The following is a 288,358-nucleotide window of genomic DNA, read 5'->3' as shown; positions in this document are numbered from 1 at the left end:
TGGTCCTTAATCAGGCGCGGATCCAGGATTTTGTTTGTGGGGACGTGGAAATAAATCATAGATGACGTGACAAAGTTGCGTCATAACGTGACGTCACGAATTAATCTTAAGCTGACGCCATAAAAAGTATTCTTTAGAACACTACAAAGGTCGATCATTTGGTAAATTTTAGGTTGTATAAATGATGTACATTTCAATACAAAAGCTTTATTACAAAAATTATTATTGATTCACACAAAGCGAAAAAAACGTCTTTATATTGTTTAAGTTGCCTAAATTTTTCATACGCTTCAATGAACATGATATGATATTAATAAACTGGCGCAGAAAAATCCGTTTTAAAGGGCGGGAGTTTTGAACAAACAAAGTTTTATTGGTAAGGGCAGTTGCAATGTAAATGTAATTCAGAAAGTGTTGGTAAAATGATACATCAGAAACAGCTGAGTTATTTTAGTTTAAAATCATACTGACAGTGTTGGACAAATTCAACTATTGGTCAATATAGGATATAATATTTGTCAAGTGTATTGCTTTGGTAGATATTTATAGTGGCATCATTCCCATAAACCCTGCCTGTGGCTTATCAGTTGGTATTTTATCAAAAACCATTTGAGTACTTGCATTTTTTTTTCTACGATGTAAATGGGTTTGAACTGAATGCTTGTATATTCAGCTAAGGGTGGATAATTTATGCTTATATAAAAGGTAACCAAACTATGGCCAATCTAGATTTTCTGTTATTTGTTTAGTTTTGCTTTTGTTAAAACAGCTTTTTCATTTCGCTATGTATAAACGTTTAGTATTGATGTTGCAATGTCAATGCAAGGTATGCAAAGTTGGAAATGGGCAATGTGTATAATGTTCCGTATTCAATTATGGCACTTTACCATGCCATCTTTGGTTACATAATATTTTTTGATTCACTATGATTTTGTTATTCTTCATCCAGATCTTCCAAACATTTTAGTCTGCGATCACGTTTAAATTTACTAAAAGTGTAGGCCTGCTCGGCCCTTCATGATTAAATGAGACAAGCAAACATTTCATGTTATCTGCTTTTTGATTTATTAAGGTAATGTGTGCATTTTGAACAACATGTTATCGATTCACACAAAGCAAAAAACGCCTTTATATTGCTTAAGTTGCCAATTTTTTTCATTTTAATTTATTAGTATTTTAGTTTGATACGCTTCAACTTTCAATACAAAATCCACATTATAAAGATGTTATGGAATCGCGCAAAGCAAAAAACAGGTTTATATTTTTTAAGTTGCCCACACTTTTTATTTCCGAGGGTGCGATGAGACGTACGACGCATTTGGGATAAAAAAAAGATTTTATTAAAATAAGCTACATACTGAAATCGTATTTTACAAATATTTGCATTAAGTTGTTGAAATAGGCAAAACAAAAATCCTCCTTGAATCCGCACCTGGTACTTCTACTTACAAAAACAAAAATGATGAACTGCGGATTGCTTTTCGCTCTGTATTGCCCAAGGCTTGTAACTCTGAACATTCGTACCAGAATAATTTGTCTTGTGGGTGATAGTTTACTTAATAATTGGTCGGATTTCAATTCGCCACATAGTAAAGTTGTATTTAATAAATAATTGCTTTTAGTTGGGAAAAACTTTAACATTTTACTACCGCAATGCTGTGCTTTGTGCCGACAACACTTCGAAACATGTTGAATGTTATAATTTAGGAAGGAAATCGGTTTTTGCTTTTCCTGCGCTTTTTGCGTGCTGCTGGGTGCTGCACCTGCTTAGAATCTTATTCGACAAAAGACATGGAAATGAAATATAAATTGCGAAAATTGTCTATTAACTTTTTAAAATTATCCGAGGGTCTCTGTCGCAATCAAACGGTACTTTTGTTTGCCTCTTTATTAGCTCGAAGTGGCGATATATTTTTTTATTATATATATTTTTTTAATTATGCTTTTAGAGCTCCAGATTTCGTTATATATAATATCTTTCTTATTACTTTTGGGCTCTTTATTATTGTATCTGGCCGCAGAACAGCATGTGGTGTTTAACGGACCTCCGTGTATAATCCACTTTTACAGTTGCTGCATAAATTTAGAAGCTAATCATACGCTCACACTAAAATTTGCATAAAGGAAATGGAAGGAAAGGAGCGAACTTATAAAGTTCATCGCGAGGTGGCCATTGCGTTTTTAAACTAAACAACGTATATTGTTGGCATTGGAACAAAATTGCGAGACTTATTCTCCTTTTGTGCATCTCCAAAACAAACCAAACAGAAAAATACGTTCAAAATTACCTTTGTTCGTGTTTTATATTTTGATTTTATCGTATGCACTAAATTTCCAACCATTCGCTTGATTGGTCCCACTTGCCTTGGACTGGGTGCAAAACTCCGCGGAGCAAAGAAGCCAAAAATTTTTTGGAATGTCAAAGAGTCAAAAGCAAAGCTACGATTCAACGAGGTACAGTGAAACGCGACAAACCGAGCTTGCATTATGCTTGCCTTAAAGTTTAACCAGAATATTTTCGGGAGAAAATTGATTCTCTACAACGCATCATTTAGTTTGTTGTTTTCATAAAGAGCCGGATAACACACTTGAGTTCACGGGCTGGATATTAAATGTTGTGTTTAACCTAATTAACTTGATTTGTTAAACGAATTACATATAATTAAATAATAACAGTGAGCCCCGTGAAATTATCGTTAAGGTTAAAATTTCATTACAATTTAGGTTTCAATCGCATCCGACACCAATTCATTTTTGTTTCATGGCCTCGTCGCCGTGAAATAGTAAGGCAACCACCAGTCCCGCAAGATGGGCTCTATTTCTCGAGTATCGGACGACATCCGACCACAGTAATGCTGACGCTCTCAGTTGATTTTCTTAAGGGGGTCAACCGACATGCTCTTATTTTTGTAGAGAAGTGTTTCTCAAACGTGGCTCTCATCTCCTACAAGAATAGAGCTTCACAATCAAGTCTAATTTTAACTAAAACTTGTGGTTTTGTTATGGCTTCAAAGACCAGTGTTGTAATGCCTTAAGTCATTGACTTGATATACGTCACTTTCAGTGACTGAAGTCACTGTTTTAAAATGACTTGGCTTGACTAAAGTCTTTTGAATAAAATGACTTCACTTGACTAAAAAATATTTAGGACAAAGTGTTTTTCATTAAAATTTGTTTTTAGTTTTGCACGTTAAATAACTTGATTGCTGTAGGTTATATTTCATTTGTGTTATTTTTAGTTGAATTGTTGCCCATATTCGGACGAGATTGCCAATTTTAAATGTTTAACGTTTTACTTTTATGGCAATGACATGACTTGAAGCTGACTTGCTCTAATTATGGACTTTACTTCGGCAACCGATGACTTGGACTGGAACTGGACTTATTATATTTGCAAAACACTTGCACTTAACTTATTTTTCAGATAACTTGACTGGGAATCAAGGCACTTCAAAAGACTTGTTTACACTGTCAAGGACCTTCGTTGTGGGGTTTGATGACCTATTTTACTTCAAGATAAACAAGGGGAGCACCAAATGCTGGAAGCCCATGGGGGACACATAAAGGTTGAGAACCACAGGATTTCGCCACTACGCCATTCCTGTTGGCTTACTTGGGCTCTTTTTAGGCAAAAATGTAAAAAGGCTAAAATATCACGTTTGTAATTGATTGTGACACCCAGTAATTTTTAAGAATGTCACACAAAAAAACCTCCACCAATCGGTCTCTGTTTTTTATCATTTTACTTTCAGATTCAATTAACATCCACCCATAAAAACTCATTATCGTCGCTTTTCGTGAGATACGAAACTTTCACATGATGCACTGTTCAAACAAGCGAAAACGACGAGCGATCGTGAAAGTCAACACAGCAAGCATCGTTGTGCAAACATTAGGCAGTAAGACATTGGTGAAAACAATGACTTTGTAGAAGCTTTACGCTAGCTATTAATCTATTTGACCTGTTTTTCCAGCAAATGGTTTTGTGTTGCCCTGCAGCCAACTCCTCAACGGTTTGCCGACCTCATGCATTAGACGAAATTATATTATGGTGTTTAGCTGTTCTTATTACATTTTTAGGTGGGCTAATAACAAAAATTTTTGATTTTGAGAACTATTGATACTGCACTTAGGTCCGAAACTTCGTGTTTTTTCGGTGCTCGATATACGTAATTTCGTTGGTGAAATGTTTACTATACGTAGTTGCGTGGGTGAAATGTTTTCGTAGTTACGTAGGCCAAACGCATACTACGTAATTACGTAGTTAGAGTATAATCTAACTTGCCAAAGTCCTATAATTTGCTTTAAACGTGCCAAGTGCTATAACTTGCTTTAGTCTTACATTTTTTAAGTGCATAACGCGGCTTTGGATCAAAATTTGGCTAAAGTACCTTCAGAAATTAGGAATAGGATTGGCACCGATACCTCCCTGAATCGGACGAATTCCGACACCGTAACATTATATCAAGCTACGATCCGATATTATCGGACACCCGTTGAAGAAAGTCTAGGTTTTATACATCAGTGATTTCCAACTGCGTGCCGCGACAAGGCATTGTACCTCCAAAGATTGTCAGTTGTGCCGCGAAATTGTTGTGGATGTTAGGCTTGAATACATACTAGCCTATCCATTAGCATCTGCAAATAATATTGTATTTACCTAATGCATGCTGCAAGCTGAAAAACTTAGAGAACCACTTCTATTTACGGAAATAAAGTACTTCGAAGTAAAAAACCTGTTAGCTCCAGGATGAAAAACTGCTAAAAGGCGAAGTTATTGCTTGTCCGGAGTGGGAAAGCCGCTTTGTTGAGAAAGAATATGGAGGTAATTTAATTTAAATTAGTGCTTGCTGGGCTGCATTCGGTTCTCGATTCCAGCAAACATTTTATTCCGGCATCACAGAAACGTGGACGATGGTTAAGTTGGTGATTCGGTATATATTTCTTGTATTAAGCTTAAATACGAATTTATGTGCCCTCAGTAAAATGACACCAATTAAAAAAATAAACTTTCTCCAATTCGCATGCTACTTTTGATTTTATTCAGTTCATTTTTGGTTTAGATGTGTTTCGATATGACCCTATAGAATATGCTGCACACGCTTTGATGCCAGTATTCGGCTAGGGATGTCCAATATTATCGTAGGGGATCCTATACCCGATACCAAGGAGTAGAATCAGTACTCGGGACTTTTTAACCATGGTTTGCAACATGTAGCGTACTTTACAGCATGTTTTTACGCTACATAACAGAAGGAATATATCAACTTATTAAACATAGATTGTTACAATTTTAACATCTTGTATGAGCCAGCTTTTGCACGTTGCAAAGCGGAATGTGCAGATATGTTGGCTTACAGGATACATCAACATGGAACATGATATTTCTCGGATCCAAAAAAGTAAGCTAAATAATACAAGCATGTTACTTAAACGTCCATGGCTTAATTTAAATCAGGGTCACAGGTTTTAAAAAATCGCAGATATTAAATAGGACTTGATTATTTTTCTACAAAACAATTTTGATTTAGGCAACATATTTTACTTGAATTGCACAGTACAGTCTGTACTGCGTACTGATTTTCCTCTGTGAGAAAACTAAATTGACACGGAATTTATTCAATTTCCAACTTTTTAGGAACACTAAAACATAAAATGTCTCACAAGCAGTTTATTCTAAACACGCTTTAAAACCATTATTTGTACATACAATCCGCTATACCAGAGCCTAAGACAGCAGTAGGAGCTCAACAGAAATCAATAAAACTTGTCACAACCCAACTTTCACGATGCATGCTCTAAATCAGATTGGTCTATGTCTGCCAGCTTATGTGTATATTATTTACAAATTAGTCGCGGTCCAAACAGAGCAGCAGGGGCGGATCATGGATTTTTGTTTGGGAGGTGGGGGGTACGAAAGTTTTTAAGATGACATAAAAACGGTTTTTGGCCTTTTGCACAGAAGGGAGATATTTGAGCAAAAATTGCATTTTGAAGAGAGTCGATATGTCCGGCAAAAACATTCAAAGCGCCACAAAAATTCATTTATATACAGATTCTGTGTGCCACACATTTTTTGGATGCCATGGTACAACTGTTGAGCTCAATCCTTCCAAATGAGCGAAATGTCACGTACGACTCTAGCGAGTTACGAAACAATTTAGTTTGGGAGAGCTTTGTCTGGTGTCCCCCTGTATATACCCCCGACACCAGACTAAAAGAGTGATACAAAAACGTTAACAGTTTTTGGACAATCCTTGTAAATGACCGCTTTTGACTAATTCTAAGTGTAATCAGGTGCCACTATATAAAGATGTTTCAAAGTAGAACTTCAACCTGATTAAGAACATTTTTGCGAAAGCTTAACCAGACTTTAAAACAACTTGTCTTTATATAGTGTGCCACCTGATTACCCTATTTAGTTTTGTTAAAATTAACACAAAGTGTTTAAAAGGCATAACCCAATAATGTAAACACATTTTTGGTTTGTTATGTATCCCCTTTACTAGTACGCGAATAGAACAAGGATTGGAAATTATTTGATTTAACAATGCTTCGCTGGCCGCAGATAATGATGTACACATGTGGCCCGCGGACATGGGTTTAGATCATCCGTATAGTACACACACGTAAGACGTTATAAATTGCTTTGAAGAGAAGCGAAAAGCACATTTACAATAGTCACGCAGCAGAGCGGACGGTATATAAAATAAACCAGCAAGCGATTTTACCAATATACAAGGCTATTACAGCAAACAGATAGTGATTTAACATTATACAATTATTTTAAAGCAAGAATAGCATGGTAAAACAAAAAAGCATATAGGTTATTATAATAACAAAAACGCAAATTTCATTCGATATTAGAAGTTATTTTGTGGGTTAGGCTGAGGTAAACAAATATTAAAAGTCAGTCTTTCTTAGTCGGATATGCTTTTCACTCGCTTCAATGTTACGCAGACACCTGGTTTTGTTTAAATCCCGGCTACCTGTGTCGAGTGTTAGCTGGTCGATCTTACTTTTCATGTCGCGCATTAGTGGAATCACGTAGTCACGCACGATACGTTCATTTTTCTTGTCACTTTTTATCATCGATTCATTTGTGACTGTCATATCACTAACACACAACCGAATGCCATCTACTACATCGTTGTGATCCTTATAAGTAAAGAAAATATCTGACGAAATTATATTGAATAAAATCGATTCGAAATATTTTTCCTCGCCCCAACATTTTTCTGCATATCTTCTTAGTTCTGTGGCGGTTGTTTGACCTTTAACTCGATCTCGTACGTCATCCACGACTTGTCTTGCTTCTAGGAAATTTCCTTTGGTAACCAATTCCACGTACTTTTCAATAAGTGGAACAATTTTTTCCCCATCTAAATATAGACTTAATCATCAAAGGAAAAATCAATATTTTTATTTATGCAATTTTGATAAAAAATGTTCGGCTAAAAAACATGTTTATTTAATATTGAACTGAAATAAAATCAGCAGCCGTAGAGCAAATAGGCAAGTTATTAGGAATATTATTTAAAACCTATCAGAACTTACTTTGTGAACATAAAAATTCTTCAAGAGATATAAAATAATACTTGATATTTTTTTCTAAAAAACGTTTTTATTAAGGCAATAATGGTATTGTTACAAAGATTCGATTTCTTTAATGCTAATAAGTGTTAAGGCGGTGAAACTGCGCTTGGCCAAATCGCTAACATATTTCACTTGAAATTGTACCTAAATGTAGTACAGTCTGTACTGCGTACTGATTTTCCTTTGTGAGAAAAACTAAATTGACATGGAATTTATTCGATTTTTAACTTTTTAAGAACACTGAAACATAAAATGACTCACAAGTAGTTTCGTTCAAAGGTTGGAGTTCTTGAATGTTTTGAGAAGCTTGTTCTTCATCTGCAAACGGTCAAATGTTGGGAAAAACAACTACGTAAACTAACACATTTTTACCAATTTTTTTTCTATTCTTAGAAACTTTTTCTCTTTGTGGTCACACACATCTCATGCTTCACTCTTTTTACTTAACTTAAATAGGTCATTAGCTACGTTAAGGTGATCGGCAAATAGAATAAACCAATAAATAGCTATAGTTTTTACAGCGGGAAACTAATAACATACTTTTTTTCTTTTGTCGTCTGAAATACCAAATGACCAAGAAGATTGTTAATGGTATGAACGCAAATGCTGCAGAATTTCCCAACACAACTGGTAATGGCCATTCGCTTTCACCTGTAAACAACAATATCATTAGGAAAATCAATTCTAAAAAATAACTATTTTGGTGTATTTAGTCTGCTGTTTACTTCAATCTTCAATTTTTTTTTATCTTTGGACACTAAAGGTTATTTTCAAGTTACTTGTTTTATGACGCCATGTTATGACGTAACTTTGTGACATTTTGTATGTCATGTTGATGTTTCCCGAAACAAATATCGTGGTTTAACCTCTGATAAAGTACAATAAGAGCCATTGATAATCGCTAAGCTAATAGTGCAGTTTTGCTTTAGGTAACTGTAACGGGATTTTAATTAACTAAACAAGGAATTTAAATTTTTTGGTAAGCCTGATTAATATAAGGATCGTTGTAAATACCTTGTTTTCCTTCAACTATAACATGTATTGCTTTGCTGAACGCACTTTGGCCGAATTCGTTGCAAATTTTAACCCTGATATCGCACGAGAAAGCTTTTTTGGGATTCGAGATCTGCAACACGAAACTGTTGTGTTAAAGGGTTATTGCAAATATAACAAATAAACAACATGCAGAAGCGGTAAAAAATAAAAAGATGTTGCAATGAATATATATGGTTCGTCGCAACATGAATATTACGCTATAAACAATCACATAAAATAATTTTGGCTACTATCGGTAGTTTTTTGGCAACAAGGGATATTTTGTCCAATAATAAATAAATACGTACAGTTACCAACGTAGATGTGGCAGTTGTCTGTGTCTCATTGTGTTCAAACCATTCAGAACTTTTTGGTTCATAAATATCTTCATTTGTCCTTTCATTGTACAAATACCGATACTGGACAGTATAAACCACTTTTTGTGACCCATAGTACTTTGGCGGGTAGGGCTGGTGTAAAAAAAGGGTTTTAACTGAACACAATTTTGCTTGAATAATATGAAATTTAATGGTTATAAAATTTCGGTAACAGTATTGTAGAGTATTTTACCCTCCGTTTAAAATTGGTTTTCCTACATTAGACGCCGATTTAGTATATCTGAGTGAACAAAAAAGTTTAACCAAATAAAACATAAGTTCAAGATATGTATTACCAAAAATAGTTGTTTAAAAAAACAGAAAATTATGTTAGGCAAAATTATTCTACCAGTGTTGTAACATGACTTAACGCCCAGTCAAGTTATTCACCCAATAATTTAGGTCAAAAACAGGATTAATTAATTATTAAACTAAAAAAACTTTTCATATAGCGAGCGAAATGTTTTACCAGTATTAATTTTGTTTTGTTTTTTGGGCAAATTTGTTAGATATTTCAACAATTCCTTTTGGCCAATTCCCATCATTGTTATGATGTTCGTATTTTTTTTTTTCTTTTTTTTTATTCTACCGGCAATAAACTCTTTAAATTATTGGTATTAAAATCAACCAAAAGTTATACCCATGTTAGAGCTACCGTTTACTATTTATTAGAGTGAATATGGGAGAGCTACCACCTCCGGACAACCGTTTCATCCAACAAGGGAGAGGTACGGAATCCATGTAGAGGGGAGGCGCCAGGTTGAATGGGTATAGTGGGCCTGTATTTTCTTTATCATCTAAGTTTTACCAAAACCTATTTATTGAAAATATTTAAGTTCAAGCCAACAACACATTCAGCTTTAATACTCACATTCCAAGTGACGGAAAGTTTTCCGCTTTGAAAACAAGCGTTCACACTCGATGGCGCTTCATGGGGAACTGCAATGATAAAGCTTGTGTTTGTTTTAAAACGTAAACCTTTTTGGTGAAATTTAACGCATTTGTGCAGGTTTTATTAAGGATTTCCGAACAAACAATTTTAAGAGATGGCAAATATTTAAGTAGGTAAGATAATGTGTTAATTGAATTTTAAGAGACCGTTTAATTAATTTAGAATAACGTTTCTTCTATCAAAACACGTTTAACACGTTTATTCTTGTTACTGGGATAAGCCACTTCAAGAGTTCAAACAAATAGAACAGTTCTGTGTTGAAATACATCTACATATATATTCTTGGGAACATATTACACACACACACTTTCAGCACTGAGCTAAGTTGATGCTGAAACAGACCCACAATGGTCGAGGTCGGACGTTCCAATCTTGCCACGGTCGTCTTTTGTATAAACTATATACAATATACAAACCTTATATAACGAAGGCAAATAAAACCTATTGTGGTTAAAATGTTAATCAAAATATTTGTAAAAAAACAAGCTAAAAAAACAACAAGCAAAACTAAACGCTTTTTGTTTACATTATCTAATTAGAATAAAGTACGAGGTAAATATTAGGAATACGGTTAAAAGTAATCGATGCAAGTTAAAAAAGGATTATAAATAAACCAAAGTTACAAAAGACAACCTACCTCCCCCCATTGTTCTTTTTGGTTTGCTTATTTCACTCTCGTTGCTCATTCCATATTTATTGATTGAATACACTCGGTAAACGTATTCGTTGTATGGAAGCAAGTTTGAAGCATAACAAGGTATGTTAACGTCACAATCGAAAGTGAACCAATCGACGTCAGCTGACAAGCGACCTTCCACTTTAAATTTGAAGAAGTTTGTCGGTTTATCGTCCAACCACGTCACCGATTGTGACGTATTAGTCAAAGTTTTGACGTTAACTTGGGTTGGAGGTTTTGGAAGATCTAAGATGAGACTTTGGATTAAATACAAATATCAAATAACCTAAACACGGTTTACTTTACACACGATGATGAGTTGACAAAGACACTGGAAAGTTTGCTACTGTTTATCGATGAGGTATAGGTAAGGTGTTGTATAGGACTTCTTCTGGCCATTCTAGGTGACAGATTTATTCCGATTTAGGCATTTGTTAAACGTTTTTGCACTGAATATGATATGCTTATAGATTTTATTTCATTTGACATTTTTTGGCCCGGAAACAGCAAATTTCTTAAGTTTAAGTGTATTATGACGTTAGCATTGGACCCTGAAGGTTGATTGCCGTTTAGTTTTTATTCAATGAACACAGATTCATTTAATATATTGATGTGCTATTTAAAAGCTGTAGGAACACGCAATTTTGACGAATGAAGTCGGACTCAAGCCTAGCGTGAACCAGCATTAAATGCAACCAGTACCAGCCCCTAACAAAGCCGATTTAGCCCTGCAATAAGTAATACGGTTTTATATGGAAACATTGATCAGCGCTTTGTGTACATTGCTTATCTGGACATTTCTAATTGTACTTTGGGTTTAGTTAAATCTACTGTATACTGTATATATGACTGTACATGCTGTATTTTGGATTCAAAACGATTGTTTAGTTGCATGTTGCATTTTATCATAGAAGCTGCTACCTGTTACGTATATCTCAATGGAAGCACAATTTCTATTGACTCGATTAACGACGCAACATTTGTAAAAACCAGCCTGATCGTTCCCAACGTTTTCCAACTGTAGACAAAAACAACACTAAGACATAGGAAAAATGAATCATTTGTTATCGTATGTAAAATTTATACCGACTATACTTTTCGTCGCTGAACTAGAAAACATTTATGTTTTTGAAAAAAGTTGGCAGTAAAGCTTATTCAAGCAACCTGTTTAAAAAAGCAACATTTATTGAGTAATACGTACCTCAGCTGATTTTTTTATTTATTAAAGAAACCAGGCAATATTATATGAGGAAAGTAAAACTATTAACACACTAAAAAAATATCATAGAATTATTTAGCGATGTTTATTTACACGGGTACGTCTGCTTCGATTTAATAAGTTTATCTTTTTTGGCTTGGTTTAGATAAAACGGGCTTGAAATAAAATGTGTCAAGAAATTCATAGAAAAATGTTCTATTTGATTTTGTTTTGATATAGTATAAATCAATTTATATTCTAATCTCTTACCTGTAGATAGCTTTTTTGAAAACCAATGTCGGTCTCATTTTCTTCCGTAATTCGTGTCCAGCTCCATTCTGTTGTTAATCGTTGATCGTAAGTTGCTGTGCATTGCAAAGTAGCATTCCGTCCCCGTAAAACTTCTATCACTGATCTGGCTTGAGCAAGTTCTTTAAAAAACATTTGAAATATAACAACAATCGTTTACATTTTTACAACATTTCTGTATGAACGTAAGTATCACGTTTCTTTCATACACTTATACCAGGTAATCGAATATATTTTACGTAATTTCTGTGAGGCCTTGATTTTAAGTTAATTTTCCAAAATTTTAAACTATGTTCGATGTTCGTCCTCATAATTTGATATCTATGTACTAGTTTTGAATATAAATATTTTCGCTACTTTGGCGGTGTATATATATAATAAGAATATCACTACTATATGATAAGAAATATCACTACTTTCATATATGCGCTATAATAATGTTAAAACTAGTTAGCAAAGAAAAAAATGCAAAAATGTTATTCTATAGTTAAATAACATCCAAAAATGGTATAGGCTGCTGTAAAGCTACTGTTTACCGTAAACAACAAGTTGTGTAGAGTTAGTTATTGATCCTTTATTGTTAGTTGCCGTACAACTATACGTTCCCTGATCGGATTTAGAAGTACTTTGAATTGATAATGTTCCAATGGTGAAAGCACCACTGAATGAGATCCTAATATCAAAAATTACAGAATAATATCACAGATCAACTCATAAAACTTTAACCAACTTGATTTAAAATAAGTTTAATATTTACTTTTAATGTGTAAGGCTAAAAGGTGATAAGGAAAGACTTACTTAACGTTGTTTGATATGTTTGCACCATTTTTTTTCCAATATATATCAGGAAATGGATACCCATTTGCTGTACACTTAAATATTACGTCGGAATCGATAGGTGTTGTTAACATGTCCTCTGATTGTGTACTGCTCGTTAAACGGTTATTCTTCTTGCTAATGAGGGAAACAATATTTATGGTACTATCATAAGAACCAGTGTTGCAATGACACTGTTTTTTACTTCTTTTTTTTTTAATTATTATCTAATTTTTTTGCAATGTTATTTTTATTAATTGTGTTTTACTATTAGTGTCATGTCTAATTCGTTTTAGGTTATTTTGCTTCACTGTCAACCCACTAAAGTTTATTTTCATAAATATTTTGTTTTCACCATCCAACTTACATGTTGCTGTTGTATCTTGAAATACTTAATTTAACACCGGACACAATACTTGGTGCAGCTTCTGCAAAAAAGTAATTATCAACCAAGTACTGTTTTAGCGGGGTGAGCTGAGTTCTACATTACAACTTAAAAGTAACTAAATCGCTACCTTACCTTTAACTCTAAGCACGGCATTTGAAGCCAAACTTCCAAGTCGATTTTCAGCCACACATTGATATATTGCCACGTCATCTTCACCAACTTCCGTGATCGTCATCACACTTCCGCCTTTCATTCCCACGCTTACACTCACACGTGACGTCACAGTAATAGGCACTGTATTTTTAAGCCACCTATAAGTTGGCGGAGGAATACCTGATGCTTGGCAGCGAAATGTTGCACTTTCGTGGAAATCGACGTTTTGAGAAAATATTCTTCGTTTAGGAAACAGGGGCTCTGAAAGAATTTTGAAATAGCCTTAAATTTTGAACTAAATATCTTGAACAGAATAAATTATACGAACATTTAATACAATAAGAATAAGGATTTTTGCATCTATAACAGATTAGGCCTAAAGTGAAAGTTTTTACCCGTGTTAGGTTGCCATGTTACGCGGTGATAAATGTTGATTTCGATTATATGTTGTAAAACGAAACAATTTTCGAAGCTTAAACATAGTTATTCTGCGCGTTGTGCGGTATTTACTGTTGTTATAAAGCCAAATTCATGTTCACACCGATGATAGCTATACCTGAAACTATTACATCCCCTTGTGTTGTTATAGAATCCTGTGTATTAATGGCCGTACATCGGTAGGTACCAGTGACGTCATGTGTGACGTCATGGAGCTCAAGTTGTCCCGCGTCGGTGATCACGTGATTAGAGGGAAGGACTCCGTTGATTTTTGTCCACTCGAGGGTTGGAGTCGGACTGAAAAGAGGTTTCGTAAAGATCGTGATATTAAAGTTTAATTTTAATCTTATGAATTGATCGGACTAAAAAGCACAGTTTAAACTTCAATCACCGCAAGTGATTAAAGGCTGTCTGTAAAGTTGTTACTTCTGCGCCTGCATAGCTCAATTGGTAGAGCCACGGTCCCGTTATGACCGGAGGTCGTGAGTTCGAACCTCACTGCAGGCTAGTTGTTTGTCTAGTCTGCCCTGCTTGTATCATTGATCGACAAATTCGATTAGTTAGAGGCGATGGCTTTCAATGTACTACTAATACGTAAGCAATAATCGTTTGTCAAAAAGCAGCTTCAGAAGAGCTAGATCACAGTTGTTGATACACAAATGTGTACAAATGTGTCTTTCATTTAAATTTAAACTTTGGGTGTTTTGTTCTCTAGGAATTGCTTGAAAGCGAAACCCATGTATTAAGTTTCAATACTGGTTTATTGTCACTTATAATGTTTTTAAAAAAATATTATACGTTGCTTTGTTTAATAATGGGACTAATTTTCTAGTTGCTTTCTTTTACAATTATTTGAAAACCAAAAAAGTATATTTACTGTGGTGATTCTTTCTTCTGATTTCAAGTTTAACAAGAAAGTCAACTTACTTTCCACCAGCGAAGCACTCAAGCATGACAGTTGAACCCACTTCAGCATACGTCACATTCTTGGGGTTAAGGAGAATTGTTGGAGGATTAAGTTTGTCTAAGTTGATAAAAAAACGACAAACATAAACAACAATAAAGTCAGGAGCTGTTAACTACAACATTTACACTTACTGGACTTCGATACTTTTAGGGCGATATTTTGCGATGATTTTTCGATTCGACGACCGCTCGGCAATTTCCACTTATCACGAATGAAACAGAAATACGCATCAGTTAAGTCTGTTGTTGGGTTTGCAAAGTAGAGGGTTCCATCTTGTGAAACGTAATAATCAGCTCTTCCGGGTTTCCCATAGATAATAAAAGCATTTATGGATTCCCAGAAAAAGTACACCGAGTTCTCTGCAAAATAAATGTGGCTTATGTTCACTAAAAACAGGAGTCGAAGACGATGAAACGACGTTTTTCGTTTTAAGGTTAAACAAAATTTAATTCATAATATTTAACTTACCGGGCGCAAAATTTGCTTTTTCACATGGAATGCGAATTCCTTTACCAGCTTCTGTTGCGTATGTAGTTTTACTTCGAGGTAAAAGATCATTCATAACTGGAAATATATTGGGATGTTTTTAATCTGTTTGTTTGTTATTTACTTTGATTTTGTTTAATACATATAATAGTGGTTTGTAACAAAGTTTGAATAAAATTTAAATTACTTTAAAAACAAGATTCATTCCTTATCAATTACGATTTAAACATTTATATAAATAAATAAAAAATATATTTTTATTTTTGATCATATAGAAGCCAAACAAACTGATTTGAGGTTTACTAAGTTCTGCACTTAGTTAAATCTCCGTGTAAATATTTTTTTCTTGCAAAGTGTAAAGGTTGGTTTACATCAGTGGCGTTTTGCGTCTGGCGTTAGCGTCTGGCGCAAAACGATAACGTCTTCTAGTTAGTTCACACATAACGCGTTGCTTTTATTAACGGCAAATCTCCTCGCTTCTAACCGAAAGCGTCAAAGTTGAAATATTTCGACTTTCCGCAACCGAAAGCGTTTTTTACGCTTTATTTGTCGATGTTTTTCGTTAAAGCACAGCTCGTCTAGTGTGCGCAGAATATTTCCGAACGAGATGAAAAGCTACCCCAGGCCATCAAGCTTTTGTGTTTACTATACTAAACCACGCCCTGGCCAAAAGCTACTATGATCGTAAAATGTAGGAGGAACGTAAAATCCGTTACTTTGCAATCGTGTTCATCGGTAGCAGCTTTGTTTAATACTTACAAGTGATCTCAAGTTTTCCTTGGTTGCTTAAAGCTGTTCCTTCATGACTAGTTGCCATACACTGGTAATTCCCCGCATCTGATCCTCGCAGTGGATTTATCGTCAAAGTCCCATTTTGGCTGATCTTGTACCTCTCTGTATTTGTTTCAAACAGTGCGTTATGAATAGCACATGAAATAGAAAAAAATATTTTTGACAGTAAACTATTAGGTGTTGTTCAATTAGAAGTTACGATCCAGAATGTAAACTGAACCAAGGCCATATCCGTCATACATCAAAAATCATAACAAAACTTTAACAGTAATAAATAAATTTGAGCATTTCTATCCGATTTTTTTATTTTTTAAATAATAACAAAACGGTTTTGCCATCGAAAATAAAAACAGTAAGTTCTAAAAACAAGAGAAATACAACTGCGTTTATAATCACAATCAAAAGCCGAGTGCTTCTTAAACTTTTTAGTTTTGTTCACCCCTATAGCATCTATCTCCAGATTTCATTCACCCTAGTCTAATAATTGATAAAACTATCTATTCTATATATAACAGCACAAAATGACTTAGATTGTTTCGCAAACTATCATCCATTTCTGACGGTTCACGCTTATTCACCCCTTTTGGTTGGTTCACCAATGCAAAAATTTTGTTCACCCTGGGGTGAACCATTCACTTGATTAAGAGACACTGTTCTATAGCAAACTATATTTAGTATATTTAAACCGAGTTTACAGCAAATCGTAAATGTATTCTTGCCATAGCTGAAAGTAGGAAAATCAATTAATTTTAACTAAACCAACATACAGGCGAGTTAGGCTTTGACTTGTGATGCCCCTCACCCTTTACCCCAAACCAAATCGTAAGTGTGACCCGCCTTTACCATTCGCCAACAATCCTGAATGTCAATCAAAACGCACATTAACCCAGGGTTAATAATAACTTTCAATCAGCACTTGCCCAGACGAAGTAACACTCGTCAAAAATATCGGCACACCGTCTGCGAATTTTCCTTCTACCGAATGTTTCCTCACCAATGATTAAACCTTCTAATTCTTAACGTTTACGAATGCCATGATAGATCTGACACTTTAGGTAAGTGCTTCTCAACCGGGGTGCCGCGGAACTCTAGGGTGCCATTTTTAACGCTTAAGAAGCCAGATTTCAAATTCTTTCCAGCTTTTGCTCTATTGGTAAGCTTCTTGATACAATTTTTTTCTGAACGATAAAAATGCCTAAAATTAAAAAGGTTTTATTTACCTTGTTGTACAGTCAATGTGCTGTTCCAATCTCGTTTACTGTGACGTTACAGTTAACCACTCAGCAAAAATACGAGCAAGGGTGTCACAAGCCAAAAAAGGTGGTGATCCACTGACGTAGCAGAGAAGTGTTTTTTGTTTAATCCGTTTTATGTTAATTGAGATCTTTTACATTTCCAATTGATGTAACATTAAATTTTTGACTTTTATTTGCGTGTGCCACATGACACACCTTACTCGATACAACAAATTGCTACAACTTTATCGCCACAACTTTTGCAGTTAACAACTAGCTCATAACCGTAATTTTTCGCTATTAAACTTGGATATATTAACCCATTTATAAAAAAATGTTTTAGCTGATGTAGAACAAAACATTTATTTATTCCAGCAAGGTTTAATTAAGGTTTGTCATCCATTGATTGACATTTTTTGCTTGAAGGGAGACAAAACAAACTTCGACCTTGTGACAAAGACTTGTATTTAAAACAGCTCTCAAACATGTTTCGTTGTGCTTTGTGATTGGCTGTTTAATTCACACCTTTGTTTGACTTGCGATAAACGCTCGATGTCGCAATGAGAGGACGGTATGTTGTGTTCAGAAAACAACCTAATATTGGACTGTATGAAACACATGACTCTACTGCATTTGTCTAAATCCCCATTAAACTGTATTAAAACTTTGTCGTGTTAAGGTATACATTTAAAATCCAACAGACCCGAAATAGGATGGCGCTTATCGCAAATTGCCACAAGATACAGACGTATCATATTTATGCACTTCGCCAACGCCGTATTACTCGCAAGTACAATTGATACACTTGGGCATTAAAATATGGGCTAAATATTATCTTATTCACCAATATGGTGGTAGTTTAATTCTATTTCTAACTAAATAGGAAAATAGTTGTGCCAAAAATTATAAAAGTGTTTTACAACTCGTCCTTAAAAACAGAATGGCGTCTCTGTTTTGTCGTTAAAGCAAATCCCCCAAACAAAATTTTTTGTGAGCAGGGAGGGCCAAAAAAACTACGATTAAACAGCGTTGGGATGTGTTTGCGTGTCCAAACATTTGAATAGCAATCACATCCACGCTGCTTTTAAACGAGTGTTTTACAACATATTTTTAACGAAGCGAACATAGCTATGACATCTTAAGTGCAGGGGCGGGCAACTTCCCCAGTCGGCGGGCCTAATATGGGAAAACGAAGTACTTGGGCGGGCCGGATTCCTAATCGATATATTAATTGTACTGCAAAAGTCTACATGTTTTTTCGCATAATGGCGGCTAATGTTTTACTCTTTGAACACGGCAACACTTTCATTGAACAGCAAACATACTGTTTTCTTGCCAATTTAAGTGAAAAAATACTATGTCATCCAATCCTTGTTAAACTTTTCGTTTCTCGGCAAAATCCAAAGGAAAATATTGATTGTAAACTCTAAATCTAACAAATCTAACGACATAATATGCCAAATAAATCTATTTTGGGAACACACAACAAGACCTAAAAGCAACATAAACCTAAAGCAGGAAAATCAATAATACCATAGTAATAACACCAACGACATAATAAAGTTAAATACGCAGTAGTACCCACCAAAGAATAAAAACTTAATTGTCTGGAATAAGACATAAATCTGTCGGAATAAGTCCTAAATTCTTCGGAATAAGGCTTAAATGCCTAAAATCACGCCTGAAACTGTAGGGAGAAGGTATGGGACGATCGGGGGCCATAAGCATGGCATAGGCCGTTTTGGTGTCGAATTTTAGGCGCCGTTATGGCGCCGCTGTTTTGGCACCTGATTTTCTGGCCCTGTTCGGGGTTATTGGTGGCCGGTGGGTAATGGGTGGGGTTAGAAAATCGGTAAGGGTTGAATTTATTAGTGGAGTTAGTGATGTACTTAGGGGTGAGGTTTGGGGTTAAGTAAAATGTTTTATAGGCCTGATTCTGGCAATTTAGTTCTCATTCGACGGGTTTATGACTTATTCCGATATAGACGGTATTACGACTATTAGGTATTAGTGCTATTTTGGTCTTATTCCGAACTGTGTGGTATTCCGACGTTGATGTTGTTCTTATTTCGATCTTATGGCTGGAGTCCTCTAATTTTAACCCAAAACAAAGAACTAAAGAATAACTAGCGATCACTATTATTTGACGTAGTAAGAAAGTAGTTGGGGATTGCCGCCGGCAACATTATTATGTAAAACCAAAAAGTGTCTGCGGTCTGCCAAAATCCTGTCGCTGGCCGGAACCGGTACAATAACCCAGGGTTAGAATTCAATTTCAATTTATTCTCCCAGTTGGGCGAGTGTTTTCCAATCTGCACTCGCCCAAAACGTCTGCACACCGTCTGCTAATTTCTGTTTTACCAATTGTTTTCTTTCTATTTCTTAGCGTTTACGAAGTTATTGTATAAAACGCACAACGTAAGGCAGTGCTTGGCTGATTAACAATAATCAACCCCGTTGCACACAGTTCTATAACAATCACATCAACAGTATTCTTGTTAATTAGTTTGCAATTTAGTTTCAATAAAATAAATTCGTGCCATGTTAGTGAAGAACTAACACCGAAACGGTAAGATAACATATAAGCGCAAATGCTACACCTTGATCAAATAGTGACGTAATGTTTATTTCGTATGAAAAAAACAGAATATATGCATTTAAGCTATCCCTGTATTGCCATTTTTGTCCTCAGCATTAGTTGTATGGCTGTTCTATATACAAAAGCAATTTCGACAAAATTATTCCTCTGAGTCTGAACCCTCTGATTCGTATTTAAAATCATACTTCGATTGCTAACAAGATTCTTTTAAAGATATTTTGATCCAAACTCACAATACGGATAGTATCGATTAAGACACACAAATTCAGTCAACTCGTTACCTCCAGCTGATATAAATTCTCCATCCTTCTTCCAGTGATATATAGCATTGGTCAAGTTTGCCTTACAGCTCAATGTGACGTCATCAACCACAGCTCCTTCCAAAACAACATTGACGTGCTTTGGCTCCAGAATGAAGATGTTGGCTGAAAAAGTAAACAAAATAGATGGAGACTTTGTATCTAGCAATGGCATGGCTTGACAGTAAAAAAAAGACTACAAAAAGCTAAGATTCGTCGCACACTCTCAATGACCTTGTCGATCTTGTCACTGACCTTGTCCACGTGACGGAAAACTCGAACCGCATAAATATGACGTCATTGCATTAAAGATTCAAGAGATACCGGTAGAGGTAATAAAAAGTTTGTTATATAAGATAAGTTGTTCGATATAGCATCTATTTTCTATCAATCAGTTGAAATACAATCTCTCTTTTTGACAAAATGCTTGAGGCGAACGGCTTGTTGAACTATTTAGTATATAAAAGATATAAAAGTAAATAAAAAAAAAATAAAAATCGTATTTTTTAAAACTGTTTAATGAGAAAAAGAACAGTTAATTTTTTAGAATATTCCAACAAATAAATAGTAATACCTTTGGCAAATGTTAGAAGCCCACAAAACACTACACTTTGCTTAATCTTCAAAAGCCCAGCTGATTGCATTTTAACGCTTTTCTTGGCAGGCAAACACCACAAAAATGGTAAACATTGTTAAACTGCAGGTTTTTAAGTTAAAACTATTAAAATAAACAAAGAAATACATGATAATATTATGCAACGGCGTTAACACAGCATCTTGTCTTCGACTTAGAGCAAATGATGATCACTTGAATTTTAAACTTGGTAAAACCATTAAAGGACATTAGTGTTTAAAAAAAGTTATCACAGTGGTTACCAAGTCCAACTATTAACTCGCTAATCCCAGAAGCTTTGAGTTAAAACGCAAATCCAAATTTAACTCATTTTAATGTAAATCAGCTTAGAAAAAGAGGGGACACGATAAAATGTTAGGACGTAAGTTTCGTCAAAACGTGACGTAAAAAAGAATTACACTTAAAACACCACACATCAGTTTGTTTATTTTGTTAAAATTTTAGGTTGGAGGTGTTACTTTCAATACCAAAAGCTAAATAACAATTTAGCCCTCTCTACATGCAAAAAATAAGTGAGCTAACGCGCTTGTCTGTCACACTTAAAATGACGCACGGCGACGTCGCCTCGCTTGACTGGTTTTTATCGTGCTGCTAAAGCGCGCCAAGTCTAGCACGCTCGACGCTCGTAAGAGGTAGGTTAGCCGCTTAATAAGTGTGTTAAGCAAATTTCTATCTCTTGGATTGGCGTTTACAATTGATTTTATCCTACCTATAAACAGTTATTTATTAAACATATTTTCAGCAATATTTTAATATATATATGTACATAATAGGCTATAATAGGTATATGGACATTGGACACATCAGGTAATGGGTGTTGTTGATATGATTTGCAGAAAAAAATTATCGTAATATTTAAGCATTTATGGTTTCCAAACAATTTAACCATTTAAATTAGGTTTATTGAAAATAGTACTGCAAATAGAGTATCCTTAGAGACGTGATTACAAAAATAGAAATATCACCACAAATTAATGATGAATATCAACAAAATACGATATTTGGTGACTTGGAGTTCACGATTAGCATGAATTAAACTTCGCTGTGTTTCCGCCATTTTTACTTGACGCGCATAATGTGCTTCATGTAGATCAATCCGTTTTCTCGCTCTTTTGTCGGCCTTCGCGCGCTTTCTGACACGAGACAGCTAACACGCTTTTATAGGTTAAGGTTGCCAAAACTCTCAATTATAAGGATGCGATGAAATACCATTTAATAAAAATAGGCTTAGACATATCAGAAACGCATATTGATAAACAGGATGAAACATCCAGTTTGGGGTAGGGGTAAGTTCTTTTTACAGGCACTGCGACAGTTTTTTGTTAATTTGAAAAGAAATCGTTGCCCACGTTTATGCGAGAAGACGTTTAAGCTTAGTAAGTTCAGCATTTAAGCAAACACCAAAATGCCTGTTTGACATCAACACATCACTGTTATTAAAATACTCTTATATTCTTTCTAACTCTTTACTCTTTCCACCATCATCAACATGTTGTTTTATAAATATTTTTTCGCCTTTGGCATTGTTATTGTCTGTTTCGTAACCAAATATTTTTACATTCCTTGCGACATCACTGGCCACAACTACAGTAACTATTTTTTGAATTTCAGTTTATCCACTGGAGTTATGATGATTTATGTGATAAAGGGTTTGTAGGGAAAATTCGACATTCGACACACGCTATTAGGCCAAAATCTAGTTTGGTCTAAGTTTATATTATTATCACAAAGACCAAAAGGTATAGCTTACAAACCCAAAACGCTTGTTTTGTATTTTTAATTCATTATGTTTAAGCGGTTCTACATAACAAGCAGATAAAATAGCAAAAACAGCTCAAAATTGAGAGCAAAAATATTTTTTTAATTTTACCAACTTTACACTTAGCGATTAACCATGCGTGAAAAACATAGAAGTAAACTAAAATAAGTTACAAATCTGACTTATACTCAATTCACTTAAAACTAACTCGCACAAACAACAAATGGCTGGTAGACTGCAAAGGTAAAATACAAATACATTGCCTGAACAATCATAGTTCAGGGAATCAAAACGCGCCGTTCGATATTTGTTCTCCAGCATATGCAAACAAACACTGCGCACTTATATTTTTTGTAATTAATTCAGCAGGATTTCAGATGAGCTTTTTGGAGAACAGCAGCTAACTTTGTGACGTCATCCCTGACAAATATTCATGGCCCCCGAACGAAAATCCCGGATCCACCCACGTATGTTAGGACTAAACACAAATATTTTAATGCAACAAAACTTTGCCAATCAAAAAGAACAGGAATAAGGAAAAGAGAATCATGTCGTATATTATAAAACTTGACATTTACTTGCACGTATTACACCACCCATGAGTAGACACGTGACATGCCGACCTAGCAAAAAGGCGCCATCACGTTTTACTCAAATTTCCTTTAAAAATCAACATCATCATAAGCAAACATGCTAGCCAACAATACTTGTGTTTAGTCCTAAGGCACATAACGCTGTTGCGAAGCACAATCGCCAATGTGTGCACACCTCTTAAACGACAAGGGGAGGCAAACGGTCGATGGATATTAGGCGCCATTCAAATAAACCTCCATTCCACGTATAGCCTTGAGTTCGGCGAACCGTGAAGGGCTGCCTATGTGACTACTCGCAATAAATTATAAGGTGGTCGTAAATGCTGTGCAAGAAATGTACTGAATAATCATTTATTGAATTCAACACGAACTGTTTTTGTTTGAAATCCACCGTTAAAAACTAGCGCTTTGAAATATTGAAATTTATGCAGCCTGAACCAGAACATCATTCACGATGCAGATGTTTTATTAAAAAAAAAACTAAACGGGTGTATTCAATGCAATATTTTTTCCGCATTTTGATTTTATACGTGTTTTCGATTTTTTTATACGTGTTTTCGATCGGCCGTTCGATGGTCATGGATACCTGTACGCGTCCCTAAGACAATTGTTAATGATCTATACCAGCAGGTGGTATAGTATATATATCATGTTGAAGCCGGTCCATGTGGAAGCTCCAAATCCTTAAAAAATCACTTTCTGGTAAATACTTTGTTCGCTGGACCGAACATCTCTTCGAAATTTTTTTTTATGTTTTGTCTAAACAAATAAATATTTTTTGCCCTTTTCACTGAAAAACTCAATTCACTGAAACAAAAACAAGCCTAATCAACGACACGCTGGTATCAGCACCCTCCTTGAACACAGAGCTAGCTAGCCGATACATTAAATTGCCGCGTGACCAAATACACTTACGCATGTTTGTTTCTGAGCTTGTGAAAAAACCAGTCCTGCGCCTTTGTTTCATCCTTTTGCTAAATCAAAAACAGTTCTTTCCTTTCAAGCACATTTAGCACGCGCGTTATAAAATTGGGTTGGTGAAATAAAAGTTCACGAGTTTCCGTCACTACATATGTCCTCACTTCCCAGCTGTGATTTAGGCATCAAAGAATAATCAAAGATTCACTAAAATATTTATGCATTTCACTCTTTAAATGTAACTCCTTTACTCAATAAAAGTTTTTAAAGAGTAGTTCTTTATCAACGTATTTTAAACTTCGCAGTTCTGCCGAAAAAATTAATTCAAATTAAAAAGTTTATAAAATCATTTGAGTATTGACCGTTTTAGCTTTAAAATTTCGATATTTAAAAGGAAATTTGCTCTACGTCTAGACTACTTGTTATACAAAAAGCAAAACTATCTCATACCTTTAGTTTTTGCGCAAAACCTATTTTACATGAAGTGCGCATCTGGTTAATTTGAGAAGCTTACCACGCTATATTTTTGTAATTTTTAGCTCTTGTCGTCATAAGTATAAAATAAATAGAATTCAGTTTAAATGAAATAATTTGCGTTTTACAAAGTTACAATTATTCTTTAGAAATGTTTTTACAGCTTTCCGCCTTAATAATTGTATCCCATAGTTCAGAGATATTCAACTATTATTTTAGAATAGGTCCAGATACAAAAGTTTTAATAAACTGGCTCAAGTTCGGTTACTGCGACTTCAAAAATAAAGAGATTTTTAATTTTTTTATTATATCTATTCATAACCTTAGAAAATTGCTTATTTGCTGTTTATCAACTTTTAACAAATTGAATGTGTTACGCGTTTCAACAACCACAAGATCCAGATGCAAAGCTTGTTTCGCGAAATGCTTTTCTCTGAGTTGATACAAGGGTACCGCCCATGACACGTGAAAGACGACATAATAACGAGGCAACATCGAGCCACCACTAATCACCAAAGGTCCCCTATCACGATCAACACCACAATAAAACATGAGTTTGACCGTATGTTGACATTGTTATGCATGGAAGGCTGTTGCGTCACACGGACAACATCGACTCGTTCTCTTATTGGACAGTGCGTTTGATATACTTTGGGCTCAGCCAATCAGCGAACGACGCCGACAAATTCCACCGGTTAATTGCAATGTTACCACTGTCTTTGTCTACAATCGTAATTTCCCAAAATCCAACAACTCCTTTGCTTTTTAAAGCCTCTTAACTAAAAAACGTTACCCTCTAAAAAATATTGAAGTTTAGGCGCGCCTGGCCATAACAGATATTTAAATTGGAAATGTTTTTTATTTAACTAAAAATAATGTACTGCATTAAATACAATATTTTGTTATGGTTATGAATATTTGCCTGCACACCGACAACTTTTATCTATTCGTATGACATAACTCATTAAAAAAACCGAAACTTTCTGTTTCTGCCCCGAAAAATGAGTTAATCGCTGGATAATTATTCAACCATTTATACATAATTCGTCGATTGGGTATTTACAATTGTAATCTTTTTCTTATGCATACAGATCCTAGGAAAAAACACACGAAGCTATCACATCAAGGCAGGCTCGAAAAACAACTAGCCTGAGGTGAGGTTTGAACTCCGACATCCGTCGCTTTACCGTTGTAAATACGCCGAATTATTTCCGAATTTAAAAATGTTTCTTAATTTAATCAAATCAGTCCAAAAATCAGAACTCCCTGTCGGCACTTAGAACATAAAATTTAATTACTTTCTCTGTAACTGAACAGGGCTCAGTTGAAACCCATTCCAACCAAGATGGGATGTAAGTCCCTGTCTGTCAAAACCAACATTTCGACAAATAACTTCATAATTGGTAAACGAGCATTCAAAGAATGATTATACAAGCACTTTATCGAGTGGAGTAGAAATCGTCTAAATCTTTGTGAAAACTTAAACTAGCGTGGGCAACATTGCAAGTCACGCGCACTAAAATGCTTGTTGTTCACCCTTTTGTGATGTACAAAAGCTAAAATACATAAAGCAATTACTAAGAAACAAGCTGATCTAAATGAGCTCAAGTTTATTATACTTCGACACTGGTTCGTGTACAACTCGAGAAAGGCTTTTGTATTAAAACGTACATACAGCATGTTAATCATAAACAGACCTAAATAAGCAAAAAAGGACTGCACAAGTTCAACCAAAGGCTAACCTAAGGACGGGCGCATAAAACCAACCTATATAGACGTGTGCATAAAATAAAACAAGGAGAAAAGAAATAACTACCACTGTCGGTTAATATTCCTCATTTTTGCTGTATACCCAATTAGTCATAAATTTAAAAGGTTTTGTGCAATAAGAACACATATTTGTGAAGAGTTGGATAAACGTTTGTAGCGTCATAAGTAATAATTAGTGGATAATTTGGAATTTATGGTATTGTGTATTTTCTGATATGTTGCTGTATACGCTGTTTGGCGCTGTTATGCCCCTTTGATGTGACGTCACGGAAAATTTTAAAAACTTTTTAGCATGCAGAAATCCTTTCGCTGTCACTCTGAGTACAAAGCTTCGGCTGTTTACACACATGACAAATGTTTTTGTGCGACACATATTTCCGTTACAGATAAAAGTATTTCACCTGTGTGAACACGTTGCTGTCACAGTTCCTGGCTGGCAGAAACGCTTAGGGTTCTAAAACTTTTCCGCTTTTTCGTGTCGCCTTTCTTTTTCATGCAAATTCACAACTTGTATAAGCCAGAGCGTTATATTAAGATACCCCAGTTGGTGTCAGTCAATACACAGAACGGTTGTGGCTCGCTGGCTCGCTGGCTTGCTGGCTCGCTGGCTTGCTGGCTCGACAGAACGGTTGTGGCTCGCTGGCTCGCTGGCTTGCTGGCTCGCTGGCTCGCAGGCTTGCTTGCTGGCTCACTTCTATAGCCAACAAAACTCGACTCTATGACAGTATAAGGCAGTAGCTAAATGAACAATTTTCTACAACTTTTCTACCTTGAAGAAGTGAGGTTGATTCATCGGGCAAAAGACTTTAATGATTCTCATAATTAACCCGCTTGCTTCACATCACACAACACGCCACTCGTTTCACAAACAATTGTGGAGAAAATAATCGTGTGGCTTGAGCCATCATGCGAATCGGCCAACATAAGGTTTTCCTTTTAAAGCAATATATATTCAAACAAACTTTCGGGTTGTAAAGTTTTGTATAACATTGCCACAAATTAACAGCCATTTTGCAAGTTTGTTACATTAAACGAGCACAATGATTCCAAGTAAAACGATCGAAAGATTTTATTGACAAGCTTTTAATTAAAACATTTTTTTAAGTTTACAACCTACATAAAAGCATAGCTATACAAGGTATTAAAAAACGCTATTACTGTTTGAAACCCTTGTTATTATTTACTTAATTTTCAAAATAAATACAAGGTTTATTCTTTAAAAAAGGCATATTTAATCCAATTAGCTTTTCAGCAAGTTTATCTAAAACGCACATTGTACACATTCATCCCAAAAATCGTTAAAATGATAAATACACGTCCAAATGTTTGAGCAAACAATCACTGGTAAAAACACTTATTCCCGAAATGACATGTGGCAATTGTGGCATGCTGTTCTCACGTAAGTATTATCTAGTCCTGTTACAAACTCACACGGAATAAGTATGTAAGCAAAAAATATTTCAAAATGACACTTTTGTATGACAACAAATCCAACTACGAAGTTCAAAACGACAATACGCAACAAGACTGCAAACTTGTGCAATCCCCTTAAACAGTCTGACCTTCAAGGACCTGTTAGCAATTGTGTTAAAGTTAAAGTATATTCTACGGAAAACCGATAATTGTAGTCAAGCCTCGAGTGAGACAGCAATGCATTGTATGTCCAGCTTTAATAATAATGAGTAGGCTATCCTCTATGTTGCACAAAAGTACGAGAAACACCAAAATATTACCATTTTAAGGGGCCGACGTTAACAATTTAATAAATGTTTAAACGATCTTGGTAGAGAAAATGTGTTCACAAGTTTATAACAACGCATGACGAATTTACATTAATAGTGCATATTTTGACCAGTTAAAATAGCAGTTTTATGATGAAATTGTCATGATGGTCTGTTTATGTAGAGATTTTACATAGGATACTAGTCAATTTATTTTTGTTGCCTAAACAAAAACTGTTACGCATTTAACGCTCTTTTTAAAAACCCGAAGCTCAAAAACTCAAATGCACTTTCCAAAATGTAGGCCAACTTTATCCCGGTAAATCATTGAATCAACTTGGCGAGGCTCAATCTTGTGTGTTTTGTGCCTTCTCTCTTTACTCAAGCCAAATTAAACAAACACAAAGTGGCTATGACTAAGGTTGATTGTTCCACTTTTTACCCCGTACACCAGGCCAATCTTTCAAATCTCAAGTCTGCCAAAGAATAAGCAAGTGTAAGTTCGAAGCTGTTTCTCTCGAACTGGAGAGACGTTTGTGCTGATTTTGCAAGATCCTCACTCGATGCGTGGTAGTGTCAATTGCCGGCCGAGTAAAAGCCGCCGCTCAGTATAAACGAAATCTTACAGCGCTACATCCGGCGGGCTATGTTTTTTGATTTACAAGCGGCTACGCTTCCTTCCGCTTTAACAACTTACGTAATTTTTTCTAAACCTTTGGAAGCGATACATTACATTTGCCCTATTTAATGTTTAAGTGGTGTTTTAAACCAGCGTTTCTTGATCAGGTGAATGGTTCACCCCTATGTGAATAAAATTTTTGCAGGGGTTTTGCAGGGGTGCGAGCAGGGCGGATATTCCGGGTGTTCAACCTGTTCAGTGAACAGGTGAGAATTTCCAAAATCATAACATGAGACAAGGGGATATGAAATCTGGAGATAGATGCTAGGGGTGAACAAAACTAAAAAAATTGAAGAAGCACGGTTTTAAACAATAATTTAAAACAACAAACAATATGTATGAACTGCATTCAATGCCGTCGGGTGTTTGTCTCACGAGTGTTTTATAAAGCCCATGTTGTAAAGCACTTGAAGGAACGTTACAATGAAATAAACACTATTGCTACTTACATTTGAGCATCCAGCATATCTAACATACACCCAAAACACCAACAAATATTTTCACTCGCTTATCAACAGACCAACTGTCTCTGTGTAGAACGTATCTGAACAAAATTAGTTTTTATGTCGCTTCAATTTGTGTGTTTTGTTTTTCATCCACAAACGGGTGTACGGTGTTTGTAACTAAATAACCAAAAAATACAGATACAAAAATAAACCCATCATACAATCCAAAGTCAGTTAATGCAAGTAAATATGTCGCTTTGTAAAGGGCATTTAATACACGACAAAAAAATACCCTAAATACTACTAATCATATAATTTGTTTCCCTTCCTGTTTATTTTCCATTACCTCGCTTTAATGGTAGGTTGCTTTGTCATTGACTTCCCTTCAAAGTATTCTTGTAAAAACACATAAGCTAACAATGTGAAATGCCACTTAGCCTTTACTATCCTGTCAATTACTTGTTTTGTAAATTACTTCCTGCACTGTGCAGTGATTGGCAACAAATTGCCCTTAAGATCACAATCAATCATGCCGCAAGCGCACAAACACAATCAAGACTTTTGCTGTCTTCAGTAAGAATCGTTGAACAAAAATATTTAACAACTGTTCAGCATACAATTTAGAGTAAAATACTTCCGTTTTATAATGATAAAGCGGTAATGTATGTCGATGTTTCGGTACCAGATTTACCAATTTTACAACGTGCAAATCGTTCGCCTTTTATTAAAAAAAAGTTAGCGAAATCTATACGTTTATTAGCGCATAAACTATTTTTGTAGCTTAATAATAAATTGCAAAGCCAAAAATGTCGAGTAGATCGACGGCATCTTGATTAAGACGTTTCGATACGAGCTTGTATCATCTTCATTTGATGTGACTAAGAAGCTTAAGCATCATTTATAAGAGATGGGACGCAATTGTTATCAGTCTGAGTTTCGAAAGCTGGGCCATTATTTAGCACCTTCAGGTGTTAAACAGGTACAGCGGTGTTGATAAGGTGTAACTAATTTTGTTGTACAGGACTAATGAACGTCTTTGGGATCGATATAGTAGCACTTAAATATCTCCTTTAAAAATATTTACAATTGATCATTTGAAAAGCACTAAAGGTTGTAAGTAGTTTTAATCTGACCGTCTTCCATCAATGTGAGGCAAACTTCGAAGTCACAATTCACAGTTTACTTCAGGGAAATAAAACAGCGAAAGCGTCACGCGCACTGTACAGTTGAACTATTCCAACACATCTTCACGTTACTACACATCTTTCATTTAAATACAAAAGAAGATGTATTGAACATTGTTAAAGCTCTTATGCTTTAGTTTAGTGTTTCTCAACTTTTTTAGCTTACGGACCGGTCAAATTTCAAAAAAAATCTGCGGACCGGTGGACCTTCAAGAATCAAAATCAACTAATAACGCAACTGTATGCAACTAAAACACACATTAGCTTTCACATAGAACTGGTCTTAAAGTTTAAGACCAGTTGTAGCCAACTTTTAAACAGTTGTACCATTGTGGCGTACAATGAAGTCCAAAGAATACCATTAACTCTAATTACGTCACAATGCTACAAATTACGGAGCTGGCGAAGTTCTAAATTTGATAAGCCTTCAACATCTTGAATTTTGCAATTGAGATATCAAATTTTAATATATTTGCGGACCGGCGGTTGAGAACCACTGCTTTAGTTAGTTGTGTCATCTTAATATCAGTCAACACCAGCGACAGTTAGGCTACAACATTTCACCGCCTCAAGTTTGCAGTTAAAAAAATCGTCAATAACGTTTACATAGCAAGCTGTAGCACAAGTGCAACTCAGACGCGATTTTGCGGTGTAGGAGAAATACCCGAAGCGCAAAAGGCACCGAGAACAATGGCGGGCGCTTGTGACGAAACATTTGTCGAAAGCTGCGGATCGAATATTTGTGGTTTCGTTCTGAGTCTTAGCTTGATCCGGAAAAGATAATTAAGATCAAATAATTCAAAGTAAATAAAATGGAAACTTTGCAACAGAATTATTGCTGGTAACACAAAACGGTAATAGGTAACTAGGTAATCAAGGAAATGTTAAGCCAATTGGCTCCCTTTGAGAACCACCGGGCTATGCTATGGGCAGGCTTACCATCTGCTCAGAACAAAAAATAAGCACGCTACTTCAAATAAATAAGCACGCTACTAAAGACCAGGGGCAGATCCAGGATTCCGGGGGTAAAATCCAAGCTTTCAGGAATAACGTTATAAAATAGAAACTTTAAAAAGCAGCTATTTTTGTATGCGCAAAACGTAGCTTAATCGCGCGAAGCGCGAAAAAAAGCCTTTATTTGGTTGAAATGGGCAAGTTTCCCACCCTTATTGAATGCAACCTTTGTCAACTTTTTGCATCAGAGCGCAGCTGTACAGTGTACACCTTTTAAACCAGGGATCGGCAACCTTTTTCTAGTCGCGGGTCAAACCAAACTCAGTAAGTTATCGGCGGGCCTTAATATATTTCCTTTATCATAAAATACGGAATGCATCAGCAAAAAAAAAATCGGATTAAGTTGAATAAACTTTAATTTTAGAGAGTTTCATGCTACAAATAATTTCCATTTCGATATAGCTACCATGCGCGCGACGCCTTTGGTCTGAGAAGCCCTCTGAAGAACGAAAATATACCTAAAGGGCAAGGAAATAGGAAATTTGTTGTATGTTTCTATTTAACATAGTTGAAAATATGAGGCATGGGCGATTGGTCGTGTCCACTGTCCAGCTTGTGAAACAGGTCGTGGGCCGGATGATTTTCACTGACGGACCAGATCCAGCCCGCGGGTCGTAGGTTGCCGACCCCTGTTTTAAACCGTGGTGCATGGCAGCATTACACGCCTGAAGATGACTCTGCCTGGTAGTTAAGTTTGGTTAACTTGGCGGAGTTATGCTTGTAATAAAATTATTTGTTAAATGATTTTTTAATAATTCTGGCAATTTTTTTTGTAATAAACATTGTGTTTTCCATAGCCTCTGGGCTGATTTCACAATCACAATAACATTAATGATCGTAGCTCTTTTCCTTTCGACTTCGTTTGACATTAGAAATTCATTTTCATGTTTATCACAAAAACCTGCTTATGCTGACTCATACAAAATCCTAAACAACAACCTTATTTGTTAAGTCATGCTAAGAATTGAAATCTTACTAGTTCAAGTTCAACCTTTTCAGCCTCCTCTCAAATTTTTCGGCTGGCTACGCCGCTGTCTGACAGCGCTATCATTAATAAAGGCTTTTCATGGGCTTGCAAAAAATGATAAAACACGATTGAGAAAATTTACCAAAGAAAAATATCTGTTGTCAAATGCTTAAATAGAAACAATAAAAACACCAATTAAGTCACTGAAGCGGTATTGTGAGTTTATTGAAAAGGCGGTTAAATAATTAAAAAATAGTCATAAGTAAATGACTCTTATTCCTTTTCTGTGTTTAAATCGGCCACTTTTTCAACAAAATCATTCCGATTAATAAGTTCAATTTTGATTCCAGTGTACGAAGACATAATTGACATAATTGTGAAAAAATACAATACAAGATAAAATAACAAAAAACGGTTTATTGATAATAAGTTCGATTTTTATAAAAATTGACACATTTTTTGAATTACTATAATACATTTAGAGAAAAGAGAAGTAACCTTTTGTTATTTGGAGTTAAACTAACAAACACAGAAAAGACATTAACGCATAAACTTATTTGGATGTTAAATTTGGTCCATAGCAATATCTACACCATCACCATTTCTGTGAGAGACAAAAGTTTTACATTTCTTTAAACGAACATAACATCTCTCTATTAGGGTGGAGTAAAGCAAGGGGTTCATAGCACTGTTAATGGGAAGCAAAATACCAGCACTGATAATATAAACATCATTGGGAAGTGGAACTCCAGAAACAGCCAAGTAAGCAAGCACACACATTGGGATCCAACAACAGAAGTCAGTAATAAGCAAGCGAGAAATACGTTTTTGTAAATTGGTGTCAGAACCTCTGTTTCTTGCATGAGCCATTTTGTTACTTTTCATGTAAATAATTATGTAAGCCACAAGCATGAAAATAAAGAGTAAAAAGTTAAGTGTGATAAGAAATACAGAATATTGCCAAGAAGCGTCATTTGTAGAAGCAAACAGTCTGGGCATACAAACACTAGTTTCACCATAATAACCGAATATTCCTTTAATTGGTTGATTCGGGAAGGTTTTAGCAATAAGTAGGGTGACGTCATGCCAAGAAAGTGACGTCATGTTATTCGGCTTTATATTGTTGGCCAAAAACTCTATGCCTTGCTTATCAACTTGGTTAGTTTTGAAAAATCTGTTTGGAAACCAAACATGAGAAACAAAATATCCTGAACTGTAATCAAATAAAGGCAGGAGTGCAAAAATAAATGAAAGCAACCAAATACATGCACATGAAATGTAAATCCACTTTAACTTAAACATTCTTGCCATATGGGGTTTGCACACCATGATAAGTCTAAACGCTGTCATGACAGCCATAGTACCCGAAGATGCCATGGTAGCTACAACACACAACACCCCAAGACTGATGCAGGTGCTACTTGTGCGCCACAGTGCGTCAAAAGAGCAATAATCCCCTGAAAACTGTAAACCCTTTATGCTTATTACAATAAGATAAACCCCCATCATAAAATCCGCACATGATAAACTTAGTAAAAATATGTAGTTACCTTTAGTAATTTTTTCGGTGTTTCTTTTGTTTAAAATATCTTTCATAGTAATGACAAAGACAGCAAAGTTACCCATAGCAGCCACCAACCCCATTACCCAGAAAATAACTTTATATACAGGGTTGGCGATCATTTCTTTAAAATTTGAAAAAGTGGAACTTCGCTTACTTTTGGGCGGGCATTCGTCACTTCCGTCTGAACATTGAGGAAATCCATCTTCAACCAAGTTGATGTCGACCGACAAGGGCTTTCCATTGCGACAGTAGAACCTCGTTGTGCTGCATCGCGTCGTATCCTCGTCGGATCCGTCGTCGCAGTCTATTATTCCATCACAGAGGTTGTTGACATCGATGCTGGTTAGTTCTCCGTTGGCGCAATCGTGACGCTTGGGACATAAACCGCTTTCGTCGCATGATTCGTCTTTTATACCCTTGCATGCCTTTCCCTCCCTGGCTCTTTCATTCAAGAAACATGACACGTTGCAGAAATACTGTAGTGTCTCACAACCTTTGCATTCATCCTCCATTTTTCCACATTCCGGTTGGCCATTGCATTTTGCGGCTAATGCAGGAAGTGAACCGTATCTAAGATTGTGTAAGCAGTACATTCTATCTTTTTTCTCGACTTCCTGAGTTATTCCACAATATTTCGTGTTCGATTCTCCAACACAGCTGACTGCTTGTTCGCAAAGTACTTTGTCAATGTCTAAGCATTCTCCTGCGTTGTAGCAAAGCATTTTACCGGAGGGACAAATGTTTCTGGAGTCACCTAAGATAGCTCTACACACAGTTTGATTTTCACACAAACATTCATCAGAAAGATCGTAACAGTCTGCCACCCCGTTACAAACCTGCTGTTGGGATATTACTAGTCTCTTGTCCAAACATAAAAAGCATTTGAATTCACCATCGATAAAGCAAATATCTGACTTATCCGCGCATTGAGGTTCATCGTCGTAGATGTTTATCTGCGGCAGAACGCAAATTCCCTTTCTGCTTGGTCCCGAGCATTTAAAACCCATGCCGGACTTTGTTTTACCATCATTGCAATGCTTTTTTTTGTCACTGTTGCAATATTCATGAGAAGAAATTAAGTTACCGTTACTGCATCGTAACAAACTGGTGTGAGTTCCCTCCTCACAAACCCACTGTCCATTACAAATCTTGTCTATCCGCCCTTCACACGGTCCCATAAGTTGGCGGCAAGTCTTGTTGTTGTGGATGGCCTGGAAATCGTTTTTGTCTTTTTCATTTATACAATGCGTCACCTCAACCCACTTATCTTTAACCTCTACACTCCGATCATCACAAGGCTCCTTTCGTCCGACGCACTGGATCCTACCGTCAGCCACTTGTTGCTGGCAAGCTCTGCAAAACCACTCGTCGCTACCGTCCAAGCAATGGGCACTGCCGTCACATATATACTGTTCACCAACACACTGTAGCTTGTCGCTGCAATGTACTGCGTACATTCCACAACTGCTACAGTTGTTCTGGTCGCTTCCATCGTTGCAACTTCGCACTCCTTGGCACCAATTAATAGCAACGACGCACTGCGTACCATCGTTGCACATTCGCTCTTCTGGTTTGCATCTTTCACTGCTTTCAACGCTGAACGCAAGCAAAGCCAACATGCAATACATAAACTTCAAAAACATGTTTATGACACTTTGGTTGCCGATCTGTCAACACTAACTGTTTATAGGTTAGTACATGTGACGACGTTAGCTTTAACACGATTACGTAACAAAACATACAAAAAAAAACTGCAACAATTTAGTGCTATTTGACGTAGTTAGCTAGGTTACACTTTTTTTAAATCTAACTAATTTTAAATTTCATTAAAGTTATGTTCTCTATATACTCGCTGCATATTTATAGTTGACCAGAGCTACACGGCAGATGGTTTTAGATTCCTTTTAAAACTAACAGTATTAAGCGTTTGGGTGACAAGGTTGCTAGCTAGTGAATGTACTTGGATTTGACGGGTGCTTTTATACGCCAAACAATGACGGTGTCACCTGAAATCTTCTCTTCCACAGTTCAACGATCGCAATGTTCTTTAGCAGGAAGGATCTCCAGGTATATATAGATCGTTAGTTCGCTGTTGAGACTTTAGCATTGTCGCAAGTTTCCAGTATACGCAATTTACATAACGGGAAGGCCAAGGAGTTCAATAAACTGCGATATAAAGACTAGCTTTAATACAAGTCAACCTGTTTAATTACGTTAATTCTGCAGTATACATGCAACTTTACAACGTAACAAAACATACATATCGTATCTACCTTTTACACAAACCCCACACTAATAATAATAAAGTTTACAAACTTCTTATAATGGTATTGTTATATTCTTGTACACCAATACTCGTTCGGTTGGATCTGTATTAGATCTATAATTTTAATGCTGAAATTGCGTCAAAAAGCGATATGTAAGGTTAGTTAGTTTTATTGCCAATCAAAAAAATACGTTCTTGGAAACTACAACCGCAGCCTTTACGACAAATGACAAAAGATCACATAAAGGTTCGAACCACACCAGAACGATTTTCAAGACCACAGAAAGATACAACTTAAAACATACTATAAGATATTAGAAACGTAAAAAATGCTATATACTTATGTAGGGGCTTTGATATGTCATACGTCTTACTATACATTCAACCATTATGCTCTAAACAGGGACTGTTTCAAAAAATGAGTTTGTTTTGAACTTTGAATGACTCCAATTTTTCAGCAAACACTTTTTGCCCAGTTATGCGACACAAGAATCAGTTGTTTTTCTGGGTGATCACGGAGTAGAATAACAAAAAAGGTTGAGGCATTTTAAATTTCTCTTATTGTTATAGCCTGGTATTTTACTAGATTTTTAGGCTTTTCAAATCAATACATTTGATTTAACACGACGGGTCCTCACAATTGTGGTGTTCTGCGTTATATCGTTTTTAATTGTGTCTTAAAAAATGTACTTCGAAACTTTTTTATAATTTTTGTAAACTAAACTGTTTGTGTTGCAAAAAGGCACGAAGGCCGAAAAGCGAAACATGAGTGCACACTGCACATCATCCATTTGACAATCATGTTTTACATATTGCTTTGTCGTTTTACATGGGCTATTAAGCCATTTAGTTTCTTAGTATGCCAAAAACTGACAAAGTTTCGGAATCCACCTGTTTAGTCAAACGTTGGTAAAAGTTGCGGCCAAAACTAAGTTCCCGTTAACGTACATAAAAGCAAGGCACGTATAGTCGTATACATATAAATTACATATACAGTAATGTTTGTGTGTGTACCGCCCTTCGCTTGTTCTTGTGTTGACGCAACATTCATTTGCATAAATAAGGTTGCAATAAAGGTTAACGACTCCCAAATCGATTGTCTACAGGTGAAACAGCTGAGCAGTTCCTGTTTATGCAAATACGCTGTTGCAACATATACAGCACCGTCATCAAGGTTTTGCGTTCATCGTGGCTGCAAAGTTTTGTAACATGTTTATAGGCATTGTAGCGTAACTAAAAAATGGTTGTTAAACAGTAATTAAATGTTTTAATTCATACTTTAAACGGCAAAATTTCCATTTACTGGTAAACGTTTGCGTGAGAGCTGAACCGTGATAATTGTTCACCCTAATTTGTAAGGCCATTTTTTTGCGGGTATACAGCGATCATAAAACGCATAAAATGTAAATCTCATCGAAAAGCAAACAAATGATTACGCTCTAGCACACAAGCAGCTTTGGTACATCGGGGTCAGATATAAAGAAAGAATCGCAAATCTGTAAAGTTCGACGTTTTTCTCCTAATTGTAATACATCACAACCAACGGATTTACTTTAAAAGCACATTATTAGGTGTCTATTGCAAAATGCCATTTGTAAATGGATTTTTTGTAGACACAGTTGCTGAACCAATGGGTTCACCCCGGTATACCAGCAACCATTATATGGACTTGTCTGCTACACTTTCGTAAGTCTTTGCCTAAAACACTAACCGGATTGGTTTGCAAAACATAGGGAATGCTTTGAACTGAAATACGAAGTGTAGTGTGTTTATAACTAAAAATATTTAAAACCTTACAAGCACAATTTTAACTGTATGCCTAAAAACTGAATAGGTGACTCACCATTGTAAAAGTAAGGGTTTTGTAGGTGTTCAATCTCACATAGCACCCAGCTAGCCCAGACGCGTCAGACAACATATAACTGTGGAACAAATCGTTTTTTTGCCATTTTGCAATTTTGTTCAAAAAGCCAATTTCCTTTTCAGCTTTACTACAAAACTGAAAAAATTCAATAGATTGTAAAATCCACATTACATTCTATGTAATTATATTTTTAAAAAAATTGCAAAATGAACTGGGCTATATTTTTAAACAAATGTTTTTTTGGCATTTTAAAAAAGGCTATCAAAGGAGAGTTAATTTTCGCAAATAAGCCATACATTTTGATATGCTGCCTTGAAACCATAACTGGAAAAACCTGCAAAATTTGTAAATAAAGAAAATTATAATAAAACTACTTTGAGGGAACGCTATAGCATTTAAAGCAGAGGCGTGCAACATACGGCCCGCGGGCCACAGCACGGCCCGCGCTACCTTTTCACGTGGCCCGCACCGACTCCGTCAAGTAGCCCATTCATTTCTTAATACTTTTCTAAGTTATTTTTGTAAGGGAATCGTTGGTATTTTTCGATTTGTATTACGTCACACTGACGGAACCTCCATTATTGCGTCATAGTGTGCATTGTAGTAAAACTGCCTTGTTCTGCTGGTAATGATTCAGTATCATGATCTTACTTTATGGGTGCAGTGTTTTAAATATATATTAACATTTCACGTTTTTTTTTTATAAAAACTGTAAATGTTGTTCGATTGTCTGGCCCGCAGCACCATCATAACTATACATTATAGCCCGTTGCGATAAACAGTTGCACGCCCCTGATTTAAAGCTAATCTAGCTCAGTGTTAACCTTTTTAAGTCAAGGCCCACCTGCCGAGCGAAGCACGCGCGATTTTTTGGGTGTATTCCGGCATAAGTCTTTATTACAATGGCGAAAATAAAAAATGTTGAATTATAGGTCAACATTTTTTAATACGTTTTCCGTGTTGCCGTAACGCACTTAGCGGCCTTCCACGGCGCAACGGTAGAAAAGCGCTGATCTTAGTGAAAACAAAGCATTAAAACGTAAACAAAGTAGTAAAAATAGTCAACGTATGTGAAATGGACTCTGTCTATTTTGTCAAAGAGGTGGCGGGCAGGATGAATTACATCGGCGGGCCGATCCGTCCCGCAGGTTGCCGACCCCTGACCTAAAACAAAGCAAAATAGGGAAAATGTTGTTGACGTACTGCGATACTATGTTTCATGTGTTGCGATTCAAACCTTATAAACGTAATACGCTTGGTACGATTATATTGGTTTTTCACCTGCTTATATGACGCCGCCTCTGTACGAAATGCATTATTACTTGTAATACGTTATGGTCCTTAATCAGGCGCGGATCCAGGATTTTGTTTGTGGGGACGTGGAAATAAATCATAGATGACGTGATAAAGTTGCGTCAGAACGTGACGTCACGAATTAATCTTAAGCTGACGCCATAAAAAGTAATCTTTACAACACTACAAAGGTCGATCATTTGGTAAATTTTAGGTTGTATAAATGATGTACATTTCAATACAAAAGCTTTATTACAAAAATTGTTATTGATTCACACAAAGCGAAAAAAACGCCTTTATATTGTTTAAGTTGCCTAAATTTTTCATACGCTTCAATGAACATGATGTGATATTAATAAACTGGCGCAGAAAAATCCGTTTTAAAGGGCGGGAGTTTTGAACAAACAAAGTTTTATTGGTAAGGGCAGTTGCAATGTAAGTGTTATTTAGAAAGTGTTGGTAAAATGATACATCAGAAACAGCTGAGTTATTTTAGTTTAAAATTATACTGACAGTGTTGGACAAATTCAACTATTGGGCAATATAGGATATAATATTTGTCAAGTGTATTGCTTTGGTAGATATTTATAGTGGCATCATTCCCATAAACCCTGCCTGTGGCTTATCAGTTGGTATTTTATCAAAAACTATTTGAGTACTTGCATTTTTTTTCTACGATGTAAATGGGTTTGAACTGAATGCATGTATATTCAGCTAAGGGTGGATAATTTATGCTGATATAAAAGGTAACTAAACTATGGCCAATCTAGATTTTCTGTTATTTGTTTAGTTTTGCTTTTGTTAAAACAGCTTTTTCATTTCGCTATGTATAAACGTTTATTATTGATGTTGCAATGTCAATGCAAGGTATGCAAAGTTGGAAATGGGCAATGTGTATAATGTTACCTATTCAATTATGGCACTTTACCATGCCATCTTCGGTTACATAATATGTTTTTGATTTACTATGATTTTGTTATTCTTCATCCAGAGCTTCCAAACTTTTTAGTCTGCGATCACGTTTAAATTTACTAAAAGTGTAGGCCTGCTAGGCCCTTCATGATTAAATGAGACAAGCAAACATTTCATGTTATCTGCTTTTTGATTTATTAAGGTAATGTGTGCATTTTGAACAACATGTTATCGATTCACACAAAGCAAAAAACGCCTTTATATTGCTTAAGTTGCCAATTTTTTTCATTTTAATTTATTAGTATTTTAGTTTGATACGGTTCAACTTTCAATACAAAATCCACATTAGAAAGATGTTATGGAATCGCGCAAAGCAAAAAACAGGTTTATATTTTTTAAGTTGCCCACACTTTTTATTTCCGAGGGTGCGATGAGACGCACAACGCATTTGGGATAAAAAAAAAGATTTTATTAAAATAAGCTACATACTGAAATCGTATTTTACAAATATTTGCATTAAGTTGTTGAAATAGGCAAAAACAAATCCTCCTTGGATCCGCACCTGGTACTTCTACTTACAAAAACAAAAATGATGAACTGCGGACTGCTTTTCGCTCTGTATTGCCCAAGGCTTGTAACTCTGAACATTCGTACCAGAATAATTTGTCTTGTGGGTGATAGTTTACTTAATAATTGAAGTCGGATTTTAATTCGCCACATAGTAAAGTTGTATTTAATAAATAATTGCATTTAGTTGGGAAAAACTTTAACATTTTACTACCACAATGCTGTGCTTTGTGCCGACAACACTTTGAAACATGTTGAATGTTATAATGTAGGAAGGAAATCGGTTTTTGCTTTTCCTGCGCTTTTTGCTGCTGCTGGGTGCTGCACCTGCTTGGAATCTTATTCGACAAAAGACATGAAAATGAAATATAAGTTGCGAAAATTGTCTATTAACTTTTTAAAATTATCCGACGGTCTCTGTCGCAATCAAACGGTACATTTGCTTGCCTCTTTATTACCTCGAAATGGCGATATATTTTTTTATTATATATATTTTTTTAATTATGCTTTTAGAGCTTCAGATTTCATTATTTATAATATCTTTCTTATTACTTTTGGGCTCTTTATTATTGTATCTGGCCGCAGAACAGCATGTGGTGTTTAACGGACCTCCGTGTATAATCCACTTTTACAGTTGCTGCTTAGATTTAGAAGCTTATCATACGCTCACGCTTAAAATTTGCATAAAGGAAATGGAAGGAAAGGAGCGAACTTATAAAGTTCATCGCGAGGTGGCCATTGCGTTTTTAACCTAAACAACGTATATTGTTGGTATTGGAACAAAATTGCTAGATTTGTTCTCCTTTTGTCCTACTCCAAAACAAACCAAACAGAAAAATACGTTCAAAATTACCTTTGTTCGTGTTTTTGTATTTTATTGTATGCACTAAATTTCCAACCATTCACTTCGGGCACTATTCGCTTGATTGGTCCCACTTGCCTTGGACTGGGTGCAAAACTCCGCGGAGCAAAGAAGCCAAAATTTTTTTGGAATGTCAAAGGAGTCAAAAGCAAAGCTACGATTCAACGAGGTACAGTGAATCGCGACAAACCGAGCTTGCATTATGCTTGCCAAGTTTAACCAGAACATTTTCGGGAGAAAATTGATTCTCTACAACGCATCACTTAGTTTGGAGTCCCCGAATTGTTTTCATAAAGAGCCGGATAACACACTTGAGTTCACGGGCTGGATATTAAATGTTGTGTTTAACCTAATTAACTTGATTTGTTAAACGAATTACATATTATTAAATAATAACAGTGAGCCCCATGAAATTATCGTTAAGGTTGAAATTTCATTACAATTTAGGTTTCAATCGCATCCGACACCAATTCATTTTTGTTTCATGGCCTCGTCGCCGTGAACTAGTAAGGCAACCACCAGTCCCGCAAGATGGGCTCTCTTTCTCGAGTATCGGACGACGTCCGACCACAGTAATGCTGACGCTCTCGTTGAGGGCCAACCGACATGCTCTTATTTTTGTAGAGAAGTGTTTCTTAACCGTGGCTCTCTTCTCCTACACTACAGGAATGGAGCTTCACAATTATGTCCAATTTTAAACTAAAACTTGTGGTTTTGTTATGGCTTCAAAGACCAGTGTTGTAATGACTTAAGTCCTGATTAAGAACAGTTTTGCGAAAGCTTAACCAGACTTCAAAACAACTTGTCTTTATATAGGGTGCCACCTGATTACCCTATTTAGTTTTGTTAAAATTAACACAAAGTGTTTAAAAGGCATAAACCAATAATGTAAACACATTCTTGGTTTGTTATGTATCCCCTTTACTAGTACGCGAATAGAACAAGGATTGGAAACCGTTTGATTTAACAATGCTGTTAGAACAAGGATTGGAAACCATTTTATTTAACAATGCTCCTGGCCGCAGATAATGATGTACACATGTTGCCCGCGGACATGGGATTAGATCATCCGTATAGTACACACACGTAAGACGTTATAAACTGCTTTGAAGAGAAGCGAAAGGCACATTTACAATAGTCACGCAGCAGAACGGGTGGTATATAAAATAGACCAGCAAGCGATTTTACCAATATACAAGGCTATTACAGCAAACAGATAGTGATTTAACATTATACAATTATTTTAAAGCAAGAATAGCATGGTAACACAAAAAAGTATATACAAAGATGTTATAATAACAAAAACCCAAATTTTGAGTTCGAACCTCACTGCAGGCTAGTTGTTTTTCTAGTCTGCTCTGCTTGCATCATTGATCGACAGATTCGGTGAGTCTGCAATGGCTTTTCGGTGTACTAATAATACGTAAGCCGTTATCGTTGGTCAAAAAGCAGCTTCAGAAGGGCTAGATCTCAGTTGTAAGCACACATATATGTGTGTACATATGTTTCATTGTATTATGATATGATACTGGCGATCCCCTTCATTATGAAGTTGCTTGTACTAACAGATTGAGCAAGCATTGGCGTATGGTTGTTTCTCGACTCGTTCCCTTCTGAGCCTGCATAGCTCAGTTGGTAGAGCGACGGTCCCGGCTTGACCGGAGGTCGTGAGTTCGAACCTCACTGCAGGCTAGTTGTTTTTCTAGTCTGCTCTGCTTGCATCATTGATCGACAGATTCGGTGAGTCTGCAATGGCTTTTCGGTGTACTAATAATACGTAAGCCGTTATCGTTGGTCAAAAAGCAGCTTCAGAAGGGCTAGATCTCAGTTGTAAGCACACATATATGTGTGTACATATGTTTCAAACCCAAATTTTATTCGATATTTGAAAGAAGTTATTTTGTGGGTTAAGCTGAGGTAAACAAATATTAAAAGCAAGTCTTTCTTAGTCGGATAAACTTTTCACTCGCTTCAATGCTACGCAGACACCTGGTTTCGTTTAAATCCCGGCTACCTGTGTCGAGTTTTAGCTGTTTGATCTTACTTTTCATGTCGCGCATTAGTGGAATCACGTAATCACGTACGATACGTTTATTTTTCTTGTCACTTTTTATCATCGATTCATTTGTGACTGTCATATCACTAACACACAACCGAATGCCTTCTACTACATCGTTGTGATCCTTATAAGTAAAGAAAATATCTGACGAAATTATATAGAATAAAATCGATTCTAAGTATTTTGTCTCGCCCCAACGCCTTCCTGCATATCTTCTTAGTTCTGTGGCGGTTGTTTGACCTTTAACTCGATCTCGTACGTCATCCACGACTTGTCTTGCTTCTAGGAAATTTCCTTCGTTCACCAATTCCACGTACTTTCCAATAAGCGGAACAATTTTTTCAACATCTAAATATAGACTTAATCATCAAAGGAAAAATTAATATTTTTATTTATGCAATTTTGATAAAAAATGTTCGGCTAAAAAACATGTTTATTTACTGATGAACTGAAATAAAATCAGTAGCCGTAGAGCAAATAGGCAAGTTAGTAGGAATATTATTTAAAAGCTATCAGAACTTACTTTGTGAACATAAAAATTCTTCAAATGACATCCCGTTAGCACCTGTAAATAATATATTTAACAAGATTGACGTAAGTTAAATAATACAAGCATGTTACTTATACGTCCATGGCTTAATTTAAATCAGGTTCACAGGTTTTCATAAATCGCAGATATAAAATAATACTTTACTTTTTTTTCTACAAAACGTTTATTAAGGCAATAATGGTATTGTTACAAAGATTCGACTTTCTTTAATGCTAATAAGTGTTAAGGCGGTGAAACTGCGCTTGGCCAAATCGCTAACATATTTCACTAGAAACCTAAAATATTCACTAGAAACCTAAATATAGTACAGTCTTGTACCTAAATATAGTACAGTCTGTTCTGCGTACTGATTTTCCTTTGTGAGAAAACTAAATTGACATGGAATTTATTCAATTTTTAACTTTTTAAGAACACTGAAACATAAAATGACTCACAAGTAGTTTCGTTCAAAGGTTGGAGTTCTTGAATGTTTTGCGAAGCTTGTTCTTCATCTGCAAACGGTCAAATGTTGGGAAAAACGACTACGTAAACTAACACATTTTTACCAATTTTTTTCTATTCTTAGAAACTTTTTCTCTTTGTGGTCACACACATCTCATCCTTCACTCTTTTGACTCAACTTAAATAGGTCATTAGCTACGTTTAGGTGATCGGCAAATAGAATAAACCAATAAATAGCTATAGTTTTTACAGCGGGAAACTAATAACATACTTTTTTTCTTTTGTCGTCTGAAATACCAAATGACCAGGAAGATTGTTAATGCTATGAGCGCAAATGCTGCAGAAATTCCCAACACAACTGGTAATGGCGATTCGCTTTCACCTGTAAACAACAATATCATTAGGAAAATCAAATCTAAAAAATAACTATTTTGGTGTATTCAGTCTGCTGTTTACTTCAATCTTCAATTTTTTTTTTTATCTTTGGACACTACAGGTTATTTTCAAGTTACTTGTTTTATGACGCCATGTTATGACGTAACTTTGTGACTTTATGTATGTCATGTTGATGTTTCCCGAAACAAATATCGTGGTTTAACCTCTGATAAAGTACAATAAGAGCCATTGATAATCGCTAAGCTAATAGTGCAGTTTTGCTTTAGGTAACTGTAACGGGATTTTAAATAACTAAACAAGGAATTTAAATTTTTTGGTAAGCCTGATTAATATAAGGATCGTTGTAAATACCTTGTTTTCCTTCAACTATAACATTTATTGCTTTGCTGAACGAACTTTGGCCAAATTCGTTGCAAATTTTAACCCTGATCTCGCACGAGAAAGCTTTTTTTGGGGTGGGATTCGAGATCTGCAACACGAAACTGTTGTGTTAAAGGGTTATTGCAAATATAACAAATAAACAACATGCAGAAGCGATAGCAAATTAAAAAGATGTTGCAATGAATATATATGGTTCGTCGCAACATGAATATTACGTTATAAACAATCACATAAAAGAATTTTGGCTACTATCGGTAGTTTTTTGGCAACAAGGGATGTTTTTTCCAATAATAAATAAATACGTACAGTTACCAATGTAGATGTGGCAGTTGTTTGTGTCTCATTGTGTTCAAACCATTCAGAACTTTTTGGTTTATAAATATCTTCATTTGTCCTTTCATTGTACAAATACTGATACTGGACAGTATAAACCACTTTCGCTGACCCATAGTACTTTGGCGGGTAGGGCTGGTGTAAAAAAAGGGTTTTAACTGAACACAATTTTGCTTGAATAATATGAAATTTAATGGTTATAAAATTTCGGTAACAGTATTGTAGAGTATTTTACCCTCCGTTTAAAATTGGTTTCCCTACATTAGACGCCGATTTAGTATATCTTGAGTGAACAAAAACGTTTAACCTAATAAAATGTAAGTTCAAGATATGTATTACCAAAAATATTTGTTTTAAAAAAACAGAAAATTATGTTATGCAAAATTATTCTACCAGTGTTGTAACATGGCTTAAAGCCCAGTCAAGTTATTCACCCAATAATTTAAGTCAAAAGCAGGATTAATTAATTATTAAACTAAAAAAACTTTTCATATAGCGAGCGAAATGTTTTACCAGTATTAATTTTGTTTTGTTTTTTGGGCAAATTTGTTAGATATTTCAACAATTCCTTTTGGCCAATTCCCATCATTGTTATGATGTTCGTATTTTTTTATTTTTTTTATTTTTTTTATTCTACAGGCAAGAAACTCAGATTAAAATTATTGGTATTAAAAACAACCAAAAAGTGTTACCCATGGCAATGCTTTAAGATAGCGATTATTTAGTAGAGTTAATATGGGAGAGCTACCACCTCCGGACAACCGTTTCATCCAACAAGGGAGAGGTACGGAATCCATGTAGAGGGGAGGCGCCAGGTTGAATGGGTATAGTGGGTTTCTTTTATCATCTAAGTTTTACCAAAACCTATTTATTAAAAATATTTAAGTTCAAGCCAACAACACATTCAGCTTTAATACTCACATTCCAAGTGACGGAAAGTTTTCCGCTTTGAAACCAAGCGTTCACACTCGATGGCGCTTCATGGGGAACTGCAATGATAAAGCTTGTGTTTGTTTTAAAACGTAAACCTTTTTGGTGAAATTTAACGCATTTGTGCAGGTTTTATTAAGGATTTCCGAACAAACAATTTTAAGAGATGGCAAATATTCAATCTGAGTAGATAAAATAATGTGTTAATTGAATTTTAAGAGGCCGTTTAATACATTTAGAATGACGTTTCTTCTATCAAAACACGTTTAACACGTTTATTCTTGTAACTGGGATAAGCCACTTCAAGAGTTCAAACAAATAGAACAGTTCTGTGTTAAAATATATCCATATATATATATTCTTGGGAACATATTACACACACATACTTTCAGCACTGAGCTAAGTTGATGCTGAAAAGGACCCATAAAATGGTCGGACGTTCGAATCACGTCACGATCTTCTTTCGTATAAACTATACAAACCTTATATAACGAAGGCAAATAAAACCAAGTGTGGTTAAAATGTTAATCAAAATATTTGTAAAAAAACAAGCTGTGTAACTAAACGCTTTTTGGTTTACAGAATTGATAAAGTACGAGGTAAATATTAGGAATACGGTTAAAAGTAATCATAGTTACAAAAGACAACCTACCTCCTCCCAATGTCTTTCGTGGTTTGCTTATTTCACTCGCATTGCTCGTTCCATATTTAATGATGGAATATACTCGGTAAACGTATTCGTTGTATGGAAGCAAGTTGGAAGCATAACAAGGTTTGTTCACGTCACAATCGAAAGTAAACCAATCGACGTCAGCTGACAAGCGACCTTCCACTTTATATTTGAAGAAGTTTGTCGGTTTATCGTCCAACCACGTCACCGATTGTGACGTATTATTCAAAGTTTTGACGTTAACTTGGGTTGGAGGTTTTGGAAGATCTAAGATGAGATTTTGGATTAAATACAAATATCAAATAACCTAAACACGGTTTACTTTACACACAATGATGAGTTGACAAACACACTGGAAAGTTTGCTACTGTTTTTCGATGAAGTATAGGTAAGGTGTTGTATAGGACTTATTCTGGCCATTTTAGGTGACAGATTTATTCCGATTTAGGCATTTGTTAAACGTTTTTGCACTGAATATGATATGCTTATAGATTTTATTTCATTTGACATTTTTTGGCCCGGAAACAGCAAATTTCTAAAGTTTAAGTGTATTATGACGTTGGCATTGGACCCTGAAGGTTGATTACCGTTTAGTTTTTATTCAATGAACACAGATTCATTTAATATATTGATGTGCTATTTAAAAGCTGTAGGAACACGCAATTTTGACGAATGAAGTCGGACTCAAGCCTAGCGTAAATGCAACCAGTACCAGCCCCTAACAAAGCCGATTTAGCCCTGCAATAAGTAATACGGTTTTATATGTAAACATTGATCAGCGCTTTGTGTACATTGCTTATCTGGACATTTCTAATTGTACTTTGGGTTTAGTTAAATCTACTGTATACTGTATATATGACTGTACATGCTGTATTTTGTATTCAAAACGATTGTTTAGTTGCAGGTTGCATTTTATCATAGAAGCTGCTACCTGTTACGTATATCTCAATGGAAGCACAATTTCTATCGACCCGATTAACGACGCAACATTTGTAAAAACCAGCCTGATCGTTCCCAACGTTTTCCAACTGTAGACAAAAACAACACTAAGACATAGGAAAAATGAATCATTTGTTATCGTATGTAAAATTTATACCGACTATACTTTTCGTCGCTGAACTAGAAAACATTTATGTTTTTGAAAAAAGTTGGCAGTAAAGCTTATTCAAGCAACCTGTTTAAAAAAGCAACATTTATTGAGTAATGTGTACCTCAGCTGATTTTATTTATTTATTACAGAAACCAGACAATATTATATGAGGAAAGTAAAACTATTAACACAATAAAAAAATATCATAGAATTATTTAGCGATGTTTATTTACACGGGTACGTCTGCTTCGATTTAATAAGTTTATCTTTTTTGGCTTGGTTTAGATAAAACGGGCTTGATATAAAATGTGTCATGAAATTCATAGAAAAATGTTCTGTTTGATTTTGTTTTGATATAGTATAAATTTATTTATATTCTAATCTCTTACCTGTAGATAGCTTCTTTGAAAACCAATGTCGGTCTCATTTTCTTCCGTAATTCGTGTCCAGCTCCATTCTGTTGTTAATCGTTGATCGTAAGTTGCTATGCATTGCAAAGTAGCATTCCATCCCCGTAAAACTTCTATTACTGATCTGGCTTGAGCAAGTTCTTTAAAAAACAATTGAAATATAACAACAATCGTTTACATTTTTACAACATTTCTGTAAGTATCACGTTTCTTTCATACACTTATACCAGATAATCGAATATATTTTACGTAATTTCTGTGAGGCCTTGATTTTAAGTTAATTTTCTAAAATTTTAAACTATGTTCGATGTTCGTCCTCATAATTTGATATCTATGTACTAGTTTTGAATATAAATATTTTCGCTACTTTGGCGGTGTATATATATATATATATATATATATATATATATGATAAGAAATATCACTACTTTCATATATGCGCTATAATAATGTTAAAACTAGTTAGCAAAGAAAACAATGCAAAAATGTTATTCTATAGTTAAATAACATCCAAAAATGGTATAGGCTGCTGTAAAGCTACTGTTTACCGTAAACAACAAGTTGTGTAGAGTTAGTTATTGATCCTTTATTGTTAGTTGCCGTACAACTATACGTCCCCTCATCGGATTTAGAAGTACTTTGAATTGATAATGTTCCAATGGTGAAAGCACCACTGAATGAGATCCTAATATCAAAAATTACAGAATAATATCACAGATCAACTCATAAAACTTTAACCAACTTGATTTAAAATAAGTTTAATTTTCACTTTTAATGTGTAAGGCTAAAAGGTGCTAAGGAAAGACTTACTTAACGTTGTTTGATATGTTTACACCATTTTTTTTCCAGTATATTTCAGGGAATGGATACCCACTTGCTGAACACTTTAAAATTACGTCGGAATCGATATGTGTTGTTAACATGTCCTCTGATTGTGTACTGCTCGTTAAACGGTTATTCTTCTTGCTAATAAAGGGAAACAATATTTATGGTACTATCATAAGAACCAGTGTTGCATTGACACTGTTTTTTACTTCTTTTTTTTAAAATTATTATCTAATTTTTTTGCAATGTTATTTTTATTAATTGTGTTTTACTATTAGTGTCATGCCTAATTCGTTTTAGGTTATTTTGCTTCACTGTCAACCCACTAAAGTTTATTTTCATAAATATTTTGTTTTCACCATCCAACTTACATGTTGCTGTTGTATCTTGAAATACTTAATTTAACACCGGACACAATACTTGGCGCAGCTTCTGCATAAAAGTAATTATCAACGAAGCACTGTTTCAGCGAGGTGAGCTGAGTTCTACATTACAACTTAAAAGTAACTAAATCGTCATCTTACCTTTAACTCTAAGCACGGCATTTGAAGTCAAACTTCCAAGTGGATTTTCAGCCACACATTGATATATTGCCACGTCATCGTCAACAACTTCCGTAATCGTCATCACACTTCCGCCTTCCGTTCCCACGCTTTCACTCACACGTGACGTCACATTAATAGGCACTGTATTTTTAAGCCACCTATAAGTTGGCGGAGGAATACCTGATGCTTGACAGCGAAATGTTGCACTTTCGTGGAAATCGACGTTTTGAGAAAATATTCTTCGTTTAAGAAACAGGGGTTCTGAAAGAATTTTGAACTAGCCTTAAATTTTGAACTAAATATCTTGAACAGAATAAATTATACGAATGTTTAATACAATAAGAATAAGGATTTTTGCATCTATAACAGATCAGGCCTAAAGTGAAAGTTTTTACCCATGTTAGGTTGCCATGTTACGCGGTGATAAATGTTGAGTTCCATTATATGTTGTAAAACGAAACAATTTTCGAAGCTTAAATATAATTATTTTTCGCGTTGTGCGGCATTTACTGTTGTTATAAAGTCAAATTCATGTTCAAACAGATGATAACAATACCTGAAACTATTACATCCCCTTGTGTTATTATAGAATCCTGTTTATTACTGGCCGTACATCGGTAGGTACCAGTGACGTCATGTGTGACGTCATGGAGTTCAAGTTGTCCCGCGTCGGTGATCACGTGATTAGAGGGAAGGAATCCGTTGATTTTTGTCCACTTGAGGGTTGGAGTCGGACTGAAAAGAGGTTTTCGTAAAGATCGTGATATTAAAGTTTAATTTTAATATTATGAATTGATCGGACTAAAAAGCAAAGTTTAAACTTCAATCACCGCAAGTGATTAAAGGCTGTCTGTAAAGTTGTTACTTCTGAGCCTGCATAGCTCAATCGGTAGAGACACGGTCCCGTTATGACCGGAGGTCGTGAGTTCGAACCTCACTGCAGGCTAGTTGTTTAACTAGTTTGACCTGCTTGTATCATTGATCGACAAATTCGATTAGTTAGAGGCGATGGCTTTCAATGTACTAATAATACGTAAGCCATAATCGTTTGTCAAAAAGCAGCTTCAGAAGAGCTAGATCACAGTTGTTAATACACAAATGTGTTTATTTTCTTTCATTTAAATTTAAACTTTGGGTGTTTTGTTCTCTAGGAATTGCTTAAAAGCGAAACCCATATATTAAGCTTTAATACTGGTTTATTGTCACTTATAATGTTTTTAAATAAATATTATACGTTGCTTTGTTTATTAATGGGACTAATTTTCTAGTTGCTTTCTTTTACAGTTATTTGAAAACCAAAAAAGTACATTTACTGTGGTGATTCTTTCTTCTGATTTCGAGTTTAACAAGAAAGTCAACTTACTTTCCACCAGCGAAGCACTCAAGCATGACAGTTGAACCCACTTCAGCATACGTCACATTCTTCGGGTGAAGGAGAATTTTTGGAGGATTAAGTTTGTCTAAGTTGATAAAAAGACGAAAAACATAAACAACAATAAGGTCAGGACCTGTTAACTACATTTGCACTTACTGGACTTCGATACTTTTAGGACGATAGTTTGCGATGATTGTTCGATTCGACGACCACTTGGCAAATTCCACTTATCACGAATGAAACAGAAATACGCATCAGTTAGTTCTGTTTTGGGGTTTGCAAAGTAGAGGGTTCCATCTTGCGAAACGTAATAATCAGCACTTCCGGGTTTCCCATAGATAATAAAAGCATTTCTGGATTCCCAGAAAAAGTACACCGAGTTATCTGTAAAATAAATGTGGCTTAATGTTCACTAAAAACAGGAGTCGAACACGATGAAACGACGTTTTTCGTTTTAAGGTTAAACAAAATGTAATTCATAATATTTAACTTACCAGGCGCAAAGTTTGCCCCTTCACATGGAATAGCAATTCCTCTACCAGCTTCTGTTGCGTATGAAGTTTTACTTCGAGGTCCAAATTTACTTATAACTGAAAATATATTGGGATATTTTTAATGTTTTTGTTTGTTATTCACTTTGATTTTGTTTAATACATATAATAGTGGTTTGTAACAAAGTTTGAATAAAATTTATATTACTTTAAAAACAAGATTCATTATGTTAAGATTAACAGTGAGCTTGCTAAACCGCATTTTTATGTAAGTACTTTATGACCTATTTAATTGTGTGATCATTCTATGACTTGCGGTCAAAGGTCACTGAGCACATGGTGCCTTGACATTGTAGTTGTCCTTACGGCAGTTGGTGTTACTACCTTGTCGCGGTAGGAGCTCATGTTGTTAGTTACTTGTAAGTGTTTGGCAATGATGTTTAACTTACTGATTCTGTTTCTATTTTATTAACATTGTTTTGTATTGATTCTATTTGAATAAGGAATCCACTTGTTTAGGCCTTCGCGTGTTTTAATAAATTCCTGTACGTGTACACTGATAAAGACTTCAGTATCGGATCGGATCCATTAGTTTTCATGGTAGCAGAGAATGGTTACAGGAAACCAGTTGTAAACACACAATATGGCAACAAGTGCAAAGAGATCTCCACCAAAGTTTAAAGACGACTTGCCTTATTCTGCATGGAAAGACAAGGTACAAATGTGGCAGCTTGTCACGGGCGTCGCCAAGAAAGAACAAGCAATTATTGTTCTACTGGAGAGCCTAGAGGGCAACTCGAAAGCGGAAAAGGCTGTTTCGCAATTAACGCGCGAGGAACTACACGCAGAGAGTGGAATGTCCACGTTGATTGGAAAACTCGATGCAGCGTTCAAGACGGAATCTGTAGATGATGCGTACTCTACATACACGAAGTTTACAAGGTTTGATAAAAGTACTGATATGGCGATGATTGACTACATTCTAGAGTTTGAACATTTATCGCATAAGATGACGTTTCACGAGATGGAATTGCCAGATGCAATTCTTTCTTTTAAACTGTTGGATGGCGCAAATTTAACTTCTAAAGAACGACAATTGGCTTTGACATTTGCAAGTGATCTTAGGTTTGAATCCATGAAGTCTGCTCTAAAACGCATATTTACTGAAAGCCCAATTTCTGATAAACTGTCACAATATATTGACGTCAAAGAAGAATCTTACGTAGCCAGTAATCCAAGACATCGAAAAGGTTTTGATAAAAGAAAGTTCAATCCTATTGATAAGTTTGGGAAAATATCTAGATGCGTCATATGTGATTCTAAAATGCATTGGGCGGCAAAATGTCCTCACAAAAGTTGTAATACGGCTATATCTTCTAATGATGTTTCAGACGATGAAGTCAACATTGTGCTATTTTCAAATGTAACCAACAATTGCGTAGCTGAAACCTACAAGTCGGCAGTCATAGACATTGCTTGTTCGAAAACTGTCTGTGGTGAACGGTGGCTGCGAAATTATTTACGTAATTTACATTTTAAGTTTAAACGTGACGTTAAAATCACTCCTTCGCGTACAGTTTTTAAATTTGGTGACGGAAAGAGAGTCATTTCCAAATCCCAAGCCCTAATTCCTGCTTGTGTTGGTGGAAAATTGTGCAGCATTGACGTTTCTGTCGTCAAGAACGACTTGCCCCTGTTGCTTAGCAGGTCGTCACTTCGGAAAGCAAGTGCTGTATTTGATCTTGCTCGTGGTCGAGCAACAATGTTCAACAAAGACGTTGAACTGTTTTTGTCGTCGAGTGGTCACTACTGTGTTGGTGTTATCCCGAGGAGACACAACCCTGGTGACAATCACTTCCATGATCGGAAGACATGGAGAAGCCCTGGCAATTTGGCCAGATCGTCGTGCCCAGTAAGAGCGGCTCCTAAGGTCAGCGAACCTAGTAAAGAACACACTAAACGAGTTGTGCGTGTAATCAGTGAAATCACAGATGCAGCGCAGTACGAAGACTGTGGTGAATGTCCACATCTCGCCAATGATGAGCGGAATCGATATTACTTCAACGCGTGTAAAGAATGCAAGAAGGTAAAAGGAAATATATCCAATGGTTGGATGCTTCGCCCAGATGATAAGTACGGTGGTCGTCAAGCGACAGATGAGTGCGTCAACATATCATCGGGTTCTTACTTTTCGTCCGGTCAACTTGAGGTTGATCGGTTGCTGTGATGGTATACGAGGGAGCCAAGGTGCATTGCTGTACTGACGGCCCTATTGTGCGTGTCACATCAACGCAGTAAATTAGTTGGGTGTTGGGACGGACTGTTATGTTTCTATTCTTGCGTTTGCTATACATTGCCGAGTGTTCGTTAATCTTTCTATTCGTTGCGATTCACTTTTTTAAGAAAAAAAAAATAACAGTGAGTTTGTTAAGATTAACAGTGAGCTTGCTAAACCGCATTTTTATGTAAGTACTTTATGACCTATTTAATTGTGTGATCATTCTATGACTTGCGGTCAAAGGTCACTGAGCACATGGTGCCTTGACATTGTAGTTGTCCTTACGGCAGTTGGTGTTACTACCTTGTCGCGGTAGGAGCTCATGTTGTTAGTTACTTGTAAGTGTTTGGCAATGATGTTTAACTTACTGATTCTGTTTCTATTTTATTAACATTGTTTTGTATTGATTCTATTTGAATAAGGAATCCACTTGTTTAGGCCTTCGCGTGTTTTAATAAATTCCTGTACGTGTACACTGATAAAGACTTCAGTATCGGATCGGATCCATTAGTTTTCACATTACTTATCAATTACGATTTAAACATTTATATAAATAAATAAAAAATATATTTTTATTTTTGATCATATATCACTGTCAGAACGGTGTTTAAATTTGAACACCAAAACGGTCTAAGCACGTTTAAAATCTAAACACTTAAACACCTAATTTAAACACCTTTGTGTTTAATTTGAATTTTGATGTTTAAATTTTAAACACCTGAACGATTTTATGCTAAACACCTGATATTTTGACGTGTTTAACATAGAATATTGGGAGATTTTAAGCACAATTAACGATTTTAAACATGTTGACGATTAAACACTTGATATTTTTACATGTTGATTGTTAGACATGTTTAGTTCAATACATTCTTGCAAAGTTATAGCTTAAGCCATTTATGTTGATGTGATGAGACGTTGTGAGAGAGGTATTGTTATTTTAAAGCACTGAGCGGTTGTTTTTGTGCGATTGCGTCTATCGATTTCGTCAAATATTTAACAAGTTAGCATATATGGTCGTAACAGATCACAATAAACAAAATTACTTGAATCATGGTTTCCTAACTTAACATCTGTTCGGCCTATTTGGCATATGTTAAAATTATAAATATACGGGTTAGTGTGCTTAACGCGCCATTAAATCCAATATATGATTTCATTAATGTAGCTTGGTACCAAAGTACAAAGCGAGGCTGTGCGGTCTTGTGCCGCCATGACCTACTTAAATTGCGCCAGCAATAAAAATACGCGCGATGAAAACAATCTACGGCAAGGATTTTTTCTAGAGAAAAGCTGTATCGCCATGAAGCTTGTATATTTTTCAGGAATAAATTGTTTGACATATGACGAACAGTAAGTATTCTTTATTAAGTGTTCGATTTACGATATATTTTAACTAATTATAGTAATTATTTTTTGTTTTAAAACAATTTTCTGTGTACAGATAAAGTTCATTCAATAAATAAAGTTATAAGGTATTTGAAATTGATTCGGTCCGCTGAACAACGCACTGGCCTGTGACGAACGCGGGATATTGAAACGTCAAACAGAAAAAAAAGCTTAGAACTTTTTTAACATTTATGTTAAACAAATACTATAAAGTGTATAGTGGTGACATATATACTTTAATTTGCTTTTTGATAAATGTGTAGTAATAATGTTTTATTAGCTGTGCTAGACTGTCAGGTTTAGAATCTAAAATGTATGTCACAAAAGCCTTGTCTTGGAAAACGAAGTGACTGAATTTGGATTTTTGTTTCAGAATTTAGGTATTTCATTCATAAATCCAAAAGCAATGAAAGTTGTAAAGACTATTTCATGATGATTTGTTGCTTTACACTTTATGAAAGGATAAAATTAAATAAATCATTTAAGGTTTGTATGTTTTTTTATTCTAAATAGAAATTTAATTTTTCTGTTAAACAATCAAGTATGCTTTTAACAATTTAATAATATTAAAGATACTAAGATTACACTGCTTTGTTTCAGGGCAATCAATGACAGCCAACCGATTGCTCTTTTCGACTTCAAAAATTACTTGCTTCGTGGACGATTAAGGTTAAAAATGTAAGTAAATTTTACTTACATATTTTACATTAATATAGTTTATTCACATTTGGCTTTTATTTTGTATGTAGCGGCCAGCGAGGAGAACTATTGCTTTTCAAAATTGACTAATATATAAGTTTTTGCTTAGAACCTTTCATCATAGAATATGTAAAAAAATATGGTAAATATTATTCCAACATTTTCACCAATTTTGATGTTTTTTCAATCTCTATAAAATTTCTAAGGTACTTAAATATGTGTTACGCCTAAAAAAATCTTTCAACTTTGATATTTCCTTAGCGTACTTCTTGACTTATGTTGTGTTGTGGCGACTCTATGCACTCAGTCTCCCTCCAGCATAGTTGCTGGCGTGTAACAGCCCGTGGGTGACCTAATTAATGTCACACACTGTAAATTTAAATACAACCTTTTAGGTGGTAATTACCACCTAAAACCGTGGTCCCTAAAATGTGGAACTGACCACCCTAAAACACAGCGTGGAAAAAACCACCCTATAGCTTTCCACCCCTAGAGTGACTACGTTCCACCTTTAAAGTGTGTACCGTAGTGTGTGAGTTACCACCTCTTTTGAAGCATGGTATCCTCCACCCACGAAAAATGACTATATGTTCCACCACAGTAGGGTGGGAATTTACACCTCTTTTGAAGCATGTTATTCTCCACCCACAACAAAATACGTCATCCTGGTATTTTATTAGGATAATGCTATGCCATTTATGAACAGATAGGCAGAATGATAAAAAGAACGAAGAAAAACAGAATGGTTATACGTAAAAATATACACCATGCATGCAGAACACAGATTTTTAAGGCACTTCAGTACAACTTAGAGCCAATTAATGACACGTTGAACTGATATATTAATATCTGTTGGTATCTTTAAAAGATAACTTAACAACTGGAATGTATTGTTAAGCACTTGTGGAAATTGGATATCAAAAATCCAATAAGCAGCAATAAGTATGACAATTGCATCATCAAAACTATCACAGTTGCACATCCAACATTTTTGTACATAAATGGATATGGTGGTCCCAGTTAAAACAATGCAGGGATACAGTGTAGCCACCTCTTCATCCTTAAAAGAGCAATAATCAATAAAAAATAAGATAAATATTTTTGCTGTCCTTAAAGCATACTACATACCTCTTCTCTGTATTGTATGAACTGATTCAATCGGTTGTTACAAAACAAAACAGGAATAACACAAAGGACTTCAGAAGCACCTTAAAAAACATTGAATATATAAATACATATACTATTATTTACATACTACACAGTTCTTTTTAATACTAACATTACACAAAAAGGGGTTTATTAATTAATTAAAAATGACTGAAAATGGGGAAAAAGGTTGTTTGTTAACTTTATAGACCACAACAAAAAACATTACTAGCACAGAACACAGGGTAACTGCCATAATATTTACTGTACAAAATCTTTATATGCGTACCTTTCCCTTTCAATAGCTGAATTAATTTCTTTGGAGCCAATTTTTTTTTTTTTTCTAATTTTTGGTTTAATTTTTCGATACGCCCAGATGATATGCTTTTTAGATTTCCCCTCAAATCTTGGTTGAAAATTCTTTGGGCCTCACCAAACACCTGGCAAAATATTTGGTTTTAGGAGAAAACACATAATACTATGTTTACAGAAATGACTGAGATTAAAATATAGCACAACAGTTGAAATATTGTGGTTAAATCAGAAATAAAAACAACATTTTGTTCATGATACAACACCATTTTTTAAATCAAGCATAATAATCTCATATGGCATTAATTAATACTCACCACATCAGGAAATTGGAAAGCTGGGTACTTTCCAATTAGGCTTTCCACAGTCAAGGTTCCCTCACAGACTTCATTTCTTCGAAATGTGTAAGTTCGTTCCATCCTATCCAATATTAACTCCATGTTTTTCACATTTTTACGGCTTTCTTTATCCATCTGTTTAATGTGCATTTCTATGCTGTGGTCGTCTTCTAAACTGTCCTATGTTTAAAGAATAAAGGTGTTACATCTACGTTAATGGCTGCTGCAGGGTAGATATCTATTAAAGAGATAATATTTATATAAATGTATCTGTGCATTTAAACTAAACAAGCTTATACCTTATCAAATGGAGCAAACTGGCGTTTCGCTGGAATGATGTCATCGCTGACCTCTTGTGACCTCTTTCGCTTGTGCCCAAATTTGTTTTTCATTTTTATTACCATTTCATTTGTGGTCATTGGTCTTCGTGCATCTCTAAATTTTTGACGAATGCTTTCAATCCATGTCCCCTGTTACGAAATCATGAAAGTAGTTTAATACACACATACAATTATATATATATATGTATATATATATATATATATATATTGGACACCTACAGCAGGGTTTTTTGAATTCTGGTCTTTTAGCTCCGGAAACTGTTTCAACAATTCTAGGATCACATGCTGATACTCCAGGTGTGTGGGATATCTTTTTATGAAAAACAGCATTTGTAATTTTCGATCAGTATTACCAAATAATAAAAAAAAATGGGCTTGTCAACTTACAATGTATAAGCAGACATTGAATGAAATAATACTTGGCAAACTTGTCTTCTAGCTGCAGAAGTAATTCTGCCATTACAATCATGAATAGCCTGTCGCACCATGACAGGAAGGGCCGGAAGCTTGTAGCCAACAATCCACTCCGTGTTACTACATGTGGCCAATGGTTCATCAATAGGTTTGTCTGGGTCAAAGTTGTTAAATTTAAGAATATAGCAAGAAAAAATATTGGTACCGGTAATAAATATACATACTTGCTGCAAAATCGTCCTCAGAACTTAAAGGCACAGTGCTGGCCGCAGAACTGGAAGAGCTTACGTCTTTAAAAAGAGAAAAACAGATTAAGATTTATTACAAAAAAGTGCTTTTACATGTATTTACCTGAAGGGAGAACTTGCAGTTTGGCTACATCGGGCAAATTTTCAGGCACATGAATGTCCACCCAGTCCTTAAACTTTTCGTTCCATTCTTGCAAACGAAATTTTTCCACATCAAATGTGCTTTTAATTTTTTGAAATATTTCACTTTTATCACATTTTAAAAGTTCTTTCCTATTACGGCAGCTAATATGGTATTGTCCACTCATTATTATCCTTTAAATTCTTGAACAAAAAAGGGTTAAATTCGAGTTAAAACACATAAAATGTTGGTCAATTGACATAATCAATGAGTGTTATAGAAAAATCATACGGAAAATACATTTAAAAATGTAAATACATAGATGCATGACTTAGGCCAGTCTATCAAGAATAACTTCTGAGGTCTATTACAAAAAATTCTATATTGTAGCCTAACCATCTGTTTATCAACACATTTGTATAAATCATGGGGGTGTCCACACAACTCCATTCCAGGTTTAAAAAATAACATTGTCCCAGTTTCAACTACAGCATAACTATGGTAATGTGAAATAAAATCAAGGGTTTTTAAAAATGAACCACAAATGTATGTTTTAGATTTTAACACAACAATGGTCTTAATTTGAATAAACATGGGTACATCATCTAACACATCCAACACAAACACATCGTTTAGAGAATATGTTACACCATTTTCAGTGATGCATTTCGCACTGATAGCGGTTTCATAAGATTGAAATTCTACCTCGGTTTGTAAATAAATAGAAAATGCATGTGGCAGCTCATCTACAAGTATAGGTTTTCCTAATACACTTTCAACATCTCCAGTAAGGCCTGCAATGTCACACTGCTCATAGCATTTCATTAATTGGATGCGACTTGCAACTGTTTTGCAAATATTTTTGAAATTTTTACATCTTTGGGCCACTAACTTTAATTTTCTATGAAAAGATTCAAATCGCATGCACCATAAATTGCGCAATGGGCCATAAATTTCTAACAAACGAGGATAATGAAGGAGAAAATGTAGTTTAGGTTTGACTAAGTCAGGAGCAAAAGCAGCAAATGAAAAATAGAATTCCTCAACTAAACATCTTAAATGATCACTAATGTTCTTGCTGGTAATTGGAGCCAAAATAATATCCATAACTTCGGAGAGCAAACAGTATAAATGCCATGCTTTATTTAAGGAAACAAAGATCTCCATAAGGAACAAGATCTCCAATGATAAAAGGTAAATATCTAAACAAGCATAATGTTTCACTGGCAGAAAGTGATATTTTACCATTTTGCATTATTATATTACCAGGGAGAGCACGTGGCTTATTTTTGTTTTCGCATCTTCCAAACTTAAACTTCCTTAATCTTTCATTTACAAACCCAATTAAACATATACCACTATCTTGAAAATGTTTAAATATTGCTTGCATGACAGATGAAAGCACTCCTTCCAAACAATCGTGCATTATATCTGGGGGAAAGGCAGTCACAGGTGAAAAGCCCTGAATCATATCAAAAGCACAACTTTTTGCCACTCCATATGCTGACACCAGTGTGTCATCAATGCTTACAGCAGCTACATGTTGATTGTGGATGGTTGGGGTCCGGAGCTTAAAATCTGTTTCTCTGCATTTTGTTTTTATATCTGCATGAGAACACATACAAAACCTACATATACATCCACTACTAAAACATCTTCTAAATCCACCTAGTTGATGTGCCCCAAGGTTGTCTGCCGATATTGTGGCAATTGTCCCAAAAACTCGAGTTCCGGGACCGATTTGTGGAGGTGCATGTGATTGTATAAGCAACCCTTCAAATTCCAGTTTTTGAATGTCATTAATAAGAGGAGCCACAATTGGATCAAGACCATAAGACTTTAATGTTTCTCCTTTTACCAATATCGACAAAAAAATATTCCTTAGTTGTGAACAGTACTTTGGACCTATATTACCCACATAAAAATAAAAACATGCCAGTTTATTTTTGGACTTTGATGACCCAAGTGGATTGCATAGCTCCAATTCATCGAAATAAAAGTGCAGTCTAAGCAAATCTTTTCTACCGTTAAAAAAAGGATGCTCTTCGAACAATAATCCGTTTGTAAAATCTACATTTTTTCTTGATTCTGTGGTAGCATTTCTTTTTATAGTTGCCCATACATCAGAATGTTTTAAATATTGCTTTAGAGTATTAAGCACAGGAATATATTCAAATGAAGACTTGTCATCTAAATGAATAGTGACAGATTCTACCAATCCAAGTGTTTTGCAGTAGTTTGTAAAATAGCTCTTACATTTTAAAGCATTCCAACTTCTTACCAAAAATTCTTCATCCAACAGAGCAATATTTGTGTCAATCCCAGGCCTGGGGGTAAGATTACCCAATACATTGAAATGAAAAGAAGAAAATAATCCAATTGTATCATCCATTATATTCATGTAAGTGGAGTGTGGAAGAACATATTTTTCTTTTAATTTCAAACAAAATTTTGCAAGTTTACATTCAAAATCCTGCCCTGGAATACCAGATTCTACTATTTCAAAATCCATAGCACTACAATTCACTTGAGCACATTCTTCATTTGGTTGTTGAGCAACAAAATTATCTACATTGGAATGGTCTCTCTGCAAGTGTTTCTCATAACTTCTTATACTGGAATATGTGCAGTGACAGTTGTTTATTTTGCACGTGAAAGAACTGCTTCCTAAGTGAGACTGTTTCAGGTGATGAAGCAATAACCTTTTTTCACATTTGACGAAACAATTAGCACGAGGACACGGTATTTCCATTGTTTATATACCTTCTATTCTGTATATGCAACATTTCTACAAATATATTAAATTATTACTAAATAGATGATCTTATAAATTATTACTAAATAGATGATCTGACCCACCATCACATAAACACTAATCGAAACCCTATCCAACATAATGTGCGTTCCTTAAATAATTGTTTTAACGTTGGTAGGATTCTAGACCAGCGCCCAAATACTATTTCATCTCTCAACAAACACTATACTACTGTAAACTAAGAACGCCATTAATCATCAGACTAACGAGACGAGACAGCAACTTTTTGACTCCCGCTACAGTACGCGATTTGAAGACCTGCTGCTTCACTCCCGCTGGCCGCTACACGGATTGAAGACCTGCTGTGCTAAAATTCCGCCAAAAGGATTGTGCCTTTGTTCGCTCATTATTGAATTATGACCTCCTTTTACTATCAACCAATAGGAGCGTCGTCTTAACTAAACGTTGTTGGCGCGCTTTCTGACTTAACGGCGCAGTGGTTTAGCGATTGCGACATTAATGCCATTACAAACGCACTGGATTTGTTAGGTGTTTATAACCAGTTATACGTTTATAAAATTGACCCCGACAAAATTAATTTCTAACCGTGTAGCGCCGTTTTATACGCACCTCACAGCACACAAACACCTTGACATTGCAATGTTTCATTTGTAGTAATTAAAATTAACAAATGAATATTACTAATTAAAATATTAATGTAATTGAAGTAAATGTGTCGGTTTCCACGTTTAAAAGGTGTGAGATTCCACGTTAAAAAATACGTTTTTGTGCCATATATAGGGTGAAAATATATAAGGTGAAATGGTGAAAAACCAATGATGGGAAATTCCACCATGATTTTTGGACGGGGTGGTCTTATCCACGATTTCAGGATCAGAGGGTGGATATTTCCACGCTATAAATCTCATGCTTTTGTGATGGTGGAAAATTCCACGCCTAGGAGTTTTATGGCCACCTTTTTTCACATGATGGTGGAATCTACCACTATTTTTCACGAATTTCCACCCTAACGTGGATAATTACAACCCCTAAATTTTACAGTGCACTCGAGTTAGCACACTGTAGTTGACGAAGCGTACAATTGCCTTTTTCTTGCGTACGTTTTCATCGTGGTTACGCGGTACATGTTCCACCACTTCTTTGAGCGCCTCATACAAGAATCATCGCTACATCTGGTGACCCCTGCAAGTCCAGAAACGACATTTCTGGACAACAAAAGAATATGACGGAGGAAAGTCAAGCAATAATGCAACACGCCGTTGCCCTCAAACTGCCTTCGTTCTGGTCTGCGCAGCCACGTGTCTGGTTCCAACAAGCTGAAGCGCAATTCGCATTGCGCAATGTAGCGATTGACACTACGAAATATTACCACGTGGTTGCAGCCCTAGATCAAGACACCGCAAAACGTCTTATCGATCTATTAGAGAATCCACCGCAAGATGGAAAATACAACGCCATTAAGCAAAGGCTCTTGAGCACTTTCGGTCTTTCACCCCAGGAACGAGCTTCTCAGCTGCTTAACATGCCCGATTTAGGAGACCGTAAGCCTTCTGAGTTAATGGATGACATGCTTGCGCTTCTGGGCTCACACGAGGCGTGTTTTCTTTTTCAACATTTGTTCCTACAGCGCCTGCCCGAGGATGTCCGCGTTATTTTAGCAAGCGAGGAAATGACCAATCCACGCCATTTAGCCCAGCGGGCAGACACGCTTTGGCAAGCAAGCAGCAGTCGGACAAGAATGACTGTTTCAAAGGTTAGTTCGTCAACGCCTTCACGCAACCACGAAACCCATTCAGCTAACATCAACGACCAGGGTCTTTGTTTCTTCCACCGCCGTTTTCGAGAGAAGGCGCGCAAATGTGTTCCTCCATGCAACTATCGGGGAAACGACCGAGCCGGTCGTTGATACTTTCAACGGCCGGCATTAAAACCTGTCTTTTCTTTACTTGGGACCGCACATCCGGTATTAATTATTTAGTCGACTCTGGTGCCGAAGTAAGCGTTATTCCGCCAACCGGACGTGACCGCACAATACCCATCCCCGGCAAGAAACTCTTGGCTGCCAACGGAAGCAATATACGCACCTACGGAACTAAGGTACTTCGCCTCAACTTGTCCGCAGGCCAATTCACATGGAAGTTTTATATTGCTGAGGTTTCCCGTCCCCTACTTGGCGCAGATTTTCTACGGGCTCATTCGCTTATGGTCGACTTTAAACACTATCGTCTGGTAGATGCGAAGTCAGTCTACGGCACTCCACGCAGCAAAACAGCGCAGGAAGCATCCCATGTCATTGCTTCGACTGTTGAAACTCCGTACTCTAAGTTATTAGCCGCATATCCGCAACTCACTACTCCCCAGTTTACACACGCGATGCCAAAACACGGTGTGCACCACTACATTTCTACCAGCGGCCCTCCAGTCCATTCGCGCGCACGTAGGCTTTCGCCGGAAAAGCTCGCAATAGCGAAAGCTGAATTTCGCAAAATGCTTGACATGGGGATCATTCAACGGTCGTCCAGTCCATGGTCATCGCCACTCCACATGGTACCGAAATCGTCAGGCGGATGGAGACCATGTGGAGACTACCGACGCCTAAACGCCTGCACCACCGCAGACCGTTACAACATTCCGCACTTACAAGATTTCACGGCACGCCTAGCAGGAGCTCAATTGTTTTCTAAAATTGATTTGATTCGTGGCTACCATCAAGTTCCTGTGGCTCCAGAGGATGTTCCCAAAACAGCTGTAATTACTCCCTTTGGGCTTTACGAGTTTCTTCGCATGCCATTTGGCCTAAAAAATGCAGCTCAGGCATTTCAGAGGCTAATGGACACAGTTTGTCAAACCCTTGACTTCGTGTTTGTTTATATCTGGACGACATCCTGGTTGCCAGTCACTCAGTAGAAGAGCATCGCGATCATTTGAACAAGCTTTTTCAACGGTTGTCGAGTCACGGCCTTGTCATCAATCAATCGAAATGTCAATTCGGAAAATCGCGCATCGATTTTCTCGGTCATCGCGTGGATAAAAACGATGCCATTCCTCTGCCCGACAAGGTTTCAGCAATTACACGGTTTCCACAACCTATAACAATAAAAGGTCTACAGGAATTTACAGGTTTGATTAATTTTTATAACCGCTTTATTCCCGCTGCAGCCCGCATTATGAGGCCGATTTATCAAGCGCTTGCTGGCAAACCAAAAACGCTGGTATGGACAAACAGTTTGGATATGGCTTTTAAAGCAGCTAAATTAGCGTTGGCTAATGCTACCTTACTTACTCATCCTCAACAGCATGCGAAAACGGCTATAACGGTCGACGCTTCGGAAACTTCAATCGGTGGGGTGCTGGAGCAGTTCATTGGGGGCATATGGCGACCGTTAGCATTTTTTAGTAAACAATTAAGACCACCCGAAATTAGCGCTTTCGACCGTGAACTGTTAGCTTTACACTTAGCTATCAGACACTTTCGTTACTTCCTTGAAGGCCGTATCTTCACCGCATTCACGGACCACAAACCTTTAACTTTTGCATTCGCAAAGATTTCAGATCCATGGTCCAGTCGCCAACAACGTCATCTTACCGCTATATCAGAGTTTACGACGGACGTGCAGCACATCAAAGGAAAGTTCAATCATGTTGCAGATGCACTTTCTCGCGCTACAATCAGCAATGTACACAGCGCCACTGTCGACCTGGACTACAGCGAGCTTGCGAAGGCGCAACAGGTACAAGAGGTTCAGGTTTATCGAACCGCAGTTTCTAACCTAAAACTAGAGGATGTCGCCATCGGGCCAAATGGCCTTACGCTTCTTTGCGACACCTCAATGGGCAACCCACGACCAATAGTACCACAATCTTGGCGCCGAAAGGTTTTTGACGCCATCCACGGTTTGTCTCACCCCTCAATCCGGACAACCCGACGACTCGTGGCTTCCAAATTTGTATGGCACGGTCTCAATAAAGATGTTGGCTTGTGGACCAAACAATGCACATCTTGCCAAAAAGCGAAGGTCCACCAACACGTGCGCGCACCCTTACAGCATTACCCATTGTCGAAGGTCCGGTTTGCCGATGTGAATATCGACATAGTCGGCCCGCTTCCACCACCTTCTCAAGGTAATGTTTATCTTTTAACTATGGTTGACAGATACACGAGGTGGCCTGAAGCAATTCCGATGAAAGATGCAACAACCATCACCTGCGCGAGGGCATTTGTTTTCAACTGGGTGGCACGATGTGGCATCCCGATAAATGTTGCATCCGATCGCGGCCCGCAGTTTACATCGGAGCTATGGTCATCGGTAAACAAACTGCTCGGCATCAACCTGCACCGCACCACTGCTTTTCACCCACAAGCCAACGGCCTCGTAGAAAGGTTTCATCGCCATTTAAAAAGCTCCTTAATGTCGCGTTTAACAGGTCCCAACTGGGTTGACGAGCTACCGTGGGTTCTTTTAGGAATTCGAACAGCTCCAAAAGAAGACTTGCAAACATCTTCATCAGAGTTGGTTTATGGCTCGCAAATCACAGTCCCAGGAGATGTTCCAGTTCGGCAGGCTGCACCCCCTCCTTTAGATTTCCTGAAACACCTTCAGGAGGCTATTCGAGCGTTTACCCCGGTTCCAATGTCACGCCATTCCACCCACAGGCCATCAATACCTCGCGGTTTCGAGGACTCGCTCTATGTTTTTGTACGCAGAGGCTCGCACCGTCCTCCACTAACGCCTCCCTACGATGGGCCATTCAGGGTAATCGAACACGGCCCAAAGACATACAAGCTGGATATCGGCGGAAAGGAGCAGCTAGTGTCGGTCGATCGCCTTAAACCGGCGCACTTGGACACGACGCATCCGGTTCAAGTGGCGCAACCGCCCCGACGAGGACGACCTCCAAACAAAGCAACAACAGTCCGGCCTCAAACAACGCAAACACAGCATGCGTTTACGCAAACACCGGCTGGACTGCAGGTCCAGCTACCGGCAACTTCAGCCCAATCGGCTTACGCACGCAACAGGCCCCATCGACAAGTTCGGACGCCGGCGCGATACTGTTATGTTTGTCATTTTTCGTTTCTGGGGGGGAGCTGTGTGGCGACTCTATGCACTCAGTCTCCCTCCAGCATAGTTGCTGGCGTGTAACAGCCCGTGGGTGACCTAATTAATGTCACACTCGAGTTAGCACACTGTAGTTGACGAAGCGTACAATTGCCTTTTTCTTGCGTACGTTTTCATCGTGGTTACGCGGTACATGTTCCACCACTTCTTTGAGCGCCTCATACAAGAATCATCGCTACAGTGTTATGTTTTCAGATACTGACGATGATTTTAATAGCGAAATATATTTATCAATTTATAACATCCAAACAAACTGATTTTCGGTTTACATTTCCATTGTTTAAATCTTACTTTGAAGCTTTAAATGTAAAATTTAATCTGTAGTACTTTTGAATGCTACTGGACCTTTAATAAATTATATAGTTTACGTAACTTTTTTAATTATTTACAGGAATTTTAACTGCAAAGTGTAAGATGGGAAAAAAAAGTGGAAATCAACAAAAGAGTATAGATCACAAGGTAAAAAAAAACTCAAATTTTCTTTTTCTTAATCTTAAGTTCATTTATCCAATTTTTAAATTTGTGGTAAATACATTTAATTTATATGTGTTGTGTCTAATGTTTGGTCTGCATATCCCAGTATTGGGCAACTTTTTTGGGTTAGATTGTGTATCACTAGTTTAAGCACAAATTTCAATAGCACATAATGGCGAATACAATAATCTGGCACACATATTTTTTTTTTGTATTTAATGGTTTAATTTGTTTTCAAAGTACGGTGAACCTTTTTTTAAATTTTAGTGGGTTATGAAGATATCAATTGCAATAAAATGAACTTGTTCGCAATCATTGCACTGTCATTCAGTTAAAGTGTAACATAAATAATACATTTCCTAATGCTATGCTTAAAGAATGCATTGCCACAAACTTAGTACATGTCATAATAATATGTTTTTGTGGTGATTAATGACAGACTAAAACATATTTTTATGACATGATGACATGTAGTGGTTCTAGTCGGTAACTTGAAAATTTTACTATGTTTAGCAAGTAAAAAAAAGTTGTTCAGTGACAGTGTATAATTTAATTATTGCAGTATATTACATTAATCTAAATTTTATTTTTTAGGCAGCCATGCTCAACTCGTCTTATAGAAAAGCTCTTCAAGGCCTTTATTGGGCAAACCTTTGTAGGGCACAGCAGCATTTCTGCATTTGTATATGAGTGGATTGAATGGAGATTAAATTTGTGGAAGAACAACACTTATTGAACAAATTGTTTAGTTATATTTCATTGATATTCGAGCCTGTTAATATACACAGGATTTAAGTTATCCACCCTGTTACTCTGTGTTTATATGTTTTTAAACCACCTACTTAAGGCTTTCATTGATATTCGAGCCTGTTAATATACACAGGATTTAAGTTATCCACCCTGTTACTCTGTGTTTATATGTTTTTAAACCACCTACTTAAGGCCCCACCTTGAAAATTTGCCAAGCATAGCAATTATAGATATTATAAAAAGGGTTTCAACTTAAAATATCTCCTTTTTCTGTGGTTTTTTCAACTTTTTCTGTTTTTTACTTTTTATCACATGCACATTTTTGTTTGCATAAACGCCTTCATTGTATTTGACATGCGATATTTATACTATTACTAAATATGGTTTTAAACAACCCACTAAAGACCCCACCTTGAAAAATTTGCCAAGTATAGAAATTATAAATATTAAAAAATATATATATTTTTTTGTTGTTTTTATTTACTTTTTCTCTTTTTTAATTTTCGTCGCATATATATTTTTGTTTGCGTAAACCCTTTCATTGTATCCAATTCCAACATGTTATTTTGTGCTTTATATATGTTTTCCGTTTTCCTACTTCTTTTCATTTGTAATATAAGCACTTCAATTTTTAATGTATAGTTTTCTTTTCCAAGTTTTACATTTTTTGAAACTTTCACTGTGTTGAGCTTTTTGTGTTGTTTTTCACCTTTTTCGCGCAATAAAATGGTTGACCCAATGAAATTTTTGTGGAATTGATTTGGAAACACTGAATACTAGCCCTAAACACAACGGCAAAACGTCTAAACACCTGAAATTTAAACATGCTTATTTTTAAACATGTTACATTTTCGCCCATTTCAGGTGTTTAATTTTGGTGTTTAATCGAATGACAGTGTAGAAGCCAAACAAACTGATTTGCGGTTTACTAAGTTCTGCACTTTTTTTCTTGCAAAGTGTAAAGGTTGGTTTACATCAGTGGCGTTTTGCGTCTGGCGCAAAACGATAACGTCTTCTAGTTAGTTCACACATAACGCGTTGCTTTTGTTAACGGCAAATCTCCTCGCTTCTAACTGAAAGCGTCAAAGTTGAAATATTTAACTTCCGCAACCGAAAGCGTTTTTTACGCTTTATTTGTCGACGTTTTTCGTTAAAGCACAGCTCGTCTGGTGTCCACAGAGTATTCCCGAACGGGATGAAAAGCTACCCAAGGCCATTAAGTGTTTACTATGATCGTAAAATGTAGGAGGAACGTAAAATTCGTTACTTTGCAATCGTGTCCATCGGTAGCAGCTTTGTTTAATACTTACAAGTGATCTCAAGTTTTCCTGGGTTGCTTAAAGCTGTTCCTTCATCACTTGTTGCCAGGCAGCGGTAATTCCCCGCATCTGATCCTCGGAGTGGATTTATCGTCAAAGTCCCATTTTCGCTAATCTTGTACCTCTCTGTATTTTTTTTAAACAGTGCGTTATGAATAGCACATGAAATAGAAAAAAATATTTTTGACAGTAAACTATTAGGTGTTGTTCAATTAGAAGTTACGATCCAGAATGTAAACTGAACCAAGGCCATATCCGTCATACATCAAAATTCATAACAAAACTTTAACAGTAATAAATAAATTTGATTTACCTCTAGCATCTATCTCCAGATTTCATTCACCCTTGTCCCATGATATGATAAAACTATCTCGTCTATATATAACATCACAAAATAACTTCGGTTGTTTCGCAAGCTATCATCCATTTCTGACGGTCACCCTTATTTTTTCTGACGGTTTCACCCCTTTTGGTTCTAACGGTTCACCCCTTTTGTTTTTTTCTGACGGTTCACTCCTTTTGGTTGGTTCACCCCTGCAAATTTTGTTTACCCTGGGGTGAACCATTTACCTGTTTAGGAAACACTGTTCTGTAGCAAACTACATTTAGTATATTTAAACCGAGTTTACAGCAAACCGTAAATGTCAACAAAAAACCAACCATAGCTTATCTCAGGGGTCGGAAACCTTTTACTAGTCGCGGGCCAAAACCAAACTTAAAAAGATCTCTGCGGGCCGCACAAAATGATAACTAAGAATTGTGTGATTTCATGTTATAACAACTGTAAATCAGCCGGGACTCGGATTATTTTGCACTTAAAAACGTGTTTAATTACATTTTAGGAGGCAGTGAATGTGTTGGCGCAAAGCGAGAAAAAAAGCGTTTGTTTGATTTAAAATTCAAGTTTACGCGTCGTGATTCATACTACTAATGAAAAGTGTAATAAAACTACTTTGAGAGAACGCGATAACATCTAAAGTTAATCTAGCTGAGTGTTTTTTAACCTTTTAAGTTGGGGCGCACCTGGCGAGCGAAGTGAGCGCGATTTTTTTGGTATACCGGTATTTCTTTTAAATTTCTTGCAAGGTATTATTACATTGCCGAAAATAAATTGACGCACCTGGCTACCTTCCACGGCGCAACGGTAACAAAGTGCTGATCTAGGAGAAAACACCGCATCAAAACGTAACAAACCGTATGTATAATGGTGATTCGAACCGTAGGTATAATGGAAATTTTTTGAACTTACGTAGTTAAAATAGTCAAAAAGTATGTGAAATGGACTCGTGTCAAATTTGTTAGAGGCGGCGGGCCGAATGAATTACATCAGCGGGCCGCAGGTTGCCGACCCCTGGCTTATCTAAATAACATCTGGTAACAAATAAACCTCAACCCATTCATCCATAGCGTTAACTCAGGGGTGTCCAACTCAAACATGCCGACATGCCAATTTTTATCTTATAACTTCTTTCCGTGCCAAAGTTCATTTTTTTCTAAACATATAATTTTTTTTTTCTAATAATAAAAGCGCTTTTTATCAAAAAACAAAACAGTATAATATTATAATATCAGAAGTAGTTGTGGCTGTCGTAATTGCTGGAATTGTTTTGTATTGTGAATGAACAATGACAATTGTCAGTATAACATATTTAGCTCTTTTGACAATTGGGTGTATTTTGGGGGGCTCGCGTGCCATTTTTTATTAGGTCGCGAGCCACATTTGCCACGTGTGTATCATGTTGGACACCACTGCGTTAACCGAACAGGTCGAGTTGTGTTTAAATACTGCACATTAACCCGGGGTTAATATTAACTTTCAATCAGCACTCGGCCAGACGAAATAACACTCGTCAAAAATATCGGCACACCGTCTGCGAATTTTCCTTCTAACGAATGTTGCTTCACCAATGATCAAACCTGCCTTTCTAGTTCTTAACGTTTACGAATGTCGTGATAGATCTGACACTTTAGGTAAGTGGTTTTCAACCGGGGTGCCGCGGAACTCTAGGGTGCCAGTTTTAACGCTCAAGAAGCTAGATTTCAAATTCTTTCCAACTTCTGCTCTATTGGTAAGCTTCTTGATACAATTTTTTTCTGAACGATAAAAGTGCCTAAAATTGAAAAGGTTTTATTAACCTTGTTGTACAGTCAATGTGCTGTTTCAATCTCGTTTACTGTGACGTTACAGTTAACCACTCAGCAAAAATACGAGCAAGGGTGTCACAAGCCAAAAAAGGTGGTGATCCACTGACGTAGCATAGAAGTGTTTTTTTGTTTAAACTGTTTTATGTTAATTGAGATCTTTTACATTTCAAATTGATGTAACATTAAATTTTTGACTTTTATTTGCGTGTTCCACATGACACACCTTACTCGATCTAACAAATTGCTACAACTTTATCGCCACAACTTTTGCAGTTAACAACTAGCTAATAACCGTAATTTTTTGCTATTTAACTTGGATATATTAACCCATTTATAAATAATGTTTTAGCTGATGTAGAACAAAACATTTATTTATTCCAGCAAGGTTAAATTAAGGTTGTCATCCATTGATAGACATTTTTTGCTTGAAGGGAGACAAAACAAACTTTGACCTTGTTACAAAGACTTGTATTTAAATAAGCTCTCAAACATGTTTCGTTGTGCTTTGTGATTGGCTGTTTAAGTCACACCTTTGTTTGACTTGCGATAAACGCTCGATGTCGCAATGAGAGGACGGTATGTTGTGTTGAGAAAACAACCTAATGTTGGACTGTATGAAACACATGACTCTACTGCATTTTGTCTAAATCCCCATTAAACTCTATTAAAACTTTGTCTTGTTGAGGTAAACATTTAAAATCCAACAGACCCGAAATAGGATGGCGCTTATCGCAAATTGCCACAAGATACAGAAGTATCATATTTATGCACTTCGCCAACGCCGTATTACTCGCAAGTACAATTGATACACTTGGGCATTAAAATATCGGCTAAATATTATCTTATTCACCAATATAGTTTAATTCTATTTCTAACTAAATAGGAAAATAGTTGTGCCAAAAATTATAAAAGTGTTTTACAAATCGTCCTTAAAAACAAAATGGCGTCTCTGTTTTGTCGTTTAAAGCAAACCCCCAAAAACAATTTGTGAGCAGGGAAGGCCAAAAACTCTACGATTAAACAGCGTTGGGATGTGTTTGCCTGCCCAAAACATTTGAATAGCAATCACATCCACGCTGCTTTTAAACGAGTATTTTACAACATATTTTTAACGAAGCGAACATAGCTATGACATCTTAAGTGCAGTGGCGGGCAACTTCCCCAGTCGGCGGGCCTAATATGGGAAAACGAAGTACTTAGCGGGCCGGATTCCTGATCGATATATTAATTGTATTGCGAAAGTCTACATGTTTTGTCGCATAATGGCGGCTAATGTTGTACTCTTTGAACACGGCCACACTTTCATTGCACAGCAAACATACTGCTTTCTTGCCAATTTAAGTGAAAAAATACTTCGTCATCCAATCCTTGTTAAACTTTACATTCCTCGGCAAAATCCAAAGGAAAATATTGATTGTAAACTCTAAATCTAACAAATCTAACGACATAATATGCCAAATAAATCAATTTTGGGAACACACAACAAGACCCAAAAGCAACATAAACCTAAAGCGGGAAAATCAATAATACCATAGTAATAACACCAACGACATAATATGCCAAATGCGCAGTAGTACCCACCAAAGAATAAAAACTTAAGTCTATGAATAAGACATAAATCTGTCGTAATAAGTCTTAAATTGTTCGGGATAAGGCCTAAATGCCTAAAATCGCCTTATTGATTTAAAATCCCGTAAAATTAGGGGCCAAGAAGGAATTGTTAAAACTTTTTCTCTTTTGTGCTTATGCCTCATGCTTTAAAACAAATAGACATATTTTTTCCGTGCTATGCGCAATTTCACAGTTTTCAGCTGTATATTCGCCCAAGAGTTCGCTGCAACAGGGATGTTTTGAACCGTCCCAGTCCTGCTTTGTGATTGCCTGTTTAAGCCACACCTATACAGCACAAAGTGACTTACACTCAGTGCAAACCAACTTCACTATTACAATAAGCAAAAAAATAACCAAAAAACAACAGTTCAGTAGTCGATTCACTGCGAGTTATCATCCGTATCTGACGGTTCACCCTTATATATTATTTTTACCCTGGGGTGAACCATTCAGCTGTTTAAGAAACACTGTGCTAAACCCAACTGTCGTGACGCGTTGTTAAATCTGTAAAAAGTTGCTAATAAAGAAGTAGTGACTTTTAAGACTCACCATTGGTAATTATTTTGTGACCATCTTTCATCCACGTGGTACTTTGTTTTAATAAGTTTGTTTCACATTCAAATGTTACTTTTTTCCTTTCATTAAGAAGAAGAACATGCTGATCAGTTGGTTCACGTAAAAATACAATCACTAAAGATAGAATGGTTTTAGTTTCCGTCTTATATTTCATGATTGTGCAAGTACAAACGAATAATGTAGCTTCACCTTTTAGACTTAGTTTTGCATTTAAATATAATTGCCCGCCACTATTTTCGGCCACGCATTGATATATTGCTACGTCATCATCGTTTACTTCCGCGATCGTCATCACACTTCCGCCTTCTGTTCCCACTCCAATATTCACACGTGACGTCGTTTCAATAGGAGCTCCATTTTTTAACCATGTGTATTTTAATGCAGATAAACTTGTAGCCTTACAGTGAAACGTTGCTGTTTTACCGAGCTGGACAATTTGGGAGGAAATGTTTGTGACCCAAGTCGGTTTATCTAAAAGCAAGACATCAAGTGTGAAAGGTGGCAAGTTTTTAAAAATAAATTGCAATTAACTACAAATCACCAGGTGGTATTCCTTGTTTATACCAAATCATTTGGCCAAAAAGTAAATGTTTGCAAACAAGATTTGGCATTCGTAGCTTGGTTGCTAGACCAATTATACTGGGATGGGTAGTAAGTTCGGATAATACCTCAGGCTAACGTTTAAGCAGCCTATGTCTTATTTGCAATTAAATCTTTGTCGGCTAATTTCGGACCTAGTAAGGGTACTCTGAGTTCTAACGACTGAAATATCTTATCGTTGGTTAATGCCACTTTGAAACGTGCTGATCGCGACCCACAAGTTAGATCTATGCATAGTGTACCTAAATGTTTTTAGTAGATTTGCATCAGTTATTGTATGATAACACATTTCAATTGCTGGTGACACAAGTTCGTTTCTAAAGGTTTTTAATCAAGATAATTTCGATTTACTCGACCTTTTTGGCTTTGTAATTCAATGTTCCGGTACATTACAGATCCGTGCATAGTGTACTTAACTACATTAGACTACATTAGATTGTTAGGGCAGTGGTTTTCAATCTTTTTCGTCTCGTGTACCTCTATAGATGTTATTTAAACTCAATTCCCCCGTAAGAAAAACAGTAACTGTAAATTTGTCAATATGAAGAGTGTAGGCTATAAATCCTTTTAAAATTGAAAGCTTTTTGGCCGCTATATTAGTTCCAAGTTATTATTAATCCATTTTACTGAATGATATTTTGATAAAAACAATAAATGCAGTGGTAGAAAATATTTAAGTACACAGAGCGCATTGTGACGTAATAAATATAAACTGTTCACTCCAGTCAAAATTTTTACTGGCTTGCGAAAAATACATGTATTTTTTATATTTAAAAATGGGCTCTACTCATGACCTGCATTAATACGCATGTGCGGTTTCACCCCCAACTAAAACGTGCTTGTTTTGGGGCAAATTTAAAATCACACCTTAAAACTTCAAAATTCCCCCCTTGGGAGAAAATTCCCCCGTTTGAGAAACTTTCGTTTAGGTTATATTTGTATAATTACAAATGAGCGTATAAAATACAAATATATCACGTTGGCATGACATGTTTAGCCAGGTTTGTTACAAAAACATATGCTAACTGTTAATATCACCTGTTATATCCAGTATACCACTTGACGTCACACTGCCCAGGTTGTTTGTAGCCCCACACTCGTAAACTCCAGCCATATCTGCTGTGACGTTATAAACCTCAAGTTGACCCGCGCGTGTGATCACGTGACTTGGAGGTAGTGAATCATTAACCTTTCGCCAAACGATGTTTGGCGTTGGACTGAAAGGTAAATATTACATATAGTGGAAAGATAATTTTAATGTGCCTTGCCTGCGCAAAACGTTTTTAATATCATGCGGGGCATTATTTTTGATGCTTTACAACATTATTTAATTAATTTTCATCACTCGTATAAGTTAAACTTACTTTCCACTTGCAAAACATTCCAATGTTATGGTTTCACCGACAAGAGAATAGGTGGTTGGTTTTGGTTGTAACATCATTACTGGCACATGTTGTTGTTCTGAAAAAAGAAAGGCTGTATGAGACACATATTCCTTCAATAAGATTTACAACACAACATGTTATATTTACTTTTTCCAGTTACACTAAGTCGGATTTGCGGAGAGCTGTACTCCCTATAAATATCAAAGTATGGCTCCTTTCCAGTAACGTAGCAAGTATATACGTTCGAGTCAGCCTTTGTTGGGTTGGAGAGATAAATAGTTCCATCAGTTTGCGACACGTAGTACTCGGGTGTGCCCGGTGAACCAAGTTGGTTGTAGTTTTCTTCCTTTTCCCAAAAGTAATCGACCGAGTTTTCTAAATCAAAGTACGATTTAATGATTTAAAGGATCTTTATTGTATACTATAAAATAATAGATTTGCTCTTACCTGGTGAAAAGTTGGCTCCATCGCATGTTAGTTTCACACCAACACCTTGATTAGTCGTAACTAGTGAGCGAGTTTTGTCTTTAAAAGGTCTGAAGTCTAAACAGAGAAAATTGACACAAAAGAAAAAAAAACTTAAAGCTGGACAACGATGCAGGATTGCTGGTATTTCCCTAAGGCGACGCGTTAAACACGTTTTTACCAAAAAGCTAAACTTGCTTGCTTTCCCAAACTATCACTTATCGGTATATTTTAACCTATCCGTACATTATGTAGTATATTAGCAAGTGGTAAAACGCCAGCTTTACAAGAAAGAGCACAAAAAAACAACTCGATGACTTGCGAAACGACACAATTGGTTTGATTTTCTTATATGCAAATTGAATTACTCACATTTTGTCTCAAGAAATGCCACATTGCTTAGCGCAGTTCCTTCATTATTAGAGGCCAAACATTGATATTTTCCTTCGTCAGAAGCGCTGACTCTTGAAATTATCAAACTGCCATGTTTGTCCACCATCAACCTGCTATGTTCTATGTACAAAAACAATTTAGACAAAAATCTTCCGTTAGATTTAAACACACATGTGCAATATGAACGTGTTGTTACCAAGATGTTTTGAAGGACGTTTTAGCGCAAATTAACAATAACGATAGTATCGATTAAGACACACAAATTAGGCCAACTTGTTACCTCCAGCTGATATAAATTCTCCATCTTTCTTCCAGTGATATATAGCTTTGGTCAAGTTTGCCTTACAGCTTAATTTGACATCATCAACCACAGCACCCTCCAAATCAACAACATTGAAAGGCTTTGGCTCCAGAATGAAGATGTTGGCTGAAAAAGTAAACAAAATAGGTGGAGACTTTAGTAAATCTAGCAAATGGCATGGATTGACAGTAAAAAAAATACTACAAAAAGCGAAGATCCGTCGCGCACTCTCAATGACCTTGACCTTTTCCACGTGACGGAAAACTCGGACCGCATAAATATGACGTCATTGCATTAAAGATTCAAGAGATACCGGTATAGGTAATAAAAAGTTTGTTAAATAAGATTAGTTGTTTGATATAGCATCTATTTTTCATCGATAAGTTGAAATACACTCTTTCTGACAAAATGCTTGAGTCGTACGGCTTGTTAAACCATTTAGTTTACAAGATCTTTTAGCGACAAAATTAGCAAAAATTGTCTTTTGTAAAAACATAGTATAAATTATAATACGGATTTGGTTTGCTGTTCACTTAAAAAAACAATATTGTTTATTTTATACGACTGTTTTAAAGTATATATACAAAAAAAAAGAAAAGGAGGATCAGTAAAAACAGAAAAAGGAGGATCAGTAAAAACGGAGGATCAGTAAAAAGAAAAAGGAGGATCAGTAAAAACAGTTACTTATTTAGAATATTCCGATAAATAAATAGTAATACCTTTGGCAAATGTTAGAAGCGCACAAAACACTACACTTTGCTTAATCTTCAAAAGCCCAGCTGATTGCATTTTAATGCTTATCTTGGCATGCGAATCCCACAAAAATAGTAAACATTTTTTTTAATGCAGGTTTTTAAGATAAAACTATTAAAATAAACAAATAAATACGAGATAATATTATGCAACGGCGTTAACACAGCAGCTTGTCTTCGACTTAGAGCAAATGATGAACACTTGAATTTTAAACTTGGTAAAACCATTGAAGGACATTAATGTTTAAAAAAAATTTTTCAAAGCGGTTACAAGTCCAATTTTTAACTCGCTACCCTTAGAAGCTTTGAGTTAAAGCGCAAATCCAAATTTAAAGCATTTTAACATAAATTAGCTTAGAAATAGAGGGGACACGAGAAAATGTTACGACGTAAGTTTCGTCAAAACGTGACGTAATAAAGAAGTAACCTTAGTAACACCACACATCAGTTTGACAATTCAAGTTTTAGCTTGGAGATTTGTTACTTTCAATACAAAAGCTAAATAATAAAAATGTTATTAAATCGCGTAAAACGAAAAAAACATATAGATATTGTTAAAGTTGACGATACTTCAATTATAAGGGTGCGATGAGATCCCATTTTACAAAAAGAGGCTTAGACATATCAGAAACACATGATGATAAACGGGATGAAATGTCCAGTTTGGGGTAGGGGTAGGGTAGGGGCATGGCCCGGTGCCCCCATGGATTGGCCCCTGCACGCCGCTTTCAAACGGCCAAGGGTTTCTTAAATAGCGGTACGCGTATCAAGGTATAGGCGAGATAAATTTCGGGGTTACGCGGCCAAGTTCTTTTTACAGGCACTGCGACGATTTTCCGTTGATTTAAAAAGAAATCGTTGCTCACGTTTATGCGAGAAAACGTTTTTACGCAAACACCACAATGCCTGCTTGAGATCAACAATTCACTCTTATCGGAATGCTATTATAAATTGCTAACTTTTACTCTTTCCTCCGTAATCAAATTTTTTGTAACTATTTTTTCGCCCTTGGAAATCATTATTGTCTGTTTCGTAACCAAATATTTTTACATTCCTTTGTGACATCACAACTATACAGTAACCTTTTTTTGAATTTCAGTTTATCCACTGAAGTGCTGATAATTTATGTGATAAAGGGTTTGAAGGGAAAATTCTACACACGCTATTAGGCCGAAAATCTAGTTTGGCTTAAGTTTATACTATTATTTCACAAATAATATACAAGCAAGTGAATCGAAATGGTACATAACAAAAAAGTTTAAGAACTCTTGATCTAGTCCATAAACTAATCTCGAAATCCTTTAACCATATATTTTAACACCAACATGGCAATGTTTTTAAGCAGACTATGTATATTTAAATTATACTGAATCAAATTCGCAGTTTTTTCCAACTTTTCTGCGAAATCTAAGCTTGTCAGCAAAAACAGCATATAACTTTATGCAAAGTGATTTCTATTTTTTACTAGGAGGAGGATAAGATTTTATTTGGAACGTCAAAAAAAACAAAAACAAAAAACGAGAATCGCCGAAATCACAATGTTTTGAAAAATACTAATTTTGCAGTTTACCAATTAACCATGCGTGAAAAACAAAATACCTTTTTACTGAAGTTAAACTACCTTCAAGCAACAACTGGCTGGCCGCCGCACTGTTTACATTGCTAGCTAGACTGCCAAGGTAAATTACCCTGCCGTGAGACTTATTTACCGATTGTGGAGAACAAAACACGCCTTACAATGTTTGTTCGTGAGCTAGTAGTGCGCAAAACCAGCCGTGCACTGTGTAATAAATTCAGCAGAATTTCCGCTGCGCACGCGATCCCTGGAAAACAGCACGTAGCTTTGTGACGTCACCCTGAAAATGTTCGTAGCCCCTGAACGAAAATCCTGGATCCCCCCTTTATGATCCTAAATTATTGCCTGAGAACATTTTACGCAAATTTTGCCTTTTACTTAAAAAGGTTGAACGTCTGTGATACACAAGCCTATAATATCTACACATTTATCAAAAGTTGTTTTGGCAAACCATAACAAATGTGGCATAATTTGTAAACATTTCTTCAAAACTTTGTATTTGTAATTTAAAAGTTCACAGATTAAGCTGGGTATTCCCCGGATGCATTTGGTTTAGAGGCAATATGTCAACATTAACAAGCATTACTGAATATTCATAATGGGAATTGTAGGTTAATATATCAAAAAGATATAGTTTAAAACTTTATATTCTACTTTTATAATTTAGATACCATTTTATCTGGCAAAATATATATAATTATGAACATTCTTTACAAGTTTTATCGTTAAGTGATTTGTTTTAAAATTTTGGTCATTAAAGGTCACTGTGGGTTTAAAACTTCTGCTGCGGTATGACCAAAGTTTAGTCGTAAAACAAAACGATAGTGTAAAAAAATATACCTTGCCAAGTAGTTGCACCAAGTGGGGCACATTTGCTAAAACATAATTGTGGTGTAAAAAAGTATAATTGAAAATCAATTTGAACATTTTAAAGGAATATTCGATTTGCGCGATTCGATAACTTCTTTGTAATGTAACTTTTATATTTAAAGTAACACCTTTCCAATCGAAAATATTAACAAAATAAACGACCCGACCTTCGTGGTGTTTTTAAGGTTGCATAATTTCGCCCAGACACTTACTGTAAAGACTCGTGAATGGCATCTAAAATCCCATTTTTGCAATATCGTTACAATTACAATTAACATGCATGTTTTTGCTATGAATTTGCGGAAAACTTTGTGTTATCAAACTTTTAAGTACAGAGACATAATAAACTTTTGCACAAAAATATAAAAAAACACCACATCAAGATTTAAGAATGAAATAGAGATCTGGTTTAGGTACAGTATATTTAGTTGTTTGACAACATCCATCAGAACTTCTTTGCAAATAAATAAATACTAAAAATAATTAAAACACTTTACCTCTTTTTGAGGAGTACACATCTGTAGTAATCTTCCAACTTTGCTTTCTGCCACACTCAATGCATTCCTTGCTTTCTTAACAAACAAAGAACGGTTGGTTAACAGGAAGTAAATTTCTATTGCTTATGTTATATCAATCCTTTATCACATGTTGGTTTCATTGAGTTCTAGTATGAATTATGGATGTCCGATAATATCGGATCGGAGTCGATACTCGATACCAAGTGTTAGAATCGGTACTCGTCCGATAATATCGGATCGGAGCCGATACTCGATGCCAAGTGGTAGTATCGGTGCAAATTTTATACCAATTTAATAAATGTTAGCCATAATTTGCAAATAAATGCAGCAATTTCTATGTTGAAAGGTAAATTCTTCAAAAACATGGAAGAGTACAACTGGTAGTAATTAAACTTATTCTGTAAGTAATTAAACTTACACTAAAAGCAAATGTTAATCTAATAACACGGAAAATTTATCTTTGAACGTTTCAGTTGATTTATTTTGTTTGTATTAGAAGACTAATGACGTCATAGGTATCGTATCGGATCGCGATACTTTGTGCCCAAAATATCGGTTATCGGATGGAAACGTTAAGTATCAGACATCCTTAGTTGTAATTAAATTATTGAACAAATCTTTTGTGCTACTTATTTTTCTGGGTTCATACAAGGCACTTTTCAGAATTTTAAAGTGTAACTGAATAAGGTAATAGTGAAAACAATAAAATTTAGAAAAAATGTGTAGTTTGTACATTTTAACTCGCGCTTTATAAAGGTATTATTTTGTACAAAAATATCTTTATAGCTTTTCGCCAAAATCAAAGTACAGTATCACAATTTTTAAATGGACTTGACTTTACTGAAGTCTTTTGGGCAAAATGACCTGACTTGGACTTAATTGAGACGCACAATTTTGCCGTATTTAATTATTTTTAAATTAATATTAGGTTGCTGTTTTCCCAATTCCCGCTTGTATAACGGTTGAGCAATAAATTTAACATTTCTGTTGTTTTTCAACCAAAATAACGCTTATGGTTGAACCAGGTGTCAATTTGAATAGTTTGGTATTTTATTTTTATGTAAATGACTTGGTTTGGACTTGACTTGGTATGACAACCACTCGGACAATGACTTGACTTGATTTTTTTGCAAATGACCTAACTGTGACATTAAATATTTTGCAAATCACTTGACTCGGACTTTTAAAATGACTTGCTCACAACATTTGCTGTTGCTTTGATTTTATTGATCCCTGTTTAAAAACTTACTGGCGTTAAGCGTTGAAGAGATGGGTCCCAGTATTTCTATTTAAAAAGCAATAGCTATGGTCCTAACTCCTAACCACCCGATTAAATTTATATTCAGTTAAAAAATAAAAATAAAAATTTTAAAAACGTTTTTGTAAATCGCCTACTTTAGAAAAGCTGTTGTTTGCGTTATGCAACGATATAGCGAAATATAACGCTAGGACAATCCACTAATTAGGAAACCATTATAACGCTTGGAAAGCCAAAAAATGATTAACATGTCAAAAATCGTGATCAACGATTTTTTTTTGTGTTGGCCTTCTTTATTGCACAGCCTACGTGACAAGGCTATCTCGTTTTACTGAAGCTCTCCGGCACGGCCAACATCATACGCAAAACGTCACCAAAGCAAACACGCCCATGTGTACACTGCACAGTCTGCTTACACAACAAGGATGTGGTCGGATAGCCAAATAGTTGTTGGTTTCAGGCGCCAGCATTGCTAGTTCAAAATCACAACGCACATGTAACCTTGGGCTTAGTCAACCAGAACGGGTGCCGTTCGTGACTTCTCGGAATGGTTCAAAGGGTGATATTATGTTTGCTATACTCGTGCAAGAATTGCGCTGAATGATCGTTCGCCAAATTCAACACAAACTCTTTCTGTTTACAATTCACCGCTAAAGTTGTCGTTTTGAAATTGGATTTATGTTATTATCAATTTAATTACATTATCAAAATATTTCGTATTTTTTACCAGCTTTTTAAGGAGATCGTAAATATCTTGCTCGTTTGCAGTTGAACCCGCGACTCTAACGCTGGGGCATAAATTTCATCCTTAAAAACACATGGCAAATTGAAAAGGTTAAATGGCATTTGGTGGGTAATTTTTACTTATTGTGGATAAATGAAATATATAATACTCCTATGAGTGGAATGCTGAAAACCCTTTTTTAGTTACGTAAACGGTTGAAATACAGGCTGTAGAGTGTAGAGTCTGAGCCGCACTCGGGACTCGAGTAAAACTACTTTGACCTGATGAAGCACGGCTGCGCGAAAAAAAAGCTTGTCGAGAAATACAATACAATTTGTTCTCCTATAATGCTACCTGATTACTCTATTAGAATTAGACAAATGTGGCCATTTTCAAAGAATGACTAGTAAAACGTTTTACGAGTTTCAGTAAAGCGAAAGCGTTTGCTTTATGTAAATCTTGACTAACCATTCACCGTCCCTAACCCAAAGTTGTGGTGATGTCAACGCATAGTTATCTTATTTATCTTTGCTGAAAACCTCACTAAACTATTTCACTTCGCAGGTCAATTGTGACGTCACTTTTGAGCTCTTATTACATCACATATGCCATTTGTATCCTATCAAATCTTATCACGCGTTTGACACGCAATAAGCTCATGTTTAAGGCCAACAGAAATATCAAGCTTTCGGTAAACAAAAAAATTTGGTAAATATTTGGTAAACAATTGTAAATTTGGTAAATAAGTCATAAACTTAGGCTAAATAATGTCAACTAATATTTACCCAATTCGATACGACGAGTCTTTAATATTGGGGCGGATTAGTTATTTGCTAACTTATGATAAAAGTTGTGCGTTTTTTTGCCGATTGAATTGACCATTCCAACCCCTTAGTCTCATAAACGTGGTATTTCCGGTAGGCGATTCGCAATGTGTGTTTTCCCTTTATTTTGAATTTTATGTGATGTTTTGTGATGGCATCCGCAACATGAGTCAATCATAAATGCTGTTTCAGGTTTTTAAATTTTTTTAACCTTTTTAGGCGTCAACCTAGATACTTAAGGACTAAGGGAATTGGACATTACATAATGTCCGCCTGCTGCAAATGTGTTACGTTACATTTATTGTTCTTTGGTTGACCGCCTATGATTTCGTTAGCGCTACAATAATGTATCTAGTACTTGTTTAAAATGCAAAAACACTACGAAACAAAGGCCAAAGTACAACTCCAAAATTAACATCATAGTTACAGCATTGGGTGTTTGCGTAAACCAACTTACATGCAACCTTGGGTTCAGTCAATCAGAACGACCTTGAAATCGCGCAGGGTGATCGTAATGTCGTGTACTATATTTGTGCGAATCTATTTATATGCCAATTGCAACACGTTACTGTTATTTTCCTTGCACCCCCATAACACGTGACATGCCAGCCGAGCAAAAGCGCTATTGTAAGTCCTTATCAAATGTGCAAATGAAATTTTCGTTTAAATAAATTCAAGGAGATGGTGGGAAAAAAAACAGAAAGAATGTACCGAAAAAAAATTGCGTGCGTGCGTGCGTGCGTGCGTGCGTGCGTGCGTGCGTGCGATGCCAAGTTATGCGGTTCGCAATGTTGATTCTGTTAGAGTGCATTCAGTCAATAATAAACTAATGTGCAACGTGGGAAGTTGGTACACAAGGAAAAGCAATCTAAAACCATTGGAAGCAGGTTTCTGCTTGTCTGGTTGTACCATTAAAAAAATGACTACAAGGTTGAAATGAATAAAGAGTTATTCGAAACGTTCAAAATGCTACCTTAAAAAAAGTTTGCTTAACCTTGTGTCTAATAAATTATTGTAAAATTATGCAAAACTGCAAAAATTAAAAGTCATTTTACTAAAAATACTCAAGTTAAGTTGAGTCATTTTACTAAAAATACTCAAGTTAAGTTAGTTATATAAGGGGATGTCTATTTCTAAACAGGTAGCCACTTTTCAGGTATGAATGTATGTCAGCCCTGAAATAATTTGCTGAGGTAAAACGAGTTCTACTGCAATCCCTTCCCACTAAAAGTGTTAGGGCCTTGTTTTGTCAGACATGACGTTGTCAACTCACTCACCTCATTAATATTTTGCAGGGCAGTCTTTCCGGCAATTCCTCTGGCTCCAAGATCATCACGTCATCAAGGGTTATGTTCCAATAATAAGGTGGAAATCTGTCAAAAGAACTGCAGATAAACGCTGTTGCGAAAAACAAACGCCCATGTGTACACACCTCTTAAACCAGGGGTCGGCAACCGATATATTGTACATACGAGGAGTTAAATTGGTTTGTTCTGCACCTCACGGGTGCTTGAAACTAATTGTGATTTTTTATATACCAATTAACCATGGAGTATATTTAAACAAAAGTTAATGTAATTCGGATAAATTAATACTTTCAATCGTTTTTTTACTTTTCCTAGCCTTTTTTCGGACTTAACGTACGGTTTGGGTTTCAATCAAAATTTTAATCTGGAAACCTTGCTACGGACCGGTAACAAACTCCTCATGAACCGGCAACCGGTCCGCGGACCGGCGGTTGCCGACCACTGTCTTAAACGACACGGCTGTGTTTGAGGAAGCAAACGGTCGATGGATATTAGGCGACAAATTGCTTGTCTAAATGAACCAGCATGCACGTAGGGCTCGGCCAATCACAATCAGAGCGGCTTTCCATGAAACTATTCAAAATGCCTTATATGATGAAAAATGAGATGTTGTCACTATCCTTGTGCAAAAAGCGCGCTTTGTTCAAATTCAGCACGAACTTTAAACAAAAATAAATGTTCAGTAAAGGTATTTTATTACAACCTATTTTCAATGCGAACTTCAAGCTTGTTTTGCCGCAAAGAGATGCTTCCATCTAGAAAATATTGAACTTAACTAAACCGACAATTATTACCGGAGCTTCATAGTGTATTCGATGATGTAGTTAAAATAATCAACCTTATCAAAGCACATGTACTTAACACTTCGCTGTTTGACCAAATATGAGGTAAATTGCGGGTTTTATAAAGTTCAATAATTTCTAGGTGGGAGCATCTCGCTGTGGCATAACAAGCTTAAAGTTCGTATTGAAATAAAGTTGTAAATAATTTCCTTTACTGAACATTAGTTGTTTTTCAAACAGTCGGTCCGCAAAATTTCGCTTCTAGTAAAAGAGAATGCGAGTGTTTTTTATAGATGTATTTTTCGCGCTGATTCTGAATATACCTTTAGTTTTTCTCCAGCACATCACATTTATAAGATATCGTCCAATTTATATTTTCAGAAAATTTGAAAACAATGCACAGCTATATGATAGATGGCCTTTAAAAGCGTCTGACGTATAACTTTTTTGTACACATAACTCAGTTCATCACCGCAGAACTTCTAATCAGACGTTTTGAAATATTCGTTACTTTTAAAATCTTTGGTGACAACTTTTTTCATACAACATTTCACAGATTCTAAATGCCAGTGTTATCCACATAGACTGGCAGATTGGACCGTTTTAAAATATGATAGGTGCAGAACGATTTCCAAATTAACAAGTTAGAGACATATAGCTTGAGTATTGCAAAGAAATGTCTTTTGCCCATGCCGAAATCACATCCTTGTGGGGATGTTGAGGATGGAGAGCAAAACAGTCGTCACCATGGTGTCAGTCAAATACAAGCTATTCGGGGTAGTTCAGGCAGTTTCAAGATGGCTGTCGATGAGGATTTTGAAGGTACAGGTAATGTTATTGAACCAGAAAATTAGTCCAATTTAGATGACACTAACACTGGTCGTGGTCTTCCACGTTTTATCATTGTAAAATAAACGTGAAGACGAAGTCATACCAACAGATGATTTCATCGAAATCAATGGATATACAGCAACCTCCTGTCATCAAAACTCTCTATGACTTTGATATTAAAGCAATAACAAAAACATCTCTCAGATTAGGCCACCCTTGTCTCAATCAAACATTCAAGCGTCATGTCAAGCTAATAACAGAAGCTCCATCATCTGTTGCTGGATCTGCAAGACGAGGCTGAATCGGCAAACACTTAAATAGAGAATACTCATGCCATATTTCCATACAAAGAACCTGTTTAAGAACAGTATAGTGTTCAATATCAGTATTGTGATTGGATGGTTATCAATGTGTGATGTATGCAGTATATTTAAATTTTTAATGTAAAATTGAAAAATTTGAAAATTTTTGACAAAATTTAGTTTTTTGTAAATTTTATGGATTTCTGCTCCTTTTAGAAGAAAAATTCTATTATATTGAATAGAAACATGTATGTTCTGCATCTTTTGAATCACTAACCAACTCTCTAGCACATCAAATAAAATAGTTACGGACGATTTGGCTATTTTGACCCCTGCGTGACCTTTGGGGGGAGGTAGCCAAGTCGGTTAAGGAGGTAATTTCCCCAAATCCAATTTTTTTGACGGTTTTAGATGTTTTGTCAGCATTTTAGACCCCCTCAATTTTGATTTGGAAGAAAAATGATTTTTCACTCCACCCTACTATACACGTCAAAAAACGAGAAACTAAAACGAAAATCAATAATTTAAAATGACAATCCCACTATCGTGTGTGTCCGATAAATACAGCCATAAAACGCGCACAGGATAATACAATACGTTTAAAAGCGAAAATGGTATCAGACCGGCAATATATTGAACACATTTTACAAAACGACCGTAAAGGTAATTATGTTGGCAAAAAAGAAACTATCTGCTTCTGCGCCAATGATTAACTAATACGCTCACTTCCTTTGTCTTTTTGGTGTGATATTTTTGGTGCGCGAATACACAATTCGCTTTTTTGTTAGAACCGAACTGCTTTTTTGTTTTAAGCTGTACGTTAGAAATGAAGCGTCTTTACCATGAATTCTATACATTTTAAAAGCTACAAATTCAGTAGAAACTATAGTGATGCAGAGAGTCCGACTCTTTATAAATCTGACGCGGCGCGTATCGCTACTTTCTATACTCGAAAAATTAAAGAACGTAGCCTACTGCCGAGCACCAACCATCCTAAATATACTGGAAAACTCTTTGTCGGGAAATCGTTTCAGCAAACTGTTACTTAACACATGATTGTCAAACTCAAGTCTCACTGTTGGTTGCATGGGATAATTTGAACATGTTAGCGGACCGCACCAACAGAACTGAATAGGACAGTAGTGTAAAAAAAAGCAGCAAATCCCACAATAGTTTAAATATCCGTATAGTATGCGCTGTATAGGCAATAAGAAAACCGAAATTTTAATAAACAAATTTAAGAGGCCAAATGCACCTGCGGGTACGCATGTGGTTTAATAAAACAAACAAACAAAATGTAGTTGCATGTTTAATCAAATTTATTATAAATATTTGGCTTTAATAGGTTGGCAGTTAACTGGTAATAAAACATGGCAATGCCAATAGTGTTTACAAAAAGCAAATTCGATTTTTGGGGTTTTGAATCCACTTTCCTATTTTTCCATTGTACTTTATAAACGCGTGCTTATGTGGCGCTAATCTTACTTTTCCATGTCGCAGTTACGGAATAAAGCACCGAACGCTTTAATATCACTAATAGGTGTGTCTGCCCCCCAACAAAGTAAATTAAACGGAGGATTAGAGAATAAATCATAAAATAATTCATAACTGCAGAAATTAAATTTGTTAAAACTAACAACGACATCACCCGAACTCAAACTCTAACTTATAAATCATGAAAACTCCTATAAATGTTGGATGAAAATTTTAGACTTAATATACAATACTAATGGGTGTATGCGTAACCCGAGTAATCCGGGAAAATGGCCACTTGGATTTTTTTAGTGTACCAGTAACGAGCTGTTGTCAAAGCACTCAAAGATCAGGCCAGACGCTTGACGACGGACCCTGCGATGCTTCAAACCGAATTGCGCAGGGTACATGATGCCCTGCGTGTTAAATGGCTACACGGACTGGATTCTCCGTGATCCTAAAAAAAGGTTTCACGGAAACAGATCCAGTTCAAAGAACGAGCCTTCGTCACCTTACCCTACATACCAAAGTTAACTGATGTTATGCATCGCATGTTGACCGATTTTGGTGTATCGTTGGGGTAAAACCAATTAACACCCTACGTCAGATGCTGTCGCACCCAAAAGACCCGGTTGATGCAACTGCGACAAGGGGTGTAGTGTATGCTATACCGTGCGGTGAGTGCGACGAAATTTATATTGGGGAGACGGGTAGAAGTTTGAATACGCGCCGGAAGGATCACGAAAGGGATGTGGGCAAGAAGGATGCCAAGAAATCAGCGTTGGCAAGCCATGCAACAACCCACAAGCACAGCATTAACTTTTCTGCTGCCCAGGTGTTGACGAAGGAAACCGATTACCACAAGCGACGTTTTTTTAAGTCGTGGAATATCCATTCATGCGCCAGCACGATAAACGTAAAAACTGACGTTCTAATGCCAATAAGCTATCACGCGCTCTTACACCAATGAGCGTTGGTGCGAGTTTTTAATCGCACAAATTGTCGTTGTCGATTTATAAGGAATCTGTTTTGCACGATACGTCAGTATCCTGATGAAGACGTACTGTATAGCACGTCGAAACGTCAATTTATTATATATACTGCTGGAAGAACAACACTCCGTTATATATTATTTTGAATGTCTGCAGTATACGCCTTAGGCGAAAAGAAAATGAAAGAATTATTATAGCAAATAAATATTTAGGTTTGCTTTGCTGGAAGTTAACTGGCAATAGAACATGGCAATAGTTTTCACCATTCGCAAATTCGATTTAGGTGGGTTACCTTTACCTAAAACTAAAATCAGCTTAATTTGCACAAAACGTGTAGATCAATTTAAGCTCTAGCTAAGAAAATTGATCTTTGTTCTAAAATGGTCCAACCGACTACACTACATATTCGACATATTCGATTCCAAGAATTTGTAAAACAACCATTACACTTCCATAACTTCTTGACGTACCGCAATAAATCTTTAAAAAACGCTGGAAATAATAGACTTTAATACTGTGTCGTGTTTCCATTTTACTATTTGAAATATGGCGCTACTTTTATTGCCTCTAGCTGCTGCAATGTATAGCATTCGAGCGCCGCTAGCTGTCGCTGTTTTTCCTATTTCGACGTTGTACTTATTAACCCGCGACGCGTGTTTGTTTTGCAATACTCCTTGACTTTTGCGTTTTGCAACTACGCAATAAAACAGAATAAATCATGGAAATGATGCAAAGTGTAGAAATTAAAATTGTTAAAACTAACCCTGACACACCCGACCTCAAAACTTATAAATAAAGAAAAATCCTATCAACGTTGGGGAAAATTTTGAATACATTATACAACACTAATGGGTGTATGCGTGGTATTTTGTTCTTACACAAACGCCATCAAAATTTAGTGAATTGTTAAAGGCCGCATTTGTCTAATTCTTTATCTGTAAATCAGGTGGCACTGTTGAACGAAATTGCATTGTAATGTATTTTGATTCGAGTAAGATGTTTTGTCTAAATCGTCAGTCTTAAGGGTATTAAGATAGTACGGGGTTTTCCTGTCATGTTTTGATAACATTTACTCCATTTAGCCAGGATTTGTTTGTTTTTACAAAAAATAGTTGTGTAGAGCAGTTTTGTACGTTTGGACATTCTTATATGTCCAGTTGTTAAATTGGCGTTTGTTTACCGATTTTAATGAAACACACAAAATGTTTGCCGTTAGATGGCGTAAGTGAGCTAATTGGAGTTTACAAGGTGGCGCTAGAGGGTACACAAGGCATTTGATTTTCCCTTCCAAGGCGGGCTTAACTAACTGCGTCGCGTATGACATAAAGGAATTAGCAGAACGCGACGAAAAAAACACAAGTAAAAAGGGGAAAAAATATTATTTTTTATTAAATAGTTTAAAATGTGCTTGGTCTGGTTACATTAACATCTAAGGAAACGTTTTTTTTAATATAATACCTTAAGTACCCATTTTTACTCCTCCAAAGTTTGGAAAAAGTCAAGTTAATTTTATCCGAGCTACGTACGACCAAAAAGTGACCAAATTAGTTTTATTTCAGTTACGTACGACCAAAAAAGTACGTAAATTAGTTTTATTTGAGCTACGTACGTATGAAAATTCTACACACGCTATTAGGCCGAAAATCTAGTTTGGCTTAAGTTTATACTATTATTTCACAAATAATATACAAGCAAGTAAATCGAAATGGTACATCACAAACAAGTTTAAGAACTCTTGATCTAGTCCATAAACTAATCTCGAAATACTTTAACCATATATTTTAACACCAACATGGCAATGTTTTGAATCAGACTTTGTTTATTTAAATTATACCGAATCAAATTCGCAGCTTTTACTTTTCGGCGAAATCTAAGCTTGTCTGCAAAAACAGCATATAACTTTATGCGATTTCTATTTTTTACTAGGAGGAGGATAAAATTTTATTTGGAACGTCAAAAAAAACAAAAACAAAAAACGAGAATCGCCGAAATCACAATGTTTTGAAAAATACTAATTTTGCAGTTTACCAATTAACCATGCGTGAAAAACATTGAACAAACAAAAATAAATCACCACAAAAAAATAAAAAAAATACCTTTTTACTGAAGTTAAACTACCCTCAAGCAACAACTGGCTGGCCGCCGCACTCGTTACATTGCTAGCTCGACTGCCAAGGTAAATTACCCTCAAGCAACAACTGGCTGGCCGCCGCACTCGTTACATTGCTAGCTCGACTGCCAAGGTAAACTACTCTCAAGCAACAACTGGCTGACCGCCGCACTCGTTACAGTTCTAGCTAGACTGCCAAGGTAAATTACCCTGCCGTGAGGCTAAACCGACGAACATTTGTTTAGCAAAGCAAACACGACTTACAATGTTTGTTCGTGAGCTAGTAGTGCGCAGAACCAGCACTGCGGCATTGTGTAATAAATTCAGCAGAATTTCAGCTGCGTACGAGTTTATTTGGAGAACAGCAGGTAGCTTTGTGACGTCATCCCTGAAAATGTTCGTAGCCCCTAAACGAAAATCCCGGATCGCCATTGTATGACCATGAATTATTGCCCGAGTCTACACAGTTATCAAACGGTGTTTTGGCAAACAATAACGAATGTGGCATAATTTGTAAAAAAATTGCATTTGTAATTTAAAAGTTCACAAATTAAGCTGGGTATTCCCCGGATGCATATCGTTTGGGGCAATATGTCAACATTTACAAGCATTACTGAATATTTATAATAGGAATTGTAGGTTAATATATCAAAAAGATATAGTTTAAAACTTTTATATTTTATACACCATTTTATCTGGAAAAATGAATCAAATTAATAACATTCTGGAATAATTTTAGTATTGCGTGATTTTGTTTTAAGATTTTAGTTATTGAAGGTTACTTTGAGTTGAAACCTTAGGCTGCTCTATCATCAAGCTTTGGTCGTAAAACAAAAAACAAGCTAAGAACTTATGTTGTGGCACGATATTGCACCAAGTCGGACGGACACAGATGTTAAAACGTAATTATTAAGGCGATTATTTTTTGGCTTGTCAAAAAAAGTTAAAATTTCACATTAGGTCAAAATTTGTCAAAATTATTTCAAGAAAAAATGGATTAAAAATGAACGTAAAATGTTACAAAATTGAAAAAACTATAGTCAGCTTTTTGCAATTGTCGTTTAGCTAATGTTTTACCAAAAAAAAATAGTTTTGTATTATATTCAACGACATTTTAACTGAATTATATCCTCATTAGAGCAATATATGGTATACGAAAACCGGCAGAATTAACCACCCAGGCCTAGTTTTTCGCATTAAGTACAGCTCGAACTTAGTTTTTGCCTCAGTTGTTTCGTATCTCTGATTTGGACAAATGTATTGAACAGAATTTGCTGTCTTTTTTCGCTTGTTATTTGCAATTATTCCATTTCCTATTTTCATCAGGTCTTCGTTAATTGACTGCAATTATTTTTATGTTGTATTTCACCTGTTGTTTTTCTTTGGCATTTTTATAGTTGTTTGTCTTTTTCAAGTGATAAAATCAACTAAGCACTTCATGAGTTTTGCATAATCCTGATAAAATAATTAATTTGTGTTCGACCGGTAGACAGTAAAACATTAAAATCGTGTTGTTAATGCAGTACTTCAATTTATTTCTAGTAGGATATAATTTTGTGAAAAAATATATATTTTTAGCTCAAAAATTGAAAAAAAATTCAATTTTTCAGGTCAAAACTTCTCATTTTTCAGGTAAAAAAAATAAAAATCCAAATTCCAATTTTAATGGTAATAGGAGTCGCAAACTCTCGCGTTGATGATTCCTTCACTATGCAAGTTTTATAATAAAGTAAAACTTCTCCAACCTCAAACGTTAACAAAAAATATTTGCTTTCCAATGGTTTAATTTTGCGTTTAGAGCTCAGCCCATTTATATTTGGTCGCTTGTTGAATTAATTTATTAGCTGAAAATAAAGGCCATTGTTCATCAAGCGCAACAAATGGTAAATCCGTTTCTTGTTTAAATACGTTTTGGAGATGTCAGGATGGCCTTAAAAAAAGGGAAAATTGTGCCGAAAAAAAAAGAGAAATGACCTGAAAAATCCATTTTTTGCATATGTTTTACCGATACGGTGTGCCTGGAAAACTTTTATTTACCGGAAAGGCCGTTCCAAATGTTTCGGCTTACTTTTGCCATTGCATGTTCTATAAGTTATAATAAACTTTGTACGAAAATATAAAACTGCACATATCAAGATTTAAAGAATGAAATTGGAGTCTGGCCTTGAGTAAAGTAGATTTATTTATAGGGCAACTTGTTTGTGAGTGGAACTTTTTTGAACATAGGTAAATAGTAAGAGTAATTGAAACATTGTACCTCTCTTACGGCACCTGAAGTAAACACTCGGGAGTATTCCTTGTCTTTGTTAACCATAAAAATAAACCGAGGTTAAAAGTAAATAAATTTTAATGGATTGTAACAAGTAAACTCATAGTTAAAATATGAGTGAAAACAGGATCACACGGTTTTGGTTTGTTTGGCTGCGCTCTGATTTTATTTATTTATTTGTACTCTTATAGGAACTGATGATGCCATTTGGCGAAATATATTTTCCTTTTAAACAAAACGTCCTGTTTTTACTTCTGTTTTTTACTATGAGTTTTACTTGTTAATATACGCGTCAGCGGAGCAGTGATCGACTGGCTAAAACCTGCCGCCGATGGTTTTGGATTTTATAAACATACACCCTATTGGCGACGAATTGTATTAACATGCTATCAATTCTCACTGAGGTGAGTTTTAGTATTATGATTTCTAACGTTGCAATTGTAGGACAAACTTTCCTTCAAAATAAATTTTGCGCCACTGAAATTATGGAATATTCTTAGTGTGATACGAGCTACATTTGAAAGCTTTCAGCTGTTATCTGAAATAGGCAAAAAAATGAAATCTAAAGAAAATATAAAGCAGAAAGTCGAACAGGTTGAGTTTCCGGTTCAGGTTCGGGTTCAAGAATTTTTGGAATCCGGTTCAACTCCGGATCGACTAAATTTATTTTTAAAAACGATTTAACAATTCCGGTTCGGACACAAATTGCGTTAAACCTAAAAATGTTCGTCAATGATTGTAGAGAATAAATAATGAATGGTAACTCGTATTTCATTATTTCCGGGAAGCAAGAGAGGTTTGCCAGGAAAAAAACTTTGAGAACCACTGATCCATCCCATAAAGTTCAGCAGCAATCAGTTCATTGCAAATGATCTCTTCGAAAGGAATGTTTTTAATTATTTGTTTGCTAATGACAATTTTTGAGTAGTTTTGAGGTTTGAGTGGATTGGAATTTGGTACAAATTAAGACAGCTAAACATTGTCTTACGCAAGGTATTTATAGATCAGTGTTCAAACGCTACTCGACTAGTTAAAAAAATAATTAGAATTAATTATTTAATTAGCGGAGTATTTGTATGTTAATGAAGGCAAATATTATGTTAACTACGACCGGCCAAAAACTAAGTAAAGCATCACATCAGTATTTGCAAACCTCTCAATGATCCAGACGATGTTTGCTAAAAACATTTGAGTATTTGCGATAAGCGAATGTTTTTGATCTTACGCTATCCGTAACATTACTTTTTGGTTATATGGTAATTCCCACATTTTTTTCATAATTATGAGCTATAACACGAGGCTAACAGTTTATCATGTTACAACGTAATGTGCAATAGTAATAAAGAGCCATAGTATGATGGATTGTTTCATTTTGTTTAACCAGACAAAATTCAGGTAGATTTCGCACATTATCGTGGTTATTGTAGATGTAATTAATTTACGTCGCCGTTCCAACTACATTAATCCTTTGTCAGTTAGTTAAACTGTTGGTAAAAAATGGTCTATTTAACGTGGGCAACGCCGGGGTATTTCATTTAGCTTATTATAAGAAATTACTTATGGCAAAGTCAACTAACAATTATAGTTATCGTTTTATTTCTCAGTTAGTACTTAATGATCACAAGCGTGTTGAAGACTACACTAAGATATTAAAAATATGGATAAAAAGCAACCAAAAAGTAAACTCTTTAAATCAATTATATTATTTTGTATAATATAGATTTGCTTTGCTGGACTGTTTTTAAGTTTACTATACGATTTTTTCAGGCGTGAATTTCTAAACCTCCCTTTGCCTTTACAACAACTTGATAAGAGAATAGATAATGAAAAAGGTTGGCAACCTTCCATTATAGATTATCGTCCCTTACTTTCGTATTCGTCAGAATTTCTTTCCGTGTTTTATTTTTGAATATAACATACAAAAAAGTTACCGGTATTCTTGTGATGTAATTGTTGGTGACGTCATACTTCGTCCAGTCTTGTTCTGACCTTTTTTGGGGGGTTTTGAAACTTGCGATTTGTTTGGCTGGAACTAAGTTCCCTCCATTAAGGTTAGGCTTCGTTTTGGAAAAGTTTTGAAGGGTTGCTTCAACGCATAAACATCATCTTAATAGGAACTTTCATTTTACCATTTTGGCGAGGGAATACTAGAACCTAAGTATAGTAGGTTTTAAAAGAATATGTATTGTTCTTCGAAGTTACGGCAAGTTGCGCGACTTTTATGGTACGCTGCTCTTTATTGCCCCTAGCTGTTAGACAACGTTATTCTTTATTGCCACTAAATGTCTATTTATGTAACATAAGTAACATTTTAAAATCATATTCAGACCAGTTAGTCTTTCGAATGCGTGTATTGCAAACATACATGGTAAATGGTAACGGAAATAACATTCTAACGATAAATAAAACAAAGATAAACACTTACCACCAACAAAGCCGCTATCGACAGCCGAGCACTCGACAGCCGAAAATTATATTGCTATACTTCGAGTACACAATAGCGTTAAATATCTAAAAAAGAAAAAACAAAACTCAAGTCACTACCAAACTAGCCTGGCCAACACTAAAATTTACAAAATTCCTTAAAAACCAAGTTAGCCTTGCTAAATTTTCAAATTTCAGGCCTGAATTTTTGCTGTAAAACCGAGATTTGTACAACATGCAAATCTATTTCTGTCAATTGGTGCACTCCTATTTAGGGAACGAGTAGTGAAGTACAATATTTTACCACACACAATTATTTGTACAACGTCGTGTTTAAACGTCTTTACTATTTCCTATTAAAGAATAAAACGTTATCCAGTATCGTTCATAGTCTTGGTTTAAAAGCCCAAATTGAGGTTTCTTACCACTAACTAACACCTTTGTTGCGTGTATTATTTTGAAGAAGAACATCAACATCTAAGGAATAATCGCTAAACAATTTAGGATAGCTTCAAATTAAAAACTTAGTACAAGATGTTAGGGCCTTAGAGAAACTTCACATTTCCAAACTTATTTAACTCAATATCTGTTCATTTTCGAGCAGAACCATTTCTATATTTTACCAACATTATAGGCCTACTTGTCTAAAATTTGGACAAACTTTGTTAACTCAAATAAACAACAAATCAAACTTATACTGAAATTCACTAAAAACAAACGCCACCGATAAACGAAAAACTCAGTGCTGGTCACCACCGTACAGTAAGCTAGCTAGACTGCCAAGGTAAATCGCATTGCCGTGTCTCATGTGTACGACGAAATATTTGTTTAGGCACTACGTAGCATCAGCGCTGCGTAGTGCCTAAACAAAATACAGGAATCTACACAAAACAATGTTGTCGTTGCACTCTTAAAACTTTTTCACCCGTCTTTAAAACTTTTTCACCAGTCAGGCCTTTTACGTAAATCGTTTGATCAATTTATTTCTTTTCTTTCAAGCACATTAAACACACACGTTATAAAATTAGGTTGGTGGAATAATTTCACTAAGTCCACCACTTTATATCACCAAAAAATAGAGGAAACAAAATATTATACACGAAATGTTGAGATTTACTGGATATACAAAGGTACTACCATTTAATCATAACCTAATCAACACAAAAATAGAGATGAAACAGATTTACACCATATAACATGTGGATATTTCAGATTTTGTCTCAGGTACGTATGTATTATATTATTGGTCACTAGTGCCTATACGATTAGCAAACGAGCTTTGGCAAACAAAACCAAATATAGCAGATAGGTTGGAACTCACGACATCGGTCGTACCAGGACCGTTGCTCTACCAACTAAGTTTTATTTGGCTCAAAGGGGAATTCAAAAAATAATCATGACACTATTGCTTGCTGCATCCTGTTAGAACACATTCTTTTATATAGAAAAAAAAATGAATAAGCCAGGTTTGGATTTTTTTAAGCACGAAACTTGACGCACCGACTTCCAGCTAACATGATAAAAAATGTCTTTCATAACAAAAAAAACAGGACCTTGACGAGCTCCGGGAACATGTGTTTGTTGCAGTTCAACCTACGTGTCTTCCGGCTAAACTTGGATTTTTTAAGCAATGTCAAAAAAAAATACTGCAGTTGATATAAAACAATATATACATATATGTCTTTTGTAAAACAGTCTCATTTTTTACGCTACAACCTAATACATCACAGAGGTATATTTTTCGGATGATTATAGTTACCTTGTTCAGTAAGTGCAATAATTGGAAATTTTGTGCTAAATTTATAATTTGAAAGTTGTATAATTTTTAAATATTTTTCAACTATTTTAAGTTTGTATAATCTTTTTTCATGTGTGGATGTATGTAGCAAACAAATAAAATGAATGTTTAAAATCTGAAAAAAATAAGAGTGTCAAAAAGAGTAGGCCTATTAATAATTTGGAGATTTTCAAACTTTAATAAAATTTCCGCTACATTTCCAATTTGAATATTATAGAGTTTTGAAATATTTTTGGATTACTTTGAGTCTGTATAAAGCTTTCTTCTCTAGCTTTTAGAAGAAGTTATTCGAAAGCAAATAAATGAAATATTTAAAATCACAACAACTTTTTTGTTTTTAGCGCCGCCGAAATGTCCAACTGAGGTAACTTTGAACAACACTAAACCAGGAAAACTTGGTATTTCTTGGAAGGTAAATACTATACGTGTATTGGTCGTTGCATTTATTTTTCATATATCCTTTTTTGTTCTAGCCTCTAATGAAACCGTTTTGGGGGCATTTTATCTTATTGTGTTACAATATTTCCATAATTGACCAAACTAAACACGAATGGACTTATGTGGAAGTTGATGGCACCCTCGACCATTATCTGTATAAGGTGAGAGTCAACATTAAATTTGTTATATTTTTTTATTGTCGGTACCCTGTAAAACTAATTGTCAAAAACAAGAAAAATCCTGGACATCAATTATTTTCTAAAAATATAGAAACAATACAGTATTGATGTGTCCAGGGAACCGAACGGAAACTTTACAAACCGGATTTGAAAATAAATGAGTCAAACCGGATCTGAACCGGAACTTTTGAATTGTTTTTTGTACCGCACAGTTGTTTAAGTGCGGTTTTATAAAATAACTTCGTATAACACATAATTGAAATATTTTCGGTTATCCCCACACGTATAGGCTTCAACCTGACACTTGTTCTTGTTGTGAGTTTGTCGTAATCCATCAATTCAAGAAGAGGCTAAATACCCCGGATAAATACTGCTTTATACATAGGCAAACTTTACATGTACTTTAATAATCTTTTGTCATCCAATTTTTTTTTCTAGTGCTCGGATGTTTGTTTGGCCCCGCTCGACCTAGTTTCAATATTTGGCAGTACAGTAATGTTAGGGAAATTTTTGCATCTTAAGTTGTTAAAACCATCATTTTGGGTCCCGTACGGTATTCACTTTGTAAACTTCTGGTCATTCGGTATTTTTTAGATTCCAATGCAGACTGCAGATAAAAAATTAACATTTGAAGTAGCCGTCAGTGCAGTGAACCAAAAAGGATCTAGTAAATTTAGTGAACCTGTGTCCGAGGTGATCAACCAGCCATATGAAGGTAATACAAATATAGAAAGAGACAAATAGACGACATATTTTTTGTTACATATATCATGCTCAATACCTTAATCACGAAATGCAGCACAGGCCTTTCGGAATATAAAGGGTAACTTTCCAGAGGCGGATTCAGACGAATTCACATGGCCATGCTCCCCCCCCAAAAAAAATATTTTAGCTTATTTTAGCTTAGGAAATTAAAAAAGTTCGCGTTGGGTGCAAACCTGAAATATGTTTCTGGCATGTATTGGCCCATTTTGATAAAGTCGTTTTGCCTTAAAGCGTCTGCGTCTTATCGCACTCTTGGAAACAAAAGTTTTGACCAGTTAAACAAAATAAAAGCGTTTTTCGTTTTGCGCGAATCGATAATAGTTTTCTAATGTAGCTTTTGTAATAAAAGTAACACCTCGCCAACCGAAAGTTTAACAAAATAAATTGACTGCGTGGCGTTTTTTTACTTTATGGCGTCACGGTATGACGTACTTTGTGACGTCATCTCTGTAAAAGTTACTCCCCAAAGAAAAATACTGGATCCGCGACTGTCCGTCTCGTTCCGTGTTGAATATGAAGAAACATTAAGCCAAACTATGAATATTGCCGTTTTCCGCGCGAGCTTTACCTTAACAATTAATGATCTTCAGCTTTTAAAAGAAATTACTAAACAATTTTTTTTTTACAGAGAATGATTCCTTAATTATGGTGGTAGGGATCACTTCAGGTTTCGGCTTCGGTTTGCTAGTAGTTGGGTTTGTGATATGTTATTGTTACAAACGGAGAAAAAAAAACAAAGAGAAATAATACAAACAAAACGAAAATATGCGTTTGTTTAGCAATAATTTTGACAAACAAATTGTAACGGCAATTAAATTTAATAGCTGTCTGGGTTTACCGAACCCTTTGTGATTTATTTTGTGTTGTTTAAATGTTGCTTTTTTAAGTTGTTTAAATGTTGCTTTTTTAAGTCAAGCAAGTAGTGGTGCTATTTCAAGTTGTGGTAGTTTTATACGAAAAAATCAGGTGAAATTTACAGTGAAATGTTTTAGCTTGTTGTGCCGTATGAACGTGGTACCAGGGTTGGGCCACGAGGCCATTCGTACCTGAAGGAAACGTATACCATCATTTTGGGAAAGCTTTGTTTTTCATATATTTTTTCTTCTACTTTATTTTGTATTATACAATAGTCGTTCAACGACCCGATAAGACCTATATTTCTACTGTGTTTTGATACCTTGTGACTATCTCGTTCCGCATTGTGGTTTTAGTTACTCTCATAACGATTGACGGATCTCTCGTCGAAAACGTTAAAAATGTAGACATAGTCCCCGGTATAAACTCTAGGGGCTGACATTTACCCAGCACCACGCGGTGGAGGCTAGTGGAAATTTAATACATTACTATTAAATGACCAGCGTTACAAGGATAAAATAAGAAAGGTAATCACTTATTATAAAGCAGAAAACCATATAGGCGAAACCGACCCTCATGTAAGATGGGACGCCTTGAAAGCAGTTGTTCGGGGAGAAACTATTAGATATGCGGCCGAACTAAAACGAAGGCTGAATATTAAGCAAATCGATTTGGAAAAACTGATTGGCGAGACGCAAGACGCTATTTTAAAGAACTCTGAAACAGAATTAGGCCCCTTGCACGAAAAATTGTCCAAACTTAAATCAGAACTCGACCAACTAATGCTGCGCCAATCTAAAAGCGCCATAACGCGAAGTAGGGCTCGCTGGGCAGAGGAGGGCGAGAAAAATACAAAATACTTTTTAAATTTGGAAAAAAAGACATTGCGAAAAAAAGGGTATTAACAGACTTTTTTTGGATGATAAAATAATAACTGACCAAAACAACATTTTGGACGGTCTAGTTGACTTTTACAAGCAACTATACAAACAAAACGGAGATCTATTGAACAAAACCTTAATCGCCTCAAAATTAAAAACACTAAATCTCCCAAAAATTAAGGCAGAACAATCAGAACTTTTAGAAGCGGAAACAACAGAAGCGGAATTCTTCACTGCTCTCTGCAACATGGGTAAAAATAAATCCCGAGTTTTATATCACCTTTTGGGACAATATCAAATGCGTCTATATGGCAGCATGGCGACATACAGTAAATACAGGTAGGCTATCAGCTTCTCAGTCAGAAGCAGTGGTAACTCTACTTCCAAAAGCTTATGAAGATCATCTTCAACCGGGAAATTTTAGACCGATAACGCTTTTGAATGTAGACTACAAAATTGCTTCAAAAGTAGCTAACACCAGGATCCGAAGGGTACTAAACGACATTATCTCGCCTGCGCAAAATGGTTTTATTCCAAAACGATACATAGGCACTAATATTCGTCTTTTGTTCGATATCATTGACTGCGCCGACTATTACGATATACCTGGCGCGATACTGTCTTTAGACATGTTCAAGGCCTTCGACACGGTAAACTGGGACTTAGCTTCTTTCGGGTTCGGGAAAAAGATTATTAAATTGATCGAATGTTTTTACCAAAATCCTTCGTGCGTAATTGTTAACAACAACTTTTTATCAAAATCGTTTAACGTTGAACGTGGCGTACGCCAGGGAGACCCTCTCTCTCCAACTTTATTTGTCCTGTGCATTAAATGCCTTGCCGCTGCGTTAAAACAGGGCCGCCAAAACGGCATCACAATAAATGGCAAAGAATTTAAAGTGTCCCTATTTGCTGACGACACTACAATATTTCTATCGGGTAGTGATCTGGATTTTACAGAAGTCTTTCGGATTATTGACGACTTCGGCGAAATGTCAGGCTGCAAGGTCAACATGTCCAAATCAAACGCCTTTTTTATCGGAACAAATCGTGAAAACTGTCACAAACCCATGGAACAAAGTGGTCTTCTATGGCCATCAGGCACTATTAAATACTTAGGCGTTGAAATTCCCAATAGCTCGAGTAACGACGCCGATCTAATTAAAAAAAACTTCACACCACTTCTGAAAAAAATTAAAATAGTATCAAATATTTGGTCCGCGAGGGGTCTCTCTCTTCTCGGAAAAATAACGATTATCAAGACCCTCATGATTCCAATCTTAACCTTTAAAATGAGTTAAACGAATCCTCTTTACATTCTTATGGGGGTCCAAATGGGAGAGGGTGAAAAGAGAGACTTTGAGTGCGAGTATTGCAAATGGGGGGACAGGAATGATCAATATAGATAATTACTTGTTAGCCTTACATACGAAATGGATCTCTAAACTACTTGACGAAAACGCGGAAGCTGATTGGAAACAAATCGAAGGCCCCTTTATCCAAGGTAACAGATTAGAAGCGCTTCTTAATGGGAAGATAGGAACAAACAATGCAATCACAAGGCGTATACTTCCTATGCGAACGTTACGTTGCGCAATAACGGCGTGCAAACAACTCTTGGAAACTATAGATCCAAAGTCAAACAGCCGTCCGCTTTGGCTAAACAAAAAAGTAAAATTCCGCTCAAATGTTTTTTTTATGCCATCACTTATAGATTCCAATATAATTTTTCACCAGGATTTATTGAATAGAAACGGCGAGTATATCTACAATATGACACATTAGTAAATAAATTTAAATTTACACCTAAAAACACAGATTTTGTCAATTTCATAAAATTAATATCGAGTCTCCCTGAAGAATGGGATTCGGGTAGCGCAACAACGATCCGATCGTATAGAACCCAAACATTAAAATTATTTATCCAGCAGTATAACTCCACCAAATCGGTTTACGAAAAAATACAAACAACAATCCTTCTTTCCTCCAAAAGCTCAATTAAAATGGCACTGGACCTTAAATTGCGGGAGTGCACGTCTGCCATGGGAGAAAATTTACCGCAACCTCTATAATTCAACAATCGAAAACAAACTAAGAAGCTTTCAGATAAAGCTTAACTTCGGGCGCAATTATTACAAATGACTCCCTTTATTCGTTTGGTAAAACCGACATTCTAACGATAAATAAAACAAAGATCAACACTTACCACAAACAAAGCCGCTATCGACATGAAAATGATATCGATATACTTGTTACAGTACATAATCGCGTTAACTCAAGCAAATACCAAACTAGCCTAGGCAACACTTTAATTTTTTGTTTTTATAAATTTCTAAAATTCACAAAATTCCTGGAAAGACGAGATAGCCTTGCTAAATTTTCAAATTTCGGGCCTGAATTTTTGCTGTATAACCAAGATTTGTACAACATGCAAATCTATTTCTGTCAATTGGTGCACTCCTATTTAGGGAACGAGCAGTGAAGTACAATATTTTACCACACATTAAACAAAAAGACAATTATTTGTACAACGTCGTGTTTAAACGTCTTTACTATTTCCTATTAAAGAATAAAACCGTTATCCAGTATCGTTCATAGTCTTGGTTTAAAAGCGCAAACAGAGGTTTCTTACCACTAACTAACACCTTTGTTGCGTATATTATTTTGAAGAAGAACATCAACATCCAAGAAATAATCGCTAAACAATTTAGGATAGCTTCAAATTAAAAACTTAGTACAAGGTGTTAGGGCCTTGGAGAAACCATCACATTTCCAAACTTATTTAACTCAATATCTGTTCATTTTCGAGCAGAACCATTTCTACATTTTACCAACATTATAGGCCTACTTGTCTAAAATTTCGACAAACTTTGTTAACTCAAATAAACAGCAAATCAAACTTATACTGAAATTCACTAAAAACAAACGACGCCGATAAACGAAAAACTTAGTGCTGGTCACCACCGTACAGTAAGCTAGCTAGACTGCCAAGGTAAATTGCATTGCCGTGTCACATGTGTACGACGAAATATTTGTTTAGGCACTACGTAGCATCAGCGCTGCGTAGACATTGCGCCTTTTACGTAAATCTTTTGATCAATTTATTTCTTTTCTTTCAAGCACATTAAACACACACGTTATAAAATTAGGTTGGTGGAATAATTTCACTAAGTCCACCACTTTATATCACCAAAAAATAGAGGAAACAAAATATTATACACGAAATATTGAGATTTACTGGATATACAAAGGTACTACCATTTAATCATAATCTAATCAACACAAAAATAGAGATGAAACAGATTTACACCACATAACATGTGGATATTTCAGATTTTGTCTCAGGTACGTATGTATTATATTATTGGTCACTAGTGCCTATACGATTAGCAAACGAGCTTTGGCAAACAAAACCAAATATAGCAGATAGGTTGGAACTCACGACATCGGTCGTACCAGGACCGTTGCTCTACCAACTAAGTTTTATTTGGCTCAAAGGGGAATTCAAAAAACAATCATGCCACTATTGCTTGCTGCATCCTGTTAGAACACATTCTTTTATATAGAAAAAAAAATGAATAAGCCAGGTTTGGATTTTTTTAAGCACGAAACTAATTGACGCACCGACTTTCAGCTAACATGTTAAAAAATGTCTTTCATAACAAAAAAAACAGGACCTTGACGAGCTCCGGGAACATGTGTTTGTTGCAGTTCAACCTACGTGTCTTCCGGCTAAACTTGGATTTTTTAAGCAATGTCAAAAAAAAATACTGCAGTTGATATAAAACAATATATACATATATGTCTTTTGTAAAATAGTCTCAATTTTTACGCTACAACCTAATACATCACAGAGGTATATTTTTCGGATGATTATAGTTACCTTGTTCAGTAAGTGCAATAATTGGAAATTTTGTGCTAAATTTATAATTTGAAAGTTGTATAATTTTTAAATATTTTTGCTATTTTAAGTTTGTATAATCTTTTTTCATGTGTGGATGTATGTAGCAAACAAATAAAATGAATGTTGAAAATCTGAAAAAAATAAGAGTGTCAAAAAGAGTAGGCCTATTAATAAATTGGAGATTTCAAACTTTAATAAAATTTCCGCTACATTTCCAATTTGAATATTATAGAGTTTTGAAATATTTTTGGATTACTTTGAGTCTGTATAAAGCTTTCTTCTCTAGCTTTTAGAAGAAGTTATTCGAAAGCAAATAAATGAAATATTTAAAATCACAACAACTTTTTGTTTTTAGCGCCGCCGAAATGTCCAACTGAGGTAACTTTGAACAACACTAAACCCGGAAAACTTGGTATTTTTTGGAAGGTAAATACTATACGTGTATTGGTCGTTGCATTTATTTTTCATATATCCTTTTTTGTTCTAGCCTCTAATGAAACCGTTTTGGGGGCATTTTATCTTATTGTGTTACAATATTTCCATAATTGACCAAACTAAACACGAATGGACTTATGTGGAAGTTGATGGCACCCTCGACCATTATCTGTATAAGGTGAGAGTCAACATTAAATTTGTTATATTTTTTTATTGTCGGTACCCTGTAAAACTAATTGTCAAAAACAAGAAAAATCCTGGACATCAATTATTTTCTAAAAATATAGAAACAATACAGTATTGATGTGTCCAGGGAACCGAACGGAAACTTTACAAACCGGATTTGAAAATAAATGAGTCAAACCGGATCTGAACCGGAACTTTTGAATTGTTTTTTGTACCGCACAGTTGTTTAAGTGCGGTTTTATAAAATAACTTCGTATAACACATAATTGAAATATTTTCGGTTATCCCCACACGTATAGGCTTCAACCTGACACTTGTTCTTGCTGAGAGTTTGTCGTAATCCATCAATTCAAGAAGAGGCTAAATACCCCGGATTATTACTGCTTTATACAAAATCCACATGTACTTTAATAATCTTTTGTCATCCAATTTTTTTTCTAGTGCTCGGATGTTTGTTTGGCCCCGCTCGACCTAGTTTCAATATTTGGCAGTACAGTAATTTTAGGGAAATTTTTGCATCTTAAGTTGTTAAAACCATCATTTTGGGTCCCGTACGGTATTCACTTTGTAAACTTCTGGTCATTCGGTATTTTTTAGATTCCAATGCAGACTGCAGATAAAAAATTAACATTTGAAGTAGCCGTCAGTGCAGTGAACCAAAAAGGATCTAGTAAATTTAGTGAACCTGTGTCCGAGGTGATCAACCAGCCATATGAAGGTAATACAAATATAGGAAGAGACAAATAGACGACATATTTTTTGTTACATATATCATTCTCAATACCTTAATCACGAAATGCAGCACAGGCCTTTCGGAATATAAAGGGTAACTTTCCAGAGGCGGATTCAGGCGAATTCACATGGCCATGCTCCCCCCCCCAAAAAAATATTTTAGCTTATTTTAACTTAGGAAATTAAAAAAGTTCGCGTTGGGTGCAAACCTGAAATATGTTTCGGGCATGTATTGGCCCATTTTGATAAAATCGTTTTGCCTTGAGGCGTCTGCGTCTTATCGCACTCTTGGAAACAAAAGTTTTGACCAGTTAAACAAAATAAAAGCGTTTTTCGTTTTGCGCGAATCGATAATATTTTTCTAATGTAGCTTTTGTAATAAAAGTAACACCTCGCCAACCGAAAGTTTAACAAAATAAATTGACTGTGTGGCGTTTTTTTACTTTATGGCGTCATGGTATGACGTACTTTGTGACGTCATCTCTGTAAAAGTTACCCCCTAAAGAAAAATACTGGATCCGCGACTGTCCGTCTCGTTCCGTGTTGAATATGAAGAAACATTAAGCCAAACTATGAATATTGCAGTTTTCCGCGCGAGCTTTACCTTAACAATTAATGATCTTCAGCTTTTAAAAGAAATTACTAAACAATGTTTTTTTTTACAGAGAATGATTCCTTAATTATGGTGGTAGGGATCACTTCAGGTTTCGGCTTCGGTTTGCTAGTAGTTGGGTTTGTGATATGTTATTGTTACAAACAGAGAAAAATAATACAAATCTAATAGCTGTCTGGGTTTACCGAACCCTTTGTGATTTATTTGGTGTTGTTTAGATGTTGCTTTTTTAAGTTGTATAAATGTTGTTATTTTTAAGTCAAGCAAGTAGTGGTAGTTTTATACGAAAAATCAGGTGAAATTTACAGTGAAATGTTTTAGCTTGTTGTGCCGTATGAACGTGGTACCAGGGTTGGGCACGAGGCCATTCGTACCTGAAGGAAACGTATACCATCATTTTGTGAAAGCTTTGTTTTTCATATATTTTTTCTTCTACTTTATTTTGTATTATACAATAGTCGTTCAACGACCCGATAAGACCTATATTTCTACTGTGTTTTGAAACCTTGTGACTATCTCGTTCCACATTGTGGTTTTAGTTACTCTCATAACGATTGGTTGTTTATTGGTTCATTTTTCGTCAAACATAGTTTCCATCGCCAACGTTCCTTATGCATTTTGCTTTCTTTAATCTTCTCTTTTATCGTTGATATTTCCTATTTTCTGTTGTAACATGAGTTCCTTATACCTTCAGGGTCAACTGACTCGATAACCATTTTGTGATTCCTCGTTGATCTTTAGCCACTGTGTTCGCATTGACAAATAAACAGTTATCTTCTCTGTTTACGAGAGACTGATGATGCTTTATTTTGTGGGGAATGATATTTCTCTTTTAAATGACTAGAACTAAACTAAACGACTGACGCTGACCAAGACAGGAAAGTCTGAAGAATATTTGCCTCCTATTAAAGTTAATGTCGTCATTTACGTGTAAGGGCGAGTGCTATCTTCATACTTTACACATTCTGTTTGCTTAATTTAGCCTATATGTAAATTAGAAGCCATGAAATGCTTTCGACCTTTTTTATGGAAAAGTTTTTTTGCATAGGTTGCCATTAGGGCGGATTATTTGGTGACGACACTTCAAGAAAATATGACATTTTCCTGCGTGGGTGTTTATGTCACAAGTGGCCAATATTTATCCAAGTGGGTTGGTTAGAACTATCGATTGGTGGCCGACCCCTTCTTAGTTCTGGCTCCACCAAAACACACAGTGAATGACATTTCATACAGACGATGTCTGTCCGGCTATCATGGGGATTTATCGTAAGCAAATAACGAAGATAGACTAAACTGGTCGCAGTGAGAACAGTTTACTTCACTATATTAGAGGCAAACAACGATTAAATATTATACCTTAGCAGAAATAGTTAGCTCTAAGCTGTGATTAGGAATTCTGACGCGGTGGTGGAAGAAGTTCGTATTTTATGTGTCTTTTAAATCTTTATCGTATATTAATCTCACTACAACGTACGTAATTTAAAAATTAACAGGCTAGTTTCGATACCGCACTTTCAACAAGATATTTATTGAATTGAATACACGCACGCTATTGAAGAGCACTAATTTGCAAGTTAGTTAGATGCGAAAATCCCCCAAAAAATATGTTAAAATCAGCAGATACATACGACCCCAGTTTGTTTTTAGATAAGTAATGCTTATAACACAAGTGATTGATTATTCCTAAATTATACACAAGTCCAGATTCCGTTTTATTCGTTTTAGCATTTTTCATATACTTATTTTTTTTGCGCTCGTGGTTTAAACAAAACTAAAACTGCAAATAGAAAACTGCAGTTATTGGTGATTAATGACGACCCTAGATTAGGTAATGACGACCCTGGAATAGGTTTAGGCGACCCCACATGGGTTCGCGAACTATAGATTGGAGACCACTGTTGTAAGGTATACATAAAATATCACACTCGTTTTATTTTGTCGGGGTAAAACAAACATTTGGCGTTAAATTACATCACCTCATATAAATGTTTTTCTGTGAATGTCCTTATGCAGGCGTGCACAACAATGATTTACCCGCAATAATATTTCGAGTTCACAAGTTTAGTAAAAGGATTGTTACTTTACTGAGTGAGCTATACACGTTTAATGTTAACCAATGAATTTATAACTCTTTGCGCAATTTTTACAATTTTCGCAGAGTTAGCAAATGTGCATTTTCAATGTATTAACTAAAAATCTTTCTGTGAACATTATGCTTGAAATATATATTTTACGTGAACTTCTACTTTTTATTTTAGCATAGTTGTCGAATTTTATTTTCAATTACTGACAAATACAACGATATCTCGCTTTCGCCTCAACTTTGCTGCTTGTAAGTTGAAGGCCGGTCAAATTCTGGCTAAAACTTTTCCATAACGTAATACTCTGACGTCCAAAAACTAAAGGGAATTTTGTAAGTGGGCAGGGTGGATATTTGATGTCATAAGGTATTACCTATAAGACGCAATTTAGGAGAATTCAGTTTTTTCAATGAGAAACTAAAACTTAGTCTTTTAGGCCGATTTACATCAAACTAAAAGTGTACATTAGCCACAAGGAAACATGTACAACTAGCGATGTTTTAAGTGGTATCTTCTAGTTATTTTCCTAGGTTAAAGCAATAAACTCGCACATGCTTGAAAGTATTACCAAAGTATTAATCGCACGAGCCTGTAGGTATTAACGTTGCTAATACATTTATCGTAAAGCATGAACAGCTCAGGTGGAAGTTACTAAACGTTCACGGTATCAATCAACATTATTTATTAATCAGGGGATCGATGTATAAGGCTTAGTCATCGCAAAAACTTAGCCCCAACAACGAAAACAGCCGCACAAGCCTGTTTACAATGCAACGCTCCTAATAATGGCTGACATGCAAGCGCATAAATTATTTATGCGCATAGACGCATTATCTCTCGTTTAAACGACAATTTTTATGCTCTTCGACGCTTAAATAACAACGATGGGCATTTGGGAATACGGGCGCGTAATTTTAGGGATGTTGGCGGAAAATGTGAGTATGGTTCATGCTTTTAGTAAACACAAGGGAGACGACTTCAATGCAAAACAGAATTTGAGATGCAGGGAATATGCTTAGTTTAAATGCTTCGGCTTAACATGGGTTCAGCTGTATAAGTTGTGTTTGGACAGATAAAGCTGCTAGGTAAATGCAAAAAACAAACAGGTAAACTAAAGAGTGTTCGTACCATTTTAACAGGATAATTTTGGGACATGCTAATATTCCTTAACTTAACCGGGTTTAGTGTAGATATTTTGTATAGATCAAGGCATGAAGATGGTGCATAAAGAAAATCAAACAATTAAACTGAAGGGTGTTAGGGTTAATGTAATACAGGAATATTTCGGGAGCTGCAGATGTATGTTCATTTTAAGTGTTTCTGATCATCCTTGCAATAGTTGATTTTTGGTGTGCGGAGTTGGTTAAAGTAAAGCTGTTGTGTAAACGAAACGCAAAATGGTCCAAAACATGAACAAGTCTAATAAACTGACCAAACCTATTTAAAATTTAAAGCAGACATTAATCACTGTTCTATTTTACGGCGCTCACTTATTTAAAAAAAAAAAAACTGCTTGGCTTTTTATAAAAAACAGAATATAATTATGAAACCTTTAAACAAAATTATATGCCGCCAGTGTTAAACTATCAGTCAGTGTAAGGCAGTGGTCTCCAGTCTTTTTATTTATGGGAGGACATTGATATGTCCTACGTAGTCATATGACCTACATAATATTAGGTGATTTGATTCTATAGTTATACTAAAAACGTGGGTATGGTTAAACTTCCTTGTGAATTAGGTTTTAACAATTAACGAATTTATTCTACATTTGATTTCTCTCAAAATCCAATAAAAATACCGCACTGATTTGTTTTACCTAATGTAAGCAATACAGGTTTTAAATAATAGGCGATTACTTCAAAACCGCGCTTCTCAGCCTTTGCAGACCGCACACAACAGGATTTGAACTGTCGCTGCATACAACTACATTTACGTTAATAACTTCGCATCAGACCTAAAATCTGCTCGCGTACCACACAAAAAGTGTACAATAGGTAGAGACGAAGAGCCGCTTTAAAGTTTATTTAGCTGGTCGACAGATTTAAATAGAATGGAAGAACACAAAGTGAAAGCTAATAAATATTAGAAATATGTAAACAAAAAGCAAATCCAGTTTCAGTATTAAAATGTGCGCAACCTTTAGATCTGTTTTGCTTCGTGTAGAACAGCGCGACGCCGGTAAATTAGTTAAAATGTGAAAAGAGCGAACAAAAAGGTTTGCTTATACGCAAATCGTTTGCTGTAGTGTTTAAATTGTTCATATGAAAAGCTTATTAATGGCGGAACTATAATTAAGTGTACAGCCAGGTAAACCAATTAATAGCATGTTGACGAAGAATCAGTGATTCTTGAAACTACTTATTTGTTTAAGTATGTTATAATCATAAACGACAAAACATTTCCATTGCTGCTAGTTCAACACATAAGGTCAATAACTACGAAGGCTTTGTTTAAAATGTTAAACTACATTGAAATGTAAGAATATAATGGTCCAGGTTTACTTAAGATATTGCAAATATCTATGACAAAACACAACTTTTGTGAAAGGTAAATTAAGTTGGACGTAATAAGAATATCAAAGCCCATACAGAAGTATACTATAGGTGTCATTTTGAACGTTTCGAATAAGTCTGTATTCATTTATAGATGTTGAAAATGAATACAGACTTATTTGAAACGTTCAAAATGACACCTACTTCTGTATGGGCTTTGATATTCTTATTACGTCCAACCATTATGCTCCTAAATTAAGTTGCTTGTTTAAAAGCGATGTTTTAACATTGAAGTCATTAATAAAAGTTGTGGCATCAATTCGTCATTTGCTGTGAAATTACCGTTAAGCAAAGTCAGGTTGCTATGCGATTTACATTGCTGCTGAAATAATGAGACCGACAGTCACACACGTTAAAACTACAGCCACAAACATTATTTGTACATAAAATTATACGATTGTGCGAAAGCAAATGTTTTTAAAACGTAATTCACACCGTTTAGAGACCGCATAGGAAAAAATAAAGAGGCTTTTGTATTCCGGTGGGACCAAGGTTTACGATTTAGCCGCAAACAGTTTTACTACAGGCGAAATTACCGGCCAGCAAATTCTAGCGCTACAAAACGAACGATCGCCATCGGTAAATGTTTGCTTAATGTCGAACATTAACGGAATCGCGCTCATTCGAACGCGTGTTGCACTCTAGACTCTCATTTCGCAAGCCTTTTCGCGTGGGTGCAGTTTCTAGAATGTCAACCAGTCAGTTTTCAAGTAGAAGTGCTGAAAAGGTTATTTACAGGTTATGACATTTGCTAAAATCACGGGATCGTTAGTAACGCGTGGGTTGAACTAAACCTTATTAGCGGCAGAATTGCTCAGATAAGAAACATTTGTTAAAATACTTTACAATTCGCAGCTCTTACAACAAGAATATAACTGATAATTATCTCTGGAATAATTTGGTGGAACTGCGTGGATTATACTGAAAGTGTCTCAACGATGTGGATTATACTTTCCATCGTTTCAATTGTGGCGGCACAAGCAAGTGGTAAGTGAGCGCGCGCGTTGCCTGTCAATGATTGTTCTTTATGACGCAATACTCACTGGGGCGTGAAATGAGCGGAAACCAATCAGGGACGGAGAGCAAATTCAAAATCGATTGTTTAACCAAGTTGCATTTCAACTTACGCCGAAAGCGCGTAAAAGTAAGACCAGTGTATTTTGACCAAAGCATGCAAAATCCAATGCCGTAAATAAATAATCCTTCGAATTTCAACAATTCGAGGTGGAATTGACAGACGAAATTACAATTAGCACGAAAATTCGTTGTAAATCTCATTAAAAACAGTCATTAACCGACCACTACCCCTTCTATATTCTGGCATACATGTTTTTTTAATTTATCCCAACCCTAGCGGCTTTAATTGCAGAAAGCGGCCTAGCACGATATTACATAATTTTCGTTAGTTGCGCAATAAGGCATAAACAAGCAAAATATAATATCAGCATCGATAAGAATAAGCGAAAATGAAAGTGTTATATCGATTTAGGGCCTTGGTCGTATTAAGGCAATGTTAAAAGGAAAACAACGAGGTAATTTGTGTATTTACGTCATTGTCATCAAGTTCGATTGGCAAGAGTCAATTTGACAAACGCTCGTTCGTCTAAATTACAAGACGCAGAGAGCGTGCATTTTGCAATCCACTGCTGCCTTTTAGTGCCGGATAAATAATGAATGCGCGTGAAGATAACATCATGAAACTAATCTCGTGGCAAAGAACCAAGAATAACACATTTCGAGTTAGCTTCGGTTTATGCATATTTTGAATTTGCGAACCAGCTAACTCGAGTGGAACAAGGGTTACATACCAATTGAAAATACTTTTCATTGCTTCGTACCTGTATGTCACAAAGGGGCAATATTTGCACGACCAAAACGAAGTCAATACAGGACGGCTTTATTATGAACCTCATCCATAAATATCATCCAACTATTTTAGACCTGCAAATGTTTTGGACTAAATGGCTCTTTTTTCATGGTTTAGGTCAGGGATGTCCAACATTTTATTATAGTGGGCCGCATTAACATTTGAAATAATTTAATGGGCCACATAACCTATTACGTTTCAAGATTAAGTATTGCTCTTTAGAGTTATCACGGGTCTTTTGAGTTATATATATATTTTTTTACCCATACTATACTATTAGTGCGCCCCTAAAAGCTGACTGGTACATTTTAATTAGGCTAATATTGAACGTTTAAAATACTACTTGGGAGTGAAAATGACTAGCGGGCCGCACAAAAATTTCAGACGGGCCGCAGGTTGGACATCCCTGCTTTAGTTAGTATATTTTGCACTTGCAATCAAAAAATATGTTTTATCAACTTTATATAGTTACGAGACGAATACAGAAAAATTGAAAACTTTATATAAATCCCAATACCTGTCTGTTTGGGCTTTAAACAAGGAAAGTTTTAGCCAAACAGAAACTGGTTTATCAATCAATATAAAAAAACAACATAAAGATTCCAGAAAAACACGTATAATATATGTATAATGCGGAGTTTAGTCATCTCGCTATAAGCCGAATTTACAACGGTATACAAACAAACCTAAAACAGAAGTCGGGCATTGCCGTGTGCCGGAGCTAAATTTGTGTAACAAAAAACGTGGTCTATAAATGAACCTCAAAAACGTGTAAATTGCACAGCCGTGAATCAAAAGTTTTCGTTTACTAATACTACATACCAGTAGGCATGTCCAATAATGTCGGATCGGTGCCGATACTCGATGTCCGATAATATTGAATCGGTACCGATACTCGATACCAAGTGGTAGTATCGTTACTCGCCCGATATTACGATGGTATCAGGGCCGATCTGATAGCAAATTAACACAGTAGTTTTTTCCATAGGTTGCGCCCGAAATAGTTATTTATACTTAAAAGGTAAACTGATAAAAGGGTAAATTTAACAACTACATGTAACCGAACTTTTAACGCTCAGGCAAAGTTAGCCCTAACCTGAAAAAATTGCCGCTGAATGTTATTTATCGATTTTGCTTGTTTAAGTATAGTAATGACGTCATTAGGTATCCGATCCGACCGCGATACTTTTTTGCTAAAATGTCGGATATCAGAATAAATATCGAAATTTCTACTTATCAGAGTGAAGTATCACTATTTACCCAGCGGTATGCATTATTTAACTAGTATCAAATTCGTCAACCATCGGTCTTGTAAGTTAAATAAAGTAAAAAACAGCAGGTTAATAACAACTTGGAGATAACTGAACTTCTAACGCTCATCAGGCAAGTGGTGTGTATAATTTTAACTACTACAGCATTTACCAAATATCGGTCTTGTCTGCTTTGGTCTTTATTTAACAACACAGTGTTTCACCGCAGCTGGAATTTTCGAGGTCGAGCCAAGCGACCAAGTCGTACCTCTCGACTCCAAGGCGCAGATAACCTTCCAGTGCAAAGCGAAGCTTGAAAATACACCGATCTACTCGTGGAGAAAGAATGACCAGCCTCTACCAGGTAAAGTTATTTGGCGTAATATAAATCAAAAACAGCTCTTCTGGTAATTTTAATTCTTTGCCTATTCAAGCCGCCTTCGTCAGGGTAATGACACTGAACGCTCGTACAATAAATGGAAAGAAAAGCCGAAGGCGGCTTGAACAGGTTGCCGAAACGTTGGCAAAGAATTAAAATTACCAGAGGATCTGTTTTTGATTTATATTATTTGGTGTAAATTGTGGACTTTTCGAAGTTTAATTGACAGAAACAAACTGTATTTAATAACGCAAATCAAAATAACTGTTGCAAGTGACCATCTAAATTAAGAGGGGCCTTAAGTTCTGAATGAGGGTGTAAGCAACTCTCAGGCGTGATCTTATTAGAAAACATTATTTTTCTCGAGCGTGATCTTATTAGAACACATTTCTCATCTGGTTACTGAACTATTTGCCAGAAGAAGAAATTATTATTTGTAGCTTTATAATTTCATACGCAAATATTTAGGGAATTTTTTAAGCTTTTTGAGGTTGGTAAAATAAGCTAACGGGGTTCAATTGCGAAAAATAGTTACTAAACTTTTATATTTAAATAAAAATAATACCCTCTGTTGGCAGAAAGCTAAACTGTGGGGATAAAACATAAACAAAAATTCTTTAATCCATCAATTTCGTTTTTATAGAATATATTGGCTTTCGTATTTTTATTCAAATTACTAAAAAAAATTGTGTTCTAAAAATTCAATTTTATTTGTAATTTTAGCACAAATTTTTTGGGGGGTTTCAACTGTATTTCACACCATGTTTAGAACTAAGCGCCACTCGCTATGTTTTTAACACAGAAAACAGCCGGTTTAAAGTGATCGGTGGCACTCTGCAGATCTCGCAGCCCCAAGCAAGTGATGGAGGAGATTACCAGTGCGTGGTAAAAAGTGATGAAGGCGTAGTAGTCAGCAACTACGGGAAACTTATCTTCGCATGTAAGTACACTTTAACACGCTTTTTTCGTGTTTGTTAAGGTTTTGGTTTTGTCGTCCACTGAAAACTGTAAGAGATCGCAACTTTTTTTGTGTGTAAAAATAACCATATTTAACGAAACTGCTGTAGTTACAGAAGTGAACAGGATGCCTTCTAAGAGGCTTACCTAGATCAGTTAGTCTCATCAGGGTTATACTACAAGAAAGTTAGGCTAGAAACACAAGCCTGTGGTGAGGTTTGAACTCACGACCTTCGGTCATACCGCTCTACCAACTGAGCTACTGTATGAACAGGATGTAGCAGGCAACGGTGCTATGGTTGTTTCTTGACTTGTTGCAATATGAGCCTGTTTAGCTCAGTTGGTAGAGCGACGGTCCCGGTATGATCGGAGGTCGTGAGTTCGAACCTCACCTTAGGCTAGTTTTACAAACACGATGCAGCAGGCAACGGTGCTATGGTTATTTCTCGACTTGCTCCCCTCTGAGCCTGTGTAGCTTAGTTGGTTGAGCGACGGTCCAAATATGACCGAGGTTGTGAGTTCGAATCTCACCACAGGTTAGTTTTACGAACAGAATGCAGGCAACAGATTTTAGGTTGGTTCTCGACTTGCTCCCTATGAGCCTGTGTAGCTCAATAGAGCAAAGGTCTCGATATGGGTATAAATTACACAGTATAAGGCATCACACCCGTTTTGTTTAGCTTGGCTAAAAAAGAAAAATCATGCGAGTTACGCATATTTTGTTTATTTTTTTAGAAATGTCCTTAAGTGCTTTATCGGTTTACCAAAACATGAATTTTGATGGAAAGAACAATTTTGGAATTGAAACAATGCCTGGCAGCAATAGTATATTCACTAAAAGGCTGTGATTTCAAATTTGCGTACCGAGCGAGTGTTTGTTAGAGTCAACATGTATATTAATGATTGCATCTACAATACACTACACCTTTCTTTTCACCTACATTTTGCGCAAGAGTTCGCCCAGGACAGTTGTTTTTGGGAATAATTGTATTAGTACATCACGTTATGACGTAACTTTGTTACATCATTCCTGAACATTTTATGCACCCCAGACGAAAAATATGGATACACCCCTGAATACAAAATATAATAATCTGGATATAAGTGAAAAAAAATGTCTATACCAGCCCAGAAGTTTGCACCTTTTGATAAAACAGCATTTAATGTTATTTTGTTCAGTCAAATTTACTTTTTACTTGATTGGTTTGTATTCCACTGCCTCGAATAATCTGTAAATGTTTTACTCAGTCTTAAAAAGAGAGGCGCAGTTGAACGTTAACTGCATATTTAACCACAGCGTCAGACATTTGCCTTAACCGTGTGTCTTGGGCAAATGTACGACCATGGTCTTGCGACAAGCAGCATTGTGTGGCACACTTAACGGCCACTGGGAAAATGAGGTTTGGTGCAAATATTTGCTTTTGAGCGGCGACGCTGACAAGCAGTAAACGGGTTTGTTAATTTCCCGCCCAACGTAATAACTGACATGTTGTAATGACATAAGTCTCTGTTTTCAAATGACTTGACTTAAGTCTTTGAGAAAAATTACTCTGGTTAAAATGAAATATTTTCATTTGGTAACTTTTTTTTATGAAATTACGTAATTTATCCAAACTTTTACAAATAAATCAATTTACTTTACTGATATATGATACTTGATTTATTGCCCAAAATATGTCGAGTTTATAAGTTTTAATATTCAAACGTTTTATTTTTACGACAAGGACTTGACTTAAACTTGACTTTCTCTAATTAGTTTTTAGGGGAATAAACTAACAAAATTGCGAAAACTAGCGATTAAACTAAAGGTCGGACATTAAATTTAATCTAAATCTTTTAATCCACTATCATCTTGGGTAAAATCCTTATGTAGTTCCACACTTAGACCCGTAGGTAGGTCTAACAATTGGCGTGAATTAATTTGTTCCGAACGAGAGAGGAATTAGAACTGAAGATTAACCACAAAAGCTATTCACAAATTGCATTACTCTTCGAATCAGCATTTCGTATCGCCTAGGAGCGGTTAGGGGTGTACGTGTGGTGCACTTTGACTTAACAAGTGTGCCTTTTGTCGCTGTGTGTAGAAAATGGGGAAGCAAGCTGTTTTGCGCAATACAATGGCGCTCGCTCGCCCAAGCGCACCGGTAGCTGCAGTTCGTAGATTAAAAAGCAATTTATCAACTTTTAGTTTAACTACCTGGGGTTAAGGGAATACCAAGCTCCTCGAAGCTATACAGTAGGTAACGTTGTCAAAAATCGGATTTTAACGTAAAACCTTTTTTTTTTCATTATAGGTGTTCAGTTCTGATTTCGATCTTAGCAAGGGTCATAAACTCAAATTGCGATGTTGATAAAATGACAATGTGTAAATTATTATTATCATAAATGTGGATCTTTGCGGTCAAGAAAGCACAAATTTGGATATTTGCGGTCAAGAAAGCACAAATTTGGATATTTGCGGTTAAGACAGCGGAAATGTGTCCCTTGCTGACCGGTTGGCCACCCCTGGCATGGGTGAACGATTGTATGTACATACGTTACAATCTCACGCTGCATGGAAAGGCAATTAGTAGGAAAAACATTCTGTAACGATAAATCAAACATTTATTTGTTAATCTGACTACGGGATTAGCATAGTTATGCTCAGAGATGGTTTTGTATTGCTTCTTCGTAGCTTCCACACAATACACATTAAGGCTATAACCTATCATAAATCAACTTGACGGACGTGTTTGTAATCAAGTTTCACATTAAAATTATGCTGAAGATTGCTATTGGCCTTAGAATACTGAAGGTCTAAGATTACTGAAAATTTGATTATCTACCAAAATAGATAATTAAGTATTATTTCAAAGTCTAAAGTAGGTCTGGTTTCGCACAAATAGTTTTCAAGGTCCGCATGTTTGATATAAGTTTGTCGCGCATCCCTTTAATACGTTATTTCGTCCAATCTCTTGCAAGAATATTTGCTTTTGAACGGCGACGCTGACAAGCAGTAAACGGGTTTGTTAATTTCCCGCCCAACGTAATAACTGACATGTTGTAATGACATAAGTCTCTGTTTTCAAATGACTTGACTTAAGTCTTTGAGAAAAATTACTCGGGTTAAAATGAAATATTTTCATTTGGTAACTTTTTTTTATGAAATTACGTAATTTATCCAAACTTTTACAAATAAATCAATTTACTTTACTGATATATGATACTTGATTTATTGCCCAAAATATGTCGAGTTTATAAGTTTTAATATTCAAACGTTTTATTTTTACGACAAGGACTTGACTTAAACTTGACTTTCTCTAATTAGTTTTTAGGGGAATAAACTAACAAAATTGCGAAAACTAGCGATTAAACTAAAGGTCGGACATTAAATTTAATCTAAATCTTTTAATCCACTATCATCTTGGGTAAAATCCATATGTAGTTCCACACTTAGACCCGTAGGTAGGTCTAACAATTGGCGTGAATTAATTTGTTCCGAACGAGAGAGGAATTAGAACTGAAGATTAACCACAAAAGCTATTCACAATTGCATTACTCTTCGAGTCAGCATTTCGTATCGCCTAGGAGCGGTTAGGGGTGTGCGTGTGGTGCACTTTGACTTAACAAGTGTGCCTTTTGTCGCTGTGTGTAGAAAATGGGGAAGCAAGCTGTTTTGCGCAATACAATGGCGCTCGCTCGCCCAAGCGCACCGGTAGCTGCAGTTCGTAGATTAAAAAGCAATTTATCAACTTTTAGTTTAACTACCTGGGGTTAAGGGAATACCAAGCATCTCGACGCTATACAGTAGGTAACGTCGTCAAAAATCGGATTTAACCTAAAATCCTTTTTTTTTCATTATAAATGTTTAGTTCTGATTTCAATCTAAGCAAGGGTCATAAACTCAAATTGCGATATACAATGACAATGCGTAAATTATTATTATCATAAATGTGGATCTTTGCGGTCAAGACAGCGGAAATTTGGATATTTGCGGTTAAGACAGCGGAAATGTGTCCCTTGCTGACCGGTTGGCCACCCCTGGTATAGGTGAACGATTGTATGTACATACGTTACAATCTCACGCTGCATGGAAAGGCAATTAGTAGGAAAAACATTCTATAACGATAAATCACACATTAATTTGTTAATCTGACTACGGGATTAGCATAGTCATGCTCAGAGATGGTTTTGTATTGCTTCGTCGTAGCTTCCACACAATACACAATAAGGCTATACATATATAACCTATCATAAATCAACTTGGCGGACGTGTTTGTAATCAAGTTTCACATTTCTGCAATTAAAATTATGCTGAAGATTGCTATTGGCCTTAGAATACTGAAGGTCTAAGATTACTGAAAATTTGATTATTTACCAAAATAGATAATTAAGTATTATTTCAAAGTCTAAAGTAGGTCTGGTTTCGCACAAATAGTTTTCAAGGTCCGCATGTTTGATATTAGTTTGTCGCGCATCCCTTTAGTACGTTATTTCGTCCAATCTCTTGCAAGAACTTCGTTATTGCTAAAGCGAACATACCCGTTAACATGACGAAGTAAATTATAAAGTAGACACAAAGAAACAGTTTGTGCATGTATGAAGAAACATGTTTTACATATGTCAAAAAAATATATATATTAGGATATATCTAGGGCCTACATCAAACAATAGATTGTCCGAGATTTTCTGGTGTAAAATAGGCAGGGACTCCTATAAAAAGCTGACAGTGCGGTGAAGTGCGGATATCAATCTTACTCGATTGAGGTCAATTAATTATTGGAGTGAGGTTTATTGCATGTAGAAAAAATCAATCTATTTGTCATTTTTCAACATACCAATATACAATAAAGCCGATAACTGGAAGCATTTTGGTCGAAAGTATAACTATTTCTGTCATTAGTGTGGATATTAGGTTGATTCGATCGTTTTTAATTAGTGGTTTCTAGATCAAAAGAAAACAAATTGTATCCTCGACAAAAAATATATTTATTATATAACCCCCAAACAAACTAATTTTCGATTTACTAAGTCATGTATTAAGTTTTAACTTATCATTGTTTGTTTTTACCATTCGGATTCAGGCGGATTCTGTTATTCGAAAGAAAAATTCTGATTACTCTAAAAATAAATCTAAGGAGCAAAATTGGATTCGAATCTAAGGATCTGATATTTTACTTTGGCATTACAGTGATGGTTTCACTCGTTCCGAGTATCCTTGGAGTTACTATTTTCTCACCTTAGATGACTGGCAGACAAAAACCACGCCCTAGCCACACCCACCTACGTCAATCGCCGGGCTTTGAAAGTGGGGAAACACAACTTTCACAAAGTCATTTCGATAGTGGTGGTAAAACAAACCTTATAGGCTCTCAGGGAGGTTCTTTATCGAAGTGTTTTTACCGATTACGTCACATCCCCACGAAGGTTGACGTCATAGTTGCGGTATTCGACCATCTGAACAACGTAGTCCAATGTAACAGTGTACAAACTACTAAAAATCGTGTAAATGATCAGACCAGGAAACTGTTTTGAACAAATATAACACATCACTTTAAACTGCACAATGTTTCCTGGCAGACTATAAACAACTGCATAAAATGACTATGGCCCATAATATTAGCACTGCGTGATAACCGTCTGACAGGGTAAAATTATAAAAGACTTTTATTTTTGCTGAAAACAGCTTTAGGGGGTCATTTGTATAAAGTACTTGAACACGAATTTAAAAATTCATTAAGAAAAGGTAAAATTAATTTTCGTGGTCCATGCATAATACTTTTAGCGCACAATTTACCTCACCCTGAAAAACTAGGCGTATAACAGAACTGTGTTTTTACTACTTTTAAATAAACGACGGCGGAAAGCAGAGCGAAGCAGTTTCAGTTCTGATTTCGTTCAAAGTCCGAAACAAAATATTCATCACGTACAAAATTTCAGAATAGGGGGTAAAACAAACCTTGCACTCTCGGGGGTTCTACATATATAAGTACTTTTACTGATTACGACATTCCAAGCGAGTCATGGGGTCACAGTGATGGAATTACACAATCGGAACGGTTTCGCTAAAGTACAGATAAAATATTAAAAACAGTTATTAAGTTAAACTTGAAATTATCCCAAATGCATTTTGCAAACAGCTTAGCTTTAAATGCAAAACATGTTTGACAAAATGTGTAATTTTCTTGTTTTATACAAACTGTCGCATCCCGGTTTTCTGTTCTACGTGACACCGTCACCGAATATCGATTTCAGCATCGATTGCCTGACCTTAACGTGAGTGAAAACAGTTTGCAGCGCGATATTTTAGGAAAAATTATGTCCCAACACTAATTACATCTTAATATTTTAGAAACTAAATGCTGAATATCGAAGAGCAAGATAATATTTTCGTAAAAGCTTTTCGGATTATGGCGTGTATATAGCATAAAAAAAATAAATAACTAAATTACGATCAGAACCAGTGGTTCTAAAACTACACCTAAAAAGTAACTGAACTGTGCAACGAAAAATCTTTAGGAAATAGCCTCTTGGTGTTACAAATGTAGTTGCAGGCAAGCATGTAAGACTTGTTGTGCATCATAAATTAGATAACTTATATGTTATTTAGTAATTTTCTTGGCGTGCAATTGTTAATCGTATTGCGTTGTGGGCCGAATGCTTTTGTTTTCTCAATGTGCCGCAAGCTGAAAAACTTGAAAAACAAAAAACGCTGATCCATCCACATTATTATTATATCTTTGCGCTATAAATGTGTACTTATCAACGATAACCGTCGACACGGTAGTGTTGTACACAAGTCATTTTGAAATAACTTAAGTCCATGTCAATCTGTTCGAATAAATAACAAGCCATGTACCAGTCAAGCCATAATTGGAGCAAGTCAACTTGAAGTCAAATCATTGACATAAAAAACGTTAACCTGTTAAAATTAATGAACTCGTCCGTGGATACCCAATATCGTTACTAAAAAAATGACATAGACATAGCATATAGAAAACATAGTGTTTTGTTTGCAAAAATGAAGATGGTTAACCCTGGTGTATGATTTGAGCATTTTAAAGTTGTATATGGCGATACTGATACACAGTTTGAAAAAGCTACATGCTTTAAAATGCGCTTTTTGAAAAGTTCGACATTCTTAAGGGCAAAAGTGTCCCGAATCTCTAAGCGACAGGGCGACAAATGTACAACTGCCGGTAATCGAACAAGCGCTGGTGAAAACAGGAAATCATTTCGGAAAAAAAATTCCTGGTCGTTTAACAGATCGAAAGTAACTCAATTTATTCAAGAGGGACCAATTCAGCAAAATGTACACGGCGTCTAGCAGTGACCCATCGACTGACGAGAGCGTATAGATTTTTCGGCCAACAGAAAAGCAACAGTAAAATCTCAAGTAGCGACTTGTTTTGAACCGTTTTGGTCAACCACTGTGTTGTCCTGTCTCTGGTATTAATTATACAAAGGATATTCGTCGCTCGCTTTGAATTTTAAACCGATATTAGCACCAAACTTGGTATATTATATATTTGAACCGTATCCCTGACTGTGAACATACCCCGTCAGAACAGGATCTTATACGGGCGTTTTGCGCTATGCGCGAATATATAGCATCGTTGTAGCTTTTGTATTGAAGACCTGTATAACAAAATAAACAAACTTTGTGGTGTTAATAAGGTTACTTTGTATGACGTTTCATTGAGATATAACTCTCTGACGTAAGTTTGCGATGTGACGTTATGACGTACTCTGTAAGGTCATCTCTGAATAAATTGTCATTTTCCCCCAACAAAATTTCTAGATCTACGCCTTCATCAGGCATAACTAGATTCAACGCTTATTCACTGTTTATTTTAAATTTCAGACATCGACGAATTTGCTTCAATCACCCACGTGAAAGTTACAACAAGCCAAGGATCAGGAGTGAAAATCGAATGCCAGCCTCCACAATACGAACCAAGTGAGTACAACAAACTACTTTTTACTTAGTTGTACTAAAGAAGGCAACTTGTGTGTAGACCTTTTTTTCAAGTTGTGCGTTGTTATGTAAAACCTTTTGCTTGATTTTGCCTTGTGATGCTATGTTTCATTGATTTTTAATAAAAAATACAAACTTCTGCACCAATTTCTAGAAGTATTTACTTGTTTTTTTTTAATATTTCTTCCCCTTTTGTATTCGGTTGTTCTTGAAAATCCATGTATGACCTGATTTTCGGGGGAACACTACAAACACAATCGTTCAGTATTAAGCGTCTTTCTCAACCTAAATTACATTTTTTGTTACTTTGTTTCATAATTAGGCGCTTTAGTTTACTGGATTACGTTTTTTGCTTTACCACCAGGATGTTTATGAAAATATTATAAATTGCGACCTCATAAACTAAACCAGCTGTCATAAGGTTTTAGAACATTGTATAGACTTCTTTGTGAGTATTTTTAACATTATAACCCCATTCCAACTGCGGAAGTCCAACACTGCCGGATCGGAAACGATACCTAATGCCAAGTTGTAGTATTGGTACTGGTCCGATACTAGGGTAGTATCGGTTGCCGATTCGATACCTTAGTAATATAGGAACTTCAGTCACGTAGCTTGATAATAAATTGCAAAGCCAAAAAGATCGAGTAAATCGACAGCATCTTGATTAAGACGTTTCGATACGAGCAGATTAACTGAAGATGATACAAGCTCGTATCGAAAGGTCTTAATCAAGATGCTGTCGATCTACTCGACCTTTTTGGCTTTGCGGTTTATTATCAAACTTCAGTCATGATTTATGCTTTGTTTCTAATTTAAGCGTGTATATTGCTGAAATTTAGTTTTGTTGATTCATGTTGTGTTTCATAATTGACCAACTTTGTCTAACTTTATTTATTTTTTTGCTGTGTTTTAGAACGTAGCGTGGCCTTCTATTGGGAATCAAAGAAAACCCTTACTTTCGTCACGCCAAAGACAAGCAGCATGACGAAGTTTGTTTCGCAAAAGGACGGCAGCCTGTACCTTGCAAACCCGGTGGAGGGAGATACCGACTCTCTGATCTGCCATATGAGATCCACGTGGGAAGTGGATGGAGACTTTGTGACTAAAAGTGGAAGCCCGGTGCCTTTTGAAGTTGTCAGTACGGGTAAGTGTTGTGCAAGAGTACTGTATAGGAAAAGTTGTGTATAAATCGAACGCCGGCGTATTTAAAATCATATTGACTCTTGCAAAACAAATGTCGATCTCACATCTTGATGAGCCACCCCCTTCATAGAGTTTAGGCGTTATTTCGACCATTTGGGCATTATGCTGATCAATTTAGGATTTCCGTCAGGTTTAGGTCCTATTTCGACAAATTTAGATATTATTCTGTCGTGGATATAGTGCGTATTTTTCTTTACCATGGCGTTTACAAAAAAATACCTGCCGCCTAGCAAATAACCTATTACATTCGAGTATTTCGGTTTCTTACTACTAACGTTCGTTAAAAGTATAATTTTTTCGTTCAAACGAGATTTTTTCGTTCAAACCAGACCGAATGAACCATTAAGGGGCATTCCCTGAAATGCGAGATTATCAAGCAATGAAAGAATAAAACACCAACTTAAAAAATATATATTACCCCGTCTACAAGCTCACTTTTCCAGCGGGCATGTGAGGTCATGTTTAGCGAAAATTTTTAGCACCCCTGTGAACAACAAGTCGGGATCTATTAGTACAACTATAGTACGCACGTTCAATGCTAAAAATGAAAAAAATGATTTTATATACATATATATATTTATGTAACAATTTTCCACGCTGTGGTTTCGCACATTAGGTTATTGAACCCAAACTGTGCAACTGGCGGCGTATCTTTATTTTAGTAAATGCAAGTCCAACTTGGTCAAATGGCGTTTTGACACCTTGACAGAAATCCAGGACGTCTAGAAACGCTCGCTATACACACGTGGTAGCCAGCATTTATGTTGCGCCGTTAAACCGCAACATGTAACGTTATAACACGGAGCCCGCCTTTTCTTATCTCTACTGAAACAAACACTACTCGCCCCTTTTCAAGAAACACGCCAAAAAGCGCGCGAAATTACTTATTAATGATTGTTTGAAACTTGGCGCCAACGCTTGCTCACAAAGGTTACGCAAGGGCGATGGGTTTTGGTACAGAGATGAAATGACGTGGTGTGCGCGTTGGAGGACTCTGTTGTTATTTAGATAAAAACTTCTATCACAAACAGTAGTTGCCTAAATCAATGAAACATTCACACACATATGTGTGTTAACAACTGAGATCTAGCCCTTCTGAACTGCTTTTTGACCAACGATTGCGGCTTACGTATCATTAGTACACCGAAAGCGCAGAAAATCTTTGACAGATATTCACTCTTGACGACCAGTTAATAAATCCAATTTGATGTAAACCAACAAGATAAAGTTTTCTCAAAAATTAAGGATTTCGGATTACACAGATAAGCAAACTGATCCAACAAGATCCTGTTTTCTTCAGAACTTAAGAATTATGAATAAAAACTGGCGTAAACTCGCTGTCCTAAAAGTGTGACTTTTGGATCCGTAAAACAATAAAATCCCCAGTGGTTTTCGTTGACCGCATTAGCCCAGGTTACGGTTATTTAGTTGCCTCTAACTTAACTTTCGTCCAGGATAATAAAACGGTTGAATTTTTTTTATTCTAAACGGTTGACATACAGAATTGCTAACGTACGTAAGCTGAAGAGTCAAACCTATATATGTATTTTTGTCTAGATCAGTGCTTCCCAAACTGTGGGCCATAGCCCAGTACTAGGCCACCAAGACATTTTCAATGGGCCACAGAGCCATTTGAACAGTTACTACTGTTTTGTTATACTGTACAATATAATGCGCTTTGTTTAAAAAACAATAATTATTTAGCAATAAAGGTCATTATCTCCTAACAAAGGGTTTTAGCTGCTGTGTTGAAATAACAGTTTTTGGTTTAAATTTTTGTAGAAAATGTTTGTGTCCAAATTTAGAGCACGTGATGAGCCACGAATTGCTATTAAGTAGACATTTGGGCCACAGACCAAAAAAGTTTGGGAACTACTGGTCTAGATATTATGATGCCACCTATGTCTTTGACCGCTAAAAATAGTAGTCAAACCACTCTATTAAAAGCGGTGCTTTTGGACGACCTTTTAATGGTAATGATCTTGCCAAATGCATTGAACTGCTATTCCAGATTTAATCATAATGTTTGGGAAGTGGCTATTTGCCCTATTTCGTTTGAGTTACAAATACACCCATTAGTGATTGTACATCGAGTTCGGAATTATCGCCTAGCGATCATAAAATGTTTAAAACATGTCCTATAGTTTAAGGTATACGTTCATTTATTTATTATTAATTCCCTAACTTATAAAAATAGCTCTGTTAGCGAGGTAGACATACACTCATAATATAGTGGTAATGTGATTTAAATTACTTTGCTAGTCGGATAAACAGCCTCTTCCTATTTTTTGTGGTCTCCGAAACAAAGTGAACGCATATTGAATTTTGTACGAAGTTTTCAACTTGTTTTACCAATTTCAGTTACGGAGGAAGCACCAAAGCTATTGGCTGTTCCAGCTGAAGTTACCAAAGCTAAAAGGGGAGGAAGTGTATACATCGAATGCTTCGCGAGTGGAAAGTAAGAAACATTTCTCGTATTCTGTAAGCTGTAATTGCTGAATTCAACATTGTTGTGAAATTATTAGTGAACTGATTTAAGTTATATACCAATAAACTGTTCATACCACTGGTAACATTTGTTTTGAACTAGCACTGTACAATTTTTAAGTCACAAATTAACCTTAATTAGACACTCTGTCTTTAGAAACGTCTATATATTGATTAAATCACGGGATTAGGTCCAGTTGCACACGTTAACATTATTGATACACTTCCTGAAGGGTTATTTTAAATTGCAAGTAACTAGGATACTTAGTTAGCTGGTTTTGTATTCAATACATAAACGCAAACAAAGTTTAATGCGCAAAAATCTGAAACAAGCTTTTAATTTAAACCAACGTCAAGACTGTAAGTATAGTTGAAACAGAATAATTCTTATCCTGTTTGTAAACTCAGGTATAAAACACAAAAATTCTAAAAAACTACCTGTTTTTTCTTAACCTTTAAACAACATTTGATACAAAAGCAATAATCTTTCTTATACATTTTATTGTCTGCGGGAGATCCCTTACATTCGAAAGTGTTTTAGCCTAGTTACAACAATTTTTGTCCAAAGTAAAAATGTAGTAACTCTTTGTATTGCCCAATTAACACATCGGCATGGGATGGATTCCAACTACAAACCCTACAACTTACTTTCAGTCCCACACCGACGGTGAACTGGACCAGAGTGGACGGCAAGATGCCGACTGGCCACCAAGTGTCCAAAGCTGGTCAGCTGGTCTTCACTGATGTCACGGAAGCGTCGGAAGGTCGCTACAGATGCACGGCCACTAACTCACTCGGTGAAGTGTCGGCAGAAGGGCGCCTAGAGCTGCAATGTAAGTGGACACAAGTATAAAAGTAACCAGTGTTGTAAATAAGTCATTTAAAAATGACTTAAGTCCCTTAAGTCCAAGTTAAGTCCATTGTAAAATAACTTAAGTCCAAGTCAAGTCATTTGTAAAACAACTCAAGTCCAAATCAAAGTCTTTTTGAATAAATAACAAGTCAAGTCCCAGTCAAGTCCTTTGTAAAATAACTGAAGTCCAAGTCCAAGTCTTTTTGAATTAATAACAAGTCAAGTTCTAGTCCAAGTCATCAGTTGCGCAAGTCAAGTCCCAGTCAAGTCCTAATTAGAGCAAGTCGACTTCAAGTCCTTGTCATAAAAATAAAACGTTAAGTCAAGTCGTGTCATTTTGTCAAAATGACTTAAGTCAAGTCATTTAAAAACAGTGACTTAAGTGCACTTAAGTAAAGTCATTAAGGATGAAATTTAAGTGGAAAAGTAACCAGTGACAAACAACGCAGTACTTGATAGGAATGTTTTTTATTCAGATAACCGATTTTTTGGGCAAAAAATATGCGCCGATTACAGACGTTTCACATACTGTATCGTCAAACGAACAACATTAGATGGAATTTAAACGTGCATTGGTTATTTAAACCAGGGTATTGACCATATTCTTGTAATTGTAATTAGATGACCTTCAGCAGCGGACTTCTTAATAAAAAAATTGACCAGAAGTGACAAAAATTTACTTGAACTGAAACAATAATCAGACATCTAGTTTGTCAATGGCAAACTAAACGTGTAAAATATGAAGATTTCTCCTCGCCCTTACACGTGACGACAACGACTTCAAATGGGACATATTCTTCAGACTTTCCTGTCTTGGTCAAAGTCAGTCATTTATAAGTTCCAGTCTTTCAAACAAGAAATGTATTCCGCCACAAAACAAGGCATCATCAATCTCTTAATTTCAAATCAAGATTTACTGATGCTGCCTTATTTTGTGACGAAATATATTTTCTAAAATGACTAGAATTTATAAATTTGACCAAGACTGGAGAGTATAAAAAATATCTAATTTACCAGTGTTTACACTGTAGAACATGTCCGTTGTACAGTTTTACTAACGCTGTTCAAACATGGTGTCAAATCTAATTTTTGGTTAAGATGTTTTTAAGACGCTAACAAAATATTTTAACATATAGTAAAAATTTTAAAACAGAAAACAAATTTCAAGCCTTATAAATAATCCTTTGCCGGTAGGTGTAGTTTAAAATTAAAATACATATTGCGAAATATTGCGACAGACAGACAGTGTGGATTTGTTTGGAAAGGCCAACGATCGTTTAACGAGTTACTAAATGTTGACTTTGTCTGTTACAAACCAACGCAACAATTACGTCAGCACTAAAAACTCGTTCAGGTTTAGACATGATTTTACTATTTTTTAACTGCAAATTAAATTGTCGAGTTCCGTGGTACTTTCAGCCCTTTAAAAAAACTGTAAGAAATAACAGACAATGTGTAAATTAATCGTTTGATTTTGCAACACTTTAACATCGAATATTTCGTGACATTAAATCAAACTTGCCAAATTGCAGTTCGTAGGAAAAACAACCGCCATCTACTTTAAAACAACTGGAGCATAAGCCTTACAAATTTCCTAATGGTCATTACAATTTCCTAATGGTCATCAAAGCAGTCTCTTAATAATCGTTGCCCAAAACCTAGATATAATTATGAACATTGAAAGATATTTTTGCGTAATAATGAACCTGGAAAAAGGAACAAACGATTTAAGCCAGTTACATCACGTAACTCTTTCCAGTGTCTTTGTAAAATCCATGATAACGAAATCATGTACGTGACGAGTTAAACTCAACCTTTGGTCGATTTCGACGAACAGATATCTCCAAGTCAATATGTAACCAAAATTCCAGGCGTTCCATTAAGTCACTGCCCCGTCTTGCCTGGTCAGTTTTAATTACACAGATATGATGGGAAAGCTGATACTTGACAAGAATTGAAACTTAAAATAACATCCAACATTGCTTAAGGATTGGGAAAAACCCATGGTTTGTAATTATGTTTTCTGAAAGATGAAAATTAATTAAAATTTTCCATTATAACTACATGGAAGCACAGGTTGCTTTGGAATGACAAGGTAAACTAGCTAGTGGGTGTTTTAGCACCACTTTGACAGTATTGTTTTGGATACGTGTGAGAATAGTCAGAACATAGAAAAAAAATGTAATACGGAAAAACAATTTATTTTAAAGGGAAGCGTATATCATTTCAAAAAACTAAAAACCTTTATGTTCCGCACTTATTTCGCCAGCCGGGAAAAAAATTATATTTTCTTACCACACTCGTATACTGTTTCCAAATCAGATTGTGCTTTATTTCACTCAGATGCACCGCAATGGGTTAGGGAGATCACTACAACAATGGTGGACAAATCCGAGACAGCTACCCTCCGTTGCGAGGCAGCAGCCGTTCCTCCTGCGTCCTACCTCTGGATGAAGAACGGAGTTTCTCTTACTCAAGGGAGCAACGGGAAGACACAGATAAGCAACGACGTCGAAGGAAGTACTTTGTACATTTACTCGGTTGATCAAGGGGACACTGGGATGTATCAGTGCGAAGCTGTCAATGATCAGGGAACCATCTTCTCGAGCGCGCGTATCGTCGTAAGATGTGAGTGTGTGTTTTGTTGAGATAACGCTAACGTAAGAACCTTTGTTTTGTCAAGCGCTTTAAAACTGAATTTAACAAAAAAAAAACTATTCGATAGTTATTTACTAATCGCTATATGAAACCACATCAAAGTTGTCAGATGTAAGTTCGATTTTTGTTACTATTATAAGAGCCTCTGGATTGTCAAGCGCACTAAGGTTTAAGAAAGGTAGACAAGATTACAGTTGATAGTAAGATTAAGCAATAGGTTAAGTGGGTCATAGTTATCATATGGGAGTGTGCTGTTAGTCAGATGACACACCAAAAAAATTTGAATTACCAAGCACAATGAACTGATTTGCACGTATAAAAGGCAATAAATGTTGTTTTGGAAAATTTCCCTATAGTTGTATTGGCCATTGGTACAAGTAGAATGGCCTCTCTAATTTGTCAAGAGGACTAAAACTGGCATAAAGGCATGTATGCTTTTTTACCAGGTTGTCTCGTGGCACGACACTATGTCAATCGTAAAAAACGTTACTGTCAATCGTGAAAAACGTTCCAAAATTTTTGTTCCAAAATTTTACCAAACTTTCAAAAAAATTCGACCATGACGCCCCAATTGACATCTGGCCGGATATGCCCCATCCATCCTTTTTACACAACTAGAAACAAACGCAAGAAATATGCTTTCTCCCAATGTATGTTATTCTCCATTTTGCTCAGCGGCGCCACCCGTGTTTGTGACGAAGATGAACGACATTACAAAAGCGGCAATCAACCATGACGTCATCATCCCTTGTAACGTCACAGCAGCCCCGGCGCCAACGTTTACGTGGACAAAAGATCAGATGAGCATCGAAAATAACCCAAAGTAATTTCATTGAAATAGAACTGAATCGAATAATAACCGAAATCTAACTTAATGAAAATGTCAAAGTTCTTACAGTAAAGGGCAACATTGCGTTCAAGTTTTACAAATCTTTAAGCATTACTATTAACATTGTTTAATTTTAACGTAATCAAAAGTACTGTCAAACTTTCACACCAGTGCATGCTCCAAATCTAAGCCAGAGGTTCTTGAACTTTTTTCAGCACCATCACTGCACACTTCTTGCAAAACAAAGTGTTTTAAACAATATTATGTGAATTGCAATTTTTTACTAAACTGTAACTTGTCAGAACAGCCTAACATTTCCCAAGTATATTTTCCAATTTCCACAATTTTTTGTTATATTAAATCATCACAAACTGAACGATGATACAAGCTGAGGCACCCTTATTCAAAACGCCATGTTTTTCCAGATACTCTTTCGGTAATGACGGGAGCCTTACTGTGAAGAACGTGGATATTTCAGACGAGGGGCAGTACGCGTGCAATGCAACCAACATACTCGGGAGTGTGGATGGACAAACCTATCTGCAAGCTTATCGTGAGTAGACTACGCTACGGTAACAATTATAACTGCTATTTTGGAGGCAACTTTGCAAAATCAGAATAGTTTACGATGTGCTTAAACACCTGGTGGTAACAAAGGGCTCTATAGGAGAATACCCACACAAACAAGGTGTTTAACAAACCTTGGAAAATAACGTTAAACGCAAGGAAAAGGAAGATGTTTCACAAAAGGAGGTTGATCTTTACATTTCTACTGAACGTTCTTTGCTTCCAGTTTAAAATCAAAAACACAGAACGAAAAAAATCGGTATTCTTGTCAAAACTTACAAAAAAATGATACTTGGATTGCCTTAAGACAAGAAATAAACCATCGGTCAGCATTTTATTTTAAAATAAAGCTTTTTGCAACATGTTTGATGTTCTTCGACTGAAGTTCCAACTATAAGGCGCATTGATTTTTTTCATTATGAAATTCTTTTATGAAAAAGCAGATTTAAATGTGACTTTGGCGCAGAGCCAACGATTATTACGAAATACCCGTTGGAGAACATTGACTTGACCTTCGGTGACGCGGTTGACCTTGAATGCTCGGAGTCGCATGACGTCAACCTCGTGGTTACATGGAAATGGACACAAAATGGAAAACTGGTCATCAGGGACGAACATTACGCAAACCAGGGAGGTTCTTTGAAGGTGCGTGATGTTTAAGTTGGTATATTGTGTAGTACTATTGGAATGACGTAAGTCAAAGGCATGACTTCAGTGCACTTCAGTCAATGTTTTTAACAAATGACTTGACGAAAGTCTTTTGTGAAAAGTCACTTGACTCGACTCTTTTGGAGAAATGACTAGACTGGACTTTTTATTGGTTTACACTTGGAGTTAACTTGCTTTATTATTTGCTTGACTTGAGCAACTGGTGGCTTGGACTTGACTTGTTATTTATTCAAAAAGACTTAACTTGCAGTTGAGACTTGACTTAGAAGCGAAAAGACTTAACTTGGACAGACTTGTTCACAACACTTATGTCGTCATTACGATTAGGTAGAAATTTGTGTGATCTCATGGTGACCATATATGGAAACTTGAGATTCGCACATTTAGGTTTGACTATCTATCTTTGTTAATAGTCGCATTTGTCTAATTCTAAATCCGGAAAACTAGTGGCAATGTTTTTCGCTAATTTTTCAGGTTTATATCATATCTACTATTTTGCCTTACGTGACCTATAGTCTTTACTTTTAGTAAAGCTCTCATTGAATTAGTCAGTAATCCATTACCTTGTGTTGTATTTTTAAATACACTTTTTTATTGTTTGACTCCTTTTTACTGTTTGACTCCTTAATAAGTTTTTTTTTTAATTCATTTTTTCTATTATATGGTTCGTTTCGATACTCTAAGTCTGCAACGCAAAACTGTAACGAACATAGCTTTAGTTTCCGTTTAACACCCTTCAAATACACACAGCTTATGGACGTTGAAGGTGAACAGACAGGTACTTACGCCTGTTGCGCCAGCACAGAAGTCGGCTCAGACTGCGCATCTGTCAACGTTAGTGTGCTAGGTAAGTGGAAATTGGGCCGCTCTTTCACTATTGTACGTGAAAAGTTATGCAAAAAAAAATAATAATAATACCGCATACCACAACGCATATTGTTTGGGTTAGGGTGCGGGTTAGCGTTTGGGTGAGGGTGGGTCAAGTAATATTATGTTTATTATTAATAATAACTTGACCCACCCTCAACCAAATGCTAACCCCAACCTAACCCAAACAATGTGTTGTGGTATGCGGCATTTGAAGAAATTTCTTTTTTATTAATTTTTACGTACAATAGTGAAAGAGCGCCGAAATTGGCACGTTTTTTCAGCCAATGGAGAGATCAAAAGAAACTCCACAATAAAATTCGATCTCATAAACTAAACTAGCTGTTATGAGGTTGTAGTGTAGAACATTGTATGGATCGCTTAAGGAGTTGTTTTTCAACATTGGTTTTCAATCTTTGCTGTCTTCTACATTGTCAAAATACTTTTTACCACAATTTTAAGACTTTTTTTTATATTTAAGTCAATTAAAAGGATCGATAGGCCACGCTTTCGCGGTTTGTATTCTGGGGCGGTACATCTGTCAAAGAGTAACGCAGGTGTCCTAAGGTGGGCTTCAGTGAGGACGGAAACCTCGCGTAGAGCAAAAGGGCAAAAGCTCGCTTGATTTTGATTTTCAGTAAGTCAATTAATTATAAAGTTTATGTGTATAGGGTAGCGCTTCGGGCGCTTTAAAATGTCCACCACCTGAACCCAAAATTGCCCATATCTCAATTATATATACCGTATGCGTTGAACATTACGGTTAAAGTTCTTTGTCAGTTCATTTGTCAGCCATAAATAAACAAATATTGCATTACACAGTTTCCATCCATAAAGTTGCACGTTATTTTTTTTTTTCGTGAGTAAACCAGATAGATCCAATAAGCAATTCTAACTAACCACGTGGCTTCTCCAGCTCCTCCGAGCGCTCCTAATGACGTCACAATCACTCCACCCTACTCTGCTCCTTCCACCTCCCAGCAAGTCACGTGGCAAGCGGCTGAGGACAATGGGGCTCCTGTGACGAAATACGAGGTTAAAATGACTTTAAAAAAATATTCTACATTTTTATACAACATGGTCAGGCGATAGTTAAATAACATAATGGTATGAGTTATAATTGAAGTATTGCATGCTTACTTGCATGTATTTTTGCACTTCTAAAGGGTATTTATTAAAGTAAAGCACAAAATGTAAGCACGACTGCTGAAAACACTGTTATATTTTTTAGCCATTTCCATTTTATTTGCCTAGAGTCGCACAAACACCACATAGCCTAATAACGATATAAAGAAACTAACGCTTTGCTAAAAAAATCTAAACAGATAATATGTTAGCTTGTTTACCATTTTACCAAGCGTTCATACAAAATGCGTATCACAACATGATGAGCTGATTTGGTCTTGAAGTATGATCTTTAAATTTTTTTATCAACAAAATTTGCCACACTTAACAACAATAGGCCTTTAACATAACGAAAACCATCGCAGACTAAGCGAAGTTGTCGATCAATTATGCAAGCAGAGCAGGCTAGAAAACATAGGTTCGAACTCACGATCTCCGTTCATACCGGGACCGTCGCTCTACCAACTGAGCTACACAGGCTCAGAGGGGAGCGAGTCGAGAAACAACCATACGCCAATGCTTGCTCAATCAGTACAAGCAACTTCATATTAAAGGGGATCAACAGCACCATATCAATTATTCAATGAAACATATGTACACAAATATGTGTGTTAACAACTGAGATCTAGCCCTTCTGAACCTGCTTTTTGACCAACGATTACGGCTCATTAGTACACTGAAAGCCATCGCAGAATCTGTCGATCATTGATGCAAGCCGGGAAGGATAGAAAAACAACTAGCCTGCAGTGAGGTTAGAACTCACGACCTCCGGTCATCCCTGGCTCTACCAACTAAGCTATAGGCTCAGAGGGAAACGAGTCGAGAAACAACCATACGCCAATATTTGCTACATTTTGTCGTAAGCCGTAATTGTTGGTCAATAAGCAGCTTCCGGGGGGCTAGATCACAGTTTTTATTAAACACATGTGTGCGCATCTTTCATTGAATGATACGGTACTGTAGATCCCCTTCAATATTAAGTTGATTGTACTAGACAGCTTCGTTGATTGTGCGATGGTTGCGGCGTACTAATAATACGTAAGCCGTAATCGTTGGTCAATAAGCAGATTTAGAAGAGCTAGATCACACTTGTTGAAGAAATATGTCTGTGTGTATCTTTATCCCCCTTAGCCTTAACATATAATACGATTTATGTTTTACAGGTGCACTGCAAGAATGGCTTCAGTGATGATTGGGTGGTGGCGTGCAGTACAAACGTGACCTCGTGTCTGGTTGAAGGTCTCCTGCCATACAACGACTACCAGTACACAGTTTACGCGTGGAACAAGATCGGAAGGGGAGAGGGAAGTGAACCTAGCACCCCACAAAAAACGTCAGCTGGAGGTATGATTAGGCTCTTCAAGAAAAGTGTTCTTTATCTGTAATTTCAACTTAATGTACGAAAATTAAATTAAAAACAATTATAAAGAATCAAAGTTTCGTCCGTTTGAAGAAATCTTGTAAAGCAAATGTCAGAAACCCAAGTCATCACAAAATGCGTTAAACCGCTAAAAACTATTGTTAGTTAAATTTGTTACGGTTAAAACCTGAAAACGCACCATTGTCGCACCTAGGGCTACGTTCAAATAGACTAGAGGGTCGTGTCGATAACTGAACAGCTACTGTTATTTAGAGTCGCGTGAAAGGACCTTTATTAGGAAAAATCAAATAAAAGCAGTAACATTTAAATACAAAAATAAACTTTTATGTACCTAACCTTGGTAGGCGGGGTTTAAAGACAACGCATCTAAGAATTAATGGCGTAATGTTCTTGGAAGTGCGAAAAGTTACCTTCAGTAACAATTTTAAACGTATTGAGCTAGAAAGCCATTTTTTAACTTACGGCACAATAAAAAATTAAAAACTATGGCGGCACAATTTCTATAAAACAACGATTTTATAACTTAAGAATCGCACTTAATACATGGTAAGGCACTAAATAAATGTACTAATATTATCAGTTTTGTAATGGATAGTGTATATTCATGCCTATTTGAAATACAACGAAAGGCACTTGGAGAGAGAATCACTGTAGTATAGTAAATGTTGGAGGAATCACTGTAGTAAGATGTGCTTAAAACCTTCCTTTTCTTCCCAGCACCGGTTGCATCACCTTCAGGAGTTTCAGGTGGTGGGGGAAAGCCAGGCCAGCTGGTTGTCACTTGGGAGGTGAGATTTGTCATCTTATTTTGTGTTATTAAACAATATATCGTATCCACTACACTTGGCCCTGGTGTGCAGATATGAACACGCATTCACAGCTACCGGTAGTTGTGTATTCCCAAGGTCAAAGGTTCAAATCTCACCCAATTTATTGTCTGATTGCTCATGCGGTTTAAAATAAGTCGCATTCGTGAGTTCAAATGGCAACTTGTTATTTAATCGCCAAGGCACTAAGAGATCGCAACAATAACAAATGCCCTAAGTTCGGCGATTGCTTTTTATTAATGTTGAATATTTCACTTTTTTATTAACATTGAATATTTCACAAGTATGGCAAGTTCATTACCCACAATATAGACTAATGACATCTGCTTAATATCGATCTATTGTGCCTGTTAGTCGCGTAAAACAGTAGACATTTTTCGTTTTGAAGAAAAGAGCATTTAGTAATCTAAGTAAATAATTATATTACAGTCACGTATTTAAATAAATCTTTCACGAATGTCTGTAACAATCATAAAGCTTTGGCGTGCTTTTTGACGCGCAGAAGCTAATTCTCTTAAGTTAAGTAAAGAGAATTACTTAAACCTACAGCCATTTGATACATTTATCGTTAGTTTTTTTTGTTACAAAGAGCACACAAATAAAACAGAACGATTACCCTGTCAACGTTGATCTTACAATCACGAAGCAAAACTACCAACCACGGGTTCAAGCACACAACTTGGTCATTGTTTTTTTTTTGTTACAATAAAAAACGGCAAAATAAAACTACACGCTTATAAGTAGCGTTAACATACTCCTCACCATTTGTAAATATGAACCACTTGCGTTGTAGCGTTTTGATGAAATGTACTACGGGGCTGAATCTGTTGATTTCGTGATCGCTGTCCGTAAGCTTATCCCAGTCACCCTTCCAATCGACTTGAACGGGAATGCAACCGAATCACCCGATCTTGCCTGGAGAGAAAGGATTGAATACGGAGCTGAAACTGTAACGACCACATTCACGCACGTATGTCAACAGCTGTATGCTTAATAAGGTTGTTTCGCAATTTGTTTATTAAAATGCTTTACATGCAATTGGTAATGTATTTAGGCCAATTTCGCAACAATTTTTTAGTAGCTTTTGGTAGTTTCCTATAGACACCGTAACGAAATAAATAAGCCTGAAACACTTAAGAAATTATCATTACAAACAGTTAAAAAATTAAATGATATGAGGAGTATATTATTATCAACCTAGTCAGACTAATCAACGTGGATTACTAAAACACTTTTGGAATGGTTTTAACTGTGCAAAGAATTGGTCAGAACTTTACAATAGAAAACCTAACATGTCTACCAATCAACTATCCGAGATCGACCAAACAAAAAATCAACATTTTTTTAGTTTGAAAAAAATATAAATATTTTTTTATCTTGTATTTAAACATAGCCTACATGTAAAGCAGGGGTTCTTAAACTGGGGTCCGTGAACTAGTTTTAGGGGGTCCATGAAGGCCTAATTAAAGAACCAGTGTATACTTAAAGTTATTAATTTTTAAAAGAAAACACTTTAATAAAAAATTAAACGGTTTTGCACTGAATGTATAATTAGACTCCATTTAACTTTCACATTTCTCGGACCGAAATAACAGAGTCATGAAGTCTATTTGTATTGTGACGTCAATTTATGACGACATTTTGGAGTATTTCTTGTCTACCGGGGTCCATGCAACGCAAAAAAAAATTTAGGGGTCTGCGGTAAAAAAAGTTTAAGAAACCCTGATTTAAAGTAACTTTAAAATGTGGGTGGTTTCAAAACATTACATCGAATAATAAGTACATTTTACCTTTATAGTAGGTCGTTATTATAAAAATTAACAACACTTTCAACGTTGTCAGATTGATGAATCTGAAATCTACGCACCTTATGAAGCGAAGGTTAGAGCAGTCAACTCAAAAGGAGATGGCCCATTCAGCAGTTCGTCACTTGTACATACAGCAGAACTAGGTAACCCACAAACACTTGCTCAATACCAGTCTGCATTCTGTGGCAGGTGCACACCCGCTAAAAAAACTGTGTGAACACCTGAATGCATATATTGCGCACTTAAATTATAAAAAGCTAAATTTTGGTAGGATTTCAAACCTAAGGTGTGCAGAAAAAGCATAATTACACACCTGCACACCTCAAAATTTGGTTCTGCACGCCCGAGATCTCGGCGAGCTACAAAATTCACACTAGGTTAGATATACAATAACTAGAGTAAAAAAATTCTTAATCAGATGAGTGAGAGACAAGCTTATTTTAACTAGAGTTAAGCTGACTAGCAAATGACTGGGCTAAAACCGTTGCTTACTTGACTGGTGATTTAAGCGAAATCGTTTACTGCCCTAAAACCAGAAAACAGAACACAGAAATAACAATCAGCGTGGAGTATTTATTAGCAATCAACCATTGAACACACCGTAAACAATTTAAGAGTTTGCTGTCAATCAGGGCAATGGTTTTGAATAAAATTTTATGGCGCTGGTCTAGAATCCTACCACAATTATTAAATCAACGCACAATATTTGGGCTTGGGTGCGAGTTAGCGTTTGGGTGTGGGTGGGTCAAGCATTATTATATTCATTATTTAATGATAATACTTGACCCATCCCTAATCTAAAACACTAACCCGCACCCTGACCCAAACAATGTGCGTTGTGGTAAGGGATTCTAGACCACCGCCAATCGCCAATTAATGCACATAAACTCATTTTAGTGGTAAGCTACAGCGGAAAACCTAATAAAACAATTTTAAGTAACATTTGAATAACTTTTAGTAATTTGTCTCAAATATTTTGCTGCATTAAAAATTCTGGCGGCAATCAGCTGTTGTTATTTTCACATTGTTTGATGAGAAACACAATACGTGTTTAAATAAAGTTAATCACGCGGGGAAGAGGGAAATAATTAAGGGTAATCGAATCGTAATTAACCTTTAACGATACACTATGATTTCCAATGCCAATCAAAGTACTAATTATAAACATTTTTTTCTTTCTAAAGTTGAAATTAGCTTTTATACAGGAGCAACTTTTCTGCAACAGTCATTTATTGTTTTTTTTAGCACCAAGCGTAGCACCGTCAGGATTTAATCAGACTTTGAAGAAAGCTTATAATGTTGAGATAAAGTGGAATCCCATTCCAAGCCTGAATGGAAAAACTCTTGGATATTACGTAAGTAGAATTGCTAAAGATTTATATGTATAAATGTTCATGTGGCTGGAATTCTTTCTGATGTCGCCTATAATATTTTTTTATATCTAAGAATGTTTAGGGGGTGACAAAGTTTGACGCCTAATGTGCTTTGCTGTTGTTTTTAACTTAAAAACTTTACTATCTACTCGGTGACGCATAAAACAAATGTTAAACGTATATATAGTTTTATCCCCGAAACGGTTGAATCTGTTGGAGTTCTTTGTTGGATAAAATCTAAAAACCGACTCAAATAGAATTTACGCTAAACAGGTTTCAATTTGCGATGATCTTGAACCCAATTCATGTGATGATCCTTTCATGTGGCGGAATCTTACCACTGAGGAAGCGAGCATAAACATCTACGAGCTCAACCACAACGGTCACTACAGACTGAAGGCGGCTGCTTTCAACAGAGCAGGTTAATAACTGTTGCTACCAGGCATAGTAATATTACCCAATAAACAGCTCTTCGTGTAATTGTATTTACAATTTCCAGAAGAAGTGTTTTTGAGTAATAGAGTATTTTTAACAACGATGGTTTCGCGATTGCAACTGGCTGTATTATCAAAATCAACTAAAAAAAATATGTGAAACTGAGCCTTTTAATTAATTTGTTCAAAAGAAGTACTTATACTAATAAGTAGGCCTCTCATTGCAACATCGTGCGTTTATCGCAAGTCAAACAAAGGTGTGACTTAAACAGCCAATCACAAAGCACAACGAAACATGTTTGAGAGCTGTTTTAAATATAAGTCTTTGTCGCAAGGTCGAAGTTGTTTTGTGGCCCTTGTAAAAAATGTCAATCAATGGATAACCTTATTTCAACCTTGCTGGAATAAATAAAGTCTGCACAATTACGCAAACTCGGCATGAATAATTATATTCTTATTTTATTGACGTTTTCACAACATAATTACATACATATGTATTATGTGATATATTTTAATGAAGTATATGTGAAATTTTGTGGCATAAAGTCGTTTTGTTATTTTTTAATTATTATTTATATAACTTTCAAACAAATCAGAAAGATAAAACTTAACCGTTCTCCTGCTAGGCAAATTCCCGTGTTATTTGTTGAAAAGCGACTAAAATGAGCCGTTTGACAAATGTTAAAAAGCCAATCCTTGACATCCGATATAAGCGGCGTTATCCCTAATGCTGGACAAAGACCACTTATCGAAACCAATCCAATACCATCAGTTTGGAGCAGGAGTGATTGTAAAATAGTTTTCTTAGCGGGACGCATGAAAGTTTTAGAGAGGACATAACAAGATCAAGATCGCCTAAACAAACAAGCAACCTTAAGAAATTTGTGCTTATTGTTAGTTGTATCAAACAACTTGAACCCGAGTTACTAAGTTCTGACTGCAGTTTATAATCCGCACTTATCGTGAGCGAAAGGCTCCATTAAATGTCCATCGACCGAAACGTTAAGCAAGAATAATCGAATATGCAACTAAAATAGACCAATGTAGATTCGAGACAGAGCCCCTTGCAAAAAGAACATAACTTTACCAGTACAGCATACAGAAAATAATTACTTTACCGAACGTGGTATTGGCTTATTTTAACCACTGTTTTGGAGCCAATTCCACCCAAGTTCGTGATATTATATGGTGATCTTGTATTTTCAGGCGCGGGTCCCTACAGCGATTTCTCTTTCGTGTTTTTCACCGCCAAGCCGCCTCCCGATATGGCGCCTAATGTGATCAGTGTGGAGATAGTGGGCAACACATTGACGGTGAAGTGGAAGCCAGTAGAGAAGGGACCAATGGAAACCAAGATACTTGGATATGTGGTCAGCATACAATGCAATGATTTTTTTACATTACAATGATTTTATGGGGGTATCCCCGACATAAAATTTGTCCTGCTAAGGGAGCCCTTTTTATTTTTAGTCAATAGTTTTTCGTTTGAAAACGGTTACGTTTTCGTATTTTATTTTATTTTTTATTAAGCTGAACAAAGCCACTGTGATCAATCGCAACGCCTTTGCAATTAACCTAAACACCACTGATGTAATTTTGTGACCCAATGACTTGAATTAAACAAACATAAGTACCTTTTTAAAAGGCTGTGTTGATTATATTAGTGTTTAATACCTTTCAGCTGACTTATACTTATTAATAATCTATTTTGGTGGTTTATTTATTTTTATGCTGACTCAACTTATGCAAGATTGTCGTTCAAACGACTTGATGTTTAACTTTCTTGACAACTCGACATGACCGCTTAAATAATCGATCAAAACACTTTTTTTTCCACCAGGTGCAATACTGGAAGAGCAATGAGACCTCATCAGATGCCTCCGACCACCCTACTTCCAAAACTGAGGCGGAGTTTGATTTGCCCGGTAAAAACGATTACAACATCTGGGTGCGAGCTTACAATGAGGGGGGTAACGGGAGGCCCTCCACCACGTACGCTGTGTCGACACAAACAGGTACATTGTGACGTTATCATTGTGAATTTGCAGAATAGCTTATACGCCAAATTCTACAGGAAGTATGACGTTTAAGAATGCTAGTAAACACTATTTTAAAAAAATCTTAAAATCCTATATTGTACAAATACAAAAGTTTGTAAACGTTTAAATTAATTTATTCTTTGAGAATACATGAACATTTATTTACACCATAGCTATTGCTATGCGGCTTTCGTTGCCCCTTCTGCTTCTTAATACAGTCATGAATAATTAATAATTATACTTAAGTTTCGACATGCTTTGCTTTGAAGAAATAAATATTTTTGTGCGCTTTATAAAATTTACAAAAGTCGGGAAAAAAATACTTCAATTGTTAACAAAACAAAACAAAACAAAACCCTAATAGCTTAGCCCAGTCGTTCTCAAACTGGGGTCCGCGGTCCTTTTGGGGTCCGCGAGACAATTTTCTGGTACCGCGAAGCACCTAACAAAAAATCAACACGACGTCCTGAAGAAGATTTTTTTTGTGCAATAAACTTTTCAGGCAACTTACTTTTCTACCCAAGTTGATGATTAATTGTTCATTCACGTTTTTGCACGATTCAAGTTAAATTGTCCATTATGACGTCATAGAGTTGCGTAGTGCCAATGAGAATTACGTTTTTACAGCTTGCTGCGCTGCCACTGTGGGCTGTGCGTCACAGTTTTGAAACTGTTCGTGATTGCTTTACTCAAATAAAGTGATTCGTTAGAGGTTAAGATAGCCGAGCTGATAGCAAAGAAGCAAGTGCACCCATACCATTGATACCATTAAAAACAACGTGTTATTTTGAGTTTATTTGTGTATATTTTTAAGGGACCGTAAGCAACTAAAACAATTTCTGGGGGACCGTTGGGTAATTTTTTAAAAAAAGTTTGACAACCACTGGCTTAGCCTGTCTTATGAATGGTTTACTTTAGTTACGCTGACAGTTTTAAAACAATTGTTCTAAACTGTAAAAGACCCTGTGTAAATAAAAAACTACCGCATTTTCATGTTGTCTTGATTTCTAATGTTCACCAGTGAAAAGCCTAATATAAAATATATCTCATGATTTCTGTTTTTTGCAGGAACGTCGTCAAAATACGGGGGGAAGGCAACTCATCTGTCTCTCAACGTTTCACTTCTATTCCTAATTTGCTTCACTATTTTAAAAGCCTGGCTAAACTAAGTCGAGACAATCCAACAGCGCTATGTAGGCCTAGCCCTTTAAACGTCGAGGACTTATATTTCTTGGCGTGGTTTGGAGGAATTAAGGGCTTTTGCGATAAAGTTGCCCCTGGCCAGAGAAGCCAACTAAAAATGATTGATTTTCAACCAGCTAATTTCAAGGGAAACGACGCAGCAATTAGACTATTTTTGTAATTAGTATGTGCTTACTGATATGGTTTTGGGCGAGGTGTTATCATTTGTATAATTAGGATTAAATCGAATAATTTTTTTTTTTTTTTTTTTTTTTTTTTCGGGGCGCGTTTAGCACTTTTTGAAGAAAATACTGCACAAATTCCCTTGAAAATGAAAACGCATTTAATGCGATATCATTGAAGGTTCATAATTATAATCAATTGTCATTATTTGTAGTCTTACGGTAGTCTTATTTATACCCACAGTGTATTCAGCGTGGTAAGCTATTATCGAATTTAAAATCCTGTACATAAGTCTATTGTCCTTAAACATCAATCATATTTAGCTTGGCTTCAGTCGTGAACTAATTTTATTGTAAAATTATTCTAACTAAATTATCAGCTTTGTAAAAAAACTCAAACGAGCGAAACTTCCACAACAGTGCTGGGGGTGCAAAATATCGCACAATCTCTTTTCCTCCGAACGAAGGCAATTTGAATGGCGATATTTGTCGTTTTATTCAGGTTTAAAATCTCGCCTTTTAGTGAAGCGCTGTTGAATTACTCGCCGTTTACTTCTTAATTCCTCGCGTGCCTTAATTATTTTGTTGTTGCTGCAAAAACGGATTTCGAGATGTGAAGGTAAGCTGAAAGCCGTCACAAATCAGGATATATGCTGGAATTGGAAGTTTAAAGACGCTTTTTGATACAAAGTTCGGTTTGAGTCCTGTTTTTGATGAGTAACACGTTGTTTTGGTTACCACACCAATTGTAATTAAATAAACGTGATTTTAAAACGAGTAAAGATTTATCCAAGACGATCACAAAGTGCTGCCTGTCTCTGTATGGGCTTTAATATGCTTTCCATGTAAAACTACTGTTTACTCTTATTTCTTAAAGCCACAGTTTGTAGGAGTAGATATTATGTTTGCACAAGCCTGGAATTTTAGTTACATTATTTTGTGTCGATTCAGGAATTTTTTGTTGACCAATACTATCAAATTTAAGTGATTTAATAAAAAAATATAGTAAAAAAGTACATTTTATTAGTGCCTATCGAGGTGGTTATTCAACCTGTCTGGCAGCCTTAGCCCATTATAAGTTTTAAAAACACTGTGTTGTTCGTTACAGTTTTAGAGTTAATTCCCAAACGTCCTCGAGTCTAAAGACATGGGTATATTTGAATTTCAACAGAACTGTGTCGGTTTTCAGTTTGCTTTCAATCTCTCTCTCCAGTTTCATTGCTTTGCGTTGACCGTGCCGTACTATACTAGCTGTAAATTCGTGTAAAAACGCTTTAATCAAGATTTTTGCACAAATAAAAGGGAGCCCTCGAGCCGGATATGTTTTTTAAGCACAAAAGCAGAAAAAGAAAGAGAGAAGTAAATGCGTGAAAAGAGACGAATACTGAATATTATAGCGTGTGTTTTTTGGCTTCCAAAAAGCAACCGAACAATGTGAATAGACAGAGACGGTAGTGTACATAATAAAATCTGAATTACAAAACTGTGGAAAAATTATAATAACAAAACTTCTGTATAAATTACAAACACGAATTACCCAAGGTGTTTTTTGTATAATTAATTAATTACAACATAAATAGCATAAATATGGGAAATAAGCTGTAAAACGGGAAGGAACGCATTTACTAGGCACTCTTACACCAAAAGCACCGCAACAAAAAGGCTTTTTTAATAACGACAACTTGCTTGGGAATTGGGTACCAGTGAAAAGCGAAGGGCAGAGAAAAAGATACTGAACAAATCGATGCCAAAAAAACCAAAAAACAACACATCTTGTCATACTCATAACAAACTGACAAGGATATCATATTATGCCCAATGTAAGCACACCACGAACATTGGCGTGACAACTCCAAAAACAAAAAAAGTTTCTTACGAAAATAAGACACGAACTTGCCAATCCTGCTTAAAGTTCTTGAACCAAGACTTTAATTACTTTTAACTAAAATGTGTAAAAATATATTAACAAAGCGTATATTTTATTATGTTAGAGTCGCCTAAAGAATTGAGGTTTCTTAATTTTGTAGTCTTTTGTTTTTTTATTTGCGCAAAAAACATTTAATGCATTTGCTTTAAATTTATAAGCAAAACATTTATATGATTGATTGACAAAACAAGTTTAGGATTTTTTTCGGCGTTTTAGCACTCTATTTTATTTATAAATTCGTAAAGATTGAATGAGGTTTTCTACAGCTGAGAACACAGATACAGCTTTAATAACACAACAACAAATACAAGACATGATTGTCATACAACAAACAAATAAACTCTGGATAGATTTTCATGCTTAACAATAATTAACAGAATAAATTATGACGTCACAGCGACAATTCGAGAACAGTGCTACGACAATAATATTAGTAAGTACGGTGTGTGAAGCATTTAGTTAGAGCCTATTAAATGCACTTTGGGAACATTGCAGCTTAGAAATGTTTATCAACATTAAGTCGACGAATCTCTACTATCAAATATACGCCAAACATTATAAAATACCCTCAAAAAATTTTGAATTAGCAACATAACTTAGGCTGAAAGCAAAAATCAAGATTCGGAGAAGGGTCACATGCAAAGCAATGGGCTGCTTTCAACAGAAAGCACTTTTGTTTTGTTATGTAATCGACTAGTTACCACAGAAAAAAAAATACAGCGTTTACAAAAAGCCCAACATTAAATTAAGCGGTTGTATTAAAAGCCCATTGAGTTCTTTAATCCTGGGTGCAACCCTGGATGCCGCGGTATTGTAGTAAATACTTGTGGGCCTATTAACTTATTTCTACGAATTCTTATTGTTAATACAGCGTTTATTGACACAAATTAGAACTAGATTTATTCAATTGCACAGATTGTCACACAAGTAAAGAAACGACCTTAAAGTTGTGACGTCATCGTAAAATTGCTGACTCATACATAGTGAGCGGGACGAAGCGGAAATGTGGGAAAAAATGGTTGTGTTTGTGACGTCACAATATATAGTCGAATTTGGGGCACAATACAAATACAGTTTTAAATGTAGTGTATAAGGCAGCTAGTCGGAAGACTGCGTAAAAAATAACAATAGCTTTAAATATGACGTGACAATACAGAAAACAATTGTTTAATTGTGACGTCATCGCATTGCGCATGATTCAAACCTGGAGCACAAAAAACAATAGTTTTTATTGTGAGATCATCACAAAATGAGCAAGCAACTTTCGAAGACACCAGCTACTCTGTCATGACGTCACAGGAATCAGTGGAACAGAGTGACGTGGACAGTGACGTCATCACAAGGTTAGGGAGTCGAAGCCGGGGTAGCCAGGCATGGAAGAGTAGGGAGTGTCGAAGCTTTCGTCGTTACGGTTGAGTCGGCTTTGAACTAGTTTCTCTGCATGAACGACCGCGTCGTGGATTGACACAAAGACCAGGTCACGAGAGAGACGAGAAGAGAGTCCACAACCGTCCAAGGTCTTAACCACGTTCGCTACGGGGAGAAGTTTGTGGATAGTTTGGTTGGTGGTTAGAACCGTAGTGGATAAAGTCTCAGAAAAAAAAGTTTAAAAAACACTTGGAAACACCTATCCGACATTCAAGATATAAACCAGTTACCTTTAAAGAGCTCGATGCTAAGTTCATTAATAATATTAGCATTTTTTTTAATCGGAAATAAGTTTGAACAAGAAGCAATTTTTAAACAAAAAATATTTTTGTATGTTAAAATAGACAGCTTTTAAAAACAGCTCGAAATACCATAATATGGACAAAAATTTGCATAAAACCGATTTAATCAGCACCTTATGTGTTTTTTCCCAATAGCAACTCTTCCGAGATGAATTCGAACCTAATATCATGGTATTTTCTTCGTAATTGAATTTTTGAATAACCTCTAGTCATGTATTGTGGCCTTTAGGATCATTTACACGGTTTTAATTGGCTCTCGGGACAATCGGAGTTTACAGCCCTTGTTCTAAACTTACAATAAAGCAACCTTAACAATAAAAACACAAAACTCACAAGAAGCACCGGCGAGCAGCACAGCGACACCTAGTGTATGGAACTTGTCGATTATTTGGATGATTTCCCTCGAAGCTGTTGAGTCGATGAAGCTCCACATGGTGGCGTCAAAGATCAACACCGAGAAACCGAGAAGTGTGATTGACGTGTCCATCGATGTAGCTGTGACGTAACAATAGTGTTGAAGTGAAAATTGATTCTATATACGGTGAGAAAAACGAAGTAATAAAGTGCACATCATTTAAAAGTGTATAAGATGGTAAAACTGACTATTAGATTTTTGTTATAGATTTTCAGAACAATGTAGCTAAATTTCATGTCGTCGTTTTAATTTAAGGTGAGAAAATATTTACAGCAGTTTTCTTGCAAATGTTGCATCGCACGAATTAAAATGACTAAAAATAAATAAACATCATACAACTAATCACGAAATTATGAGAGCATAAGAAACGATGCTTGTGCAATACACAATAAATAAACGTTTCGGTGGGAATACTGCCGAACAATCGATGTTCGTTTGCGAAACAACGCCGTATTTTGCTAAAAAACTTACGACAAACCAGTTTAACGTAAAATAAAGTTAATCGCATTTCAAACTCTAGTTTCCTATTGCAGACATGTTATAGTCAAGCGGTAATACATAATCTTGTAGAAACCTTTTATATAAAAAAAGTAATCGCCTATACCTTCTGGAGTGACAGTTGACCTTTTTCTTAAAGATTCGTCGTTGTTCTATTAAAGAAAAAATCGTTGTTATAAAGCCAAACGAGTATGTAATCGAGGTTAATAAGATATAAAAACTTAAAGATGTAATTATACGAATTAAAAAAATAGTTATTACTTGTTGTTTGACAAATTTAGGGCGGACGAAAAGCACATAGTGGAAGAATGAGGACGATGACAGATTTAATATATTTAAAGGCAATAAATATCTACAAAATCGTTATCGCATTAATTTAAATCCGTTCGTTTGACAACTTATGTTAGATAACAACTTTTAGTTAAACAATGTTTCGAAAAAAGAAAACATACATTTACCACAATATTAATAAAAACAGTAAATAACTTACGTCAACCCTGGATGTTGTATATTGTGCTGGGCGAATCAGACTCTGGAATAAACAAATAATTTCTGTTCAAACAATCCAAAAGAATAAACAAGTGCCTAAAAGTATGTTCGCTGTTTGAATGAATTCGTGTTCACGTAATTCAGTAAAATTTAGCATATTCTATCAACGCACGTTCTTTTAAATGGGAGAACTACTTTAAGAGTTATTACAGGATTAGGAGAACTATACTTTACGTACTACTTTACGTATTACATACATTATGTGTTGTTCGGTGTTACATTGCATTTACAGCGGCGGTTTTCAAACTGTGTGCCGCGAAATTCTTTGTAATTTTGGAAAATAACTTTGACACGTTACAGATAGAAATACAGACAAATATGCGAGACTGAATGCAAACTATTCATTATACAACTGATAATATATAATGGTCTTTAAAAATCGTCTTGCCTTGTATTAGGGGAGATTGCCAAGGTGTGATATAATAGTTTGTAAAAAGTGTATCAACAATACTTTTGAATTTTAGTCTGACGTAAGTCAAAAAAATTTAAGAACCACTACTATACAGTGTACGAGGTCCTACATGTTTCCTTTTTCTCTCTTGCTATAGAAGGTATACCGTCGATCGACCGGCGGACAAACCAAGTCAATTATATATTCAGATTGGATTACGTCACTGCAAACTTGTCAGATATTTAATTGCATAAACGCCAATAGTTGAGTAGCTCGGTAATTTATTTAAGTCTCCAACCTGTATTAGTTTATGTCATGATTTGTTTTATCAGAAAATAAAAGCAAACTGTGAGGTAAAAATCGTACATACACGAGTCGAGCAATTTCATGCAGACCCATGTTTCAAACAACACGAGCAACACGACCAGCAAAACTTTACATTTCTTTAAACAGACGTGCGCATTGCTATACAGCCACAAGCCGCCAAAAATCCTTGAAGGTTGATTGAAAGAGATCGTAAAAACTTTAAAATCTCACGTTGATTCGTTTTACCCACACTAGTACGAAGTCCAAGCAAACTGACTAAGCACATCAAGACATTACCACAAGTAAACCGAACACTTGCGCATGACTTAAGGTACAAAGTCATCGGGAGACGCGTTAAGCTTGACACGGCAGCAAATTTGCCTGTTCATACAGGTGAGGGCCGCGTCACGATTACACATTGCAGTAATACAAGGTTTCATGTGAGTGCGTCATTGTTTATACGCGCCACAAAGTCACTGCGACGGCAAAGGTTAACCTCGTATGTTTGGAGACTTAAGTATGTTTAATTAGCGAGAAGTTGTATACCTGGATAAATTTTCTATGCATAGAACTAGCCCAGGGGTACTTACCACCTAAACATTTGTTTGGCGAGAAGCCGTAAAAATGATATTCGGTAGTCGTGGACGCATAAAATTTAAAGAGGTGACGTCATAAGGTCACAAGTAAACTAAGGAAACCTGCTGTTTTCAGTCCGACAAATGTGAAACTGAATTGGAGTCAAAATACGTTCAAGGGAAAAGTTTCAAAGAGTAGGTTCTTAAAATTGTAATTCCATGTTTTAAATTGTACATTAAGATGTCTAGTATGTATTCGTGTATCCCTAACGACTGTGTTCCCATAAATGTCATAATAAAAATACACACATATCGGTGCGTTGTGACCATTTGTTAAAAACCATAAACCACACATTTTTATGGTTACCTTGAAAATGTTTTGGTTTTGGTTTTCCTTGTTGTATTAAAAACGTTTCTTGTGTAATTGGTAACTTAGGACATTTTTACAGGGTTGCTACACGAATTTATGCAAAAAATAAAATAAAAAACATTCAAAGACCATTTATAAAACATATTCAAAAAATATTTAAAGATTTTGGGAAAAACATTAAAGTTTTCAAAGACAACATGTTAATCAATTCAAAGACTTTCAAAGACCCAAAACACTTTGTGGTAACACAGGCCCTGTCTTAAAGGTCAATAACACAAGCAACCCACCCGTTCGCTCTCAGGCGCAAGACTTCCTTTTCTCCTTAGTTTGTCCAGTTTGTGTGTTATAGTTGCCGGGCTGCATCTGAAAGCAAAACTCGGGTCAGATGGTTACAAATTGGGGTTAAATCAGTGTTTCTTTTATTATCGCGGACTCCTAATTTATTTTTTTACATCTCGTGGGCCACGATAGGTAAGAAATTTTTAAAGGTGACGTCATAAATTGACTATCACAATACAAATAGACTTCAGAAATCCGATTTGTGATGCACCCCTGTATAGCTTTTCGTACTGGTACACCCCATGCGTATTTGCGCACCGGTTAAAGAGCAATGGTCTACAAGACAAAGCTTTGTAGAGCGAATTCCTGAAGCCATCCTTGTTGGAAAGCGGCCAAGAAGTAAGATTAATTACTACAAATATTCTTATGTCAATAAGCATCGCATTGCGGATTTGCCTTCTAGATTGTGAAAAACACAAAGTTCTCAAAATTATCGAAAATAAACGACAAACTCGTATTGATGTAATAAAACCTCATTTAAATCACCAAGCTTTTAATTTAATAGAATGCACAAAACTGGCGCCTAAGCTTTAAAACGAATTCCTAAATACTCGAAAATTAGCAATGGGCTCTTACTGGTGAAATGAAAGCTATTAAATCACCAAATCTTTTTTAGAATACCAAAAAACTGACCCCAAAGCCTTGTAGAGGGAATTCCTGAATGCGTCCTTGTTGGTAAATGACACGGAGTCGGCGTAATGGAAGATCTTCACCCCAGCTATCTCGTAAGCGTCCTTATACTTCTTCTTGTCAGCGTACAAGTCGGTGTGGATGATCCTTCCAAGCACAGCGTGCTTCGGATGTTGGATGCGGAAGATCAGGGCCGCTATCGCCATGGCAACGCCGATAGCAAGGCCAAGGTCAACCCCAAGGACAACCACGCCTGTGCACGTTACAACCCATATCGCCTGAAACGGAGAAAACAAGAGTTTGTTTGAATAAAAGTTATTCATAAATCATAATTGACACAGCTAAAAAGAATCTAAATTTAAACAGGGTTCAGAAAGTTTACAAACTATAAAAAACACAATAAAATATATATTAGTGTCGCTTTAAAAAAAACAAGTTGCTTCAATGAAAACAGAATTAATATAAAAAATTATCTTTGATAACACTGAATACGTGATAGTGAAAATCACCTTGACCCTTGTAAAATAAATGTAAACCCTAATTTCTGATCAGTAACGACAGAAAACTCTAGCAAAGCTAGCAATTCAGGACAGACACTATTAAAATAACTAAAATATATATTTATATATATATTTCACTAGCAAATGTATCGTCAGTGTATCTTAATTCAAATGGATCAACATCTATGATATTTATGTATATATATCGGCCACAAAATTAGTCAACCGATTTAAGTTTGTTGCCGTGCTTACACAAAAATCGACATTTTTAAGATGACCTGAATGCAAACTGCAGCAAGTAAATATTTGTTATATGACAGCACAGTTTAACATTTATGTTAAAGTACAATACTGAATAAAACTATTTTGTTTAGCAATAAGAAAACATCATTATATAAACGTTTATGAAAACATCTTAGACAAGTTTGCTACTTCTGTATGAATTTTCTCAAAACAAATGCGCCTAAAACTAGACAAAAACTGGACTGCGAAAAATCAGTTTATTTACAGAACAATCACCAAAATAAAACCTCCAAAAAAAAAACAATATACTACAAGAAACAAAAAGTTGTAATGTGTTTTTTTTTTTAAACTTGGAATCATAAAATCAGCTTGCATAGAATAAACCTCAAAAAACATACTTACAAAGTCGATTTTGCTGACGGCAAAGAGTTCTTTTAATTTCTCGAACTGCATAAACAAGCTCTTTAGTGCAACAATAATAATGCAGGCAAGGAGTGACTTTGGAACAGGTTCAAAAAGTGGGGCTAGCCACAGAAGAACAATCAGCATTAAAACTGAAGACAAGATGCTGACAAGCTGGGTTTTACCACCTAAAAGAAGAACTTTTGTAAAAAACAATTTTTATTTAAAACACTTAAACAATATTTCCTACATCTAATAAATTAAATCCCTTTTTTATTTCACTGATTAATCTCTGGTTAACGAGTTATTTCCCTAAAAATGATTTAATTTAAAATTTATTTTTTATAAAAGCTTATTATTTTTTTAAAAAATTTAAAACACTTGAATATTTTTTCTACATGTATGTGACTTCTGTTTTCATATTATTCTAATAATTTTAAGTTTTATTCCATTTTTAGATCCAGGTAGCTGCTTGGATGACTTAACAGTCTTTCGCCGCCCTGCGAACTACGGACCCTTTTTGTTCATTCTAATTTTTTTGCATGTATTTTATAGATGGTTGTTCCGAAATAAATTGAAATCTATCTATCTATCTATGTATCTATCTTTATGTTGACAGAAAATATCTCGGAATGGCCAATTAAAATCTGTCACACTGACACAGTTTTTTGCTTACAAACCAATTCACGGCCTATAAAACACTGCATAAAGATGTAATAAAATACAAAACATATTTGGTTCAGCAGTAAAAACACCTGTGTGTGTAAAGTTAACCTATCAACTGATGTCTACCTGATAAAATACTGCCTAAATAGCTGAATTTTTTTTATTTAAAAATATGCCTTTTTAAAAATGATTGCAAGACCAACGCTTAAAAACCAAAAAAAAACACCACAAGTTATTTTGTCCAGACTAAAAAATTGAACTAAATCATAACGTAGACAACTTATCCTAAACCCAGTATAAATATTACATGTTTAAAAATGAATAGTGTATTTTAGATGTTAACAGATAAACATCAATTTCTGTGCGTGCTGTGATATTTACATACTTGGTTTATGACTAAAACCATATGCTTTAATCAAACTGTTTGAGGACCAGCTAATTTCACTGAGCGTTTTACAAACACACACCTGTAGATTCTTGTATAGCTGTGCGTGATAAAGATGCAGCAACTGCAAAGGAACTAAGAAATGCAGGAATTGTGTTGCAAACTCCAAGTGCAAATATCTCCTGCAAGAAAAATAAAATGTTACCTTCATTTAAAGAAAAAAACAAAAGAAAAATAACATGCTACCCAAGTTAATTATATACTTTAAGAAGCACTCAGACTTAGAGAGATAATTGGTATCCCTGTGAATGTTTTGAATAACTTGATAAAACAAGCACTAAGAGTATTTAAGTGTCATGTTAAAATCCTTTAATTTTTACAATGCACTAATTATCACCCTTTTGGCCTGATAATCACTTAAAGACCCCATTTTTAAGCTAATAACTTTAAACATCTAGAGTGGTTATATTCCATGGTAATTTTGTATCTTTGCCATACAATGGCAAAAAATGTACAACAACTGTACATTGGAATTCACATACAGATTATAATTTAATCAAGCTGGTGAAAATACCCAAATCAAACCTTAAAAAAAATTCTTATGCTTTTCAATATAAATAAAATGAAATGGCCTTTAAGTAAATTTTTATTCAATTTTATTAACAAACGCAAATTTAATGAGAAAATCACTATTGGAAATGTTCCTTATCAAGCGCTATCTGGAAGGCAGACAGACAAATTAAATAAAGTCACAACAAACCTGGTTTGCATCGATTTCATAACCGTGTTTGTCGGAATATATTTTGGTGAGCGAAAGGGAAATGGCGACACTGATAAACGCCATGATGAGACAGTCCGTCACCATTTCTGCCCACAAGTCCGTTCGACTGGGAACTGAAAAGTTGGGAAACCTAAAAAAAAATAAAGTAACTATTTATTTGTAATTACATTAGATTATTGTAAGATAACAAATGTAACAACATAGAAATAAATAAAACACATAGAAGCAAAATTGGTATAAATATCTTTAACATGTAAAAAACTCACTTTTAATGTTAAAAGTATTCATATAAGTTCACAAAAATAAATATGAATGATATAACACTATGACAAATTAACTATTTATAAGAAATAACACCTTGTAACAAACCCAAATTTGAGTACATTTAAAAAAGCCTTATAGGTCAAAAAAATCACATTTAAATTTTTTATAGGGGGTGAGAATTTTACAGAACGTTTGCTGAATATTTAGACAAACAAAAGAACATTTAACACTATAATAAAACTACCCGAAAACTAAAACAAATTTTGATGTGGCCTTTGGAAGTATTTAGCACTACATAGAGGCAAGAGGTTCAATTAGGGTTCTAATTTATGATTTTTTTAACTAAACATTAAATAGAGTTTTATTGTAAAACAACGAAACAACAATTTTTTTAGTCTTACCCAGTAGGAATTGTCTTTACAATGTTAACATTATACGGCGGGTCATCAAGGTTACCAAAGTATGACGCCATTGTTGCCGCGACGACCAAAATCAACTCAATGGGAATTGGAATATTGCGCAACTTTTTCTTGTACCTTTGGTTGAGATATTTAACCACTAGGAGAGTAGGAAGCGAAATAATCGAAATAACAACGTCAGTCACATTGGATTGAGGGATGTGGACAATAATGTCGGAAAATATCTGTTTTTATGAACAATAATGTTAGTACTACTTTACAGGTTAAATAACAGACTGTGACAGTATAAAGATTAACAGAAAAAATTAGCATAAAAAACAGGTATTATATGTAGGTATGTAACATAGACAACAAATATTATATGAAATTATTTTGAACTAAATAACTATTTTTAATAATTTATATATAAAAACTTTTCTATTGTTACTCTTTAATAAAAACTTAAACTTAAGAGTAATTGTTAAACCAAATGCTATTGTAAAATATCAATAACAATCAGTTAAAAGCTTTTCATGTACAACGCCGCTCATAAAACCATAAACTTTATTGTTTTAGTTTCTTGACTTTTTTTACCTTAAATATTGTAAAAGGCCCACTATATTTGCCCACATATTTTCCAAGGCCGAATATGTACTTGGCTTGGGATGCCATAACATGAAACGCGGCGCCCGTCGTAAAACCTTGGATTACTGGATCAGAGAGAAGTGTTGTGAGAAATCCAAGTCGGAGTAATGCCATTACAAGCTAAAAAATCAGCAAAACACAAATATTACAGCCAATCAACTTTGTATACAATTTAAATATGTCAAATTTTGCTTTATTAAATTCAGTGATGTATTATTTTAGCCATATTTGAATCAAAATTTAGTTTTTTTATTCTAAGCATGCAGTTTTTACCCATATTTAGAAATACAAGACATAAATTCTGTTACAATATATATATATATAGATACGTTTGTATGGGTGTGGTGTAAAAATGGGTGTGGTGTTAAAATACAAAAAAAAATAAAAGATATATATATAAATTGCATTTTTAACTTGAATAAATAAAACTGATTTTTCTGTGACATTAATTTAAGGTCGTATAGTAGTAATGTAAAACTGCAAGCATGATTCAAAATCAGAAAATGATCACAGCAAATATATTATACCTAAATCTAAGTCAAAATCGTCAGGTGAAATATGAACACTACCTCACGTAAAGAAGGGACTTTACATAAGGCATTAGTGTTGAAATTTACCAAATTTATTTTGTTTAACATCATGTTTCATAAAAAGTGTATGTTTTATTTTAACCAGCATTCCTTATCACCACAAATAGACAACAACATTTGGCTGGTTATCAGTGCTTATCAGTGTTCATGAGACCAATTAAATGTTTTTTCTTGGTGCGCAGGTGAAACCATAGCCACCACTAACAAACATAAAAAACTGACACGAGTTTAGATGTTAGAATCTGTGTAGCATATCCCAAAACAAGTGCCGTTAACATCTTGGTCAACAACGTCGTAACATTTAGCAGCAATGTTTACACAACATTTCGGATAACAAATATCTCATTACAGCACAACTCCCAAAATAAAATTAGGTCGTACATTGCTGTCAATAAGGCCTGACTTTAATATTTTATCTTGGATACAAAAGAAATATATTAGGCTGTGTCATTGTATTCCAACCAACAACAAAATAAGTACTAGTGTCTTTAGTATTAGAAAATTATAAATAAACATTAGATCGAAAAGCATATAAACTAACTAGAGTCTTATTAAAATATAACTTCTAATTTTAAATTGAAATTATTATTTAATCTTTAAAAAAATATCCTTGGATATAAAATTAATAAGCCCTCACCAACTTCTATGGAAAAAATTTATGGAAGAATAATTTTTAATTTGAATTATTTTTTAATAACTTGTTTATTAGAATTTGCTGATTATTTTTTTAAAAGTCTAGGAAAATACCCTACCTGAATAATTCCAACCAGTAAAGTTGCAGAACAAGCAACATCCAATTTTTGTGATTCAAAACTTTGCAGCAAATCATTCAAGTACGACGTCGTATTTAACAGACGCTCGTTATCATCACCTGTATTTCAGAAAAGTTAAAATTGTTGCCTTTCTAAACTGCTGATTAATTTATACTTACTTACATATGTTAAGAGGCAAACAATCAATCAATTAAAATGCTATGATTTTATTCAGTCATAATTTATAAATTTGGTATAAAATTCAGAATAATGTAAGTTAAAAATTTTTATGTTTATTGACAATAACGATATATATACCTATTACTACAAATTTCGCCTCCACTTTATCAATATCAACTTGTTGGCCGTTAATTAGCAATTCTGTTCCGTTGTAAGATGGCTCAACATCAGGAACGTGAAGACTAATCAAATTCTGTATCATCAAACAGACAACGGCCATTGTACCTAAATTAATTTTTAAATAGCTACATAAGTATTTCTGATATTATTTTAAATATTTTTTTCTCCATCTTAAATAATAATCAACAAATATATAACATACAAAAAAGAGAAAAAGCTTAAATGTAAAGTGTAATCTAACGTAAAAGTGTAATCTAACTTACTGTAAATTTAAAAAGAAAGATTAACATTTAAAATAAAAAAGCTAAGATTTTATCCAGATCACATTCGAAGCAAATAAAACGTGAAAAAATTAATCTTTATTAAATGTGTGATTTCAACCTACCTACAGACGTATGCTTAGATGTTGAAAATACAAACCATAGTAATACTGGGAAAAAGCAGCTGTATAAGCCAAACACTGGTTGAACTCCAGCCAATAAAGCATAAGCCATACCTACATCAATATAATCATTTGTTATTAAATTATCTGTTAGTGTTACAAATAGAAATCTTATTAAAAACCAATTAATAATCCAATAAATTAAGAAATTAGACACATTCAAAATAGACTTATTGCCCCAAAATCCATTCTTCTTTTATTGATTTTTTTACACAATATTGCAAAAAAATCCAAATTTTGCCTACATTCTAATAGTTAATATACAAACAATATAAAAATGGAAAATTCCTCTGTATATGTCTGCTGACCTTGTGGTATTCTTATAACACCCACAGTCCACCCGGCAATCATATCACCGACAATATAACTCTTCTTGTACTTTGGAAGCCAAGAAAACACAGGGAAAAACCCAACAAAGCATTCCCAGACCCTACAAAGTAAGAAAAAGATGTGTTTTTGATATGATATGAAAAATACACTGTTAGTATAAACTTAACTAAAATACATACTATTTAACAGGGATCGGCAGTTTTGGAAGTCATATTGGCATATAATATTGTCTCCGTATCGTGAAACACCAGAATGCCAAGGAGCAGTGGTTTAAAAAAATTGTTAATATATTGACTTCAAAATATTTGTAAGTAGATGTAATGTAATGCCAGTCTGTATTCTATGGCAGGTTTACACCTCAAAGTTTTAGGCAATTTTTGTTGATTTAGTAAATTGCACCCTACATATTTTTGCCCTATTAGCACAAATTACAACAGGTATGTGTAAAACATTTATTGTGAACCTGTATACATTGAAATGTGCCATAAAATGCAAACTGACGGACATAGCATTGATTCAGTGTATAAATATTTAAAATACAACATTTTGACCAAAAAATCCCTAATCGAATGAGATGGTGCACAATTTAAAAAAAAAATTGTGCAACAAGAAACCCATCACTTCAAAAAACCCAGTGCTACTGAATTGCAAGGTTTGTTTAATTATATTAATCCAATCATACCTGAGCCACGAACACTGGCACTGAGTTCTAGCCCATCTTTTGAGTCGCTGTGTTGCACCTATTGTGCTTTTGTCATTTAAACTGTAGATTTCATGGAAGTTTTCGTCGTTGTATGTCGGTCGCGACACAATCACATTCGTCTCCATGCCGTCTTAATTTTAAATATGTTGGATAAGTGCGATTTGCATCAGCGATGATTGTCTTTAAACCTGATAACTGAAAAAGCGCAAAATATATTATATTGTAAGTAAAATAAAACAATATACACCTGTTTTATATAAAAGGAACAATTTTGGCACTGGTTTACAATCCTACCACCTCTTTCACAATAGCGAAACATTTGGAAATTGCAAGAAAGAAATAAATATCTTAGAATTCACATAATATATATACTTGACCCACCCGAACCCAAACTCGCACCCCAAACCAAATAATAATAGCAATTAATTAAAATATTGGGTTTAGGATAACAAGACGAAAATGTGGTAAGATTGTTGACCAGAGCCATTAATTCTACAAAATTGAGTCAGTTTTTCTAGTTTGAAGTCGAATATATTTTGCAAGAAAATCTAGAAAAATACTAAACAGTTATTACCAGATTAAATTGTTAGGCTTGCGCAAGCGTGTAACGCAACTGCTGACTAACAACGATGAAGTTTTGGCACGTTTTTATAGCAGCATACCTTCAAACCTAGATCGCCTTCTTCATTCGTTTCCTGAACACACAAACGTGTAAAGATTTCAGTCACAATTTTCCTGAACATCAACAAACACTTGACGACATCGCGCAACGCATGACTGAACATGTGTACGCATGAGTGCGTTTCAGTACACACGTATGTTGAATAGAAAACTGTTCAATGTTTTCCGATAATGATATATTTATGTCTCAGACAAAATATAGCATTGTTCGATATAAAATAAGTCATCATAACCATATTCTATTTGCAAAATTAACGTGCAAAGGTAATGTTTTTAGGTTATCATGCCAAAGTTTGCTTCAGCTTAAATATTATCTTTGATAGGCAGTTTACTATTTTACTAAGTAAGTTTCCTGGTGGATAACGCTGTGTTTGATTCCAAAGCATATTTAGAGGGACGTTGGTACAAGCTCAGGTTAAACAAATTATTTTTCTCTCCCTTGGATCCGCCCCTACCGGAGTCCCTCTTAATATCTGTATGTACGATTGGTGCGTAGGAGTGTTGTTTTGGCTAACAATGCTGATAAGGCAGCAAACAAATACAGCGAGCAGGGAGCAAGATGCAATTGACAAACAATTTTATTGAAAATGGAGCAAGAAATCATAGAAACATCAATAGATTCGCGCGTTGCAATGACTTAAGTACGATCGGTGCGTTGGCGTGTTGTTTGCTTCCGATCGGCAAAAGTTTGCAAATAATGCTGATAAAGTAGCAGTAAACAAATCGGAATCTTGTGTTTGAGCCTTTTATTCGATAAAAATCTGATCAATACTGTCCATCGAAGTAGGTTAGTGCGGCCAGTCTACAAATGAGCTCAAAACTATGAATTATAAGGGCCAAGAACTTTGTTGTTTCGCTGAGACTTCTGGCTTACATAATCCCGTTGTGCATATAAATTTTCGTATTGCAGAAATCAAGATATTGATTGTATGGGTCTTGATTGTCTTTCTTTAAATATAGTAATCCGGCTTACTGTTAAAGTCGGCAAATATAGATATGATTAAGATGATCGTTTGGTCAGAAGTGTAGGCGCGTATTGAATATCATTGTCGGGTTTCAACTGTAGGCTAGGCTCTGATTGAAGAAAAAAAGGTTTGACAAAAGCGTAGGTGTCCGCCATCGTATGAATGGCGTCCAAACAGAAAGCGTATAGCCTACTGTAGGCTTGTCTAATCCTCTCAGTGTTAAATGTTGATGTTTTACCAGTTGAATGAGAAGTAATTCCAAACGTAACTCGTAGATAGTGAAAACTATCTGAGCCTGATTACTTGTGTCACGATTTATTAAACGGATTATTGAGCAGCCAGTAACAGAGTATACTGTGGAATATGACTTCGTCCAAAGAGGAATGCCATAATGCAGCCATGGTAGCTTGGTTAAACAGGTAATTCAGTTGCTTCTTCAGTTGGCAAAATTGAGTTATAACGAAAAGTAGTGTGTTGAAATGTAATTATCGATCGCAAGTTCTACCTTATTTATGTTTTCGCTGGTGTATGTTTATTATTATATACTTTCTACATATAATTTAGCTGTTAAAAATGTAAAAAAAAAGTTTGTCGTCGTTTGAATCGAAAGTGTTTAATCCTTGTGCAAAAAAAAGTTACTCATTTCTTAATTCTTGAAAACGTCTGGCCAAGTGTTTAACCGTCAGTATATAAAACTATAGAAATATTACAATTACAAAATTGTGTTATAATCTCTCCTTTATGTAACCATGTATGGTGCAAAAAGTTAAAAAAAATGTTTCTTTTTCAAGTGATCGAACGGATGCCAAGAAAATGACTGACGCGAAACTGATATGTGACGGAAGGGAATTCCCCGTTCACAAGACAATACTTGCGTCGGCTTCCAAGTTTTTCGAAACAATGTTCACTACAGAGGCGAGAATAAATTAATCTGTTAACTTTTTATGAACGGTTTAATCTGTTGATAAATAACCTGAATAATTATCTGTAATATTCCATTTAACGATATTCGGTTTAGGCTACACTATTTTAAGAGCAACAAAAAAGCCCACAAAAGTATGGCTTTTAGGCGAAAAAGTTAAATGGGGATAATAATATGTTAAAGTCCTCAACGTAGCGATAGACAGGGTATAGTCCCTTAAGAGTCATAATAAACAACACAAACTTAAGTTAACAGGCGAATTTTGAAAAGTAGTGACACTTTAGTTTTTTGCTCTACCTAGCTAGAGAGTTATGTCCCTGGCCCCTTAATGACTGCTCCATTGCCCCCTACCTGAACCCCCACACAAATCTTTTACTCTTTAGATGTCTGAGAAATACCAAGAAAGTTTCGAAATCAGTGGTGTTAGCGCTGAAAAGCTGGAGGCAACTTTGGATTTTATTTACACTGGTGAAATCAAGATCGACCAGAAAAGTGTGTTTGATGTCTATGCAACAGCCAACTACTTTTTAATGTCAAGTAAGTTAAAAGCTTAGCACGGAAAATATATATGTGGAGAATTCACCGTGTAAAACAGTGGTCGGAAAACTGTGGGCCGCAGAGCCATTTTTAGTGGGCCGCGAGTTATTTTTGACTAGCTTAGTGTTGTTATGTAGTTGTGGGCCGCGACGCCGCGCGATAGCCGTACTTTGATTGAACCTTATTTTAAAAGTTCGTGTGGCTGAGAATGTATACATTTTCTCAACGTGGTTAAGACCCAAGTGCCAAATGTGGTCCAGCGAGAGCCAGTCCAACTATATATTTTGCCAATTTTAACTATATGTAAACGCAAAATTTTTCGCGATTCGCGCGTATTTTGTTTGATTTTTCGGGCATCAAGGCGCCGTGTAATATTTCACCTTACAAACAAATATCCTGAACCCGCCACTGTTTTCGTAGTGGTTCTACATAGTGGGCCTTCAGTTGCTTTGAAAAAAAGTACTTTGAGCCGCAACAAAAAAGTTTGCCGACCACTGGGGTAAAAGTTAAACTTTTGCTGACTGGCATAAAGCCAACCTTATGCACTTTTAGCTATTGTATTTTATAAATGCCTAGCTTACTTCGTCATTTTTTAGCATTTGTGATTTCCATTTTTTAAAGCTATTTAAAATCAAGTAGTCAAAGTCAAACTACGTTAAGTGTCGTTTCATTTGACTTTTTCCATTAAACGCGCAGGTTTGGAAAAATTCTGCTGCGGCTTTGTGGTTCCGAAACTTAATCCGAGAAATGCTTTGTCAATCTGGTTCAGAAGCAGAAAATCGGATTTCGAAGTTTTGAAGCAAAGAAGTGAATCCTTTATGAAGCTGCATTTCCCGATTCTAGCTGACGATGCAACTATTTGTGCATTGGATTTCGCTTCTATGAAAGTGTTAATCGAACTATCTCCTGATAACGTAAGAGAAATATCCCAAATTAATTTGACAATCAAAAAAAAACAATTATTAAAAGTGAGACAAAAAAACCTGCAACAGGGTTTCTTTTACTGTTTTAGCGGCGTAATCCTTTTGATTTATGTATGGACATGGCGTACCCCTTACAATAATGAATTCAATCGACAAATATGTGTATTTAAGGTTGAAAACATAAATTTGGGCCAATTTAAACTGTTGCTACCAGCCACAGTATTAAGCTGTTTTTGATTAATAACGGTGGCCTTTCTGCAATAAAAGTATCAACTTAAGCAATAGTCCATTTTCGGCCCAGTAGCACATGTAGAATTTTCCAAAAGATCCCACTTACATTATCAGCAGCAGGGCTGCAGAGTCGGAGTCGGGACTCGACTAAGACCACCAAAAACTACCCGCGTCCGAAGTGCGCATGCGCAGTTTTAAATTTAAACCTGGTATTACCGACCGCTATAAATCGTAAAAGTGTAATAGCAAACGGTGGAATATTTTCCAACTATGTATTGTGAGTAAATGAGTTATATGACAACTTTTTGCGTGGATTGCTGAAAACCCACCTTAAAAAGTACGAAATTTGGTGAAACACATGCTGTAGAGTCGGATTTGTGGGACTAGACAAAATCGCACATTTAGCCTTTATTTTAATGGCTGGAGTCGGACTCGAGAGTTGAACTCGGGTTTTTTTAACCGACTCCACAGCCCTGATCAGCACGCCAGTAGATAAACTGCAAATTTAGTAGGGCCTACAGTCACTCTAGTTATGGCCGGTACAGTAACAAAGCTATGTTAAAACTCATTTGTTACGAAAAGGCAACATTGACCGCTAAGGGCTAAAAATATAGTGTCAAAACAAAAGGTTGGCCTGCCTTAACGTTGAATAAGACTTGTCACTATCACATAAACTTTTTGTTACAAAGGCTGAATCGGCTGAGGCTGCCTTAAGTCACTTGCAGAACTGGATCAATGCTGACTTGGAAAACAGAAAACAACATTTCGGAGATTTGTTTTCCCTGAAGAACTGGAAGAATGTCCGTGGGCGATTTTGGGTCGACCATTTTAAACTTCAAGTAAGGCCTACAAAGTTTAAGAAACACTGTATTTGAGTGTAGAGCCATGGAAAGCTGCTCCCTTACTTTAAGATCAAGCTTTTGTCTTTAACAATTAAAACACTGGACATTAGATTTATTTAAGGATAGGAAACATGTATTGTTATCTATGCATAATTTTTTCCAAGTGATAAACCTTCAACAATTTCAACTACGAAAATTCCAGAGACGGTGCTTCCTCTCAAAATATTTAAACTTGATTTCTAAAAGGACCACAATATTTAGCAAAACATGTAGTATAACAATAAATTCGTTCAAAAAAAAAATGACGCCCGTTTGGTTCAAAATGAGTGTTAAACTATTTTCACCGATATGTGGTTAAAGTTGGTTTGAATGTTTTATGTTTTTCGTTTAAGGGTGGACTAAAATGGGTTCACATTCCGGATATTCGAAATTAATCTCACTGTTGTTATATTATAGGAAATTTGCTGTACGTTCCCAGAGTGTGCTATTACATTTGTTGAAAGAATATCTACTCTATACAAGCCTACTTTACGTTCTGGTGAGTAGCCTACTTTAACTTTAATGTGAAGTACTTTTGTTCTCTGTGAGGTGTACTTCGCCCTTTAAGCTGTATTGTTTAACGTTCTTATTCATTCCTTTTTAGCGTTTTGCGTGACCGAAGTAGCATTAGGAAGTTAGTAGATGCAAAACTTCTTGTAAGGCGAAATTAAACACACAACAGGATAATACAAAAACAATCAAACGTCAACGGATATAAATTTTGTGTTGCGATTAATATGTTTAGAGCAGTGTGAGTGTTCAGAGGTCCGCGATAAAAAACGTAAAAAAAAATGATTTAGAAGCACTGCTTTATAAGCTGTATTTAAGGAAGTAGCCGCCTATACAGTTATTATCGCAGACTTCTGGAAAAGCATTTTGGTGATGAACGAAGATTCAACCTGTTTAAGGATGTTTGATCTGCAAACTAATGAGCAAGGGGTTCTAGCAGTAAGTGAAATGCTGTATCTCATGTAAAATAAGTTGCTTGTATGTACAATATTACTTTTATTACTGTAGAATAGGGAAGTACCACGGTATGAATCTGCTTTGGTTGCAAGTCAAGATCACTGTTACTTGATTGGTGGCTACTCACAAACACAAGATCAAATGGACGCTACCATCCAAAGAATCAATTTAAAGCGTCCATCGAGTGGTTGGGAAAATTATGGCTCGTTATATCAGAAACGTCGCAAGTGTGCAGCTGTATCTATAAATCGTGAGTGTGTTCTATTAGTTATCAACCGCAATAATTTCGGAAATGTTTTATAAAATAATAAGCTTTAAATATTAACAAAAAACTTGTATGCAGCTTATGGCAATAAAGCAGCAGTTTTTAATTTTGTAACATATGTAAGAAATGTTTGTGTTTTTTCATCGTCTGTTGTTAACGTACAAATAGTTTTGGTTAATGGGTACACTAATCATAAAACCTGGTCTGGTTGGAAATTATGAACCACCTATAAGGCCAATAATTTCCACCTTTAGATTTACAGTGTATGATAAATCTTCATAAACATGTCTTTCCAGAAACTGTTTATGCCGTTGGAGGAAATGATACTTCTGCCCTCTACGTAGAGATATGCAAAGAGGGAAAACAATGAATACTCAAGAGGATACCGACTGGAACCATTGAAGAACAAATCACACCATGCAGCGGTTCGGAACGGTAATATTTAAAAACTTTTTAAAACTCAAGTTTTTCCTACCGATTTTAAAGCGGTCTTAAACATGTCTATGCTTTTGAACATCAAACCAATCTGTGTTATGTTAATTACTGCTAAAGCGTGTATATTTATTCATCAGGCGCCATGCTTGCTTTCAACTATGATGAATGCACATGTGAAGAGTACAATGTTCACAATAAAACAACGAATATCGTCAAAACGATTCCACCAAACACCTGCAAAGCTCTCGTGCTGGGCAACAACATATACTTGCTTTCAATAGGTTAGCTTTAAATATAATGTAAACGTTCTATGGTTGCGGGTCAAAGCTAAACTCTTAAAGTCTATAACTTGGCCGTTTTTTTTTCGATATTGTGTTTACATTAAAAAAGCAGTAAATAATCTTGCAAAAGGCGACAAATTTCAGTTTTACTAAACCGATTCTGCAAAGCCGGTTAACACATTGTCGCAGACTAGATCGGGACACGATCCCCAAAGTAGCTGCTAAGGATAGAAATGACTTTACTTTCTCGAGCAAGACGTTTATTGGACAGAACGACAATCAGTTTACGGCAAATAACCATGCACACCAAGTGCTCGCATAAGGCTACAGCTTGTCTCTAACCCACGAGATTACAAACTGTGCTCAAAATGCGTCCGATTCTTTTGCAATAATTCGTGACCCAACTGAACGTCTTCAACCCACCGTTCGTTTGTCGCTTCTAAAGCCTCGCTGTACAACTGAGCGTCGTCAGAACAACTTTCGTTTGACGTTTGCAATGCCTCGTTATACAACTGACCTTCCTCAATAGAACTCTTCTCGGCCACTTTTCCGCCGACCAAGCTTCCCGAGCTGTCCTTGCTCGGCGCGGTAATTTCTTTGTTGTTCATCACATTTTTCGCGACAAGCGACGGATGCAAAGTGCCTGTGTTTTGCATCTTTGTGACACATATCCCTGCGGTAGGCATCTTTTCAAACGCTTCTACTTGCTTGTCCACTTTGAGTTGTCTATCTTCAGACTTTTGGCTCGTAGTCTTCTCTTTACTATAATCGGAAGTATTCTTTTTATTCTCTTTGTTCTCGAATTCGACCAGCTTTAATACGACTGGTTTCCGATGCTGAAGTTGAGCTATTTCAACTTCCAACCGATTCATCTCTAATCGAAACTCGTTTTCTCTTCGAGCGTCTCTGGCCCGCCTTCCTTTGGCAGCTGCCTTAGCTTTGCGGAATTTCTCAGCTTCTTTGGCCAGCCTTACTTCGGCGGCTCCCTTAGCTTCGCGGACTTTCTCAGCTTCTTCGGCCGCTGCTTCGCGATCCAAGCGACGTTCTTCACGTTCTGCGGCCTGCTGATGCTGCACGAACTTCACCAGGTCCACCTGCAAGTCCCATGCTCTTTCCTGCCTCGACTATCTTGTCCATTTCTACTACGTCTTGAAGGGGTCTTTATGTCAAACCTTGTTTAAATCCCGGACGAGCCCCCAATTGTCGCAGACCAGATCGGGACACGATCCCCAAAGTAGCTGCTAAGGATAGAAATGACTTTACTCTCTCGAGCAAGACGTTTATTGGACAGAACGACAATCAGTATACGGCGAATAACCATGCACACCAAGTGCTCGCATAAGGCTATACAGCTTGTCTATAACCAACGAGATTGCAAACTGTGCTCAAAATGTGTCCGATTCTTTCGGTATCCACCCGACGAATGACAATGCAACACAACGCAATTCAAAACGAAATCGCACACAAAGAAATCACGCAGTGCCGGGAAAACCGAGGCTTCGAAACTCACACAAAGTTCTATCTCTGAGGGGAAACCGTGGCGGCGGGTAGCTGACCCGAGCGGCAGTTCCCGCGGCCTAACACATTAGTTATGCTTTAAAAGGACTGCAATAATTAAATTTGTGACACACATACTACCAAACCAAGCCACCCAAGATTCATGACCTCACCTAATCTTCAATGTTTTGCTAGAAAAGTAGTTCATTTTACTGGCCTACATTGTTTAATAAATATCAAATATCAATGTAGGGACCAAAAAGTCAAATAAGTACAAAGTTTACATACTGGACAAACCATTTTTTTTAAAGAAGAAACAAAGGAAGAACGATGTTGTACGTAAACATCTGCTTGCAAAGCCTATTGGTTTATATTGTATATTTCAACAGGTGAGACATGACCACCGTGCTATCTGAACTCCATTAAATCGAAACTAAGACAAACTACCATTGTAATTTAAAGAGCATACTGTCAGGTCGCTTATAGATTTATTGTACATTCACATAATTAAGTATAGCTCGCTTTCAATAAAATGGCTTACAGCGCAGTAAAAACACGTGTTGTCAGTAAGGAGCGCATCGTTGACTGTGGTGTTTTATCCAGCAGTAGCGTGACACTATATAGCACAAGAGCGACTGCGATGGGGATTAATTGAGTCGAAATGCCGGCTGGATTTGCCAGAACGGCCACGAAAGGAAATGAATATCGAGGTAAAATATTTAACACTTTACCAGGCGAACACGCTATAATTACAAGCACAAACATACATGCGTCGTTCCTCTACACCTACTTTAAAACGCACAGTTCAGCGAAATTTCCTAATGTTTTTCATTTACAGAAAACAACCAACTGATATTAAAGGTTGAAAGGTCACGTGGTGTTTACGAACCTGTCGAACCCAACTTGGTTCACGTGAGCAAGTTCCAAGACGCTTGCGTGGCGCATGGAAAGATCGTGGTTGCTGTTATAAGGTTTGTTAGTGTTTGAACGTTGTATTACTTTCCTGTCAAACGTCTATTTTCCCTTAATAGCTTTTAACCCGTTTTTCATCACCTATTGATTGAGACACTAAAAAAATTGCGATTTGTTTATGGAGGAAATATGGCTAAGGGATGTTATGAATCTGAATAGAGTTAGTTTAAACTTACATTTGGAAGGTCCACTTTCAGGTTGGTAATTGTTTAAAAGTTTTTCAGGTAAAGAATTGTGGCAGTCACAAATATAATCCGAAAAGACTATGAAGACGCCTCCTTAGCTGTTTGAACTTCTGCTAAAAGTTTTAAAAACAAAAAAGCAAAGCACAAAGTTAACCATATGCGAATCGTTTTTAAAATTTGCGACTTTAACGTACCATAAAAACTATGACAGGCGTTTTTCAACTTATGGGTTACGTTCAGGTTGGGTCACCCACTGCAAGTGGTTTACACGGTTAGATTTATTGTGATTGGTTTTGAGCCAAATTGCTAGAAAATTGTGAAATTAATATAAAGATATGGCTCTATTAGTTTAATTTGGATTTAGTAACTGTACTGTTTTATTTGGACTTTTTTACAGTTACAAATTTGATAAGGCTTTAGTTAGAAAGAGAAAACAGGCAGACTTAGACAACTAGATACTGTAATTCTAATTTTCTAATTCAATCAATTAGTGCAAAATACGACTCATTCTTATTCTATTTCGGTTTGTGTGCTCTAATTCTAGTTTTAATCTAATTCGGTTTTACCAAAAATGATACTTTGTCCAAAGACATTTTTAGTCGCTTAATCAAAACAAAGCTTAACATAAAATAATACACCTTGGTCGAAACGACTGGTAGGTGATTTTTACTGTTCAAAAAGCATAGGCTGTGCTTAAACATATAAAAATTGGCACAAAAAATTTACCATTTACATTTTTTGCGATTAAATTAAATGTTTGTAAATAACTAAAAATGTAATTCCAATTCAAATTCTAGTTTTAATTTTGGTTTTGAAGAGCTCGTTAGTTCTAATTCTAATCTAATTTTACAAAACAAAAATGATCGAATTCTAATATATACAAGTTTGCGCCAACCCATCGCTTTTAGTATAACTTCAAAGTTTTAGAAACGCCAAACTACGACAATATCATAAACTATATATAGGCTATAATTGTAAACCATTAGTCTTTGGGATAGATAGAGAGACAGAGAGACAGAGAGACAGAGAGACAGAGAGACAGAGAGACAGAGAGACAGAGAGACAGAGAGACAGAGAGACAGAGAGACAGAGAGACAGAGAGACAGAGAGACAGAGAGACAGAGAGACAGAGAGACAGAGAGACAGAGAGACAGAGAGACAGAGAGACAGAGAGACAGAGAGACAGAGAGACAGAGAGACAGAGAGACAGAGAGACAGAGAGACAGAGAGACAGAGAGACAGAGAGACAGAGAGACAGAGAGACAGAGAGACAGAGAGACAGAGAGACAGAGAGACAGAGAGACAGAGAGACAGAGAGACAGAGAGACAGAGAGACAGAGAGACAGAGAGACAGAGAGACAGAGAGACAGAGAGACAGAGAGACAGAGAGACAGAGAGACAGAGAGACAGAGAGACAGAGAGACAGAGAGACAGAGAGACAGAGAGACAGAGAGACAGAGAGACAGAGAGACAGAGAGACAGAGAGACAGAGAGACAGAGAGACAGAGAGACAGAGAGACAGAGAGACAGAGAGACAGAGAGACAGAGAGACAGAGAGACAGAGAGACAGAGAGACAGAGAGACAGAGAGACAGAGAGACAGAGAGACAGAGAGACAGAGAGACAGAGAGACAGAGAGACAGAGAGACAGAGAGACAGAGAGACAGAGGGACAGAGGGACAGAGAGACAGACAAGCTCTACCCCAACTTAGAACGCAATACTGTAGATGTGTGTTTACTAAACTGTAATAATATAAAGTTGTTTGTTTTGTAAAGCAATCGAGAAAATAAAAAAAATCGAAATACCTGCAACTTCAAGGAAACTGTTTCCCTTCTTTTTAGTGAAACAGGTGACACTTTTCCCTGTGAAATCGCTGCCTGTGAGGACAGCAAGGATGAAGTTATTGAACAACCAAGCATAACTGCTAGCGAACCAGCAAACAACGACGATGACAAACCTTCTGAAGATTTGATGTCAAGTGACGGTTCAGAATGTAGTTTGAATATAAAAGTAGAAAGGCCTAAAGGTTTTTCTGAATCTAAAAAAATTCTTCGGATATACGAGAGAGATCCGTATGAGACAACGTGGAGATTCGTGTTCGAGTCCACAGAAATCTCTACGTATCACAAACTCTTTTCATTTGAACTTGTATATAAGTGAAATAATGTTCACTGAAATTGTACTATATTTTCATTACGTAGTGTGATATACTTATAAGAGTTTATTATTTTAAGTCTATTGTTGTTATACTTTAGATGTAGCCTATACCACATATTTTTTAGATCATTACTGCGTACCAGTTAGTTCAGTATTGTTAAGCTTATTACGCCCGTTGACCACCATGCAGATTCACATAATTATATGTGGATCTCCAATCAGTTGCGTGTAGACGTATATTCGCACAGCTTTATCTAAAATGGCAAATTTGCTGTATTTACCGGCAGCGCAGTAAATAGTCTCTTACCAAACATATGGGTTTTTTCTTAAGTCTAAAGAAAAAGTTCAGCGTATACTTGCTGCTCAGTAAAAGCAGTACTTTGTACGCACATCCAGTTTACCCCTGTGATGAAACACCCATTATATATTGGTATGAACGAATTCTGTTTTCTCCAGTAGTGAAAGTAAGCCGGAACGGTGTTCAGACAGGAGATTGTCATTTGTACCAGGCAACATATGTTTTTCACCGGCCATCGCGTCATCTCCTTAAACGTATTTAAACTAAGATTTCAGTTGCATTTTTGTGCACAACATCAAACGATAACGTCAGTTTTTTTTACTTTGTGACGACATATCTAAACTTTCAAACGTTCCGCAAAAAAATGTTCCGGTAAGAAAAGTATTCTACTTTTTTTGGTTTTCACATTTTAAACCAGGAAAACTAAGTGAATAGTTTACCCACAAAATTTGTTGCCCAGAGTTTGTTTTGTAATCAGAGTAATCACTGATTTTGAAGGTTGAATCCTTTTAAATCGAAACCCGCCAAAATGACATTACGATACTTGTACGTTTGGTGTTTAACATCGTTTAGCCAATTTGAAAATTTTACTGTATTGGTTTCAATTATAATAATGTTGTTCGTTTTCACTGTTTAATTCAAACTTCGTCGTTTTTGCGCGTAAACCTTTCATGTAAAATAAATATCAATGTACAGTACATATCAAATATTAACTATTTCCAACTGCGTGTATCATGTAACAATTGTAATAAACTATAAATAAATCATACAAAATCCTTATTAACTGATATACTATGATCGGTTGTCGGAACAAAGCTACAAAAATGTTAGACATCCCTAATGTTGAGCTTAGCGATGTTCGGTACTCAGCGTTTCACTCCAATACCGATTTCAAATATTTTCTAGACTCAAAGTAGTAAAATGACATCAAACCTATGCTTAAACAAGAAAAACATATAAAATGTAAACGTTTAATAGCATTTTTCTAGATAATTAAGGCAAAACGTACTTTAGCTTTCTATTCAACTTGGTGTATAATCGACACGTGTGAAATAGCTGCTTTGGTTGCAAATCATGGCTGGAACTCCTATATTGGGTATCGGTGCCAATCCCATCAAAAAGTCCGTGCTACGTACTATATGAAGTTGGTGCATAGACCGCGCTGCCTACCAAGGTAATTTTATACAATTCGTGACATAAAAGTGTGTTAAAGTTATTTGTATCTTATCCCTACTGCGATTTTGTAAAGTTACGCTGACTATACTGTTATTTGCTGTATCTTTGGACTAAACATTTTTCCAGCAGCGCACCGAGCGTTTATAAATGTCATTGTCTGGTGCCAGACAAACAGAACCTGTTTTGAGAAAATATATTACATACGAGCCTGACAAAGCACAGGTGTATTGTCTCGATTGAATGAATGGCACTCAAGCGAAAAGCGTAGGCTGCTGGCAGTTGTTATACAGTATGTTATACCAGGTGAATTAGAAGTAACTACATTCAAGCACGCAACGTTAACGCAACTGGTAGATATTAAAAGATACCTTTACTTGCAGCTTGTATAGTTTGCAGGCTATCTTTTGGTCAGCCCTGTATATCATCGTTGGAATATGAGTTCGTCTACAAAAGAGTGTCATAATACAGCTATGATGGCTTGGTTAAACAGGTAACTCAGTAGTTTAAGTAGGCAATTTAAAGTATATTTATCTCATTGTGGTTTGTGGCTTTCAGTGTGAAAAATACTATTAGTTTATTAGCAAGCAGGGTTAACTATTAACGCTTGCGAATAACTTGTCTACTTTTTCTGACATAAAGGGTCAAAGCATAGCTATTACATTTATGTTTCAAGTGACCGAACGAATGCCAAGAAAATGACCGACGCGAAACTGATATGTGACGAAAGGGAATTCCCCGTTCACAAGACAATACTTGCATCGGCTTCCAAGTTTTTCGAGGCAATGTTTACTACAGAGGTAAAGTATTTTAACCTAAAAGTTTTTTTTAAACAATTTATTTTGTGAACAAATGTCGATGTACCTTAAGGATTCATTTCATGCAATTTTTAACGAATTTCGGTTCGCACATTTTACGAACAACGCACAGTTCAATAAACAATGTTTACTACAGAGGTAAAAAGCATTTTTTTAATTAGTTGTTTTTAAGGGAATATAGTTAATCTTTGCACCATTACGCTTGCTTAGTTCTATACTGCGTCAAACTGTAATGATTTCGCGCAAATACATTTCAGATGTCAGAAAAATATTTTAGTTCTATACTGCGTCAAACTGTAATGATTTCGCGCAAATACATTTCAGATGTCAGAAAAATATCAAGAGAGTTTCGAAATCACTGGAGTTAGTGCTGAAAAGTTGGAGACCGTTTTGGATTTTATTTACACTGGTGAAATTAAGATCGACCAAGAAAGCGTATTTGATGTTTATGCAGCAGCCAACTACTTTCTAATCCCAAGTTAGTAACCGTATTTCGAAACTACGCAGTGAGAATACGAACGAACCAAACTAACCATATGATAGGATATATTGTTAGTTTTTTAATAGTTAACCGTGCATGCTAAAAGCCACAACCCACAAGACAACTAGATGTCAAATTGCCTACTGAAACTACTAACATTATAATAGCCTTGACCTTGAAACGTAAATATTCGCGTTGGCCTGAGTACATCGTAAATAGCATATTCTTTAAGACTTTCATTGGGCAGGGCTCTGCCATACAGACTTGAAAAACTATTTTTTAGTTTTTTTCGAATTAGTTCAGAATAAGAATATTTTGGTTTTCTCAAATAAGATTAGACTTAGAATTCCCGAGCTCTTCAAACTTAAAATTTAACCTAGAATTTTAAGAAAATTTATTCTCGTAAATATGTAAATGTCATGTAATTCTATTATCCTGGGCTAATTTTTATACGTTTTAGCGTAACTTATGCCTTTTAAACTGTGAAAGTCGACTAGCAGTCGTTCCGACCGAAGAGTAATAATTTAAATTCTGTCTTATAGACTAAAAATACCGTTGACCAAAGTAGCATTTTAAGTCAAATCCAAATAAATTAGAACTAGAATTAGCGCAGACGAGCAATTTACAAGTTAGATTTCACTAAATCAAATCAAAAAAATAGAATTATCTATAGTTAACTATAGTCCAAGCTTGCTGTCATGTGTCTGGTTAAATTTGTTTTAATGATTTTTTGAGTTGACCGTCACCCGTTTGGTTCTGCATGTCAATCAAATGTAAAGCATATTCTTAGGTAATAACCTCGCACACACATAACATCTACAAACTGAAAACTGTTTAGGTTTAGAGGAGGGATGTTGCAAGTGCATTCTGCCAGCGCTGAGGCTGACTGATTGCTTGGAGAAATGGTCAAACGCCAGGAAGTGTGGATTCAAGATGGTGGAGGACAGATGTGCTGCTTTTATAAGACTGCATTTTCCTATTCTTAAAGACGACGAGACGATTGCCTCGCTGGAATCTGAATCAATTAAAGCCCTTGTAGAGCTAACTCCTGACAATGTAGGTGTATTTAGTTACTGATTACAGTTTCCTTTTATGTTAAAAATGAATTAAAACAATTTATTAAAAACGTGCAAAATGCTACCTACTTCAGTATGGGCTTTGATGTACTTACTACGTCTTACTACAACCTCCAGCCATTGTGCTACATAGTTTCCTTCGCTTCCTTAAGCTATATATAAAAAGCCTGTAGAAACGTAAACCGTTCGACATAAACCAGGGATCACCAAACGATTTTCTTGAAGGGCAAAAAGCAAGGCCTGATCATCGCGGGCAGGATACAAAACTTGATCAACTTAATTATCGTTAAACAAAGTCTAAACGAATATGGGACAAGTTGTCGTACAGTTTAAAATTTGATAAAAATTTAGTTTTGAATTGCATCCGGCAGAATTTTAACTACACTTTGTTTTTTCTTAAAGGAAATACGCTGGCAGGTAGAAATAACTCTGCGAGAGATAATATAGTTTGTTGACTTCAAATAAAAACAGATTTTTATTATGATTTGTTGACTGAGAGCTATTTTCTTAAAGTTACACTGGCCAACCGTAACGACATACGTTTTTATAACAGTATAGCACACCAGGTGCGTTGGACAGAACATTAATTTGTTCGAATAATACTAGGCTAGTTCTATCTCGCCTGCCAGTACAACTTTTTTTGTTTTACTGGTGGTTTTATTAACTTTGTGTGTGTCCACCACCTGGCTTCTAAAGAAACAATTTTACTTTTTGCAAATAAAGTTAAATATGAATTCTAATTACCTCCAGCTCTAGCCGCAGATTTAAGACTTTAGGCCGATTCAAACTAGCAAATAGAGAATAAAATCCACCACAGCTCTTATATACGTAATAAAAATATCGATGCCCATAGGTATCATTTTGAACGTTTCGAATAAAATATTTGTTTACCAAGTTTAGAATGCTACTTCTATATGGGGTAGTAATTATTGCTACATTACAACCTCCCACCATTATGCTCCAAAGCTGTTATAATATTACACTTTTTTTTTAATTTTGTACAATCCGCGTAAGACCTAAAAGCAGCTCACGAGCCACTATAAAAATGGAATACGTCTAGTACAGGTTGACAACCACTTTAAACCATTAAAAGGTGACATATTTAGGTAAGTTTTTGCGTTTCTTATTTGACTTGACTTGTTATTTTATCATTTTAGGCTGAATCAGAGGAATCTGCTCTAAGTCACATCCAGAAGTGGGCAAATGTAGATTTGGAAAACAGGAAAGCGCATATTGGTGAATTGTTCTCACTGAAGAGCTGGGAAAATGTTCGCGAGAGGTTTTGGGTCGACCATTTCCCTTTGCGGGTAGCAAAAAATATTTTTTTTTAATTCGCAGTCAACTTTAGAATTTGTGGATTACCAAGATACTAATCGATTTATTCAGCGATGTAGCTAGTTGGTGGGCAGATATACGTGTAGAGTAGATGTATTTACCGTGGTAAAGTTTCTGCATTGATTTTGTCTATGAACAAATGTATTTAAAGTTAAGTTTTGACTTGTAACGGTTCTTTGTATGATTAAGATTACTTTCTTTGCCATCATTTTTAAACAATTTTTTCACATAACTTAGTATTCATGTCTGAAAATGTTTATATTTCATTAACTTTTCTTTAAAAGGACAATCTTAATGTTTTTCCGGAATGTGCAAAGAAGCTGACCACAAGAATATGCACGTTGTTAAAACCCAAATTATGTTCCGGTAAGACACCAAGTTATTAGACTAAGAATTTAATTAAACTAAGTAATTTTGGCATTTATACAAAGCAACGTTTGCAAACTTGATATAGAAAGATAACTTAATGCAAAAAGAAAATAGGTTTTGCAAGAGAATTAATTTTCTAGCTCAAAAACAAACATCAAGGAATTGTAAACTGAAAGCAAATAACTTGCAATATAATACGGTTTGGTGTCTTCTCATTGAGCTTTGTTTACCACATGGTTAAACTGTAATTAACAAAGCAAAATACAAGCTTAGACTTAAAGTTTTCTGGGTCAATATACTTGTAAAATAATTTGCTTACAAAAAGATAATAAAACTGCAAATTCTGCTGTGTCTGTCTAGTTAATAGACTTTTGTTGGTACTTTGCGCGAATCTAATAAAGCAATTTGGTTGAAATTAACACATTTCCAACCGAAAGGTTTAATAAGATAAATCTTTACATGCTTTTTGCAATTAGTACAAACCTATGATGTTTTTTGTGCAGCCATCCATCTGTTAAGTAAATGTCACATAGCTTGTTGCCAAAATTATTTCGATAAATGATCAATTCGTCGCGTTTACTCTGAATTAAAAGTTTGGAAATTTAAATCTTAAATGTACGATTTATTTCCCGACCACCCTAACTTATTACAATATAGACTCGATTTATTTTGTAAATTCACAAACTAATTTGTCCGAAAAGAGCAAGTTTCTTAGGATTACTTTGTAACGCCATCTATAAGTTCCTAGGGAAGAAAGGCTCTTTGTAGGTATGGTAATTTCAGTAACTGAATAACACTTTTTTCGAACGAAATTTGCAGAACCGACGCAAAGTATTTTGGTGATGAATGATGATTCTACTCTTTTGAGAATGCTTGATCTTATTACCAAGGAAGAAAAACTTTTTCCGGTAGGTGTTCGCTCAACCAATAATACAACTTATCTACGATAGCTGGATGTTTGTTTGTACAAAAAAAAATCGTTTATTCGAGATATCATGCATAATTATTTGTAAACAATATTTTTGGGCGAGTGGTATCCTGCCCCAACTAATGATTTACACTTGAGACTCTAGACCAGGGGTTCCCAACCTGTGGTCGCGTACCACGAAGGTGTTTCAGGTGGTACGCGAGTAGCTTCCGTTCTTTTTTCACAAAACCCTGGATTCAAAACTTTATATTTTGTTTGTCAGGTTTTGTTTCCATAAAAAATTCCCGAAGCCTATTCTTATTGTTACGTATCTATTCCTGTTGTGTCGAAACGATGCAATCTTCAAGATACAGGCCATGTCAATTGTCATCTTTGATAAGTCATCTAGGCCATGTCAATTGTCGACAAGGAGCACAGTTGCTTCAACGCTGCGGGACAGTCGGCGTTAATTATGTAAAATGATTGCTCTTGATAGATATAATCTACTGTTTTATAGCTTACTCTACAAATAGCATTGAATAATGCGAGTTGTAAGCTAAAATAAAAAAAATATGATTCGATCAAATTAGTTTTCTGCAAGAAGTGGTACGCGTGACACTACAGAGCGTCCAAGTGGTACGAGATCGTAAAAAGGTTGGGAATCCCTGCTCTAGACACTGTCTTTAAAAGTTGTTTTCTAAATGGGTATTGCCTGTAGTATTATTTTGTTGGTTTCAGACACGCAACAAGCCACGATATGAAGCCGCTATGATTGCTCACGATAATCACTGTCACTTGATTGGAGGTTATGAAGAATCGGAAAATAAATTGGAAGAATATGACGACAATCTTAACCTAAAGCGACCCGCAGAGTGGAGTAGATGGTATTCAACAATCAAACGTCAGAGATTTGCTGCAGTTGTTGCAAAGGGTTTGTGCAGCATAGAATATAGATCATAATTTTGTTCGCTTATTCTTTATTTTTTAAGTTACAAAAATAGTCTTAAATAATTGAAATAGTTTGCTTATAAGAAAGGTTTAAACCTTCAAATTTTATAAAATAATAGCGTTATTACTTTTTTATTGTTTATGTTAGGATCTATGTCTATTCCAACACTCCCAGTTGTTGTTAAAAAAACACACAAAGTTAAAAAAAAAATTACTATGCGGTCCAGGTAAAACACAAATGTCGTAAATACGTGACACATATACTACAGAAGGGTTCGTCAACATTTTGCTAGTCTCAGGCCAAACCAAACATGGTGAGTTCTCGGCGGGACGTGAAAAATTTCCACTAACATTTTTTGTTAGAAACCTGTGGCTTTTAATCACTCGTAATCAGGACAGGACTTAAATGTTTTTTCGCGCTAAAAAAGCGTTTATTTGGTTTAAATTGGGAAACCTTTTAATTTACAAAACAAGGCGCATTGCACACACACAAAATAAAATATGTTCATTACTTATACTCTAGTTTTATTTGTTTATCATAATAGACGGAATACATCAGAAATAAGAATATGTAGATTAAGTTATAGACACTTTCACTGTAAAGAGTTGCATACTACTAATTATTTTTAATATGAGAAGACTCGCACAAAAAAAAATTACATCAAAGTGAAACCAGTTTCGCGGAAAGCGGTAAATTTTTTTGTTTTTTCGTAAGGTTAAAATAGTTAAAAAAATTTGAGGCATGACCTTCCGTATAATTTCCGGATGATTTTCGCTAGCCGGCCTATATTAATTTTGTGTTTTATTTTTATGTATAGACTTTTTGTAATTTTAATATTATTTTATTCAACCCTGGCACATAAAAACGATCAACAAACATTATGCTTACTGGGATGGGTGGAACAGAAATTATTAAATATTGCGTGGTGTTACATTGTTTTTACATAGATTGCTTGCTGTCTGTTATTTTTAAAACTATAACGGCCAATTTAGTTTACATTAGATTAACTTGCATTTCGTTTTTGAAATGCTTCCAGCTGAAGTTTGCAGTGTGGGAGGAATTGGTTGTGGGTACAACAAATATGGACAAACTGAAACAATAAATGAACTTCGGCCACAACTACACAAATCAGGAATGTTAAAACCGTTGAAAAAATGGTCGTACGATGCAGCTCTGCGACAAGGTAAAATACATTTATTTGTTGTTGGTGCTAGAAATATTGTAAAAACGTAGTTAATTTTTTCAAATATTTCAAACTTGTGCAATAATTGACACTTTCTTCAAACATTTGAAAGCCTATATGTAAAATAATAGTTTTTGTTGCCCCAAGATCAGTGTTTCTTAACCTTTTTACGTCAAGGCTCACCGATAGAACTATAAAAACGTAGTGGCCTACCTGGCAAGCAAATCGGGCGCGTAGTTGCATTGTAAACTAGTATATAATCAATTAGACAAGCAGAGATGAATATTAAACTAAATACAGAATTAAGTAGACCGAAAATCAGTTTGTTTGGATGTTGTAAAAAGATAAATATAGTTTTCTGCTAAAAGCATCATTAATATATAAATACTAAACACAACATAAACCAAGAGTAGGCTAATGAAAACTCAAACCAACTGTTATAGCCAGTGGTGCACTACGCAAGCCGTGACTGCTGCAACTAAATGGCGATGCAGTCCGTAAAATGACGTAACAACTGATAATACAAAATAATAAAAACGCGCCGTAACAAAATTATTGAGAAAAACCGAACAAAATAAAACAGCAAGTAAACCGCTATTAAATACGTTTGACTGTGAAGTTGTTAGAATTATTTTGCCTCAAATATAACTTTGATTTTCTTGACAGGAAAAATACTTGCGTTAAACTACAAGCAACGCACATGTGAGGTTTATGACGTCTACAAACAAGAGACAATGGACATCGAGACGATTCCGCCAAACACGCTCAAGGCTCTTGTCCTAAACAACAATCTAATTTGCCTGTCAATCGGTAAAAAGCATTGTTTAGTAATAGTTCTTAACGTTCATTGTTTTTTATAAATTGGGTTAGTTATCGTTAGGTTTGCGCTTAAAACAGTATTTTTTTCTTTTGCAGAAAATGGAGAATTGTTGTTAAAGGAGGCGAAGTCACGTGGTGTTTACGAACTTGTCGAACCGAACTTGGGTCACGTGACCAAGTTCCAAGACGCTTGCGTGGCGCATGGAAAGATCGTGGTGGCTGTTATAAGGTTGGTTGGTGTTTAAAAGTTGTTTTACGTTCCTGTGAAACTTCTATTTCCCTTAATTGCGTTTAGACCAAAAGACCAGTACTGATCACTTGTTGGTTCAGACACTTGAAAAATTACAATTTGTTGATGGAGGAACTGTGGCTAATAGGGCATGTTATGAATCTGAATAGAATCTGAATATTAGTTTAATTTCATATTTGGAAGTTTATTATTTGAACGATTTTGGGTAAAGGGGACATGAGAAGGCAAATCCGCGTGTGAATCTAGTAACGTGCGCATTCGAATCTATGACAATAATTTGGACCATGGACTTTTTTATACATAACTTTAGAACATAGCAGGGGTTGCCAACCAGTCAGGGACCAAGAGACACATTTCCTACTTGGGTAATCTAACGAGTCTAACCTTGCACATTGAAAGAAATTAATATCAACCTGCTCCTTCCTCATTTATTGACTGTAGATGTTGCACACCAACAGTATTTCGTAGTCTACATTTTGACGATTTTTATTTACACATTTAGGCGAATATAACAAAAAAAAGCCTAATAACTAGATTTTGTAAAAAAAATAATTGGAATGTTAAAGAAACAAATTAACAACAAAACAAAATGGGGGCTGGTTCTTGTTGAGCAATTAATAAAAAAAATTAGGGGTGAAGATATAAATTTGTTTGTATGTCTTAGTTGTGCCCATATTGCTTCGTTACATGCACAATTAACCCAAAAAACTTTAATTAATCATCCAATGTTATAGTGATGGCGAAATTCTGCGAATGTACGAGAGAGATGTGGAACAACCAAACTGGAGATTCATCATGGAAACTAAAGAAACTTCAAATTATTTTAAACTTGTACCATTTACTCTTGACTAACTCGAGTTTCAGATCGAAGAAACTTTTAAATGTGCATCTTTCTATTCGTATTTTTGTAAAGTTTCGGCCTAGTTAAGAGTGGGTTAATATAAAAAAAAAACTTTTTTCTTCTGTTCTACGTAAATAAACTTATTTTAGTTACTCACATCTCATTTATTCAGAAATGAAAGACAAATGTTTTAGTTAAACCTTGTCGTTTAAAGCGTTTGCCAATAACTATATCTATTATGTTACTGCAACCTTAAAGGCCCGTTTACACTACAGCAGCACTGAAATGAGCAAAGCGTAATTTATATTTAAATTCTATTGTGGCGAGCGTTTCACGCTTTGCTAAACTCAAGCCCGGTGCAGCAGCTGCAGCTAGCTTAAAGTTACGCTTTGGAGCGATTTTCACGTTTTGCTAAACTCAAGCCCGGTGCAGCAGCTGCAGCTAGCTTAAAGTTACGCATTGCTAAGCTCAAGCCCCGTGCATCTGGAAAAAATACGCTTTGGAGCGATTTTCACGCTTTGCTAAACTCAAGCCCAGTGCAGCTATAGAAAAACGTTACGTTTTGGAGCGATTTTTACGCCCAGCGCATCTCACTGCAGCTGTAGTGAAAACAATTTCACGCACAGTGCAGCTCAGCTCCGCTCAGTGCAGCTGTAGTGTAAACGGGCCTTAAGACAGAACACTGTTTTGCATTTATCGCAAATGCACTTTTATTTACAGTGTAATTTGAAATTTTGTTAATAAAATTTGCGACAAAGCTACATCACAGAACTTCAAGGCTAAATCTGAGAAACAGGCCTAAACTTTCTTGCAAAATTAAAAAAAGCGGTAAAAACGCACTTCGGAGATATTTTTCCTTGACAGATATTGGGCAGTTAAATTTAAACTTCATGTAGAAACGACAAAGTTGATAGAAATAATAAATTTGTTGCACAAAGTAACATTGTACTTTGGTAAGTGTATGGTTTGACTCGAAGGACGCCTATAGGAAACTGATTTCAAACAATATAAAATATTAAAACAATATTAAAATAGTATTTAAATCTTTTACCTCGTTAAACGTTGCAATCGACATCATTTTGGGTTGCTTGTAGTGATGGCCGATAATATCGCACCGGATCCGATACCCGATACCTTGGTACTCGTCCGATACTAGGGTGGTATCGGTGCCGATCCGATACCGAATTAATATAAGAATTTAAACCATGATTTGCGATCTCAAGAAGCGATTTTACCTTAAAAGGTTCATTTATCAAAAAAAATTCTTTAACAATTAAAATCAACCAAACTATACGAACCTAACTGATTAACTCTTAAAACTAAACCAAAATTAGGCCGAATAAGTCGGGAAAAAATTGAACGTTTTAATTTCATATATTTTGCTTGTTTACGCCTTGCAATGACGTCATTAGTATCGGATCGCGATATTTTTTTGTAAAATATCGATATCGGATTAAATGTCAATCAAACTTCCAGTTACCAATAAAAGTATGACCTACTTTGCAGTGCAATCAGCTACCCATAACCCTAATATTCAATACAGTAGCCATTTAGGACTGTTTTAAAATTAGTTTAACGCAAGAAAAAAATCCGAACAAGCGACTTGAAAATAGCAATTTTGAAATTACAATTAGCCGACAAAAATTTGAATTATAATACCAGTTAAAAACCTTAAATAAAAATGGATTGGGTCCCTTTAAAAGATAATTGCAAAGATGTGCCACTTAACAAACTTAGGGTCCATTTGTACAATCAGCGCAATAAGCCAATTGTATATAAAAAAAAAGTTGTAAAATAAATTAATCCGCCAAAAAATGCTGATTATATTTAGTGTGTTTAACCACCGAAACGTTAGAAACAGTGAGTTATGCTTTGCCACTCTTTATTAGTTTAAAAACATAAAATGCTTTTTACTGATGATGAAAGTAAAAAGAGTTATTCGAAACGTTCAAAATGCATTCTTTTTCTGTATGGGCTTTTCTATTCTTACAACGCCTTCCTCCAACTTCCAACCATTATCCTAAGAAATATTCGAAACCTTCAAAATATTATCTACTTCTGTCTAGGGACTTCAATATTCTTACTACGTCTTATTCCAACCTAGCATTATATAAGCATTATACTCCAAATAAATGCTTTGGTTTTAGTTAAACATCAAGGTCGTTCTATGTTTTGCTTTATGCTAGTCCATCAAAATAAAAATATTTTTGCTTTTGATTGCAGCTTTAATGATCAATCGTATTCACAGAAAAGTTTCAATCTGTTTTGGCGATGAAGAATATTTTGACTGTTTGAGAATACTCAATCTTAACCAGACCTGAGCAAACTACGGCCCGGCGAGCAATAAAATCCATCCCGCAGCTCATTTACAATAGAATTTTAACATTTTTTTCTTGATTTTGGAATATTTTATTGAATACTTACTCTTGTAAGGCATGCCCAATTTCTATTCTTGTCAGCTTGTCTAAACAGGGATATTTAAAGAATCTTTAAGGAAACACACGTTGTAATATGTGTATTTGAGGTCCCCTTTTCTGACAGGTTCGCCTAAACATTTTCTTATTCTCATGCGGCCCGCCCCTGATCTTAACACTAGAGAAAAAGAAATAGTTGCGGTAAGCGAAATATTGTTAAATATAGTTTTTCTTGCTTATAACAATTGTTTCCAGACTAGAACAGGGTTACGTTACGATGCGGGCCTCATTACTCACCATATTGATTTCTACATGTGTGGCGGAAACGTAAATTCATAGATTTATTATAACGAGCGCATCAACATAATTATTTATTTTAGCATAATCCTATTGCAAGGTAACAAAATTAAACTACCTTTTCTGGTGTGTGACCGAAATTAAACTACCTTTTCTGGTGTGTGGCCGAAATATTACAAATTTACTTAATTTTAAAGAATAATCTTTTACAGCAACAATAAAGTCTTCTCTAAGTTTTGCTCGTGCAAGTTTAAAAACAGACAATCGCAAGAACTATAGTTTTGCCGAGCACATAACACAAAATTCACTTATGCAAACTTGTAGCCGTTACCAAGAAGCGTCATTAGAATATACAGTAAGTTGTATTAAAGTAAGTTCACATGAGTTTGAATTCAAAGCTATCCATCAACTTCTTAAGGCGCATTTGGGCTAAGCCAGGGGTGTCCAACATGAGGCACGCCAAACGTAGCACTCGACCTAATAAAAAATGGCACTCAAGCCCCCAAGAAATACAGCCAATTACAAACAATTACTTTTGATATTATAACATTATACTGTTTTTATTTTTTGTATAAATGCGCTTTTAATATTATATAAAAACAATAGTTGTAAATCTTTGGCACGGAAAGAAGTCATGAAATAAAAATTGGCATGTCGGCATGTTTGAGTTGGAGACCCCTGTGCTAAACAGATTCTCCCAAATCGCGAACAAATTTTGCATTTACGCAGTTAAAGTTGGCAAAAACACATAGTTTCCAACTGCACAAATCAAGAAAACGTTTTGTTTGTCGAAGCGGCCAAACTTTATCGCGGACCGGTGGTTAACCACCACTGATTCTACGTAACACACGTTAGTGAAAACTACTGACTTATCCGAGCTCAAATTTCTTTTCTTGGCAAAATTATTTGTTTTGTTCTTGATAAGCTGATAAGTTACCTACGGTTGTAGACTTTACCTAGCAGTGTAGCGCACATACCGAGCTTTTAAATGTCATTCTCTGGTTGTAACTATATAGTAGAGATGGCAAAACCGCGGTTCGCTCTTAACCAGTTTTATGTTTTATTATGCAGCTATTTCGTGTAGGTTGTATTTGAGATGTTCCAGATTTCCAGTGCCAGTTTGTGTCTTTAGTTGTCTAGGAATTTTAACTAATTAAATGCGAATTACGTGAACTCGTTCAACTTTCCAATATGTCTTGGCCGGCGTCACGTTTTTAATTACCATGCTCGTCTCGTCAGTTTTTTAACGCGTTAAGGACAAAGGCCTTTGTCATAATCGTGAGAAGCTTTTTGTGACATCAGAGTTTGATCAAACGTACGTGAGTTTAGCAATGCCTAACTCACATAAAGTTTTGTCACGTATAAATGTATTTGTCTTTATATTTCTAGGATTTGTATTCTGAACCGGTGTTGTGTTAAGTGATTTGCATATTACCGTACTCAAGTTAGTGTGTCTACAGCAGTGATTCCCAAACTGTGTGCCTCGAGAGATTGTCAAGTGTGCCGCGAAACTTTTTTGTAATTTTTGAAAATAAGTTATATGTATTAGTAATTGCCACTAGGCATGCAGACAGGTATTTTAGACTTAATTACGCACCACCCAATACAAATTAATAATATTAAGACATTTACATATAGTTTGTCGTGTGTCAAGGGCGATCGTAAAATTACTCTATTGTTGTTCTGCTGAAAGTGTGCCGCGCATACTTACGATATTTTTAGTGTGCCACGAATATTTAAGATATTTTTAGTGTGCCACGAATATTTAAGATATTTTTAGTGTGCCACGAGCCAAAAAAGTTTGGGAACCACTGGTCTACAGTATTGTAATGAATCAGTGCCTTGGCCTCAGCGCACTTAAGTTACTGTTTTAAATGACTCTACCTTACTTTCGTTTTGGTATAACAACTTGACTTGTCTTAAGTCGTTTTAGACAAATGGGGGTTGAAATGAAGAGTTCTTATTGAGCATTGTTTTTGTAAAATAGGGTCATTTAACTTAAATTTTGCACAACAAAATTTTCTTGCCATATGTTGCTTTTTGTTGTTTTTTTTTAGTTGAGTTATTGCGCATAATCAGAGAAATTACCAATTTTAATAGACTCAAAATTGACTTGCTCAAATTATTACTTGGCATGGGACTTGTTATTTCATCAAAAATACTTGACTTGGAAGTTCTTTTATGAGTGACTTGGGCGTAATTATTTTACAAAATACTTAATTGGGAGCTAAGTCATTACAAAATGACTTGTTTACAACACTGGCTGTCTATGTGTTATATTCATGTTGGCAAAAAATAAATTACTAGAAAATATTCAATGAAACATGCATTCACATGTTCATGTTAACCACTGAGATCTAGCCCTTCTGAAGCTGCTTTTTGACCAACGATTACGGCTTACGTATAATTAGTACACAGAAAGCCATTGCTTTTACGATTTGGCGAGTCTGCAATGGCTTTCGGTGTATTACTAGAAAATAGTCACGCTTTATATAATTTCAGTATCTTTTGCAATAACCTATTATATTATGTCTCATTGGGGGAATAGATCGTGACTGTCTGTTAAAACAGGTTTTATAGATTTGTTTGGTAATTTTATCTCAATTGTTTTATGAACTAACCTTTGTTTTTCGAAAAGATTAGTGATATACTCGTAAGTTGTTATTTGAAGCAAGAACATGGATCTTTATACAAAAGAATATCACAACCAAAATGTGATGAGCTGGTTAAACAGGTAAGAAAAATTTTGGAAGGCTCGCAACATTTTATTGGCACATTCACTGTAATGGAGGTGAAAACCTTTGAAAACACAAGTTAATGTTAATCGATGAAATTGATTTTTATCAATAAAAATAACTTTAAAGATTAAATTCGCGACTTCTGATAAAAAAAATTTACAAACTTAGGCCTGTGCAAATATTATTGGGTTACTGTTAAACAATCGACAACTTTTCTTGGGCGTTCATACTTTGAGATAAATCGGATGATCAAGCGACTTAACGATTTTGGAAGTTTCCCTGATAGTAGAATGCTTTTATGTTTTGTTAACTATAATTTACATTTTCGGTACATATACGTAAAAATATTTCTATATTTTTTTACAAAACGTAAAATATTTTTGTATCTTTAAGACATTACCAAACTGGCGTTCAAATTTGACATCAGAATGTTCTGTCTACCAAAGGCAGATTCAAGATTTTTGTTTGGAGTGATATTTATACACGACGCCAAATTACACGAAATAACGTGACTGCTTAAATTACACGAAATAACGTGACTTCCTAACTAAAACCTCAAATCGCTTTGTTTAAAATATCTAGCTTATGCTGACAAAACTTCAAAAACTATTGTGCATTTTACGTTGGGTAACCATTTATTTAAAACGAAATAAAATTATTTTTACAGCGACCGATCGAACGGCCAGAAATTCACCGATGCAAGACTAGAGTGCGACGGTAGGGAATTCCCCGTCCACAAAACCATCCTTGCGTCGGTTTCAGTTTTCTTCGAAACGATGTTTACCACAGAGGTGAGTGGAATGCGAAATAGTGCTAATGGCTAAATCCGGAGGCCAAATCAGTTGACCTAGCCTGCTGTGAGGTTCGAACTCACGACCTCGGCCAAACCGGGATTGTCGCTCAGCGGACCTGATCCCAAGAATTTCGTGGCTGCATGATCAAAACAGCGAAACATTTACCTTTGTGGAGATTGTAAGGGTCGAATATAAGTAGTTTTTGTCAGGTTGGCAATGCAGTGTACTAATCTGTTATATGCTTATATATATAGCAATGCTACTTCAACGTTTTCAGTTTCCTAACCCCAGCGTAGATTGCTGCATTCCATTTACCGTAATATATCGACTATAATTAACATGTTAATTTATTATTTTTTCTTTTTGTTCAAGATTATTTTAAGCTATATTGCTGTAAAAGCAATCATTTCCCCCTTCGTGTGCAAATGCCTATGTTAGATGCACCAATCACCCGCTATAATTGGCCGTTTAATTAACCCAAGAATACAACAATGTTTACATATATACAGTTTTACCAGGGTTATTTGGATAACACAAATAGGACTTTATGGTTTCGAGTAGGGGTGAAAACAGGTGTAGAAAGACATTTGGAATAAGGTTTATCGATATCAATTAAGGATCAAATTAGGGGTAAGGTGAGTTTAACGACAGACGATATATTGAGGGTGGAAATGACAATGGGTTTAAATTCCTTTATCCCAAATTGCAAGCCTAATGTCACACTCAATCCCACTTTTAACTGTACTCCCAAACAAAAATATAGAATAGTTCTTGTTTATCAACGCTACTTTGCAAAACATAAAATTTCACCTTTATTAGCTAGTAATCATGGTGGGATTCAGCCGGTTCGCACCGGTTCTGTAGAACCGTCTCGCGGAATTTTATAAGATCAGCGAACCGGTTAGCATTACTGGTTATTGTCAATGGATTTTTGCATCTTATTCTATACATTGATTTTTGAGATCCAAGTAGCTCACGTGTTTGTTTTTTTTCAAAATGTGCAATGGTCGCACTTAACGGTCATACACTGTGTTATTTTTTATAATTGTAGTAATTTTTCCTTTATAATTGTTTGTAGAAAATTTAATTGTTGCGTCATTAATACAAGTCAGGAGACGACTGCTGCTTTTTAGTGTGGCTGTTAGCAGTGGTGGGATTCAACCGGTTCGCAGTTAGCAGCATTTGCTGGAACCTGGGGTTGCATCCTGTTGCAACTACTTCAATTATTTCACGGAAAATAGGACTTTTTGTAACAGAACCGGCTGACAAAAAAATTTAATTCCCAACACTGCATGTAATGTGTTTGATTTAATGAAAAACAGCAGGAGAAAGAAAGTTTCAGTAGTTTAAATAAAGATGTTTTAATTTTTCTTTAAGAACGGTACCATACTGATTTCATATTTTGCAGTAAAGCATACAGAATCATAGAATAATAGATATGGGTGTACAAAAAACGACGAATATTTGTTAAAATTTGATGACAATTTTTTTCATCCAGATATGTGAGAAACACACAGAAAGTTTCGAAATCAGTGGTGTTAGTGCTGAAAAGTTGGAGGCAACTTTGGATTTTATTTACACTGGTGAAATTATGATAGACCAAGAATGCGTGTTTGATGTTTATGCAACAGCTAATTATTTTCTAATTCCAAGTTAGTACACTTGAATAGGTACATGTATTTCTGAAACGACGCACACTTTCTAATGGTATTCTTCTAGGTTTAGAGAAAATGATTTACAACAATGTTGTACGAAATCTGAGCCCAGCAAATGCGTTAAACAACTGGAATATTGTGAGGAATATGGGATTTAGAAAGTTGCTGGAAACATGCGAAGCATATCTTAAATTGCATTTCCCCATCTTTCACGATATGGCAGCCATTGCTTCATTGGATTTCGATTCAATAAAAGCCCTGATTGATGTATCTCCGTCTGACGTAAGTGTTGTTATAATACCACTAACGTGTATAATGAATTGCAAAGCCAAAAAGGTCGAGTAGCTCGAAATCGTCTTGATTATAAGACGTTTCGATACGAACTTGTATCATCCTTACTTAAAGTGACTAAGAAATAAATCAAGCATCACTTATAAGAGGTGGGAGGTAATTGTTATCATTCGAACGTCATAATCAAGATGATGTCAATCTACTCCACCTTTTCAGCTTTGCAATTCATGGACACGCTACATAACAGATTCGTGCATAGTGTAGCGAACCACTAACCTTATTATCTATATCAATGTTTCTCATCCTTTCATCGTGGTGACACAAATTCCAAGCGTTTGTATAGCAGTGAAGTTTTGGCCACCGAATTCGCCAACCCTTAATTTTTTTTACTACATCAAATTTGACAAAAACGGTTTCAATCTTTAAAGTCGGGTATTGGCATTTTAGGTTAGGTTAAGAAAGCCCTATTTTTTAAGTGGACAATTAACCAATCACGAACGAACAATAAACCTTTACAGGCCGAATCTGAGGAAGCTGCCTTGCTGCATTTGCAAAACTGGATAAGTCATGATCTGGAAAGCCGAAGAGCACATTTTGGTGATTTGTTTTTGCTCCGAAGTTGGGAAAATATCACTGGTAGATTTTGGGTGGATACATTTCAATTGCAGGTAGGAAGGGAATACCATTGAAGCAACTATGCCATGGTTCTTGTTCTTTTATCACTTTCAACAAATTAGCAAATAAACATTTTGGCGGCAGATTTCAACATATCCCCAAATATCAGAAGCTTGGGTTTAAAACGTTTCAGTTCCGGAAATTTAAGTTGTCTGATGCAAAATCCAATCTGTGTATTTAGCTTAGCGAATATCAAAGTGGTGTTTGTTATGAAATGTAGTTTGGGTTTTATCAGTCCCGGGTTATGAAATCTTTTTAGTCCGAAGCCCAACCCAAATCGGTATGCAGTGGCTTTTGTTTTCAAGTAATTTTGTCGCAAAGAAAACAAAAGAAAGAAAGTTTTGTAAAAAAACTTTTGTAAAACAAGATCTGGTACGCTGAATTTTAATTTACCGCGTCTCGGCAATCAAACACTTATTTATTCTTGTATTTGAGCATGCTTGTTTCGTCTATTATTATCTCTGGGCAATATGTACCACGCATCCTGTAATGGGTCTTATAGCATTCACCCTGCGTCACACATTTCTCTATATTTAGTTTCATAGCAATGTTGTTTTCAGGAGCTTTGCTGTGAGTTTCCGAAGTGCGGTCTCAGGTTTGTGGAAATATTATCTTCTCTGCACACGAAACTGTTACACCCAGGTAAGAACGGTGGATTTCAGTAGCGTTTCTTAAATTTGCAATGTTCAAGTATTTAAAATCCACTTTTATTATGCATATTATATTTTTATTTTGAATTTCGCAAACACTTTCCTGGAAGTTATTATCATTTGTTTTTTGCAGAACCAGAACAAAGCATTTTGGTAATGAACGAAAATTCAACCTGTTTGAGAATGTTTGATCTTTTGACAAAGGAACAAAAGATGATTTCAGTAAGCAAATCAATGTGTACCACCTGCTGGTTTCAAATTTACTATGCTCTTTTTTATTATTTTTCTCATTTTTAGCCGTAAATGTTAAATTATGGGTCAAGGTTTTGTTTTAAATAGAGAGTATAACTGCGGCAACCGCCATATTATTACATTCTCGTTAATTTCTCCAAACTTCCTATTAAACCTAAAAATTTTCTCGTAACACCTTGGATACTTTCAGGGCAGAGTGCCACAGGTTGATAAATTCTGTTTTTAAGGGTTGTCCCCTTAAGACAGTAACACCTAAGCTTATAACATACTTCGCGAAATCCAAATAAACGTGCAATAAGTCCTTGTGATAACCTAGGGCAGCGTTTCTCAACCGGTGCGCCGCGGCGCACTGATGCGCCATGGACGGCTGCTAGGTGCGCCGCGGGCGAAAGAAAAAAGTCCAAGATTATTCGGAATAAGACTTTAATGGACAAAATAACGTTTTTAGTCTCAAAGGCTGAAAGTCTCTTTAAAGATATAGGCAACTATAAAACCTATATAATAAAAAAATGCAGGCAGTTTAAGAGAAATATCGGTACATCTTAAAAATTTCGCGCTCGCTTCGCTCGCAAGCTGCGCCGCCACGTGTTCATACGTCTCTTGGTGCGCCCCAAGTAAAAAGGGGTAAGAAACACTGACCTAGGGGTTCGTAATATTTTTCCCGTTAATGTCCCCGAGTTATAAAAAAACTGAAATCCCAAACCACTGGTAGAAAGACTGCTAACTGTTTCAATTACACGCATTTAATCGCAATTAGAATTTAACGCCAAGCACAATTACAAGAATATGTTTTAAACAACCGCGTTGGTTTTAAAGTAGGATTAAAATAATCAATGCATGAAAACTAAATTTTCCCATGTTGGATTGGGAAACCCGAGGTTGGTGACATTTGGTTGATTGCCGGATTAGGAGCCTAAATAGCTTCCAGGCATTTACACTAATGTCGTATAATTGTTACTTCTGTACAAATAAGATTTCTCTTTAGCAGTGTTATAACTACTATTCGGATGAGGTCGTTTGGGCAAAAGTACTTGACTTGACTTAAGTTTATGGACTAATAGCTTGGATTAGAATAAAGCGTTTTTATTAAGCAATTGTTTAGAAAATTGGGCTATTTATCTTGATTTGTGCACGTAATATTTTATTAATTTAACAAAACTTATACTGTATTTCACAAAACATATTTTTGTCTTAGACCAGAAAACAGCCTTGTTTCGAATCCGGTATAATTGTCCACAACAACTTTTGTTACATGTTTGGTGGTTATGTGGACAACCCAAGGTATTTAAACTACTATAACCAAATACTTGACTTGAAGTGTCCATCAAATGGTTGGGAAGATTACGGTAGATCCGCCCACCAACGTTACAAATGCGGCGTTGCTGCGATAAACGGTTTGTTGGATTTTGAAAATAGAGTTACGATGATTTTAAGCTTTAACAAACCAAAACTTCGAGAAACCTAGGAGATGGTAACTCATGGGAATAAGCATTGCGCTCCTAGCATTTTTCCCGATTTTGGTCCGCAAGAACAAATTTTGTTCCGGCAACAATATTCGGAACAAAATTTTGCTGGATGGGACGTTATATTTTGGCTACTATTCCATCTTTTGTTTGACTTACTTTTAGGCTGGTTAAACCTCAAGAAACAACACAATTTAAAGCCGAATGACACCTAAGTCAAGCTACTTGTCCAAGGCTGTTCTTTTCTTCTTATTCGTTTTAACACACAATATTACGTTCTTTACATTTTTACATTTGCGTGGCATTATATCGGATGGGTAAAACTATTCTTCTTGAAACTTGCAGATGACATTTATGTTGTTGGAGGCTATGGTCATAATGGCGCTCTACTTACATCAGAAAAACACTGCAAGAATACCAAAGGGAATATTCACGTTAAAGAATTGAAAGGATGTAAAAAGGGTTCGGTGGATGTTGTGGTGCGACACAGGGGTATGTAAAGCCTATACTGGATAAGAATTAACGAAAAAATATGTCTCTGACAAGCCAAATTCAATTCTGCCGCAAATGACGAAATCTTAAACTAATTCATTTATTTGCATGTACTAAATTTCTCAAAAAACTACAAAGCTTAGCAGCTGACACTTTGTTAAACTATACGGTAGAGACGCAGTACCTTAATGGTAGATAGGTCTCAAACAAGCCTTTATCATATTTTGCAAACAATGCGGTACTGCAAACTGAGCCCTAATTAACGTTATGATGACGTGATCAAATTAAGGATATGGCTTAACCCAATATCACTACTATATTATGCTGAAGTTATCTTCTCATAGTGAAAAAACAATTTAAAGAGCATTTCGTGTTCGTTTGCTTGGTTACAGAGAAAACTTTACCAGGAATGTTACTTTGTTTGAACTACGACGAAAGTACATGCGAGGTATACGATGTTCAAACCCAAGAATCTGTTGATATTGAGCCTTTGGAGAAGAACACCTTAAAAGCAATTGACCTGGGCAACAAGTTACACCTTTTATCTATAGGTAAAAAGAAAAAGCTGTTTTTTGGATTTGAAGATTCCGTATTTGGTTGAATTTCTTCCACCTGATATTTCGTTTTATATTAAGTTGGAAGTTTTTGATACATTTTAGAAACAGTGCTGCGAAGTCGGATTTAGAACTCGAGTAAGTCTACGTAAAACAAGTGTTGTAAAGACTTAAGTCAATGGCTGTGACTTAGATACATTTAAGTCACTGTTATCAAATGACTTGACTTGACATAAGTCGTTTGCCCAAAATGACTTGATTTGACTTAGATCATTGTGCCACATAACTTCGGTTTGAAATTAGTGTTTTTAATAATTTTTTTAATAAAATTGGAATATCTTTATTTAAGTTAAGTAATGAGTGAAATACAGGCTGTAGAGTCGGAACTGGACTCGGCAGTCGGAGTAGGGTTACTCCGCAGCCCTGCTTAGAAATAATACATCTTTTACTCGGCAGTTTATGTGCGATAATCTGAACACACATAGATCCTGTGTGCTTATTTACGTGTGAATGTGTTTTTTTAAGCCTTAGCGTGTTGCATGTAATCCACCTTTTTAGGCGCATGAACTTATATTTTCCACCTATATTAAATCAATGTTTATTTAATCGTTGGACATTCAGTAAACTTCCAAACTCATTTCACCAAACTCTATACCACTTGCTCACTAGGTCAAACATGAAATGTAAATTTTCTTTACAGAAAACAACCAGTTGATAGTGAAGGTGGCCAAGTCACGTGGTGTTTACGAACCTGTCAAACCCAACTTGGTTGACGTGAGCAAGTTACAAGACGCTTGCGTGGCGCATGGAAAGATCGTGGTTGCTGTTATCAGGTTGGCTAGGTGTTTGAAGGTTTAAAATAGGATTTTAAGGTGTTTTATTCAATAGTTTTTTAAGTTTTTTATCAGGTTTAATACCTTGATACAGACACGCCATTGAAAACTTATAACCAATTTGCAGCCGTGCACATATAGACCAATGAAATTTTGTGTCTTCCAAGATAAGTAAGACGCTTGCGTGGCGCATGGAAAGATCGTGGTTGCTGTTATCAGGTTTGTTGGTGTTTTAAAGTTAAATTAGTATCCTAAACCCTGCCGTATATTCAGGATACCAATTCTTGTTACTAACTGTTGGCATCAGTGTAAAGAATAATAAAAGGAAATAAGCCGTCCTTAACTTATAATGTTCTAATAGAAATCGGAATAGAAAAAACTAAATCCTAAATTTAGTGAGCTTTTTAAGCACCTGATTATATTGGTACAAGTGCCCAAGTCTTGTATAATTAATCGAGGGAATGCAATGTTTCCAAATTATTTAATAATTTCAATGATGCTACATACATAAAGTATTTCGTAAGAAGATCTAAACCTAAAAATGACCACGAATTGGCGTGATCTAATTCAGTTTTGAAAAGCCCTTTAGATGTTGGTTCCATCTTTCTGTTGTAAATGTTCTAAAAAGGCATAAACTTTTCAAATTCACTCCATCAGATCACATGCAAATGTTTTGTATTGTTCCGTAGAAAGTGTGTTGTCTAGAAATAGTACAAATAAAACCTTTACCTTCGATAAACCACTCGACACTCTAACAAGGCATTGCTTTAGCAACAAACATTTTTAAATTAAAATATTTTGACATGACTTAACTTTGACTTAAGTCTAAAAATGGCTCGCTAACGACACTTATATTGCTGCTAGCCTCCGTGTTTAATTGATATAGTCAAATCGTGTTTCTTTTTCGTTGGACCTAATATTTTTGACGTTACTCTAATAGTTAGATTGTCGTAAAGTGCACAATCAATGGACTGTTGTGGATTAGGTGACAACCTTACAAATTGCAACGTCGATTGTATGTTGTGATCCATAGGTTGATTTCTGCCGTGCAACTGATCACAGCAGCTTTAGCTATCACGTATAACTCCTTATATAGAACATCACCCTCGTGGAAAAATTGTATTTTACTTGAAAGGTTCGTCGAAACATTGTTTTGCGAGTCACGCTATAAAACTGCAACAAGGTTCTGATGATTTTGTTACCAAGTAAAACATAGGTTGACCTGAATCTAAATGCAGGCCTGCAATGTTTAAAGGTATATTCTCTTTGTACAGCGAGAAAACTATAACTGAGGTACACACCGAAACCGGAAATGACGAAGAAGGTGATTCAAGCTCCAGCGATCCTGAAAATGATGACGTCATCAGTGGCGATCAACCTGACAACGAAGCAATTAAAGTCACTGCTAAAGTTTCACCAGTTCTTCGAATCTACGAGAGAAATCTGGAGCAAGAAAACTGGAGATTCATCTTCGAGACAACTGAAATCACGAGTTATCACAAACTCATTCCGTTTACCCTTGACTAACAGCGTACTGCAGTGGCATTTTCTCAACTGTAATAACTGCAAATTTCTGCGGTTTTTGTGTATATTTTAATAATTCGTTTAATGTGAGATAATAATGCAACTGTAGACTCTAGGGCAGTAGTTATTAAACGTTTTTTTACCAGCCTCACTTTAGAACAGCGTATATTTTCATAATAGGCTTATTTAAAAAAAATGTCACGCACAACCAGAACTACATACATTTTATAAGAATATGTTTTCACTCTGAGTATTTTTTCGCTTTGTCTCCACAAAACATGCAATACTTACTAAAATTTTGCCAGGCCCAACTAGTAGGACACTCGCCCAACTTTGAGAAACAAAGTACCCGGCTTGAGCTGTATTATTTTAATAAAAATGTTATTTTTGTGGCGTTTTATTCGTTTATGATGGTTTTACTGTGGCAAGTAGTAACTTGCTGAAACATTTATTCAACTAAAAACGTTAGTTCAGTGAGAGTCATTTGCCTAAATCCCTTTCAAGTGAAATAACTTCGCCGTGGGTATGTTACAATCCTTAAGTCAAAGACCATTGTCTGTTAAAATGACTTTAGTCAAGTCAAATGTTTGACTTAACGTCCCAAGTCAAGTTAGATTTTTAAATGACTTAAAGACAAGTCGAATATAAGTAAAGAATGACTGGAGTACATTATACAAACTGCTGCAGTTGTTTGTATAGTTTGCATGCTTTGTGTGGACAAATATATTGACTTTGTACTTGATGAGTAAATATGCTACGGTACAGTTTGTTTAGCAGGCTAGCGCGTATGGGGAGTTCTTACAGGTCTATATTGAACGAAAATACATTACATTACGCGTCAGACAAACGCGTATTTGTCTTCCGTTGTTTGCTTGTTCATGTGCTTGATTTATTAAATGTGCTCCGGTTTCCAGCGCATCATTTGTGCAGTGTAGGGTATCGTTATACGGCAAGGTAATGAAAGTCATTTCCGGTTCTAACTATGCAGGACCTGTTCAAAGCAGAGACGTTGCATTACGTGTCTGACAAACGCGTATTGTCTGCCACTGTATAAAAGCACCCACACGGAAAGCGTAGGCTGATTTTGCAGTGTTGATGTTTTACCAGTTGAAAGAGAAGCAGTTGTTACAAACAGCACGAAAAGTTACAGTAACTCGTTGAAATATCGTCAACTGAATTTATTGCTGTGGATGATTTAAGGTAATGGTTTTAGCAGCCTTGTACATATTTTACGAATTGGGCGTTTAAACGATAGGTATGTTTACCACTTATCTCATAAGTGCTTTACACTAATGGTTAATATTAATTTCAAACCCATTCTCGAACTTTTGTTAATTCACGTTTGTTTAGCTATGTTTCTATCAAAAACAAATTTCAGAATTGGTTTCAGAAATTTTATCCCAGTTCGCCATTTTGGACAAACCAGATTAGGCGATATTTGTGTAGAACGTTGGATTGTACAAGAACATGGACCTTTACACCAAAGATTATCACAATCAAAATGTAATGAGCTGGTTAAACAGGTAAATGATGTTTGTAGTTTATAAGAGCTCGCAACATTTTATTGGCGTTAAAAACCTTGATTGACAATGATTGGAAACAACAGTTGCTTTTCTGGTTGTTTTTAAACACTGACACAATTATTGCACATTTTGCGTAACCTCTAAGGCCCCAAGGTAGCCAGTTGAATAAACAAAAGGCAAAAGTTCAAAACTCGTTGCTTTTACAGCGATCGATCGAGCAGCCAGAAATTCACCGATGCAAGACTAAAGTGTGACGGTAGGGAATTCCCCGTTCACAAAACCATCCTAGCGTCGGTTTCAGTTTTCTTTGAAACAATGTTTACCACAGAGGTAAGTGGAATGTGAATGTAAATAGAAAGATAGTGGTTGTATTCTGCAATTTGTTCCACACATAAACAAAAGAATGTTGATGTTCATTTACTGCGGACACGACTCTCAAGTCTAAAAAATTGATGGAATAGTTACCTTTCCTTTGCTTTGGCAACATGTGGTTTTATAATAGGAAAGGTAAAAAAGGGCAATTTGAAAAATGCCTTCTTTTTAGTTGCCACAAATTCACATTTCTAGATCTAAGAAGTTTTTATCTTTTATTTTTTGTATTGAGGCATATACCAACAGAAAAGCGGTTGAGTTGTACGCATATTGCCAACTCGAATCTGGAAAACAGGGGCATAGTTTTTTAACTTGAATTTCAAACTTTTTATCCAGATGTCTGAAAAATACCAAGAAAGTTTCGAAATCAGTGGTGTTAGCGCTAAAAAGCTGGAGGCAACTTTGGATTTTATTTACACTGGTGAAATCAAGATCGACCAGGAAAGCGTGTTTGATGTCTATGCAACTGCCAACTACTTTCTAATGTCAAGTAAGTTAACGGGGAAATGAAAGTTGCGTTTTGCATTTGTTGACATTCTATGTACCCAACAGGTTTAGAGAAAATGATTTACGACAAGGTTGTACGAAACCTAAACCCAGCAAATGCATTAAAGCACTGGAATATTGTGAGAAACATGGGATTTGAAAAGTTGCTGGAAAAATGCGAAGCTTATCTTCAGTTATATTTCCCGATCTTGAATGATAAAGAAACCATTGTTTTGTTGGATTTCGAAGCAATAAAAGCCCTGATCGACCTATCTCCATCTGGCGTAAGCATTTGTATGATGTGTGTAAAACAATTATACCAATGTTAAAGTTTTTATCACATGTTGAATATGATAAATGTCATAAAAATTTCACCAAGACATGAAATTATATATGATTAGGCTGTTTTAGGCAATAACAACCAATAAACAAAGCAGGGTGTCAAATCTACACGCATTTAGGCGTAATCGTTGCCTGTTGAAAAATTGTCTAAAACAGCGCTTCTTAACTTATGGGTCGCGAAACTCTTTATGTGGGCCAACCTTTTTAGATTACTATTTTTAATCTATCAGGACAAATAAAAGCTGCCGCCCGTTCGAATTACAATCAATTTGGCATTTTTTTTAAGTTTTGTTTGGGGTGGACATGAAATTTTTTACAGATATGACGTCAAAATGTTACATTATAATGTGCCATCACAAAGATACATCTATACGTGACGTCATGAAAAAGCTTCTTTATATTGTTTAAGTTGCATAACTTTCATTTACGAGGGTGCGATGAGACACACGGCGTCTTTAGGCCATATACAGTATTCAAAATTGGGTTTTATTAAGGACATATTGAAAAATGGAAAAGTAATCTAAATTCTCCGTAGCGCAAAAAAGTGCATTCAAATAGATAAAACAGGTAAAATAATGCAGTTGAGGTGGGCCATGTTCGGTATATTCGCATAAAAATGCCATAATCATTCGTTAGCCCCATTTCAGCAGGGCTGATACAGTCTACCCTCTACTCATGTCGATTCCATAGCTCCGAGTTTATATCTTATTTCGACTAATATTAAAAATCATTTCTATTTTCGTCAAACCGTATTTTATTCCGAAGATAATTTTACTTTAATTTTGATATTTTGCTGGATTCCAGCCTGACAATGTTTTTATCATTCTTTACACTCCACATTACATTCGACGTTAGACGCAAATAATTTCCCAATTCGGTGTTGATTTATGAACTTCAAAAATAACATCGAAAGCAATTGCCGATTACGATCTATTTTATATTTACAGTGTGAATCTCAGGAGGCTGCCTTGATGCATTTACAAAACTGGATAAGTCATGATTGGGAAAACAGGAAAAAATATTTCGGTGATTTGTTTTTGCTCCATAGGTGGGAAAACGTAACTGGTAGATTTTGGGTCGACAAGTTTAAATTGCAGGTAGGAAAACTTTATATAGAAAGCAACAGTATTCGTCATTATATGAGAAATTATATGAGAAATTATTTGCAGCACAATTCAACTTAAATAGCACACAAACGCTTAAATGGATAAAACTACTTAAAAATGCTTTAAAAAAATGTTGGTGCTTTAAAAACATTGTTGTGGCAATACACATACAACAGTTATATTAGCATTTGTCTTATAGTGCACAATAGTGTATAACAGGGGTGGGCAAATGTATTCAATGGAAGAGCCATTTGCAGAAAATACAAGCACCAAAGAGCCTCAAAGTTATTTCAATACAAAAACGGTAAATAATGCAAGGCCAGCCGCAATAACAACAGAATTGTAATATAACAAAACGGTAATAATCAACGCAATAATAACAGTAATAGCAAAATAACACGCATAATATTTATTAATATCAGTCTTTTGTTAACTAACTCTTCGGACTATGTCTAGTGGTACGTCATAAATGAAATTCTGGCCTAAATAAAGAAATAAAAAAGAGAGAAACGTTTATAAACGGTACCCTTGGTAACCTTTACAATTGTTTTGGAATTTTACGATTAAGCTAGAAGAGCCACAAAAAACATGCCGGTGAGCCGCAGTTTGCCCACCCCTGGTCTATAAAGTTTCGACATGCTTCTATGCAGTTTATGCTAATGTTGTTGTTCAGGAAGTCTGCTACGAGTTTCCACAGTGCATTGTTAGGTTTGTGGAAATACTATCTTTGTTGAACAGGAAATTATTACGTCCAGGTAGGATCTAAAAACGTGGTCCATTCATTTCCAATTGGTCATATTTCCTATGTTGAAATATTCAAACTTTTCCATTAGTTCACTTAATTGCTCTACTTTGGACTTTACGGTATAGTCATTTATTTTTTGCAGAACCAGGGCAAAGCATTTTGGTGATGAACGAAAATTCAACCTGTTTGAGGATGTTTGATCTTTTGACAAAGGAAGAAAAGATAGTTTCAGTAAGCTCAAATTTATAATTTTATCTTTTGTATATATTTTCGAGGAGGAAAGGTTAATCTAGTTAGCCAAATATTGTGACAGGAGTGCATAATTGCTAAAAGATGAGAGGCCGCCGCATAGGTTATTGTCAACGGCCGCATGCTGTGTATCCCTGGAATACGAGACTGGGGTTTGGACCAGGGCTGCGGAGTCGGAGTCGGACTCGGGTCTCGGGATTCGAGTAAGACCGCGCAAAACTACCTGAGTCCCGAGTCCGACGTGCGCATGCGCAGTATCAAATTTTTTTAACTGTTAAGGCGGCAAAATGTAAGTTGTAAAAGTGTAATAGCAAATGTGAAATATTTTTAAACCATGTAATGCGGGTGGATCAATTATGACACCAATATGAGTGGATTGCAGAAAATCAACCTTAACTTAGTTGCGTAAATGGGTAAATTACAGGCTGTAGAGTCAGAGCTGGACTCAGGACTCGACAAAATCTTACATTTGGCCGGAGGCGGACTCGGGACTCGGGAGTCGGAATCGGGTTGTTTTTAACCGACTCCGCAGCCCTGGTTTGGACATTGTTGTAATGACTTAAGTCAATGACTTGACTTGAGTGCACTTAAGTCACTGTTTTCAAATGACTTGAATTTTTATTTTCGGACATATTAACATGAGATGTTTTCATTGAGCTTTGTTTAATTGATGTAATGTTCAATTAAATGGATAGAAAAAATGAGATTTTTTCATTGAGTTTTTATTTAGTTTGGTTGTTTATTGAATTTTTTCTACTTACAAAATTTGGCTTGCTGTGATGCATTTTTGTTATTTTGGGTTAAGTTATTACTCGTTTACCAATTTTGGTAAGTGAGTGCTTACTTTTTATGTCAAGGACTGGACTTGGGACAAACGACTTGGAGATGTTTTACTGAGCTTTTTTAAATTCAGTTGTTTATCTGAATTTTTCCACATAAAACATTTTGCTCGCTATATGTTGCATTTTTGTTATTTTTTGGGCCAATTTTCTTAAGCTGATACTTACCTTGATGACAAGGACTTGACTTGGAATTGACTTAGTATAGTTATGACTTGACTGGGACATGACTTGTGATTTATTGTAAAATCCTTGAATTAGACTTGACTTTACTGGGACTTTTTTTCAAAAATGACTTGTTTACAACACTGGGTTTGGATAGGGAAAAAAAGAACAAGTTGTTTGGCGAGGTTGGGCATCAAGTTAATAAATTTGCACGGTTTCATGGCAATGTCATGTTTTCCGCTTATGTCTACGTGATTCGTTTCGAAATAATTTCCATTTTTAAAACGATTTTTATTGATTCCAGACGAGAGAACAGACACGTTTTGAGGCCGGTATAATCGCACACGAGAACTTTTGCTACATGGTTGGTGGTTATGTTGACAACCCAACAAACGTGACTAGTCACATCCAAAGACTAAACTGGAAGCATCCATCAAATGGTTGGGGTGATTACTGTAGCCTTAGAGCTACGCGCCGCCAATGTGGGGTGGCTTCTATAAACGGTTTGTTTGATTTTGAAATAACGGTTTCGATATTTTTTAACCCTCGACTTAACAGAAAGATCTCGGAGAAAATAAATCTGAGTTAGCAAAACGCCGTTCGCGATCCTTATTTGTTTAAAAGCATACACTAAACGTAAAATATTAGGATGCATTTAGGCTAATGTTGTAAAAAATACATTTTACAATGACAAAAAAAAATACATTTTTTGGAAAAAAAAGTGAATCAACTCAAAAAAACCTCAGCATATACCAGGCGAAATGTTTAGAGTAAACCTTATAAAAAGTAATAGTTAACCCAAGTAATTTGACTTAATTACTTAAGATTTGACTTGTTGGTCATTTAACAACAGACTGATGCGGGCTGCCGCAGACATTTATTTTAAAAAATACAAAATGGTTTAGTGCAGTGATTCCCAACCACAATGTAACAAATACCTAACAATTAGATGTGTTGTGTCGCACTAACTAATTCAGTACGTCCGGCAGTAGTAAAGATGCAGGTTTTATGTTACTTTATTTGTTTGGTCATATCTTATTGTGGGTCGCATAATAAAGTCGCGAACTGAAAAAAGATTGACAAGCAAAATACTGGTTTAGTGAGTGATTTGGTTCCGCAAACAAACAACTGGGAATCCACTATTTTCTTCTGTTTTGCTTTCTTTTACTTTTGGTGGACTCCCGAGAAACTGCAGGAGTTAAAGCAAAAATACAACAAAGCGATTTCTATTCTTGCAGATGACATATATGTTGTTGGAGGGTTTGGTTATAGCGCTGAACTTCGCCCGGAGAAATTTTCCAAAAATATCAATCGGTATACACAAACCGAAGTATTGAAAGGATGCAAAAAGAGTTCGGTAGATGTGGTGGGGCGACTACGGAACAACTGTTCATTTTCAGGTATGTAGGCCTATGTCACTGTATGCCGCTCTTATTAATTACTCATTGAAAGTTATATTACCCCCAAAAACGCATCAAAAATAATTTCGTGTTGAACTCAGAATTTTATTGACTTTTTAAAACTACTATATGAAAGTGTTGGTTTCCATAAAATGTCCCCAATAAACTTGCTTATAAGGGGCCGGACTAATTGCAAAAGTAGCACAGTAAAAGTTTTTATTCATGTGTCCTGACTACCAAATTGCAAAAAAACGCACTATTCCAAAGTTGAACTCCTTCTTCGTCTATTGCCGCGCATCTACATTGCAGAATATGGGCGACACGACGATTGTTGAATTAATATCTTATTTAATGCTGTATTTTAAACGCGATTAAAGGCAACTAGGACACTCCTAATAAACATGTATAAATGTTAGAGAATAGTGCTAGACCTGCATTGCCTAACTCCTGCTAATATGTTGCTAGGACAGTTACTTTGTTTAAACTACGACGAGAACACATGCGAGGTATACGATGTTGGAAGCCAAGAATCTGTGGACATTGAGCCTTTGGAGAAAAACACCTTAAAAGCAATTGACCTGGGCAACAAGTTACACCTTTTATCTATAGGTTAGTAGAAAGGCCGTTTTTTGTATTTGAAGTTTCCGTATTTAGTTGAATTTCAGCCATCTGATAAATTGTTTTATTTTAAGTTTGGATTTTTCTGGTACATCTTGGAAATAGTACATTGTCTACTTGGCATTTAACTTGTGATAATGTGACCACACATAGATCCTGTGTGTTTATTTTTGTGTTAATGTTTGTTTTTAACCTTGGTGAGCTGTATTTTACCTTCTGTATGTACATGAAACATATTTGTCCAACGAATGATATCTTTATCCGAAATAACCGCGAGACTTAACTTCAAAATTATAGGTTATTTAAAGTAATGTATTTCTAACAGGTCAAAAATTTGTCAAAATAAATTATTTTTAGGTTAAATTTGTCAAAATTTCAATTTTTCAGGTCAAAATTTTCTAATTTTTAGGTCAACAAATATTTGCCCTAATCATAACTAAAATTGCCATATTAATTTGGTATCGGACGAACACAGATCGGCCATCCCTAAGGACGAACATTAGTTTTTATTCATGTTTATTCCGAATATTATTACCATCAAATAGTGCTATTTGTTTTGTTGATGAGAAAGCCTTAACTTAGGTTTTAACGAAAATTTACAATTTTACATCAAACTCACTGCCAAATGCATAGTCATTCAAACTTGAAACGTAAATTTTGCTTTACAGAAAACAACCAATTGATATTGAAGGTGGCCAAGTCACGTGGTCTTTACGAACTTGTCGAACCCAACTTGGTTCACGTGAGCAAGTTACAAGATGCTTGCGTGGCGCATGGAAAGATCGTGGTCGCTGTTATAAGGTTGGTTTGGAGTTTAAAAGTTGAATTACATTCCATTTTTTTGCTTTATTTTTAAATTAAGAAGACCTACTTTAACACCCAAGAATAGGTGGGTTTTAAGAATTGTCCAATTGCAATAAATCAATTAGAGCAGCCTTTTTCAACCGTTGTGACGCGAATCTCTTCCATGGGGGCCGTGGAAGTTTTACTTCTTGTAAAAAACAAATTCCTGTAAATCTAAGAATTGTCAAGCGCTACAAACAACTCTAAAAAAGATAAAAAGAAATATATAAGGTGTTCCTTTGCTTAGCGAGAAAATCGAAAATGAGGTTCGCGCCGAAGTCGAAAACGACGGGGACGTTGAATCGAGCTCCAGCGATACTGAAGGCGATGTCGCCAGCACCAGTGGCGATCAACTTGACAACGAGGCCATTAAAGTCACAGCAAAAGTTGAAACAGTTCTCCGAATCTACGAAAGAGATCTGGAGCAAGAGAACTGGAGATTTATCTTCGAGACAAATGAAATCACGAGTTATTACAAACTCATCCCGTTAACCCTTGACTAGTAAGGAGTTATTCAACCGTGTCCCTCGGTCCCCCAGGCACCACAAGCATATAGCATATTTTAATTATTAGTCAGTGAAGTTCAAAATTAACATTTTCATTATGATCTTTGGAAGCTTTCTTTGTGACTTAATGTTAATTATTTTTTCTAATTCGTGGGCAAGGAGGCAAAGGCTCATAAAAGGTTGAGAACCGCTTGACTAGTGTTTTAATGAACCTGCGCATTTCAACTTTAATAACTGTATAAAGCTTAGAATTTCTATATTGTTTTTTAATTTGTTTGATGATGACCTTTTTTAACGATTATTAATGCCGAAACTTTTATGTTTTAATTGCGTTAGTATTAACAAATGTCTGAACACCTTCAAACATGTTTTAGTGTTCAGACACGACATAATCACAAAACTTACCGCGGAGATATGTTATACAGTGGGAAATTGATTTTGCACAAATAAAAAATATTTATTAGCTTAGGGCTTGGGCTTCCACCGTGGTCACGTGCCTGCAGTGGCTTAACAAACTGTGTAGGTCGTAGGTGTAGCATTTACCCTACTTTTTCGTCACTATACACGTGACCGTGTGACCGCAGCGTCAGCCAACGGCTTTTCCGCGTTTCGCGAGTCATTATACCTTATGCATCCTACTGAAATTGTCTTACTGATTAGCGGCTTGAATCACCGCTCCGTTTATCGTTGTGTTTCTGAAATTTGTTAATATACTCAAACGGGAAATTATCTACTGATTGGATTGACTTTGCTTTGACTTTGAGTAGAAGTAGTTAAGGACATTCTAGTAACCTATGTTCCTTTGGAGTCGGATTAAGAACTTGTAAGAGACTATGGCAGCCATCGACTCTCGTATATAGGGTCAGCGCCCACTTAAATGATCCTGCGTAAAACTTGTTATACATTTTGGTGTTCATAAAAAATCCACGCGCGTTTCGTGCGCGAAAATAAAAGTTCTTAACAAGGCATTTTGGATTAAATTGTGCGAGTACGAGTGCCGTACAGTTCTAGACAACCTTTTATAATACCGATACCAAAGAACGCCGCTTATATATGGTGAAATGTGCAAAATGGCTAACTTGAGTTTGCTTTAAAAAGAGTTTTTCTAAGAAATTTACCTTTTATGAAAAATACGCAGTCGGAATTGCAAACCTTAGATATAATTAAACGATTTTATATCGTAACATAGGCTACTCGGCTTAACAGTTTAACAACTTTCGGGCGAAAGTCGAGATATCCATGTTCTAAAACGGCACAGGACCACTGACAACTCGCAAAAAATATCTTAAGAGTGAGTGCTAAAGAAAGTACTGTAAATAAAATCATATTTTGCTAAATATTTGTGCTATTGGTTAAGTACATCTGACTAACATAGTGTTGGATAAGTTACCAAATCCAAAAGGGGCACAAGGGTACAAGCAGACAATCACTCGAAACAATTCGCGTTTAAAGTCAAATAAAAATTTTATACCGAAGGTTCGTTAATGGCAATATTTAAAAATTATATTACTGCCTTGTTCGGGCTTATGCTTAACTAATAAGAGGTTACGCACATTATGAAAAATATCGTGCATCGGTTCGCAAAAGCTACTGGAAGGAGCTTATTAAAGAGTTGTGAATTTATTATAAAAAGAGTTAACTACATCTCACAAAAAATACAATCATAAAAACCCTTTCAGTTCCAGTTTTATTATATTTTGTCTACTCGAGATTTTCGTTCTCCATTTATGATCTTCTATTTATAACAGTCAAAATTAGAGTTAGATTTCTATGATCCATTTTTTCTTGCCTTTTTTACGGAAGTTTGCTTTTCAAAGTTCAAATGAGGTGAGCTGTTTGTTTTGGAAAGTTTATATATTGTCGCGAGCCTGTTAATGTTGATTTATCCTTATTTGGCAAATCTGTTTTTATTTCACCTACGGCCATGTTTAGAAATGTAACCGCAGCAAGCAAAAATAGGACGCATTAAAACTGCGCTAGCGACTTACTGTGAAATCAGTAGCAAACTTGTCGTGAAATATCTCACTTAATGTCTGTCTTCTGAGCGCCGAATCAACTATCACGTCTATATTAATGGACTGATCGTTATGATAATTAGGGGAGGGCATATACGCATTGCGTAGTTTAAGTTCCAGGCATAACAGGTATGAAAGGAGTAGGTTTTGTTTTAGAACTGTTGTCAAAAGGAAAATAAGGGCGCTCTTTCACTATTGTACGTGAAAAGTTATACAAAAAAAAATAATAATAATACCGCGTACCACAACGCATATTGTTTGGGTTAGGGTTAGCGTTTGGGTGAGGGTGGGTCAAGTAATATTATGTTTATTATTAATAATAACTTGACCCACCTTCAACCAAACGCCCGCACCCTAACCCAAACAATATGCGTTGTGGTATGCGGCATGTGAAGAAAATTTTTTTTTTATTAATTTTTACGTACAATAGTGAAAAAACGCCAAAATAAGTCCGTTTTAATTAGTAGATAAAGAAAGTAATTCACTAGAAGATATTTTAGGCATTAATGGTAAAAATAGCGGCCCAAATAGACGTTAAAAGCGACATGCTTTATTTTCAAACGTTTCGGCAAATTGTAATGCCATCATCAGTGATCATTTGCCGAAACGTTTGAAAATAAAGCATGTCGCTTTTAATGTCTATTTGGGCCGTTATTTTCACCATTAAACTTATGAACAGATCCGTATATAGTGTTCCGAAATATTTTAGGCTGATTTGACACTTATAGCTGTATTTCGCCTAACAAATTGTAAGATTTCATCTTTTCACAAATTTTGACACTGGTCTAAAGTTCACCACAGCGTTGAAACAACTATTAAAGCAATGTACAATATTTGGAATGGTGTTTCAAGTATTATTATATTATGATATATTGTATGTTATTTACTAATATTGCTTAACCAATCCTAACTCAAATAATGTTCGCTATGGAAAGAGTCTAGACCAGCGCCTAAATTTTTATTGTGATGTTTGTTCCAAAATCCTGTTAAAATCGACTTCTTAAGCATTTCATTGTTTTCAACATTTTACATGAGCTATATTTACAAAACCTGGCTACCATTAATGTAAATAATAAAATGAAAGTTTGTGCTTTACTATTCCACAAGATATTAGTCATACAACAGATCAAACAAGTTTACCATCTAATGGTATAACTGAGGTTTTTGTCAAATAGCAACCTTTATGTATTCAAGGTGTATCATGCTGTGTTTGTATAGACTTTTTAAATAATGTAGTTCTTTGCACTATTAAAGAGATAAAAGGTTTTTTTCAGTATGTGTTTACTTTTAGAGTTTGGTAAGCTAAATCTATTACATTAATAATTTAAATCAACTATAAAGTTTAGAGATGACTGTTTTATATTTGTTTTTTTTTTAAACATGCATCTTTCAACAGGTGTAGTTTTTTCACTTTAACATTGTGTTGCAGCGTAGCCCATATTATAATTACTCCATCACCATGGCTGACTTGTTCGACGTGATGAAACAAGATCGGGAAAAATGTCTAAAAATCGACGAGGATGACATTTTGAACAAACTCACAGAAGAGGAATTGGCACAACTCACCCTTGAACTGGATGATTTGGATCCTGATGTATGTTGGACTTATTCCAAGTGTTGTTTTTTTATTTGGTATAAAGCAGGGGTTCCCAAACTGGGGTCCGCCTCAGACTAATTTGGGTCCGCGCAGCTGTTTCAAAGGGTCCGCAATGAGAATTGAATTAGTCTTTAAGTTTTTTAACATAAGTCTTTAGCGAATGTTTTTAAACATTAGGTTATGTTTTAAACATTGTCTTTTACCAATCTTAGTCTACGGTTATGCATTATTATTCGATAATAAAGCGTGTTTCATTGTCACTCGTGAAATCATAAAGCATCTATTATGCTGTACTGGTCCACCAGGCAAGGTTTGGAACCGCTGGTATAAAGTTTTATAAGCATGATTATCTGCTTGAGTTGTTAACATATTGCTGTTTTTCCAACAGCCAATGATTTTTATTGTATTCTTATTACTTAAATGTTAAACGTTGCCATGAAGTTTATTGGCAGTCCTTACTGTCTGTATATTATTTATGGCCCTAACATTTGAGTTTAAATATATTCATGTAAGGCTATATGCTTTGCTTTACTGACAAAATGTCATGAAATGCCTTAGGCACAGATGATATCAATATCACAGGACCAAAAATTAGATGAAATTGCTACAGGCTACGTTAGCTTGAAGCAAATAGTAAAAAGAGTTTGTCGTTAAAATGTAGAAATATCTTAATAGGATATTTCCTTTTAAATTTTGTAACATTTTACATGATTAAAGATGTCTTGTTGATTTAAGGACATTTGCCTGGGGCATTGTTATGTCATAAAAGCCCAATTGAGTTTGCCATTAACAACCACTTAACTGTCATTATGTTTCAATAAGGGAAGTGTGGCTGAAACATTTGAGTAATAACACTTGTGGATAACCATGGTGGCCAATTATGTTTTAAATTGGCATTTTAACTTTTTTGAATCTAGGACTTGAAAGAAGAAATTTACAAATCATTTCTCGTTTGTATTGCTAGCCCTATTGTAAAAATGTCTGCATAATTAATTACTGCTCCATGTATTGTGTTAATTAGCTTGACACGATCTGGCAGACTCTAGCTGCAGTGTCTGTTTGGCATAGTTTGAAGTGACATTTCAAAGTAGCCCACATCAAGAAATTCTTATCACTGACTTACCTTTTCAAACTATCCTAATTAAAACTAAAATAATGATGAACTTAAAAATATATTTAGGGCCCTTGGTAAAAAGCATATTGTCTCAATGTATTACATGCAAAGTTATTTCATATATTATATCTTAACATTTATAAAGAACTTCATAACCCTAGTGTTGATGGTCAACATATCCCATAATATGGTAAAAATATTAACATCATATTGATAACAAAACGACAGTTATTTACGCATATTAAAACTTTAAAAGATTTGCACAGCAACAATGCAATATTTTAAATTCACAGAACCAACTTCTTCCGGCCGGTTATCGGCAAAAAGACCAAACCAAGAAGGAACCAACGGGGGCACTAGACCGCGAAAAGCTGCTGGATTATATTGAAGAACAGGTTAGCAACCGTATGTAAATTTTAAAGAGCTTCCAAAATATTTTACATATAAATAGTTACTTTGAAATTTCTGATGTGAACAACTGCATACAACAAGAGTTTGCCTTTTTGGAAATGACCAGAATCGCACCCCACAATAAAAAAATGATATTTTCCAAATGCGTCAATATAAGCAAAAGTCAGTTAGTTACAACATCTTCACCATGTCATATAAAAAATGTAATACAAGTGCAGTCTGCTTTTTGCAGAATGTTAAGTGTTTAAATAATGTTTAACTTTAAACCATTTAATACTACTTAATGGAAGTATGTCATTTTTTATTAAATGGTAGTTTTGTATGAGTATTTTGGGGTCATTTTTTTTTACTTTACTTCACTATGTTTAAATTATCATAAAAATCATGAGATCTTAGACAAAAAAATCACATCACAAAAGATAAAAAGATTTATTGCACCGTACGTATGTACAACTACAAGAAACAACTTATAGTTAGACTTCATCTTTTACTTGTACATAGTCGAAGCAATTGGAAGAACGTAAAGAGATTTATTGACAGTAAAGAAATCACAACTTAACATGCCTATTTTTTACTTGTACATAGTCAAAACAATTAGAAGATGAGGAGGAATTTGTTCCGTACAAGCCCGGAGAGAAGCGAGGAAAAGTCTTCCAAGCTCCCGAGAAGTCGGAGAGTCTTCTCCCATCAGCTAACCTCGACCCTGAGCTGGAGGAATGTCTCAACAATGCAACCGAAGCTGAACTCACTGATATCGCTGGTGAGAAAGTCTGTGCCTGTTGTATTGCAAGTACCTGCAACTTGGCATGTCTGATATTCCCGTTATAACTTAACTCACTGATATTGCTGGTAAAAAAGTCTTGTGCTTACTGTATTGCCATTATAGGGTTGCCAAAACCTACAATTTTTTTTAATGTTATAGAATTTTTTGCATAACTGAGCCAGCAAATGCAACACTGGCTATTGGATGAAATTTCATATTTTATGTAGTTGTTAAGCCTTTAGCATAATAGCTAAAAAAACACAACTAAGAAACACTATTCTATAAAAATTTGTAGGATAATATACATATTTACATACAGAATGACTGTTAAAGTCAATATACGTTTTGAATATGTTTACATTTTCAACAATTATTCAAAACTGCTACCAACTTCTGTATGGGCTTTGTTATTCTTTCTTTGTTTAACTGTAGCCTTTATGACTTTGTATAAATAACATATTTGAACTTAGTATATAATAAAACAATGTACATTGAACCGGCTGCCTGGCTTGCACAAATGGCTCACGAGGGAGCTGCAGTTTTTATGAAAGTAATTTTTTTTAACTTAATGTATTGTTTACCAGCCATCCTTGGAATGCACACGCTGATGAATACCGACCAGTTCTACAGCTCCTTGAAGGGAACGGACATCGCAAACAAGACTGGATTCACAAGCATGACAAAATGTGAATTAAAGGTAAGTTATGACTAAGAACATGTGTTTTGTTTGGAACTAAAAAATACAAAACTTGGGCCAAAAACAATGTTGGTTCTTTCAAAAATAATTATGGATGTTACATTTCACGATGAAAGCAGGCAGGTGTATGGCAACATTTTTTTTTTCTGCATAAATTTAAAAAGTTTAAACTAAGAAATATTGTTCACAACAGTTTCCTGACCAAAAAATGTGGGCCACATTTTGTGATAGAAACAATTTTATATATTTAGCTGTGGTAATGTCAGCGTATTGTTGTGTGATTTCACTACACATGGCAAAAAGGTGACATACTTCTACACTCTGTAACAGTGTTTCGTAGACACCCACTCATGTTATATTGTATTTTTTGTTCCAATGTTTCTCTGAAATACAATGACGTACGTACAGAAAATATTATTTGAAACAGGCAACCGTTTATTTGTGGTTGAGTCAGCCAACCAACCAGTGATGTGAATCACAACATTTTGTATTAAGATAGTATGTTGCATGTTAAAGCAGCGGCTTCTAATCTTTTTAGCTTATGGAGGTTTACAATAATTTCACCACCAGCAACAAAACTGCAAAATGTAGGAAAATATTTATTGATCACTCTAAAAGAACACAAATAACATGTTTAAGAAGTTTAAAGGCTTGTTGAATAAATAAACTGCACATTTCCTTTCGGCTTCTGTAACAATGGGCTTTAAAATAGAAACCCTTAGCTTAAATGGCAACATTTTAATGTTCGACAGTAGTTAAAAAAAACGGATTATATCATTAACTTTACAATATATAATAACTTATTATGAATGATTATACAAAAATATTGTCTGAAGAACCATTTATATTTGACATGGATTGGTGTGCCAAAAAAGGTCCGTTTTTTTCACAGGTGACGCAAGTAAACGAACCCCCGAACCCCACCGATGTTGAAGGAACACTGAAACGAATCGCTGACAACGATTCTGATCTCGCAAAAGTTAACCTGAACAACATCAAGGTAAATGGATTCTTAATTCACTATAGTTTTTGCATTTTAGTTTTGGGACAGGTAATATCAATATTACAAGCCCAAGTGAAACTACTTAAAATAATCACCGGAATTCTTAGTTCACTATATTTCATCACGAACGCGTTTTTTTGGTTTTTTATTTTAGTGGCATTATGCTTCCCTAGTTTGCTTTAAATTTCTCTAGATTGCTCCATTTAGTTTCAATTTATGATGAACAATATGCTACCTGCTTTAAGAAATTGATGTAATACAAAGCACTAATTAGGAAGGGAATAGTGCCTTCAGATCGTAAATTCATTGCTTCTGTATGTTGGGCTAAGAAGCTAACATTCCCAAGTCCAAGTTAAGCTACTTGTAGCTTCCTTAAGGGCTGTTTCCACATTGTTCTTGGTAGCTGGTGTGTGCCCAAGTCGTAGCAACAACCATTGACTACCTTTCAGTGAATAACTCCCAACTATTTGCACAACACTTGTACAATCACATGTTTATTATCGTAACATGGTGGCTGTTTAACCAGTCGAGGACATTCAATTGATAGAAAAGGCAAAAACTTGTTTAGTGTTAACTTTACCCCATGTTTAAATATACATATATATATTATTACTGTAGGACTGTAGGTGAATATAACATTTTATTCTATTCTAAGCTTTACAAAATTGTTACAGAATATAATTGCCAACATATTTCTTTCTAAATATAAGCCATACACACTACCTAAGTAAAATTTTCCAATATGTTAATGTACAGCTGCAACGTGATCACGGCCCACTTAACTGTCAACAATGTTGGTTTATACTTCATTATCAGAGTGTACATAAGTCAAATTACTGAAATAAGGTGGAACTGGGCAGGCCAACTTGTGGGTTATAAATAATCATTCTCTAAAATACCACTGGTTTAGAATGTAATAGCCAAGCTCAAACAGAAGTAGGTATTATTTTGAACAACTCATTTAAAATGATACATACTTTTATATGGGCTTTGATGTTCTTACTACGTTGAATACTATTCATTTTCAACATCAGTTCAAAATTCTGTATGGGCTTTGATATTTTTGCCATGCCTACTATAACCTTCCACCGTTATGCTCAAAAATACCTATATTAACCGTAACCGTATTGTTTGCTTTTTATTCGCCAGAACATACCGATCCACGTTTTGAAGGATTACTGTGAGAAACTCAAAGTCAACACGCACGTTACATCTTGGTCACTTACCAACACAAGATGCAACGACCCAGTAGCTTTCGCCATCTCGGAAATGCTCAAGGTATTTTGTTCTCACTATCAGTTCAAATCTCTCGTACAAGCAATGTCATATTTATATAAGGTTTGGTTTGGGTGACCGCTAAGTAGTTTTAAGAGACCGCAAGTGTTTCATTTAAATACCAAAAAGTTGCAAGTCCAAAATTTGGCAAACCGCTGGAGAAATTTGAGGGGCCGCTTCGGTCCCCCAAAAAACACTGTTTATGGCCATATGATTCTGTTGCTTAAAGTTGTTTCTCTGATACCTAATGCACAATTGTTCGGTTCTAAGTGGCCAAGTGGCCTGAAAAGGACCGAAAACGTTTTCGCGTTGTACAAGAAAAATGCGCAACAAGGCAATTTTACATTAAAGACGCAAATATCTAGCATACTCGCCATTTCTATATTGTTACACTAGTGGTCCCCCAACCTCTTTATGAAATAAGTAATTTTTAAACTTAATTCCAGACAACTGTGGCTACACACGAAGTTATATACCTATTGTGCTCGTGTTTATGCCGGATTTGGTGATTTAGGCGACCCCATAGAGAAGGCTTTCCCAAGGCTTAGAGTAACGGTGCTTAACCTGTTTTTGTTTCCGTGTAGCTACATCCTGTGTAACGCCCTGTTGGAGTCGCTTCGTTTGCTAACAAAACTAGTTTCCTTTTACTTGGTTATAAATTATAATCAACACTCGTAAAAAGTAAAAAATCGACAAATGCGAACTGAGCTTACTAAACAACTAAACTAAACGCTTTATAACTGCCCTACTCGGAGTTAGAAATACTGACAGGGAATATTGTAGGACAAAAATACTTGTATATCAACTCAGGAACATTATAAAGTTACTTTCGTTTTGTAAGTGTTCGTGTAAGCCTACCAAGCCTGGACAAACTAGCAATTATTTAGATCACGTGCTTAGTTGCAAAATAGTGTAGGTATCAAAAAAGCCAAGAATTTCACGGAGATTTGACGAGAAGTACAGGTTCGTTTTCAGATCAACCGCAATGTGCTTGGTCTCATGTATTTTTGCGATAATATCACGTGTTTAGTTGCAAAGTACTGTCTGCATCTAAAAAGCGAAAACTTCTACAGTGATTTTACGATAAGGCAGATATCGCATTGTGTTTGCTGTGTTTTGTATTTTTGACAGCAGCTAAAACAACCACTTTTTTCAGATCAACCGCCAGCTTAAGGTGCTCAACATCGAGAGTAACTTTCTGACAGGAGAAGGAGTCCTCTCAATCCTGGAAGCTCTAGAGGAGAATGATGTCCTGGAGGAACTGAGGATCGACAACCAGAGAAACCAGTTTGGAAACAAGGTCAGACAACATCGACTTTGTTTGCTCATGGAGCGTTTTTTTATACGTCTGTTTGAGTGTATACATGTCATAAACATGATATCTGATTCTGTGTGAGTTTTGAGTAAAGTGCATTCAAAACGATTGTTTCACGATGCTATTTTTCCTTCTGTTTCGTGTTTTTGGGTTATTTTTAACATGGCATATATCCTCTCTAACAACTTTAGACCAGTAATTTCATAGTCTTTTTGAACAATATGGCGTCCCATGCACTACTTTAACAATTAGGTCGATTGTATATTCCGAAGCCACGCTATAAATCGTGGCGTTTCGACTTCAACTCCAGCACCAGTTTCAGTTTGTAGAGCAGTAACTGCACAATATCGAGCACCTTCAACTTTGTGCAGTTCTTCCACGTTTGTGACTATAAATGGAACTGGAACAACACAATCAACTTAAAACATGTAGGAAAATGTCATTTCACCTAATGGTCTCTAATCGTGACGCAAATAGTTGTATTACCATCTTAAAGATTTTCTAATATCTTTCGGCACCCTTTGGCATTAGAAATGGCTCACCAGGGCACCGCGTCACCCCATTTGGGAACCACTGGTCTAAGAAATATTACGAGCGTCGCGACGACCGCGGTAATGAGGAAATGTGTGGGCGGTATATCACACTAGAGAGGCATGCTGTGTAAAACTTAACTGCACAGTAATGTACCCTAATAAACATACTCTCACAGGTTGAAAAAGAAATCTGCGACCTCCTCGAGAAGAACACGACTTTGAAGAAGCTGGGTTACCAGTTCCGACTCCAGGGTCCCAGGAATCAAGCAGCTGACTACCTGACGCGCAACAACGACCTTAAACGGCGGACCAGGGTCGACTATAACCCATCAAGCGTCGTGTCTAAAACCTACACCAAGAAGAAGTAACTAGCTGTAGATGAAAAGCCTCTAAACACAAACCACTGACGAAATGTTGAGAGTTTTTTTTTTTATCTTGCTACCATTTGTTTTGCGTCAGTATTAAATTCTAAAAAAAATGAGCCGATATTGTAGCGAAAATCCAGTTTTTAAAGATGAGAAGAGTGTTTCAATTTGCCTATTCAGATACAAAGCACGGCGATTGCTTTCCAAGGTTTGTGTTGTTTTAAGGCTCCCGGCATTTTTTACGGTCTGATCAAGTTGCTTATACGCCGCAGTTTTTTTTCTACACACCATTTAAGCGTTGAAACTGCAGAAGACGCCTATCCCCTCAACTTGCATGCTGCGTTGCTTAATACCCCTTTATGAGAGCGCTCTTTAAATAAAATAATTACTGTATACTGTGCATGATTTTCGCTTTTGTTTCATTGCTCTTTTTTCTGCTTTGTACGTTGCAGTCTGTGGTTTTCATAAACTGAAATCTAGAGTATACCAACGCTCGTTTTGTCTGCTGAACCTTTCTTATTACACCTTGCTGCCTTTTAATGCTGGTGAACGAAATTCTGCTTTGTAATCTAGATCAATTTTTAAATGAAACAAGATTTTCTTATTTTAACTATAACTGGAAATTATATTAAATAACCGTTTCAGTCGAACAATTGTTTTCATATCTAGTTTTGAATCACAACAAAGTCTATTTGGCTTTTGTGACGTAACAACTTGCACTTTATAAGTGGCTTGGTACACTTTAATTTCATCTCCCGTTATTGTACGTTTGTATTTTCGATAGGACTTGAACGTACAGCGCCATATCTGTATTTTGTATATTTCTCTGGAGTGTTAATAAAGGGAGAACGTACTCCATTATTCAATCGTGTTGTATAGTTGCCAGCAGGTTTTTTTTTAAGGTTTGGTTTGGGTGACCGGCTGACTGCTAAGTACTTTTAAGAAACCTCAAGTGTTTCATTTAAATACCAAAAAGTCCAAAATTTGGGAAACCGCTGGAGAAATTTGGGGACCGTTTCGGTCCCCAAAAACAACTTGAAAAACACTGGTGGCCATTATAACTAACCTTATTCAGTGCGACCTTTTTTCGTGCATTTATTTTCACAGATAGATATCAACAAGTCCTAACCAACCGCCCCATAAGTGTGTTGTTACTTACCGCGGTGCTTCTTAGACTTTTTTAGTTTCGTTCACCCCTAGCATCTATCTCTAGATTTCATTCACCCTTGTCTCATGATATGATAAAACTATCTCGTCTATATTATATAACAGCACAAAATGCTCGCTTTAATCCATTTCTGACGGTTCACCCTGGGGTGAACCATTCACCTGATTAAGAAACACCGACTTATCTGGTACTATTTTTATAATACAGGTCTTAACTGTGCAACTTCAGCGTCGGTACCTCCAACGAAAAATAACTGACAACGCGCCTTTAAGAAAACATAATCGCCTTTTTCAACAAGACTTACTACGGGCTGTTCTAACATGAATCACTGGCGGATTTTTGATCTTGTCGAAATTTCCCTTGATGACGTGTAGTGTGTTTTATTGTTTTATTTCACGGATCCCATTTTACCCAATCTTCGTAATTTAGCCGCACACAAAATATATAATATATTAGGTAAGCATTGTAATTTAGACAACTTCTTGGTTCCTAGTCTTGTCCGAAGTTTTCTTACACCGTCCGATAATTTTGGACCGAAGGCGATACCTACCGAGTGGTATTATCGGCAATTGTCCGATACTAGGATGATATCGGAGCCGATTAACTGAGAATTTCAGCCTGGATTTGCGATCGAACCAGTCAGTTTTTAATTTTAAAATATTTTAAGGATTTTTATGAAAACGCCGAAAGGTCGGCCTAAAGAAAACCAGAGGTTTGAACTCTTGACTTCGGCCATATGTTGTTATGATTTGTTTTAAATGTTGCAGCCAAACCAGTAGCTTTATCAAAAAAAAAACACATCATCTTATCATATATATTATATAAAGATAGAGAGACAGCAACGGACCAACAACATTGCATTTATATTTCGGTTTATTTCACACAGTATTAATAAATTAATCAGTGCAGGGCGGTAGTGTGCATGTCCTTACGGATTCCTCTGATTGTAAGCGTCTTGAAATTTTCTGCAAAACAAAAATAACGGGTTTATTGTCGATCCATTGAATATGCGAAGGTGGTCTTACCTTTTCGATCCTCATACATTACCGGTCTTTACTGATATTTAAATCGGCAGCATTATTAACAAAACCTTTACACAAACGTTTATTTTATACCTACATCTGTAAAAAAATGGTTAAGCCTGAAATATATAAACGTGTTTAGGTGTACCTGCGAATAATGCAATAATGGAATAACTCAACTGGCACTAGAAATATTCCTGACAATAAACTATCGTAAACTTTTCACAAAAATCTCACGTCAACATTCGCCACACCACGCATACCACTAACAATCCAGAAACTTACCTTTGGTAACAAAAAATATTTACTGTTTTACTGTTAAAAACTAATTATCATTACCTTCATTTAAATCCCTGAAAGTTGTTCTTTGCTTCTTGCTTTCTCTTCTAATGAGGTTGACCTGGGATCCAAAATAAAGGTTGTAAACATTATGCGTATAGTTAAATCACTTTTAACAAAAATTAAGTAGCTTCGGTAAAACTGCTATATTTGAAAAAAAAAGGTAAACAATAATAAGCACCTTGATAAACTTCATAAAGTTGTCATTTCGCTTGCTTCTACTTCTTACGAGGTTGACATGGATTCTGCAGTAGAACAAATCACGGTAAATAAAATGTAAAACCTTTGTGTAGGCATACCCGGCGAAAATTAAACCTTCTTCGTGTCTTCGAGTTACTTGGCTTTCCTCTCTCCTGGACAACTCTATTAAAAAAATTTATCAAAATTATCGTCACGCTACCCAGTAATAAGTTAATTTAAATTACGAATTAAAAAAAAACAGCACCGAAATAGGTTTGTGGCCTTAATTTTTGTTAGATTTATGTTTTAACACTAGTTTTATGAGATGACTAATGCTACCAGGTGTAATTTAACATATAGTCCCAATCATAATCAATTACCTGGAAGGCTTTCTTAAAGTGAAAATTCGACGATGGGCAACGGTTGTTCTCGAACCCGTTAGGTGGCGATCACAAGCACGGCTCCATCCTGTTTAGAAACAAAAAATGTCAAGAAATTTCATAAAAAGTATGCAACCAAAGAAACAGTCCAACTTACCCGATGTTTGACTTTTCTTTTTCACTTTTTTCTTCTTTCTTTAATGCTTCAACGTCGCAGCTAGAGTCTTCCATGGCCTTATTTTCCCTATAGTTATTTTAGGCGCAAAATTTTACCTTTAAACGCACACAGCGACGCATTCAGGTGTTAAAATACAGCGACAAAATACGTAAAATAAAACAGCCGTGTTTATCGATTAAATCATCTTTAGTTATCTTTAATATTATTTATGGATCCATTTTATTTTGGTTCAGACTCAAAACATTAACCCCATTAATTAAATTACAATTATAGCTTAAAAAAATTGGTTTGTCTGAGCCAAAAAAGAATGGAAAACAATAAAGTAACATATAAATACGATGGCTGTAGCGCAGTTTTAAGGGGATAAATTAATAAAAAATAACTACTAATTTGTTAATATCCAATGTTGTTCCAATGTTAAAAAATATTCTTAAAATTCGAGATTCCAAAAACCACAGTCAACTTCGATTGAGGGACGCAAATTGAAAAATATAATTGTAAGGCAATATTTTTGTGACGATTGCAAACCTTGCAAACGACAAAAGAATATTGCAGTTCGGTTTTACGGTTTGTAAACCGTAAAAAAAACGCCGCATTGATAAAAACTGATTACGGAGAAACATTATAATCGTCCGTTACATTATCACGAAACCTTAAAATTAAAGCAACCGTCGTCTTTATGAAATCCACAACAATTGGCAGCAGGTTTCTGCTTGTCGATCACTGTTCCGCTGACGTGCAATTAAAATAAAACTCAAAAAGTTTAAAAATTAATAAATTACAGAATTTGACGTTTGATTAAAAGGAATATATCTATATTTTGCCTTTGCAGGCATCATATGATTCCTATATATTCATTTTAAACAAACTTTTTCCCGGCAATTTAAAAGTTTTTAAAATGTTGAGTTTTACTTGTTTATTCATAAACCGTTGACGTATCCATTACGTCATTCTAATAAGAAATGCGTCGACGTGAAACGTGACGTACAACTACGTCATGCACAAAAAAGTTGCAGTATGAAAAAACTGCTTGAAATAAAATCCAAACATTCAAAAATGTTTGTCGTTTGTCCGACAATCGAAGTTGACACGCTACAGCCACAAACACTATTGTTACGTCACTTGGTTAAGTACGACGATGACGGTAATTGTGACGTCAGCGGTGAGGTCGTTTGTGATGTCACGAAGATGAGGTGGAATTTGTAATTTGCGGCATCTTAAGTAAAACACACATGAGTAAGATAAAAATGACAAATCTGGTATAAAATCAGACAATTTCCAGTTAATTTTAAACAATAAATTGACTTATTTTTATCTTTAGAGTTTCCCATTACTTTTAAGCGTGGTAAAAAAAACATGGTTTCAAAATTTACCTTGGTTAAAGTATTATGCAGCACTTTTTCCGGTTTTCCTTCTCTACCTTTACACTTCTGTACCCTCTCGTCTCAGCGATGTTGTTGATCCTTCACAAAACAAAACTAGTTGAGACGATTGCCATAATAATCCAGAGTAAACGATGTTATCGGTAAATTTTGCTATATGTATATAACTGTATTGTCTCAAAACAACCATCCAACACACAAAGAACACACACATAGCCGCTTCATACTGTAACTCTGTGTATCATGCAACAGCAGTCAAAAAACAGCGAAAATAGTAATCAACAAATATACCAAAATAAGCGAACATTCTGTATCTAGGCTCTGCTAACTTAATCCGAACGTAAATTTTACGAGAATAGACAGCTGACTATTTATATTACGCACATAAAAGTTAAACTTTCTATCGTATAAAGCTGTGTTTCTAAAGTTTTACACTGCCAGTGTTAACCTGATACTATAGTTTGACTGAAATGCGCTTTCCAGAAAGGCCTGAATCCAATTCAATGTTGTGTCTTCCCGCCAATTGCTTAGCATTCCAACCTCGCCTAAATTTTGCCCAAGGAAAGCTAATTAATTAATTTAAAGCTTGAACTGATCGCAGCGTTGTTTTATGCCGTTCGACATTATCTGCGCGGAAGACGTTTTTAAATTGCGTTCTTCATAATGTTAATACGCTTTGGGTCAGTACATTTGACTTTTATTGCATTTTAAATGTTAATCTTGTTTTTACTATAAAAATACAAAATAGTTAAAATGATTAGTTGTAAAAAGTTTTTAGTGACTTTAAGCAAGGACTGTGGGGTCAACCCGAGTTCACGACTCTACAGCAGTGGTTCTCAACCATTTATGGCTTGTGGCAACCCTACGAGATTTTTTCGTAGGTAATTCACTAGATGCCACAATAAACGGAACTGGAATGACACACATTCATTCTGCACAGCGTAGAAAGTTTTAATTGGATTCATTCCACTCTAATCATACAAAAAATTTGCACTCTAATCCTGCGCAAAAAATCAAAAATCAGATTTTTAAAGATTCTTAAATATCTCTCGGCACCCTTGAGCATTAGAACTGACACCCCAGGGTGCCGCGGCCCCCCGGTTGAGAACCACTGCACTACAGCTTACGTAAGAAAACTAAGATGGATTTTCAGCAATCCATTCTAGGAATGTCATATAAATCATCCACCTTTACAAATCTATGTTGACGGTAATATCAGTTTTAAAAGTTGGTACTGCGCATGCGTACGTCGGACTTGGAATTCGGGTAGTTTTACGTGGTCTTACTCGAGTCCGACTCCATAGCCTTGCTTTTAATCTAAGCCAAATAAATGTCAACATTGCTCAGGCACAAATTTAAAAAAATAAATTTGTAACCTAAGTAAATACAGCAGTTCAAATAATCCTCATTACTAAATGTATTTTTAAGATCTCGATTTGTTTAACTTTTTTTAAATTACAGACATTTGTGTTGTTCTGTGTTCACTGTTTACTCCATCTAGCGGCTGTTTATTCACTACATTAAAGCACAACATAAGTCTACCAAGTGTGGTAATGACTTAAGTTCTATGACCAAAATGACTTAACTTAAACTTAAGTTATTTTGTCAAATACCTTGGGATTTAATATTTTTTATTAAAATTTATCTCAAGTTTTGCACATTAAATACTTACCAACTTTAATACTCAACAGTTTACTTTTATGTCACTGATACGACTTAAAATTGACTTGCTCTCATAACGACTTGACGGGGACTTAAGTCATTTCAAAATGCCGTATTTGCAAACATAAGTCTACTTAATTTACTCGATAATTCCTGATTTACCAACGTTATTAATTAATGTATACTTAAGCAAAGACTAACCTCTTTAATAGCTTGTCTTAACATGACTGTGAAACAAGAGTGTGGAACTTTTACACCCAATCGAAGTTGAAACGTACTGGATAATAGTTTATTTTAAGCAAACAATGTGAACGGTAAACATTTGAAAGACTGCAAAATGCAAGTGTAGGTAAGTTCTAAAAAAAACGAAATTATTAAAAATTTTCCAAAATAATGTCAACAAAACTTTGATCAATGTGGTCAAGAAATTTCGAAACTAAAAAATCGAAAATGAGATAAACTTGTCTTTATTTTATCTTGTAATCTTTTACTCCCAGTATAAAACGCGCAATAGTTCTTTCTATAATTTTTGCGCACATGAAAAACAGAAAATGAAAATCTTGCACAACAAACATATAAGGCACCGCCCATTTAACAATGGGATAAAAAGCTGTCGTATTGATTGCTTCATTTAGCCGCCGTTTAAACAGTTTGCACTTAACACCATATGTTAATAGCTTTGGTTTAATAGGCCTTTCAAAAACGGAAAAACTTTAACAGCAAGATATAATGCAAGCCAGGTATAACTAAAAGCGAACATATTTTGTGATAACTGCCTTTTTTTTCATGGCGTTAAAATATAAAAATAAAGATATTAGCGGAAATAAGCCAAACATTTTTCTTATGGCTTCAATTTCCTCATTTTAACTAACAGCTTTAAAAACAAATGCAAGTACATTATTAAACTTCAATTGACGAGATTTGACAAGCATAACTTGTCTCTGTAGCAACTTTGTAATAAAAGATCTATATGTAAATAATAATACACGATGAAAAAACTATGCTACTCTACTATAGACTTTACAATTGCATATGCATTAGTGCGTTTTTGATGTGCAGAATAATTTGAAACTGCAGGCAACAAATAAATTTAAATACTCGAAAGGAATGTTAAAATGTGTAATAAACCACGCAGGAGTTTAAAGATAACAATGCATTTATAACAGGATGTCTTTGCTTCATATTCAATGGACACTTTTTTCTCAAAGAATTTTCCAACCCAAATAAACTCGTTTTTAACAGAATTTTGAACTGCTATGTGATGAATAAAAACAAAGAAGAAACATTGTTAAAACTTTGGTCTTGCGTTGAATGGCACAGAAAGGGTCTCCTGTAAGAATACTGGACCCTTAGCATTATGTAAGAGCTTTTACATAATGATCTGGGGCTCTGGCACGGAATTGCTGATGCTTTTGTGTGGTAGAATACGGACTCCGTTCAAGTAAATCTCATCTTTCACGTTCACATCTTGACCGAGGACTGTCACGTTTTCAAGACGCGCCTTGGTTAAAATAAAAACAAAAAATGTTAGGATTTTGAAACATATTGCAGGTACACTAACAGGGCTACATACATGATCATTATGTGTCCAACTTATTCAAAAATCGTTATATTTTATAGAAAATAAGTATAGGTGCACTTACACTCGTTCATTTTTTGTTTAAATAATTTCGAAAATTGCAAATCAATTAATGTTTGCAAACAACTATTACTACAAATTGAATCATCAAAAAACGTTGGATATTAACTTTATTATTTCCATCAGCGTTTTTGTTGTTGTCTGACTGGTTGAAATCAAAGTAACTATGCCCTAATATAATAACAAAATGTTTGTGTTTAAGGTCAGAATTGGGTTACGACGAAATATTTCAACTTTATCAATGAATTACTTGATAAATATCTCAAAAATTTAAACTATGTAAGTATGTATGTATGACAATTATGTATGGCACTTTCAAGGTGCATTCTATTGTAAATGTGAACTCATAAACTGTATTTCATTTACCAAACATTAAACAAATTCACAAATCCTTGGAAACTCACCCACTGTCCAACCCTGGACTCCCATCCGATGATACAAGACTCGAGCCAAGCGTGCGACTTCACAGTAGCTTCCCTCATCACTGTGCACCTCTTAATCCTCACCCCGTCCTCAACCACAACGTTAGGCCCAAGAACCACGTTAGGGCCGATCTTACAGTTCTTACCGATACGAGCACTTTCGTCCTAGAAAAGGAGAAGCTATATTTAGGAAGTTTGTCTTGTAAAGTTCTCATGATGTTTCTGGTATGCTGTTATGTTTAAATGGAAGACAGGCAGACAGCTTAAGCTACAAAGTCTCATAGCAACACATAATGCCTTCTGAAAAGCTTACTGAAATCGGTCAGCAAGGCTAGGTTAGGCAAGAAAAACAACTAGACTCCGAGAGATTCGAGCTCAAAACCTTTAGTTGTTTTTCTCAAGAGTTGTTTTTTACGTTGTTTGATTACATTTGGCGGTGAGCTGTTTAGATTGAATTGAACTAAACTAAACTAAAGATAGTGCTGTGGTCAAAGTTGTATTAGTATTAAGGTGTGCTGATGAAAATATAATCCTAGCTGTCTCGTTCTTAAAAGGAGAAAGGTATCTTCCATTCTCATGCTGTTTGTTTGGTCTGAACAGAATCATACTTAAGATATATTACACCACACATTTTAAAGTCTTAACAAAATCAATTTTTCTTTTAAATGTAAAATTATTTGTTCACCGCTTTACCATTCATAGCTATGTTATTAAAATGTTTAGGAGTCTTATGGAACCATATAACAAGATTTAAATACGAGATTTTAACCAACAACCAATGTTATACCGGGATCGCTCTACCGTCTGATCTATACGAATGCCGAAAACTTTTTTCTACTCTTTTTTAGAGTAATAAATCCAGTAATAAAAATTAAATTTTTTTAACTTTTTTATATAGATGGGCATTTTTTAGCCGTTTTCTGTTTTAAATGTGTAAGGATTTCTTACTAACAATATAGACACTTTTTTATCATATTTTTTTATCATGGACCCGCTTACCGCGAGCACGTGTTACACGAAAGCGAAAACTGTTTTTTTTTCTCTAGTCTTTTTTAGAAACGTGGCAAAATTTGTACCCCCGAAATAAAGTTTAATATTTTTTAAATAGATGGTATAAAAGTTTTTAGATCAAACTAAAATAAATCTCGCACCGCTTACCACGAGCACATTTCCCACAATTTCTACCCCATCCGAATCCTTGTGCAGTTTTTCAGGGCTCTTCTTCCTCAGTGAGGAGAGGTACATGCACATTCCCTTGAGGAAGTCCTTCGGTTGTCCGATGTCCATCCAGAACTCCTGCAGCTCCATGCAGAAGAGCTGGTTCTCCTCTGCCATGAACGGAAACACCTCACGTTCGATCGACATCGGTTTCGGCTGGTAACAAGAAAAAAATTTTTAGACAAAAATATTTTTTTGGTGCGTATTGAGAGAAGGGGTACATTTTTCATATCGATGCCGATATCCGCTATTTTAGACAATGGGCATCGCGATCCGATTCCCATATCTAATGACGTCATTACTCTGCTTAAACAAGAAAAAAATGAAAAAAATGAAACGTTTAAAGCCATTTTTGCAGGTTATTTAACTACAATTTTGTAACAAAGTTACATTTTAAAGTGCAAATCATGTAGAAAAATATTATTATTTTTCAGCCATTTATAATCATGTCAGCGTATTTTCATGTCAATATTAAAATGTACAATTCGTCATTTACCAGCGCCCCTTACTTTTAAGTTTTTAAACTAGACCAGGGGCGGGCAACTTCTCCAGTCGGCGGGCCGGTTATGGTAAAATGAAGTACTTGGCGGGCCGTATTCCTGAATCGATACATTAGTCGCGTATTTACCCACATATACAAGAAATAAATCGTAATTTGTTGTACTGTTTAAACGCAGCAACACTTTTATTGCACAGCAACCATACTGTTTTTTTGCCGAATTAAGTGAAAAGGTAAGTATCTGGGCATTTAATCCTTTAAATTTGCGACACTCCTTGTCAACTTTAAGTTTATTGGCAAAATCAAAATCCATGGCAAAATAGCTTGGCCTATTGTAACTTCTAAATCTAATTTTAACCCAAAACAAAGAATCTAAAAACACATACAAAAAACAAATAACTAAAGAATAACTATAACAGTTACTATTATTTGACGTGGAAAGCAAGTAGTGGGGATTGCGGCAGACTGTTGCCGCGGGCCACATTATTATGTAAGACCGGAAATACTGCGGGCCATATGTTGCCGGCCCCTGAACTAGACAGACGCGTCTATTTCAGGGAAGTTAAAGTTGTGGTGATATCGTCACAAACCTGCATTCTGTCAAATATTGAAGGGTTGAAAATGTACATTCCGGCGTTGATTTTATTTGAAACAAACTCTTGTGGTTTTTCAACAAATCTGAAAAAGCGAAATGTTTGGTCAAGTTTTACAAACCATAACTGCAGAGTATCAGTTAAAAACTAAAAAGAGAGGTTAAGTTTACTCTGATAGCTATTTCATTAATATAAGTAATCAATTAATTGTAAAAACAATTAATCAATTAATTGACTTTTTGGGTAGAGTGTTACCACACAAAATAAGCAGGCTGCAGTGGAAACAATTAGCATGAAAACAATTTATAATGTAAGTGGCAAAAAAACGTAAATCGAAATTCTACTTTTTTATTATTAACTAGTATTGCTAACCTGTGTATCTGTCCACTGCTTTGTTCATATACAACAACTCCATATTTTGATGGTTCTTCCACTTTAGCAACCTGAAAAGTTAAAGAAATTTGCATGTTTGTTTATTGCTACTTTGTCGCATTTTTTTAAAATGACTTCTACAAACACTCAACTTATTGCACAATGCATAGTTTGCACAAAAACTTTTACCAATTTAAAGTTTTTAAAGGTTGTTGTCCCAAAAGCATTAAATTCATTTTGTTAATTGTTTGATGTTTTTTTGGGAAATGAATTCACTTTTTGAATTTTTCCATGGATTTTTATTTGAGAAATTAAATTTGAATTTACTTATTTTTAAATTGTTTATTAGTTTTTTTGTTGAGAAACTTTAATAAAATTCAGGTGTTTTTTAGCTGACACTTACGCAAATTGTTCCTTCCTTTCCGTGTGATTTGTGGAACTCAAGTAACTTCGAAAAGGGGTAATCACTGATCACGTCGCTGTTCAGCACAAAAAATGGCCTTGTGTCGTTCTTGTCATCGGCGAGGTGCTTTTTCGCAAGTGCAATTGGGCCGGCTAAAATAAAAATAACCATTAGTATAATAAAGACAAGCAAATTTCTTTTTTTTTAGTTGATTTTATAACTGTTTTAATTTAAATTTTTGTTTTTTTTTGAAAAAAAATACATATTATTTGTTTTTGAAAAAAAAAAATTTGATGTGTGCATAACTAAACACTAATATAATAGTATTGTTTTCAACAATAGCATAGTATACTTCATTATTTATACAACTTTTTGTTTTAATTTAACTGTACCTAAACAGTAGGTTGAATATATGTTTAAACTAATCAGTTCATACCTAACCTTACTGAAACTTTTATAGTTAAACATTACAAACAAAGTAAAATACATCTATGTAAGGAATAGTCACCTGTTCCTAATGGCTCCTCTTCCAGTGAAAATATCACATTAATTCCCAGCTGTGGTAAAACAGGAAATGGTCATTATTGTAACACAGACAATTAATTGAAACAATAACTGGCATACAAAGTACAATACTGTTTGTAACCTAATTCTAAAGCGCCACATAAAAACAAGGCATACAGCAGTTTAAAGTTTTTTTTTAAGATGAATGTACTTTTATATGCTTGTAATAATCCTACAGTGCTAAAAAAGCACCACAACAATTTTTATTAGTTATTTCTAATTCATAGTTTTAATTTAAATAACTGATATCTAAAATTTATCGCACAATTAATTAAATTCACAGTTATATATTGTTTGCCTACTAAGGCAGTGGTTCTCAACTGCCGGTCCGCATCAACTTTTCTGCCGGTCCGCCAAATATATTACAATTTTATATCTTAGTTACAAAATGCAAGATGTTAAAAGCTCGTCCATCAAATGTAGAACTTCGCCAGTTCCTTAATCTGCTGCATTGTGGCGCAACACAGAGTTAACAGTCTACTTTGGACTTTTGAGAAGCACTGTATTAAGGTAAATTACCCTTTTAGCATGTTTGTCCATTTCTTTCTCAAGGATGTCTGCTTTGTAGCTAACAGCAAGAACAACTGTTTGGACTCCAGCCTATAAATCATTATATATATATATTGTATTGATACCATCCAAGATACCAAGTATTAAAGATATTATTTATATTAAATCACAGTAAATGTGTTATAGAGAGGAATGCATTAGGCTACATTAGACACAATGTGCAGAATATAAAAATATTCACAAACTGAGCGTTGAAAAGGAACTTGAAAGGGTGACACAACTTAATGTATTTAAACTTTTTGCAAAATGAATAGATTGGCAAAAATAATTATTATAAAAATGTAAATAATATTCACACCAGGTTTATACTATAACAAGCAACCCCTTTTATTTATACTTTTTACAACTAAAAGATAAATGTGTAATTTAGCATAGATACTTTTTTAATATTTTCATACCTCAACAAGGGCTTCTACTTGATGCAGCATAATTGGCTTGTTTCCAAATTCCACCAACGGCTTTGGAACGTTTAGTGTGAGCGGCCTTAACCTGGTTCCATAACCTCCGACAAGGATCAGCGCCTTCATCGTGCCTAAAGTAGTCTTTGCATTTGAAGCTAAAGTTACTTTACCACCGTTCGGAGTCATATTGTAGTTTAATGTAATTAAATAAAAAACGAAAAAGTGTTAGATTTGCCTGATTATAAGCCAAAAAGCATCTAAAAAAACAAAAACGCATCTAAAAAACAAATTTCTGTTGAGAACCTCTTTGGTTCTACATGTAGTGTTTAGAAATACGAACAAAATTCTTTAATTCTAAGATAAATCAGCGAAATTAAATGTAAAAACGAGTTGAATTTGCCTAACTACAATCCAAAAAGCATCTAGAAAATAAAATAGCTTGACGTTCTATATTCAGTGATTAAAAATACAAACAAATGTTTAATTGAAAATTTAATGCACCCAAGTAAAAATAAATTGTCAAAAAGTTTCACATTTGACTAACTACAAGCCGAAACGCATCTAAAATAAATTTAATGTGTAATATAAACTTTTTGGTAAATTAACAAGATTCAAACTTAAAAATTTGCACACATTTTTAAATTGAATTTAAAAACAATACTAATAAAGTTTAATTTCAAATTTAATAAGGCTAAAATATAAAATAAGCGTCAAAAAATATCTGTAACTTTTAATGCCTAAACCACTACACAACTCTAAGCCAGTAAAGTTTTTGATGATGTGTTGGAACACCTCATTGCAGCACAGAGTTGCCCCGGGGCATCTTGTGCACTTTAAGAAACAATCTAGAAAGTGTAAACCGACTACCGGCATTACCTGTTTGTCAAGTAGCTCTTGGGAAAGTTGCAGTTAACTTTTTTTCTTTGGAGTGTTGAACAGAGATTAGTTGAGATAAAAAGATTAAGATTCAGGTATTCTTCTATCAGATGTTATCTAGTGTTTCTTTCTTGTTGGTAAAAAGACAAATTCATGTAACTATAACACTTTACTGGGCTACAAGAAATCTAAACAAAAATATCTATCTGTTTAATAAGGCTTAAATAAAGAAACAAATTTACATAACAAATTAACCTAATTTGTTGAAGAGCAACAGTTTGGCCAAACACATCAATAACTCAATAATTTAACAAATATATACATTAATAAAATAAACTTTTATATTTCTTGCTGTAAGATTTCATGTTGCTTATCTAACCACAATCAAAATAGATTCATACTGTTCATTACACCATAATTAATCTGTCATTACCAGTAGAATATAAAATCTAATTAATACAAGTTAAGTTCATTGAACATTAGGAAAGTGTCATTAATTTAATCACAACATTCTACACAACAAACAAATTGTGGACACCCTTGCTGAAAAAATCAGATTTGAAACAACTTTTAAAAAATTCGAACAACTTTTTGATCTTATATGTTAACAAAAGCAGACAATCATTTTTTTTAATTTAAGCATAATATTATTTGTATTGGAAGCAAAAATATCAAATTATACAAAAATGCTTTATGATTCTCTTATTTTAACAGTGTTATTGCCCAAGTGCGTAGAAACACATGCTCTGAATATTGTTATAGATAGACATGTGGGTTACACTGCACAAGCAATATTGAGACACATTTTAGAATTCTATTCTCGCTCTTTAGCATGTTATATTTTGCTTATAAAATTTTGTTTAAAAATAATAAATAATAAAGAGTTTAAAACACAAATCAAAGCTACTTTGTATAAAGCTAAAATAATACTTTTTCAGGTGAAAATATGTGTTGTGTTTATTCGAACTGCACTTTAATCGGTTTTAGGCATAAACGAATGTTAACTTTTAATGATATCTTATTGCCATTGGAACACAAATATTGTGATTTCAAGAAAAGGAACACAGTAAATCTGAGGTGCTGATTATAAGTCATTGACCCAAACAGGCCTGAAACTCCCCCTTACCTGCACCGGACAACATAACCAAAGGCCTTAGTACAGCATTTCAAACAGGGATCCTTGAATCCTTTAGCGGCCCATAAAGGCCTAATTAAAATCTTGGTGTATAATTTTAAAATGGATTAAATTTTAAAACAAAAAAGTTTATTGAAAAAGAAAATGCACTTAAGACTTTAATTCAGTTTCACATTTTTTGGAGAACTATAGATTTCTAAGTCTTATTGTTTTATAGCGTCAATTTATAATGTCATCTCTCAAACTATGCGCCACTAAGCCCTGCTGCAATGTTTGAAATAATAAAATGCTTTGCACAATGATTTTATTTTATCTAAACTTATCCACTGGCAGAAGCATTCAAATCAAACTTAGTCTACCTTAGCAAGGAACTTCGGAATTAAGTTATGATCCTCAGAATCAAATGAATAAGTTGGCTTTTGTTTAACAGTTCCGGGAAATTCCTATCGCTTTAAGCGTCACAAGTATAATGTTTTGCAAAGACGCCTCAAGAAAAAAGTTTGAGAACTACTGACTTAATGTAAAATACTAAACTGAGTTAAAACAAACGTAAAGCAGCCATTGCGGTGCTGGTCTAGAATCCTACCACATTGAACATTACTGGGTTAGGGTGCGGGTTAGCGTCTGGGTTTGGGTGGGTCAAGTAATATTGTTAAATAATAATACTGGACCCACCCTCACCCAAACACTAACCGACACCCTTACCCAAATATTGTACATTGCTTTAATAATTATTCCAACGCTGTGGTGGGATACTAGACCAGCGCCGCCATTGCTACTGAACTACTTCTATTTAGTAGAGAGCCAGTGAATCAGTTACATCACTAAAAAGCATTAGAACGTTAAAAACAGCCACATCTCGTAGTTTTTTGACGTTAGCGTCATTGTTGTTGACGTAAACGTCACGCACATGAGCTCGCTGTAGTGAAACCACTAGAGTGGAACGAATTAAGTAAATGCCGACAAGTAAGCTTTCTATGGCAGGCCAACATTTTTTACAACACACTTAAGGTTTTTTATATTTCTAATAAACATTGTAAAACGTATCGTTACGATAGAAATTTGTTTTCTGGCCATCATAACCCGATTTACAAATCAAAACACACAAGTATTTATTATTTTTTTGTGAACATTTTATTGCAAAAACAGGACACTAAATGATTTGACAAAGACAACATGCAGAAATTCATAAATTCTTGGTTAATGGGTAAATTAAATGACAGAAAAGATTTTCAGTTAAGCACAAACTATTGTAAAACAACACACTACAAAACATATAATCATGTTAAAACTCATTTTGCAATTGTCTGGTTTTCAGAAAATTAAATAAAAACAAAACAAAATTAAACTAAATGGCGATCATACATGGAGGTTTATTACATAGCAAAGTACTTGTTTTTTCAGAACTTCCAAGTGTCAAAAGAAGTAAATAAACATTTCTTCTTGCAAATTTGTTTTTCGTTTTTGCAAAGGGTAACATTACCTAACTCGTCAGGTTTTAAATCATAATTATTATCGCACTTCAGAAAATCCAAGATAAAGCTGTAGTGATAACGACGAAATTCCAAAAGTCAATACACCCTTTAGTGCAAGATGGAGCCATGGGCTTAGGGAAAATGCTTGGACAATTACATCAGTTATAACTGTGCGGAATACACAGAGGCCGAGCAATACAGAAACCATGGGCAACAAATTGCGATTCAGGTCGTTCCTTGTCCAAGTCCATACAAGACTGGCCATGGCTATCACTTGAACCTAGAACAAATAATTACAATAATATTACAGGGTTGCCAGTCAATATTATGAAAGTATTTCAGAGACATTTAAAAACTTTCCAAAAATCAATCGCAACAAATATAGATGGCATGGTCAACAAGAACAAATAGTTGAAAAATTAATTTTACAACTGCACTTTCTAAACCTAAAGCTTAAAATGACATAAAAAAAATCTCTTTAGTAACTTTTGAAAAAATACAGGGGCTTTTAAAGAATTTGTGGTAACCCTGCATTAACCCTCAACTTTAAAAATAATTCAATTTGAAGTTCTCTAAAAGCTTCTAATTCTTTCCAAATCAATCTATCATCAAATTAAGACGTACTTTGAAAATACACAGTAACCAACCAGTGTAATGTTGGCATCCAGTGCCATTTGAATATACTTCCAATCGAATTCCAAGCCACGCGCTCCGAACCAGAACGAAAGAAGGTTGGAAAATAAAACTTGTGCTCCAGCCCAACCAACTCCAGCCGTGAGAACTAAAACAATAAAGTTGAAGGTTAATTCCAATCTCTTATTAAAATGAAACTATTTTATTGTAAATTAAGGTAATCCATTGACACTTTAAATCAGGCGTGTCCAACTCAAACATGCCAACATGCCAATTTTCATCTTATAACTTCTTCCCGTGCCAAAGTTTAGCAACCTTTTTTTTAATATTAAAAGCGCTTTTATTCCAGTATAATGTTATAATATCAGAAGTATCGTTTGTTGTTGTAATTGCTGGGATTGTTTTGTATTGTGAATAAACAATGAGCATTGGCTGTATAACGAATTTAGCTTTTTTGACAATTGGCCGTATTTTGGGGGGCTTGCGTGCCATTTTTTTATTAGGTTGCGTGCCTCATGTTGGACACCCCTGCTTTAAATAAGTATTTGGTAACATTTACATACATATATGACATAAAGTGACTTTTAGCACCACGGTTATGAATACCAACCATAGGTGTAAATTGATACACAAAAGCAGAGTTACATAGATAATTTTGCTACTGGTGGTTTTTATACTTTTTAAGCGATTTTGTGGGGTGACTCCAAACAATTTTTTTAATGATTCACAGTAAATAAATCTGATACATGGCAAAGTTTATTAAAATGAGTTGAATCGCTTTACTTAATTCAATTTTCCCGTTGCGTTTAGGAACTAAAAACTTTATATGTGAACCCTTTACAACTTTCTGGATCCCAATTATTCTGCAGACTCCAGTTAGAACAACTGGTTTAGATAATCACAAACCTTTTAGTTCTGGCTTGCCAACAGTCCCGTTAATAATGAAATAAATCCCAGCCAGATCAGCAAAGTCCACGGTAGTTTTGAGGATTTCTGCCACAACGCCGACTGCGCCGGAACCGCCGGTGTCCAAAGTGGGGAAGAATGTGGCCAGAGCAAGCATCTTGGCAAGTTGAGTCATCATGTAAACCATGCCGGCAAAAATAACCTTCATCAGGGCATTGTATTCAGACCTTCAAAACAAAAACATTAAAATTAGGTAATGGATAAAAAGTTTAAAAAATTCCCAATATTGTTTATGTTTCCTATTGTTTTGTTTTAAAAACATATGTTTCAATTTAAAGGTCAGTATTTTAGGCTACGTTTTACAGGAAAACCTTAAGCTGGAGTCTAAAGATATTGAAATGTTTTTTTCGTAAAAAACTAACAACTAGGGATGTCCAATAACATTGGGTTTTAGACGATAGTGAATGCTACGTTACTGTATCAGTGCACACAATCTTAGCATTTTTAGCTTTAAAAAATAATTTTATAGAAAATGGTTTGTAGAAAACTACAGTTTCTTGTGGTAAAGTAAACAACTGACAGAAATTTTGTTTTAATTTCTTTAAGTTTATCTAACAATACTAGAACTTTAGAATCTGCTACACATGTCTTTCCTTTACAGCAGGGGTCGGCAACCTTTTTCTAGTCGCGGGCCAAAATCAAACTCAAGGTCTTTGTAGACCGCACAAAATGCTAACTAAGGATTGTGGTATTGAAACGTTCGAACAACTGTGAATCAGGCGGGGCTCGGATATTTTTTGCACTTAAAAACATGTTTAATTACATTTACAGAAGCAGTAAAGTGTTGACGCATCTAGTTTAGTATCAGTGTTTGTTAAGCATTTTAAGTCAAAGCGCATCTGGCGAGCGAACCAAGCGCGTTTTTTTTTTTCGGTATTTCTTTTAATTCTTTGCAAGTTTGTATTACATTTGCCAAAAATAAAATAATGTTAAAAAATATGTGTTCAACATTTTTTAATACGTTTTCCGTTTTTGTGCGACGCACTTGGCAGCCTTGCGCAGCGAAAAAAGTGGCATCAAAAAACGAAAATTTTTCGCTATTACATAGTTAAAATAGTCACGAAGTTTGAAATTGAAATGGATTAGTGTCTAATTTGTCTAAGAGCGGCGAGCCAGATGAATTACAGCGGGCCGTAGGTTGCCAAACCTCGCTTTACCGAATACCCAGCTTTGGAAACTTTGGGTTTTGTGAGGGGGAGATGTCCATGCAGCCTAAAATTGCTCTACCGTAAATCAACTACTGTTTAAAACAGTGACAATGAAGTTTTTCCAGTTTGCTGTCTTCGTGTCGGTGAACACTTTCATTACAAACTTTCCAATTTTAAATATCTCAAACAGGGAAGTAGGGTCAGATTGTTTCGGCGTAGTCAGGACTCCAGTAAGACCACAAGGGAAAAATGACTGACGTGCGCATGCGCAGTACCAATTTTTTGACCGATAAGGCCACTACAAATTCTAAAGATAAAATATCATATAGTGAAATACTATTCAACTTCATATTGTAGGTGGATGAGTTATATGACAACCTTACAAGCCCTATGGAAAGTATGAAAGATCGACAAGATCTTGCTGGTGCTGACCAAAAATATCACAATGATTGTGTGCAATTGAAAAAGTAAAAACTGTAACTAATATATGAAAAAATCAGGTGCATATTGTTTTGGGGGGTGCAGCGGCTCTGAGTGGATTATGAATCCCATTTTGGTTGCATAAATGGGTATAAAATACAGGCTAAAGAATTAGTCACTAAATTGTCAAACAGAAATATAGGCGCTCTTTTACTATCGTACGCGAAAAGCTATGCAGAAAACAAAAAATAATAATACCGCATACCACAACGCATATTGTTTGGGTTAGGGTGCGGGTTAGTGATTGGGTGAGGGTGGGTCAAGTAATATTATGTTTATTATTAATAATAACTTGACCCACCCTCAACCAAACGCTAACCCGCACCCTAACCCAAACAATATGTGTTGTGGTATGCGGCATTTGAAAATATGTTTTTTTTATTAATTTTTACGTACAATAGTGAAAGAGCGCCGAAATATATAATGCACTATGTAGATAAAAGGCATAATGCTTTTTATACTTACAGAATCGACGATTTGTATGTTACAACATACGGAGCATAGGCCAACGCCATGCAATTAATAAAGTGGACAAAAGTCATTTTTTAAATTTTTATTTTATGTTGTCTGAAAAGAAAACAAATTTATTAAATATCCCGATAATTTGCTGAAGACTTAACGCTTGGTATTTCAATTCATGAATATTTTAACTATGCTTACACTATTTACTGTAAATTTATGCTAGTCGTCGCCACTGCTAGTGCTTAACAAACACATGACAGAAAAAAAGTCTGAATATAATTCCCCCCTTATCACTGTTTGGCGATAAACCGCCATTTTGTATCACAAAATATTATCTAATTGTCAAATTGTATCTGCAAACTTTAGTGTTCAACTCTAGTAATGTAACCAAAAGCATAGGTTAAATACAGAAAGAAGTCAAACAAAATTAATTTAGGCTTTATAACATTTACATAGGCTAACAAGTTTAACATATTATTGAAATATTTATAAATGGCGCCCGTATAACATGATTGAAAAAGTTTTCTTATTGTACTGCATTTTACATACGTTTACCATAATTAGATTGACAGATAAAGAAATAATCAGGAAAAATATTGAAATCAATATACCTCATGGTCCAACTCTAAGGCAAATATTTTTGTCCATCTTTTGTAAAAAAATTATCCTTGTTTACTAGAGGTTGTGGAAAATTTATATTAAAGTTTGCCTGTGTAATTTTAAAACAGTATTGGTGAGACTAAATTATGTAAAATTCGCTGGTTTTAAATGGTTCTGCAGGTGCCTAGTGGTTACAATTTAAGCCTAAGCTACTACAAATAAATATTCTTACCTACTTTATGTACGTGGTGTAATCTTGTACTGGTCTAGAATTACCAAATATTGTGCTTAACTAATTATTTTTAACTGAATGGAAATGGTTTGCCTTCCTATGTGCAAATGGAGTGTTATTAGATTCAGTAAACGGTTAGAAAATTTATTGTGAAAGCTTTAAATTTACACCATTTTCAACTAATTTCAACAAATCTACACAAGAGCCCTATATACGTTACTAAGTGCGTGTAATTACGAAGTACAGAGAAAAATTAATCAGCTATGTAGTGCAGAAACTTAAAAAGACAAACGAATTGTACAATATTTACAGAAAAAACACGCAATTAGTAAGATCTGTGCACTTCTATCAATGCAAGAATTAAAGATTATAAAACATTTAAGAAATCGATTTTTTTGGAAATATGTCGTAATTCAATTAAACGCTTTAAAACAGTTAAAAATGAAATAGAAAAACGAAAAAACAAACGATAACAAAAGTAACGCAACGAGATAATAAGATATGGCATTTTGAAATTTCGTTCACCGATTAACTTTAACATTGTACCATGGAAAGAAGTTTATCACAATATTACAAAAAATTTTCAGTTGTTATAACAAAACGCTCATACATGATAGAATTGGAAAATTTACATGAAAACATAGAATACAGAACTTGTTTGAGCAACAATCAATTGTACAGATTTACATCAAAGACAAGCAAATTGAATGTTGAGTAAAACTGGGGGTAAAAAAGCTTCTTAATACATTAATTTAAACGGAAAATTTAAGAGTGCACCAGACAAACAACCGGAAAATACCAACTAATGCAATTTATCCGGGCAGAAACTAACTTGTAAGCAGTGCGGTAAAACCAAGAGCTTATTTCACTTTGCACAGACCTTTTTAACCTTACGCGCCATTTTCAATATCATCGCCACAAACTTGTCTTAAATATTAATACTTCAAAAGCAAAAGGCTAAAAAACGTATCACCAAATCATTTATACAGATCGTAAAAAAAAACATCCCATCAACCGCAGTTCTAAATCAAACTAAATTCAACCAATCACCGTTCAATCGTTTCGCGAAAGCACACGCAGCGTCGAATTAGCGACAAGAATTTTATTTTAATTTTTTTTAGATTTTGTCATTACGGCGCGTACCACATCGGAGTTGCGCCACACTTTTTTCGGAAATAACGAATTCAGCAGAGTGGCCGTTTTCGAACCCATTTCAACCGGGGAATCACCTCCCGAGGGGTCTAGAAGCCCTCTATGATGTCATAGGCCTCCAAGGAGGACAGGAGAATGTATAGAATCCAGAGCAAGACGAAGAAAGAAGCTGTTGCCCACTTCGGACCAACAGGACCCCCGAGTTCAGCGTTGCCGAATACCTTGAGGAATCTCCTCATGATAAGGACAAGAACGCAAAGAACTGCCGAGATTGAGTAGAGAGCCACGCTGAAACCGATCGAACCGGCGGGGACGTCAAAGTCGCGATTCTGGGAATCATAAAAACATATTTTGCAACACGATATTAACAAGCTTAATATTTTTCATATTGAGGTGATTGTTGCGTGATTTCGCCCAATCGTTAAGCTGCTAAGGCTTACCACAGAACTGTGTTAAATAACTAATATTTAACTTTAAAAGTTCGTTTTTACGGTAATATGGCGACGGCGACGGCGACAACGATCGTGGGGTAAACTTCTTTACAAAACATTTCAAGTTTAAACAAAGCTTAATTATATTTCGAGCTAAGTTTCGACAACCAGAATTAAAGCAAAATTTTTCCCAAAATGAACCAAAAAGTAAGCAATTTTAAACCAACACCTTAGTCAGTCTAGCCAGGCGTTCAGTGTTTTTTTTAAGGTGTTTTGTGGGACCGAAACGGATTTCTCCAGCGGTTTCCCAAATTTTGGACTTGCAATTTTTTGGTATTTAAATGAAACACTTGCGGTCTCTTAAAACAACTTAGCGGTCACCCAAACCAAACCTTAAAAAAAAACTGCAGGTGTTATAACTATTTGTGTCTTGGTCAGTTCAGAATGTTTTAAGTTAACAGAGAAAGGCCATTAAATACTATTTTGTTTTTATTTTTGGTGAGGTTTACTTTTTAGTACGTACTGCAAAGAAAGAAAAAAACAATCTTCGAACCTTTTTGAAAAAAATAAATATTTTACATAGCGATATTAGCAAGATCGAAGTTTTACATATTCAGGTGATGAAGGTGACACGAAGTTAAAAATGCGGACCTTTTTGATTTTATAACTTCTACATTTAAGTTATATAAGCCAAGCCATTTAAATCTGTGTTTTTTTATTTTTGTCAAGCATTACTTTTAACATGGTCTGTTAGTTTTCTTCAACGAGACAATTTATATGTTTTGAAAACAAAAACAATACGTTTTTGAAAACATTTTATCCTCGTGCATTTTTTTTGTGAAGCGTTATATGAGCCAAATCATAGTCCATCTTAAATTGCTATATAAACACTATTAGAACAACGTAGGGTTGTTAATTATATTCCTGCATTTAACTGGAATTAATTTAGTGCTAATTTATTTAAAACTATTTCAAAACTACCCCGAATTGCTCATAAAAATCATTTTTGGAATGGAACACGATCCTCAGTATCGCACAAGCAGCAGAAAACCCGTTAACACGAAAATCATCAAAGATTTCGGGGTCAATGACCCCAACTGACCTCCTTGACCTTCCAGTAGATGGCGGCGATGAGCCAGGGTAATCCTAAGCCAAGGAATACGTTGACGGAGTTACTCCCGGTCACATTTCCGATGCTGTTGTCAGCATACCTCTCCTGTAATGCTGCTGTCTTGCTCGCAAATAAGTCGGGAAGGGAAGTTCCCAGTGCTACTATGGTGATAGCGTTCACGGTTGGCTGCACATGGATAAGACAATTACGTATGAGCAATTTCGGTTGGTTCAGGTTTATTATGGTTATGGAATTTATAGACTTAGTTCAGACCACAGGTGATGGTATTGTGATCAACACAGTTTGATTTAGAAAACAATTTGCAATCCAAATTTTAAAATTGTTTTATAATTGTAACACATTTAAATGAACCTTAGGAATAAGATTGATCATTCAGGCCTAATTTCGATAAATTTAGGACTTATTCCAACAGGTTTATGTCTTATTCAGATGATTAAGTTCTTATTCTGTCGTGGATATTTGAAATTGTTTTATAATTGTAACACATTTAAATGAACCTTAGGAATAAGATCGATCATTTAGGCCTAATTCCGATGAATTTAGGACTTATTCCAACAGGTTTATGTCTTATTCAGACGACCAAGTTCTTATTATGTCGTGGATATTACTGCGTTTATTGGGTCTTACTGTGTGTTTCCATATAAATATTAAATTTAATTTCACGAAGCTACAATATAAACGCTGGACGTAACAAGGGAAAGGCAAATACTGATTAGACTAAATATTATAGTAGCTTTTCGGTACGGTCGAGTCCCTAACAATTAATGCAAAACAAAAGAACTATTCATGCATGTTTAAATAAATGCAGTCTTACTCTTAGTCCAATGAGACATCCGAATATAGTTGCGAGATCGCTGATGAGGGCCGTGAGTCCAATGAGAGCAACGAGTGCTGCGAAGAAGCAAGCCCAACCTCCCCAGATGTTGGCGGGAGGGAGAAAAGCAAAAATAACCTAGGAGAGAAAGAAAGAGTGTCGGTGTAAAATCATTGAAATATACGGGAATTATTTTGTGCTTTTTTGTTCTCCACTGCTAATATTATAACATGGCAAAGCACGTATAACGACCTTTTACGTGTGTGAGCAGAAAACGTCCAAATTACTTTAATAACACTGGATCATGGTTAACCTTGTCCTTTCGAGGCCATAATAGTAGAGAATAATATAATTAGTAGATTTACAATATTTTGTATGACACAATTTGCTGTGTCATAAATTTACAGAATATTTCGAGCTTTGCGGTGGGTGGACAATTTTGCAGGTGGATCAACAAACCATATATGCAAATGACGAGTTTAAAATAGTGTAAAACTATATTTTCAAGGTGAGCTTAAAAACGAAGAAAAGTCATAACTCAATTCATAAAAAAGCTTTTCTACACCTTGAACCCAAATGAGATAATTTTGCAAATTAAGTGGATCAACAAACCATATATGCAAACGAAGAGTTTAAGAGGGTGTGAAATAATCTTAAGATGCATTTAAAAGCCAGAATAACTCAGAACCATAAAAATGCTTTTCAACAAACCTTGAATCCAAACGAGAGAAAGTGCATGACGTAATCCATTCCAGAGGCGTTCTCAATATCACCTCCGTTAACGTTCATGGCTTGTGTGAACTGGTCGGCCCACGATTGGGACCCAAGCTTCATCTTTGACAACTTAAGGTGGGTTTTGGCCACTATGCGGCGCACCAGTCCATCGAACTCTAAACAAACGAATTTTTCTTCAATATTTTTTTATTCAAGCAAAATGTTTACACAAAATTTTAAACACACAACACATGCCACTTGTAATTAAAATTAAAGGTCACATCGAAGCTAAAAAAGTCCATAGTCCTAAAACACCCATAGCCAGCAAAACGATCTATTTGTATAATAAAAGTTGCGCAAAATAGGTAACTGGAGCCATGATATTACCAACGCGTTGTTAAAATACTAGGTCAGGTTTAGGCCAACGTTTAGAAACAGGTCTTGGCTATATTATTGCGCGTTTATTCAAAGAACAACCAATCAAAACTTGTTTCCTTCAGTTCCAAAATTGCCAACATTTTACGGCGGGAACCTCGTTTGTACAATATTTTAGTATCGTCGTACCACAGATTGACATACCCATGATCAAAAAAAAATTCACAAATTTATACAATTCAATTCAGATGAGAACATATTTCGCCTGAAAGGATCGCAAAATACTTAATGATTAAGTTGAAATTTTAAGCAATGCTTAGGCCGAAGTAATAGAATTCCTCGTGTTGATATTGGACTTACCGTCATCACCAACAATTGTAACAATCGTCTTCTGAGTGTGGCCCAAAGTAGCGCCACCGGAGGCGCTAATGATCGTTATCTGAGAAAAAATGAGAAATTGTTGAAGTGTTGGAGTTATATCTGTTATGGTGTTTGAAAACACATAAAAAAAGCATGTAGAATTAACACAAGGCAGCTTTTATATTTAATTATTAAAAAGCCGAACAGCTTTGTCTGTTGTGTTGAAGGTTAAGTATATCGCATTACATTTAAAGAGTAAATGGAAGACGCATCTTTACATAAAGTCTCTCTCTGTATGACAGTCTATGCCTAAATATAATAAGTTGAAAGCGTGATGTCCGATAATATCGGATCGGAGCCGATACCCGAAGCCAAGTGGTAGTATCGGTACTCGTCCGATACTAGGGTGATATCGGTACTCGTCCGATACCAAATTAACATAAGAGTTTGAGACATTATTTGCGATCATCTTATTCATTTTCAACAATGTATAATTAGTTAAACTTGTATGATGAAATGTTCGCCATTTCTTTAAAAATCACAAATTCGTCTAAAATTTAAGGTATTGGAATAAAACGCGAATGTTATTTAATATTTATCGGACATTTCCATTGGAAAACCGCTTCTCATAACTTCATTAAAAACGTTCGTTATCGACCCATAGAGTCGACCTTTATGACCAGAATTATGTGAAACAACAAAAAATGCAAGTAACTCAAACCCCAATGAAAGAACGTCACTTTAGCCTTATTGGGGGAAAATAGCTGAAAGAAGGTGAAGTGCCGCACAAAAAATGGAAAAGGGCCGCACGTTGCCCACCCCTGTTTTAAGGTTTTTAGTGAATAAGGAAGGGTATTTCCCGCAGTGTTGTGTTGGCATGAGCAAGACATCTCGTTTTGAAACCACCATCGAGTTCTGGCTCGTGCATATTTCATGAACACACGCTCGCGCCCCTTGCATAACACCAGAAGAAACCGCTGATGTGTCCAAAGATAAGCGACCATTATGCATTTTGTAAAATTAATGCCAAACCGCCGATATTTTCACTCAATTTCATTTCATTCAAGGGAAGGTGTTTTTTTTGTATTTCCTTTTTATGTTATTTTTTTATTTTTGGGGTGGAGAGGGGTATTTCACATCCATTAAGCCAAAGGTGTTATGCATACCCGTGTAACTCAAACTCTACAAGGTCCAATTTTTGTTTAGGCCATAAATGCCGTTATTTCGAATAATATATAAATATATTTTTAGTTAAAAAAGACAATCTGTGGTCCTGATCAGTATGCATCCAGAAGACCATAGTCACCTGGAAGCTCTCGTCCTTAGTCGTCTTGTGGTCATTTATGATCGGGATCTCGACGTTCATGACATCTTCCCCGTGCTCGAAGGTCACCTTGCCGCTTCTCCCTCTGAAGTCGTGTCCTTCTCGTGCAGTCACGTCAGTCGTCCTGACACACAAGGAAAATGACTTGGAGTTAAGCGGAGACAATAATAAGTTGATTTTTGAGTAAACACTATCTGAAACATTTTCTGGATTTGGAGTTACACGCTGTTTATGTAAAAGTGAAAAATTCAATCCCGACTTTTGACGGAAAATAAAATTGAGTGTTAAGCAACTTATTTCGGACCATGTCTAAACCTTGCTAGTCGTCGTGCTAATATACAGTATTTCATGATAGTTGAAACCTCATTATTGTTTAGTGAACATTAACTTTCAGATGTAATTGGCTGTAAAGTTGCATAATGACACAAAATGGATTGGAAGAAAGTCCTTTGTCCATTGATAGCCAGGTCTAGGCCAGTAGAAAGTTCCAAACGTTTATAGAAAGTTGGCAATTTACAAAGTCATTGCACACGCCGTACAATTAGCCAAACGCTTTCTGTTAAAAAATACTCTATTTATTTATTTGTAGTTAATTCTTCGTAGTTTGTTGTTTTCTAAGAACACGTTGGGCCCTGTTTAAATCGGTCAGATCTGACACAGTGGCAATTTACAGTCGAATAGAATGGGCTTACGATTTGCAAAATCAATTTCAAAGTACATTAGGCAAAAATTCCGTCACGTTGTTTACAGTTATTTTTCTTTCAGACGACGTTATTTATTATCAACATGCTTTTGGACGGGTTGGATCTCTCATTTTATTGATATAATTAATTAGAACTAAATATTAAGACAGGCAACTTGGGAAAACGATTGGTTTGTATTTAGGCATGATCCACACTGGATGGAAAATCCATTTCCTCTTGTTTACTGAAAAGAGCCTTGAGGCTAGGATTTCCCCGCAAATAGGATGTGAACATTGAATGTAATCGGCTGAAATGTAGATTCTCACACCGCAAACCGAATTCCCAAATGCGATACATGTGTGACATAATGCCAACCTTACCCACCAGCCTTGACCTGGCTTGTTTTGCAATATGTACGAGGATACTTCATTGAATTAATTTTGAATTTCAATAGCAGTGATTTCTAAAATGGAGTTCACAGATCGATTGGGTCCGTGAAATATTGTAAGGTGGTCGAAGAAAAAATAAATCCTAAAATAAATCTCAATTTTAAGTGCACCCCTTATGTTACGCTTTGCCCTAAATTTTCGTTTTTTTGGTATTACTTATTTTACAAACCTATTTTTGTAGTCGATTTACTAATATATCTTTCCGATTTTGAAAATTTTTATCTTTTCCGAAGATGTTGAAAATGAATAAAGAGTTATTCGAAACGTTCAAAATGATACCTACTTCTGTATGGGCTTTGATATTCTTATTACGTCTTTCCGATTTAATATTATTTCTTTTGTGAAAAAGTTAACTTACTTGCCAGCGAATATTAAGAAACATGTGGGGACTGTGGACCACTGAAAAAGACTGATATCACTGCCAGGTTTGCTCTAATCACTTAATCTACGCAGAAAATCGATTGCATTACTTAACACTCGGCCAAAGGTCAAACTCATCTTAGCTTCGTCTTGTCACTTTTCCCAAGGGTCCGTGTAGCACTGTTTTGAACAACAGCAGCAGTGTTGTAATGACATAAGTCAATGACTGGACCTGGCTCAAGTCTTTTGGACAAATGACTTTTTTGTGTTGAAATGAAAGGTTTTAATGGGAATTTTTCATTATAAAATTGGTTTATTTATATTAAGTTTGGCATTTAAAACATTTTGCTGGCTATATATTACGTTTTGTGTTATTTTTCAGTTGAGTTACTGCTCATAAGCGAGCTAGTTTACCAATTTATTTGACAAAGACTTGACTTGGAATTGACTTGCTCTAATTATGACTTGACTTGGACGTAAGTGTTTTCACAAAATACTTGACTCGGACTTCAGAAAAGAATGCACGACCAAATTAGAAAAGTAAAGTATCAGCGGAATTAGGAAACAATGTTTCAGTTTCCACTTAACTCGAAATCTACATAGAAATGTTGATTTTGCCTAACAGGAATACAAATTCTACCAAATTCACAAGTGTACACTAAACGATCAAAAACCGACTCCCAGAGTTAAAAAAATCGGTTGATCAGCCGCCACGGTCGGTTGCGTACACCGGGCGGTAAGTTAGTTACGTCACAAACGGTTAATAGGACCTCATGTAAAGGGTCCAGGGTGGGCGGGAAACGTGTTTGTCAAACTTCACAACGAACGTGTTCGACCTATAGGACTAATGTTTGTCAGCCACAGAACTTAGTTTGCCAACTGTCGTGTTCGAGTGTTGGGATAGGTCGGGTATATCCGTATGAAGTCACAACCAACGGTCTCCTGTCAAGTTGTGTACTGTACACAGCGCTTTATGAGTGTCACTGGGCTATAGTAAAAAATAAGGAGAAAATACGGAAATAGTTAGACTTTCTTTACCTGTGATCGTCATTTTTACCTAAAAAAATGAGGATTTAGTGTTAATAATGTCTGATAACAATTTATCAATATAATTTGTTTTTCATATTGTGGTAATACTAGATTTTTTCTCAGAAGTCATGCTTGTCCGACCAGAAACCAAAGGGGTAAAAATACAGTGAAAATGTTAAACTGAGTTTACCACAATTTATGTAAAGCAGCGGGACATTTTCAGCGTCAAATTGAATTTCACTATTCCTTTGTAATATGCATTTTTACGCCAAGATTGAAACAACCTTTTGAGCTTGCTTTTATTCGGCTGCTGTCAAAGCAAGTTTACCGGAGACTCTAGTTGTCGAAATGAAATTTTGTGCACAACTAAAAGCATTTCTAAGCAGATTATCGGTCCTAGGGTGGTACCGGTTCCGACCCAAAACGGAAAAGTAGGCGTTTCCTCAGCGGAATTTGTCACTGACGAACGGTTTTAAAAAGCTGCAAAGTAACAAAATTAACCAAAAAAAATATAGTTCCGTGATCCGTTAAATCCGTATTAAATTGGGACAGGTGTACGATTCTATGGTTATCTCGACTGTATAGTATTCTGTTTTTGTTTTTTGTAATAGTAACTTTATTATGTAAATCCTTTTTTGTGCTTTTCTATTCGCAGTTTCTTGCAGAACTGATGACCTGTGAGGAAAGAAGCTTGTAAAAAGCTCAAATTTTGGGAAAATACTCATTTTTAGGATGTGGTCGTTTTAAAATTTGTAAAAAAATTGTTTAACAAAAAAAAAATTAAAATTGGTACCGACACGACATTCATAAGTTGACGTTTTCCCTACAACAAGCTATCAGTAAGCTAAAACACTCGTCAAAAATCAACGCTAACTATACTCACGTCCAGTTAACTTCCACAACTCCATCAGCTCCGTTTGTTCTCTGCAGTGGGAAGAATGCTGTTCCAACGCTCTCCTTCACGAGGTAGCTGGGCTTGGTGAACTCAATCGTACCGGGCTCTGGGAGCACAATATAATTTATTTTAGTGTTTGTCTGGTATTCTTGAGCGAACTCATGCGCAAAATGTAGATGAGAAGAAAGGTGTAGTGTATTGTAGATGCAATCATTAATATACATGCTGACTCTAACAAACACTCGCTCGGTACGCAAATTTGGAAACACAGCCTTTTAGTGAATATACTCTTGCGGCCAGGCATTGTTTCAATTCCAAAAAATTGTTCTTCCGGCAAAATTTTGAAAAAGTACAAATGGTATATACATATATATGTTTTCATAGTTCGGTAAAGCACAAAATTTTCGAAATTTTAAAATGTTTATACACAAAAAAACGAAGACAAACTTAAGTCAATGACTGAACTCTAAAATAAAAAATAAGACTTTTTAAGGTTATGCAACAACATAGCAAATGGAATGTTGTAGCCACACATATTGACATGAACTTGGAAACTTTTCCTCATTCAGCAATTAGAAGAAAAAGTTGTTGTCGCTGAGTCGACTTGAACATTATGCCATATTAGCGCTGCCGAATAATCCGTTATCTCTTCAGCAGCTGGTATTTCGGTTCGGGCCTGTTTGAATTTTGTAAGCCATACATCTCAATTTTATTCTAGTTTACGGCGAAAAGTTGATGCGCTAAAAGTTCAAAGAGCTCGTAAGCCTAGAATTAAAGCGTCTGAATTTAATTGAAATTGTCGATAAAAAGTCGCTAGTCGATTTTGGTGACGGACAAACATAAACAAGATCAATAGACTTAAGCACTAAAAGTCCTTAAAAGGTGAACGAAGAGGTCACGCAAAAACGCCCATGAAAGTCGATCTTTACGAAAAAATGGGGCCAAGTTACTTTTAAAGCAGTCATGGGACTGACTTGTATTTCGATACGTACTGGAATGTGATTAAAAAAGGGTTGGGGAGGTCTTGTGTAAAAAGTGAACCGACCTCTTTAGAAACGGATAGAATAAGCTAGTTTAGTTGCATTTACGCGGTAAAAGGATTGCAAGTTGGCGTCATACATTCATATTATGAAACAAGTTGACTTATAAACATGCTGTTTTCGGTCCAAGAAAATGCTAAACTAAAATGGAGTTTTAATCAATCACGGAGAAGGCGATTTAATCACACTTTCCGTTTAAAAAAAATTATTCCGTTTTTCAAATCACCCCCTAAAACTAATCTACGAAACCCAAAGATCTCCACGAACCCCAGTTTAGGCACCTCTGGGCTAAAGTACCTTACATTTAGAGTTAGAAAACAGGGTTAGCTGCCGTTATAAGGGCCACAAAAGTTGCCCGAGACCCTCTGGCCTGTTAAGCTGCCAATAGAGCGAGGAGCGACGCTTGAAAAGGTCGTTCATGCATTTTTCAGACGAGGGTCGTCGCGTCGTCACCACAATAGCCTTAATTAAGCCCGACTCGCGGCTAAATGAGCAAATTCGGCGACAAGACGCTGAGTCTATACAACAAGTAATGCGCTGGTGGCGTGAGGGTTTTATTCCACACGTTATGTAGTTGGAATCAGATGGAAGGCAGTATTTTGGTCGATACAAACCACATGAATGTATGTATTTAGGTCAATCCATATAACGCAATGTGGCGTATCGATTTTTTCAATGGTCTAGAAATAATTTAAGACCCGCCTTTTAAATTAAATAAATATGGTATACTTCTAAAGTGAATTAAATTGATGTATGTTTTATTGTTAGGTAACGTTCAACCATCTAAAAAAGTAAAAAGTATAACAATAAAACTTTGAAGTGTTTGGTTTAAAAATATGTAAACCTATTACTAAAAAAATATGTTTTTAAATAAATTCACGTTTGCTTCAACTACAATATAAAGAACACCAAATGAGATTTTTATAACAGTTAGGAAGAAAACTGTGTTCAATTTGCGGAAAAATAGTTACGTTAAATTTGCAAAAAATGATGAGCATACAAAATTCTGTTTAGATTAATGAGCTCTCAACTTTTCCCCAAATAACTTCACATAACTAAAAAACCCTCAAAAAATATTACTAGAATAAACCTTTGGCCACGCCAACATTTTAACCGATCAGCGTCGAGCATCCTTACCGTCGTCGTTGATGATGGTGATCTGGTTGATGACCTTCTTGCCGAGTGTGACGTAACCAGATACGTCATTAGCATTGACGTCATTATCGACGAGGGCGAGTTTGACGAAGAAGGTTTCGTCAGGTTCCCAAACGTTGTCGTCGACGATTTCGATTTCTATGGTTTGGCGGCTTTCCTGCGGAAGAACACGAATTGTTAGGCGCGCGGATGAATACGAGGCGCGAAAATTTTGCGAGGGCATGAAGTTTTCTATTGTTTTGATTTGATTACCTATTCGGAGTGAATTTAATTGAACTTCAAATTTGAGGTTAAATAGCAATATATTATCACACAACGATGATTTTTTTATACTTGTGGAATAAAGCATTCCAATTAATACGCTGTTTAGGCATAGTATATACTGAAAAGATTTTTTTCCGGTAATTATTCATTTTATGACCAATACTAATAACAAAAAACGTTGTTAAACTGCCGTCGTTGCATTAACGGCAAATTTCCTCGCTTCTAACCGAAAGCGTCAAAGTTAAAATATTTCACCTTCCCGAATAAGATAGCGTTTTAAAAACGTTTCACGTTAACGCCAGACGAGTCTAGAGTGAACCAACCTCAAAAATTCACATTCAGACAATATTGCACGTAATTGCGCGTCCAAATATAGACGCATACAGCCAACAACTGTCCAAATAGCAGCCGCAATCCACAAGTTTTATCAATACATTGGACGGAAGGGTGGGAAAATAAGTTTAACAAAAGCACAAGTAACGCTTATTTAGTTTTATTGTCACTCTATTGTTGCTGAGAATCGCTCGTAATAAGAAAGTGCATTGTTCAAATCGGACGACGTTCCATTGACACAAGTTAATGACAATCACGTTTGTGTCGTCACAATAAAAGGGGTGGAAATTGCGGAAATGCGCTAGACAAAAGAAACCGATCTAATTTCGACGTGAAGATTCTAACGACATGTTACCAACAATAACAAATCAAGTGACGGATGTTGGCCAAACTTTACCGCTATTGAATTCAAACAAGTGAAGCCAAAAGGAGAATTCGCACTAAAGGCAAATCAATTTGGTTTTGTTTTTTACTTTTTGACTCGGTCGTCTAATATAACTTGTTTAATTCCAAGAAAACTTTCTCTTGCAAAAAATAAATATGACTTGAACAATGTTTATTGGTTAAACAAATAATTTTCAACTTTAAAAGAACTATCAAAAGGTATGGCTACTAAAATATCATTGCATAACGGTTGTTGACACATACAAACCTATATTTATTGATATTGAGGCAATATAAAGAAATAAGTACTAATTTCCGATCTGTGGGCTCTTAGAAATATACAATTTAAAATATTTTTTTGGTCAAAAAAAAAAACTTTAATGGTGAATAAGTATTCCGGATTAAAATTATGTACTAAAAGTCGTTCAGTGAATACTTATTCCAGTCTTCCCGGGTTAAAACATGATTGAAAAACTTTACCTTTGGTTCAAATGTAAGTATCCCATCAACGGCAGTATAATCTTCACCGGCATTTGCTGTGCCATCAATCGTCTCGTACCTGGAACAAATACAAACTCGATGTAAAAATACCGCACTGTTTCGACAAAGCTTGTTTTTAAACATGTTGAAAACGACTTAAAAACGATAGGGGGCACACATCAGGGTGGATCCAGCGGGCGCCAGGTCATGCACCGCAAAACTATATATTTTCGTTTACTTTTACTGCCAAAATTCGATAAAATTCACCCATCGCGTGAATCTTTTAGGGTTATACTAAATGTTTGGTCTAATTCAAGGAAATATTTTCCGCCGAAGGGCCCTTTTTTATGTGTTCACAATGCGCTTTCCTTCTAAGGTAAAAGTTTCAACATTTTAACCAAATACACCCAATTTTCTCCTAGTTTTGCGTGACTAAACCCTTGGTTGTATAATTGCACACCAGTTCGTATGAACAGCACGCTTCTTAAAATTAGCAGCTATGACGTCACGTTATTATGTAAATTTAGTGACTTTATATCGGAAAAATGTTATACCCCCTTCATACATGATTGGAAACAATGTTTCATTCCCTGGGTCGGTCTGTCATGGTTTTGCCTATTTTTAGTGTTGTGCTTGACATAAACGTCAAATTGACGTTATCGCGATAAATTTATGATGTCCTGGCAACACCTTTGCCACCCAGCTTGTGAACAATGGAAAGATGCAGCACGTAACAATGGGTGCTGACGTCAGCAGTTTAACGGGGGTTTAGTGCAAATCCAAAAGCAGCGACGTAAAAAACAAGTTAGTGTCGTCTGTATCTGTACCTCAAAAGCGAAACCGGGAAGTTATTTGCAATGCTAAAGCTTTTACCTGCTAAGGCGTTTGCAATCAGAACTAGAAATCCGATTGTGCGGCTGTGTGAATGATTTAGGCTCGGACTTAACTTGGTATTTTTTTGCAAATATCTTAACCTCAGTGTTTATTGAAATTAGGTTCCGTAGAAAATTTGGAAGGAGGCTATTTTTGAGATCCATGAAAGCCTAATAGAAACCTTATGTGAAAATAAAGATGTATAAAACTTAGATCATTTTAAAACACGTTGACCCTTCCTTTATTGTATATAGTTTAGATTTTAGTTTTATATTTGTAGCTGCGATCTAAACCTTAACTGGGTTTAATCTAAAAATGACTGAATTTAAAATAAGTGTTTACCGTCGATTGCTAGTGATAAGCTTTTTTCACGCCAAATAAAATATTTTGTTTCCATTCAACAGACAGAATAAAGTTGCAATTCACTTTTGCAATAGTAGATAACGCAGAAATAGTTGGCATTAAAATATTACCCACGGAGTTGTGGTTAAAAGTTTAAGCAGCATTAAGCTATAACTTTTGCAACACAATACCGTGAGTATCGGATCGGCACCGATACCACCACAGTATAGGACGAGTACCGATACTACCGGTTAGCATCGGGTATCGGACATTGGTTACGATCTGATTATAAAGGACATTCTTAATTCAAACCTGTCTTAAGTTTCAATACCGGTAAAATGCGTTGGGGTTGGATTCCAAGCAGTGCGCGGAGGTTTCTGGGTTGATTTACGGAGTCTATCACGTTACACTTCATTGTTACGCATCATTGAAGTACACGTGGGTTAGGGCACGTTTGGCGGTTGGAAAGATCTTAACTAAAGTATCGGATTACGACGCAACTCGAAAAGTTGTTGTTTCCTTACTCAGAAGCTGTTTTTTGTTGCCACGTTGACAGTTGGTCTGTGAATCCGCGCTTGACTAAATACAAGGCGCTATTTACAGCACATCAAATTTCCTATCTCAAGTTTAAAGCGTTGCTATAAAAGTGAAAGAAAATAGTGCAATTATTTTATTGTTTTTATTGATCTAAATCTGTTCCAACCCGTTTCGGTCCCCCATAACACCCCTAAAAAAACACTGAAAATATTGACCTTGGTGCTTTTTACGGTACCTTTAGTGTATTATTATCAGTGTGCAAACTTTAAAGCGGCCACACGAATTTTACAGTTGGGATTACAACATGACCAAGCAATTCTTTACTTTACACGTTTACAATTCCTTACAGTTTTATATACTTTCAATTATTTGATTGTCACACGGGAATAGTCGTTGACAAATCTGTCTTTAGGGCAATCACGACAAAAATCACCAACTGTCGGAATTCCACAAATCCACGAGCAAAAAACGAAAGATAGTAAACGGGTGGTTTGTGTTTATAGAAGTCAAACTTTACAATGGCGCATTCCAATCGTTTGTGTTTGAACGCAAGCGATTGTCTCCAAACAAAGGACGTTTGTTCGTCCACTGACCAAACAAACAGCTTACAAGTTCCAGCAAAGCAAGAGTTCAGCCTTAAGTAAATATTGACTCGCCGGTCACCGGCCTTAACCGGCATTTAGATACAATAGGTTTTATAGATTAGGGCGCATTGAGGGTTCGCTAACTTACGATAGAAGTTATGTCGGTTGCCTTGCAGATTCTCTACTGTTTCGTACGCTTGCCTGCAGCCACTTATAAAAAAAAAACGCTTTTTTAAATACTTTTGATATTTTTTCAATTTGCAACCTTTCATGGCGCACCGGATGAGAAGCGCTGACATAGGTATATAACTGTCAATATAGATCAGGTGTACCCTAGTTATGTTTGACTGCCATCGAATGAACTCTTTTCTTGATCGACTGGTTCGATAAAAAAGTCACAACAACACCTATTAAACATTTTGAGCGTTAATTGCATTCCAAGCCAGCGATGGAGGATAATTTGTTGCGTCGTAGAACGCTTTATTAGGCTTGTCCAGACAACAATTGGTCATTTTAATGTTCCGGCTGTGTGCGACAGCTACTGTAATGACGTAACACATATTCGACGCGATTGACCAAGTGAAATGTGGCGAGCAACCGGTCGATCGCGATCCACGTGTTGGCTAACCCTGATATATATAACCTAAGATTGGTCTTCTTTATGTTTTAGGCCTATTATAAAGTTCAGCGCCAAAACAACTACAAAAAGGCTGTAGAAACATAGAGCGCGTATTTCAAACCTGTTTGCTTGAAAATATGCAATCCGGAATTAAGCATAGAGACATGTTATTAACGGTGGAACAAAAAAACACACGTTTTTTTCTGAGCAATTTGTGTACAAATATTTTAACCATAAAGTTAACATTATTTTTGTACTGATGATGACATCGCTGACATGAACTATTGCCGAAACGTCCGAAAACAAATTAATATGTAATTTTAATTGAATGTTTTGGGTTTGATATTTTTATTATAAATGGCGTTTATCCAATTTTGCAAGAATTTTACTAGATATAGGTACTTGATTGCCACTATAGAGTCTAATAAAGTCGTATGCAAGGATGCATTATATTTGTTACTTGTTATAAATCAATCAATAAAATCCTAAGGAGCAACGACTTTTAAATGACCAACATAAATTCATTGACACCACTCTACCCCAGGGTGTACTATACATGTCAAGGTTGATAGGCTCTGCTATTTCAAAGCAACATTCAATCAAGTACTGGGCAAAAATGAAACTGAAAAGTCTAAATACAATTAAAAGGCGCCAAAGTGTTTTTAATGAAACTTTTTCTCTTTCTAGTTTTAATTGTACATCAAGGTTTCTATCTGGGCGTTATGGAGCCCCTTACAAAAAAAGAACTCCTGGTTTGCAAGCTGGAAAGGATGTTTTTTGTAAGTTGTTTGTCAAGGAACTACTGGTTTTGAGTGTTCGATTTCAGGGTCTTTTCGCAAGATTCATGAGTTACCCCATACTGGGTTACATTTATGGGATTATGTATTGGGCCTGGAATATTTTACTAGCGACATTTAGAGCTCTGTTTATGGATAATATGGCATGGAAACACCGCCATATACGGTCAGGACATGTTTTCTGGGACTTTTTCACCGTGTTTTTTTTAGAACATTTGCTTTTTACGCAGCGTTTTGTCGACATTGTGTTTTTTAAGTTATTGTGCAACTTTCGCAGCGAGGGCCTTATCATAAAACTAAAAAAAAAACAGCCGATTACTTGACTTGCGCCTTCCGCGAGATGTCGCCCCTGCGCACGACAATGAGCTTCACAGATCCGCAATTCTCCATCACAGAACAAGAAACCGCTTCGAACTCTATCTCCGTGCTCGGGCGCGCCCCCGTGTGGAGGATCTGCTCCAGCTCCACGCGCTGACCGGCGGAGGGAGCTGTTCCGTTGCTATGGGCGACCTCTGCCAGCTGATAGGACGGGTGAAAAAAATTAGTTGAAAAATCAAAGTAATAAAAAAAAATTAAAAAAACACAAGAAATTGGAAAAGGAATCAAAATTTGGAGGTTTGAAAACTTTCAAAAACCCCCAAAACCCCAAAATTTTTAGAGCTAAAAAAATATATAAATATTAGCAATTTAGAGCAAAAAAGTGTTATAGATACTAATAACAATTAAAAAAATTAAAAAAGGTTACAGGAGTACGATCGAAAACCTTTAACGAAACCTTAAGGTATAAGTAAACATTTCTATCTCACAAGATATCAGAAATAATATTTGTGATATCACTGAGTAACATATAGACAACACAAAATGACAAATTTCCAACAATATAATGTAAAACATAGAGAAAGTATGTTTGTGGTACAATTGGTGACAAATCACATTTTCGATCATTGAAAAGTACTTTTAGGTGCACGTGGTAAACCCCTAGTGATTAGAAAGTCTACCCGGTTCACCAGGTCACCAACTATTCCCTACGGACGCATGAAAATAACTTGTCGCCGTTTTAGCCCAAATATCGATCGGAAAATTACGTAGTTCGACTTTCTGGGCACAAAAGTAAAGAGAAGGTTCGTATAAAGGGGATATAGTATAAAAATAAAGTTGTAGTGAGTATATAACGAAAGTGTATTTCAGTGACACCCTATATTCGGTGGCATACGTAATAAAGAAAATGTGATAATTTCGATAACATCTAACAGTTATAGTTTAACCTTAAAACAGGACAAGAAAGCTGTTTTTATATGTGTTGCCATGGAAATAATAAGAAAATATTGCCTTAACCCGTAGTCGCATATAGCCTTATAACTTAAGCACAACTCGTAAATTTTATAAATTTCTATTTTGTTATATGTACTTTTTGTCATTATTAAAATGATATATTCTCGTTATTCAGTGGTTTCAGTTGTATCGTGAATACAAAAGTGTACTTTAATAATAGTAATAGGGATTATTGATATACATTGTGGTAACTTATAAAACAGTTATAGGGTTTGTCCGAGCTGTTCTGAAAATTCATTGGCATCAATTAATATTGCAAATCCGTTGGATAAATTAAAGTAAAAGATTTCCTGCACTACATATGCCACTGAATATACGAATATATTTCCAGGAATTTGCGCTATGGTAAAACATACTTGTTTCGCGAAACAAAGACTAAAAAGATTGAGTGGAATTATGCCTACAAGTGAACTATAGAGATTTAAACTTCTTAATATTAATGTGTATATATAAGTAAAGAGTGACAGCTATTATAATGTGCATAGAAAAACTAGGATAAGAACTATTCTGTGACAAAAAGACAGTTAGTGTAAATTAGGTGATTACGTCACTGTCTTAATAAAGGCGAAAACAATGAGATTTATTTTAAATGTAAAATATAATATATTCAATTCATAACTTAGTATAAATTGTTTAAAAATTAGGAACCAAATAAATACTAGTCAATTAAACTACACGCAAAATTACAAAAAAATACAATAAAATAGGAAATTTTTAAGCGTTCCTTATTTGCTACATACACTATTCGGGTTCCAGCATTAAACGTACCGTAAAAAGCTAAATTCACGCCAAGAAAATAAGTTCTGCTCGTTCCAACAAAAGTAAATGTAACGAAACAGCGCGTGCAAAGCCAATTGGCGTGATACTAAAACACAAGACAAAATTGCATGCAATTAACACCAGCTATATGCAGCATGCAAGTGGGGTACACAACAGCACAATACACCAATAGCATGCACAAGAACTACTGTATTAAAATAATATTAAGGAGAAATCAATAAAATTAAACAAAGAATAACTTGACAGTAAGTTTGTTCAAACGTGAAAGATAATATATTTTACCAACATATTAAAAAATAACCGTATTAATTTGTAGAACGAAACAAATACTTAGAAGTAATTAACCCCTAAACAAACTTATTCTCGTTTCGAAGTTCTGTGCTTAGTAAGATCTTTAAACACTGGACGAGTAACCTAATTGATCCCAAAGCAGATTGTTTTTATTGAAAAAGAAGTGTCTGATTCGTTACAAATTAAGGAGTTTTAAAGGTCTGATGCTATTCGGTTTCTTGCCTAATATAGCCTTGATGTAATAAATACACCATTTCAATGGTATACACTCACTGAATCAAAGCACTTGAAAGAATCACAGGGACGGAACGGTCGGTTTTTAACCGCAAAATAGGGCGAAAATTTAAAAAATTGCGGTTGGTTTCAGTGTATTAGTAAATTGATTATTTTTTGCTGGTACCAGGCATCAGAATTTTGCGATGCCGGGAAGATTTTGTGATTTGTTATTCCCTGAAGAAACAGCAAACCCCTACAAAGGCTGTAGATTACAAGTGATGTGAATTTAAAACCACACTCTGCTGATTGTAAACGCAATTTGCACGATTGCAACCCTTTTCTGATCGACCAACATTTTAAAACATTATACTTGAAAACGAAAAAGGTTAAAATCCCGCTACTGGGAACAGTTTACCCAAACTTTTTTTGCCGCAAAATGCCCCACAAATAGAATTTTCCGTTTCCCGGGCACATTTAAACGTGTAATAAAAAAGCAAGCGTCAATCGACGGCCCAGGGAGTCGGTTCTTGGAATTGTGTTTCCTTGGAATTGTGTTTCCTTGGAATTGGGTTTGCTGCCGACAGTGAGGTTTGTGGTGAGACCCGGGGTCTGCAACTGTCAGCAGCTGCTGGTTTAAGCGCTTGATTGACACGGGAAGTTGGTCTGTAAGCAAAGGCGTTGTGGGGATTGAGTTTAACCAACTACACAACACAGTAAGTGGGAAATGAAGTAAGCCAGTGGTTCTTAAACGTTTTCAGAACCGCGTACCAGTGATGTAAATAAGTCATATAAAATGACTGAAGTTTAAGTCAATCAATTTCAACGATTACGTGGGTGGATTTTGCGTGGCATGATTTTATTTGCACCGGTTTGCGCGTTTGCGTGCCTGGATAAACAGCACAAACACCTGTTAACGTAGCATTAAGGCATCACCAGCTTTAACTGTGTATTTATAACTTACATCACCTCGGTCGGTTTTGAACTTCATTCAGCGAGTAGATCTCCATTTGTTATTTTTTAAAACCGAATATATTTGCAAAAAAATCCCAAAAGCTAAGCGCTTTTAGGTAAAACTTTAGGTAAATCTTGTCTCAGTCAAAATCAGTCACTATAGATAGTATATAAGGTTTGCATTGCGCTTTTAGGTAAATAAGCTTTTGATATATTACAATAATTAATAAACGCAGGGGAAAATGATGGCGTTATGAGTTGTTTGATTTTTGTTAAAACAGCCCCCCTCGTGCCTAAAAGGGTCAATGTGCTCAAAAACTTAACCAAAATATTTTTTAACTATATAAAATGAAAAAACTTTAATTGGCTTTTTGTTGAATTTACCCTAAATTTAGTGTCAATTTAGAAAAAGCGTAAAAATATAACAACTTTCTACATTTGTCTTAAATCAATGTCAAATTGAACGAAACGTGTATAACTTTGAAAAACAACTTTAATTTCATCAACGTGAAAATTGCGATCAGCGTTTACGTCACATTAAACTTATATCGCGCGTTCTGCGCTGTATTTGCTCAAGGCGTCACAGTAACAGTAGCGGCTCTGTGGCTGTGGGTGGTGGCTTTGTCTGCGCCAGAACTTGCGGTCGATTCTCGCTAAAGAGAGCAACTGAAGGGTTGAAAGCAGCTAGGGGGTCTGCCACTGTTCAAATACGTGAGATTGCGCTGCCTTTCAGATCTTTACCCTTGAACGTGATGAGAAATGCTAAAGTTCAAACCCACTTAAATTCAAATGCAAATCCCCGTACAAATGGAAAAACGTTTAAAGTGGAACTCAAAAGTCATTTTGATTGATTAGAAACCCACATTGCCTCTAAACAGGGAAAAAAACGCTTTTTGTCGCTTAAGTAAATCAAATGTGATAGGTTTTGCGAAATTTCAGTCTTACTATGGAAGGTAAAATAATTTGCTTACGGTCAGTTTTTGGAAACCTTAGATTGAAAATACTTCTATTCATAGTACGTAAAAATACCTAAGTTTAAAACTTTTTATCAAACAGATTAAGTTAATAAAATAAAAACTACAAGTTTTAAGGTCTTAAAGTGTTTACTATTTTCCACCATGAAGGTAAAAAAGGTATACAGTAATATTTCGGTCAATTTTAGAAAATTTAGAACACATTTGTCTTTATTTATCGTGAAAACCTAAAAAGCCCATACAGAAGTAAGTGACGTTTTGTGAACGTTTTGAATAACTCTTAAGATAATGGCTGGAGGTTGTAGTTGGACGTAGAATCAATACCAAAGCGCATACAGAAGTAGGTATTTATATCGAAGTAGATAAACATTTTACGGCGTTAAAAACTGCCGGTATAATTATAGAATATCGACTCAAGGCGAGTCAAAACACGAAACTTAACTTGACTTCGCTCTATTTCCGTCAAGTCATCAAAATAACGTTAAGAAGCAATTCCGGGGAATTTCGCTCGATTCCATCACGTTTGGCTCCCCTGGCCTCGGGTCAGGCCCAAAATAGCGGAACCGTTGGTCCCAGGGGAGGCCAGGGAGGCCCGGGGGTAAATGACGCCGGGGCGACGCAAGGGGCGTGAAATCGAGACTCCCTGTCCCTAAAGGTCAAACTACGTGCCCACTATTGTTGTTGTTCGTGTTTCGTGAGTCAAATTTGAAAATTAGACGTCGTAGTAAGAATATCAAACCCCGTACAGAAGTATGAAACACATTGAATGTTTCGAAATCTCTTTATTCAACTTCGACAGATATTAAAAAACAGATGTTGAAAAATCAAAAAAGAGATATGCAAACCTTTAAAATGCAACCTACTTCTGCATGCGCTTTGATATTCTTACTACTTCTAACTACAACCTCAAGTCATTATCTTAAGATTTATTCAAACGTTCAAAATGCTACCTACTTCTGTGTGGGCTTTGATATTCTTACAATGTCTAAACGCAACCTCAAACCATTATGCTCCAAAACATCGTATATTAGTTTTTTTTTTTTAAATACTATTTTTGGCGATTTTTTAAGCGTTTCAGACAATTTTTTTGATGTATTGTGTTTGTTTTCGCTATTTCCTTAGCAATAGCCCCAAAATGTTGCGGTTTCCTAAATCATCATATCTATTTAAGTGGTGTTTTTAGAGTTTTGGTGTTCATTACTGTACAGTCGGGCTTGAAATAAAAAAGAGCAAGTTAATTGTTTTTTTACACCTATCCTTGTGTTTTTATTGGGAATTATACAAAAGGCCTATACTTTCATATTCTTCGCGGGTTTTTACTACGTCACGTCTAAAATTGATGGAGTACAAAATTAACCTTAATCAGAGGAGTAAAACCTAGTTATAACTAGAGGTAAATTTATTTTGGGCAATACTGGACCAATTTAAAAAGACAAATCGACCTTGGAATCAATTCGCAATCAAATCGACCAGAAACAGCTGACGAAATCGGTCTGTTGGTCGTTTGAGTCTGTTCACAAACACGTACAAGACGCACAGAGCACAGGAAGCTTGGCATTTAAGCAATCGCTTCGTTGATTAAACGCACACAGCCGTGATAAATACACCGGTGGGAGATTGATGTTTTGCTTGCAAGGGACGGGTGCAATGCAGCTGCTTGTGCTTATGGCGTGGTACAAGCAATTAAACAGGAATTGGACTGCGAAGGCTGCAGTGGTTCTTAAACAGGGGGGGGGGGGGCGCCAAATCTGACATCAAAGCTACGAAACAATTTCACTACGACAGACTTTTGCTTTGTGCATCAGAGATTGGGGGGAACTCCGACTTTATTGCGCCAATTTGTAATGTTATTTGCAGTATATAGCCTTTGCATTGTGTGTCATCACACCTTTCAAAACACGATTGACGCAATATTTAATTTTTTCACAACAACGTTTGTCAAAATTTGCTCGCGTGGTAGAAAAAAGGTTAAGAACCATTGGTGTTGAGTTTATGGGCCACACTACGCAAGATGCCATGGGAAGCTTAGCGCGTTTGGGGTGAATGCATCATAATTAAAACGGAAAAAAGTTTGGGCGAATCGCCGACAAATTAGTATTATTCTTTAAGTCGTCGAACAGTTTAGTTTACTACGGGAAAAGGCACGAAAATTTGGGCCAAAAAAACGGCTAATTTCGTGGGCCGGCCGATTTTGCTCTTTAAATAGCAAAAGGATTCGCGCACTGTAGGAATTTAAATAAGAAAATAATATTCGAAATGCGGTTCGTTCGTAATCCATAGATATTCCACGGTTTGTTCAAACTTTATGTTACTTCACACTCAATTCAAAATCAAAAATTGAAGGGTCTGTATACTAGCACAAGCTGTTAAAAAATTGGTTTCTCTAATAATTGTATTGTTTATAAAACAATATATAACAGAAACGTATTTAAAGAATAATAGTGAACTATGTGGCAAATGGCTCGCAAAATCGACACAATTATTATTTCCGCTTTGTTCAAATAGGTATTGCAATGGTATCAAATTTATTATTATTTAATATAAATTTTATATTTTTTGTTAAAAACGTGCAATAATATATAAAAACACATTCAAAAGAGTTTTAAATGTCAAAAAAAAAATTTGAATTCGCGTTTCGATAAAATAACTAAACGGAATAGAGCCAAACACTGTACAGGTTTAATCTGTATACGACATCTGAGGGACGATACGCATCTACAAAACGACGATTAGCCAATTTCAAAACATACTCGCCAAGCCAAGGGACGTGAATAATTTATGAACGCGACATTTTTACGCTAAATTAAGCCACCCCGGCATTTTGCGGCTTTCTATAGGCTTGGTTGAATTAAGTACGAATTACTAAAAATACACGAATTTATGAAGAAAGATTATTTAGGAATGGAGAAATTACGTTGGAAGTTTTTTTAGACGCAAGGCGTTGAATTAATATACAAAAAATAGAATATTAATGGCACTGGAACCGAGTTAAAGGTTTAGGTATACCGATGGTTTTCTTCTGACCGATACGGTTGATATCACTTGTTTTTTTGTTTTTTTATTACAAATTTGTGCTTTTTTACGTTTTTAACTTGTTTTTTGAGCATTTTGTAGTAAGTGGCAGAAAATCTCATGAACGACCTTCCCAATTTGCTTTGGTAGCTTGTAATACAAAACTATGTACTTTTTGCTTTTTTAAGCTTTAAGCGAAAATATGAGTTATCCGGAAAATTAAATCTAAAAAAGCGAAAGAACATAAAAAGGCCAGGCGGTTTGGCTAAAAAAAACTTGCTAAATATATATTTTGGGGTTGAAAACGAAGGCCATGTCGTCATCTAAAGCATTGAGGTATTTTTAATAAACCCAACAGTATTTTAAATTGCTTCCGTTTTTGTGACGACGCTTGCAGTTTATTGTCGCCCACAGCGGACTACCAGATGCAAACAGAAAAACGGAAGCTTCATGAAATTTTAATCGGTCACAATTAGCGCTTAGCGCTTGGGGTGTTGAAGTGTTGAGAGAGAGCGAATGCGTGAAGTGAGAAGACGGGAATTAAATTAGGACTTGATCGTAATTTACGCCATTTTTATCGCCTAAATGCCAGTTGATAATTAAGGCAAGGTGCCGTGTCCGCATTTTTTTAATATTTTCGGAATTTTGACGTGAAAATTAGATCTGGCGGAGGTCACTTTAAACGCTCAGCCCTAAACCAAACTGGACGAAAAAGTCGGCTGTTATTTGTATATTGGGCAATTTTTTTTTTGTTTTTGTCAATCTTTAAGCAAATTTTCGCAAATTTGCAGTTAGTTCTGCATAGGATTTTAATTTTCGATTTAGATACGTACAAATTGTCTCTACAGTTGATTTTCAACTAAGCTAAATACATTTACGGGCACCATTATGGAACTAACTTGTAGAACGTCGATTACATTCTGTTAAATTACAATGATTTTTCTCACAATATTAATTCAGAGTTCTCAAAAAATAACTCCAAATAATATTAAATTTCTATTATGGGACGCCTTTGAGAAAGAAAACTGCTATTAGTTTGAGTAACGTGAAAATTCTCAGTTTTAGTGCAAATTTTACAAGAGCGACTGCTAATATGCCATTAAGCCACTAAAATGAATTAAATTTACTTTTCCAACTATTTTTTTATCGGATTAATCTTCAGTGGAAAAACGACAGTCGGTCTTTCCAAAAGCGAACCTTTGGCCGTTTTGACCCTTTTAGAACGCTAACGAAGTCGTTTAAATCGCACTAAACTGGATTTCGACACTTTGATTAATTTAGGCTCCATTTGTGGGGATTTGTTCTTTAAATAACAAACCAAGTAAACACAAAAGGGCTTTTGGCATTTTGAACGATTAAAACTGCCTTTATTCAAAGTATTATCCGCAAAACTAGAATGTTTATGCTAATCTTGAACTTATTTTACGACATTTTGATCTTTGCTAACAACTTCTTACATTTAAAAAAAATCTCTAATTTCGGTAAAAAACGGAAACAAACAGGAAATTTATCAAAATTAATTCGAGAACAAAAATCGAGGCAAACAATCCGGCAAAGAAGGATTTATCGACATTTGGTGCCAAAAGTCTTAACCCCAACCTACTCATTCCACCCGTGTGGTAAATTTAATTGGACCGTTCGTTTTTTGAAGTGAAACCTGTCGCTTTTAATTGGGCGGCAGCTTAAAATTAAAAATGCGATCTAAAGAAACGCGGTTTGATTTTCGATCGCCATCTGTTCAGATGCCATCGGTCGATTTAAAAATGGCAGAAATAAACGTTAGCTGGTCAATTTGTGAGGAAGATTTAATTCGTTTGACGAAAAATAGATGAAAGCACGGCGTTGGTTACTCGATCTTGAAACTGTGAAACGTTTTTCGTGATTAAATGCGTGACGGAAAATCGCTAGCAAACGCAAAAAACTGGGTTTATTTAATGAAAAACTTACATTTCCTCGTTTAAAAAACATATTTTGACCCAAATAAGCCAAGTTCTAGAAACTGTGGCGAGAATTCTGGCACAATATCGATATTCTCGGTAAACTTACATTTCCCGGTAAAAAAATACATTAGTTTCGTTTTCTAACAACCAAACGGAAGGGGCTGTTACGAGAATTCTCGCACAAATCCATTTACGACAGGAAAAATCAAGCGTTAAGTACAAAAACGTGAATCTGGGGCCATTTTAAATCAACTTGAGCCCAGCAGAGCAGCTGGCAAAACAAAGGGAGCGAATTGCAAGGCCTCAATAACGCCTACGCTCGATGGCTGCCTTTGCACCTTCTGTGAATTGATTTCACCTGAAAGTTCAAGCTTATTGTGGATGTGATGAACAACTGACGAAGCCAAACACACTGACTTCGCCAGACCAAAAACGTTCAAGTGTTTTACGCAACATTTTTTTTGGACAACGAATATAAATTTTGCATAAAGTTTGGAGGTTGCCGTAAGAATATCAAATCGAATACAGAACTAGGTAAAATTTTGAACGTTTCAAATAACTGTTTATTTATTTTTAACATAGTGAAAAGAATAGAAGAGAATTTAATTTACCATAGAATTTAATTAAAGAAATTGTTGTTCTATATTTTAGAAGACTATTATTACCAAATCACGCATGGAAAAAAGGTAAACTAAATTACATACAATTTAGGTAAATACTAAATGTGCATAGATTATATTTTGGACGTGATACCGACATGCTATTTAGTATATGTGGGTTGTTGCTCAATATTTACCGAAAAATGTGCCGTTTTTAATACATTTATTTGACTAAACAGTCATACAAACGCCCGGCATAAAAAGACGAACGTTTACGTTTCAATCAGAGTTTTCACTGCATTTAACAACAGGTGCATTGCCATAGGAAGATGTTGTGTGTGTTATTATTTTCATCGAGATTTTCTAATTTATAGTTGAACGGAATCTGGTGAAAAGAGTGAGCTTAACTTTCATCGGCTTTAAAGTGTTTTAAGAAGAGTATTGCAAACACTACCGTTAGAGTTGTACGTCAAACATTTTACGTCGGACAATCACGTCAAAATTGCGAAACAAGGTATTTAAAATTAACATATTGTACCGTAAATACCACTAAAAGTTGTACCGCTGATATCACTAAGTACGTACAAATAAAATTTAGATTTTAGTTTTCATAGCTGGGGACTTAATTTATTAAGCCCTCAATTATATTCGAAATTTCGCAGCAAATAGCGACGTAATTCAAATCCTATATGTCAAGCTCTATAATTTATAGATAAAATTGAAGTAAAGCTTCTGGTAAGCCAGACACAAACATTTATTAAGTGTTTGATTTGGAGCTCGATAAATGAGTATTCTAGGTTTTCATGGCTGGTTCTTGGCCTTGTACATACTCAATAAACCGACGGCAACATGAGCGACATTTCGTCCATAGGATCTTTAAGATCAGTCATTTCGCGCCCTACATAACAATAGAGCTAATTCTAACCCTATATATTTAGAACATAGATAAGTGAAGTTTATGCGGAAAATTAAGCTAAAGAAACTCGTTTAATAAGCGTTGTTTTTAGAAGCCTGCACAAACCAAGTAACTGTATTACAAGCTAAAGTGCGTAGTGGCGCATTATAACCTTGCTTTACAACACAAAAATCAAACAGAAAAAGAAAACAGAAACGAATGAAAAGTAACGTAGATTGTTTGGGGGGACAGGCACGACATCGCAAATCATAAAAAAACAGAAAGCAAAAAAAACGTTAAAAAGCAATAAGTGAAAAAGCCAACCTGAGTTGTGGATCCGGTGCGTAGAACCTACAAAAATGATGATCAAAAAGATTAAGTTGTAGTTTGATTGCTGCCGCTGCTTTGGCTCCTTATTCAACAATGATTGACAGGTGCTTGCGGCAGATCTATAAAGCTGCCGGCCATGGTTTTGTTTTCTGTGTGGCGGCTTTAAGGCAGCGGCAAATTATTGCTTTCTCTATACATGTAGGTATATGAATTGGTTGCAGGCAGAATTAATGACGGGTGGTTCACTACTGCTACGAATGCACACGTGCTGTAACAACATTAGGGTGTATCCACAGCGATCCACGGCATAAGTAAAACTCATAGTTAAAAAACAAACAAAAAAACGCCTGATTCTGTTTTTACTTATGTTTTTAACTATGAGTTTTACTTGTTGACACACGTGTTGTATTTAGGTTGTTGTAATGGCAAAAGGCTCATGGATATAAGATTGTAACGAAAAATAAGAATATCAAAAATGCACCTATATTATAACAAAAAAGCATATTAATTACGCCTAAAATACCCAGCCAATAATAGAAGTTATTTAGGGCAAATTGGCTAAAATAGCATTGTTCATAACAGGAGTTGTAAATTACCCTAATAATTAGCCATTCGTTTTTACGTCTTGCAACAATGGTAAACTTAGAACACACTGCCGAATTGTGCATAACTGCCGAATTGTGCATAACCAAAGAAGGCCAAATAGTAAAATAAATGGGGCTATTTTCGCTACAAATAACAAAGTGCTTAAGTATAGTGGCATAAAGGGGGCAACGTTTTTAAATCATAAACGCATATTCTACAGCTTTAACCCACAAATCTTATTGTCATTAAAGAACTTAGGCTTTTATAGAGCAACTTGCGCATTAAAGTATATCCGAAAACGCTATATCAAATTCTATATTATTTTCGACAACACGCGTACATGAGTCCAGGGCCTTATTAAAACAATATTCGTAATTTCTAAACAATGTACGTAAAAAGGTGTTACATTCGACATTCGACAATATCCATTCCTGCAAATTGTTAAGTAGAATAGAAAATTACAATTAAACGTAGGTGTTTGGAAAATTAGAAGTTGTGATTGAATTGGTATTGGTCCAAAATACAACGTGCTGCTGCATTTGCCATGCATTATTCAATTAAAAAAAAACGTATTAAATTTAGCGGGAAACTTTAAAGAAGAGCTAAAAGGAAAATTGGCCTGGTTCCATTAGCATAAAGCCTTTTAAGAATAAGTGTACAGGGAAGGTGAAAATTTGAGACAACTTCCATGGACATTTCTAATAGGGGAAAAATCTCTATTTATAAAACACTTTGACTTTGAGCCTTTGAACAAAGTTTCATGCGTACTTTAAAAATATTCGGCTATTTTTTATACTCCTAAATATAACAAGAAAAAAAAATGAAAGAACAGGCTTTAAGTTAAGTTTGGCATTACTGCTAAAAGCTTTACCTAAGTTTCAATCCCAAGACTGTTTACAGGCAACTTGCTGCTAAAACCGGATCTAGAAGTCGGATTGTTTTTACTACGTTTATTTAAGGTTTGGAACTACTTCTTCTACGTATAAAGCTAAAGTAAAACACAAACAAAAATTAAAAAAATGCGGAAACTAATTCGGGATGAATCAACATATACACCCTGTTGTGTACGTTTATATAGCTTTCTATTATCGTCTTACAAACATGCAGATAACTGGGATAGGTATAGGTTAAAAACAAACTAGAGATGGACTTTATAAACCAAACAAGCACAGGTTTTCAATACACCTATAATGTAGCTAAACTCAACGAATGAAAAAGGTTAGGGAATATTTAAACCAAACAATATGACATGTATGGTCTGCGTATACAAATCGAATCTGTGTAAATCACAAATAGTTTCACAACAGCCCTTGAATATTAATGAACATTCGTGACAACATGGTCGGTGATAAGGCATTACTTTCGCAAGGGACTTCCCCCAAAGGCAAACCGCAAACCAGCAGTCGCATGCCAAAGCCCTGGGGGCCAATAGTCTGTTGATGGAAAGACGTACAATGACGTCACTGTCTGGAAAATTGCACACATGCAGCAGTGTGACGTCACTATTTGTGAGACCCAACCCAGAAACTTTCACAAAGGGAACATATATGTTGTGTTTTAATAATGTTGAAAAGGCTGGGAAACGCTAAAGTCTCGAATAAGTCTTCAAACCTTTTTTTCCAATGCAATTATCGTTGTATAGTGCCACGTGATATTCTATTTAGAATTAGACAAATACGGCCATTTACGAAGATTTAAATAATTTTAAAAACTACATTTAAAAATTAATGACAGAATATTAGTTTTGTGACAAACCTTAGTAAAATTTGACAAAGTAATAGTTATTTTATATAAAAAAAAAGAAATGATTCTTCAAAATAGTTGGTTTTCTAATATCCAGACGAGGAAACTTCGTCGCGTCGTTTATGTTTTTTAATCATTGATGAAAAGTTTGTTAAAAAAACAGGGTTCGATAGAATACAGCCAAGTAGTTAAACTAGCCTAGTAGAACCGGAGCGTTCACTGTGAACTGAATGGAAAGCACAGTGTTTTTAACCAAGGTTTTTCCCTAACTTGCAACCACCGAGGCAATTTGGCGAACTCAATAGAGTTGAAAGGAAAGCCAGGTTACTTGTTTCCCGAATATCGATTAACGCTTCTTCAATTGGGAACGCCTAAGATTTAAATTCGATATGGATTGATTGACCGACTGTTCGCCTTTTGCAAAAACAAAAAGACCATTGGGAAAACAACGAACTAATTGTGAAAAGTAGCTAAAACTAAAGACAGAAGGTGTCTATGTGGGAATCATCGATAATTGTGATTCTAGGTTCATTTACCACTACTGCTAAAAATGTTTCTGCATGTTTTACATTGTTAGACATTCATATATATTTGTCTTAAAGTGTTCTAATCTAACTACTGTTGAGATGCTTTAAACAAAAACAATGTTTCAGAATATTTTAGCAAGTTTTTTTCTAATAAACATAGAAACATCTTTAAAAACGCATTTGTTAACTTTTAAATGAATTTTCGTTGAATTTTTTTAAATAATGGCAGATTAAACATTTCTTTACACAGGTTTTAGACCATTTTCCTGCAAAAATGCCACTTTCGCACATGAATAGGAAATCGCAGTTTAGCGCTGCGGCATTAAGATTAAAATCTGGCTCGATCATAGATTGTGCGCAAGATAAAGGTTTGTTGTAAGACGGAGATAGTGGCAAGTGGGGCGTAAATCATTTACTTTGTAGCCGAACCACAAATTCTTGAGTCGTTAAGTCTCGTAAAAATCCACTATGTAGGTCACACTGGAAACGAAAACTTAACCACAAACTAAATTGTTAAAACAAAGCGTTCGTTTATTTTGGTTAAACAATAAAAATACGCCCTTTAATTAAATTTGGTTACATACAATTTAAGATTGTTTTACCCAATGTTTTCAATGAATTACACAAAAATGATAAAAAAGGGAGTTAGTTGTCTTAAAAATTCTAACATTTTGTTGATGGTATGTTTTTTAGATTACATTACATCGTTGTAGTATGTCAAGTGCGCCTTGGACCACAATGATTTGGTTAAATTAATTCGTTGATAGTATAAAAACAACCTACTATGTTAAGAGGCGAAAAAACAGTTGGAATATTGTAAAGTTTTCTTTACAAAGAGCGAAGCAGTGCCCCAAGTTGATGATTCCACCCCTTGGGATAGCGTACTGTGAGCGGAGCACAGATATACCTATTACTTTTTCTTGGGTGCATACAACAGGCTTCGTGCTATCGTTCAATTAAATTTACTTCTGTTAATATTAAAATGCCGATAAAAAATAGTTTCGTAAAACTATCTTGAGCTATAAATGCCTAATTTTCTCCGGTACAATTCTTTTACATATATTGTTCGTAGGCCTTTTTCATTAGGAAGGGGTGCATTTTTGTAATACCCAGTGGGTCTATATTGTTAATTGTGCCATTGTGGGACATGGGTGGAAAGGTAAATCAGTTGGCTTTGTGCATCTGAAAAAGTTCTGTAAATTATAACGAACAGAGACAAAGGCACATTAAAAGGAATTACCAAGGTTTGGTGCCATTCGTTACAACACAAAAAAAGACCGAACGAAAATAGCCGAGCTCAGTGCAAATAGTTCAGCCAGGAATAAAAAAAAACATCCAGAAATAAGATAAAAAAACAGTTTTTATAACAGGTAGAGAGGACTGTAGGGGTTTAAGACAACCTATAGTGAGAGCCGTTTTTTCACGGCAAGTATGTGTTACCTTCTGTAGGTTGTCGCTGAGGTGTGGTTGAATCCGCTGTCCTGCAAACATGTCCCTGGACGCCTTGACACGGTACCAAGCTCTGCTGTGCGGAGTGTCGTCCTGTACAGTAACAGTCGAATTAAAAGGGGGAAATTCTGACGAACATGGGTGTAAAATACTTCACAAAGTTGTTTTTTTTAACAAGTTTGTGTTTTTAAGAAACTTTTTTTCTGGACTCTGGAGCAATACCGTTTTTTGTTCAAATACAAAAATAGGGAAACAGTTTAGGTAAAAACAGATAAAACTTCGACGTAAACACCAATTTGTTTATCTGGCTCAGTGGAGTGTCGTCCTGTACATAAAGACAAAAAGGGGCTAGGTTACAGCGAAAATATAAAATAGTTTGGGACAAAGAATGCTTGGCTAAAGAACTTGGGTCTCGGGAAATAACAACGAATCGCTACAAAGTTTTGGTTTAGAAGTTTGGGGAAATGCAACAAAAATTAGAGACATTAGGTTTTGTCGTCCTGTACAATAATAGTGTCTAAATATAGGGGGGAAATGCCGAACAATATGGGTGTAAAATACTTTAAAAAAGTATTTTTGTAAAACAAGTTGTTTTTATCAAGTTTATGTTTTAAGAAACGTTTCTGGAGCAATGCCGTTTGGCATAACAAATACAAAAATTAGGAAACAGATGGGGTCAAAAGGAAAATAAAAACATTTTTAATAATGAAAATCAAAAATATAAATTACTTTGGCCAGGCATGATAATATTTCATCGAAATATGTAATATTAAAATTAAAGCAGACTATTGATAATAAACAACTTAAAACATTTTTTTTTAAATCATGACTTGTACTACACTATGTTTGGGAAAAGTATTACCAGACCTGGTTATACTTATGCGAACCAACGATGCATTGCCATAGTGAAAAAGAAACAACGCTTTATTGGGCTGAAGCTGTCTGGAAATGTAATTTAAGTCAATGGAGCCTCAACATCTGAGAAATATCAATGTAAAAAAACACAAAGGGGCATCCCCGTAACGAAATCTAGAGTGCTAGTGTTACAACACATTTTCTTCGCAATGAATGAAACCGCCATCGATCCTAAAACGTGTAGTAAAATGGGTGCGTTGTTAACCAAACCTAAACATTTAGTGGCGCAAAACAAGCCACAAAAGAACAAGCGCGCATTTAATATTTCTTTACAAAAGTAGCTACAATTGCTTTTAATGTAGCACGAGCATAACAAATACTGGATTTGCATTTTGGTGAATGCACTTGTATTGAAAGCAAGCAATACTTAGCAAGATTGCTTTTCAAAAAAGCATTTTTTTGAATAAAAATACATATTGCCAGCTTACTTTGACAAAACAAATTCCAATGGGCGTGTGTTCGAATCTCAGGCAAGCACCAATTCCTTGCCGGAAAACAAATTACGTAATGCATTTTAAAGGGTGCGGACCCCATTATGACGCAATAAACCCGAACCTCTTACCAAACAAAGGTGAATCGAAGTTAATAAACAACACTATCATTCAAATAAAGGTTTACAGTTACGCCCTATATTCCTATTCAAAATAAATGCGGGCGCATGAAAAAGCATCATTCAAACTAGTCGTTACGGCGGCTACGATTCATTTCACGTCAAAATTTAACAATGGCGGCGTCTGTTTAGTGATGGCGGCACGCCGGTAACATTTACCAGCAAACATTGCGGCGATATTTGACAAAGGCTGGGAGTATTGTGTGGCGACGCTTTCAATCATTAACGCCCACTGGTATTCATGAGCCGCGCCTGTTTGGGATTCGCCTTTTTTTAGCTTACTATACCTAGATTTTTAAGAGGGTTTTTACTAAGCTGGCTAGTATATTTAACGGCTTAATACACTAAACTTTAGAAATAAGTTAAAAGTCGCAATTAAACACATAACGGCGCAAAAATACTTATTTTTTGTACTATTTGAGTGTTTATTATCTTACAGTTTCTTTTCATCGGCAAAAACGAAATTGGAAAGCCTGTTCTATTTTAAACAGAAACAGTATACCAGCAGGTGTTCCTACAAAAATCGTAAAACAATAGTTGCACTAAAAGTCGGTTGCGATAACTCTCACTTCATTGCTTAATAAATCAGGGGGCGACAAAATAAATGAGCCCCAATATAAACGCTTTTGATAGGACGGAGAACATATACACGTGTAAAAAGCTAAATTTGTGAACAGGAATATTGACTTTGAAAGTGCAAGAAAAACGAATTACGAAAAAAAACCAATGGCAAATCAAACTGTGTTAAAAGTTTTAAATGGACAAGCTAATTTTCGAAGTTGTTGTTTATTCATACGGCAGTTTAAACAAAACTAAAATAGTACAAATTGCTTTAAGTAACGTTATAATGTTTAAGGCTATTAATGAATTATTTACTTCATGTTAATTTTATCAACACAAAATAGTTACCTAATACAAAAACACATCTACGAAAAATAGAAGTGTTTACAAAAATGGCACAAAAATAAAATTCTGTAACACTGATTTTGTATCTGTCAAAAATTACCCCACTTTACCCCTTTAGAGCAAAAAAACAGCCCCATGTTAGTAACCACCTGCAGTTGGGTTGCTGCGATGTCAACCGCGTCTGCTTCGCTCAGTTTCTCGGGTTTATCGAGTGACTTCATGAATGCCGACACGACAGTCTTCAGTTTCTCATCTTCAGTTGTTGGTTGTTTCATAAGAGCTGTGTCCTCTGCAATATCGCCCATCTCTGCAACGAAACACCCATAAAATTAAAAAATTTAAGCCAACAGTGAGAATCAAAACAGTAATATCTGTAATAAAAAAATTCAAAACATTGTCAAGATGTTACAATTAATAGCTGTTAATCAGGAATTCTTAATTGCCGGTCTGCGATAAATTTTTGCAGGTCATCCAAAAAGTTTTTTTTTTATTTATGCAGTTAAAAACTATGACTTTTTATAACTTTAACAACGTAAATGCAATATTTGCCTAATCAATGTTGCACTGAATATGTGAATAATAGAAATCACCTTGACCCTTGCAAGATAAATGTCGACCTTAATTCCTGATCAGTAACAGCAAAATAATCTGGCAAAGCTAGGAATTCAGGTCAGACACATTAACCAGATCTTAAAAAGATATATATATATATTTCGCCAACTAAGGCATCGTCAGTATATCTGAATAAAATGTGTTTTATTTAAACTTTAATGTTTTCTGACTCATTCTTATACTGTTGCGTTTGTTTTTATTCAGATATACTGACGATGCCTTAGTTGGCGAAATATATATATATATCTTTTTAAGATCTGGTTAATGTGTCTGACCTGAATTGCTAGCTTTGCTAGATTATTTTGCTGTTTGCCTAATCAGTTCGGTTTCTTGGTTAAACGTGCCTTCAAAGTCCTGGTCAGCGGTCTATGAAAGGATTTTTGGTATTTGTATCGGCCCGCAAGTGTCAAAAGATTAAGAGCCACTGCTCATAATAAACTCTGAATTTTATCGTCACGCCATTACTTTAGGTTGTTTTTTTTTGCCATTATTTCTTTGCTAGAAAAATTGAGCAATTATTTCATTGCTAGAAAAATTAAGTAATTGTTTCATCGTTCAGTTGGATTTGCTGAAAAGTGCCACTTATTTACAACGGTCATAACAAAAAACCTTCGTGCTGGACTTTTCAAATGAATTGAAGACCTTTTTACGTGGCACGCCCCTATATTTAAAAAGGAAGTGAGTGAAACGACATTACGTAAGGAATTGCCTTTTGACCTTATGTAACGAGCGTATTTCAGCGTAATTTGGTTTGTTGAAATGTCACAGCAAGACGCTATCGTGTTGTGCATTATTATGGCGCACGTTTAGCGAGACAAAAGGTCGTTGTATGGGTCATTTGGGCGGGTAACGGTTCAGTTGCGCTGCAAACATTGTGCGTGATAACGTACTAAGTGAATTTACAAGGAGTTTGAATTAAAAGAGGGCATTTTAAATAGACAAGTTGAATTTTCTTCATTTTTTTCCTTTAAATAAAACAAGAACTGTACAATTACGGTCTTTAAAAACACGTTTTTTAGTTTGGTTGTATTGTATGCAAGCACTGCAAAAATCCAAACAAAATAATAGATGGCCTTTCTAATCAAATGCCAAAATTCCCAAAAATATATAAAAATCATTTTTTAATGATCTTGTGTTCAAAACAAATACAAGTTATCGACGGTATAGCCATTATTAGAGTCGATATAGTGCGACAGAAGACACGCAAACGTAACATTAAAATTCCCTTCACTGTACGTGGCTTGACGCTTTTTCTCACGGAAAACCACAAGCTGTACAGATTCCAAAGCAGTTAACAGCAGCGAAACGCCGCCGCCATTCACTTTACTAGCGCTGAGGTAGCAATTTGCTGCCTTGGAAAAACTAAGCTACCTCGAAATTGAAGAGACGGCATATCCGTATACGTGGTACGGTATGGGAATATATGCGTGGTATACGTGGTAAGGGAACGTGGTGAACACTTTGACCAAAGCCTCAAAAACCTACAGCGCTCAACGTCACTTTTTGTAGTTACAGAAAAACTATCATTTTTCTATTTTTGGTCTAATTTTTGGCTTTATTTGCCTGCTGACAAATTTGAAATATTTTTTACTCTTTACAATAAGATTAGCTGGTTGTTTTAGTTTTGTTTTTTCGATTAGCCCTCGAATTTAGAGGAGCTTTTTACGCGATTTAAGGTTGGAAAACATCGTAAAAAAACAGGGCTGGAAACATCGTAAAAACAGGGTGACAACGAAAACCATATGATAAAAAGATGGCGGCCTTATTCGATGTACTGGTGTTTAAATGCCTTCAAGGCGGTAATCAATTTAATGGATGTATCGTAAAACCTAAGATACACCCGAACGACGTAAACTGTCATGTAATGCGTACGTTTGATCCAGCTAGCTTACGCACACACACGCGCACGCACGCACGGCTGGGCGCCCAGACTGATCCGGATAACGTCTTGCGTGCGTGATAATCTTACGCCTTGCGCCAAACACGAAACATATGGGTTTACCCCTTTTGTCGATTTTGTATCTTTTGATAAACGAGCGTCGGCAGTAGCTAGCTCGTAGCTTTGCTTTGCAAAAAAACATCATTATGATCTCGGTTTTGCTTTAATAGGCGTTCAGTAGATTAGAGTTATATTCCATTTAGTGCGAAATTTTACTGTAGAGTTAATTTTATGCGGTAAATTTTGTCTGTACATTTAAATCCATCAACTTAAAACACTACGACGACAGACTGGCATTATATATTTCAACATGGAAATGGCTTGACATTTTTCACCATAAAAGCGTTTAGCCGTAGATTAGTGAAATATATAGTAATGAAACCACCACTTTTACAAAATAAAATGGAACTCCACCTGATTTGCAACATATTGTGTTGTGAAAAATAAACCAGTAAAAAGTTAAACTTAATTGCCCGAGAATTAAAAAGAAATAATTAACCCTGGTGTTTTACGAGAAAATATATGCATGTTGTATGATAACATTTAAAAGTATGTATGGCTTTGGAAAGTCTATCGCTTCTTCGTTTAAACAAAAAGACACTTTTATTGTGTAGGAAGAAGTAACTAGTAAACTTTACCAGGAAGCGTAAGAATTACCAAATCACCCCTTCCATATTAGGCAAAACAACCTAACGCCGTCAAAAGGTTGGAAGCTGATAAATATTAACCAATCTCCGCTACGTGTTATCTTTGCGTGGAGTGTATACGGCATATTTACAGCGTGCGTTATAAGGTCAACGGTCGTACGCTATCGTAAAACAAATAGCAAAGGTATAGGTAGCACGTTTACTCTATAGGCTGAGTCCATTCAACACGGGCGTGATAAATGTTAGAAGATTGTTTAAAAGCACGACCTACAGGTCACAATCATCAATCAAGGCTTACAACACCGGAACGAATCGTAGCCTTATGTATCACGCGCTGTTTGAAAACAACACGTCGATGCGTCAAAGGGTGAAGTAGTACGTAACGTTAAGCAACAGCCTAATCATATAACCGAAAAAATAGCACCAATCGCGATATACAACACATGCTGAAAGTTGTAAAAGCACTTATGTTTGTTGTACAACATTGAGTTTTTTATAGAAATGAATCTTTGAAAGGCCAGAGTCGTAATCAAGTTACACCAAGGTTAACTATACAAACACATAACTCCGTTTCATGTAAGCCTTGTGTTGTAGCATAAAAAAGTTTTTTTAAACTCACATAATAATTTTTACAGGTGTCAATTAACGGGGTGTCAATTCTTGGTTGTGTCATTTCTTGGTTGTGTCAATTCTTGGTTGTGACAATTCTTGATTGTGTCAATTCTAGTTTGTGTCAATTCTAGTTTGTGTCAATTCTAGTTTGTGTCAATTCTAGTTTGTGTCAATTTAGTTTGTGTCAATTTTAGTTTGTGTCAATTCTAGTTTGTGTCAATTTAGTTTGTGTCAATTTTAGTTTGTGTCAATGTGTGTGGTGTCAAAGCGTGGTATTGTCAATCGACTCTCCCATTTTTGCAAGTGTCTACTGTCTACGTATGGTCGTGGTATTTCGCTAACCTTATCAGATCACAGTAGAACGTGCCGCGGAACAACAGCTTGGATCACAGCACTCAAGGGGTGTACGTGAGAATTACAACAGACTTGTGGTGTGGATGAGTTGGAACTTAATAGTTGTGTACTACCACCTGTGAGACCCGACCTTACTACACTTGAACAACAGACGGCGTTGCGTGTCGAATAAACAGAGGGCATTTTTAGGGTCGATTGTGAAACGCAACAACTAATCTGTCGGAGACTGAAGTGACAAATGTATCACTTAAAAAGTACAACATTTAATAGCACATTTAATAGTACAACATTTAATCACTGGTTTTAACACAATCACTTGTAAAAAGGAAAGTATGTACAAAAAGCTAAAGACTGTATTTTTTCACCTAACTTAGCCAAAAAATGCTTTTTTAGGTGGGGGTGGTTCTAAACGTTTGGTGACGAGCCTATATTATTTTAACGAAATCAAATCATGGTTTCTTTAGTGTCGTATTTTTCTTAAACGTGACGAAGGTAGTGATAATAAATCTTATTAGGTCATATGGAAGGCAAAAAAGGCCTTGCTAATAATAAAGCATAGGCATGTTGTATGGCCTATCGATTTTCGACAACCTACTAAGCGTGCATCTGGGACTGGGGAGTGAGTGATGTAAGGTTGTCACTTGAACACTCGAAACACTACACACATGTCACACGTGCGTTGCTGGAAAAATGGGCCCTTAACCACAGTGAGGCGGGCAAAACACGAGAACACAAACTGGATGGCGACGTGTACGAAAACAAATGTTTCAAGTGATACTTTCTGAGTGAAGGTAAGAACTTTTCAACGGTAACAAAAGCAAACCCTGCGGGATTGTTGGTTTTCATTGTTTTGCTGAACGGCGTTGATTGCGAATCATATTCTATGAGACATTAATATGCGTACAGAAGTATAAGTTTGAAATACATTTGGAGAATTGAACAAACGTTTGGCCATAAATTTTGAACTTTCCAATTATTTAATTAATATCTATTTTTGAACTTGAACTTAGGCAATCAATAAATGTAACTTCATATAATTCTACAGCGAAGAAATAACCGTTAAAAAGATAAGTGGTGCGCATGTAGTTATTGTTTCAGTCACGTTAACCCGAGAAACTTTTCTTCGCGTCAATGCGTGTGCCAACACTAAAACAACAGAAGAAAGCAGTTTTTTTTTCGACTTAGGTAGGGTAGATTTTAGCTGGACGGCTGGAATTCCAAGAATATTTTGTGAGACAATATAAAGCGAAAAGAAGAACATTTTGGTTACACATCAAACTCTGTCAAAAACATTTTGTAAAAAAAAATTTTTTTGACACTAACACGTGTGACGTAAAAATCTCAACATTGAATAAAGAATCGCAAAAATACCACTGGTAATTATGGATATGTCTAAGTCACGTTAATCTGTTAGAATCAATCGTAGGGAAAAAACGTTTCTTCGCACCAATGCGTTCACCAGCACTAAAACAACAGGAGAAACAGTTTCCCTTCGACTGGAAAAACAATTTTAGGTGTCCAAAACAAATCAGGGTGGTGGCTCAAGTGCAAATACTTAACACGTTGATTCGGCAAATTGAGAACTCGTGAGTCGTTGTTCGCATGATTGGACGCACAAGTGGGTGCTAACCAACCGAGATAACGGGTATTGGGTGTTTTTTGGCATCCATGGGTAGGGGAGGGTTTGAGGATTTTTAAAATGTTTGGGTATTTTATGTGATAGTACCGTGGTGTAGTGTTCATAATTGATCAAAAATAGTATTTTTATCTGGATTATTGGACGAATCTAGGGAAACATGCGCCCGAATCGTGAGATTTCATTCGATTTTGGTAATTTTATGTGAGAAAATCATAAAATAATAAATATGTTTATAACCTTACAAGACAAAATGAAATTGTTTATGTAAAAAAGCGATTTCTAATATGAACAATCGGCTAAAATTAAAATATTTTTCGAAAATAATTTTTTCATGAAATTTCGCCAGTTTGAAGAACGTTTTTTGTGTTTGCTGATTTTTCGCAATTTTTCAACCGAAAACCTAGAAAAGCTTGAATTGTTGAAAGAACTAAATTTGAAACGCATGTATATGTTTACACCTATTTGTTTAATTTGTTACCGGTGACACCGCAAAGTTTGAACAAATTATTTCCACTTTGTCACACTTCAACACGCTTACTACACAACAACAACAAACATCCGGCATAAACGGAACTCGGACATTTCATTAACATTTGATTCATAGGTTACTGTAGGATTTTCAGTAATAGGATCTGCACGTCATAAACAATGCCTTTATAGCTGCATTTACTTTTCACGTTTGATCACCCAACCGGGCCACCATAGCAGGAGTTAGAAAATGCGCACAAACTTTGCCATTCTACCGTGGTTGTTGGTTATACGCTTAAGTGGCAAAGACGGGTGATAATTGAACTGAACCGGTTATACACTAAACACGCCAAGCTAAATTCGTCAAACGATTGAACAATGTAAAGCTGTAGTAACCCCAGATTGGTTATTTACGGAAGAATTTACGTTCAAGTTTGCCGAATGGAAATTCTAATAGTAAGCTCTTTTTCCCGGTGCGATTTTTCCTTTTAAACAATTCCTCGGACGGTTTGTCTGTTTTAAAACACCCATGCTCAGGGTTTGTTTAAGGTTTGGTTTGGGTGACCGCTAAGTAGTTTTAAGAGACCGCAAGTGTTTCATTTAAATACCAAAAAGTTTAAATACCAAAGTCCAAAATTTGGGAAACCGCTGGAGAAACAAAACACCTTAAAAAAAACACTGCCCATGCTCCACACTATCGAAACATTTTTCATGGCAATTCTAAAAGTAAGCGGCCAACCGTTGAATTGCGCATTTTTTAGACTAAGGACAGTTAACATTACAACCTTAAAAATTACATTACTCGTTTTTACCGGTGCGAATTTTGCTTTTTAACAACTACTTGGTAGGTTCGTATGTTGTCAAACACCCATGCTCCACTATAAAACATTATTCCCTTGTGTTTTTGCCCCCAGATTAAAGAGTTAGATAATCACTTCTGCAATGACGCATGTCACGTGTTATTGAACCGTGCAATTACGCAATTCACGTTCATTTTGGGTCGGAATGCGTGGCTTCTTATAAAACAACCAGCCCTGTTTAGTAATATTTTTTTGCATTTTGCTATAGCCAAGTTAGTATGCGGTACTTTAAAAATCAAGATCTTCGAGAATCGAGATCTTGTACTTCGGCCGGTTAACAAGGTCCATCAAAACGCAGTCGGCCTTCTCAATTGAAGCAGAAATGTAAACTGTCTGTGTATATCCGATTATCCGATTATCCGCTTACACGTGTAATAGTGAAACGAATGTTGTTATACCGCATGTAGATATCACCGAGAAAAGCAAATAAGCCGGGGATGACTGTACGTTAAAAATTCGGAGTATCTTATAAATGCTGTGGATCTGCACTCGGTATAATAAAACGTGGTTTGAAAAAATCTTTATCTCGCATTTTGTGATATAACCATTGGTTTTCAATTTTTGTTTGTTCAGAAAAGGTTTAGAACAATACCAGCTATTTTACAACGCAGTTGTTCCATCGCTGTTAAATCGAAGATTATAGCCAAAGCGAAAGTAATCTTATCTCATAAATTATCGTGTGTTTATTTGGGAACTAAACTACTTTCGCTTTGGCACAGCTGAATTCTTGCACGTTTACACCTTTGTATTTAAGTTCACGTTTCAAAATACAAACCCTTTTTAAAAAAAAGCCACATGGTGTAATTTTTTGCCTGCTGGTACAGTTTCCTGGATTTAATAAGCGATATTACTGATGATGTTAGTTCCACAGCTCTTTTTAAATGTAGTTAGCATGATAAAGCCAATACAGTTGGTATCATTGTAAACGTTTTGAATATATCGAAAATGAGAGATTTTGGAGACGTTCAAAATGCTATCTGCTTCTGTATGGGCTTTGATATTCTTACTGCCCTGCCATTATGCTAAAAAATTCAATGAATGTACATATATTAATCTATGTATTTTTGTACAGCAGCTCATACGGATCACTCAACTAAGCGGTAAATATGAAAACATCGATCTAAGGTAGGCACGCCATGTGCATCAAACTGCAGTTAGAACACAGGTGTTTTACGGCTTAATCTGAACCACCGACTAATATGTAAATCGCAGAAAAAACGTTAAGAACCAGCAATCAAAGATAGACACGCCATGTGCAAAAAACCAAGCTGCATATGAATGCAACCAGGCGGTCGTAAAACCGTAATTATCGAATTACTGACAAGGCGAAGATGGCAATTATAAAACATATTGTCTAGCATCTGGAGAGCGTATTTTGTGCGCACAAGAACGCCCTGGCAATATTTCACGGACTAGAAACAATGCGTTGCTTAATAATTCATGCTCGAACATATATTAGAGCTAGCGGGACAAGTAATTAGTGATACGCAACAATATCTCATGATCTTGGTGTGTATAGACTTTGGAGATTAAAGGTTGGAGGTTGTAGTAAGATAAGAATATCAAAGCCCATACATCATGTTGAAAATGAATACAGAGTTATTCGAAACGTTCAAAATGATACCGTCTACTTCTGTATGGGCTTTGATACTTACGTCTTGGTGTGTATAGTTGCATCTATGTGCGCATCTAGTTTTGCAAGATTGGATATGAATCTTTGCAGTTATAATTGTCGATAAGACATTCCAAAATGCTGGGGCAACGAAACAACTGGCTAAATTGTAGCTAGACCAATGTTTTTCTGCAAACTTTCAGTAAATGCTGCATTTGAACGTAATTTAAAATGTCAAGGCGGTTTATAACTTTTTTTGTAGCAGAACGACGATCAACGAAGGAAAAATCTACAAACTTTAGATTACAGCCTGTTTCTAAAGGTTCATATATTTACTTGCTGAAACACGCTAACCATACAAAAAACACCGTAGCTCGCATGCCTAAACAGATAATCCTATAGTAACTGTGCCAACTTACATGTCTAAACTGAACGCATACTGATAGTATGTTGGCAGCCGTATTAATTGAGAATCTATAAATTAGGTGGCACTATATAAGGAGAATTGGATTAAAATCCTGTCAAGCTTTCGCACAACTTATCGTATCAAATTAAGAAGCACAAATGCGAGTATTTTCTCGCCTTTTACCGGTTTGAAAGGTTTTTACTTGGTGGATTTTAATTGCTTTCATTTCTACGTTGACCTGATGAAGCAGGTTATGCGAAAACACCTGATTTCCAAATCCAAAGTGAATTCGAGATAAACGACCAATTTACCAAAAATACACGACATCTGCACTAATATGTGTTCAAGCGTGAAAGGTTATGTAAGTACTCACCTATTTCCAGTCGATTGTCCTTGACCTTGGGCTTGCCACAAATGTCCTTATCAGCTGCGAAGGCTAAAAGCACGAGGACTGGAAAAAAGGCGAAGGTCACCACCGCCTCAACCAAGGTCACCTGACAAAAAAACAACGTATTTTGGCAAATATTCTAAATTAAAATACAGTCAAGGTTAAGAAACATTTGTATTTTTTTTTACCGTTTTTTTTTAAATTAAATATGTTTTTCATATTTATTGCTTGTTATTTAAAATCATAGGCACTCGGCAAAGAACTAAAATCAAAGTCCACAGACAATGACCAAATTTGCTTGTTGGGTTGCTTTTTTAAACAAGTTTTTTTACTAAGGAGCAAAATTAAAGAAAGAGCAAAATAAAGGTTTTGCATTAGATTTATATTTATTTAACAAAGACTGTGCCATGTAAAAAAAATGCCAAACACAGCTAAGTCGTCGTCAGCATTTATCTGAGGTTCTAGCGTCCATCAATGTCGGAACTGCGCCATTTCAGCAGTGACAGTGTCCTTTGAATTCCAGCTCCCATCACTCGGTTAAGGCCTTATCCTGTTGCGGCGCCCATATCGAGGCCTTTATGGTCTTTTTTCTAACGCAAAGAGCGCGCGGCAAAAGTTTCGCGGGTCGCGGCCGAGGCGATTTCCTGCGTTTTTTGCGTCAAAGCAACGCAAATAGCGTGAATAGCGTGAACGTTGGCGCATCGCGGAAACGGCGTGGGTTTACGTGGAAAATGCGGGGCGTACGTTAAAGGTTTAAAGGTTAGTCTTGCGTGCGCAAAGGGCATGCCACGTTCTGATGACATTTCAATGCTGTCGTTTTCTTATAAGCTGACATTTTGAATGCTTTTGAACGTGGTGGTTGTAACTTTGCGGTTGCTGGAATTCCCGTTTGGGCTGAGTATGTCAACACGGGTTTTTCTACAACGAAATAAATCAAATTGCTACCGACTTTTAACTGTTTTTATCTTTACTTTTATATGTTTTTTTATGGGAAATGTTTTGTAACGAACATTTGTTTCTGCAAGGTGGCTAAACAACCATTTTTAACATTTTAATTCAAAGTTATAAAAGGCCAAAAATCCAAAAATTTTTTTTTTAAGAAAGAGCTTATTTAAAACATTTTTGATTTAAAATAACAACAGTGTTTTTTTTCTTCTTAAAAAAGTAGCTATTGTTGTCTTATTGATCCACGCGTTAATTATTAAGTGGATATTCACAAGAAATAAACGATTTACTTAAGATTTGTTGCGTCAAATATGAAATGAAGTAGCTTTCTCAAGGACAAGTTGCTATCCCAGAAATGTCCAATGAAGTGAAGCCAAGCTGTTAGCGAAGAAACGCTTTTGAGCTTTTGCGCTTAGCGTTACTTCACGCATTCCACGCTTGTAAGAACCGACGTGAGATTTGCGATCCCATTAGGTTTGAGAAAAGCGCAAGCAAAGGGAAACCTCTTCCAAGCGAAATTTTTGACCAACTTTAGTAGATACTGCTTAACGATTTAGAGGCACAGTTTTCAGTCCTAATATTTATTTAGTCTGTTTACCAAAGTCATCGAGTTATTTTTTCCATCATGCTCCTGGGGCTTTATTTTGCAACACCTTGGTTCAAAAAAGGTGCCTATTTTATCAAAAGGAGAATTCTCTTTCCTTGTTTTCCTTTTTTGCACTGCTAACCAGTTACGCAAATAAAACCCGAAAATTGCCTAGATTTTGCATTTCAATCAAGTGTTTTTACGTATTTAACGCGTTCTTAAACACCCGTTCAGAAACTTCTTATAAAAATGTGCTTTTTGGCTTTTTATATCTGTAATGTTACTTTCAATACAAAAGCTATATAACGATGTAATCGATTCGCGCAATCCGCAAGACGCCTTATTTATATCGTTCAAGTTGATATAAATATAGATTATTTTTCTATTTTCGATGTTGCGATAGGACGTACGTAGAGCCTGCGCTTAGGTTGACAAAAGCGGCAATGCGTAAAAAGGCAACCGCAGTTTGAAAAGTCCAATCAAGCTGGTCAAGTTACGTTTTACCACACGCAGCATTCGTTGGAATGTAAGCTACGCCCAAGGCGGTGTGTGCTTATGCGCATGGGAACAAGAAGCTATCATATTACGAGGCTCTGTTTACGTCAGGTCACCGGCCTAAGTATGGGCTAGCTACCAACGGACGCTGGCCTTTTGTCAACGGCCGGCAATTGCGTTAGTAATGCTCCGTGGTAAAGTAAGGGGCGGGGTAGCACACTCACACATGTCCTATGCATAATGCATGCAGCACCACTTTAAAGTATTAGTTTGGGGAAAAACTTAACGTTTTGGCGTTTACTTTCAGCAAAAGTTTTTTTTATTTATAGGACATTCATTAAATCTGTTTTCTTAATGCAACCATCAACTAATATACTGCTAAGGTAATTACATCATTAGTAATTGGCATAGCCTGGTGTTGCATTTAGATGGGTGCATATAAAAATAGTCAACATCTCTTTACTTTACTTTGTTTAAAGATTACTTTTGTTCAGAACAAATTCTAGATGTAAAATATTGAACAGGAAAATATATTTAAAAAATTAATTTTTATATTGATAGTTTAATATGATAAGGCCCTCTGGCATATTTAAAAGCCACCAAGACGTTGGCATTAAATGCAGACAATGCACTTGCATGTTCTTAACACTACTGCCATTTAAATCAAGTCATTTCTACAAACCTTATAACATCGTTTTTAAATGCATGGCATTTCACTTCTTGAAAATAAAGCAAGAAAACTTAAATAACAAATCATGATTTTAGCCTAATTAGGACAAAACTTTATTTCAACTTAAATTATATTTGTATACATCAATCAAAAGCAAGTTAAGTAAAATGATTAACTGTTGCATAAAAGTTAACCTTGTGTTTGCTGAAGACCAGAAGCACTAGATAGAGCCAGACGTAAGACAGGATTGCGAAGAGTGCGGTGATGCAGAACACTTTCATGCGGTTTATTCTTCGCACCTCACCGGTCGGAATGCCAACCATACAAACAGCAACGATCACAAACAAGTTGAAGGACGCCGAGCCAACAATTGTACCTGAAAACCACAAAAACATAATTACAAGGGAATATTTAACAAGGCTAAGAATTCAGTAAAATTTCTTTTACACTATAGTTTTCAAACAGAACATATATTTCAATAAATGCAATCATCAATCAAGATTTAATTGTGTATAGCATGTGAGAGATACAAAAGAAGGCAAAAACTTGTTGCAAATCATGGATTTTGAGCACTGGTTTTCACCTACGGTGCTGTGGTACCCTTGGGTGCTGTTTACAAAGCCTATGGGTGCAGCGATATATTTCAAATTGTTTAGGATGCCAACTTTTGCAATATTGTTAAACTTGGGAACCACTGATTTAAAGATTAAATCTCAATAAATATATCTCAAATGTAAGTTCACTGTTCAGCCTTGAAACAGGAATTTTATTCCAAGTTTTTTAAACCAATTTTGCATTAAACTAATGAAGTTCAATAAAAAAATAACATCTTGAAACAAAACAATTATATACAAATATCTTGATTATCACTGAAAACTATATCTTACAATTGAACAGCCTATATATTTGGTGCATTTAAAATTTCCTACCTGGTCCTAAAGCTCCGGCGTTGAAGTTGTTGGATACGATTTCTATGATGGAAAGCAGGATCTCCGGCGCCGATGAGCCAAGGGCCATTAGGGTGAGGTTGGCCACCGTGTCGTTCCAAACTCGAACTTGGACCAACTCGAAGCCCTCCTCCTTATCGGGACGAGCGACCTTGATCTTGAAACATAATTATGTTGTGTCAGTTTTAGAATTTTTTTGTTCTTAGGGGACTTTAAAGAAACTAAACTATAAGTGTACATAGAGGTTGCGTTTTTTGGAACGTTCTAATTTTGGATATGATGGAACACAATACAGAGGTATTTTTAGTGTTTTTAATGAAAATAAAAGTCATAATATTCAATAAAATCAACCTTTTGTAGTTTACAGACGTTTCAAACATTGAAGCTGTTTTTCTTAAATCATTCACTCAGTCATATATATTTTGTATGTCTTGAGCAACACACAATTTATCACTTAAGGGTAGCATTTTAGTAGTTGTAATGTTTGTTTATGATACACACCATGCCTGAAAATAAATATTTAAGGTTTAAAAACATCAAAAACAGGTTTTTTACATTAAAAGATTTTAATGGGAGTATTCAATCATATTAACATAATCCGTTTAAGTAAAAAATTTAAAATAACCCTAATATTTTATAATTTACCATAGTACAACATTGTTATATGCTATTTACAAGTATTGCAATTTCAATTTCAACACTATCTGATGTGTCTCAAATATAATATAGGCATGCCAAGTTTGGCTTGACTTAAGATTTAAAACATTTAAGAACTGTGATTTGTGAAATTAAACAAAATTTTTGAAGGATTCTAATATACCTCAGTGGTTTTACTTGTAATAACTTCAATGGCACACATAAAAGTGTCAGCGATAATAGCAACCGCCATAAAGCTCCATAATAATCCAACAAGGTAGAGTGCAGCCCGGAACTCGGTGCTCCAAATCGATTCGTCGACCAGAGGTAAAATTAGTCCACTGCTGCAGCTGAAATTTCGCGAGCATGTCGTCAAATTGCTCGACATCTTGCAGCGTCCAATTTGCTGTCAGAAAAAAGCACCTAAATTTGTAAATTTCCACTTTGGATTTCCCCGAGAGCTTTATATTGGCAGCAGAAACCCTAAAACAACAAACACTTTATCAATTTAGAACAAAAGCTATTAGCTTTCCTTACTTAAAATCATCCTACAAAATGTATTGAACTTTAATCTGCAAATTGAATAAAAGTCAATTTTGAAACAAGATTAGTTTCCAAATATTTACCTTTAAACAAATTAAATTTAATAACATTTTGTGCTGTGTATAAACATTTTCTTATCTTTTTGAATTATTTTAAACACCATTATGTTTTTTATACACAGCAGGTTACATTATCTGGTAAATGATAAAATGTTCTGTTTGACTGCAACGTCTGTTTTTGGAACTGGGCTGTGTTGGGTTTCTAAAAGATTTGCAATTCCGCCCAACTGAAATAACAGACAAAATGTGCAAGTCGTGCGCAAATACTTTGTCTTGCACACGGCAAAACACCCGGTTTACATAACACGCACATTCCAGCTGCAGACTGGATTCTCTTCGCGTAACTTTCCCCAATTCAGCAATTCACAAAACTACGGCGTCTGAAGTATCACGTTTCAATACTACCGGCGAATGCCGTTGTCAGGCACAA

General features: G+C 35.6%; 12 protein-coding genes, 1 long non-coding RNA gene, 1 other non-coding gene and 1 pseudogene across 15 annotated transcripts; 10 read left to right on the top strand and 5 right to left on the bottom strand.

Annotated features, from left to right (window-relative positions):
* The first annotated feature begins 43,420 nt into the window (after nucleotides 1–43,420).
* On the top strand, nucleotides 43,421–43,495 carry Trnaa-ggc (transfer RNA alanine (anticodon GGC)). Its single transcript has one exon. It is a non-coding gene; the product is annotated as a tRNA-Ala (tRNA).
* Nucleotides 43,496–56,337: 12,842 nt separating this feature from the next.
* LOC146165540 (uncharacterized) lies at nucleotides 56,338–68,777 on the top strand. The gene is made up of 4 exons (XR_014494609.1): nucleotides 56,338–56,452; nucleotides 56,567–56,644; nucleotides 67,873–67,940; nucleotides 68,550–68,777. It is a non-coding gene; the product is annotated as an uncharacterized LOC146165540 (long non-coding RNA).
* On the bottom strand, nucleotides 56,961–59,779 carry LOC146165542 (sterile alpha motif domain-containing protein 3-like). The gene is made up of 10 exons (XM_083382742.1): nucleotides 59,568–59,779; nucleotides 59,441–59,506; nucleotides 59,190–59,370; nucleotides 59,022–59,112; nucleotides 58,761–58,931; nucleotides 58,441–58,641; nucleotides 58,101–58,251; nucleotides 57,794–57,873; nucleotides 57,567–57,725; nucleotides 56,961–57,017 (listed from the first exon to the last, which is right to left on the bottom strand). Exons 1-10 carry the CDS (start codon nucleotides 59,770–59,772, stop codon nucleotides 56,961–56,963), a joined length of 1,362 nt encoding a protein of 453 aa, XP_083238868.1. The 5' UTR covers nucleotides 59,773–59,779.
* On the top strand, nucleotides 63,584–67,505 carry LOC146165541 (uncharacterized). The gene is made up of 2 exons (XM_083382739.1): nucleotides 63,584–64,262; nucleotides 66,787–67,505. Exons 1-2 carry the CDS (start codon nucleotides 63,584–63,586, stop codon nucleotides 67,503–67,505), a joined length of 1,398 nt encoding a protein of 465 aa, XP_083238865.1.
* An 18,023-nt stretch (nucleotides 68,778–86,800) lies between the features above and the next one.
* On the top strand, nucleotides 86,801–89,687 carry LOC146165539 (uncharacterized; annotated as a pseudogene).
* Nucleotides 89,688–112,869: 23,182 nt separating this feature from the next.
* On the top strand, nucleotides 112,870–144,633 carry LOC146165538 (contactin-4-like). The gene is made up of 22 exons (XM_083380954.1): nucleotides 112,870–112,918; nucleotides 115,278–115,412; nucleotides 116,230–116,367; nucleotides 124,228–124,323; nucleotides 125,258–125,488; nucleotides 127,909–128,005; nucleotides 128,689–128,867; nucleotides 131,231–131,515; nucleotides 132,221–132,368; nucleotides 132,800–132,927; nucleotides 133,408–133,586; nucleotides 134,361–134,457; nucleotides 135,394–135,512; nucleotides 136,766–136,946; nucleotides 137,701–137,771; nucleotides 138,604–138,780; nucleotides 139,653–139,761; nucleotides 140,864–140,973; nucleotides 141,265–141,412; nucleotides 142,632–142,795; nucleotides 143,266–143,440; nucleotides 144,533–144,633. Exons 1-22 carry the CDS (start codon nucleotides 112,870–112,872, stop codon nucleotides 144,631–144,633), a joined length of 3,117 nt encoding a protein of 1,038 aa, XP_083237080.1.
* Nucleotides 144,634–146,592: 1,959 nt separating this feature from the next.
* On the bottom strand, nucleotides 146,593–160,778 carry LOC146165537 (prestin-like). The gene is made up of 17 exons (XM_083381842.1): nucleotides 160,682–160,778; nucleotides 159,999–160,214; nucleotides 159,295–159,416; nucleotides 158,930–159,040; nucleotides 158,503–158,649; nucleotides 158,185–158,303; nucleotides 156,792–156,962; nucleotides 156,201–156,442; nucleotides 155,515–155,665; nucleotides 154,837–154,936; nucleotides 153,704–153,891; nucleotides 152,562–152,836; nucleotides 151,877–151,952; nucleotides 149,889–149,930; nucleotides 149,499–149,550; nucleotides 148,819–148,980; nucleotides 146,593–148,288 (listed from the first exon to the last, which is right to left on the bottom strand). Exons 2-17 carry the CDS (start codon nucleotides 160,142–160,144, stop codon nucleotides 148,092–148,094), a joined length of 2,301 nt encoding a protein of 766 aa, XP_083237968.1. The 5' UTR covers nucleotides 160,145–160,214; nucleotides 160,682–160,778; the 3' UTR covers nucleotides 146,593–148,091.
* A 1,250-nt stretch (nucleotides 160,779–162,028) lies between these two features.
* LOC146165536 (kelch-like protein 12) lies at nucleotides 162,029–167,111 on the top strand. The gene is made up of 7 exons (XM_083380953.1): nucleotides 162,029–162,084; nucleotides 162,457–162,580; nucleotides 162,971–163,124; nucleotides 163,821–164,038; nucleotides 164,968–165,117; nucleotides 166,177–166,375; nucleotides 166,963–167,111. Exons 1-7 carry the CDS (start codon nucleotides 162,029–162,031, stop codon nucleotides 167,109–167,111), a joined length of 1,050 nt encoding a protein of 349 aa, XP_083237079.1.
* Nucleotides 167,112–173,733: 6,622 nt separating this feature from the next.
* LOC146165535 (kelch repeat and BTB domain-containing protein 8-like) lies at nucleotides 173,734–182,427 on the top strand. Its single transcript, XM_083380952.1, has 12 exons — nucleotides 173,734–173,881; nucleotides 174,065–174,188; nucleotides 174,531–174,684; nucleotides 175,526–175,743; nucleotides 176,921–177,070; nucleotides 177,383–177,464; nucleotides 178,287–178,375; nucleotides 179,113–179,305; nucleotides 180,360–180,506; nucleotides 181,173–181,316; nucleotides 181,422–181,554; nucleotides 182,310–182,427. The coding sequence occupies exons 1-12, from the start codon at nucleotides 173,826–173,828 to the stop codon at nucleotides 182,425–182,427; spliced, it is 1,608 nt and encodes a 535-aa protein (XP_083237078.1). The 5' UTR covers nucleotides 173,734–173,825.
* Nucleotides 182,428–187,805: 5,378 nt separating this feature from the next.
* LOC146165534 (kelch-like protein 12) lies at nucleotides 187,806–197,787 on the top strand. Its single transcript, XM_083380950.1, has 12 exons — nucleotides 187,806–187,861; nucleotides 188,533–188,656; nucleotides 190,158–190,311; nucleotides 190,379–190,596; nucleotides 191,124–191,273; nucleotides 191,841–191,922; nucleotides 192,064–192,152; nucleotides 193,378–193,576; nucleotides 193,991–194,137; nucleotides 194,530–194,688; nucleotides 195,392–195,524; nucleotides 196,799–197,787. The coding sequence occupies exons 1-12, from the start codon at nucleotides 187,806–187,808 to the stop codon at nucleotides 197,049–197,051; spliced, it is 1,764 nt and encodes a 587-aa protein (XP_083237076.1). The 3' UTR covers nucleotides 197,052–197,787.
* Nucleotides 197,788–198,781: 994 nt separating this feature from the next.
* On the top strand, nucleotides 198,782–206,961 carry LOC146165533 (kelch-like protein 12). The gene is made up of 11 exons (XM_083380949.1): nucleotides 198,782–198,901; nucleotides 199,280–199,433; nucleotides 199,496–199,713; nucleotides 200,719–200,868; nucleotides 201,551–201,632; nucleotides 201,765–201,853; nucleotides 203,180–203,378; nucleotides 204,114–204,275; nucleotides 204,741–204,884; nucleotides 205,562–205,694; nucleotides 205,984–206,961. The coding sequence occupies exons 1-11, from the start codon at nucleotides 198,887–198,889 to the stop codon at nucleotides 206,237–206,239; spliced, it is 1,602 nt and encodes a 533-aa protein (XP_083237075.1). The 5' UTR covers nucleotides 198,782–198,886; the 3' UTR covers nucleotides 206,240–206,961.
* Nucleotides 206,962–209,657: 2,696 nt separating this feature from the next.
* LOC146165532 (tropomodulin-1-like) lies at nucleotides 209,658–218,191 on the top strand. The gene is made up of 8 exons (XM_083381556.1): nucleotides 209,658–209,851; nucleotides 211,262–211,363; nucleotides 211,965–212,139; nucleotides 212,727–212,839; nucleotides 213,732–213,839; nucleotides 214,992–215,120; nucleotides 216,274–216,417; nucleotides 217,142–218,191. The coding sequence occupies exons 1-8, from the start codon at nucleotides 209,717–209,719 to the stop codon at nucleotides 217,331–217,333; spliced, it is 1,098 nt and encodes a 365-aa protein (XP_083237682.1). The 5' UTR covers nucleotides 209,658–209,716; the 3' UTR covers nucleotides 217,334–218,191.
* Nucleotides 218,192–224,993: 6,802 nt separating this feature from the next.
* On the bottom strand, nucleotides 224,994–230,531 carry LOC146165531 (mannose-1-phosphate guanylyltransferase catalytic subunit beta-like). Of its 2 annotated transcripts, none has more exons than XM_083381179.1 (9): nucleotides 230,320–230,531; nucleotides 229,871–229,951; nucleotides 229,296–229,344; nucleotides 228,788–228,939; nucleotides 228,385–228,455; nucleotides 228,010–228,097; nucleotides 226,861–227,076; nucleotides 225,659–225,867; nucleotides 224,994–225,206 (listed from the first exon to the last, which is right to left on the bottom strand). In XM_083381179.1, the coding sequence occupies exons 1-9, from the start codon at nucleotides 230,506–230,508 to the stop codon at nucleotides 225,011–225,013; spliced, it is 1,251 nt and encodes a 416-aa protein (XP_083237305.1). In that variant the 5' UTR covers nucleotides 230,509–230,531; the 3' UTR covers nucleotides 224,994–225,010. The 2 variants fall into 2 exon arrangements, with proteins under 2 accessions (XP_083237305.1, XP_083237306.1); XM_083381180.1 differs by having other exon boundaries at nucleotides 224,994–225,142; nucleotides 225,685–225,867.
* Nucleotides 230,532–233,467: 2,936 nt separating this feature from the next.
* On the bottom strand, nucleotides 233,468–237,604 carry LOC146165530 (BOS complex subunit TMEM147-like). Its single transcript, XM_083382440.1, has 4 exons — nucleotides 237,501–237,604; nucleotides 235,348–235,574; nucleotides 234,456–234,589; nucleotides 233,468–234,088 (listed from the first exon to the last, which is right to left on the bottom strand). The coding sequence occupies exons 1-4, from the start codon at nucleotides 237,575–237,577 to the stop codon at nucleotides 233,846–233,848; spliced, it is 681 nt and encodes a 226-aa protein (XP_083238566.1). The 5' UTR covers nucleotides 237,578–237,604; the 3' UTR covers nucleotides 233,468–233,845.
* An 855-nt stretch (nucleotides 237,605–238,459) lies between these two features.
* Nucleotides 238,460–287,805, bottom strand: LOC146165529 (sodium/calcium exchanger 1-like). The gene is made up of 16 exons (XM_083381145.1): nucleotides 287,511–287,805; nucleotides 286,673–286,847; nucleotides 285,938–286,119; nucleotides 283,033–283,153; nucleotides 273,660–273,817; nucleotides 271,044–271,172; nucleotides 255,775–255,974; nucleotides 251,704–251,782; nucleotides 250,225–250,399; nucleotides 248,036–248,153; nucleotides 244,614–244,755; nucleotides 243,308–243,386; nucleotides 242,570–242,748; nucleotides 241,859–241,996; nucleotides 241,015–241,209; nucleotides 238,460–239,810 (listed from the first exon to the last, which is right to left on the bottom strand). Exons 1-16 carry the CDS (start codon nucleotides 287,712–287,714, stop codon nucleotides 239,571–239,573), a joined length of 2,514 nt encoding a protein of 837 aa, XP_083237271.1. The 5' UTR covers nucleotides 287,715–287,805; the 3' UTR covers nucleotides 238,460–239,570.
* Nucleotides 287,806–288,358: the final 553 nt, after the last annotated feature.

This window comes from Ascidiella aspersa, chromosome 2 (assembly GCF_963924565.1).
Source record: "Ascidiella aspersa chromosome 2, kaAscAspe10.2, whole genome shotgun sequence".
NCBI lineage: Eukaryota > Metazoa > Chordata > Ascidiacea > Phlebobranchia > Ascidiidae > Ascidiella > Ascidiella aspersa.
This window is presented reverse-complemented; position numbering and strand designations above follow the sequence as displayed.

Bases quoted from the DNA above. Each gene is read 5' to 3' on its own strand.
- LOC146165532 (XM_083381556.1), top strand. From the start codon at position 209,717: ATGGCTGACTTGTTCGACGTGATGAAACAAGATCGGGAAAAATGTCTA. The intron at 211,364-211,964 runs GTTAGCAACCGT...ACTTGTACATAG, and splicing joins TGGATTATATTGAAGAACAG to TCAAAACAATTAGAAGATGA. The intron at 212,840-213,731 runs GTAAGTTATGAC...TTTTTTTCACAG, and splicing joins TGACAAAATGTGAATTAAAG to GTGACGCAAGTAAACGAACC.
- LOC146165533 (XM_083380949.1), top strand. The intron at 199,434-199,495 runs GTAAGTTAACGG...TGTACCCAACAG, and splicing joins CAACTACTTTCTAATGTCAA to GTTTAGAGAAAATGATTTAC. The intron at 205,695-205,983 runs GTTGGTTTGGAG...TCCTTTGCTTAG, and splicing joins ATCGTGGTCGCTGTTATAAG to CGAGAAAATCGAAAATGAGG.
- LOC146165530 (XM_083382440.1), bottom strand. From the start codon at position 237,577: ATGACTTTTGTCCACTTTATTAATTGCATGGCGTTGGCCTATGCTCCG. The intron at 235,575-237,500 runs GTAAGTATAAAA...TTTGTTTTGAAG, and splicing joins ACATACAAATCGTCGATTCT to GTCTGAATACAATGCCCTGA. The intron at 234,590-235,347 runs GTTTGTGATTAT...TTATTGTTTTAG, and splicing joins TGGCAAGCCAGAACTAAAAG to TTCTCACGGCTGGAGTTGGT.
- LOC146165541 (XM_083382739.1), top strand. From the start codon at position 63,584: ATGACGGAGGAAAGTCAAGCAATAATGCAACACGCCGTTGCCCTCAAA. The intron at 64,263-66,786 runs GTTGATACTTTC...CGCGTTTAACAG, and splicing joins GGGAAACGACCGAGCCGGTC to GTCCCAACTGGGTTGACGAG.
- LOC146165534 (XM_083380950.1), top strand. From the start codon at position 187,806: ATGGATCTTTATACAAAAGAATATCACAACCAAAATGTGATGAGCTGG. The intron at 188,657-190,157 runs GTGAGTGGAATG...TTTTTCATCCAG, and splicing joins AAACGATGTTTACCACAGAG to ATATGTGAGAAACACACAGA. The intron at 194,138-194,529 runs GTATGTAAAGCC...GCTTGGTTACAG, and splicing joins TGTTGTGGTGCGACACAGGG to AGAAAACTTTACCAGGAATG.
- LOC146165538 (XM_083380954.1), top strand. From the start codon at position 112,870: ATGTGGATTATACTTTCCATCGTTTCAATTGTGGCGGCACAAGCAAGT. The intron at 135,513-136,765 runs GTTAAAATGACT...TATGTTTTACAG, and splicing joins CTCCTGTGACGAAATACGAG to GTGCACTGCAAGAATGGCTT. The intron at 143,441-144,532 runs GTACATTGTGAC...TGTTTTTTGCAG, and splicing joins CGCTGTGTCGACACAAACAG to GAACGTCGTCAAAATACGGG.
- LOC146165531 (XM_083381179.1), bottom strand. From the start codon at position 230,508: ATGACTCCGAACGGTGGTAAAGTAACTTTAGCTTCAAATGCAAAGACT. The intron at 229,345-229,870 runs GTAATTTACCTT...GTTTTACCACAG, and splicing joins TGGACAAACATGCTAAAAGG to CTGGGAATTAATGTGATATT. The intron at 228,098-228,384 runs GTTAGCAATACT...TCGCTTTTTCAG, and splicing joins AGCAGTGGACAGATACACAG to ATTTGTTGAAAAACCACAAG.
- LOC146165542 (XM_083382742.1), bottom strand. From the start codon at position 59,772: ATGAGTGGACAATACCATATTAGCTGCCGTAATAGGAAAGAACTTTTA. The intron at 59,113-59,189 runs GTAAGTTGACAA...TTTCATAAAAAG, and splicing joins TCAATGTCTGCTTATACATT to ATATCCCACACACCTGGAGT. The intron at 58,932-59,021 runs GTAGGTGTCCAA...ATTTCGTAACAG, and splicing joins AGAATTCAAAAAACCCTGCT to GGGACATGGATTGAAAGCAT.
- LOC146165536 (XM_083380953.1), top strand. From the start codon at position 162,029: ATGACTTCGTCCAAAGAGGAATGCCATAATGCAGCCATGGTAGCTTGG. The intron at 164,039-164,967 runs GTAAGAGAAATA...TTTGTTACAAAG, and splicing joins TCGAACTATCTCCTGATAAC to GCTGAATCGGCTGAGGCTGC. The intron at 166,376-166,962 runs GTGAGTGTGTTC...TTTATTCATCAG, and splicing joins TGCAGCTGTATCTATAAATC to GCGCCATGCTTGCTTTCAAC.
- LOC146165537 (XM_083381842.1), bottom strand. From the start codon at position 160,144: ATGGAGACGAATGTGATTGTGTCGCGACCGACATACAACGACGAAAAC. The intron at 156,963-158,184 runs GTAGGGTATTTT...CTGATTTTTTAG, and splicing joins TACTGGTTGGAATTATTCAG to CTTGTAATGGCATTACTCCG. The intron at 156,443-156,791 runs GTAAAAAAAGTC...TCATAAAAACAG, and splicing joins GGCCTTTTACAATATTTAAG to ATATTTTCCGACATTATTGT.
- LOC146165535 (XM_083380952.1), top strand. From the start codon at position 173,826: ATGAGTTCGTCTACAAAAGAGTGTCATAATACAGCTATGATGGCTTGG. The intron at 181,317-181,421 runs GTAAAAAGCATT...TTTCTTTTGCAG, and splicing joins TCTAATTTGCCTGTCAATCG to AAAATGGAGAATTGTTGTTA. The intron at 181,555-182,309 runs GTTGGTTGGTGT...CCAATGTTATAG, and splicing joins ATCGTGGTGGCTGTTATAAG to TGATGGCGAAATTCTGCGAA.
- LOC146165529 (XM_083381145.1), bottom strand. From the start codon at position 287,714: ATGTCGAGCAATTTGACGACATGCTCGCGAAATTTCAGCTGCAGCAGT. The intron at 286,120-286,672 runs GTAGGAAATTTT...TGTGGTTTTCAG, and splicing joins CGCCGGAGCTTTAGGACCAG to GTACAATTGTTGGCTCGGCG. The intron at 243,387-244,613 runs GTGACTATGGTC...ATTTTTTCTCAG, and splicing joins CTAAGGACGAGAGCTTCCAG to ATAACGATCATTAGCGCCTC.